General features: G+C 55.0%; 14 protein-coding genes and 3 long non-coding RNA genes across 63 annotated transcripts in view; 10 read left to right on the forward strand and 7 right to left on the reverse strand.

Annotated features, from left to right (window-relative positions):
- The window catches only part of SYCE3 (synaptonemal complex central element protein 3), a 12,553-nt gene extending 3,028 nt beyond the window's left edge, over positions 1 to 9,525 (forward strand). The window contains exons 2-3 of the mRNA XM_019717804.3: positions 2,070 to 2,178; positions 9,246 to 9,525. Coding sequence (XP_019573363.1) covers positions 2,070 to 2,178; positions 9,246 to 9,403 — 267 coding nt within the window. The 3' untranslated portion in view covers positions 9,404 to 9,525. The remainder of the gene's footprint in view (positions 1 to 2,069; positions 2,179 to 9,245) is intronic.
- Positions 9,526 to 9,680: 155 nt separating this feature from the next.
- On the reverse strand, positions 9,681 to 16,665 carry KLHDC7B (kelch domain containing 7B). The gene is made up of 2 exons (XM_088795508.1): positions 13,788 to 16,665; positions 9,681 to 12,533 (listed from the first exon to the last, which is right to left on the reverse strand). The coding sequence occupies exons 1-2, from the start codon at positions 15,892 to 15,894 to the stop codon at positions 10,672 to 10,674; spliced, it is 3,969 nt and encodes a 1,322-aa protein (XP_088651634.1). The 5' UTR covers positions 15,895 to 16,665; the 3' UTR covers positions 9,681 to 10,671.
- Positions 16,666 to 30,326: 13,661 nt separating this feature from the next.
- On the forward strand, positions 30,327 to 32,691 carry CIMAP1B (ciliary microtubule associated protein 1B). 5 transcript variants are annotated; one of them, XM_088795542.1, is made up of 7 exons: positions 30,327 to 30,443; positions 30,800 to 30,940; positions 31,126 to 31,329; positions 31,582 to 31,686; positions 31,848 to 31,969; positions 32,105 to 32,245; positions 32,390 to 32,529. In XM_088795542.1, the coding sequence occupies exons 2-7, from the start codon at positions 30,832 to 30,834 to the stop codon at positions 32,468 to 32,470; spliced, it is 762 nt and encodes a 253-aa protein (XP_088651668.1). In that variant the 5' UTR covers positions 30,327 to 30,443; positions 30,800 to 30,831; the 3' UTR covers positions 32,471 to 32,529. The 5 variants fall into 5 exon arrangements, with proteins under 5 accessions (XP_088651668.1, XP_088651659.1, XP_019573386.2 ...); XM_088795533.1 differs by having other exon boundaries at positions 31,126 to 31,417; positions 31,848 to 32,245; positions 32,390 to 32,691; XM_019717827.3 differs by having other exon boundaries at positions 32,105 to 32,529.
- TYMP (thymidine phosphorylase) lies at positions 32,684 to 36,258 on the forward strand. 4 transcript variants are annotated; one of them, XM_074326670.1, is made up of 10 exons: positions 32,684 to 32,821; positions 33,003 to 33,232; positions 33,379 to 33,581; positions 33,995 to 34,096; positions 34,496 to 34,625; positions 34,908 to 35,026; positions 35,273 to 35,435; positions 35,518 to 35,748; positions 35,870 to 36,014; positions 36,084 to 36,258. In XM_074326670.1, the coding sequence occupies exons 2-10, from the start codon at positions 33,013 to 33,015 to the stop codon at positions 36,205 to 36,207; spliced, it is 1,437 nt and encodes a 478-aa protein (XP_074182771.1). In that variant the 5' UTR covers positions 32,684 to 32,821; positions 33,003 to 33,012; the 3' UTR covers positions 36,208 to 36,258. The 4 variants fall into 4 exon arrangements, with proteins under 4 accessions (XP_074182771.1, XP_019573380.1, XP_019573381.1 ...); XM_019717821.2 differs by having other exon boundaries at positions 35,870 to 36,010; XM_019717822.2 differs by having other exon boundaries at positions 33,998 to 34,096; positions 35,870 to 36,010.
- Positions 36,259 to 36,305: 47 nt separating this feature from the next.
- SCO2 (synthesis of cytochrome C oxidase 2) lies at positions 36,306 to 41,234 on the forward strand. Of its 2 annotated transcripts, none has more exons than XM_074326673.2 (3): positions 36,306 to 36,583; positions 37,686 to 37,752; positions 38,002 to 41,234. In XM_074326673.2, the coding sequence occupies exons 1-3, from the start codon at positions 36,451 to 36,453 to the stop codon at positions 38,789 to 38,791; spliced, it is 990 nt and encodes a 329-aa protein (XP_074182774.1). In that variant the 5' UTR covers positions 36,306 to 36,450; the 3' UTR covers positions 38,792 to 41,234. The 2 variants fall into 2 exon arrangements, with proteins under 2 accessions (XP_074182774.1, XP_074182775.1); XM_074326674.2 differs by lacking the exon at positions 36,306 to 36,583 and adding an exon at positions 36,793 to 36,934 and having other exon boundaries at positions 38,002 to 38,932.
- Positions 38,915 to 49,076, reverse strand: NCAPH2 (non-SMC condensin II complex subunit H2). Of its 9 annotated transcripts, none has more exons than XM_074326669.1 (21): positions 48,840 to 49,039; positions 45,978 to 46,029; positions 45,725 to 45,826; positions 43,250 to 43,305; positions 43,055 to 43,142; positions 42,911 to 42,979; positions 42,585 to 42,664; positions 42,381 to 42,508; positions 42,013 to 42,096; positions 41,510 to 41,640; positions 40,986 to 41,057; positions 40,700 to 40,766; positions 40,459 to 40,566; positions 40,324 to 40,377; positions 40,113 to 40,183; positions 39,947 to 40,019; positions 39,793 to 39,861; positions 39,654 to 39,709; positions 39,473 to 39,574; positions 39,231 to 39,380; positions 38,915 to 39,165 (listed from the first exon to the last, which is right to left on the reverse strand). In XM_074326669.1, exons 1-21 carry the CDS (start codon positions 48,872 to 48,874, stop codon positions 39,025 to 39,027), a joined length of 1,788 nt encoding a protein of 595 aa, XP_074182770.1. In that variant the 5' UTR covers positions 48,875 to 49,039; the 3' UTR covers positions 38,915 to 39,024. The 9 variants fall into 9 exon arrangements, with proteins under 9 accessions (XP_074182770.1, XP_074182769.1, XP_019573374.2 ...); XM_074326668.2 differs by having other exon boundaries at positions 39,793 to 39,864; positions 48,840 to 49,019; XM_019717815.3 differs by lacking the exon at positions 45,978 to 46,029 and having other exon boundaries at positions 39,654 to 39,706; positions 48,840 to 49,074.
- On the forward strand, positions 41,304 to 41,942 carry LOC148758993 (uncharacterized). The gene is made up of 3 exons (XR_016020221.1): positions 41,304 to 41,439; positions 41,637 to 41,697; positions 41,805 to 41,942. It is a non-coding gene; the product is annotated as an uncharacterized LOC148758993 (long non-coding RNA).
- A 146-nt stretch (positions 49,077 to 49,222) lies between the features above and the next one.
- On the forward strand, positions 49,223 to 53,778 carry LMF2 (lipase maturation factor 2). Of its 2 annotated transcripts, XM_019717818.3 has the most exons (14): positions 49,224 to 49,381; positions 49,904 to 50,157; positions 50,309 to 50,337; positions 50,466 to 50,665; positions 50,740 to 50,918; positions 51,312 to 51,453; positions 51,604 to 51,729; positions 51,799 to 51,904; positions 51,969 to 52,065; positions 52,141 to 52,323; positions 52,458 to 52,626; positions 52,732 to 52,843; positions 52,917 to 53,013; positions 53,109 to 53,778. In XM_019717818.3, the coding sequence occupies exons 1-14, from the start codon at positions 49,288 to 49,290 to the stop codon at positions 53,388 to 53,390; spliced, it is 2,070 nt and encodes a 689-aa protein (XP_019573377.3). In that variant the 5' UTR covers positions 49,224 to 49,287; the 3' UTR covers positions 53,391 to 53,778. The 2 variants fall into 2 exon arrangements, with proteins under 2 accessions (XP_019573379.3, XP_019573377.3); XM_019717820.3 differs by lacking the exon at positions 50,309 to 50,337 and having other exon boundaries at positions 49,223 to 49,381; positions 50,822 to 50,918.
- A 10,884-nt stretch (positions 53,779 to 64,662) lies between these two features.
- Positions 64,663 to 67,427, reverse strand: MIOX (myo-inositol oxygenase). Its single transcript, XM_019717797.3, has 10 exons — positions 67,266 to 67,427; positions 66,679 to 66,759; positions 66,328 to 66,408; positions 66,030 to 66,192; positions 65,778 to 65,845; positions 65,531 to 65,640; positions 65,387 to 65,454; positions 65,244 to 65,293; positions 65,046 to 65,158; positions 64,663 to 64,956 (listed from the first exon to the last, which is right to left on the reverse strand). Exons 1-10 carry the CDS (start codon positions 67,410 to 67,412, stop codon positions 64,848 to 64,850), a joined length of 990 nt encoding a protein of 329 aa, XP_019573356.3. The 5' UTR covers positions 67,413 to 67,427; the 3' UTR covers positions 64,663 to 64,847.
- On the forward strand, positions 66,766 to 70,995 carry LOC148758994 (uncharacterized). The gene is made up of 2 exons (XR_016020226.1): positions 66,766 to 67,166; positions 67,350 to 70,995. It is a non-coding gene; the product is annotated as an uncharacterized LOC148758994 (long non-coding RNA).
- Positions 70,996 to 76,909: 5,914 nt separating this feature from the next.
- ADM2 (adrenomedullin 2) lies at positions 76,910 to 80,390 on the reverse strand. Of its 7 annotated transcripts, none has more exons than XR_002136349.3 (4): positions 79,998 to 80,355; positions 79,245 to 79,464; positions 77,725 to 77,922; positions 76,910 to 77,185 (listed from the first exon to the last, which is right to left on the reverse strand). XR_002136349.3 is itself a non-coding variant. In XM_074326666.2 (3 exons), exons 1-3 carry the CDS (start codon positions 80,105 to 80,107, stop codon positions 77,141 to 77,143), a joined length of 417 nt encoding a protein of 138 aa, XP_074182767.2. In that variant the 5' UTR covers positions 80,108 to 80,390; the 3' UTR covers positions 76,910 to 77,140. The 7 variants fall into 7 exon arrangements, 5 of the variants coding, with proteins under 5 accessions (XP_074182767.2, XP_074182766.2, XP_019573350.3 ...); XR_012494220.2 differs by having other exon boundaries at positions 76,910 to 77,249; XM_074326666.2 differs by lacking the exon at positions 79,245 to 79,464 and having other exon boundaries at positions 76,910 to 77,249; positions 79,998 to 80,390.
- A 1,170-nt stretch (positions 80,391 to 81,560) lies between these two features.
- On the reverse strand, positions 81,561 to 84,409 carry LOC141570215 (uncharacterized). The gene is made up of 3 exons (XR_012494219.1): positions 84,125 to 84,409; positions 82,149 to 83,736; positions 81,561 to 81,778 (listed from the first exon to the last, which is right to left on the reverse strand). It is a non-coding gene; the product is annotated as an uncharacterized LOC141570215 (long non-coding RNA).
- Positions 84,410 to 84,589: 180 nt separating this feature from the next.
- On the forward strand, positions 84,590 to 109,933 carry SBF1 (SET binding factor 1). Of its 10 annotated transcripts, none has more exons than XM_074326643.2 (42): positions 84,590 to 84,801; positions 90,741 to 90,826; positions 91,166 to 91,303; positions 91,514 to 91,672; positions 91,754 to 91,864; positions 92,212 to 92,235; positions 92,487 to 92,592; positions 92,698 to 92,830; positions 92,934 to 93,042; positions 93,128 to 93,241; positions 93,332 to 93,409; positions 93,748 to 93,861; positions 93,950 to 94,078; positions 94,160 to 94,258; positions 94,342 to 94,546; positions 94,627 to 94,739; positions 95,551 to 95,700; positions 95,892 to 95,960; positions 96,034 to 96,192; positions 96,262 to 96,527; positions 96,648 to 96,820; positions 96,902 to 96,975; positions 97,062 to 97,257; positions 97,442 to 97,569; positions 98,188 to 98,366; positions 98,466 to 98,602; positions 98,700 to 98,907; positions 99,021 to 99,217; positions 99,343 to 99,480; positions 102,551 to 102,628; positions 102,886 to 103,049; positions 103,122 to 103,298; positions 103,701 to 103,802; positions 103,874 to 104,059; positions 104,137 to 104,263; positions 104,345 to 104,475; positions 104,545 to 104,775; positions 108,259 to 108,366; positions 108,450 to 108,661; positions 109,126 to 109,213; positions 109,285 to 109,416; positions 109,501 to 109,933. In XM_074326643.2, the coding sequence occupies exons 1-42, from the start codon at positions 84,747 to 84,749 to the stop codon at positions 109,597 to 109,599; spliced, it is 5,682 nt and encodes a 1,893-aa protein (XP_074182744.2). In that variant the 5' UTR covers positions 84,590 to 84,746; the 3' UTR covers positions 109,600 to 109,933. The 10 variants fall into 10 exon arrangements, with proteins under 10 accessions (XP_074182744.2, XP_074182745.2, XP_074182748.2 ...); XM_074326644.2 differs by having other exon boundaries at positions 96,265 to 96,527; XM_074326651.2 differs by having other exon boundaries at positions 84,602 to 84,801; positions 91,759 to 91,864.
- Positions 109,934 to 111,119: 1,186 nt separating this feature from the next.
- Positions 111,120 to 175,451, reverse strand: PPP6R2 (protein phosphatase 6 regulatory subunit 2). Of its 7 annotated transcripts, none has more exons than XM_074326659.2 (25): positions 175,212 to 175,448; positions 157,320 to 157,449; positions 143,638 to 143,880; positions 138,726 to 138,912; positions 131,356 to 131,493; positions 129,977 to 130,042; positions 128,334 to 128,446; positions 127,881 to 127,994; positions 125,829 to 125,955; positions 124,792 to 124,944; positions 119,674 to 119,877; positions 119,069 to 119,133; positions 117,560 to 117,675; positions 116,607 to 116,692; positions 116,401 to 116,481; positions 115,994 to 116,091; positions 115,253 to 115,310; positions 115,030 to 115,109; positions 114,799 to 114,941; positions 114,337 to 114,496; positions 114,166 to 114,254; positions 113,556 to 113,718; positions 112,504 to 112,554; positions 111,927 to 112,196; positions 111,120 to 111,842 (listed from the first exon to the last, which is right to left on the reverse strand). In XM_074326659.2, exons 3-25 carry the CDS (start codon positions 143,862 to 143,864, stop codon positions 111,791 to 111,793), a joined length of 2,841 nt encoding a protein of 946 aa, XP_074182760.1. In that variant the 5' UTR covers positions 143,865 to 143,880; positions 157,320 to 157,449; positions 175,212 to 175,448; the 3' UTR covers positions 111,120 to 111,790. The 7 variants fall into 7 exon arrangements, with proteins under 7 accessions (XP_074182760.1, XP_074182758.1, XP_074182761.1 ...); XM_074326657.2 differs by having other exon boundaries at positions 115,030 to 115,154; XM_074326658.2 differs by having other exon boundaries at positions 111,585 to 111,842; positions 113,630 to 113,718; positions 115,030 to 115,154.
- On the reverse strand, positions 158,466 to 159,282 carry LOC109456676 (nascent polypeptide-associated complex subunit alpha-like). Its single transcript, XM_088795634.1, is given in 2 exon segments — positions 158,466 to 158,640; positions 158,642 to 159,282. Coding segments are annotated over 2 exon segments (603 nt in total). The 5' UTR covers positions 159,203 to 159,282; the 3' UTR covers positions 158,466 to 158,598.
- A 10,174-nt stretch (positions 175,452 to 185,625) lies between the features above and the next one.
- DENND6B (DENN domain containing 6B) lies at positions 185,626 to 194,706 on the forward strand. Of its 3 annotated transcripts, none has more exons than XM_019712358.3 (19): positions 185,627 to 185,922; positions 189,381 to 189,419; positions 189,494 to 189,536; positions 190,116 to 190,228; positions 190,628 to 190,708; positions 191,275 to 191,380; positions 191,496 to 191,575; positions 191,659 to 191,721; positions 191,983 to 192,038; positions 192,479 to 192,601; positions 192,684 to 192,779; positions 192,866 to 192,960; positions 193,084 to 193,149; positions 193,263 to 193,420; positions 193,486 to 193,539; positions 193,834 to 193,943; positions 194,061 to 194,163; positions 194,243 to 194,317; positions 194,395 to 194,706. In XM_019712358.3, the coding sequence occupies exons 1-19, from the start codon at positions 185,761 to 185,763 to the stop codon at positions 194,515 to 194,517; spliced, it is 1,746 nt and encodes a 581-aa protein (XP_019567917.3). In that variant the 5' UTR covers positions 185,627 to 185,760; the 3' UTR covers positions 194,518 to 194,706. The 3 variants fall into 3 exon arrangements, with proteins under 3 accessions (XP_019567919.3, XP_019567917.3, XP_074182765.2); XM_074326664.2 differs by having other exon boundaries at positions 191,320 to 191,380; XM_019712360.3 differs by lacking the exon at positions 193,486 to 193,539 and having other exon boundaries at positions 185,626 to 185,922.
- A 3,148-nt stretch (positions 194,707 to 197,854) lies between these two features.
- On the forward strand, positions 197,855 to 226,774 carry PLXNB2 (plexin B2). 7 transcript variants are annotated; one of them, XM_074326654.1, is made up of 39 exons: positions 205,346 to 205,381; positions 208,811 to 208,864; positions 208,952 to 209,073; positions 209,272 to 209,324; positions 212,963 to 214,052; positions 214,386 to 214,568; positions 214,680 to 214,808; positions 215,383 to 215,483; positions 215,571 to 215,697; positions 216,079 to 216,232; positions 217,044 to 217,158; positions 217,246 to 217,354; positions 217,435 to 217,536; positions 217,992 to 218,084; positions 218,393 to 218,474; positions 218,568 to 218,728; positions 218,846 to 218,994; positions 219,190 to 219,298; positions 219,499 to 219,635; positions 219,819 to 219,989; positions 220,366 to 220,495; positions 220,575 to 220,802; positions 220,896 to 221,072; positions 221,221 to 221,360; positions 221,512 to 221,612; positions 221,721 to 221,950; positions 222,037 to 222,218; positions 222,473 to 222,539; positions 222,672 to 222,818; positions 223,259 to 223,415; positions 223,539 to 223,639; positions 223,723 to 223,807; positions 223,940 to 224,094; positions 224,179 to 224,339; positions 224,416 to 224,563; positions 225,069 to 225,133; positions 225,292 to 225,367; positions 225,757 to 225,831; positions 225,904 to 226,774. In XM_074326654.1, exons 5-39 carry the CDS (start codon positions 212,976 to 212,978, stop codon positions 226,006 to 226,008), a joined length of 5,529 nt encoding a protein of 1,842 aa, XP_074182755.1. In that variant the 5' UTR covers positions 205,346 to 205,381; positions 208,811 to 208,864; positions 208,952 to 209,073; positions 209,272 to 209,324; positions 212,963 to 212,975; the 3' UTR covers positions 226,009 to 226,774. The 7 variants fall into 7 exon arrangements, with proteins under 7 accessions (XP_019567898.2, XP_074182756.1, XP_019567894.2 ...); XM_019712339.2 differs by lacking the exons at positions 205,346 to 205,381; positions 208,811 to 208,864; positions 208,952 to 209,073 and adding an exon at positions 197,855 to 197,991 and having other exon boundaries at positions 225,904 to 226,043; positions 226,127 to 226,263; XM_074326655.2 differs by lacking the exons at positions 205,346 to 205,381; positions 208,811 to 208,864; positions 208,952 to 209,073 and adding an exon at positions 197,896 to 197,991 and having other exon boundaries at positions 209,274 to 209,324.
- The last annotated feature ends 3,691 nt before the right edge of the window (positions 226,775 to 230,465 follow it).

Here is a 230,465-nt window from a genome sequence, read left to right on the forward strand (position 1 = left end):
ACTTTCTCTCCTTGGTACTGTACCCCCTCCTTATATTTATTTCACTAGTTAATCTTATTTTCTCCTCTCCCCACTAGATTATAACTTCGTGAGACCAAGGATTTTAATCTGTTTTGATCACTGTGTATCTTCAAAATCTAAAGTGGTGCTCAAAAATATGTGTTGAATATATGGATAAAAGAAAATAGTTGGAACTTTATAACTTAATAAATTGAGCAAGTAGCCCATACAACTTAGGTGTGAGTTATGTCATTGCCCAGTTATTTGTCCTCACACAGGTTTTTGTAACCACCCACATGATAGAATTATTTTATTCCATTTTGCAATTCTTTAGCACTTTTTGTAAAAAAACAAAAACTAGACATTTTTTACCATTACAGAGTTTTATGTGATTTTCCTGGATCTTTTTTCATCACATCTCTTGGAAATACACAACTCTTGTAGATGTTAAATAATATCTGATCAGACTCTGGATCTCTCAGGGCTTTCTTCAGTTTAAACAACTCAGAATGGGATGAGAATGGAGCAGTCAGCAGGAAGCCTATGAAGGACTTTATATCTGTAATAAAAAGATTACATTTTATCCTGAAAGAAATGGGGAGCTGCTGAAGGATTTCAAACAGAGTGACACGGTCAGATTTACATATTAGGAAAAGTCATTCTGGAGGTGAGCTGGAAAACGGATTGGATGAGATGGAGCTACAGGCAAGGAGACCAGTTCGGAGTCTCTGACGATATTCTAAGGGCAAGGTGAAGAGAGTGAGCACCATGAGTTCCAAGCTTCTTATTTTCAGCTCCAACCTTTCTCTTGAACTCCAGGCCCGTCTGTTCACCTGCCTTTTCACATCTCCCGGTGGAGGCCTGATAGGCTTCTCATAGTCACATGTTCAAAGCAGAGCGCTGGGTTTCCCTCCTGACCCGCTCCTCTCCTAGTCCTCCCCGTTTCAGTCAGCACCACCATCCATCTGGTTGTTCTCACCAAAATTAAGAGTCATTTGGATTTCTGTCTTCCCTCACTTGCCCCAGCAAACCTAGACCCATCAGATCCTCTCCACATTCCGTTGGCTCATCTTCCAAAAGGTAGCCCACTTCTTACCAGTGACATCATCACCACCCTAGTTCCAGCCGCCGTCATCTCTGGACCTCTCTGGTGCTCTCTTGAGTAACGGGTCTTCCCACTCTTGCCTCCTGTCAACCTTCTGCAACAGTCCATTTTCCCAAAACAGATGAAGTTCATTGTCTTAAGACATAGTCACATAATCCCCTCCTCTCAACCTCCAGTGGCTTTTCCTCACGCTCAAAGAAACACTGAAGCTCTTGCCTGCTTAGCTGCTCTCATCCCTACCACTCTTCTCAACCCCATCCTGCAGCTTCTTTCCATCCTTACAACACACCAGGGCCACTCCCACCTTTTCTTGAGCCACTCCCCCATTTAGAACTCTTCCCCTAGATCTTCTCTGCCAACTCCTTTTTGTTATTCAAGTGTCAGTTCAAATGTCCTGCCTTAGAAAGGCTGTCTGTGACTCTGCAAGCTAAAGCCCCTGCCCCCATGAAAGCATCTTTATTACACAACCCCATTTTCTGTTCTTTGTATCAGTGACCACAGCCTGAAGGTATTTTTACAAACCTGTCATTATCTGTCTCTCCCCTTGGAACGGAAGCTCCATGAGAGCAGAGGTTTTGTCTGTCTGGACCCACAGACACACTGAAGTACCCAGAGCCCTAATAGTGGTGTCTGGCACATAGTAGGTGCTCAGTGAGTCTGTAACCAATGGTGGGTGACAGTATGGACCTCAATTAAAGCAGCAACCTTGGAGGGAGGGAGGGGCTGACAGGAGAGACCCCAGGGGGCTGGGCCGGGGTGTGAGCTCCACAGCAGCTCACTGGTGGCTCCCACAGATGATTAAATATTTATTCCTTGGATAAGTAAAATTCATGAGTTTCAATGACCCCTTGGGTCAGGAAGACAAGAGAAGAGGTATTAAAGATAACCTCTGGTTTCCAGCTTGGACTACCCAGGTGTGAGTAGAGGAGCTGGAATTAACACATCGGTCTGTCTCACTACCTAGATGGCTGATTCTGACCCTGGGGAAAGAAACTATGACAACATGCTGAAAATGCTGTCAGACCTGAATAAAGACTTGGAAAAGCTATTGGAGGAAATGGAGAAAATCTCAGGTAGGCTGATTTCCCAGACAGGGTGTCTTCCCCTTTCATTCCAAGAGCTCAGACCCTCCCTAGACTTCTGAACTCAAATCCTGTGCCTCTTAACAAGGCCTTCCCTCCCTGACCACCAGGTAACTGTTGTACCACAGAACTTGACACTTACCACTGAATATTGTCCTGAATTGTTTTCTGATTTTATATGTGTGTGCATCTTCTTTCTGCCACCGGACAGTTACCTCTTGAGGGCAGAAATAGTGACTTTGCCTTTTATAACTGGGCACCAGTTGGTGGTGGTGCCAACTGGGTACCAGACCCACGCTCAAGTACTCAGCGAATGAGAAATGATGTTAGCATAACACCTGTGAGCAGAATGGGAACTTTTTTCTGTGAGTCATTCAAAGAAAAAGAGTTCAGAGGAATAGTGCTAGGATTGGTAAGGTTCTGAAATGGGAGGTACCCTCAGTGGGGGAAAGTGCAGTAAACTGGAACAGGTTTCTCCATTTTTGGAAAAGAATGTTGGTCTGTTATTTTATTCAACGCATTTCCACTAAGTGGTAACCAGCAGTAGCAGTGATACCATTATAATTTCTTTAATTTATTCTTTACTACTTTGTATAATTTGTGACCCTGAGTTTTGCTAGAGAAAATCATAACGTAAAACACATTTTAGAAAGCATGTATACTCTACTCAAGTGAAAACAAACTATTTTTAAAGGCATTATAAGTTTGCAAATAATTTCCATTTATTACAATAGGCTTTAGAAAATTTCTACTTAGAAATGTTTGCAATATTTTTGCCTGTGCACTTGGAAGTTTTATGCATGTTTTAAACTACCTTAAAAAATGTCCTGTAATTCATTTTCTATTTTAAACTACATAATTCCTTCAACCTAATTAAATATTCTCTCAGTTAACACCATTTACTGAGCACCCACTATGTGCTAGTCTAGTAATATAAAATTGAATAGATGCTCCTTCATTAGAGAAGTAGGTGGAAGCCAGAAAAGACATCAAGAAAGATGAACAATTGTAATTTAAATATATAAATTAAAATTAAAACATGTTTTTGTTTTATGTTAAAATTGTAATCTGGGAAATGCTAATGAGGGTGCAGACCGAGTACTGGGTACTGGGTCAGGCGGCAGAGGGAGGAGAGCTGACTGCTCAGGAGGCACGTGAGGCTTTGAGCAGAGCATTAGGGATGGAGTAGAGACTGGGCAGACAGGAATGGGTGCTGGCGGAGAGAAGGACAGTCCTGCAGAAGAGGCGGTCAGGGCCGTGTGCCAGGAGGGCAAGCCTGGCGGAGTCAGGGAGCCAGACGGGCGCGTGGGTTCACACGGTGGCAGAAAGGAGAGGCCGAAAGCCCAGAAGGTCTTCAGTGCCAAGCGAAGGCATTTTACCTTCCTTGTCTAGGTGAGAGGGAGCCCTTTGGGATTTCAAGGAAGATACTTGTGTTTCAGAAAGATAACCTCTGGTAACAGAGTGAGGGATGGTTTGGAGAGGGAAGACTGGAAACAGGAAGACCAATTAGGAAGTGTTTGCTAAACTAAAGGCTAAAAAAGGAGCTACTAGCCTTAACTCAGACTTGGCACTGAGAACAAGAAAGGAATAACAGATTTCTGTGATAGGATCTCTTACTGATTTGTAAGAGCTCTTTATGCAGTAAGACGAAAGTCTGATCGAAATTATAGTAAATATTTTCCCCAGTTTGCTATTTAATTTCGTATGGATCTTTGGTAAACAGAAGTCTGATGTAGGGGGAAATCTATCAATATTTTACTTCTGATTTACTCACATTGCTTGGATCCCTAATCCGAGATCAGTGAAATACTTATATTTTCTCCTAATTTTCTGTGTTCCTTTTTTTTTTTTTTAATTGGGGAAGGGGAACAGGACTTTACTGGGGAACAGTATGTATTCCCAGGACTTTTTTTTTTTTCCAGGTCAAGTTGTTGTCCTTTCAATCTTAGTTGTGGAGGGTGCTGTTCAGCTTCAAGTTGTTGTCCTTTCAGTCTTAGTTGTGGAGGGCGCAGCTCAGCTCCAGGTCCAGTTGCTGTTGCTAGTTGCAGGGGGCGCAGCCCACCATCCCTTGCAGGAGTCGAACCGGCAACCTTGTGGTTGAGAGCCCACTGGCCCATGTGGGAATCGAAATGGCAGCCTCCGGAGTTAGGAGCACGGAGCTCCAACCGCCTGAGCCACTGGGCCAGCCCTGTGTTCCTGTTTAACATCTAATTCTAAACCATCTGATATGCCACAGAAACTAGGCTGTATACTGCGTTTTTATTTAGATCCACTAGAGACTCTCTCTTTGGCAAATATTCCAATAATAATTAAGATAATAGTTTTAAGAAGTTATTAAGTAATAATAGCTAAGTAAATTAACATTACTACTGTAATATTGCTAAGGTACTAGTGTTATAAGAAATGCTCTCTCACCTTAGAGACAAGGTTCACAGGTGTTTATATTGAAACAAGTCACATAAAAGACTCAGCTTTGACAATTGTTTAATTTTTTTGTAAAGACTTCTAAGTATATGTAAGGTTGTCTGATACACACAACTGTTGTATTTAAGCAGCTACACTTCTTGGAAGGTTTGTGCACTTGCCTTGTCCCAGAGTAAGAGGAAGTCCATGCAGCCTACATCTGCTTGGCGTAAATGAGGTTTTTCTCGGGCGCGGCCTCATATCCCTCCCTCGGCGCTTTTCCATATCATTCCGTGACTGGTGTGAGGCCCGTTTTTTGCCCCTTTATCTGATTCTTTCCTTATTTTTAGTTTTACATATTTTCCTCTTTATAATTCCATTTTCATATAAATGTTCTGCACAGTTGTCTAATTTAGGGGTAATATAAGTCTTTTTTAAACATTTTTAAACCGTGTAGCAGATGGCAAAAGTATGTTTTTATCAACATAGAAGCAACCACAGATTAAATAATATTAAAATAGTTTGTATAACTTGCCTTTTGTAATTTTTGTTAAGATTTTCTTTCTTTTTTCTTTTTTATTGTGGAAGGGGAACAGGACTTTATTGGGGAACAGTGTGCACTTCTAGGATTTTTTCCAAGTCAAGTTGTCCTTTCAATCGTAGTTGTGGAGGGCGCAGCTCAGCTCCAGGTCCAGTTGCCGTTGCTAGTTGCAGGGGGCGCAGCCCACCATCCCTTATGGGAGTCGAGGAGTCGAACCGGCAACCTCGTGGTTGAGAGCCCACTGGCCCATGTGGGAATCGAACCAGCAGCCTTTGGCGTTAGGAGCACGGAGCTCCAACCGCCTGAGCCACCGGGCCAGCCCCATCTACCACACTATTTTTTAAAATAGGGATTTATAAGTTGTCTTGATAGGGGCCATCCCAGTGGCTCAGGCGGTTGGAGCTCCGTGCTCCTAACGCCGAAGGCTGCCAGTTTAATTCCCACATGAGCCAGTGGGCTCTCAACTACAAGGTCGCCGGTTCAATTCCTTGACTCCCACAAGGGATGGTGGACTTTGCCTGCCTCATCCTCCCCAACCCCCCTACCTTCCACTCCCTCTACCCCCCCCCACCCCCGCAACTAACAACGGCAACTGGACCTGGAGCTGAGCTGCGCCCTCCACAACTAAGATTGAAGGGATAACAACTTGACTTGGAAAAAGTTCTGGAAGTACACACTGTTCCCCAATAAAGTCCTGTTCCCCTTCCCCATAAAATCTTTTTTAAAAAGAATTGTCTTGGTACCTAATAGGACATATTTTAACTTTTATTTTTAAGATTGATTTAGCTATTGGACTGTTATTATTTCATATATAGATTTTTATAATTTACAAACGCCGATAGTTTTATCTCTTACCCTCCAATCCTTACACCTCTTATTTCTTTAAATTTTTTTTTACTCTATTTACCAGCATCTCCAATATCAGTAGCATTATTAGAGGTGTCCTTGTTTGATACTAGTCTTACAGGGGATGTATCCAGAGTTTCTCCATTATGTATAAAGTTTGCTGTAAGTTTTTCGTATATCACCTTTAGTAAGTTAAAGGTGTCTCCTTCTATTCTGAATTTATTAGAGTTTGATTTTTTAAAATCACAAATAGGTATTAAACTTTATTAACTTCCTGTTTTGCATTAAGTGAGATGCACCTCTGATTTCCCTGTTTTTATTAATGTAGTTAATTACAGATTGATTTTCTGATATTCAACCACCCTTGAATTTCTGTTACAAACTCATAACAAATTATCTATCTTAACACAGTTAGAGTTGATTAGCTCATGTTATATTTAGCATTTTACTTCTATATTCATGTGAGATAGACCTATTGTCTTTGGTTTTAGAATAAACCCTTAGGGTAAATTATGTTTCTATGTTTGCTTATTTCTATTCTCAAATTTTCTATAACGTCAATGGAATGCTTCTATATAATGTTATATAATGCTTTTCTTAAAAACTTACACCAGCCCACATAGTGACATTATCAGTCTTCCCTCTCTTCCTAATTTCTGGAATCACTTGTATTAGGTAAGCATTAATTGTTCTTTCAAAACTTGGTAGAGCGTGTCTGTGAGACCACCTTGTGCCCTGGCGTTTGGGGGGGTAGAACGTCACCATTTACATTATAAACGCTGCTTGGTCTCTTGTGCCAGGGATGTGAATTAGCCCTGGGCTGTGACCTGCAGGCGTGTCTTCATCCCTTTGTCACCTGGTCAGCTGGCTCTCTTGTCATCATTCCCTGTGCTCCCTGTCCTCCACTTGTACTTTCCAGGCTCTCAAAGTAAATCCACTCACCACGTCACTAGTGCTCCCTTCTCCTATGCAGGTTTGGGACACTTTGTCCTCGTCCCTCACTGACTCCTGCGTCTACGTGTAACCTTGACCGTTTTTTCTTTGTTTCCATGTGAGGACCTTGGCCCCACCCAGCGGGTTATCAGAGTGGACGGCGGTGAGCCCCATTTTACCTCTCACAATATCTGCTGTTCAGGCCCCTCCAGACATTACAACCTTGACTGGGTACTGCACAGGCCTTCCCGAAAGCCCGTGAGAGGGCCTGCCCTCAGCACCTGGTCTACCCCATTCCTGTCACAGCACACTTGCTGATTTCCTCCACAGCACCTTGCTCGGTCTGTCTTGTATGTTTATCTGTCTCTTCCACCTGTAACCAGTATAGACACTTCCTGAAGGCAGGGTTTAGACTGGTCAGTGCTGCCTTAGGGACGTGCCAGCACAAAGGAGGGGCGCAGCGCGTCCTACGAGGATGAAGGACTCATGAGCCTTAGGTTACTGGAGGGTGTGCTGATGAGTCAAGCCCTTCCTATTCTACACGTTCTAAACATTCTTCCTGGGAGCCAATCAGCGGACGTCTGCACTTGGCAGGCTGTTTTGGGGTCTAATTCAGTCGTCTTTTCTGAACTTCTTTGCTGCTGTGCCACCAGGTTTCTTACCCGTGATTCAACCATAGACACAGAAGAGTCCCCTCGCATTAAGGTAGGGGGCCATCACAGGCCTGTCCAACTACATTATACTTCTCATAAAATAGACCCATAGAGAAACGCATCTCCAACCACCGTTTTGTTTTTATGTTATGGTCACCGAGTCTCCTGACTGAGCAAGTTTGCTTCTGTGCTTTGGCCTTGGGAAGCTCAGCGCTAGAATTCCAGCTGCTGCGTTGACTTACATGAGATTCACCTGTGTTTGAAATTCTTAGCCACCCTAACTCTTTGCCCTGAATACCTCATTTATTTTATAGTAAGGTTTTCTCCTTTCTTGAGCACCTACTATGTGCTAGGCAGATTACATATAGTGTTTGTTTAATTTTCACAGCAAGCCATGACATTGGAACGTTGTCCTTTACAAGAGGAGGTTGCGGCTCCCAAGTAGATCTCTTGTTCAGATCACGCACCTGGCAAGTGGAGAGCGGAAGCAAACTGCTCTGACTCCAGGTCTATGGCCACCTGCTGTCCAGTTGGTCGGGAAGAGTGGTCAGCCACCCCCCGCGCCAGTTAGCCAGACGCATGTTAGAATGCAGGTTCCCAGGCACCATCCTGCCTGCTGGACAGGAACCTCTGGGTCATGGGAGGGAAGTGGTCTACACTTGAGCAGGTGTCCCAAGTGACTCGCATGCTTCCAATAGTTCAAGAATTGGTGCCCTCGCTGTGTGATCACGTGCCCTCTGTCTGCTGATACACTGCACATGCCATTTCAAACAGTTTCTCCCTAACCAAACAGATGTTTCTTTCAATAAAACTTCATGTCTGCCCTGCCGCTGACCTTGGTTGTAGATATACCTGTGCATTTATTATTAATCACTCTGCCTATCTCCTCTTTGGTAATTGAGGACAGTTTCCCAAAGTATCCAGTATTTTTTAGCCCAGCAAAGAGAAGTTTTAAGGGGACATATTTGCTGTGGTTGGCTGTCATGCAGAAGGGCTAGGACACTTGTTCTTTGTCGTTCAGTGGGGTGGGTGCTGTGGAGGGAAGTGTGTGGAGGTAGGGTGCTGTACTCTTCCATCGGACTTGTGCAGGCACCACACGCTCACCTGTAGGCCCAGGGGTCACTGCCCTCAAGTTGCTCTCAAAGGGAGAGGGCAAGCAAGATGTCAGTGCAGTGGTGGGCACAAAGGACACCTGTTGTGGGGTACGGCAAAGCTGCCCAGAAGGAGGAGTCTCTGGACTGGCCTCGAGAGGTGTCCAGGCCACAGAGCACCAGGTGACGTGGGGCCCAGAGCCTTGCAGGAGGGGGTGTGGTCCTGCCCACCTGAGCGTGTGAGCCTGGGTGGCTGTTAGGACTGTTGGGGCCTCACTGCAACCACTAGTTGTGAACTGTGGGTAGAAGGACCGTGTCTGCTCTGATTTCCCTGACATTTCACTTCAGACTGGCCTCCAGCCCTTTAGTGTCATGGCTGATGTGTGTGGAAGTTAAGACGCGTGAGATTAGGGAGCTGTCATGACTGCTCAATGTAGGGAGGGGTTTTCATGGGGGGTTGTGAGGCCTGTAGCAAGTGGCCGGCCAGCTTTCTCTCCCTGGAGTGGTGGCTGGCTCAGCGGTCCTGGTCCCTGGGGCGCCGGAGCCGTGGCCCAGCCTGGGGCCTGACCAGGGCCCCTCTGGTTGTCACAGTGCAGGCCACCTGGATGGCCTACGACATGGTGGTGATGCGCACCAACCCCTCGCTGGCCGAGGCCATGCGGCGACTGGAGGACGCCTTCCTCAGCTGCAAGGAGGAGATGGAGAAGAACTGGCAGGAGCTGCTCAGCGAGACCAAGCGTGAGCAGTAGCCCCTGGCCGCCCAGCCGCCCGGAGCATGGAGGGCGGGGCCTTCTCGGCCTGGCGAGAACAGCGGCCCAGACATGGGCCATGCACAGTACTTGTCTCTCAATAAACTGATTTTCAAACACAATTTGAGGGCCCTTCTGTCCCACCCAGCTGCACAGTGAACCTTGTGAACAAAACATGGGAATTATAGGATGCAGTCAGTGAATCACGCGGATTCCATGCCAAGCACAGAATAAAAATCAAAGGGCCAGACGGGGACTAGCAGGTCAGAGGGTGGGATGGGCCGCAGTGTTCAGATTTATTTACTTTCCACGGAGTGTCCAAAGTGGGTAAAGGGAACGCTCTTCTTCAGTTCTGTATCCTGGGCTATGCCAGGTGCTCCCCTAGGTGACCGGTGTCCTCACAGCTCTCCTGAGTGACACGTCCATCATCCCTTCACAGGTGAGGACACAAAGGTAGCTGTCTCGTCCAAGTCCACACAGCTAACAAAGGGAAGAGCTATGGCGCAGCCCAGGTCTCACCCTACAAGGGTAGGCGGCGGGGTGGGAAGTGGAGGGGCTGAGCAGGTGGCACAGACCCCACAGGCTGCAGAGGGACGTAAGCCCGAGTGGTCATGGCCAGGTCTGGGCTGGGGTTATGGGCAGGGGGCTGCAGGCAGCAGAGCAGTTTCACATACAGAGAACCAATCAGATGAAGGAGGGCTAAGAGTGGTTTCTGGAGAGAGCCAAGCCAGGATGGGCAGAAAGCCCCAGCGGCAAGGATGTTTTCTGGGGGCTTCTTTGCTCCCTGCTCCATCTTCCCACCCTGACACAGGCCCCTTGGCCAGCGTGGAACCCTCGAGAAGCACGAATGTGTTCCCAGCCATCTCCTTCCTCAGCCAGTCCTGGTCCTTGGGGACGCGTGGGTCCCTGGCTCAAAGAGCACCAGTGTCCCTAAGGCAGTTTTACAGGCAATGTGGTTGGTGCTGTGAGAGGGGCGCCCGGCCCCTGGAAGGGGTGCTCTGCCTCCAGGAGGGGTCTGTGAATGCCTCCAGGCGGTGGGGCAAGGACTCATCAGAAAGGAGGTGGTAGGGGCTCCCAGCGACCCGACCGCAGGTGCGGGGAGCCGGGCTCTCTGCGGGGAGGGGTTGGACGGGGAAACAAGAGGCTTACTGTAACCCTAGCCCCAGAGACAAAGAGGAAAGCTTTCCCAGGGACAGCAGCAGCCACCTCCCTGCGCAACAGCCACACTCACTCCCCCGCCCAGGGTGTGCCTGGTGCCCGGTAGAGGCTCAGAGGGCAGTCTGGAGCCGGTCCGCGGGCGGTAGAGTCAGGATGAACGGACAGAGGACCCCTTGGTTCCCCAGGGGGAAGGGCTGCAGCTCCCTGGCCTGGAACTGGGCAGTTCCCTCGGAGACCGTGAAGGTGGCCGTGACCTGGTGGTTGAGGCAGTAGATGGTGTTGCCCAGCACGGCGCAGCGCAGCGGGACAGGGTCCGGCAGGGGCAAGGGGGCGGCTCGGCTCCAGGAGCCGGTCACGGTGTTGTAGCGCATGACCGCGGCGCCCACACCACGCAGCAGGTCGAAGCGGTACAGGAAGCCCCCCAGCGCCACCATGTCGCTGGAACGCCGGTGGCTGGCGCTGTAGGGGCACTCGTCCCACGCATCCTTCCTGGGGCTGTATCTGAGCAAACGGTAGAAGAGGTGGCCCCCAGTGACGTAGATGTCCCCACGGCAGGCCACAGCCTCGTGTGCCACGGGGAAGGTGCCGGCAGGAAGGGGCGCGCGTGAGGCCCAGGTGTCAGTGCGGGGGTCGTAGCGCTCCATGCTGTACAGGCACTCGCCGCCCACGGCGTACAGCATCCCGTCCAGGGCCACCAGCTTGAGCTGGGCGCGGGCCTGCAGCATGGGCCGCACTTGGCTCCAGGTGTCGGTCAGAGGGTTGTAGCAGAAGACCTCGTTGGAGCAGACGGCCTTGGCGCCCGACCCACGGATGCCGCCCGCCAGGAACAGATAGTTGTGCATGGTGCAGAGGCCGCAGCCCCGCAGCGGGGCCTCCTCCGGCACCCGCGTCAGCGGCCGCCATGCCTTCTCTCGGGGGTGGAACACGTGCAGGTGCGATGAAAGAGGCTGGGACGCAGGCCCCGCGGCGGGGGCGTCCTCCCCACGAAGGCCCCTCGTGAGCCCTGCGCGGCTGACCTGGTAGAGGCTGGGCAGCACGAGGACGCCGAGCACGGCCTGGCCCCGGCCAGTGCGCATGCTCAGGATGCGCTCGCGGTCAGCTGCACTCAGCTGCCGGTAGAGGTTCGGGTCCCTGAGCACATGCAACAGATTGTCGCTCATCAGGGCGTAGGTGTCCCGGGCCAGGCCGGGCTCCCCGTGCTGCTGGGCGAAGGCCAGCACATCCAGGCAGCTGCCCAGGTCCAGCCGCCGCCGCATAGCTGCTGCCGAGGCCAGGGCTGGCTCCCCAGCCAAGGGGCCGGGCTTCGGGGGCCCCTCCGCCACCCCCCAGGCCCCTCGCCTCTGCAGAAACGCCATGAGCCTGCGGTCCTCTTTCTGCTTCTCTGTGAGGACATCCCTGCTGCCCGCAGGGCTGAGCCTCTCCCCGGACACCTGTCCCGGGGCCACCTGGCTGAGCTTCCGCTCAGAACTCTCGGCTATTTCGCACATGCTGCGTTTCCGAGGCCTGGGTACAGGCTGCGGGTCCCGCCTGGCAGCGGGGGTGGGTGCAGGGCCAGGCTTTGTGGACTCAGGCTGCTGTGAAGGAGCAATGGGCACGGCAGCTTCGGGCAGCAGCAAGTCCAGACGTTTCTCCTCCGTTCCATCTCCTCTTGGGCCTGCATGGGGGTCTGGGGTGGGAGCCTTAGCCAGGCCCCCTGTGTCTGCCCCTGAGGAGCCCTCCCTGTCCACGAGGCTGGGGGTGGCACCTTCAGGGGGAGAACTAGACTGGGTGTTCTCAGAGGGTGTGGAAGCGCTGGGCTCTCTGGGGCTCTCCTGAGCTGCACTTGGGGCTGTCCCCTGGGGCCTCTCTTGCCTTGGGAAGGGGTGACTCCTAAGAACCATTGAAATAAGGTTTCCCCAGCTAGTTGAGATCTGCCCCTCCTGGTGGCCCTTGCAGAGAACCACACTGGGCTCCTGACATGCAGGCGTTGATTGACCATGGGGTGCGCGGGCTGGGGCTGCAGCTGGGGCTGGGGCTGCAGCTGGGGCCACAGCTAGGGCCGGGGCTGGGGTAGGGGTTGCAGCTGGAGCTGGGGCTGTAGCTGGGGCTGCAGCTGGGGCCACAGCTAGGGCCGGGGCTGGGGCTAGGGGCGCAGCTGGAGCTGGGGCTGCTAATGGAGCTGTGGCAGGGGCAGGGACAGGGGCTGGGTCTGCAGCTGGGGCTGGGGTTGGGTCTGCAACTGGGGCTGGAGCTGCAGCTGGGGCTGCTACTGGGGCTGGAGCTGGGGCCGCAGCTAAGGCTGGGGCTGGGGCTAGGGGTGCAGCTGGAGTTGGGGCTGCTAGTGGGGCTGTGGCAGGGGCAGGGACAGGGGCTGGGGCTGGAGCTGCAGCTGGGGCTGGGGCTGTGGCTGCAGCTGGGGCTGGGCCTGGAGCTGCAGCTGAGGCTGGTTTTGCAACTGGGGCTGGAGCTGCAGCTGGGGCCGGTTCTGAAACTGGGTCTGGAACTGCAGATCGGGCTGTGGCTGGGGCTGCAGCTGGGGCAGGGGCTGGGGCTGCAGCTGGGGCTGGAGCTGCAACTGGGGCTGTGGCTGCAGCTGGGGCTGGGCATGGAGCTGCAGCTGAGGCTGGTTCTGCACCTGGGGCTGGGGCTGCAGCTGGGGCTGCAACTGGTGCTGGAGCTGCAGCTGGGGCCGGTTCTGAAACTGGGGCTGGAACTGCAGATCGGGCTGTGGCTGGGGCTGCAGCTGGGGCAGGGGCTGGGGCTGCAGCTGAGGCTGCAGCTGGGATTGGGGCTGCGGCTGGGGCTGCAGCTGCGGCTGGGGCTGCAGCTGGGGCTGGTTCTGCAACTGGGACTGGGGCTGCAGCTGGGTCTGGGGCTGGTTCTGCAACTGGGGCTGGGGCTGCAGCTGGGACTGCAGCTGAGGCTCGTTCTGCAACTGGAGCTGGAGCTGCAGCTGTGGTTGTGTCTGCAACTGGGGCTGGAATTGCAGCTCGGGCTGGGGCTGGGGCAGGGGATGCCGCTGGGGCTGGGGCTGCAGCTGCAGTTGAGGCTGCGGCTGGGGTTGGGGCTGCAGCTGGGGCAGGGGCTGGGGCTGAGGCTGGGGCTGCAGCTGCAGCTGCGGCTGGGGCTGCAGCTGAGGCTGTGGCTGCAGTTGAGGCTGCAGCTGGGGCAGTGGCTGGGGCTGCAGCTGGTGCTGAGGCTAGGGCTGCAGCTGCAGTTGAGGCTGCGGCTGGGGTTGGAGCTGCAGCTGGGGTTGGGGCTGCAGCTGGGGCTGGGGCTGCAGCTGAGGCTGGGGCTGCAGCTGAGGCTGGGGCTGGGGCTGCAGCTGGGGCTGTGGCTGAGGCTGGGGCTGGGGCTGGGGCTGCAGCTGAGGCTGGGGCTGGGGCTGCAGCTGAGGCTGGGGCTGGGGCTGCAGCTGGTGCTGAGGCTGGGGCTGTGGCTGAAGCTGGGGCTGGGGCTGGGGCTGGAGCTGGGGCTGAGGCTGGGGCTGCGGCTGCGGCTGCGGCTGCGGCTAGGGCTGCGGCTGGGGCTGGGGCTGGGGCTGAGGCTGGGGCTGCAGCTGCAGCTGCGGCTGGGGCTGCGGCTGGGGCTGGGGCTGGGGCTGGGGCTGGGGCTGAGGCTGGGGCTGGGGCTGCGGCTGGGGCTGGGGCTGCGGCTGGGGCTGGGGCTGCGGCTGGGGCTGCGGCTGAGGCTGGGGCTGCGGCTGGGGCTGGGGCTGGGGCTGCAGCTGAGGCTGGGGCTGTAGTTGAGGCTGGGGCTGCGGCTGGGGCTGGGGCTGTAGCTGAGGCTGGGGCTGTAGCTGAGGCTGGGGCTAGAACTGCAGGGTCCTTAGCAGGACCCTGGCCATCTCTGGAGGGCAAAGGCGAAGGAGAGGATGTCATAAGAGTCGAAGCTCCAGATAAGATGCCTGGGTAGGGATGTGATACCAGCGGGGAAGCAGAGGGTGAGAGGGACTTAGGGGTGGGTAAGGGGGGCGTGGCTGAGGGACATGCAGAGGAAGCAAAACTAAGGCTGTCTGCAGCTGGCTTCCCTGTGTCCAGACAACCAGACACCTGCCCACTTGTCAGTTCCCCCTGGCCTCGTGGGGAACCTCTCTCTTCTCCAATACTGTGGTCCCCTTGCTTCTCCATCTCACCTGGCCCTGAGTTGAAGAAAGACTGCTCTCCAGAGCCGTCAGCCCCAGCCTTTCCCACAATGCAGGCCACTGTGTTCCCCTGCCCTTGGGACAAGAGTGGGCGTTCCCACTGCTGCCCCTCTAGCCATGGGCCCATGGAGCCTGGGGCCTGGCTGAAGCTCCTGGTGACAAGGACGTCGCTTATCACCCAGGGCCAGCCTTCCTCAGAGGTTGGGGACCCCTGAGATTCCCTGGGGGCCCAGGGCTCAGCCTCCTTGCTCTCACCAGCTTTGGCCCCTGAGTCCAGAGCTAAAAGTGGGACTGGTTGGGGGCCGCTCTTTCTGAGCCCCCTTTCTGAGACATCTGTCAGGGGCCCAGACTGCATGGTGTCTGGTAGGGGCAGCTTCTGGGGATAAGAGAGGCTGCCAGTAGCATCCACAGCATCCCACACGCTCAGCACTGTGCCCAGGCATAAGGGGTCCAGCTTGAGGGGGTGGTAGGTTCTGTCTCCTGAGCTGTCATCTGCCTGCCACGGCCGGCTGCCTGGGCCTCTCCCCAGTGAGCCAAGTGGCCCCACAGCTTGCTGCCAGCAGCTGGTGTCCTGTTCCACTGTGTGGACCCGGGCCTGGTGAGCTGGCGCCTTGGCTCGGACGCCTCCTGCCTCCACCTGTCTGCCTGGACTCCGAGGAGTGAAGTGTATCAGGAAAGGGGCAGGTATCCCCCCAGGTTCGCTCCTGCCTGGGAGGGTAGCGCCTGGCTTCACATGTTCCCTTCCTTTACCTCGGGGGGCTTCCAGGGTGGCATTACCATGCTGCTGTCCCAAGGTTCCTCCGCCGGCCACCTTGTCGGGTGTCTTGAGTGCAGGTGCGGCTGTAGCAGCCTGATCGCCACTTCCCGGGGGCTGCTGGTCCTGGGAACTTGCTGTAGCTGGAGTCCCCTGGCTGCGTCCGGGAGGCTCTGGCTTCTGCTGCCCTGAGCTGGGTCCCTCGACGACGCCACTGACTTTGGACTCTGGGGGCAGTGCTGGCGCAGCTCCGCCCGCCTGAGAAGGCTGGGCCTGGGGGTCTGTGGGTGCTGGTCCTACTGCTTCCTGGTCCTGCCCCGAGCCAAACCAGTGCAAGGCCAGTGCAGTGGCAGCCACCACAGCCAGCGCCAACAGGGCAAGCACAGCGCCATCCCAATCATCCCCATCCCCGTCCCAGCCCCAGCCCCAGCCGGGGCCCTCAGGCTCCTGGATCATGGTGCGGGGCCGCAGACCCAGCCAGGGTGGCAGGCTAAAAGCTGTGCGTGCTGTGTGCAAGCCCGTCCTCACTCAGGCCCGGGCTGCCTCTGCACAGATGGCATCGGCACTGTGCCCCGCCCAGTTAAGGTGGACCTGTGCCGGGCCGGCGCTCTGCCGGGCCTGGGAGGGGTGCGTCTCTGTGCCTGCTTCCGGGCTTGGGGCTTGTCAGTAGGGCCTAGTGGGAGGTATCAGGGGACAATCAGACCAGGGCCCAGCTCCTACTCCACCTTTCACAGTGGCAAATGGCAGTGCACCTGCAGCACTGTCTGGCACCCCAGCCAGCCTGCTTCTCCCCAGTGGACCCTTATGCCCCCAAGCTCATCCCATACCTGTGACCTCCTCTCAGCCTGGGTCCAGCCTCAGGGACTCTGGCAGGAAAGAGTTACCAGCGGGGAGATGTTATCTTTAGCCTTAGCAACATGATGCAGCCCTGATAAAATTACTAGAAACTCGAGAAGACGATTCCACTGTGGGCCGTTGGTGGGGGGGACACACGGCCGTGGTGCCAAGCCCATGGGCTGGGCTCAGACTACGGAGGAAGGCCATACAGGGCATGAGTCCTGACACCAAGCACCGCCCAGCACAGACATGGGCTGCTTGAGAGGTGTGACCTGCCGACATGCACTCCACAGGTGAAGTGGGACTTGCATGCTTCTCTGCCAGGACACATCAAGCTGCTGAGGAGGGGCCGAGCCTGGAGCACCCTCTCCTCCAGCCGCCTCTGGACTTTCTCTTACCTGAGTTCAGCAGAGATTTCAAAGGGAAAGCTGTCAAGAGACAAAAATGAACGAAATAAAGAGTACCCAAAAGCTGTACTTCCCTCTTTATCGGCTGATTACAGCCCGCCTGGCCCTTCCAGAGCCTCCTGCACCCCTCTCCCCCTACCCCTCTAGGTTGTCTTGAGTGTCCAGATGTCACCATGGAGAGCTCTGAGCCCAGCCTGATGCCTCTCCCATTACCTACTCCCGCCAGCCAGCCCTGGGACCCTTCAGAAGCCTTACTCTGGCCCTGGGTGTCCCACCTCCGTCCTCAGCCTTCCCTCATCCCCGCCTAATCACTCTACTCCCATCCTCTGCACGGGGACTCAGGCCACGAGTGCAGAAGCTTCCACTGGGCAGGCAGGCAGCTGGCCGCCCCTCTGTGCTTGGCTTCTTAGAGCCCTGTCTTCTCCATCTGCGTCTCATTTCAGCTGATCTCAGGAGTCAGTCTTGGGACAGGTGCCAGGTGGGGCTCAGACATGAAACAGAGCCTGGAGTCCCTGAAACAAAGCAACCCCTGCCCACGCGCATTTGTCCCTTCTGCTGGGACACAGGACTTATCCCTGACTCAGGCAGCAAGGAGATGGCCAAGGAGCGTCCCTGGCACCCAGCCTGGGCTCTGCTGAGCTTCAGGTGCCTCGCGCATCTGGTGGCCTCTTAGCTCCCCAAGATATCAGATGACAGGATGACGGTACAGGGAGGCCCATGCCTTAAGGTGGACCTCAAGTTGGGTGTGGGCTTTCAGGGCACCACCCTTATTCTTTGTCCCGGTCACAGGCTCTGCTTCTTGATTAAGTTTGGGGTCCAAAGACCTTGAGAGGATGAACATGACACCCCCTCACGCACCACTTACAGGCCATGCAGTGCCCCATCAGGCACCTCCACCCAGCTTCTGAAGACCCCGGTGGTTGGTCTGAGCCCCAGGCCACGTCAAAGAACAGGAGAACTGCCATCAAGTTCCACGCCGTCGTGAGGAGGGACCGAGCACAGGCCATTGTCCCAACCACCTTCACAAGGTGCCAAGGGCAGCTGAGCCCTGGAGACACACAGATGACAGGGAAGGGTCTAGTGCCATCCCCTGTGGGAAGAAAACAGCTCCCTTCGTCACATCCAGACCGAGGGCAAAACTTCCTGCATGGAGAAACTAACCTTTGGGAAGGTAACTGAGGACATGTCACCTCCCGAAAGTATGGGAGTCTTGCCTCCTGACTTCCCAGAGAGTAAAAATGTGCTGCTGGAAAGGTGACATAGATATGAATTATCATCAAGGTAAAAAATAAAAATCAAGAAAATGGGTCCCTGGAAGGTATGACCTTTAGCGTCCTCCCAAGAGCTCCTTTTCTAATTGCCCGCTGAGGTGGGGTTTTTGCCAGAAGTGTCTGTTTCCTCAGAGAGGACACAAACAAAACAGGAATGGAGGCTGTCTCCTGCCTACCAGCAACTATCACCCCCGTGTGCTGGGGAAATGCATCCACATATAAGCTGACCCACTGTAGCACCGATGAGAAGGGCCCACCTCAGCCTGGTCACCAGGCCCAACAAAGCTGGACAGTGCCACCACTGTGTCCTTTCTGAAACGCAGTGGAGGAAAAGCACAGTGAAATGAAGATATAATTCCAAACTAAATACAACAAACAGCAAATACATATAAGATGGTGGAGAGCAGCAAACCCCATCAAATGTAGGGTTTCCTTATTACTGGAATTTTTTTAAAGCAAGAAATATTATATAACTGGAAATGATATAAAATAAAGAATATATTATATAATCCTATTTATGTTGTTGAAATTATATGTGTATTTTTATATATGTATAAATAAATCTAGAATAATGTTTAAGGCTTAGAAAATATAGATCCAGGCGGGCCAGGTGGCTGAGATGGTTGGCACATCATTCTCCTAACACCCAGGTCGCCAGTTCAATTCCCAAATGGGCCAGTGAGCTGCGCCCTCTACAGTTAAGATTGTGAACAACTGCTCTCCCTGGAGCTGGGCTGCCGAGAGCAGCCCCAGGTCTGCGTGAGCTGCCGGGGACTACAGTGTGCTACCGTGGGTTGCTATGTGCTGTGCTGCCATGAGCGGCTGGTGGCCAGCATGAGTGGCCGGCAGCTATTGTGAACCGACAACAGCTGGCGAGAGCTGCCGTGAGCTGCTGTGAGAGGCTGACCCACTGCGTCAGCTGCGGGGAGCGCAAGGCTCATAATACCAGCAGGGGCCAGGGAGCTGTGTCCTAACAACTAGACTGAGAAACAACGGTTTGAACTGGAGTGGGAGGGGTGAGGCAGAAGGAGTGGGGAGAAAAAACAGCAACAAAAAGTGGTAAGCATGCTAATAAATCTAAATGAACATTGGCTTTATGAAACAATAAGATCTTGTGTCTTAATTATGTAGAATTAAAAGAAAAACAATAGAATCAGTGAAACCAACAAAATTGACAAACATTTAGCTAGCCTGACCAAGAAAAAAAGGAAAAAGACAACTAAAATCAGAAATAAAAGTGGAAACATTACTACTGATGCTACAGAAAGAGAAGGATTATAAGAGAATACTGTGAACAATTACACCCTAACAAATTAACAAATTAGATAACCTAGATGTAATGGACAACTCTTGAGCCACACAACTACCAAAAAAGACTCAGAAGATAGAAAATCTTAACAGACCATACATAACAAGTAAAGAGATAGACTCAGTGATCTAAAACCTCCCAACTAAGAAAAACCCAGGGCCAGATAACTTTACTGGTGATTTCTATCAAACATTTATAGAAGAATTAACATCAGTCTTTCTCAAACTCTTCCCAAAAATTGAAGATGCAGGCACACTTCCTAATTTAGTAAACAAAGTGTTGGCAAGGATGTGGAGAAGCTAGAACTCCTAATTTATTCTAAGGCTGTTGCCACGCAGCAGCCTACCCGTCTGTCTCCTTGTACCTACCCTAAAGCAAGGAAAGTCTGTAAGATGGATCCTTTCAGGGTCATTGCTTCACCTTTGTGCTTGCACCTTATGTCTCCCTGTTTAGCCCCAGACAGATGGCTGATCAGCCAATGACGAGTAAGATTCCCCACAGGGGGAACAACTCAAGCCAGGCGCAGTGGAATGGGGACCAACAGGAGAACCCACGGGGTTCATAGAGGTGGGCACAGCCCCCCACCTTCCCCCTGCTAAGGAGAGCCTCTGCCTCTGTGGTTATAGTCCTTCCCACAACCTGCAGGGGAAGAGATTCAATGATATGCTCCCCGTCTATTCATATGCATAAAGGTTTTGTCCCTTGGGTAAGTACATACATCCTGGGACTTAGGGTTCAGCTGCCTGCAGGCAAGAGTGATTGGCTTGAATCAGTTTCCTATTATGATGTATGGGATTCACAGATCTTGAGATTGACAAGCTTTATCTCCTTTACTTCCCCACCTAACTAATAAAAGCTAATGCATAGGCCTGATTCGGAGCCCAGCCCAATCCTTGAGGCTGCACGTCTGTTGGCCCTGCTTAAACTCTATTCATGGCGACTGTCTTTTCTTAACCCTGCGCTGCTGCTCCGTGCGACAAAGGCCAGCATTATCCTGAAACCAAAGTCAGATAAATACATCACAAGAAAAGAAAATTACAGACCAGTATCCTTTATGAGCATACATGCAAAAATCAACAAAATACTAGCAAACTGAATCCAACAGCATAGTAAAAGGATTAGACACCATGACCAAGTGGGATTTATCCCAGGAAGGCAGGAGTGATTCAACATAAGAAAATCAATCAATGTAATACACTGATTAGAATATATTAATTTTTAGACTACACTAATGTACATTAATAGAACAAATGGGGAAAGGCACATAATCATCTCAACTGTTACAGAAAGTACCCTTGACAAAATCCAGTATGCTTTCATAATGAAAACACTGAGAGAACCAAGAATCAAAGGGAACTGCCTCAACATGATAAAGGGCATTTAGGAAAACCCAGCAGCTAGCATCATATTCAATGATGAAAGACTCGAAATGTTCCCACCCCTACAACCAGGAAAAGGCAAAAATGCCTGCTTTCACTGCTGCTGTTCAACACTGTACTGGAAGTTCCCGCCAGAGAAAAGAAATAAAAAGGCATCCACATTTGAAAGGAAGAGATAAAACTATTTCAACTCACAGATGACATGATCTTATACCTAGAAAATCCTAAAGAACCAACAAGAAAGCAACCTGAGCCAATGAACAAATTTAGCAAAATTGCAAAATACAAGATCAACACACAAAAATCAGTTGTGTTTCTACACACCAGCAATAAACAATCTGCACAGGAAATTAAGAAAAAATTCCATTTACAATACAATTTAAAAGAATGAAATCCTTGGGAGTAAGTCTAACCAACGAAGTGGAAGACTTGTACACTGAAAACTACAAAACGTTGCTGAAAGAAATTAAAGAAGACACAAATGAATGGAAAGGCATCCGTGTTCACAGACCAGAAGACTTAATATACTTAAGCTGTCAAGGATGTCCTAAGTGATCTACAGATTCAGTGCAACCTTTCTCAACATCCCAATGGCCACTTTTGTAGAAATGGCAAAGCCCATCCTCAAATTCATATTGAATTTAAAGAGGTCCTGAATAATCAAAATAATCCTGAACAGGAACAAAGTTGCAAGACACAATTCCCAATTTCAGAACTTACTACAATCTACAGTAATCAAAGAAGTGTGGTACTGGCATCAGGATAGACATACACATCAATAGAATATAACTGCAAGTCCAGAAATAAAGCCATGCACCTATAGTCAACTAATTTTTGACAAGGGTACCAAGACCATTCAATAAAGAATAATAGTCACATCAATAAATGGTGCTGGGTTAGCTGGACATCCACATGCAAAAGAATGATGTTGGACCCCTACCTCACACTATATACAAAAATTAACTCAAATTGGATATTTAGGTCTAAATATAAGAGCTAAAACCATAAAACTCTTAGAAGAAAATGAGTCTTTATAATTTGATGGATTTGGCAATGGATTCTTAGATATGACACCAATAAAAATGAGCAACAAAAGAAAAAATAGATAGACTTCAACAACATGTAAAAGTTTTGTGCATCCAAGGACATTATCAATAAAGTGACAACTTGCAGAATGGGAGAAAATATTTTCAAATCATATATCTGATAAGGTTCTAATATCCTGAATGTATAAAGAACTCTTGCAACTTGACAACAAAAAGACAAACAACCCATATTTTTTAATGGGCAAAGGACTTGACTAAACATTTCTCCAAAGAAGATATATAAATGACCAGTAAGCACATGAGAAGATGATCAGAATCATTAGTTATTTGGGAAATGCAAATTAAAACAACAACGAGGTACCATCATACTCACTAAGATGGCTATAAATTAAAAAGATAGTAAATAAAGTTTTGGCAAGGATGTGGAGAACTAGAACTCTCATATATTGCTGGTGGGATTGTAAAATGGCTCAGCCACTGTGGAAAACAAGTTAGCAAGTCTTCATAAAGCTAAACATATAATTGTCATATGACCCAGCGATTTTAGGTATACACCTAAAATCATTGAAAACAGGCACTCAAACATGTGTATGCACCCATGTTCACAGCTGCACTACTCACAATAGCCAAAAGGAAGAAACAGCCCGATGTCCACCAACAGATGGAGAAACAATCGTGGTGTGCAGAGACATTGGTTCAGCCATAAGAAGGAAGGAAACTCTGACACATGTCACGTCTATTAACCTCGAACTCATCATACTAAGTGCAATGAGCCAGACACAAAAGGACCGATACTGTATGCTTTCACTTATATGAGACACCTAGAGTAGTCACATTCATAGAGACAGGAAGCACATTAGATGTCTCTAGGGACTGGGAGGAGAGAAGGAGGAGTTACTGTTTAATGGATAGAGTTTATGTTGGGGATGATGAAAAAGTTTTGGATATAGGAGAGATCCAAGATGGCGGAGTAGATAAACACGGTGCCTGCTTCTTTCTGTGAATAAAAATTACAGTTAAGTTATAGAACAATCAACCTGGAGAACCATCTGAAATTTGGATGAACAGAAGATTTATAACTAAGGACATAAAGAAGCCATGTTGCGACTGGTAGGAGAGGCAGAGATTCAAACCTGGGTGGTCCCAAACTTCCGTGTGGCAGATGAAAATAGGAAGGGATATCTCAGCCACAGAGGTGCCAGGAAGAGGAGCCCCCACAACACCTAGCTGTGAAAAACAGTGGGGATTCTGACTATTTGGGTGAGACGGAAGGTGGCAGAAAACCCAGGCATCCTCTTAAACAGCCCGCATACCAACTCTGTCACTCACAGGCACTCACTTTGGGCTCCAGCGGAGGGACGGTGGCTCAGGGGATGTTGGAGACATGAGGTGTGTGGCTTCAGGTGAGAGCTGGAGTACAGTCCGCATTTTTGCTGTGAGCAATCCTCCTCCTGTGCAGCCAGCAGGTAGGCGCCATCATTCCTGTGTTGAGCCCGCCCCCTACACTTCCGGCCAAATCTTAATCTGATTGGTCTGGTGAGCTCCACTGCTCCACCCTGCTGACTCACCGGGACCCTGCCCCACCTAACTCACCCAACACCCAGGCAATTTTTCTGCAAGCAGCCGGCCCCACCCACATTGTACTCTTCCTAGGAAAACTCTCGGGGTCTGCCCCAAGAGGGTGGTGACTGGCCTCCGTGTGCTCTGAGGCTTTTGCTGAGTCACTCCAGGCTTAGCACTGGCACCAAACCGGAAGCTACATTAACCTGGTGACCACAACTCTTCCCACTCTAGTGACTCCCTGAGACCCTACCACACCCAACTTGCATACCACACAAGGCTTTATCAGTGGCTGAACCTTAAGATAGCTGACAGGTGACAGCAGGTCTCAGGGTGTCCTGGCTTCTTGCAGGGCTACCCCAGGCCCAGTACTGGTGGCAGGCGTCCTCAGTTCACAGTGTGGCCTCTCCCATGCACCTCCAGGGTTAACACAGTCAGATACCAAATGTGGATTGCTTTGTAGCTCCTACCAAGTAGTCCCTGTCCGGTCACAGGCAGTGGGTCACCTGGGCCTGCACTGAAGCCCCTCCCAGAAGTCCCACAACCAAAGTACTTGGACATTGGCTTCAGACCACAGCAGAGCACTGCCCTATTATCCCCACAAGCGGCACACACAAAGGGAGGTCTCAACAGGCACAGAGCTCACTGGGGCAAATTCCACTCAGTGGGGTAAGCCCCACACACAGCAGGGTGTAAGTTGTGGACATGGCCAAACCCCACAGCAAATCAGCCTGAGGGTCAATCACACCTACTGATGTGCCAATAGCAATCAAGTCTCAACTATAACAGGATAGCACACACAACCCACACAAGGGACATTCAAGCATCCAGAGCAGTTGACCTGGGAGATTGTGCCACTGAGCCCCACAAGGCACCTACTACATAAGGCCATCCGGCCAAGACTGGGAGACATAGCAGCCCTACCTAATACATAGAAACAAACACAGGGAGGCAGCTAAAATGAGGACACAAAGAAATGTGTCCCAAATGAAAGAATGGGAGAAAACTCCAGAAAAAGAACTAAACGAAATAGAGGAAAGCACCTTACCAGAGACAGAATTCAAAACAATTGTTGTAAGTATGCTCAAGGAACTTAGTAAGAACTTTAACAGAGATAGCAAGCATAAAAAGGACATAGAAACCATAAAAAAGTACCATTTAGACATGAAGAATACAGTAACTGAAATGAAGAATGCACTAGATGGATGAAGCAGACTGGATGAAGCAGAGGACTGAATCAGCGATTTGGAAGACAAGGTAGCAGAAAATATCCAATTGGAACAGCAAAACGAAAAAAGAATCCAAAAAAATAAAGGTAGTTTAAGAGACCTCTGGGACAACATCAAGTGTAACAACATTCGCATCATAGGGGTTACAGAAGGAGAAGTGAGAGAGCAAGGGATTGAGAATCTATTTGAAGAAATAATGACTGAAAACTTTCCTAACCTGGTAAAGGAAATAGACATACAAGCCCAGGAAATGCGGAGTCCCCAACTAAAAAGATGAACCCAAACATGCCCATATGAAGACACATCATAATTAGAAAGGCAAAGGTTAAAGACAAAGAGAGAATCCTAAAAACAGCAAGAAAAAGGCTACTCGTAACTTATAAGGGAGTTCTGATAGAATTGTCAGCTGACTTTTCAAGAGAAACCTTGCAGACCAGAAGGGATTGGCACAAAATATTCAACGTGATGAAAAGCAAGTACCTACAACCAAGATTACTCTAACCAGCAAATCCACCATTTAAAATCAAAGCACAGATAAAGAGCTTCCCAGACAAGAAAAAGCTAAAGGAGTTAATTGCCACCAAACCCGTATTATAAGGAATGTTAGCGGGACTTCTTTAAGATGGAAAAAAAAAATCAAAATTATGAATAATAAAATGGCAATAGCTACATATCTATCAAAAATTACTTTCAATGTAAATGGATTAAATGTTTTAATCAAAAGACATAGGAGGGCTGAATGGATAAGAAAACAAAACCCTAATATATGCTGCCTACAAGAGACTCACTTCAGATTGAAAGATACACACAGATGAAAAATAAAGAGATGGAAAAAGATAATTCATGAAAATGGAAACAAACAAACAAGGATGGGGCAATACTTGTACCAGACAAAATAGACTTTAAAACAAAGGCTATAACATGAGACAAAGAAGGCCCCAATAATCCCACTTCTTATGTGAAGAAACGCAAATGCTGCTTCGAGGGGACGTGTGCATCCATATGTTCACTGCAGCACTGTTTGCAATGGCCAAGATGTGGAGGCAGCCTGGGTGTCCGTTGATGAAAGAATGAATAGAGGAGGTGATACATGTATACAATGGAATATTGCTTGGCCAGGGAAGGGAATGGGTCCTTGCCATCTGCAGTGACACAGATGGACTGGAGGGTACTGTGCTGAGTGGAGCATGTCAGACAGAGAAAGACAGATGCAATGTGATTTTGCTTACATGTGGAATCTAACGAACAAAATGAACAAATGAAACGAAAACAAACTCATAGATACAGAGAACATTGCCAGACAGGAGGGGGTTTCGGGATGTGGGTGAAAAAAGGGGAAGGGATTAAGAAGTACAAATTGGTTGTTACACAGTAGTCCTGGGGATGTAGGGTACAGCATAAGGAATATAGTCAATAATATTGTAATAACTAGGTATGGTGTCAGATGGGTGCTAGATGTGTTAGGGTGATAGATGTGAGGGAGAGGGTTGGGGCACAGGGTGAAAAAGGTGAAGGAATTAAGTACAAATTGGTAGTTACAAAATAGTCATGGGGATGTAATGTATAGCACAGGGAATATAGTCAACGGTATTGTGACAGCATGGTACAGTGTCACATGGTTGCTGCACTTATCATGATGATCACTTCTTTAGGTATATAAGTGTTGAACAACTATGGTGTAACGCTGAAACTCATAAAATATTGTATGTTAGCTATATTTTTAATTAATATCTTTTTTAAAAATATAGGAAGGAATTATTATTACTTTCCTTTCTAATCTATTTCATTGTTTTGTGATACTGTTTTAATCTATACCCTTTTCTAAAAGTCAATAAGAATACAAAGCCTGGTGGCTCAGGCGGTTGGAGCTCCATGCTCCTAACTCCGAAGGCTGCTGGTTCGATTCCCACATGGGCCAGTGGGTTCTCAACCACAAGGTTGCCAGTTCAATTCCTCAAGTCCCGCAAGGGATGGTGGGCTGCAGCCCCTGTAACTAAGATAGAACTCCGCACCTTGAGTTGAGCTGCCTCCCGGATGGCTGTTGGTTGGAACGCATCCTCTCAACCTCAAAGTTGCCAGTTTGATTCCTCGACTCCCACAAGGGATGGTGGGCTGTGCCCCCTGCAACTAACAATGGCGACTGGACCTGGAGCTGAGCTGCGCCCTCCACAACTAAGATTGAAAGGACAACAACTTGAAGCTGAATGGCACCCTCCACAACTAAGATTTAAAGGACAACTTGACTTGGAAAAAAGAAAAGGCCTGGAAGTACACACTGTTCTCCAATAAAGTCCTGTTCCCCTTCCCCAATAAAATCTTAAAAAAAAAAAAGAATACAAAGAGCACCTTTGTCTAGTGTTTTATGTTCAGGTTATCTTTGTAATTTTTATTTATTATCTTTTTCATGATACAGAATATGTTGATAGTTGGAACCAAAGGGAAGTTATTATGGAAATGAGTTATATTCCTCATTGTCCATAAGTTTTGAGGACTAGCATTCCTTGGATATAATACATCTGTTATAAATAGTGACTTTGTCGTAAAATCCGAATGATCATATAAAGTAGCCCATAATAATGCAGATAACTATGGTTAGGGTATGTTTGGACATAAAATATGAATTGAACATCATTGATAATTTTTTGTAATATTAATAGTTTTTGTACTATCAATAGATTTTTTGGTACTATTTCAAAAATAGAATGCGATTTCTTTGATTTTTTTTGTCTTCACACTATTTTATAAAATCTTAGTTGATAATTTTAGGACTTGCAAAATAAATACTTTATATTGAAAAATAGTTTGGAGTATAGATAATGGTGATGGGCACACGTCATTGAGGATGTATTTAATGCAACTGAATTGTACTCTTACAGATGGGAATAGGCGTATCTAGTTTCTGCAAGTAACAAGGTCTGAGGGCCCGGGAAACAGCTCTCAGGAGTGCATACCAAGATTGAAGGGGAGCATAGGAGGGTCCTGGCAACAGCCCAGGACACCGACGTCAATCCAGGCTCGCTGTCTCGGCAGATCGGCTCAGTCCAGGGGAGTGTTCTCAGTTAAGCCACCTAAAGAGAAGGGAGGTCTAGACATGTGTCTCAACAATTAGAAATTCCATTAAGAATCACCAGGCCAGTCGTTAATATCAACAACCAATATTTAATAAACAAACCAGTAAGTCAAGAAGTAACTGTTGAGAAAACAAACAAAATCAGTTGTTTTATTTAGAAGTATTTAGCACCGAAGTGGGAGTACGGTGCCTCCAGGGAAACTGATGTAGAAGTCATACACACCACATGTATGTTTTAAAGTTTGTGAAAAATAACAAAGTAAATCGAAAGAAAAATTAAATTTCTTCTTTGCCACATTACACAAAATTTCACCGATGATAAACAAATCTTAATAATAATTAGACAAACTGCCATCAGTGGGGAGGGGAGGGGCCAGGTGGTGCAGCGTGTATAGAGCGCCCTCTGGTGGTGGGTGCTATGCACATCGTCCTCCAAAAGAACGCCTGAAGTTTACAGAGGGGTCACAGAAAGTGTTCAGATGGACATAATCCGAACCACGTAAAATTTTAAGTAGCTATTTTACAATTGGATTATAACTTATATCTGTGAAAAAAGTATATCCATTAAAGGCTCACGGTACTTCTGCAATTCATTTGTGACACCCCATTGTGCCTCATTTCACTGGCTGGTTTTCTGCTATAAACAGTGAAAATGAATTAAAGCTACATCAACAGTGTGGATGATTCTCAGCAGCACCACGTTGATTTTAAAAAGCGAGTCACCTGGTGGGAATGTAAGATGGTTCAACCACTCTGAAAAGTTTGGCAGTTTCTTTAAAAACAAAAAGCAAAGGAAACGTAAACTGACCATCCACCCCGCAGCAGGCTCCTGGGCATTTATCCCAGGGAAATGAAAGCTGCAGCCACACAAACACCTGCACACAGACGCAGCTTTATTTTTAACAGCCAAGCTATTTAAATTAATAAGAATGTCGTGTGTCAAAAACTACAGATATAACTAAAACCGTGTTTAGGGGAAAACCACGGCCATCGCTTCAAATGTGCTTTCGCTGCTTCTTTAATTTAGATGCTTGTGACTTTACCATTGGTTCTAAACAAGATGCTAATATTTTCTCCCAACAAAATACCCTCCACAAGATAAAACCTCTAGAATACTTCCAGTCTGTGTGTGAAAGATTGATTCATTGCTCAAAATGTTTCCTCTTTTCCCCTATCTTGGTGTCTGGTTCTGGTGCGTTTGCTGTTTGTTTTTCATCTTAGTGTTTTCCACATATCGGTACCTGCATAGTCTGCTCTGCATCCTTCTACATCCCTACAACAATCTTTTGCTTGGACAGGTGGAGGCCATTTTGACTGGGCAGATTTTAAAATATTCAAATTCAGCAAAATATGTCACACATGCAATCAAATTTGCACCAGCCACACAAAAATATTACACCTTGTAGTTGGCCCTATTTCATTCACTTTCAGTTTTAAACACAAAAAACGCTAGATGGTCACTACAGAATTGAGAAAACTTGGGTTGATTCTTTCTTGTCACAAGCACTGGTATCATTGCTCATCTCAAATCTATTGCTTTAAGGGAGAAATGCGTTATCACAGGCAGAGGGGAATGTCCAGCCATGAGTTCTGAAGATACTCATACTGCCCAAGCATGAGGCACTGACGCCACTAAGGACAGCTTGTCGTTAGTCTGAACCTGTCGACCAGAAAACTAAAATTCTCCAAATTAATTTCCATGCAGAACACAATGTTTACTAAAAGATAAGTAATAAAAATTGCTCATTTAAAACTCACATATATGTTACTCAACAGGAACCACAGTATTGTTTAAAATTTCACCAATGAAAGATTTGGGCAGAGTATTCCACCTCTGACCTTTAGAATTACTGGGTTCAGGATAATAAAAAATCAACTTCAGCACACTGAGTATTGTTTAAAAATTCTCTACAGATGATGCCCCTCTATGGGCTTCCCGTTTTCGGCATTTGGGGGCCCCACACCAGTCGCTCCCAGCAGTCACCTTAGTTCTCCCTCCAAGGCTGGCGCATTGGGCTCAGAGCTCAAGTAGTGAAGGCCAGGAATCCCCACAAGACCATTGGACACTCCCTCTGTCCCCTTTGTCTTCTGGAGCAGGCAGGTGAGTGGCAGAGCTGGGCTGAATGGACCTATTTTAATTTACTTGACTGTTCTTTTTTCTAATGTTTGTAAAATAAATACTAAGTTTCTTCATTTCAAATTTTTCTTCATTGATAATGAAGTCATTTAAGGCTGATTTCCTGTGAGCACAGCTTTAGCTACATCCTACAGAGTTGGGCATGAAGACATCTACCTTAGCAGTGTTGTCTACATATTTTAAAACTTCACATTTGAGGTTCTCTTTGATCCAGGGGTTTTTAAAGAGAATTTGTTAATTTCTAAGTATTTAAATTTGCTTCATTTTTAAATATTTTATTGTTTGCTTAGAATTGTTTTGGGTTATAATCAAATCATGTGTCCTATTACATCTCTATTCAACTTGTGTGGAATGTGATTATTTTATGCAAATATTCCATAATAGCTTAAATAGATGCAAAGTTCTCTGTACACATAACAATGAAATTGAGATTGCTGCATGCATTATCCGATTCCTTTATTCTCATGTTTGTTTTTTGTCTATAGATCTGTCCATTTCTGGAATGGGTGTATTGAAGCCTGGGAAGGGTGAGACCAGCAGTCAGGTCCGTGGTCATCTGCAGGGCACTTGCCAAGGCGGAACTCCAAGGAGGAGGCCAGGCGGGTGGCGGTGCTAGAGCGAGGAGGGCGGAGCCAGGCGGGAGGCCAGTCCGGTTGCCAGGAGGCGGGACCCGGACACAATGGGGTCTAGGAGTTGGGACGGGTGGGGCGGGAATCGAGGCACCCCACCTTGCCTTCCCAACGAAAAGTCACTGGAGCAGGTTAGTGCATCAACTTCGGGGCCCCCTCCGGGCACCGGGTTCCCCATACCGCTCCCTCGCCGCGGAATCTTTGCTTGATGCACCGAAAAGATCCCGGCCCCCCAGGACCCCGGGGAATTCTCTTCCCACAGTGTTGAGTCCAAACTAGGCGCGCGCGCACACCCTTACTGAACTCAGTTTGGAGGTTGGGGGATGGGAGACAGCCTCGAAGCTCCGTCCCCGCACCACGGCCCGCCCCCCCCCCCCCAGAGCCGGGAAAGCTGCCGTTTGTTTACCTGGCTCCTGGGATACCGGTTGGGCCCCGACCCCGGAGTCCGGGGTGGAGAGGAGCCCGGGCCGCCACCTTCTGTCCACAGGTGCTGCAGGCCGTAAGCGCACTCGCCGTACCATGGGCTCGGACGTCTGGGTCGGCCCGTGGCGGCCTCACCGGCCCCGCGGCCCCATCGCAGCGCTCTACGGAGGCCCTGGGCCCAAATACAAGTTGCCCACAAACACTGGTACCGGCGACGCACGCAGGACTGTGAGGGATGGGCGGTGGGGAGGAAGAAGCTGGCGAGGTCTCTGCGGGAAGTGGGGTGCTGCACCCCGGGCTGGAAAGGGGAAGCTCTGTTCTGGGGGAACGGGGGTCTGAGCTCGGGGCGAAAGCAGCCGGGCCCACAGATGATGTTGGGACACCCCACAGGCTACTTCCTACACGATCCGTCGCGGCCCCGCGCCCCCGCCTTCACCTTCGGCGTGCGCCTCCCCACGCAGCAGACTTCGTGCGGCCCCGGGCCCAGCCACCTGGTGCCGGCTCGCATGACAGTGCGCGGTCCGGACGGCACCCCCGCGTACTCCATCTATGGCCGCCCGCGCCATGCAGCGCCCTGCCTCACTCCCGGACCGGGTCAGGACCCCGGGGACCCCGGTCTCCCCAACGCCGAGCCGCCTCCAGGGAACCCACCCGGAAACCCTGAGTCCCTAGCCCCCTTCGGGTACTCTAACACTCCAAATTCTGTACCCTTATCCGGATGTCCAAAGAACTCCAAACCCACCGGGCTTTGACAAATCGTGGTTCAGTTTCCCCGTCAGAATCCCAGCCTCGTCCCCACCAGGCCCCTATCCCGATTCCGGCCCACACCTCTGGTTCTCCCCACAGGCAGGTACTTCCCAGAGCTAGCAGAAAACGCGACGTACCCCAGCGCGCCTCGGCACACCATCGCCTCCCGAAACTGGGGCTCTCACGCGGAGAATCAGACCCCAGGTGACCACAAAGGCCCGTTCCAACTCGGAGGCCCTTCCTACCCCCGACCTGGAGCCGCTCTCCAGGCGCTAAGCCTACCCAGCATTCGCGGAGGAGGGGAGAACCGGGCGAATCCGCAAAGACCCGCCCCCAGACCCCTCCCCTTGCTGGCTCCTTCCCAGGTCCCGGGACCTACACAGTGCCCTCGCTACTGGGCCCGCGCGTCATCGGCAAAGTCTCTGCCCCAACTTACTCCATCTGCGGCCGCAGCGCGGTGGGCAGCTTCTTCGAGGACCTAAGCAAGGTGGGGGAGGGGCTGCCCGGCACAGCGTAGCGAGGGGTCAACCGAGCAGACCGCATAGGGTCAGGAAGCAAGGGATGGGGTTCAGTGAACAGCATGGAATGGAGGCCAGTCGCAGCTCTCCTTTCGCCCTCCCAGACCCCAGGTCCCTGCGCCTACCACGTGGTGAACCCTGGGATCTACAAGTCACGGGCACCCCAATTCACGATGCTGGCCCGTACTTCGCTCCCTCAAGACAACACCCTGAATCCCGGGCCTGCAGCCTACAACGTGGACCAGGTGATCTGGATTCCATGGTCAAGAGTTCGGATCCAGGATGGAGGGGCTGAGGTCTGGGGCCAGGGTTCCGGAGTCCTAGCGCGGGGCCGCATGGCCGGCTCCGCGAGGTCAACTACGTCTCAACGACGTCTTTTGGGTCTGCAGCACCGGAAGCCTCGCGGCTGGACCTTCGGTACCCGGCACTCGGACTACCTGGCCCGGATCCTGACCGACGTGGATCACTGAGCAGAGGTCGAGGGGGCGGGCGCGGCCTTGCAAATGTTTGCTTAAAACTTCCGGAGCCACCCGTGTGTCCGCTTCTCTGTGCGTGCAGCGGGGAGGGACGGGTCCCGGCGGCCTACGAGATTGGCGGGACAAAAGCGAGCTGGGGGTCGTCCCGCCTTCCCGAGGCAGTGGTTGGCCCAGATTCCTGCCTCTCTGAGGCCCTGCCCAGCAGCGGTCTTTGACCCTCCATTAACCAGGAAGGACCTGCTCCTTCCTGTCTGCGCTACTATTCCCACCCTGGTCTCCGGCACCACAGGGCATACACGGGCTGAAATCGTCAGCAGGACAGGCGAGGGTCGCGGTGTGGGACAGGTACGGGCCAGGGTCAAATTATGAGGCCGAGAACTGGGAGCCAGACACGCAGACGAGCACACGTGTTTGTGTACAAACACGGCACAGGGGGCAGACACGAGAAACGGGAACAGGGTAGGGACCAGTGCGCCAGGTGGGCACGAGGCGGCGGCCGGTCCCAGGTGTGTCTCGCACCCTGCAGACCTGGGACGATGGCAGCTCCAGTGACCTCAGGACACCTGACACCCAACCCATTAGCACCTGGTGACCTGTCGTGGGGAGGGCTCCAAGGCCCTCCTGACACCCCGCCAGAGCCCAAGCAGCTCCCGGAGCTGATCCGCCTGAAGCGAGACGGAGACCGCCTGAGCGAGGGGGATATTAGGGGCTTCGTACGCGCTGTGGTGGACGGCAGCGCGCAGGGTGTGCAGATAGGTACGTGGAGACGGATGGGTGCCCTACCCTGAGACTGACTGTGTTGAGGACACTTAGCGCCCCACCACTGCCAGTGAACCCAGGATAAGCCATAGCTGTGGGAACGCTCCCTTCATGCAGCCTACACCCCTGTACCCCTTCCTTAGGGGCCATGCTCATGGCTATCCGACTGCGAGGCATGGACCTGGAGGAGACTGTGGCGCTGACCCAGGCCCTGGCCAAGTCTGGGGAGCAGCTGGAGTGGCCGGAGGCCTGGCGCCAGCAGCTCGTGGACAAACATTCCACAGGGGGTGTGGGTGACAAAGTCAGCCTGGTCCTGGCACCTGCCCTGGCTGCCTGTGGCTGCAAGGTCAGAAGGCGCCTCCTCTCACGATCAGAAACTCTGACCTTAGAGGCCAGAAGCCCACAAGTGCTAACGTGACCCAGACAGAGTCCCAAAGGCAGGATCCAGGACAGAACTTGGGTCCCCTTCCCCATCAGCCCCCCATAACAGGACCGAGTTATCTAGTGCCCATGCCCCATTCAGTAACCCTGAAAGGACTCCCAAGGGAAGAGCTGGGTACTCCTGTCCCTTGGTCCCCAGACTTGTGGCCCCTATCCCAAACCAGGACAATCTTTTCCATTCCCTCTCCACCAATTGGACCCATTACAAGGCCTTAGTAAATACTTAATTCCATCTGAAGAAGTCCTAATCAAAGAAGGTAAGGGCAGATGTGCAGGTGGAGGGGCCACTGTGCAGGTACACTCAGTACCCCTGTCCAGCAGGTACCAATGATCAGTGGACGTGGTCTGGGGCACACAGGGGGCACCTTGGATAAACTGGAGTCTATTCCTGGATTCACCGTCATCCAGAGCCCAGAACAGGTACAGGTGGACCAATGGTCAGTCATTGATCTGGGTTATTGATGGGACATTAACCAGAATCTCTGAAGGATCAGGGTCACTGAGGATATTGATCAAAGTTATTAATGGATCACTGATGGTCACTGGACTTTGGTCAAGGTCATCAATGAACTTTGGAGTCATTAATAGGGACTTAGTCAATATCATTGATGGGGGCTCTGATCAATAGGACATTGATCAATATTCGTGGTTAATCAAGCCAGTCATTAACGAGGACTTATCAGAATTGTTCATAAGTCACTGGTCATGGTTTTTGCCATTTGTCATATTTGCTGGTGAGTCCCTGATCAGGGTTAGTGATGGGGTCATTGATCAGAGGTCAGTGTCACTGGGAGTCCTGACGCAGGGGGATTTGGACAGATGCAAAGTCTGCTGGAGCAAGTGGGCTGCTGTATTGTGGGTCAGAGCAAGAAGCTGGTTCCTGCGGATGGAATCCTGTATGAAGCCAGAGATGTGACAGCCACTGTTGACAGCCTTCCACTCATCACAGGTGACCTGACCCCACACTCCAGGGTCCACCTTCAGCATGTTAAAGACCCTGACCTCCCATCACATAGTATCCTCTCATCAGGGGACTGTGGGACCTCCCCCAACCCCAGGGGTAGTGGCCCCTCATCACAGGATGCCTGACCACCAATTTGAGAGTGACCTGGCTGATACACAATGCGCCAGGCCTGTCACCTCATTATAGGGGACTTGACCCTCAATCCCCCACATCTCCCAGGAAGCTCCGGGCTGTCCTTTACCACCAGCCCCTCTGCCTGCCCCACAGCTTCCATCCTCAGTAAGAAGGTGGTGGAGAGCCTGTCTACCCTGCTGGTGGACGTGAAGTTCGGCGCAGCTGCACTCTTCCCCAGCCAGGCAGAGGCCAGGGAGCTGGCAGGAGCGCTGGTGAGCAGCAGTGCCAGATGTATCCTGTGAGGCCTCTGTTAGGGTCTCCCCAGGCTAGGCACAAAGTCTTCCTGACCCCCACAGCTGAGATCAGGCACATTGCCTGCTTCAGTCACCCCCACCCAAAGACTTCTGTGACCCCACCCCTCATTCGGGCAACCAAGGGTGCAGCACCAGCTGGAGTTTGGTGACACGCGGGCTACAAGCCCCGTGGGACGCAGGGCACGGGCCACACTGTCTCCGCAGGTTGGTGTAGGGGCGGGCCTGGGTCTTCAGGTTGCAGCCGCTCTGACCGCTATGGACAACCCCCTGGGCCGCAGCGTGGGCCACACCCTGGAGGTGGAGGAAGCGCTGCTTTGCATGGACGGCGCGGGGCCACCGGACCTGCGGGACCTGGTCACTAGACTCGGTGAGTGGACAGGTAAGGGGTGTGTGGGGGCCGGAGCTACAGAGCCGCCTTCGCTGCACCTAAACCCCGCCCCCGCCGACAGGGGGCACCTTGCTCTGGCTCAGCGAACAGGCAGAAGACGCGGCCGAGGGCGCCGCTCGGGTGGCCACGACGCTGGACGACGGCTCGGCCCGGGACCGCTTCGAGCGAATGCTAGCGACGCAAGGCGTGGACCCGTGGCTGGCCCGAGCCCTATGCTCCGGGACCCCCGCGCAACGCCGGCAGTTGCTGCCCCGCGCCCGGGAGCAAGAGGAACTGCTCGCGCCCGCGGATGGTGAAGGCCGGCAGACCGGCGTCCCTGTCCCGTCCCTGTCCCCCGCCTAGGTCCCTCCCCGTCCTAAGCCCCGGGCCTCGCCCCCAGCCCCGCCCCTCCCGACCAGCTCCTCTTCCCGCAGGCACCGTGGAACTCATCCGGGCGCTGCCGCTGGCGCGCGTGCTGCACGAGCTCGGGGCCGGACGCAGTCGCGCAGGGGAGCCGCTCCGGCCAGCGGTGGGCGCGGAGCTGCTGGTCGGCGTGGGCCAGAAGCTGCGCCGCGGTGAGCACGACCCCGCCCCTCCTCGACCCCGCTGGCCGCCCCGCCCGCTGAACGCCGTTCCCGCCTCCCGCAGGGACGCCGTGGCTCCGCGTGCACCTGGACGCGCCCGCACTCAGCGGCCCGCAGCGCCGCGCCCTGCAGGGGGCGCTCGTACTCTCGGACCGCGCGCCTTTCGCCGCCCCCTCGCCCTTCGCTGAGCTCATCTTGCCGCCGACCGACACACAGCAATAAAGCCCGAGAGCTGCAAAGCCGTGTCTGTTCCTGGCGCGCCGGGGTGGGGAGCGGGAAGGCGGGAAGGGAAGGCAAGTGTGGAGCGATACGACTGAGGTGAAGCCGCCAGGGACGGAGCCCCGCTCCGTCCAACACGTGACCTATGGTGAGCCCCGCCATGTTTTGCGCGCACTGCCGGTCCAAACGCGCGTGCGCGGCGCCGTTGACTCATGCGCACTGGCGTCGAGAGGGGCAACGCGCTAGATCCAAGGGCGGCTGCCGGGCCAGGTGCGGCGAGCGGCTGGTTAGCGCTTCCTCTGGGGCCGTATTCCCTGACTCGAAACAACGTCGCCGACCGCCAAGGTGCAGACACCGAGCCCGGGGAGCCTGGGAGGACCTCGGGTGCAGGGGACGGAGGGGCGGGTGGGCGTCTGGGGCGTGCTCGGTGCCGGCGTCCAGCTTTCTGACTTTACCAGCGGCGCTGTACCGGAGGGCTCCCTGGAGGAGGGCTTCCAGAGCGGGGCCCTGGAAGCATCCACAGGCTGCCTTCGCTTGCCAGGTGTCTCACGCACTGCTTAGAGCCCGTGTAGTAAAGGAAGAAGCTGGTACGGAGAGGCTAAGGGACGTTTCCAGTGTCATCCAGCCCAGAGCCCAAGTTCAGGAACCGTCCGGACGAGGGGTGGGAGGTGGAGGCCCTCAGCAGCAGCTGAACAGGTGAGGCAGTCCTCAGACCACCTAGCGGACCTCCAGAGGCCCCTGTAGAAAGGCAGAGGTCACGGAAGGGCGTGGGCTGAGCCAGCAGTTGCCAGCGGAAACCTGGATGTGAAGAGGGTGGGATCTGTGGCGAGTGGAAACTGTCCTTCAGAGTGAGTGCGGGAGAAGGTTCATCAGGTGACGCTGAGGGATGGAGCCGCATCAGTGGGTAACTGCTTGTGCTCCCTGTGGGCAGACTAGTGTGGGTGATACGGGGTTCTCCTGAGGGTGGGGGAAGGGGCGGAAGAACTGTGGTTGGTCTCTTAACACGTTGCGTAAGGCGGGGTTTAAATCCCTCATATCCCTCTGTTCCGGCAGGTTTTTAAAAGAAACTACTTTAAAATGCACTCTTCTCTTTAAAGCGTAAATGCTTCTATGTCATGTATTATTTTTCTATAGAATTTTTTAGGATTTACTCACCTATGTTAGTAATCCCTCCTGGTGTGATACTGCAGAAAGCAGCTTCCTTTGTTATTAACAAAACACAAATAATTCAATAAAATGTGCAAAGTAAAAAGAGTCAACAGTAAAAACGAGAATTCTCGTTATCCGTCCTTAACGCATGGCTCAGAAAAAAACGAAGATTCTTGTGATCCATACGCAACGTGTTAAGTGGAAGGCTGGCTGACAGCAAAATAGCCAGAGAAGCCAGTTTTGAGGGCTGAAGCCAGAGACTCGCTCCTCCTTTCTGAAATGGGGCTTTATTGCACAGACATGCTAAGAAATCCAGGCAAGGCATGCACTTGGAATGCTTTCTGTCAGCTCGCACAGCAACACAGGTGAGTACTGCGCAGGCTGTGTGGGGCTTCAGGTGCAGGACAGTGACAGGCATGGATATTTGATTACACCTAAGCTGGAGTTTGAGGCTACAGAGGGGAAGCGGTTCTGAGCTCCGCAGAGCTGGTGGGGTCAGCTGTGAGCCTAAGCGTGGGGTTGGTCCTTCACTTGGCAGCGAGTCTCCAGAGTGATGGGGGATGACCCAGGAGGCCAAGGCACCTCCAGACTCCTGAAACCTTGGCTCTTTGCAGGAGCATCAGACACATGCTGCTGCTGGCTCGGACACCCAAAGTTTGGCCCAGACTCTGTCAGCTCGGGGTTCCAGCCCTCCCCAAGAGCCCAGGAAGCAAGGCCCTGCCTGTGACACGCCAGCTCTGGTCAAGGCAGGGCCAGCCCCAGGGCCCTGGGCTGCGGGCTAGGCTAATGATCACAGCTTTGATTGGGGCTGGGCTGGGTGGGGCCTGGCTGGCCATGAAGGCTGAGAAGGAGCGGGATCAGCACCAGCGGCGGACAGCAGCCCTGCGCCAGGCTGCCGTGGGCCAGGGCGACTTCAGCCTGCTGGACCACCGGGGCCAAGCCCGCTGCAAAGCCGACTTCCGGGGCCAGTGGGTGCTGCTGTACTTTGGTTTCACCCACTGCCCGGACATCTGCCCTGATGAGCTGGAGAAGCTGGTGCGGGCAGTGCGGCTGCTGGAGGCCGAGCCGGGCCTGCCCCCTGTGCAGCCTGTCTTCATCACTGTGGACCCCGAGCGGGATGATGTGGCAGCCATGGCCCGCTATGTGCAGGACTTCCACCCGCGACTGCTGGGCCTGACCGGCTCGCCGGAGCAGGTAGCCCAGGTGAGCCGCAGCTACCGTGTGTACTACAGCGCAGGCCCCAAGGACGAGGACCAGGACTACATTGTGGACCACTCTGTGGCCATCTACCTGCTCAGCCCCGATGGCCTCTTCACAGACTACTATGGCCGAGCCCAGTCAGCCGAGCAGGTCGTAGCCAGCGTGCGGCGCCACATGGCTGCCTTCCGCAGTGTCCTGCAGTGAGTGGGCGTTCAAGGTGCAGCTATGTGCGTGTGAGCTGTCAAGGGGGGGTGGGGGGGACTCAGCACAGCTGTGCCGCAAGAAACGGGCGGCCGCTGTCCCTGCACAGACCAAGTTAAGGCCAGGCAGGATGGCAATTCCACTTTATTAGGCTGGGCCAGCCAGGAAGGGGGGGCCATGGGCAGGTGCGTGCCCAGCACCCTTGGGGGCCGGCCCCTGGGGCCCACCGCTGGTCCTCAGGGCTGGGCCATGGAGGGGGCCGTGTAGGTCTGGAAGCGCTTGTGGGCCCGCTGGTGTGTGAGAAGTCTCAGGGACATGGTATCCACGGACGCCTCCAGCCCCGCCTGCTGGGTGATCTCCACCGTGTAGTCGTTGGCCTGCATGGACAAGGGGTTAGCAGAGTCCAGGCACCGCCTCCCTCCCAGGTGCCCAGGCCACTCACCAGCTGCAGAGAGGCCAGCATGGAGCGACACACCTCAAAGGCAGGCTGGCCGGCTACCAGCTCCGCAAAGGGACACCACTGGTTGAGCTGGCTGAACCTTGAGACTAACTGGTCCCCATAAGTATGGATGTCAAAGGGCACCCGCTGCTCCTGTGGGGGGAGGAGGGAGTGTCAGGTCCTGAGGTGCCCTGGGCAGGCAACAGGGCTCCGGTTGGCACAGCCTGCCCATCCACCTGCCTCACCTGCTCCTGGAGCAGGGGCTGGACACTGTCTTCCCATTCCCGGACACGCTGGCCCAGCTCTGTCTCCTGGACAAACTTCTGAGAGGAGGCGATGAAGAGCTCCTGGGGGAAGGACCGGGGGCTACAGCATCCTGTTGGGTCACCCCCAGCCCCCCCCCCACTTGCTCTGACATGCGCCTACCACATTCCTTCGGACCAGCTCCTCATAGCTCAGGGACACTGGCATGGCCTCTGCTTCTGGGAGGGGCAGCGAGGGGTAGCTGTGAGCTGGGGGCCACACCCCTCCCCCAGCCTCAGCCTCTGCCCATTCCCAGACCTACCCAGGTCTGCAGCTTCCCCGAGCTCCGCCCCCTCAGGCTCTTCATACTCCTCAGGCTCCAGAAAGTCATCTACTGGGAGATGGAACCAGGCAGGAGGCAGGTCAACTGGCAGCTGGCCTGAGCCCCACCCCCACCCTCTGCAGGAGGCACTGACCTGCTGCTTCCAGGTGGTCGTCCTCTGCAGGCCACAGTCCTTCCTCAGCCCTGGGCAGCCACCGCTCAGCCACCTGTGCGAGAGCATGGGTGAGGGGTGTTGCTGAACCCGGGGGGGGGGGGGGGGGGGGGGGGGGGGGGGGGGGAGCAGACTGGTAGGTACTCACCTCCCTCTTCTGCAGCTTCCGGAGAGTCTCCAGTTGTTCCCTCACATGCTTCCAGTACAGGACCTCCATATCTGCACACAAAGACCTCATGAGGGTCTCCCGCTTCCTGCCTAGCCCAGCCCACCTGAGGCCTCAGGGCTCCCGCCCGAGCAGAGGTGGGCAGAGCATGGCGCCATTACCCCTTAGAGCACATGCAGGGTCCCGGCCTCACCTGCAAAGGATGGGCCCTTTCGACGGCGCCTGCTACTGTCGGCATGGTCAGCATCTGCACGAGAGTAAGGTCTGGTGGGCGGGGCCCGACCCAGCCCCGCCCCTGTGCCAGCCCCGGCCCTGCAAGCGCACGCACAGGTGGCCAGGTACCACTGGTGGAAGTCCTGCAGCTTGGTGGCACCCTTCCTCTTGCGCTTCTGTCCTGGAGCCTCCTCCACACAGGCAGGCACAGAGTAGGGCCTACCTGGGGGCAAACAGACTGCATCTCAGGCAGGTCACACAGGCTCCCGTGGGTGCAAGGCACAGCTCGCCCACCAGTCGTGCCCCAGCAAGCCCAGCCACAGGCACCAAGTGGAAGTGTCCCTCCACCCAGTTACCTTTCTTGAAGGGCTTCGAGTCCAGAGAGTTGAAGGGGTCCAGGCTCTGCCAGGGGTCTGGGGTCTCCTAAGCAGAGTACAAGCAGACACTGGGGGAGAGAGGGACATGCACTCTCCCCCCAAAGCCTAACAGTGCAGTGACAGCCAGGGAAGGAAGGGCCGGCAACACTCATTGCAGGATCCGAGGGCATCACAAGGGCCTCAGGCAGCAGGAGAGAAGGGGTGGGTGGTGGGGCCTCAAGCACACCCTGTCTGCCGGTGGGACCTGGGCCCCATCACCTCTCACCTTCAGCTGGGACACAGGCTCGGGGGCTTCTGGCCGCTCCCGCAGGGTGCGCCTCCTAGGCTGGGTGGTGCTCTGCAAAGAAAGGGCCCAGGGATGCTCTCCTCCACCTGAGGCCCCAGGACAAGGGGCAGCTCCACTGGGAAGGCAGGAAGTTCCAATGGTTCAAAAGCTAAAAAGTAAAACCTCTAAGAAACACATGAGGAGGACATTCGCCATTGGGGAAAAAGTAAAAGTAATATCAAACATTAACACTGTTTCCCGTGTCACGTTTGTTTTTTAAAGATGGATTTCTTGGCTCCAGGCTGGAGCTGAGCCCACCCTTTGGAGCTTTAGTGACCAGCTGCCATCCTGGGTGTTAGCTGGGAGAAGGAGAGGTCTGGCTGGGGACACAGCCACTGCCCTGGGGTGCCAGGAGGAGGCCTGGGGGAACAGACCAAGGGACTGCCTGCCCTGGGTAAGCATGGCCACCCCAAGGCTCGCCCAGCCAACAGCTCAAGCTTTGCTGGCCTCAGTATGGGTCCCACCTGCTGCGGGCTCCTGGATTCCTGGAGCTGCAGAGGGACCTCGGGGGCTGTGGCCTCAGGGAACTCAGCTGCCCCCTCTGCATCCTCATCCTCATCCCCAACTCCGGGAATCGGGCCTTCTGGACAGGTGCCTGAGCAGGGGAACAAGACACCTATGAGCCCCAAGGAGCCCGGAGCCCAGACAGCAGGTGGGTTGCCGCTCTCGGCTTCATTCATTAGACCCAGAGAACGAACTAGGGCGTTTTACACTCTCCCTGACGTGCTACTGCCTTGTTTGGGTCCTTTTATTTCTTAGCTGCTACTACCTGTGTCTGCCCAGACAGGATGAGCAGGTCCAAACCTCACAGGCCAGGGACAGGTGGACAGCACAGCAAATGCAGGTGTGGAGCAAGGCCTGGACACATAGGAACAGCTCCAAGGCGGCAGAAGGGCAGCAGGCGGGGGTGGCTGAGCACTAAGTGCCAACCCCCACGGGCAGGTCCACCAGGGTGCTCTCTTCTTACCTGGCTCCTGGGAGATACTGGGCACAGGGCCTGGACTCTTGCACACAGAGACTTCCATTGGCTGTTCCTCAGCCCTCCCAACCTCTAGCAAACAAGGGGATTGGACAGGGTCAGCCCCTCCCTTGGAAGGCCCCACCCCCAGAACACCCCTCCCAGGGGCCAGGAGTGCAGAGCCTGGGCCCGCAGGACTCAAGCACCCTGGAACTGAGCCAGGCGCAGAGGGGGTCAGCTCCAGCAGGCAGGTCTGTGGAGCAGGGGCGGGGAGGGAAGGAGTCCAGGACCAGAGCTGGTGGACACACGGTACCCAACAAGGAACTCAGCACTGAAGACCCTTCCTTACCACCAAGCCCCCATATCCAAGCCCTCACCCGTCCTTGGCAGCAGTGTCTCCATGGGTGACATGTCCACTGGTTCCAACATGAAGGCTCCTCTGGGGTGCGGGGTGCACGTGTTCATCCTGAAATCCTTCCGGCTGGCCAATACCTCCCCCTGACAGCTGTGCTGGCGAAAACACAGCAGCTGCAGAGACCCTTCCCAGGCAGGCCTTACCCCCCAGCCCCCTAGGCCCGTACCTGTACAGGGGGCTGGCATTCCTCTCCATTTCATCCAGGGCTACCAGGGCCATGGGCAGGAGGGGGATGATGAGGACTTCCTGCATAGAGGCCAAGAGTAGGTGAGCCACGACCACCACCGCTACATTCAGCCCTATGCACGGGGGAAAGGCACTCACACTGGGGGCGTGGTCGGTCCTCAGACCCACCCCACCCACGGGGGCGGGGCACTCACACTGGGGGCGTGGTCGGTCCTCAGACCCACCCCACCCACAGGGGCGGGGCACTCACACTGGGGGCGTGGTCGGTCCTCAGACCCACCCCACCCACAGGGGCGGGGCACTCACACTGGGGGCGTGGTCAGTCCTCAGATCCACATTAGAACCTGAGTCCGGCAGGTCATCCAGCGACAGGAACTGTGGGGAGACAGAGCTCAGGAGCAGAGCCCAGCAAGCACTGCCAGCAGCGGCCACGCACCCATGAGAGCTCACCTCGTGGTCCGCCACCTCCCGGGGGATCCTGGAGCCAGTGTCCCCGCTCGCCCCATCTTCCTGCACCGAGGAGAGCTGCTTGGCCTGCCTGGGAGAGAATCAATGTATGGGTGTCCCGAAGGCTGTAGGGCCCTCCCCAGCCGCACGCAGCCCCCCACAGGCCCTCACCTCCTGGCTTGCGCCTCCAGTACTCACCTCTTGCCAGAGATGAAATCGAGGGCCTGGTAGACCAGCGAGTAGAGGTATTCCACCTGGCGACCAGAAGCAGGAGGTGAGGACGCAGAAAGGGGGCACACCAGAGGTGCTCCATGGCCCTCCCCGGAGTCTTCCAAACCAGGCCTCGTGTACACAGAAGCCCAGCTGTCCTCTCCAAAATCTCTAGCACAGGTCCTGCCAATTTGGGCACCAAAAGGACTGCTCCATCTGAACAAGCACATCTGGTCAGAATTACCCTAGAGGCTGGGGCATCCGCGCCTCCCACAGCAGCCTGCGTGCGTGTGTCCCTGCTGCTCCCCCAACACCCCGCTGGCTCCTGTCCCTCCTGGAGGCTCAGTCCACTGCCAGCAGAGGTCTCCACGCTGAGCTGGGGGCCCCACGTTAGGCTGCGGGCGGGGACGTGGAGAAGCTGACCACAGAGCACAGCAGAAGGGTACGCATGTGTGCTGCCTGGCGGCCACTTCCTGTGGGGCCGCAGCACACAGGACTGCACGGAACCCTCAGGGCTGCGCCTCCTCTTCATGCACCAAAGGCTAATTGCCACGGGTGGCGCTCTGCACCGGACACCGGATACAGTGAGGAGAAAACGAAGTGGCTCCTGCCCGCCTGGGTCCCGTTTATAGGAACAATCGACCTAACTTTCCCAAGTGTTAGCCGTGTGTACAGAGCTGTGCTTCACGCTTCTGCTCATTTAATCTGCATCAGGTGCCGCTGCTATTTTCATGTGATACCGGACTAAACAGACTCAGAGAAATACAGGAACCCTGGGTCAACAGGGTTCCAGGACGCCGGCTGGGGACTCATGACCCCAGTGCTGCGTCACCTCACACAGCAGCCACTGGCCACATGTGGCTGCAGCAACTCAATTACAATTACTGAAAAAAGTTCCCAACTCCTACTCATACTAGTCACATTGCAAGGGCTCAGCAGCCACCTGTATGACAACAGACCACAGGCCCTTCACGACCTCAGAAAGCACCTCCCCCCCCCCCCCCCCACCGGGACAGAGCGGGTCTACAGCTGCCTGGGCTCAGCACCCACACAGCACCAGGCCTGACCCCGCTCCTCACCAGCTCAGCTCCCGTTCAGTGCTTTCAAAGTGACATGCAGGCATTTCTTCTGAGGACAAATGCAGAATGTAGGAATCAGACGTGACAGGCTCACCCAGGACAAAAATCAACGAAGTCTTAGGCTATCTTAATAACCTATGGTGCCCAGGGGTGAGCCTGCCACCTGCCCCATGTCCTGCGCCAGGTAAACTGCAAGGAGCTTATGCCCCTTCTGTCTGGTGTGGACCCCGCCCCTGAGCTCCCCACACACTTACTTCCCACCTCCTAACCTGCCTCCTTGAATCAGTGCTGTGGTCCACTTTCCTTGCCCTCCACTAGGGGATGGCTAAGTGCCACTGGGGGAAGTCACATCAGCACACGCACATGCCCGAGACAGTAAGGTGCATTTGATCCCCAGCAGACTACCAAGCTTCCCAGTAGTCTTTTTGCATTCCCTCAGCAAGTATTCTGAATTTTCACCAAATCGCACTCTTCAAATGGCCTATACAGTAGCCACTCGAGATTGGGGCCTTTGGCATCAGCTCCCCGAAACCCTGCACCCCACTCATCTCCCACCCATCTCCTGAAAGGAGGCACCTTTTCCTTCTCTCAAGGAGACCTCGCATATTTCTTCTGGGATTGTGTCGCCCCTTTTCCTCTCTCTGCTCCCTTCCCCCACCCACCTCCCCAGCTGCCCCGTTTTACCCTTCAGCTCCATGGTTTTCAGCCTTGCTGTCACTGAGGATCCGACTTAATCAGCTGCTTAAGGCCCAGGCACTGGCAATTACCTGGGTTGAAGCCTGGGCTGACAGCCACTGCCTCGGTTACCACCCAGTCTCTTCCTTCCCTTTTCAATAAAACTTAAGAGGAGTCCGCTGGTTTTGTGTCGTTCCCTGCGTCTCAATGCTCCTCTACCGACCACAGCCTGGCCCTTCACCAAAATCCCAGAGACCCAAGTGCAGGCCCAGCAGGCACTCGGAAACCTTTATACCTGAATCCAGTTCATTGAATTCAACACGCCGGATCTTTTTTCTTCCCTCTGCAAATACACTCCTCCTCTGAATCCCCCTAAAGGACATTTGCTCCACTGCCCTCTCTCGACTCCCTTCTTGTGGGCACTCCCTAACGCCACCTTCCCAGGTGCTCCCTGCACTTTCCTCTCACTCTACAAGGACCACAGACACCGTGGACCAGATGACCCTTTGCAGAGTGGGATGTTAAGAGGCAGACCCTGCCATTTTAAAGCAAGCTTGTTCTTTGGTGTTAAAAGGTGACAAGGAATCCAGGAAGGGCCTGGGGTGCTGGCAAGGCAGCTCAGAGCAGGGAGTGAGCCTGCCACCTGCCCCAGCGGATGCACGCTCGGTGCTCCTCGGCACCAAAGCACCAGATCAGCAGCTGGGCCCACCTTCTTACTGTAGACACAGGCAGAGCCCTGGATCAACAGCGCTGCCTCAACGAAGTTCATCGTGGTTTTGCCTTCGTCAAAAGAAATGCAGATCTGGTCCAGCTGCAAGACAAGACGGGGCAGTGGGAAGCCGAGCACGTGCACCTCCCGGGCAGCCCACCCTCTGCCCGCCTCCTCCCAGCACCTCCGGCCAGGTGCCAGGTCACCACGAGCAGCACTCAGACTGACAGCTTTGGCTCTGCTTGGGGCTCACTTGTTTTCGGAGGGTCTTTGGGATTTCCCCTCCTTCCAAAAACTTCTGATACCTGGTGTTTAGAAGAGGGAGACCCCTACAGTGTGCCACCCACAGCTAGAGCTGCATGCCAACTCCTCCCCACCCAAGTCAGGCCCAACTGAGACAGACTCCTGCACATCATCCCTCAGCCCGAGAGGGAAGGGCACCTCAGGGGTGCGGACAGAGACAAACGCTGGGCTCTCAATCCTGTGAACAGACCCTGACCCCCCCCCACCTGCCCTGAAGCCCAGCACCTATCACCTCTTAAGTGGCAGTGTCCCGACCATATGCCAGCTGTTTCCAAACCAACCCTGACCAGCTCACCGAAGCTGCAGGACCACATCTGTAGCTGCCTACTAGGTTCCTCCATCGAGACAGCCACACGTCCCTACATACCACAAGTTCTTCCCCACAGCCGGGCCCTCGTCCTGCACCCTCAGCCAACCACACCTGAAGCCCTGACACGCGTCAAGTTCATTGCCTCTGCCCCATCTGCCTGGAACACCCCCACCACAGCTGGCCCAGCGTGAACTCTGCTGCAGTTCCCCACGGACACGCCCCAGGGCTTCCTGTCACACTGCTGGGGTCTCTCCTCCCTCAGTGGCAAGTGAAGCTTGCTGCTATTTTCTCAAGGTTTAACATGGTTCTTGGTACACGAAACTCAACAACAATGAATAAATAAGTGGATGAAAGAGGATAGGTAGCAACATGATAAAATCTGTTGTTTTTTTTTAAAGAAGAACATTCTGGTAGCTGTGTGGAAAATGAAACGAGAAGACAAAACCAGAGAACTCAGGACTTCACGGGGCAGAGAAGGTTTTGAAGAGTAGACAAATGAAGCAGAGGGGAGCTGACCAAGCCACGAAGTAGAATTACCAGGCATCCCCAAGTACGCTGCTTGAGGTAGAAACCTGAATCCACAGTGGCCCCACCCAGCACACTTCTCTGCATTTTCTCAGCAGAGTGTGTCTCCAAGCAGAGGTCGATTGTCAGATCAAGTGTTCATTTCACAAACACTTATTCCATACCTACTAAGTGCTGGACATTTTGCTTACCAAAGGGAAGAGTACAAACATGGTCACTGCCCTTGCAGAATTTACATTCTAGGGTGGAAACAGACCATAACCAAGTAAATAAGTTAAAGAATAGCTTGTAAAAAAAAAAAGCATTCTAAAGTATGTAAGGTACTATGACACAGCTATTCTAGACAGGTTGGTCAGCTGACATGTAAACTAAGAAACAGGATAAGGAATTAGTCATAAAAAAGACTTGGGTGAAGAATACTCCCCAGGAGGAACAGAGAATATAAATACCCTCAGTCAAGAACGAGATCGGCTGTTGTAGGTTGACTGGCTCAAAAGAACAGTGAAGAGCCAGAGTGAAGGCTACAACAGTAAGCAGGGCCAAATTTGGGGCAGAAAGTCTGGATTTTATTCTGAGCAATGGGAAGCCACTGAGGGGGTTTAGACAGGGCAGTGCTACAGCCTGATAATGTTTAAGTGTCACATTTGCTGCTGGATGGAACACTGATTGGATAGGACTAAAAACAGCAGTTGGGCACCTAGGAAGGTTTTACACGAATCTGAGCCAGATGGTGGCCTGGACCATAGGAAAAGGAGAACAGGTGAATTTAAGTGAAATTCTGGTGGTATGGATTCTGATGGTGAACTGGGTGTGGAGTGTGGGTTTCACTAAAATTGCTCTTAGTTTTCACCTTTGGTTGAAGAGTGGTGCTCTTTACCAAGATCAGAAGGCTGGGATTTGAGCAGGAAAATAAAAAGCTCCACTTTCAATACATTAACTCTGAGATGCTTTGTGACATCTAAGTGGATATCAAGGGAACAGCTGGATACACAAAACAGATTCAGAGGAAAGATCTGGGGTAGGGATCTAAACTTGGGAGTTGTCCTCATACAGCGATATTTAAAATCGTGGAAACAAATGAAACTGTTGCGGGGAAATGTGTAAGAAGATGCCCAGGACCGCTCTGAGCAGCTCACTGCTGATTGCACAGGAAGGAAAAAGTAGGCAATGAAAGTGGAAGAAAATCAAAACACCAAAACCTGTTTCAAAAAGGAGGGTGTGGTCAACCCAACAAACGCGCTGAGGTGAGTAAGATGACACTTCTAGTGTCCCCTGGACTTGATAGGGTGGAGGTCAGTTTTGATCAAGACAAGAGCAGTCCAAGTGGACGGAGGAATATAAGTGAAGTGCAAAAATGGAGCGGACAGCTCCCTAAGGAGGGCTAGACACAGCTGTGAAATATGTAAGAAAGGTTCAGTGCGGACGGGATAAAACATGGCAGTAGCTTGAAACTGGTCTGAAAATCCGAGATAGAAATCCCTCTGGTCAATAATATCATCATAACTATGTGTGCTGACAGATGGCTACCACACTTACTGTGATGACCACTTCGTAAGGTACACAAATGTTAAATCACTATGCTGTACACCTGAAAGCAATATAATGTTGTGTGTCAATTATAATTAAAAATCAATTTTAAAAGAAGTAAATCCCTCTTTCATCGTGATCCAGAATCTCTCAAACATCCAAAAACGCACAGAAATTCTATTCTGTTACATTAGAGAAAAATGCTGGTCATCACCCACTGAGTCGATTTCATGGCTCATAATGGGTAGCGACCTGTAATGACAGCTCCAGGCTAATTGAATAAGGGATGATTTCCGGAGGCAGCGATGAAGTTGGGACAAAGGAAACGCGCCTGAGAATGCTCGCCGCCAGACCGCCGGATATACACAAACCAGGAGGCGGCAAGGCCGCGCAACAGCCCCGGGCCCGGCGCCCCGCCCGCCCAACGCCACCCCCCGAGGCGGCCCTCACCTCCTCCAGATATTCGCCCAGCTGGGCCGCCACATCCACCTCCCAGTTCTTGGTGAGGTCGCGGATGGGCTGCAGAAGGTGGGCGAAGCGCGCCTCCACGTCCTCCATGTCCGGGAGAGGCCGGGGCGGCCCAGAAACCGCGGCGCGGGCTTCCAGCGGGGCCAGGGTGCTCAGCTCGCCACTACTTCCCGCGCCATTTTGCTGTTCCTGCCCAGGAAAGGACGTAGCGCGCGGCGCCGCGCGCACATCTATGACGTACGCGGCCAAGGCCGGCGAAGAGCGAACCCGGGCGCTGCGCGGCGGACTTGGGCCGTAAGGCACGCGCACGCCTGAGGAGGGGCAGGCGTAGGGGCGGGGCGTGTGCTGGCGTCGGGGCGGGGCTAGGCTGGGGCGGGGCTTGCAGTTGGACCGACCCTCGGGCTCGTGTCCAGCGGGACGCATAGCGGACATGGCGGGCTCCCGGCTCCCGCGGCAGCTCTTCCTCCAGGGCGTGGCCGCCGTCTTCTTGTTCGCCTTCGCTTCCCTCTACACACAGATCCCGGGTGAGGGCGCCGGGCGCCGACAACCCCCAACCCGCAGGACCCAGCCCTGTGCCCTGTCATCTCCCCACCCGACACTCCGCTGTCTCGGGGCGGGAGTAAGGGCCAGGCCTTGATGTGCGGGGTAGGGGGCTGCGGTTCGTGTCCTGCGGGCCGCAGGGTTCAGGGGGTAGTAGAGCTTGCAGTGGTCCGTTTCCCGTAGGGTTCCAGGTTCTGACCTGGGGCGGGAGGCGGGGCAGAATCCAGAGGGAGGTGGGCCCAGACCTGGTGGGGCAGGTAGGAGATAATGCTCTGACGTGGAGGAGATTGGACCTGGGCTCTGCCGGTGGGATCCTGGCCTGGGGAGTCTGGGCAGGCCTCCTGGGGCGAAGCGGGCGGTCAACAGGTTCTGACCTGTTGGGGTAGGGTCTGCACATCCTGATCTGGGGGGGGGCGCTGCAGGTCTTGTCTGAGGAGGCAGATAGGTGGGGGAGTCTAGCCTTCCAGGCAGCGTCCAGGGCCTGGACCTGACATGCCCTCCCACAGGCCTATATGGCACTGAGGGCATCCTACCTGCGCGGAGAACACTGCGGCCGCGGGGCAAGACGCGCTGGCAGCAGCTGTGGGAGGTCCCAACGCTCCTGTGGGAGGCACCGCGGCTGGGACTGGACACAGCCCAGGGCCTGGAGCTGCTGAGCCTGCTGGGCTCCTTGCTGGCTCTGGGTGCCCTGCTGCTGCGCCGTCTGTGCCACCCCCTCACCTACCTGCTGCTCTGGGCCGCCTACCTGTCAGCCTGCCAGGCAAGTGGGGCCGCCTCCTGCCCCCCACACCACTGGGAACCTTGCCACCAACCACCCCAGCCTCATCCACCCCCTCCCCTCCCCCCATCTCTGCCTTGTCTGCTTCCCCAGCCATACAGCCCGTGCTCCCTGACAGCCCTTCTCCTTGCAGGTGGGCCAGGTGTTTCTGTATTTCCAGTGGTGAGTGACTATTGGGTGTGGGCCTGCAGGAGGCTGGGTGGGGCAGAGTGTGCCTACCTGTCCCCAGGGGACCCTGTGACGGGAGCACCTTGATGGGAGGCTCCTTGTGCTCTTCCTACTCCCCATAGGGACTCCCTGCTGCTGGAGACTGGCTTCCTGGCCGTGCTGGTGGCCCCCCTGAGGCAGCCCTCCTGGGGCGGGCTGTCAGGGGCCTCACCCCACGAAGGCCTCCCCTTCTGGCTCGTGCGCTGGCTGCTGTTTCGCCTCATGTTCGCCTCGGGTGTGGTCAAGCTGACCAGCCGTTGCCCCGCGTGGTGGGGGCTCACTGGTGAGGGTCCCAGACTGGACATGGGGCATTCTTGGAGGCTCTGCCCAGCCCTGACCGCCCACCGTCACCTGCAGCCCTCACCTACCACTACGAGACACAGTGCCTGCCCACACCTGCCTCCTGGTTTGCCCACCACCTGCCCGTCTGGCTGCACAGGCTCAGTGTGGTGGCCACCTTCCTCATTGAGGTCGCGGTGCCCCCTCTGTTCTTCGCCCCGACTCGCCGCCTACGCCTGGCTGCCTTCTACTGCCAGGTGGGTGGGGACCTGCGCCTCAGGGAGACAGGGACATGGCTTTCCGCCACACAACCCAGTGGGTCCCGTTAGGGACAGGGTGGCTGCTGCCAGCAGTCAGGAAGGCCTCAGGCAGAGGAACGAGTTAACTCAACATGACAGTGTGCCTGTGGGCAGGGCACAGCCTCGCTGGAGGGCATCGGTGGGTAGGAGGGGTGCTGAGCCTGGGTGTTCTCCTGGTGGTGCTGGGGAGTCACGGGAGGCATGAGCAGGGGTAGAGGATAGAGGGAGCCGGGCCAGACAGAGGACAAGGGGTGCCGAAGAGGGACGGGGTGCCTGTAGGCGTGGGCTGCAGGCCCTGACAGGCCCAGGCATGGGCAGCCCCGTGGGGCGCTGAGTGCAGGCCATCCCCAGGTCTTGCTGCAAGTTCTGATTATCATCACGGGCAACTATAACTTCTTCAACCTGCTCACCCTGGTGCTCACCACCAGCCTCCTGGATGACAAGCACCTGGCTGCCGAGCCTGGCAACAGCCACTGCAAAAAGACACCCACCTGTGAGTGACATCAGCCATGCTCACCCTACTGCCCACCAGGGTGTGTCCTTCCCTCAGACTCGTCCAGGTGGCCTCTGCTCTGGCTCCCCCCAGCCCCTTGCCGCCCTGCAGCCCTCTTCCCAGCTGACGCCTGACTGTCTTGCCCTACAGTCTGGCTCAAGGCCCTGCTGATCTTGCTGCTGGAATTGACCATTGGCGGGTTGCTGGCCTACGGCACCGTGCACTACTTTGGCCTGGAGGTCGACTGGGAACAGTACACTGTCCACTCCAGGACCAGTGAGTGCCTACTGGGCGCCCAAGGGCAAGGGCTGGCGCACCCCTCCTCATACTCCCTTCTTTCTACAGCCTTCACTTTCCACCAGTTCTCCCAGTGGCTGAAGACGGTGATTCTGCCCACCATGTGGCTGGGGGCGGCCTCCCTAGGCTGGGAACTGCTGACGGCCCTCTGGAGGTGTGTGAGGGGGGTGGGGGGTAGAGCTGTGCAGAGCAGGGCTGACTGCACTCCCGTCCCCCAGGTGGACCCAGGTGCGAGGGTGGCTGCAGAAGCTCTGGGCTGCCGTTCAGCTGTCCATCTTTGGCACTGCCACAGTGGCCTTGTTCACAATCAGTCTGGTGGGTAGCACTTCACAGAGGGCGGGGGAGGGGGCTGGAGCGGGCAGCACTGAGCCTGTGCCCACCCATCCCCAGGTGCCATACTCCTACATGGAGCCCTCCACCCATGGGCGCCTCTGGACCGGGGCCCATCGCCTGTTTGGCGCCGTGGAGCACCTGCAGCTGGCCAACTCCTATGGCCTCTTTCGCCGGATGACCGGTCTGGGTGGACGGCCTGAGGTGGTCCTGGAGGGCAGCTACGACGGGCACCATTGGACGGTGCGCTCTCCCACAGGCCCCTGCCGGGGGAGCCTGGCAGGCTCCATGTGTCAGGGAAACCCATGGGTTTGGCGTTGGGGGGACAAGGGGGTTCCTGGGTCCAGCTGCCCTCCTGAACACAGCTGGGCACACAGGAGATCGAGTTCATGTACAAGCCTGGGAACGTGAGCCGGCCGCCCCCCGTCGTGGTGCCCCACCAGCCGCGCCTTGATTGGCAGATGTGGTTTGCGGCCCTGGGCCCGCACACGCACAGTCCCTGGTTCACGAGCCTGGTCCTCTGCTTGTTACAGGGCAAGGAGCCAGGTAAGGCCGGGTGCAGAGGAGTGGGGGCGGAGCTTGCTGGACGGGCGCGGCCTTGTGGGCAGGGCTGAAGGAGCTGCCAGTGGAGCTGAGCTCCCCTCCCCACAGTGATCCTCCTCATCCAGAACGATGTGGCCAGGTACCCCTTCCACAAGCAGCCACCCAACTTCGTGCGGGCCCAGCGCTACAAGTACTGGTTCTCACAGCCAGGAGAACAAGGGTAAGGCTGGGGCACTGGCGGCATGCCGGGGAGCTGTGCTCGGGTGCCGCCTGAACGCCCCTTCCTGTTGCAGCCAGTGGTGGCGACGCCAGTGGGTTGAGGAATTCTTCCCACCCGTGTCGCTGGGAGACCCCACGCTGGACATGTTGCTCAGGCAGTTTGGCCTCCAGGTAAGAAGGCATTAGCCAGGCTGTGGGAGGTAGCAGGGCTGACCTCCACCCACAGGTACGACCCCCATGGACCCTCCTCAATCCTGCCCCAACAGGACAAGAGCCCACCCCGGGCCCGAAGCTCCAGCAACATCCTCACCCAAGCTCTGCACTGGGTCCGGAGACAGCTGTCTCCCCTGGAGGCCCCCACCCTGCTCTGGGGTCTCATCCTCACAGTGGGGACCATTAAGGTGGTGCAGGCCCTGCTCGGGCACCATCCCTCCAGGTCCTGCCCGGCAGCCAGGGAGGAGAAACACAGGCCAGCACCCAAGGACTCCGGAGTTACCCCAGCCCCCACCAACAGCAGCAGTTCCCAGCCGCCCCAGCGGAGAAAGTAGCGTGTTCTGTCAGCCGTATGTCTGTCCCAGGAGGGCCAGGGTCCCAAGCACTCCTCTGGTCCTCTGGAGCAGGACATGACCCAGCCACCCGTGCCTTAGCCCACTCTCCTGGCAGACACAGGTCACAGTGCCAGCCTCAGGGCACACTCTGGCTGCCCCGGTGCTTCGAGAATCTACTTGCCCCCTGCCAACCATGTCCATGCTGGGGCCACCCTCTGCCTGGATGACAGCCCTGCATGCGGTGTGTGACGAGCTCAGGGTCCTTCCTATTCGTTGTAATCAGGGCTGCGTGAGGCCGCAGTCTGATGGCCCAGCCCTGCACCTGCACAGGGGGAGGGCCCTGAGGTCACGCAGGTCCAGGAACCAATAAAGGCGGCTCCGTGCTTGACGTGTGCCTGATGTTTCCCTCCGGCCTCTGGGGTGCACACAGCCCAGCTGCTGCCTGGCACCACGGACCTGGCCTCCTGGGTATCTTCGCTCTCCCGTCCTCAATGGTCCCCTTCATAAAATGGACACAAGGCCTGGCCTGGCTGGCCTGGCATCACACGAGGCCCTGAGCCTCAGGCCGGCACAGCCTGGCTGACCTGTCAGCGCCACACATCAAGGCTTTGAGGCCAGTCACAGAATGTGGGGTCTGGAACCATCTGAGGGCCAGAGGACTCACCAGAATCCCGCCCCTTCTCTCCTGCTCCCGCTTCCTCATCTCAGGAAGAGCTGAGGGGGCAGGGGCCTGGGGCAGGGGAGGGGGAGGCAGGTGGGGTTGCACCACAGGCGCAGGTCAGGGAGGCTCTGAGCAGTATCTGCAGTGGGAAGAGCTGGTGTGGCGGGGAGGAAGGGACGGCTGGAGGAGGGAGGACGGACCTGCCCACTGCCTGGGAAGGTTACTGCCCAGGTTTCCATTTGAGGTGTGGTTGTCAATAGGCAGGCCGCTGCCTTCCATGGGAACTTGCACCACAGTCTCCCCTGCCCGTCTGCCCCCAGGACAGTCCACCAGTGTGCCCAGCTCCTCTCTCCACACTACTGACCCTCCTCTGACCACCCAAATGGATGGAGCTCCATGCCCGGCTCATGCCCACAGTGACATATGACACGTGGACCTGTGACGTGCACTTGCCAATGCCTCCAAAGGTGCTCTCACATGGATGAAACCATCTAGAAGCTGCCTTTCGGTTTAACTAACATAGTAATACATCTAAAATTCAAAAACCTATTCTTTTTCTCCGACTTTTCTAACTCAGTCCATGAATTTCTTGGGTTTTGGTTTTGTTTTGTTACAGCTTTCTTGAGATATAGTCCACATGCCATATAACCCACCCACTGAGGTGCACAATTCAGTGGCCTGCAGTACATTCACCATTGTACATCTGTCACCACAGTCAATTTCAAAACCTTTTCATCACCTCAAGAAGAAACCCTGCTCACCTTAGCTGGCATCTTCTAAGCCTTCCCCACCCCATGCCCTGGGCGAACATTCATCTACTTTCTGTCTCTAGGGAGTTACCTGTTCTAGACACTTCATAGAAATAGAATCATACAATTTGTGGGCTTAGATGAGATCTGACAATTAAGTTCATGAAATCCTAGAAAAAGTGCTACATACCTCACTGCCGAATATCACTACGGTCACCTTTGAAGTACTTCCCCTTGGGAAGCTATGCACTGATGGCAGTACCTAGCCCACCCTTCAAAGCAATTTTGGAACTCTTTCTGGAATGGCCATCAGAGCTGTCATTGTATTACCCTTGATGTCCTGAATGTCATCCAAATGTCTTCCTTTCAATATTTCCTTTATCTTCAGGTTAAGAAAGAAGTCATTGGGGGCCAGATCAGGTGAGTAGGGAGGGTGTTCCAATACAGTTATTTGTTTACTGGCTAAAAACTCCCTCACAAACAGTGTGGTGTGAACTGGTGCATTGTCGTGATGCAAGAGCCATGAATTGTTGGTGAAAAGTTCAGGTCGTCTAACTTCTTCACACAGCCTTTTCAGCACTTCCAAATAGTAAATTTGGTTAACCATTTGTGCAGTTGGTATAAATTCATAATGAATAATCCCTCTGATATCAAAAAAGATTAGAAACATCGGTGCAACAAGTTCACGAACTTAATTGTCAGACCTTTGTGTGTCTGGCTTTCATGTAGCATGATGTTTTTAAGGCACATTCATGTGGTTCCATGTATCAGAGCTTCATTCGTTTTCATGGCTGAATAATATTCCATTGTACATTTATACCACGTTTTGTTTGTGCATTTATACATCGGTAGGCGCTTGGGTGGTTCCCACCTCTTGGCTGTTGTGAATAAGCTGCTGTGAACATCGGTGTAGAAGTGTCTCTTTTGAGTCCCTGCTCTCAGTTCTTTTGGGTGCCTACCTATGAGTGGAGTGGCAGGATCATATAGCAACTGTGGTTAACTGCTTGAGGAATGACCAAACTTTGGCACGGCAGCTGCACCATTTTAGATTCCCTCCGGCAATGTACCAGGGTTCCAATTTTCCCACATCCCCACTGACACTTATTCCCCCACCTTTTTTTTTTTTTTGCGGTAGCCATCTTAGTGGGTATGAAGTGGTGTCTCACGGTGGTTTTGATTTGCATTCCTTAATGATTAGTGATATTAAGTATCTTCTCGTGCTTATTGGCAATTCATATATCTTTGAAGAAATGTCATCAAGTCCTTTGCCCATTTTTTAATAATTTCTTTGTTTTTTGTTGTTGTAGCTCTTTAATATTCTGGATATTAATCCTGCATCAGATATATGATTAGTTTCCCATTGTGTGGGTCACACATTCACTCCCGTGTCATTTGATGTACTAAAGTTTTTCATTTTCATGAAGTCCAATTTATCTAATTTTTCTTTTACTGCCTGTGTTTTTGGTGTCATCAAGATGTCACTGCCAGGCGCCAGCCCAGTGGCTTAGGCAGTTGGAGCTCCGTGTTCCTAATGCCGAAGGCTGCCGGTTCGATTCCTACATGGGCCAGTGCCAGATGGCTCAGTTGGTTGGAACATGGGTTCTCAACCGCAAGGTAGCCAGTTCGACTCCCGCAAGGGATGGTGGGCTGCACCCCCTGCGACTAACAATGGCAACTGGACCTAGAGCTGAGCTGCGCCCTCCACAACTAAAATTGAAAGGACAACAACTTGACTTGGAAAAATTCCTGGAAGTACACCCTGTTCCCCAATAAAGTCCTGTTAAAAAAAAAAAAAAAAAAAGATATCACTGCCAGATCCAAGATCATAAAGATTTCCCCATTTTCTAAGAGATTTATAATTTCAGTACTCACATTTAGGCCATTAATCATTTTGAGTTAATTTTCAAGTATACGTATATGTGAGATAAGGGTCCAATATCATTATTTTGTGTGTGTCCAGTGTTCTCAGTACCATTTGTTGAAAAGATGACTCCTCTTGGTGCTCTCACTCCAAGGTGGGGAGGCCCCCAAAGTCTGGTCCATTCCTGCACTCACATTGCCAGGTTCCAGCTTAACACCCACCCCTCTTGAGCTCAGCACCATCTCGTCTGGAAATTTTGTGTTTTACACGTTTAACTGAGAATTTAGCCACAAGGAAAGAGACCAAAAATTGATTAGACTTTAAAGGATGGAAAGGAAAACAATAGAGGTCAAGATTATTTCTGCAACGACCATGAGGTCAGACACCCTCCACATGCACCACTGGGAGGTGTCTAAGCCATGAGCCTGTCTGTAGAAGGCGCTGCCATCTTCCACTCACTCTGGCCCTGGACCTGGCAGCTCTCAGGCATCAGGGGTCTTCTGGGGCCTGTTGTGCACATCCTCCCAGCAGCCTTTTCCCAGCGGAGCTCAGCCCCGGTCACGTCCCTGTCTGCCTGCTCACCCAGGGGCAGAGGTGCTCAGAACAGCCACGTGGCTGGTCATGTCTAGTGCAAGGGAGGTGTTACTTCTTTGGGAACCACTTTCTTTGGTGGGGCATTTCCCAGAGTCACTGGGACAGGCAACAACATTTCCACTGGAAGTTACTGGGTGCAGGAATGAGAGGCTCAACACACAGGGTGTTTTCTGCATCCTGACTCGAAGGGCATTGTCTCCAAGCTGGCATCATGGCTGGGTCTTCAACTGGCCACACCAGCATTCCATCAGATCATGATTTGGGGTCATAGGCAGTATGGGGGACCTGTAGATACCTGCCTCTGCTTTATGTCTTTCACTGTGAAGAAGGACTTAAGCAGAGGCCGTGCTGTGCAGGCTACCTCCGTGATGGGCATTCGCTGAGTTAGTGGACAGATGCTGGAGGAAGCACAGGATACAGCAATAGCAAGTCCAACTATACACAAAGCGGTATTGATGACAAATCACTGCCGACATCACCGATGGTGTCCACCATGGTTGCTGCACTTTGGGACAGATGCAGCTGTGAGCTCTAGGGTGGCCATACTGGTGGCCCTTGCGTTTGGTGACAAAGCTACATGTGACCTCTTCTGCCCTCATGGAACCCATGGAGCAAGGGTCAGGGTTCCTGCAAAAAGAAGTTGACTGGCATCCATGGACTAGGTCATCTGGTCTCAGGACCTATTTATATTCTTAGAAATTATGGAGGACCCCAATGAGCTTTTGTTTATGAGGGGGTATTTCTATTAATATTTACCTCACTGGAAATTAAACAAAGAAATTCTTTACTTATTAATTTTATTTAAACATAAAATAAACTTATAACATGTTACAATAATAACAAACTTTTAAATGAAAAGTAACTATTTCCAAAAATATTAAGTGTGGAGTGGCATAGTGTTTTTTAATCAAATATTTTATGTGAAATGTAACCTGGTAATTTTTAGAGCATTGCAGCACACAGCCTTTGAGGTTTCTCTGATTGGACTGTATCTTTCTGCATTCCTTAATGGATGGTTGGTCTTAGGGTTGAAAAAAATTTTTGTTTTATTTATTTTTTTGGCAGGCCCGGTGGCTCAAGTGGTTGGAGCTCCATGCTCCTAACGTCTAAGGCTGCCGGTTTGATTCCCACATGGGCCAGTGGGCTCTCAACCACAAGGTTGCCAGTTCAATTCCTCGAGTCCCGCAAGGGATGGTGGGCTCTGCACCCTGCAACTAAAATTGAACACGGCACCTTGAGCTGAGCTGCCGCTGAGCTCCCAGATGGCTCAGTTGGTTGGAGCGCATCCTCTCAACCACAAGGTTGCCGGTTTGACTCCCGCAAGGGATGGTGGGCTGCGCCCCCTGCAACTAGCAACGGCAACTGGACCTGGAGCTGAGCTGCACCCTCCACAACTAAGACTGAAAGAACAACAACTTGAAGCTGAACGGCACCCTCCACAACTAAGATTGAAAGGACAGTAACTTGACTTGGAAAAAAGTCCTGGAAGTGCACACTGTTCCCCAATAAAGTCCTGCTCCCCTTCCCCAATTAAAAAAAATATTTTTTTTGAAGAGGCAGTTTGACCAAGTTGACAAGTTATTGTGTGTGTGTGTGTATGTGTGTGATTATGGCCAGAGTTACACACTTAAGAAACAAAAACAAAAACTGGAGCATGGCCAGAAAGGGAGGAATGACACTCTAGAAAGTGACAAATTACTCTTTCTGCAAGATGCATGAATAGCACCTGCCAGGTCCCTTACGCGAGGAAAACAGGCTCTGGTCTGCGATAGGGCTACTGAAGTCGAAGTCCTTCGGGAAACCTGCCACCGATGAAGCAGATTCTCCCCCAGCCCAGCAGTACTGAGAATATCACACTGTGCCTCTGCGTGCCCACTCCCAGGGCACAGATCCTGGTGCAGGGACCACAAGCCCTTCCCTCCCAACTACAGCTGACTGAACAAGATGAGCACATACCCCAAGGGCGGCCAATCCAAGGGCTGGCTGGAAACTTCTGTGGCCTGGTATAGAAAGAGGAGGTGGGCCAGATCCCACACCTTAGAATCTAAACTAAGAAAAACCAAGGAATCAGAACCACGTGGTTTCATGACACACAGGAACTATGGGAACCCATGAGTACAAGAATAGTCTCCATGAAGTAGAAGATGATGGGCAAAAATCCGAGACATCAAGCAAACGTGCTTCCATAAGAGTGGCATAGGTTTTCATTTTTGCAAAATCTCTTTAGAGCCTGGCTACTTATATCTGCTTCTGATCAATCTGTTGCAATAGATTTTTGGTCAAAATACATGATGAAAATCTGGCCTCACACAGACCAGTAGTTGGAAAATGGAAGAGTATTTTAGAAGCCTTTTCAGAGCATTGTGGATATTCTTCTTTTATACCACATCGAAACTCAAAACTCAAAACTGAAAAGAAAAAAAAAAAACCCACAAAAAACCTCTAAGTAGTAGTTTCTCATGAGTCCATGACACCACTGCAATTTGGAAATTGAAACCGTACCAGTGAGCTTTTTTCCTCTTTCACGTGAAAATCCTTTCGGGCATCTTGCATGATTTTGGAGTATTATATAGTGGTCATTTGGAAAATATTGGTTCATTGAATTATGCAGATCTTCTAAATGTTGACACATTCCATTGTACAATCTCAAAAAAAATCACAGTCACTAATATCACTATCGATCTCATCAGAAAAATCTTTAAGTATGAGTAAGCTGTCAAGTTCACAGCAATGGACAGTGTTTCCTGCTGGTCTCAGTTTATTGATAGTAATGCCACCAGCTATAGATGCCTAGGGGACACTCACCTGGGCCCACAGACATTTCCCCTTCCACTGGACAGGTCTTTGTGGTTCTTATTGTGATCACAAGACGCCCTTCACCAATAACCATTGGGGAACTTTAAAAGAAAAAGTTTATTACTTACAGGCCCTGGGTGTACAAGGCATGCCAGGGGACACACAGTGAGATAGGTAGGGGAGGGAGGGAGGGAGGGAGGGAGGGAGGGAGGGAGGGAGGGAGGGAGGGAGGGAGGGAGAGCATAGGCCCGGGGTGCTGCTTTTATTGGTGTCAAGGTGAGTCCTAGGGTTTCACAGGACTCTTTATTGGTAAATTTAAAACATAAGAGGGGTATTTAGCGTGCAGGACAAGAGAAAAAAGACAAGTAGCTGAAACGGTCAGTTATCAAAACCAATTAGTATCTCTTAAAACAAAGGAGCCTCAGTGGGAGGGAGGTGGCTTGGCTGTTTGTCGAGTCCTGTGGCTGCTATGTGTTCATTCTAGACAGCCACTTTGGAGCGGAGGTCTCAGCAATCAAAGCTTAAGTCAGGCATTTGCATCACAAAAGCCTGTTGTCAGAGCTTCCACTACACATAGGTTTTTCCCAAATCCTAATTTTTGCTTCAAAGCTAAATTTTACCATTGGCAACACATGATGTCATTGTTTTCCTTGAAGTGACAATCTCACTGCTAATTTTTTTTTTTTAAAGATTTTATTGGGGAAGGGGAACAGGACTTTATTGGGGAACAGTGTGCACTTCCAGGACTTTTCTCCAACTCAAGTTGTTGTCCTTTCAATCTTAGTTGTGGAGGGTTCTGTTCAGCTTCAAGTTGTTGTTCTTTCGGTCTTAGTTGTGGAGGGCGCAGCTCAGCTCCAGGTCCAGTTGCCGTTGCTAGTTGCAGGGGGCACAGCCCACCATCCCTTGCGGGAGTCGAACCGGCAACCTTGTGGTTGAGAGGACACGCTCCAACCAACTGAGCCATCTGGGAGCTCAGCGGCAGCTCAGCGGCAGCTCAGCTCAAGGTGCCATGTTCAATTTTAGTTGCAGGGGGTGCTGCCCACCATCCCTTGTGGGAGTCGAGGAATTGAACTGGCAACCTTGTGGTTGAGAGCCCACTGGCCCATGTGGGAATCGAACCGGCAGCCTTCGGAGTTAGGAGCACGGAGCTCTAACCGCCTGAGCCACTGGGCTGGCCACTTTGTTAATTTTTAAGAAAATGCCTGCTAAATGCCCTAGACTGAGTAACTGTAGTTTGTCTAACAGTTATTCTTCCAAGTGAAGATGACTGGTTGAGCTGGAAATTCAGTCACCAAGTGACTTGAGGCAGTTGTCACATTTAATAGCCCCAGAAGTGCTTCATGTGCACTTCTCATTTTGTCACACAAAATATTAAAAAGACCCCTACTCCAGGATGGAGACTTAATAATCTTAATAACTTTTACTACTTCATCAAAGACATTCTTGAGTAAAACTGATGTTTTCCTTACTGGGTGTGTGTGGCGTTAAAGGACACAGGCCTGGCAGTCGGGGCCACTGTCTCCAGGGCGGCAGCACTTTGACCCACTATCACATTTACATCACCATTGTGTCAACTCAGTGAAAAGGGCAAATAATGGCTCAGTATATTATAAAAACAGCATTGACTTCACGGACCCCTGAAAGGGTTGCAGGGACCCCGAGGCAGCCACAGACCACACTCTAAGAACTGCCATTTAAGCACAGTCACACACTCTGGTTTCAGTCCATGCTCAAGGCAACTGCTCTCCTGGCTCTGTCCCCACTCTCCACCCCTGCAGGATCTCGCCTCACACTCTACACGACAAGCGTCTTCTGCAAGGGGCCCTGTGTCAGAAACCCAGCTCATGAGAAAAAGTTTCAGTCCAGTTCAAGTCATGTCCCAGGGGGTGTCCCTCGATGTCCACCCACTTCCTGAGCACAGCGAGGGTTCTCAGGGTACTGCCAGTCTTTTCGGGCACAGCCAGGGTTTCTCAGGGTACCATGCTGGAACAATAGTGGCTTACAGCCAAGGTGCTTACATATTCTTGATGGCAGCTGGTTGAAACACAGGAAGCAAACATCAGCCTGTACCCCAACAAGGGGTCTTCCTGCACCACAGTCTCGCTGGTGGCTGGGCGAGACACAGGAAGCAAACATCCGCCGATTCCACTACATGGTGGTATGTTCCCAAGCAAACAGTCAAGTGGTCCATCAATCAGGGATGGAGGGCAATTCTCCATAGTGCAGAATCATTTGCTAGTGCTGTGCGTTGGCCCCACAATGTGTGCCCGCTCCACAGGGCGAGGGCTCCAAGTCCTCCCCAACCTGAGGGTGAGGTACCACCTTGACCTCACCCGCAATTTCCACCGGGGACTCAACAAGCGTTTCCTCCTGGGACTGTAAGTCCCGCATCCGGGCTGCCCCAGCAAGCACTTCCCAGCCCACACAGCTGCAATGACCTTCACTTTCTCCAGCCTCTGTTGCTTGGAGACTCATCCACGTCTTCCCAGCCCTTCACGGGGTCCAGCTCTCCGGCAGCTGCATGTCTTCTTCTATGCTGGCCGGAGAGCCATCCACATCCTCCCACCCCTCCTTGGGGGTCCAACTCGTGAGAACAGTGTGTGGGACACATGTTCCTCTGCCCAGAGTCAGACACCATTCCTACCTGGCCGGAATCCTGCTCACCGTGCGAGGCATCCGAGTGGGTGGTGGCCATGGCACAAGACATGCACAACTTTAGGAGCCCACGGCAGCAGCAGACTACCAAAAAGGAAGATGACGCCCGCCACAGCCAACAGGGTGGTGTGCCATCCAGAGGCTTGAGAGGACCACCAATTGACGGAGGGGTTACGTTTCTCCCTGGCAGATCTCATTTCCTGCTCCCAGCACCACTCCTCACAGGCTTCCTGAGACTGAGTGTTCATACACACAAACTGCTCCACCGCCCTTCGGAGTTTTGGCTGGCACCGTACCCTGCTCGCTGAGCCATGTGTCATGCAGGGACTGTGGTCCCACTCCCCACACAAGAATGCAGGATATGGTGAGGCCAAAAAGGAACACCCACGGAGCCATAGATAGGGGAGTCATACCACTATAGTCTCAATGGCGGCTGGGTTGGAGATACAGGAAGCAGGAGCCACACGATCCTCAATCTACAATCCACTTGCTAGCAGCAATCTGCCGTCCGCTTCTCTGTCAAACCACCAACCCCCTTGCTAGCGTAGCCACGGCAGTTATATTAGTGGCTAACGGTAACAGCTGATGGCCACCCAGCCACAGCAGGTGGCCATCTGATTACAGCTGATGGTCATCTAATAACCAAGCCAGCACCTTTCCACATGAGGCTGAGAGCATGGAAACTGCTCTCTGGGACTCTGTCCTCACAATGCTGAAATCTGTACCTTCTTAATACAGACAAATTGATTGCCTGTATGCCAGGGAATCCACCTTTGCAAATCCGTAAATTGGGAGAAAGATTGGAGCATTTCCTGTATGAGGGGTAACCAATAGCACAGGAGAGAGCTGCTCCCCACAGCAGGGTCCACCTGAGGGGTGGCAGGCTGCGTGGAGCCAAGTGGAGCCTTCTGAGGGGTTAAGGACACTGTTGGATGAACCTGAACACAGGGGCTCTGACAACACAAAAGCTGGCCTGTTCCTCCTGATAAAGCTCATGCCACCATTTCTGAAGTGCGCCTCCCCCAAGCCGCACTTGAATCTAGCCAGAGGGGACCACAGGCAGCAAATTCTGACAAAAGGAAGTTCCTGCAAATGATCCACTTTCTTCAAAGTGAACTGCTAGAAAACAGGGGGAAGTCAGCTGAACTGTGGCCCGGAGGGGTCCACACGGGGACGCAACCACACGGGAAAGGAGGTGACTGGCTGAGCCAAGGTCGGGGCTGCACGTCGGGCATGGGAGGGCGCTGGGGTTTTCATTCTTGGGTCACATTCATGGCAATTAATCTGTATATCTGTTATATGATGTTTTCTATAGTGTGTGCTTTTAGCTATGAGGTCTCTTGTTTTGTTTAAGAACACTGAGCCCAGGACAGCCAGATAGCTCAGTTGGTTGGAGCACGAGCTCTGAACAACAGGGTTGCTGGTTCGATCCCCACATGGGCCAACGAGCTGCGCTCTCCACAAGTAGATTGAAGACAACGAACTGCCCCTGAGCTGCTGAAGAGGCGGCCGGATGGCTCAGTTGGTTAGAGCGCGAGCTCTCAACAAGGTTGCCAGTTCAATTCCCGTATGGGATGGTGGGCTATGCCCCTGCAACTAAAGATTGAAAATGGCGACTGGACTTGGAGCTGATCTGCGCCCTCCTTAACTAGACTGAAGGACAATGACTTGGAGCTGATGGGCCCCAGAGAAACACACTGTTCTCCAATATTCCCCAGTGAAAAATTAACAAAACAAAACAAAACACTGAGCCCAGAGAACTTGGTGACAGTTTTGAAAATGTGGGGGTAAGTAGAGTGACCCTAGGTTCTGATACTGGAGCTGGGAGGACGAGCAAGATGTTTATGGTGACAGGCACAGCAGGACACACATGTCCAAGAAGCCACAGACTTGCCTGCCCTGCTGCCACAACACGCTGGCCTCAACGTGCCGACCTCAGTGACAGTCACACTCAAGCTGCTTCAAGGTCTTTATTGCCACCAGGCAGAGTGGATTAAGGTGGGGAGCAAGACCATAGGTGGGTGTGTGGGGTCCCCCAGAGAGGCTGGGGTGAGCTGTCACTGTGCCTGACAATGGCTCTCACCCTGGGGCACTCTACTCACATTTACATGAGTGAGAGAACAGCAGGGTGGGCAGGCTGTTCACCAGCTCAGGACACCGGGGCAGTACTTGTCAATAAGCCCCTGGTAGTAGGGCCGCAGCTTGTCCACGTCTGGCAGGTCAGGACACTTGGTGTACAGGTCAAACTTACTGCATTAAGGGAGGGACAGTGCCTTGTGGAGAAGCCCCCCACATCCCCTTCTGCCCTCCTCCCTCCCAGTCCCCCAGGATGGCCGTACTTGAACTCTTGCACCCAAGGCAGCATGGCCAGGTCCTGCTCACCACACAGCTGCCGGTAGTCGCCACCCGTGTGCCACGGGTAGAAGGAGTGGAATCGGATCATGTAGAAGGCCTGGGGACAGAAGAAGCCACCCAGCGTGCTCCAGGCTGGACTGGGTTGGGCTGGACATTTAGTTTGGCCCCCGCCCCCCGCCTACCTCCGGGGGGAGGGAGAATTTGTTGAACTTCATCATCTGGTACATGTACTCTGCGGGAGAAAAGGTGTCACCACCAGGCGCCCAGAGGCCTGGCCCCCACCACAGGCTGACCATCCCGGCTGCCATCCTCTAATGGGCCTCACCGTCATGGCCCCAGGACATGAGGACGTTCTCCAGCCCGCAGTGAGGCTGGTACATGCCGAGCTCTGTGCTGCAGGGAGAGGGAAGGGGTGAGGGGGGCTCAGGAGAACCCTGGGGAGGGGAGACCAGCAGTGGTGGAGGGGTACCTGTATCGAGGGTCCTGGAGATCAGGGTTGTCCTGGAAGGTGGAGTCACAGAAAACCACAGAGGCCTGGGGACGGCAGCCCACTGGGAAGGTGTCTCCAACGACTGCCCACTGGGGATGAACAGGCAGCCATGGGTGGGCGTGACGGGCCTGCCCACCAAGTGGATGCCCTGAGTCCAGCGCTGAGGCTGAGCCCAGAGCGGAGGCTGTGCCGGCCCTGCCCTGCCACCCCCATTCCCTGCCCTCACCTGGGGCTCCCCCGCCAGAGCCAGGACCTTCCCCAGGTCGTGCAGGAGGCCCACGAGGTGGAACCAGTCTGGGAGGGAGAGGAACAGGGTGGGCTAGTGGGGGAGCTGGGGCCAGGCCACAGGAGGTACAAGCTCCTGCGGGGGGAACAGGGCCTGCTGGGAAGGGGCACCCCCTCTCCGTCTGCCTCCCCACCCCCGCAGCTCTTGGAGGCTGCACCCCCATGAGCCGGAAGGAGCAGGGCGGGGTCGCACCCTTGTCAGGGTGGGCCTTCCGGATGCCCTCCGCCGTCTGGAAGGCATGGAAAGAGTTGGGGAAGTCCACGTCTGGGTCCGACTCGTCTATCAGCCCGTCCAGCATGTCCACAGCCTCCAACACAGTCATTTTCTTGTAGGAGAAGCCCCCGAACTGGGCGTGCTGGGCCAGGAAAGGAGAGGTCAGCACGACCAGGGGCCGGCCGGACCAGGGCCTGTCCCGCTCCATCCACTTGGCACTGGGGGTGGGGGAGGCGGTGCCACCCTCGGAGTCGCTGCAGAGGAGTCAGCCGGGTACCTTCTTCTTGACGAAGTCCACCGTCTGCTGCGAGTGCATGAGCTTGTAGGTGGCGAAGACGCGGTCCAGGAGCGGGCCGGACTGCAAGCCAGAGGGTCAGCCAGACGCCTCCCAGCCCCTGCGCTTCCCACCCCGGCCGCCCACCGCCTCCCTCTCCCAGGCCTGGCCCCACTGGTGTGAACCCGGGCTTCCCGAAGGGCGGGCCCTGGAGCTGAGCCAACGGTGCGCGCTGCCCTCCCCAGGGAAGGGTCGGGCTGGGGAGGAGAGCGGGGGCGTGGTGGGGGCCGGGGCGGGGGTTGAGGGTGGGGCCCGGCGGGATTAGGGGCCTGGTACGTAGGGCGGGGTCCTCACGGTGTAGTTCCGGAAGCTGCCCTTGTCTTTGGCCGCCTGCGGGTCCAGCTCAGGCCGGTAGACCAGGGAAGGGTCGGGGCCCTGTTTGGGTGGGGATTGAACCCACTTCACCAGGATGCTCCATCAGAAAGTGCGGCCACCCCCCCCCCCAAGGGCGCGAGACTAAGCCGGGGATCAGCAGCCGAGGCAGGCGGCTGCCCCAGAGCACAGGTCCTCCCAAGCACAACCATCTCTGGCCCCTGCACAGCTAGCGGCCTTAGCAGGCTGGAGGCGCTTTGTCACGCCCGCCAGGTGTCCTTGTCTGCAGGGCAGATGTCAGTGGATGCCTGCCTCCTGGGGTGACGCTGTGTGGGAGCACAGCACCCCCACGTGGCATCGCCTTCTCAAGACCTGGGTCTACTGGGAGCCCAGGGCTGACCCTGCCACAGCTGTACCACAACAGGAAAGAGGAAGCCCTTTGGCTGGAGGAGCAGGCTGGTGGGAACCAGGTGAGAGGGGAGCGGCCGCTGCTGAGCCTTGCATGAGGGACAGGCGGCCAGCAGTGAGCAGGCAGTAGGACCACTCTGCGTGGGGTCTAGGGAACTCACCACAGCCACCTTCATCCTGAGGGAGCAGAGCTGGCAGGTGGGTAAGAGACTCACGGGGCTGTGTGCCCCTATATATGCCCACAGGTTACATAAGTGACCGGACACCACCCAGCCCCTTGACCTCGGCCCTTGGTAATGAGTGACCATCCACCCTCCTGCTGGCCTCAGAAGTTAATGTGTCAGCATGGGAGCAGCCCCAGCCCCCCTCTACCTGAGATCAGACTCCCGGAGCAACTGGATGGCTCAGGATGTCCTGCCGCTTTGCCCACAGGCTTTGACTACTGCTGTACCCACAGTAGGCCTCTCCCAACGGGTGGTGCAGACCCCGATGGACTTCCCTGTCACCACAGGCACCTGGGATTCCACTGGGCAGGGCTGGTTTCATAACAAGTTATTCTGACACTTGTTAAAATACGAAGACTTTACTCAAGGCTATATTGCAGCAGGCAGGAGCAATCGGGCTCTGCTCTGAATACAGCAAAGACAGCTGGGGATTTATAGCCACTAAGCAGAGTAAGGGGACAGGGAGTCAGTACTCCAGACCCAGGGAAAGCCCTAAGACTGAAAATCTACCTCTGTACGTGGAGGGCAGGGAAAGACCAAAGAAAGAGTCTGCCACTCCAGTCTGGTATTTCATAGAGTTTATTAAGGGAAACTGACCCTCCAGGCATGTTGTAGGCACCTGCACGATGAAGCGGATCCCCCACCCCCACTCTGCTCAGCTTGAACCGAAGAACTGTGTAGGGGGCAGAGTCATGGCACTATTACAGGAATGCTACCAGGTATGGAAAGTGCTTGACGTGTTGACCAGGTCAAGACAATGGCCTGTTCTGGGAACCAGCGCGTAGCAGGAGGCAAGGGAGGGCTGCTGATTTATGTCAGAATGAACATCAGTTATGATCAGACAGCCTCTACGTGGGCTTTGCAGTAAGCACTCTCCCTCTCGGCCCTAGTCCAGCTCATGTCCCAAAGCGTCCTATCTTGGAACAGCCTCTCCTGGGCGGGGTGTGGGGGGGTGGAGTTGTCAATAGATGGAAGATTGCTAAGAGAAGACATCCAAGGTAGAGGCATTCTTGCTGAAGGCAGGGCAGGATGATGAGATCTCAAGGGTGGGGCCTCTGCTAATCCTGGGTGAGGCTGTGTAAAGCCAAGGGCTCTGAGAAGCCTAACTGAAGTTTGGTCAAGGTGGGGGGTCTCTGCCAGGCTCTAGGGGTGAGGGGCTCCATTTAGTCTGGGCAGAGGTGCTTTCAAAAATCACTGATCATGTATGGGCTGGGTCTAGGTAGTGAGGACACAGTGGGGTCCAAACTGGCAAGCATGCCTGCCTGAGACATTCTCTAAGGAAGAGGCAGACACAGAGTAAAACGAGTCTTTGTACTGGAAGAGACGGTGCTAGTGGGGCTACACCTCATGGGCTGGTGGGCATGTGGGTCAGAACCCATTCTGGGCTTCACTATGAGGCAAGAACCCTGTGGGAGGGCCGGCCCAGTGGCTCAGGCGGTTGGAGCTCCGCGCTCCTAATGACGAAGGCTGCCGGTTCGGTTCCCACATGGGCCAGTGGGCTCTCAATTGCAAGGTTGCTGGTTCGACTTATCCACTCCCACAAGGGATGGTGGGCTGTGCCCTCTCCAACTAACAATGGCAACTGGACCTGGAGCTGATCTGCGCCATACACAATTAAGATTGAAAGGACAACTTGACTTGGAAAAAGACCTGGAAGTACATGCTATTTCCCAATAAAGTCCTGTTCCCCTTCCCCAATAAAAAATCTTAAAGAAAAAAAAAAGAACCCTGTGGGAGGTTACTCTTACTACCAGGGACTCCTCCTGTCCACACTGAAAATAAACAGAGGTGCTGCTTCCCCCCTAGCCCCCCATTTAAAATGCAAAGCTCAACTTGCCTTCAGGGCTCTCAGCCCCTGTCCTGTCCCAGTAGCACCTTGAACTTCCCAAATGTGTCATTTACATACTTTACCTTTGAGGTTTGTTTCCTTCTGACTCCTCCCACTAGAATGTCAGAGTTGCAGAGGTTGGAGGAATATGTTTTATTCCCTAATGTTCCTGCATTTCCCAGAGAGATGGAGGGGGGATCCAGAGAGGAAGCTGGATCACCCCAAAATAGGTGGTGGCTTGGACCCAGAGGAGGAGCAAAAATGGCTGGTCTACAGGATTTGGATGAGGGAGATGGGAGAAGTGTAAACTATAGTAGAAACAGTCCCTTTAAAATGGAGGTGGCGCTGTCATCCCAGAGGAATTGCTTGGCACATCTTATGCTTCAAACCTCTGGAATGTTAAAACGGCAAAACAACCTTGTTTCCCAAGTTACTGTGCAAGGATAACAAGAAAGCAATTATGACTACTAGACTGGTGGCTATAAGATGAAAATTTAAAACATGGTTTAGAATTAGTGTCACTATGTTAGCTTATCTGCACCAATAGAAATGCCTTCTTTTTATTGATGTAACTGTCCCCCTTCCCGTCTCATAAATACCCCTTGCTTTTGTCTCCTAATCGGAGTATTATTTGGGCTTCTGCCTGAGGCAGTACTTCCCAAATAGCTATTTTTTCAATCTCAAATAAATGCTTGTTTTCTCTCACTTTCAATGCCCTTTTACTTTTAGGTTAACATCTGGTGTCAGGAGTGGGATCTAAAGTGGCCTCACCTTCATGGATTGGCATCCCCTGAAACCGGATCTCATATCTATAGAGCCTCTATTGTGTTTACTGCTTCTATGGCCTGCTCTCTTTTTGACTGTGAAGTCCTGTTAAGTTTGGATCTCCCTGCTTTTTTGGTTGAGTTCAAATGCCTTTATTTGACATCACGAGGGTTTTTTTCCCTCAAGGGAGGGGTTTTTCCTTCAAGAGGGGTGATTTCCCTAGGCATCATTGTCCAGATCCTGGCATGCAGCAGGGTACCACAGGAGCTTGCTACCCCTGTGGGAAAGAATCTTTTTCTCTCAGGAGGGACTTTTCACAGCTCTCATGCTTGTAAGAAATGCCCTGGGGGATGAGAAGCTCTCCAGAGGTTTCCCTGGTGGGTGAGGAGTCATTTGACTACAGGCTCTCTCATTTCCCTTTCTTGTCTCTGTCTGTTGTGTTGTTTGTCGTAGAAACAGGTTTGCAGGGAAAGGAATCCCAATCTCTCAGGGACAATGGAATACATTCTTTGATAAGCAGCTTCTAAAAGACAAAATAACTTCTTAAATGAACCTTTGGCTGCCTGAGCAGGTGCTTTAACATTTTCTATTGTTATTCCTGTCTGAAACCTGACAAGACATTTCAAAGAATTTAATAACTCTATAATCAGAAATTTGGCAAAATTAAAAATCTGATAGGATTTTTTAAAGTCTCCAGTAACTTCCAAGGTCTTTCTACAGATAAACAGAAATGTAAGCACAGCCCACAACTGTCTGAGACAAAAAAAAAAAAAAAAAAGGAAAAATATGGGAAAAGAAAACTTTTTTAAAAACAGCAGCAGCTGAAATGGTTCCCTTGCCTAAGCAGCTCCCTAGTCTCCTTAAAAAATTGTTTATCGTGGGCAAATAAAATTTTTTAAGCCTTAACCATCGGAATGAATAAACTTAACTGTTATAAATTAATGGGCTTTTGCCTTATTTTATCTCTTTCATGGCTAAAATTTAAAAAGCAAATAAAACTATTATGTTTCTGGTTCTGTCTCTATATGCATGTATATCTACCTCTCGAGGATTAATAAAATTGATTTGTAAAGAGCTCTGTCTAATTGGCTTAAAGGAATTAAATGCTTATATGAATTAAGAAATATAACAGAAACTAACCCAAATGCTTTTCAGGATCACATGGTCTGGGAATGTATTTAATATTAAAACTAAACTGATTTAAATTTGGTTTAAACACATGTCTTTAGAGATGTTAACATTTAATGTAATATTTTTACGAAAGACAAGTTTGTCTGGCCCAGTGGCTCAGGTGGTTGGAGCGCTGTGCTCCTAATGCCGAGGTTGCTAGTTCAATTCCCACATGGGCTAGTGAGCTGCGCCCTCTACAGCTAAGATTGTGAACAATGGTTTTCCCTGGATCTGGGCTGGGGTGAGCAGCCGGAGGTCGGAGGTCGGAGGTCGGAGGTCGGAGGTCGGCGTGGGTTGCCGTGAGCTTCCAGGAGCAGTCGGTGGCCAGAGTGAGCTGCTGTGAGCGGCTGACCAGCTACCGACTGCCTCAGCCGGTGGGGCGGGAAGCGCAAGGCTCATAATACCAGTATGGGCCAGGGAGCTGTGTCCTACACAACTAGGCTGAGAAACAGCAGCTTGAACCCGAGTTGGGGAGGAGGAGGTGGAAGAAGGGGGACAAAAAGTTTATATTATCTCTGTTGCAGTTTGTCAACAGGAATATAGGATTATAATTGACTTCGTCTAATGTCTCATGAAATTTTCATGAGTAATCTAAATATAATTATTGAGAATTAATACATTAAATAGATGTAAATAAGAGGTTTTTAAATGAAACTTTCAGCAATAATTGTTTTATGGTATATGTACTTAAAAATAGTTTCCCAAAATCTTTTGGTAACTTGAAACTTAGAATTTCACTAAATTAAATTAAAAAATAAAAATGGGGCCAGCCTGGTGGCTCAGGCGGTTGGAGCTCCGTGCTCCTAACTCCAAAGGCTGCTGGTTCGACTCCCACATGGGCCAGTGCCAGATGGCTCAGTTGGTTGGAGCGTGTCCTCTCAACCACAAGGTTGCTGGTTCAACTCCAACAAGGGATGGTGGGCTGTGCCCCCTGCAACTAACAACTGCAACTAGACCTGGAGCTGAGCTGTGCCCTCCACAACTAAGATTGAAAGGACAACAACTTGACTTGTAAAAAGTCCTGGAAGTACACACTGTTCCCCAATAAAGTCCTGTTCCCCTTCCCCAAATAAAAAATAATAAATAAATAAATAAATAAATAAATAAATAAATAAATAAAAAGGATTGAATGAAATGAATCTAGGTCATTTCCAATTAAGATACAATACTGAAACATTAGTTACTAAATAAAGCTAAGTTTACCTAGGTTTGACTTTTTAATACAGAAAAACTAAAGATTTGGATCTGTTAATAAAAAGTTCTTATGTTGAGGAAACTCATATTTCTAAAAATTATGAAATATATTTGCCAAAGAGCCTATATTTCTAGCAGTTATAAAATGCATTCATAAATTTGCCAATCTAAAGAATACTAATTGCTTACTTTTAGTTGTCACTAAAAAGTAAGGTTTCTTAAGGATTAAGAAGTCTAAATATGGGAGAAATGAACAAGTTTTTAATAAAAGATAATGTAAGAAGATATATTTTCATCAAGGGAAATGAAAATAATTTTGTCCTGGTTATCTCAGAATTTTACCTCTTATAACTAAGCTGCCTAAAATTATATTGTTATTGTAATGGTTAAAAAATTAAGCTTTAGTGGCTCAGGCGGTTGGAGCTCCATGCTCCTAATGCCGAAAGCTGCCAGTTCGATTCCCACATGGGCCAGTGGGCTCTCAACCACAAAGCTGCCTGTTGGATGCCTCGACTTCAGCAAGGGATGGTGGGCTGCGCCCCCTGCAACTAACAACTGCAACTGGACCTAGAGCTGAGCTGCACCCTCCACAACTAAGATTGAAGGGATAACAACTTGACTTGGAAAAAATCCTGGAAGTACACGCTGTTCCCCAATAAAGTCCTGTTCCCCAATAAAATCTTTTTTTTAAAAAATTACGCTTTAATATCAAGCTTAAGCTTATGTAAAGATAAAACTTAATGTTATTTCTCTACTAAAAGGACAAAAATTTCCTGTACTATTGGTATGCTCTTAATAAGAAATTATAAAGGGAAAGCAAAGATTTTATGTTTTATTAAAATTATTTCCTGTGTTCTTTATCATCAGGTCTTTAATTACTTAAATAAACTGAGTGTTCTTAATATTAAAAGAGCTAAAATTTTGCTTACTACTATGTAACCTTCTGTATTTGTCTTTGAAATCTCTTATTCTCACTTTGGTTAAATGATAATTAAATATTATTTCATTAAGTATTGTTCCACAATGACCTAGGATTCTATTGGACCAAATGTTTTAAAAACTTTTGATATGTTTAACAAACTTCCCCAAACCAGATTCTAAATTAAGTCTCATTCACCTAAGAATAACTTCGGGGTATTTTAGAGGGGCTCTGAAACACCTCAAAAGACTTGTTCTCTTTATAAAAGAGAAATATTAAACTCATTAGGCTTATTTGTTATGTTAAATTACAAGGGAAATATTGTCAAATAAACAATACTAAACCTTTGGCTATATTTATGTAGATGGTATTAATATAAATATTCTAAAAATTATATAAAATTCCTAAAATTCTAACATGTCCTGGTATAATACTAAAAAATGCAATCTTTGTCTCTAAAAGATGTGAGTCTTATGTCTTTGAAATGTAAACACCCAAGAACTAACCAAAACACTGCCCACAAAGACGAAAAAGAGAGAGAGAACTTTTAAAAATGCAGACGGATCTATAAGTTCCCTCCCAAAATTAATTTGTAAAAGAGCTAAGGTTTTTATAAAACTACTGAAAAATAACAAGGCTGAAACAAAATGACAGTATGTGAAAAATAGGATGTATGTTTCCAGTAGAAGAAAATATGAAGCATACAAATGCATTTTTGTTGAGAAAAACAATAGAATGTTTTTGGGATCAGGAAGGATATAAAGGACATGGGGGTTTTGGGTTAAAAAGAGAGGAAGGAAGGAAGGAAGGAAGGAAGGAAGGAAGGAAGGAAGGAAGGAAGGAAGGAAGGAAGGAAGGGGAAATAATTTTGTCCTAAAATAAAGAAAATAGGACAAAAACTGAAAGGTATATGTATGTTGCAGAAGGTTTATGGAAATGCAGGTTCATGGAGAAGGGATCTTGAGAAAAGAATTTTATATATGGTCAAACTAAGAGTGGAATGGATACCTAAGTCAAGTACATCACTTACATGTGCACATGTGAACTCTCACCAGATCCTTAACCACAGCCGTTTTTAAGTCTTGTCATTTGCACACAATTATTGTTTCACTCTGATGCTTTGACAAAAAAATGTACCTACCAGTGTGTTTCATCTTCAAAGATTCATAAAAAGACAATCCCTAGGGGTGGCTGGTTAGCTCAATTGGTTAGAGTGTGGTGCTGATAGCACTAAGGTTGCCGGTTTGATCCCCTCATGGATTACTGTGAGCTGCGCCTTCCTTAAAAAACAAAACAAAACAAATACCCTAACATGTACTCTAAAATACAGGTTTCTGATAACTTTAGAAACATAACACTGAACTGAGTAAAGATTTACAGAGCTCTAAGGAAAAACTACATTTATAAAACTTAACAAAATCAAGATCAATGAGAATTAACAACGGGACTAAATAAACTGACAAGGATGATTATAATTTTTGTGACTTTTTTTACGAAATATTATTGGTTTCTGATCCTTATTTTCCAGATATAAGATTTTTTTTCTCCTAAGCTACCTATGACCTACAGCAATTTGATAATTTATACCTTTTTTTTTTTTTTTAAGTCAAGTTGTTGTCCTTTCAATCTTAGTTGTGGAGGTTGCAGCTCAGCTCCAGGTCCAGTTGCCGTTGCTAGTTACAGGGGGCACAGTCCACCATCCCTTGCGAGAGTCGAACCGGCAACCTTGTGGTTCAGAGGACACACTCCAACCAACTGAGCCATCCGGGAGCTCAGCGGCAGCTCAGTTCAAGGTGCCGTGTTCAATCTTATTTGTAGGGGCAGAGCCCACCATCCCTTGCGGGACTCGAGGAACTGAACTGGCAACCTTGTGGTTGAGAGCCCAATGGTCCATGTGGGAATCGAACCGGCAGCCTTCGGAGTTAGGAGAACGGAGCTCTAACCGCCTGAGCCACCTGGCTGGCCCTGGTAATTTATACCTTTGTGGAAAAATGTAAAATATGTATCTTTTCTCTCCCACCTACCTGAGCTCTCCATTTCAGGTGCTTTGAACTAATCCATGTGTAACCAAATTTAAAGGTGTTAACTCTTGGAGTCATGATTCCCAATTTAAAGAAAGCTCTTATACCTAACGGGACTGCTCGACCAACAGAGGATATGAAATTAAAATTCCTAGGAAGTGAAGCAGATGACATCTTCTGTGGAAAGCTAACCCAAATTCCGGACCAGGCCTGTGTAACCTACACCTTCATATTCCCTTTTGTCCTTTCCCCCACTTATTTTAGTTCCTACCCATCTTGCAAAAAATAAATAAATAAACAAATGTGAGGGGCCAAGCACTTGCTATCACAGTTATTGTTTTCTATTTCCCCTAATTTATGTCTGGAAAGATACTCAACATTGGGCATCATCTTTAAACCTGTCTCACAGGTAAAAACGGACAACTGGTTACACACACACAGTCAAGGAAGTTTAATGCTGGTGACGTCAGTCCCAGTGAAGGGACCAGCTTTGAAAGAATACTTTTCCTTGGGCAGGTGTTACAATGACGCCACAGTGAGAGCGAACCAGGAACACTCTTGACGTTTTGTGTATGAGTTATATCAGAAGCATTGCTCTGGACCACACCCCAGCCGAGCAGGCCCGGTTTGTTCTATTATCACCTCCCGTTGAACTTGGATAAAACAGCTCTGGTAAAACGCAGATGGTGCTACATCAACTCAGGGCACACGCCGAAAGACGGCACTCAGTGCCTGCCCATGGACATCTCATGGCTCTCTGCAGTCTCCAGCTGCTGGCTTCAGGCACTGCTGACTGGTTCACATCTGTTCTTCACTCTGGACTTAGCATTTTGTTTGTTGTTATAAATTTTTTGCCGTTATAAACCTTTGTTTTGCACAGCTCAGTGTTATAAAGACACCGCTCTGACAATGGTTGCTCAGGGTTTTGAGACGATCAGTGAGGCCCACGAGACTTCATGGGAGAAACCTCCAGAAACTACAGAAGGTGTCTTCCCTGAAGGAAGTAACATTAGCAAAGCCTTCCTCTGTGCTGGGGCTCCTGCTACTCCAATGTGACCTAAAACCCCTAGAAACCTACTGTCCCTCCTACGTGGGACATGCCACAACCGGAATGAGTCTTCCTGGTGACAAGAGACCCACAATAGGACGACAGACCCAAAATGAGCCACCTGACAACGGAGGACCAACTATGCTTTTAATAACCGATTAGTGCAGCTTCTAATGATTGATCAGCCATGCTTTCAAGGAAACAGCTTGGTCAAGAGGAGGAAAATGTAAAAATAATATAAAGAGACACTTTATAGTGGAGCCGAAGCTGCCATGCCAGAGGAGCTGCCTGGCATGTCTTAGGCCTCAAGCCTTGGAATGTTAGAAGAGGGCAAAATAACCTTAGGACGGGGCCGAAAGCAACACCATGTCCCAGAGAACTGTTCGCAAGGATAACTAGAAAGCAGATGTTGTGACTACCGGACTGATGGCTACCAGGCTGAAAATTACAAACATTGTTTAGAATTAGCGTCACTATGTTATGTTATCTGCACCAATAGCAACACCTTGCTTCTGTGATGTCACTGTCCCCTCTCCGTCTCATAAATATCCATCACCTTTATCTCCTCATGGGAACACCACTGGGGTTTCTGCCTGAATCAGTGCTTCCCGAATAGATATTCTTATTGAGCTCAGATAAATGTTTGTTGCCTCTCACTTTGAAAGGACTTTTATTTTTAGATGAACAGGAGATTTTGGCCAAAGCAGGAGCAGTGGGGGAGCAGTGGAGGCTGTGGGGGCTTCGGGAGCTTGCGTGCTGCCCTCAAACCTCCAACGGGGCGTCAGGTAGGCGGCTGGGACAGGGCCTGAAGCTCAGGGGCCAGTGGACACGAGGGGTGATGGTTGGACCCTGGCCGGTGACCGGATGCTACGGCACAGTGATGCGATGTGGTAAGGTCAACAGTCCATCCACCTGAAGGAAAAGCAGCCCAAGGCCTTGGCGAGGACACGAGAGGCCATGCTGGGGGCCTGGCAGCCTGTTAGCACGAGGAGAGTGCACTGGGGGCAGTGTTCCTGGCAGACAGGACATCCTCGGGCAGCCTAGACCACACGCAAGCCCAGGACTTTGCCCCAGGGCCAGGAGCCTGGGAGGGTCTCGGCAGAGCTGAGCTCCTGACTCCACCGACGCGGCCCCTTTCTCTTCCTCATTCCCCAGTCCCGTCACCCTGTCCGCACTACCTGCCCTCCCTGCCAGCTCTGCTGACACCCTTCAGTGACCACAGCACACAGCTGTGAGGCCCGGCCCATGGGTTCCAGCCACACTTCGCTGCTTTCGGGCTGCCTCCCCCAGCCACTCCAACACCTCCTGTGGGCTTGGGGCCTGGGCTCACAGCTTCTTTCCCCAGGGACCCTGTCATCCTCAGTTCATCTCCCTGTGTACGGAGGTCCCCAGCAGAGCGTGGACCAGCCTGAACTGTTCCCACAGGGCCTAGTAGAGGGAAGGTGCCTTACCTGGCCAGGTGAGCCCTGAGCTGGAAGAACAAGCACAAGGGTGGGAGCCCTGGAGGCACTTCCAGGAGCCTCCTATCCTTGGGGGGCGGGTTTGGGGGTCTGAGGGGCAGGCCTGCGGTGCCCCGGAGCTGGCACTCTGTGGGTGGGCTGCAGTGACCATGGGCTCCTCTCTGGCCTCTGTAACTGCAGTTTCTGCCCCTAGAGTTGGGATAATGGTAGTGCCCCCATACAGGTTGGCTGAGAGGGTGATGCGGGAAAGTAACTGACAAAATAAGTGCTGCATGAGTGTTTGCTAAATAAAAGAAGCCACCTTTCTGAACCCAGAATCATACCTGTGATGCGCGGAGTGTCAGTACTTGGGGAGCTAACAACAGGTCCCCCCTGGAGGGACACACACCAAGGAAACATGCAAGCGGTGCCTCGTTCTGATCTTTTCAGGCCGGTGACCCCAGCCCAGTTCCCGGCAAGCCTGCTCTAGCCTCCAACTGTCCCCACATCTGGTCCCACTGAGCAGGGTGGGGGTCAGGGAGTTTGTGTTGCCTGTGGGCCCCCCACCCTCATTTGGCAACTTCCCCCAGGTGATGGTGGTTCTGATTTAATTGAGCCATTTGGGCAGGGAGATCTGGTTCCCATGCCAGCCCTGCCTCGCTGTGGGCAATGGGAAGGGGTACCCTGCTGTGCTCCGACTGCCCTGTGTGGCTCTTGAAACCCTCCCCCTCCTCCCCAGCCGCCCACAGGGATGGGGCAGGGGTCTCTGTTTATGACCAGGGGCCCAGACTCCAGAGGTGGCAGGTGGAGCAGCGCAGTTCCCAGCATGGCCTGTCCTCCCTCACCTGCCTCTGGGGACCACAGTGCGGTCCTCCTTCCTACTGCCCTCCCAGTCTCAGGGGCACCAGTGGAGGAGAACGGAGGCAGGCCAACGTGCATGCCCAGAGCCAAGACTTAATCTGTGCCGATGTTGGGACAAGCAGGGAGGGGCTGGCTTGGGCCAACTCAGCTCCTTTGTCCTGCTTGCCCAGAGGTGGCCCTGGGTGTTCAGGACCCTGACTTCGGCCCCACCAGACCCCTTCCCTCTGAAGCCCTTTTTGGCATCTAGTGCTGCTGGCCACCTCTACTTCACCCTGTCCCAAGTTTGCACACTCCCAATGTTCCCGACCCCTTGGGCACATGGACTCTGCCTGCAGACCAGCCCAGGACTATACCTGCATATGGGTTTATGTGTCCAAAGCTGTTCAAAGTTGGTTGCTGTAGGAGCTGGTGGGTGTTGGGTGGGGTGGGGGTCTCCTCAGGGGCCCGTGCCACTGTTGGGAGTTGCTGCTGTCTACAGGAGTTCTGGGGAGCTGGGCCAGGGGCTCAGCTGCAGCTCTGCAGTTGGGGTGTGGAACCTGGCTGGGACAGGCAGGGCCATAGCCTGTACCACCTTAGCCATAGCTGTGGGGGCTGCTGGGGTCCATGGGGGATGAGTCCCGTGGGCCGGCCGATGCAATGAGCTGCCACAGGCGGTGGCTGAGGTTCTGTACCTGGCAGGTGCCGAGCACACAGCCAGCCCGCAGGAACTGGGCTCTGGGCCTGCGGGGGCCCAAGTGTCGGCGGGGGCCATTCCGGATAGGCTGACCCATAGCGGTGGCCAGGCTCGCGTTCCACTGTGGCAGGAGAGCCTGGCGTGGCTTCCAGACCACAGGCCGGGGTGTAGGGAGTTGGGGCTGCAGGCCACCGGAAGGGGTCCTGACTGGGGGCTCCCTGCAGAGGGTGATGGAGGAAGTAAACATTATGGCCCCTGAAAGGGACCCCCAAACCCACCCACTTTCTGCCTGGAGCATCGTCAGGGGAATCCCCAGGTCCCTTTGGAGCTCAAGGCTTAGGTCCTGGCTACTCAGCCATCTCAGTAGCCCAGGTCACATGTCCCATTCACCTGTGCCTTCCTGAGCAAAGGGCACCCGGCTCCTGTGGGTCACTATGCCCTCTGCTCTTCCTTTGGCCGGGGCAGGCCGGGGGACCACTCCAGCCTCCCAGTCCCTAGCGGACCTCTCCCGTTGGGGGGGGGGCACTCTGCCAATGGGGTGGGGGAGAAGTGCCTAGGAAGGGAGGCAAAAAATTAGAGGCCTCTTTCACTGCTCAGGGTTTGCGGAAGGCAGGGGGCTGGCCCTCTATTCAGGCTGTAAGCCCAGCAGCAGGTGGAGGGTCTTCCCCAGCGGGGGTGGGGAGACTGGGGAGGGTCTGGGGAGGACGGGGGCCTCCGCAGGTCGGGACGGGCAGGTCTGAGCCCCACTCACCGGGGCAGGGCAAGCCGCCGGCTTCCGCCTTGGCGGCGGGACATTGTGCCGGGGAGCGACAGGTAGAGGAGGAGGATGCAGCCAAGACTGACCACCAGGAGCCGGGCCATGGCGACAGGCTGGACCCGGCGGCGAGCACGCAGGTGCGGGGGCGGCCCTGGCCTGGAGCCGCCCTGCCGCCGCACCGTGGGGAGCCTTCTGCGTCCGGGGAGGGCCGACTCGCGTCCGAATGTCCCGGACTCCTGCTCGCGCTGAGCCTCGGCACCTCCAGAGCTAAATAGTCTTCCCAGGAGGAGGCGGGGCCGGATGCGCCGCTGGGCGGGGCGCCCTTCCCCAGGCCCCCCACTCAGCCCTCGGGCTGGGAGCCGGGGCTGCAGCCCAGGCTGCAAGTTCTCCAGTCCTGCCTGCCCGCGGGGTAGCACTGTGGGCACAGGACAGGGGTGGCCTGACGGGCTGAACTTGACAGCGTGGGCGGAGGGACCCCCATCCCTCTGGGAAGTGCTGGGGGCTACCAGCCTTGCCTCCAGCGCCTTCTGGTGGGCGACCTTCACGGAGCCTGGGGAGCACTCAAGCTCCCCGGCACAAGGACTGAGTGCTGGGGGTGCAGTCAGCAGGGCTGCGTCCTACCCAGCACCTCTCGATCCCAGTGGCGTCCACCAGCACGGTGGGCGGATGAGGGACCCTGGGGACCTGGCCAGCATCTCTGCTGACTCTTAAGTTTCTCACAGAGGCCATTTCACGACCCTCGAAGGTCTGCCAGCAGCTATAGTCCTAAAAATCTCTACACTTTCCTCTCCCATTACCAAAATGTTAAATGGCTTTTGTAGGAAATCTAACAACTAAAGAGACCTCCACATTGCCACCCTCTGTGATCCTTCCACCCCATCCCTGATTTTCTCCTGTGTACACTAGTGCGCTTTGTTTGGGGGGGAGGAACCGAGGTGTGTGTATTACACGCACATATATGCACATATAGCTAAAAATATATGTGAGCATAGAGACTTCCTAACTTTCTTATGGTTGGCCCTGCTCTAATGTGTAGGTCTTCTGTGGCTTACTTAATTGATACTTTATTAACGAGCAATTAGGCAATTTCCAGAAGAAGAACCCTTCTGTTGTGCCCTCACAGATGTGTCTCTATAGGATATTTTCCTAGAAATTGAAATTCTGGTTGAAGGTGAGCCTGTGTTTCTGTAAACAGTCAGTACCAAATTGCTCCCCGCTAAGCTTGTGCCAATCCACTGTCAACCGATCAGGGACTTGGCGTTAGCGGTTCTTTGCTTCTTTGTCCCTCTGAGAGAGGACAATGATCCCATCGCCCCCTTTCTTGGATTATCTGAGCATCTCTGCATCCATGTGTATTTCCTTTTCTGCTTACCCTGCTCTGGTCCCGCTCCCTCTGTTGGGTTCATCATGGATGACCTGGTCACTCTCGGTCTCTCCTGCTGCACACACCATGGGAGCTCCATAAACATTTGCTGGATGAATAAATGCACAAGTGTTGAACACGTGCACATGGAGGAGTTGCTGTACGCCCTCAAGAGGGAGAAGCATCAGCGGGCATTCCTGGTTGCATGTGTTTATTTTGACCAGTGTGGGGAAGAAGGAGAGTGACGTGATCACATTTATACGAGAAAAGTGGAGTTCAGCAGGGAGGGCGTTGCTGAGGGTCTGGCAGGAGGGGTGCTGTGGGAACAGGTGGATGGGTTAGAGAGGAACGGAGCCCGGCAGGGAGGCAGGTGAAGAGGCTCAGCCCTTCTGTTCGCTGATGCAGGCATCCCCTGGAGAGAATGGAGACGTTAGCTGCTGGGGGGACATCCTGGCAGAGGTGTCTGGCTGGCCTCCAGTCTCATGGGCCTGGGCTGATGAGAGGGCTGACTAGGAACACAGTTTGGGAATTTGAGAGATGGCAAGGCTCTGGGAGGCGAGGGCTGTGTGAGCACTGCCTGTGGAGAGTGACAGAGAGGACAGAACCCCCGTGCCAGCTCTGCAGGAACAAGTGTGGAGGGTGGCGGGCAGAGGACCCCTGAGGTGACCCGATTCTGCAGCTGCTTCTCCTGTCACCAGCCTCCCCATGCCTCACATCAATCTGTATTCCGTACTGCTGCCACTACCGTCCTTCCCAAACACAAGTATGATCACGGTACTCACCCAGCAGGAAAGAAAAACTGCATCACTGTTCCCTGGGGTCTAATGTGGGACAGGTGCAGGTGAGCCTCTGTGAGTTTTATGGCCCATGGTTCCCTTCATTCTTCCTGTCAGGACACTTGCTGCCACCAGGGGCTGAAGGTCCACCTCCCAGGAAGTCCATAGACTTGGTGTCAGTGGATTAGAGGCCCCCTGTGAGCCCACAGCCCCTGCACGGCACACAGCATGGCACTTGTCTATAACTGTCCATGTGCCCTTCGAGGCCCCCGGGACCCTCCATTCACCCTCAGTTAGAGGAGCTGCTTCTGGGGAGTGGGGGGGTGGACTGCTGGGAGCAGCTCACCTATGCACATGTGCTAGAAGGGCTGCCCAGGGTCCCCTGTAGAGCTGGGACTGGGTCACAGGAGGCGAGTAGTTTGTGATGCTGGAGGAATGCTTTCCAGAAATTCTTGTGGGGCAAGAAAAGCTAGGGTGGCAACTGGCTGGGCAAAGAGCTCTGAGGGCAGCTTGGTAGTGTTTTAAGGTGGGGGAGGTTGAGTTGAACCTTTATGGCAAAGATTCCTACAGAAAGAAAGAGTGAGGGTGGGGGATGAACAGCAGGAGGCAGGGAGGAGGGTGGGAGGAGTAGAGCCTCCAGTGGTGATTGTGGAAGGAAGAGGTGGGTGTGAGGGAGGTGGGTCTGGGCTTTGGTGATGTGACAGGCTTCCCATTTGACGGCTTCTGTCTTCTCTGAAGGAGGGACAGGGGGGTCATCTCTGTGACACAGGAGATGGGGGCAGAGCGTTGAAGGGAGTGCAGAGCAGAAGAGAGCTGATGTCAGAAGAGAGCTGACCAGACATCAGAAGTTGGGGCAGTGGGGTCATCCATCCATGGCTGGGGCCATTATGTTACCGTGGCCTCTTCACACTATATCGTGCAAGGCAGGACTGTTTGCCAGATGGGGATAGTGAAAACCAAGTTAGAGAGGTGGGGACCGATGACATTGGCAAAATGACAGGTATGGGAGCCACACCGGGTAGGGTAAAAGGACAGAAGGAGGAAGCCGAGGGGCCATGGGACCGGGGAGGGTCACTCCCTGCAAGAAGGCCTCAGAGAGAGTGGGTACTGGGAAGGCGTGGGCCCTTGGAGGGGGAGGAGGCAGTGAGGAGCAAGCACCTGGGCAGTCAGTGGACAGGAAACTTGATGGCCAGAAATTTGGGTGATGGATCCTGGTCTGGAAAGGAACCCAAACTTCCCCTTGACCCAAAGGCGCCTCTGGGAGGGCTGCAGGAATGGGCTCATTAGGGCATGAGGGTGGGGGAGAGCCAGTCCTGGGCTCAGATGCCAAGCTAGAGGACTTCCGAGGACACTGCCCGCCCATGCACAAGCTCAATGGTGTGGTAATGTGCTGAGGACACTTTTGGGTCTAAGTGACAGAAACCAAATCAAGCTGGGGTTGGGGGGTAGGGGTGAAAAAGGAAGGTTTTTCAACCTATGTACCCAGTACCCAACAGAAGCAGGGGATGCTGAAGCTGGGCCTGTGCTCCGGGGGCAGGGAGAGGAGTCTGGTGGGGTCTCTGGGTTTGGTTTCATTCATTGTCTCTGCTGGCTCCTGCAAGTGGTTGGAACATGGATGTCAGAAGTTTGTTCCTTCTTAGGTTCTTGGAGTAGCCAAACTCATCTAAAAGCAAACACAGCCCTGCTTCCCCTCCCACCATGGTCAGTGCGGCAGTCCTGAGGCTCCCCCCACCTTCCCAGCTCCTCTCCTAGGGTGTCCTGTCCTAGACTCTGTGTCTCCTTGCCCATCCCTGTGCCACCACGCGGGAGGCCCTGGCCGGCCCCTGTCTTGAGGGTGGTGGGCACGGTCAGGGGTCCTGGATGGTGCAGCCTTCTCCCAAGCACCGCAGCTGGACCACCAGTTGCCTCTCAGCTTAAACACTGCTCTTTACAGCTGGACATGCAGCGAGCCTTTTTAAAAGGACGTATGTTGAATGGCTCACCCTTCCTAGATGGGCTTCCAAATGGGGCCTGGGCCCTTTTCAGGCTGGGAACTCCAAGGGCAGGGCCTGGGTACTCCCCGCATCGCCAGGCTGGCAGCCCCTGAAGGGATGCCCCCAGATCCCTTCTCAGTCCCCCATTCGGCAGATGCGGGGGCAGGGCCAGGCCCTCCTCCCTTCCTCCAGACTGACAGCGCCGGGGGTGGGAGAGCCTCGGGACCCGTCCCGAGACCGCGTGGAGCCCCGAGTGCGAGGCCAGCTCCGACCCAGGCCGCTCCTGTCGGTGACCCGCCGGAGCCGCCGTAGCTGTCACCGCCCGGGGGGCGGTACCCAAGCCCAGAGCTGGAGCTGAAGGGCGGGGCCCCGCCCCCGGGAACCGAGCCCGCGCCGTCGGGACCAATGGGGGCGCGTCGCTCCAGGCCATGCCCACAGGGCGGGGCGAAGCCGCGCAGGCGCACGGCGCGGCCGGGCGGGCCGGCTGGCTGGGAAGATGGCGGCGGGAGCCCTGGCGGCCGCCGCGAAGCGGGCCCGGGGCGTCCGGGGTGCGCGGGCCAGGGCCGGAGCCGGGCCATGAGCGCGCCGCCCTCGCGTCCCCGAGCCGCGGACCCCGCCCGCGCTCCTCGCTATGGCGCGGCTCGCGGACTACTTCGTGCTGGTGGCATTCGGGCCGCACCCGCGCGGTGAGTGCCGGCCCGCGGCCGAGGGATGAGCGATGAGTGCTGAGGGCCGAGCGCCGGGGACCGGGGGCAGGGAAGGGTCAGCCGTGCCAGACGCGCCGGGGCAGCCGCAGGGACGTGCCGGGCGGGCAGGCCGAGGCCACGGGGCCAGCGCGAGGGTCGTCGCGGGCACCTGCGGCGCATGGGCCGAGCGTCTGGGGTCGGGGAGGGCCGGCCTGACCTCCCGAGGTGAGCAAGGCGGTGAGACAGGGCGGCTGGAGCCTGCCCGCCACACTCAGCGCAGAACCGTGTCAGGCGTCGCCTGGCGTCGCCCGAGAGGTGGGAGACCTGGGGCGGGCGGTCTCCTGACTCCCAGTTGGGTGGGACGGGCTTTCTCGCCTTGGCCGACTGCCGGGTGGCTCTGCTTCCAGGGACGCGCTCGTTGGCTTGCAAGCCCCTCCTCTGACCCCCAGTGGCTCGGGTCTGAAGCCTCTTAGGTCCGGGAGGTTTGGTGGGATGCAGAAGAGTGGGTGGGGCCTGGGGACTACTTCCTGAAGAGACGGTGTTTGAGCTGGAGCTGAGGACTTCAGGAGGAAATGTGGGGAGGAGAGAGAAGAGCATTCCTGGCAGAGGGCCTGCCGTCCTCATGCCTGCGGTGCAAGCCCTGGGTGGGGGATCAGTGTGGTGACTGGTGCCGATGGCCAGGAGGTCGGTGTCTAGGGTCAGCGCTTGTGTCTGAGAGCCCTTCAGCCCTGGGGGTAGGAGAAAACAGAGCCTGACAATGACATCAGCAGCAGCCATGGAGACAGCAGCTTGGGGAGCGTGCCCCGTGTGCCAGGCCCTGCACAGCCCTTTGTGTGCCTGATCTCACTTTTTTCTCCCAGCAGCCCACCGAGCTTTCCCAGCTATTGCCCCATCCGCAGTGCAGAGTCAGGGCAGAGAGGACAAGTGCCTGGTCTGAGCCCCCACAACGGGCCGGGCCTTGCACCCAGGTTCACCCAGAGCCAAGCTGTGGGTAGTGCGCGTCACGGGGGGGTGGGGGGGGTGGGATGGCTGTGGTCAGGCTGGGTTGAATCATGAGCCTGTAGGTGGGGTCTCCCAATCTGCCCTGCTTCTTGTCAGCCCAGATGTCACTGGCACCATCTAGGACTCGGACTCTCTTCTTTGCCTCTCTTCTTGCTGAGTCCCACCTGCTGGACCCTGCGTCCTCCATACCCTCCTCAGTGCCCTCCCATCAGTCCTTGCTCCTGCTCCTGCTCGTCTGAGAATGCGTTCACTGACACCCTCAGTCATGAGCGTGTCTTTCTCTCCAGAGAGGGAGTTTTGCAGGCAAGGACCAGTCCACACGTGGCAGGCTCTCTGTCAGTGCTGTGCAGGCCCACAGAGAGAGAGCACTTGCTCCATGCCACATGTGGGGGCAGCGAGGAGGCCATGCTGCCTGGAGCAGAGGGGTGCCCAGGATCCAGGAGACAGGCCTGGCCAGGGGCTGCCCCAGCGTGAGGGGCCCTGGGATGGCTGGGGCAGGGGGTTCATGAGCACAGCTGCCACAGTGGGCATGCTGCTGCTGAGGGTGGGGTGGGGAGGACGTGAGGATGCAGAGACCACAGGCAGAAACCAGGTGGGGGGCCATGCTGATGGTGGTGGCAGTAGGACTGGAGTTGAAGGTGAATGTAAACGAGGCAAGAAGAAGCATGGCGGGGTTCCATGGCAGGCTAGCTGTGACATGTGCGCCCTGCTGGCTGAGTGATTCCCAAGCTGCCCACTGCCTTAGGGCTGCTGGGCTCTGGAGCCCCATCACCACTGCTTTCAGCTGCTGGCCAGCCACCCAGCCTCAGGGCCTCCCTGCGAGGACCAAGCCCACAGGCTGGGACCCTGGCTGTGGGGCTGAGGGCAGAACCAGCCGGTGGGGAGAAGCCTGAAGCAGAAGAGCACCACATGGGGTCAGAGGGACCAGCCTTGCCACCTTGGGCCAGTCTTTGGGCTCTCTGCACCTCAGTTTTCTCATCTGGAGATGGGCTGAGCCGCATAGACCTCTGAGGCTGCCATGAGCATGAGATGTACGCACACACGTGAAGCTGTTCACATGAGAGGCTTATTAATGGCCATCAGCGGGTGTGGACGCCCCCAGGCACAGATGGAATGGGTACCTCTGCAGGAGGTGGAGGACCCCTGCATGCTGGTAGGCCTCGGGCATCGGCACGGTGCAGCGCCCCTTGTGTTCGTTCGGAGGGCAGAGTGGTAGACATCTTGTCCTTGGCCCAGAGCTGCTAGATGCAGGGTCTGAGAGCTGAGTCCTGGAGTCCCTCCTGAGGGGGCACCTGGCTTCCTGGTCACCACCGGGCAGACCTCGCAGGCAGGAGGGAAGGAGAGACGGGCCTGGTGCGGGACCCCTTGTGTACCATAGGGTACAGGCCCCTCCATGATGAGTGGGCTCGCACCTTCTGCATCCTGGGCCCAGTCTGGGAATATCTTGGGGTCCAGACAGACTACCTGTCCAGCTCCTGCCCTGGGAGGGCCCTGACAGTGGTCAGCTGACTTGACCACAGCGTGGCCAATGCTGGGGTGTGTCTTTGGGAGCAGGAGACACACTTGACCTGAACAGTTGGCAGAGGCAGTGTCTGCCAGGGAAGAGGGGCTGGACCCCTCCTGGTGCTAGGGGCAAACCCCCCTCCAGCATCTGAGAAGAAGGCCGACCTTCCATGCCATGACCTGGCCTCTTTCAGTCCTGACCGTGCTGAGCTGGCCGCATTCCTGGGCTCCATCTGCTTTCCCCACCCATGTTCCCACCCTCTCTCTGGAGCAGGTCCGGGCTGTTTGGGACAGCCTAAGTTGGCTCCCAGCCCCCACCCTGGGAGCCAAAGGGTCCAAGGCCTTGGGTCAGAGTTGGTCTGGTCTTACTGGGGGGAGTTTGGGGAGTACCGCTGGACAGGCTACAGCCCCTCTACGTATGTCCTGCTGTGGTGACTGGCTGGGGTGGCCTGTGTGTTTGGTGGGAGGGGCAGCAGGAAGGTGCGTCCTTCCTTTGCTGGGCTAGTCCCAGGGTGTGTGCAGGGGCAGGCAGAAGAGACTGCACCCTCCTTTGCCTCTGCCCACAGTGCCTGCTGGACCTTCAGGCGCTGGAGCCTGGCACTGGTGACAGGCGCTGCCAGCAGATGACAGAACGCGTGCTCTGTGTTCTCCTGCCTGCAGCCCACACGCTGCGGGGATGTGGCTTCGAAAGGAAGCCCTAGTCCCTGTCTGTGTCTCAGGGAACCTTGGTGCCCTTCCTCCTAGGCCCCCAAAGGAGTCCCGCCCTGTGACGCATGGCTGTGCTGGTTGGATTGGTCCTGTCACTGTGGGGTGGGGGCACCCTCCCTCCTGTCTACCCCGAGGTGGGGGCAGCTCTGGTGGGGCAAGGAGCAGCCACAGGTCACCTTCATGGCCAAAAGGGCTCTAGGGGGTGGGGGATACTGGGAGATGTGGCAGAACCCACCCCCACCCCAGGATGCAGGCCGGCAGCTAAGCTGCAGCCTGCACAGAGCTGAGGGGTGGGCTGGGGTCTCTGAGAAGGGTCGGGGAGAGACCAAGAGCCAGGGCCTCTGTATCGTGTGCCCTCCCTGGAGGGCCTGCCACGTCCTGGGGTGCTCTGGGGCTCTGGTGGCTGCTGTGCCCTCTGACTGGGTTTGCTGCTCGCTTGAGGGGTGAGTGGGGCCGGCTGTGTGTGTTCAGCAGGCCCCCATAAAGCTGTGGTCTGTGCCTGCTGGTGTGTGATGGACACTCAGACGTAACTTCTTGCTCACGGAGCTCTGGTCTGGCCCAGCTGGCCAACAGGTGCACCAGCGTGATAGGGGTGTGGCGGGGGGTGGTCAGTCCTGGGGTTCCCCTGCAGGCCTCAGGCTCAGGCAGGGTGCACAGAACTGCCTAGAGGAGTACACACTCTTTGGGTTGAGACCTGAAGGTAAGTTTGGGGCCATGATGGCCCAGAGGAGGTGCTGGCAGGGCTCTCTCACTCACCCTGTCCAGCCACCTGCCCACACAGGCCAGAGACAGCTCAAGGAAAGTCTCCTTGGTTCTCCTGAGGGTGGAGCCCTGCAAGTGGTAGTTGATGGGTAGGGGGTTGAGTGGGGGGGGGGGAGCGTGGCGGACAGTGGGCAGCTACTCGTCCACTTTGCCTGTCTGGCTGGCCTTGAGAGGGGGGCTTTGGGGCAGAGGCTACTGTCCCCATTTGCACACACCCCCCTCTTCCTTCCGCCGTCTGCTGCCTCGTGGCAAGAACTGGGTGAGCCCTGGGTGCCAGCCAGGCCTGGGCCCAGATGGTGGTTTGGGGCTGCATACAAGTCAGCCCTCAGGGGTGAGGGCGGGGAGAGGAGCCATGGCTCAGGGAGCATTAGCCTGGGCCTGTGAAGAGTGGCCTTGGGGGTGGCCTGAAGGGACCCTAGGGGCTTTGTCTTGGTGAGCTGCAGGCATGTGTGTAGGTAGGGGTGGCACCAACAGACACCTGTTCCTCTCCCCCACCTTGTCTTGTCTGCCACTTCATCTCAGGGTGTCGCGATGGGAGGGGGAGGGGAGCAGGAAGCTGAGGTTTTATGAGTCAGAGTCATGGTCCCTCAGCCGCCACCTCCAGCCAGGCAGCAAGCAACCTGCCTGTTCCTGACCTTGACATTGGGTGGGGGGTGTCCTGAGAGTGCTCTGTCTGGGCCTCGCGGGGTCCGTGTAGAGGTTTCCTGCAGAGTGCCCACCCCTTACTGTAGGCCCCGTTCTGCTGCTGTGGGCCAGGTGGAGGGCAGGGACCTGCGTCTCCTGTGTGTTGTGTGGGAGGTGAAGGTGGGGAGGCTTTTGCGTTTCCCTCTTCACTGTGCTGCCATACTGGGTGCGAGCTAGAAGAACAGACTGGTGTTGCTTCTCCAGGAGTCCCGCGGGGCGAGTGGTCCTGGCATGGCCGGGTCATGCCTCCAGATGTGGCTCTGTAGGGGGTGAACAGGAGGCAGGGCCCCCTGCGGGCCCGGCTGGGGTGTCTGGACCTGGGAGCAGTGCCCTGGGCATGGAGTGGGGCAAGCAGACTACAGGGGGCTTAGGGGGCCCTGGGGCCCCAAGGAGGGGGGGGGCTCTGTGGATACATGGGGAGCTAGCGGGCTGTGAGGCAGTGTGCCCAGGGGCATGAGCAGCGACATGGGCCTCTTGCCCCCCCGCTCCCCGGCCCCGGGCCGTGCTCAGCGTCCCTGTCGGTGGCTGTGTGCATGGGGCCTGTGCAGGCAAGGACGGGCGTGTGTGTCCCCACCCCCACCCCAAAGCTGCTGGACCCCCAGCGCTCAGGAGGACCCTCCTTCGGTAGGTGCCCTGAGGACCTGTGCTGGGCCTGCCTGTCTCTGTAGGAGTGGGGACTAGCAGCCTTTGGGGCCATGGGCACGGTGGTCTTTCCCTGGGCATGGACATCACGGGTGAGACCTCTGCGCCCCTCATATGAGCCAGGGCTGACGGGTGAGGCCGAGGCAGGGAGCGGAGCTAGCTGAGCCGCCCGGTGCCAATGTCAAGGTGCTCACTCCTGGCCAGCCAGGGCGTGCTGGGGGTTGGCTGTGGAACAGTCTGGAACTACTCTCCCCTTGCTGGAAGCGCATGTGCTGTGCAAGCAGGCTGGCGGCTGGTGTGCGGCCAGGTGGGGGTGGGAGCCGGGAGTGCCCCCGGGCTGGGCTTCCATGCTCTTGGTGCCTGGCCTCGCCTGCCACAGGCCCGCAGGGAGCCCAGCCCCACAGCAGGAGCTTCTCTCTGTGCCCTCTGGTGGCTCTGGGGTCTGTGGCTGCCTAGTGGCCTCTCCTCATAGGACTATTCTGAGGGAAATTATAGGTCTGGAGCTGAGGCCGATCTGGTGCCAGATGAGGGCAGGGGTGGGGGATGTGTCCACCCCGGGGCCTCGAGGTTGCCATCGCGGCTCCTGCCTGGGTGGGAGGTGGGAGGTGGTGTGCCCTGACACCTGCTCCTGTCCTCAGGGAGTGGGGAAGGCCAGGGCCACATCCTGCAGCGCTTCCCGGAGAAGGACTGGGAGGACAACCCATTCCCCCAGGGCATTGAGCTGGTGAGTGGGGAGCACGGGGGGGCCAGGCCAGCAGCCCGGGTCCCTGGAGGAGCTTCTGTGGAGGGTGGAGGGCGGGGGCACTGGCTTGGCTGGCAGGGTGCTTGGTGCCCACATCATGTCATCTCTCCCTCCAGATGGTGGAGACCATGTCCTGCGTTACAGGGCCCTCACCCCAGAGGCTATTACTCCCTTTTATGGGGGGGCGGGCTGAGGTCCAGGAGGTGAGGTGCACCCGGCCTGCAGAGTGAGGGCCCAGTGTCCACGCCCTGACTGGTCAGTGCTCCACGCGGGGGCAGAGGGAGCTGACTGACCAACCCTCCCTCCCTCCCTTCCCCCCAGTTCTGCCAGCCCAGCGGGTGGCAGCTGTGTCCTGAGAGGAGCCCTCCAACCTTCTTTGTTGCTGTCCTCACCGACATCAACTCCGAACGGCACTACTGTGCCTGCCTGACCTTCTGGGAGCCGGTGGAGCCCACGCAGGTTAGCTGGGGGCCTCTGGGGTGCCGCCCAAATGGGGCTGAGCCTCTGGCTGTGGCCGACTCCCTCTGCCTTTGTCCCGGGCTGTGTCTCCCTGTCTGTGGCTGGTCCTGCTGCCCCAACCCCATGGAGGCTGCATTTTCCCGGAGGGCCAGTCCCGTCGGACTTGTGGGACGTGCCTGAGAGCCAGGCGAACGGGGCTTCTGTTCACAGGAAGCCGTGTGTACCGAGGACGCTGCTGGGAGGGAGGAGGAGGCAGATGAGGGAGGCCCAGTGCGACTGCCACCTGCAGCGGCCGTCCCACCTGGCCAGCTGTTCGCTCCAAAGACGCTGGTGCTTGTGTCTCGGCTGGACCACGCGGAAGTGTTCAGGGTGAGGCGGGCAGCCCGGGCTGCAGGCAGGCTGTGGGGCCCCCGTCAGCTGGGCTGCCATTGCCGTCTGTGGTCCTTGCAGAACAGCCTGGGGCTCATCTACACCATCCACGTGGAGGGCCTGAATGTGGGCTTGGAGAACGTGGTCGGCAACCTGCTCACCTGCATCATCCCCCTGGCTGGGGGCTCGCAGGTGGGTCTGGGGGCAGCCACTGTCCACCCGCAGCCATGGGCCCTCCAGGCCTGTGGCCGTGGGGGTGGGGGCCTGGTGGGCACTTGGACTCCAGCCGGGGCTGAGCATGGCCTCAGGCTTTGGACACTGCTGCATCTTAGTGCTGCCATCACCTGTCACGTTTCCTTGGCCCTGCCTGCTGGCCTGCGTGTCCCATGTCTCGCCTGGCTCTCTACCTGGCACCTTTCAGTTCCTCTGTCCTCTCGCTCCTTGGGTGTACCTTCTTTGGATGTCGGTGTCTGCTCCTTCGTGCACGCCCCTGCGTGCGGGTGTGTCTAACTGTGTCTCTGCCCGTCTGTCCTGTGCAGCTGGACTCTGTTGAGGACGGAGTGGTACGGATTCTTTGTTTCTCCTGCCCACCCAGGCCCCATCCCCGCCCCAGGTCAGAGGCCCTGGGTTTTCTCTGCAGCACTGCTCAGGCCCACAGAGGCCGGGCGTGGCCTTGCCCTGGGGCCATGCCGCCCGTCCCAGCCAGTCCCACCTCAGGGTCTGTCAGTCCTCCAGGCCCGCCTGAGGCCACGGAGCTCTGGGCTGACATGGGTCTGGTCAGAGCCACTGAGCACCAGTCTGTCTCTTTCCACAGAGAACCATCTCTTTGGGGGCCGGTGACCGGCAGGTCATCCAGACCCCGCTGACGGACTCCCTGCCCATCAGCCGCTGCAGCGTGGCCCTGCTCTTCCGCCAACTGGGTGAGCCCAGCGTCCCCACCCCGCACGGGCCTCCCTTTCCTCTCCCTTGGGGCTGGCGCACAGAGGTCGAGGTGGTCACTGTGCGTGGGACGTGCTCTCCCTCAGGCATCGCCAACGTGCTGTCTTTGTTCTGCGCGGCGCTCACGGAGCACAAGGTGCTCTTCCTGTCCCGCAGCTACCAGCGCCTGTCGGACGCCTGCCGGGGGCTCCTGGCACTGCTGTTCCCGCTTAGATACAGGTGCCCCCCGCCCCCCCCTCTGCCCGCCACGCCCCTCTGCCCGCCACGCCCTCTGCCCGCCACGCCCTCTGAGGCTCTGACGCTGAGCCCGGGCCTGTTGCAGCTTCACGTACGTGCCCATCCTACCGGCGCAGCTCCTGGAGGTGCTCAGCACGCCCACGCCCTTCGTCATCGGCGTCAACGCCGCCTTCCAGGCAGAGACCCAGGAGCTGGTGAGGGCCGCATCGCTTCCGCCTCCGCCGCGAGCCCTGCTGACTGCCTGCGGGTCCCTGACCACTTGCTGCCTTTGGTCCACAGCTGGATGTGATTGTCGCTGATCTCGATGGAGGGACAGTGACTGTCCCCGAGTGTGTGCACATTCCAGCCCTGCCGGAGCCGCTGCACAGCCAGACACACAGTGTGCTCAGCATGGTGAGCAGGGCCAGGGTCCTTGGGGAGGCTGAGCTGGGGACACCTGGCAGGGCTGCTGTGCAGCTGACCGCCTCCTCTCTGCCACTGCAGGTCCTGGACCCGGAGCTGGACTTGGCGGACCTCGCCTTCCCACCACCCACAGTGTCCACGTCCTCCCTGAAGATGCAGGTGGGGCCACTGCAGCTCCGTGCAGGGGTCTACGCCCACCCTGTGCCTCTCCTTAGGTCTGCTGCCGCTGGGGGTTGGCTGGCAGTGCTCAGCACACTGTGCGGCCACCCCCTCGGCTGTCACACGGGGCCGTGAGTGCATGTGGGTGCGTGTGAGCTCAGGGTCCTGTGCAGGAGTGGCTGTTGGCACTGAGTTTCAGGGGAATCGCTGTGCCGTGTGGAGGAGGGCACAGGGGCCTGGGAGGCCAGGGCAGGGTGTGACGGGCGGTCTGGGTGGGCAGAGGGTGCACAGGGACCTTGCAGGGGCCTGGCACTCACCAGCACACACCTGCGCCCCAGGACAAGGAGCTGCGTGCCGTTTTCCTGCGGCTCTTTGCTCAGCTCCTGCAGGGCTACCGCTGGTGCCTGCACATGGTCCGCATCCACCCGGAGCCTGTCATCCGCTTTCACAAGGTAGGGACCGGGCGGGGCGGGGCAGGGTGGGGTGGGGCGAGGCCGGCAGGAGCCAGTGCCCCAGGACTGACCACCTCCTGGACCCTAGGCAGCCTTCCTCGGCCAGCGAGGACTGGTAGAGGATGATTTCCTGATGAAGGTGCTGGAGGGCATGGCCTTTGCAGGCTTCGTGTCGGAGCGTGGGGTCCCCTACCGCCCTACGGACCTGTTTGATGAGGTGCGTCCCCACCCCTGCTGGGAGGAGCCCCTGCCCCCCTCCCCTTCCTGACCAGATGCCTGATCCTGCCTCTTCCCCCAGCTGGTGGCCCACGAGGTGGCACGGATGCGGGCCGATGAGAACCACCCCCAGCGTGTCCTGAGTCACGTCAAGGAGCTGGCAGAGCAGCTCTATAAGAATGTAGGGCAAGTGGCACAGGGTGGGTGGCCCAAAGGCCCCTGTGCTGGCCTGGGCTCTCACCCATGCCTACCTGTGTCCCGCAGGAGAACCCATACCCGGCTGTGGCCATGCACAAGGTGCAGAGGCCGGGGGAGGCCAGCCACCTGCGGCGGGCACCCCGGCCGTTCCCCCGGCTGGACGAGGGCACAGTGCAGTGGATCGTGGACCAGGCCACGGCCAAGATGCAGGGTGCACCCCCGGCCGTGAAGGCTGAGAGGAGGACCACCGTGCCCTCAGGGCCCCCCATGAGTGCGTAATGCGGAGGGGGGGCCTGAGGAGGGCCCCAGGTGGGAGTGAGGTCAGAGGTGAGAGCCTTGTTTGCTTCCCAGCTGCCATCCTGGAGCGCAGCAGCGGGCTCCATGGCAACAGTGCTCGACGGCTGGAGGTGGTCCGAAACTGCATCTCCTACGTGTTTGAGGGGAAGATGCTTGAGGCTAAGAAGGTGAGGGCACTGGGTGCCAAAGCACTGGGGCTCCGGTGAGGGGGCCCTTGTGCTGGGGTGGGGGCTCCAACCTGGGGACTCCTGTTCGCCTGCGGGCGACTGTGGGGCTCTGGGCTGGCAGGAAGGGCAGTGGATGGCAGGTCTCCGATCCCATCTATCTTAGCGCGGCCGGACAAGGTCTGCTCCAGAGGCTCAGTGAGATGGATTTACTTCAATTGTTAGCCTTCAGAACCCCTAAGGGTTTTCACTGTTAAGTTTCTTCATCTTCCACGAATAAGTGTCCACCCACACGTGTTGTTTTTTAAAAAGTGGATGGAACACGGAAGCCAGTTGCATGCTGCTCTGCCCTTTGTGGTGTTCACTAGCACCAGTGTGCGCCTGCTTGTGTCATAGCTGTGGGTCCCCTCTGGCACCCACTCTGCGGCAGCCCTTTTTGGGGGTCTGCAGGGTCCCCAGTTGTCTGACAGTAAACACAGGGCAGGCACGCGGCCCTGGCTCTGTCCCACCAATGCCGAGTCAGCCGGCTCTGCGTCAGCCTTCTGCTGGGACACGTGCCTGGCTGGACTTGGGCCCTGGGTCCTCTAGCCGGTGGGTGCTGATGCTGGGCCGTGGGCCCCACCACAGAGCATGCCTGCCCACAGCATACCCGAGCTTTCGGGTTTGGGGCTGTGTCCACTGAAGCCCCTGAGTTGGCGGCGTCGGGTCTGCTCTGTGGTCACAGCCTGGGCTCTGGTGGCCCGGTCTGTGCCTCCCTCTGACCCTCCAGGGCAGGCTCACAACCCTCCCCTCAGCCCTGTGTTCTCACCCCCAGCTGCTCCCTGCGGTGCTGAGGGCCCTGAAGGGGCGCGCAGCCCGCCGCTGCCTCGCCCAGGAGCTGCATCTCCACGTGCAGCAGAACCGGGCGGTGCTTGACCACCAGCAGTTCGACTTCGTGGTGCGCATGATGAACTGCTGTCTGCAGGTGCGGACGCCGCCCTGTGTATACCAGGACCTGGTTCATGGATGGGGGGTAGGGGGGACAGCCCTCATTGGGGGTAGGCGTGGGGTCTCCTGCCCTGAACCCCCGAGCAGCCCTGGGCAGCCGGTGCAAAGGGGTGCCCACTGGGACGTGAGGGCTTGGAGCGAAGGTCCCCATGGCTGCCTCTACCACAGGACTGCACCTCCCTGGACGAGCACGGCATCGCAGCCGCTCTGCTGCCCCTGGTCACAGCCTTCTGCCGGGTGAGTACTGGGCTGGCCAGGGTGCCCCGGCCCCTTCGCGCGGCATCTGCTGATGCCCCCCTGGTCTCCGCAGAAACTGAGCCCCGGGGTGACGCAGTTTGCGTACAGCTGCGTACAGGAGCACGTGGTGTGGAGCACCCCCCAGTTCTGGGAGGCCATGTTCTACGGAGACGTGCAGACCCACATCCGGGCCCTCTACCTGGAGCCTGCCGAGGACCGAGACCCTGCCCAGGTGTGCGGGGACTCCCGGGACCCGGGCGGTGGGCACGGGCCAGTCCCTGGCTCACCCTCAGTGCTGTAGCAGGTAGGGGAGGCACCTGCGGAGGACGAGCGCTCTGCCCTGGACGTGGCGTCGGAGCAGCGGCGCCTGTGGCCCACGCTGAGCCGCGAGAAGCAGCAGGAGCTGGTGCAGAAGGAGGAGAGCACGGTGTTCAGCCAGGCCATCCACTATGCCAACCGCATGAGTTACCTGCTGCTGCCCCTGGACACCAGCAAGAGCCGTCTGCTGCGTGAGCGCGCAGGACTGGGCGACCCCGAGAGCGCCAGCAACAGCTTGCTCACCAGCAGGTGGGGCGGGGCTTGGGTGGGTTGGGGCCAAGGGGCGGGGCTCGGGAGGGAGGGACAGGGCTAAGGGGAGGGGCCCGGCGGTGGGTGGGGCCTGTGCCCACCGTGCCCCTCCTGGCCCAGCATGGCGGGCAGTGTGGCGGAGAGCTATGACACGGAAAGCGGCTTTGAGGATGCAGAGACTTGCGACGTGGCCGGGGCCGTGGTCCGCTTCATCAACCGCTTTGTGGACAAGGTCTGCACAGAGAGTGGGGTCACCAGCGACCACCTCAAGGGGCTGCATGTCATGGTGCCAGGTATGGGGGGGTCTGGGTATGTAAGCACTCTCCTCGGGCAGTGGGTGTGGGGGCCCGGGGGTGAGAGCTGCTGTCTCGCAGACATCGTCCAAATGCACATTGAGACCCTGGAGGCTGTGTACCGGGAGAGCAAGAGACTGCCTCCCATCCAGAAGGTGAGTGTTGGGGGGAGGGGGCGGGTGGGGTTGTGGGCACCAGGTCCCCAGTTGTGTCCTGAGGTGCCACTCCTGTTACTGAGCAGCCCAAACTTCTGCGGCCCCGCCTGCTGCCTGGCGAGGAGTGTGTGCTGGATGGCCTGCGTGTCTACCTGCTCCCTGACGGGCGTGAGGAAGGCGTGGGGGGCAGCGCGGGGGGCCCCGCACTGCTCCCGGCTGAGGGCGCCGTCTTCCTCACCACCTACCGGGTCATCTTCACGGGGATGCCCACCGACCCCCTTGGTAAGCCTTTGGACCCTCCCCCCACATCTTTGGGGTGAGCGGGACTTACCCTGCGTCTCCCCCTTTCTCAGGCGTGCAGGCTCTGAGACGTAGGTCACTGTTTGCTTCTTCACCTGCCCGGGCCCCCTTACCTGCTACCCTGTCCTGTCCTGTCCCCCTGACTCTCTGCCCGGCCTGCTATAAGTGGGCGAACAGGTGGTGGTCCGCTCCTTGCCGGTGGCCGCGCTGACCAAGGAGAAGCGCATCAGTGTCCAGAACCCTGTGGACCAGCTCCTGCAGGACGGGTTGCAGCTGCGCTCCTGCACATTCCAGGTCTGCGGGCAGCGCGGCGCAGGGTGGGCGAACTGGGCGGGGTGTAATGGAGGGGGGCGGGGCCCCCTGCCGTGCACCGGCTTCTGAGTGTCAGCTTCTCTTGAGACGGTGCCAGCTGGTCTCAGCGTGGCACTTGTCATTTCTGAGATTACAGGGTCACTGTGTTTTAGTTTGACGCCATCTTCCCGTGAGACCTGCTGGCCTTCAGGGCTCTCCTGTTCGCTTTGCGGGCCCTGACCTTTGAGACCGTGTCTGGAGCGTGTTGGGCAAGCCCAGCACAAGCAAAATGTACACAGGTTAGGAGGAAACGAGGTTAAAGACCGTGTTCCTCAGCCTTACGGCCACACTGGCAGCATGGCAAGTGGCTCCCGACTGCCCTCCCTCAGGAGGACGCACCCTGCCAGGCCCGGGGATACCCACAGCTCGGCAGAGAGGCAAGGTCGCCCTTCACAGCCTTGCCGTGGGCCGGCCCGCCACCCCCCCCCCGGGGCTGTCTGGCCACAAGGTCTTCGCTTGTCTTATTCGGCAGCCACAGGGGCCTCCTGTAGGCTCACTGGCCTCCCTGGTCATGGCCAGGGCCGAGGGCCGCCCGACCTCTGAGGCCTTGTGTCTGTACAGCTGCTGAAAATGGCCTTCGACGAGGAGGTGGGGTCCGACAGCGCCGAGCTCTTCCGCAAGCAGCTGCACAAACTGCGGTACCCACCGGATGTCAGGGACACCTTCGCGTTCACTCTCGGCTCTGCCCACACCCCTGGCCAGCCACCCCGAGCCACCAAGGGCAAGGGTCCTTCCCTCAGGTGTGGAGCTGGGCCCCAAGGCCAGGGAACTCGCCTCTCCCAGAACCGCTGTGTGCATGTCCCGTCCCTTCTGCTCACTGCTGACCCTGTACGCTGTAGGACCCTGTCCCGGAACCTCGTGAAGAATGCCAAGAAAACTATGGGGCGGCAGTACGTCACTCGGAAGAAGTACCACCCCCCCAGCTGGGAACACCGGGGCCAGCCGCCGCCTGAGGACCAGGAAGACGCCATCTCAGGTGGGGGTGCGGGCAGCCCTGGGTGGTCGGGTTGAAGAGCGGCATGCAGGACGGGGCCTGGCGCTCGGGGGTGACGCTGTGTGCCTGCCTGCCCCAGTGTCGGAGGAACTGGAGCCCAGCACCCTGACCCCGTCCTCGGCCCTGAAGCCCTCGGACCGCATGACCATGAGCAGCCTGGTGGAGCGGGCGTGCTGCCGGGACTACCAGCGCCTGGGTCTGGGCACGCTGAGCAGCAGCCTGAGTCGCGCCAAGTCCGAGCCCTTCCGCATCTCCCCAGTCAACCGCATGTACGCCATCTGCCGCAGGTGAGCGGCTGGGCTGCAGGAGGCCGCAGGGCTGCTGCTGCGCTTGGCCCTTGGGCGCTAGAGAGAGCACCTGCGGGGCTGGTCGCCCTCGAGCTGTCTCTCTCTCTTCCTAGCTACCCGGGGCTGCTGATTGTCCCCCAGAGCGTCCAGGACAACGCCCTGCAGCGCGTGTCCCGCTGCTACCGCCAGAACCGCTTCCCAGTGGTCTGCTGGCGCAGCGGGCGCTCCAAGGCCGTGCTGCTGCGTTCTGGCGGCCTGCACGGCAAGGGTGTCGTGGGCCTCTTCAAGGCCCAGAATGCGCCTTCCCCAGGTACCCCTCCCCCCCACACACCTGGTTCTCCCGCCTGTCCCAGGCTTCGTCCCCATTCCTACCCCTGCCCCGCCACCCCGCCCCCTGCCCCGCCCCTTCCACCGCAGCTCCGTCCCCTCCCCCAGGCCAGTCGCAGGCAGACTCCAGCAGTCTGGAGCAGGAGAAGTACCTACAGGCTGTGGTCAGCTCCATGCCCCGCTTTGCTGACGCCTCTGGGCGCAACACCCTCAGCGGCTTCTCCTCGGTGCACATGGGCGGCCACGGTGAGGGGCACTCAAGGGCGGGAGGACTTTTGGGGGTTGTGGTGATATTTCCAGAAGGCTGGCCAGCGAGGGGGCAGAATGTTTGGGGTGGGACCAGGTAAGTGCCCTGAGACCCTGCGCTGACCACTCTCTCCCACCCGGTTGAGCTCCCTGGCCTCCTGGTCTTCCCTGGACACAGCCTCCAAACCCCCATCTGGTCCCTGTTCCTCCTTTTCTCCCCCCGCCCCTACAATGTCCCCGCCATGTCGCCATGGCCCACCCCATCCAGTCCATCTTACTGCTTGGTGTTTGTCCTCATCTGTCCCAGCCCCTTGGGTTTTGTCTGACTGGTCTCCCTGTCCCTACCGTGGGCATCCTGAATGCATTCCGGACCTGCTGTCCGCAGGTAGATCCATGCCCGTGGGACTGTCGCTGCCCCTGCCCACATCTGGCTCTGCCTACAAGGCTGAACCTCCTGGTGGCCCTCTGTTCTGAATGGTGGGGTCCCATCACCCTAGTTTGCAGAGGATGCACCAGTCCCCAGAGGCCATCTGTGGACCTGCCCCTTGCCATAGGACACTGGTGCTGGGTGGCTCCCAGATGTGCTCGGTGATGTGAGAGCACGTGCTACTGTCCACAAGGGGAGCATGGCCTCTAGAGAGGGTGGTTTGGCCTCCTAGGGTGACAGGCGGAGAACCTGTTGGGGAGGTGAGCCAGGTGGGTGCTGGCTCTGCAGAGGCTCTCAGGCAGCAGGGGCGCCCATGAGGTCTCATTCTGTGAGGCAGGGAGGAGGGTCCTCTTCGGGGGTGGTCTCGCTCCAAGGCATTTACTTCTGCATCCCACTTATTCCCACCTGATCCCATCTGCTTCGATCTGACCCCGACTTCCTCATCTTCCCCACTTTGTCTCCCCACACCCTCATCTGCCCGTCTCCCCACCTGACCCATCTCCCCATCTGCCCCCATCTTCCCCCATCTTAACCATCTCCCCCATCTGACCCATGTACCCTGTCTCCCCCATTTGCCTGTTTCCCGTGTCTGACCCCGTCTTCCCCCTCCACTTACCCCACCCCATTGCCATGTCTCTGCTCCTGGACGCTCTCTGATGCTCAGACCCCACCTAGCTCTTCCTCTTGGCCTGAGAGATGCTGGGCTCTTCTAGGGTTGGTCCTCAGACTTAGGACTCCCGCCGCTGTCCAGCCCACATCGGTCCTTGGGGCCTGGAACCTGGTGTCCGGTGGGCTCTTTGTCTGTGCTGGGTGATCTTGTCTGCACACTGGAGGCGAGGGGTCTGCGGGGCTGCCCACACTGGCCTGAGCATGGCCCAGACGCTACCCCTTGACCTGTACCTCAGCAGACGTGGTGACAGTGTCCATCTGGGAGGTGTGGTGGATACCATACCTGGTATACCATACCTGGAGCTGTCTTGGCTGTTACGGCTCAGAGTTGGTAGGTGTCACATGAGAGGCCACTTCTCTGTGAGCCCCCTACCCCTACCCTGGCTGGTGCAGTGTCACATGGCGGGGGGGCACTTGTTGGTGAGGCCTTCCTGGTTCCCTCCATCCCTTCCTTCATGCCCATGTGTATTTCTCTGCTGTTGACATACTGGGATGCAGAGGTGGGTTTTGGGGGCCGGTGGCACCACCCATGGGCCAACCCTCCAGAAGCTCAGGCGTTGTCCTTCACTCTTCCCACTCCGTCCACCCTGAGTCTTGTGAGCTGACAGCCCAAGTCTGCTGTGCTGCCTGCTGTCGCACGCTCTGCCACTGGCCCAGGCCACTCCTGCCTGCGCCACAGGGCCGCCAGTGGTCACACCACCCCTTTGTGTGGCAGGAGGGGCTCGCCCTCCCTAGTGAGACTGGAGGGTCCCGCACACCCACTCCTGCCCCCCAAGGTGCTTCTCTGCCATCTGAGCACACCAGTCTCTGTCCCTGCCTGACCTGTAGTCCCCAGCTCATGCTGCACCTGTATCTGTGACCATTGTCTGGACAGTGGTGCCAAGGGGGCTGGGAATGAGCAGCCAGGCTGCCCTGTAGTCACCTGGGCATGCCCTCCCAAGACGGCCAGCGTTGCCGTCCTCTGTTCTCAGGGGGCACAGACCTTACGCCCTCCGTCTCCTCTTCCAGAAATACCGCGCTCTCTAGTTCAAGTGGCTTTGGTTTTCCGAACATCAAAGTCCATTTTTAAGTATGACTTGTAGTTGCACTGTCTCTGTCTTCTGCTTCCCCCCGAGGTTCTGAGTCGCGCCTGCCAGCGGCACCCTCTCCATGGCCTCCTGTGTCCCTAGTGCCTGTGTCTCCCCCTGCTGCCACTTGGGCATCTCTGACTGTCTCCTAAGCCCACTGGTGCTACCTCCTGGTGTCCCCCGAGTTCAGGCCTCATCTCAGCTGTACGCGGGTTCCAGGCCAGGTTTTGTCCACATCACAAGGACATATGTCCTTGATGTGGGTGACCGTGCCTCCTGCCCAGTGTGTGGGGGATGGTGGTGCGCCTGTCTGTGGAGACTGCTGTGGCAGGCGGGGCAATGGCCCTGTTGCCCTCTCTGCAGAGGCACGTGAGCCTGCGGCAGGGCCAGGCGCAGGCTTGGGGGCCTGCAGACCACTGTGCAGCTGCCTCAAGCGACTCCATGCCTCCTGGCCAGGCTGACCCAGCCCATGAATCTCAGGCCTTACCCTCCCTCCCTGGCAGGTGGCTCCCTCAGCTTGGTGCTGGGTCTGGGCCGGCCCGTGTCCTCAACTGCTCTCCCTGGTTGTGGGCTGGGATCTTGGCCTCCCATCCTGCTGTGTGCTGGGCAGAGGCCGCTTGGTGGCATGTGTCGTGGGGTCTGAGGGTCCTGGGACAGGCCATGGAGAGGAGCCTAGGGTTCCCGTCTCTCCTGTGACCCTTCCTACCTGCCCCCAGCCCTCTGCTCCCTGGCCTGCCACTGGGGCCCAGAGGTGCTTTGGCTCTGACTCCTGCTGTCTCCAGGGCTCCCGAGGGGCTTGGTCAGAACCCAGCCCTGTACCAGGCCCCTTTGGGCCACAGGCCCCCTACAGTGGGCACACACCCGGGCCTGGGGCCAGGCCTGAGCCTTCTCTCTGCTGTGCCCTCAGTGCCCAGCCCCAGAGCCAGGGTCACCACGCTGTCTAATCCCATGGCGGCCTCGGCCTCCAGACGGACCGCACCCCGAGGTACCGTACCAGCCATGCAGGCTGGCTCCCCACACCTGCCACTAACAGCCCCGTGTGACAGACCAGCATAACCCTGCCCTCCCCACAGCCCTGGGCACTAACAGCCTGACACCCCGAGTCCTGCCCCAGCCCCCGACACTAATGCAGGCACAGGTCCTGCTGGGGTCCTATCGGCCCCCCCAACCCCCTTGGGAGCTCAACCCCAGGTAAGTGGTGCCCTCGCCCAGCTCTGGTACTCAACTGGCTTCTCTGTGCAGGTAAATGGGGCAGTGTTCGGGCCAGTGGGCGCAGTGGTGTGCTCGGTGGCGATGTGGGCTCTCGGCTAGCAGCCCCCCAGGCCAATGGGGCCCCCCCCGACCCTGGCTTTCTGCGGCCTCAGCGTGCAGCTCTCTACATCATCGGGGACAAGGCCCAGCTCAAGGTGACTGGGGTGGGGACATGGGGCCAGGCAGGAGCATGGGGCCTGGGCACGTCTCACCATGCTGGTCTCCAGGGTGTGCGGCCAGACCCCCTGCAACAGTGGGAGCTGGTGCCCATTGAGGTGTTCGAGGCGCGGCAGGTGAAGACCAGCTTCAAGAAGCTGCTGAAGGCGTGTGTCCCTGGCTGTCCTGCTGCCGAGCCCAGCTCAGCCTTCCTGCGCTCGCTCGAGGACTCGGAGTGGCTGACTCAGGTCTCTGCACTGCCCCTGCCCCACTGCGGCCTGGGAGTGAGGAGATGGGGAGAGGCGGTCAGGGCTGCCCCTAGATTCTGGGCTCCCCACTCACCTGTTGCTGAGGGAGGACGGGGTCTTGGCTCCCTTGTCCGACATGCCAGCCCTGGCAGAGCGTGATGACAGCCACTTCCCATCTGGGTGGTGGCGCCTGGGCGGTGGAGAGAAGCTGGGCCTGGCTGTGTCCACTACTGTCCTTCGGGGTGGGGCTGGGCATCTCAAAGACATGGTCTGCCTGTTCAGCCCTGGGGGGCTTGGGAGGGCAGTAGGAAGCAGTGGTCAGCTTGCCAGGGCAGACCGTGCCCACCTCCCTGGCTGGCACGCCTGTCGACGTGTGGGTCTGAGGGGCTGCTGGTCCCGCAGATCCACAAGCTGCTGCAGGTGTCGGTGCTGGTGGTGGAGCTCCTGGACTCGGGCTCCTCCGTGCTGGTGAGCCTGGAGGACGGCTGGGACATCACCACCCAGGTGCGCAGTGGGCCGCGGGGTGGGCCGCCCAGGTCGCCTGGGCGCCCTCCTGAGTGCTGGTGTGCTGGCAGGTGGTGTCGCTGGTGCAGCTGCTCTCGGATCCCTTCTACCGCACGTTGGAGGGCTTCCGCTTGCTGGTGGAGAAGGAGTGGCTGTCCTTCGGCCATCGCTTCAGCCACCGCGGGGCCCACACCCTGGCTGGGCAGAGCAGCGGCTTCACACCCGTCTTCCTGCAGTTCCTGGACTGTGTGCACCAGGTGAGCAGGTGGTTGTGGCAGAAGGCTGTGCCTGCTGGGTCCTGGCCCCTGGCCTCTGACCCCTGATGCCCACACAGGTCCACCTGCAGTTCCCCATGGAGTTTGAGTTCAGCCCCTTCTACCTCAAGTTTCTTGGCTACCACCATGTGTCCCGCCGCTTCCGGACCTTCCTGCTGGACTCGGACTATGAGCGCATTGAGCTGGGTGAGGCCAGGTGGAGGGTGGGGGCGGGGCCCGGGGCGGGGGGCGGGGCCTGGGGCAGCCGGCTCAGCCCTGCCCCTGTAGGGCTGCTGTACGAGGAGAAGGGCGAGCGCCGGGGTCAGCAGGCCTGCAGGTCCGTGTGGGAGTACGTGGACCGGCTCAGCAAGAGGACACCGGTGTTCTACAACTACATGTACGCTCCTGAGGACACGGAGGTGAGCCGGCGCCTGGTTGGGCAGGTGGGCCCCTGCCGGCCCAGCTCCTCACGCCAGCCCCGCCCCCAGGTCCTGCGGCCCTACAGCAACGTGTCCAACCTGAAGGTGTGGGACTTCTACACCGAGGAGTCGCTGGCCGAGGGCCCCCCCTACGACTGGGAGCTGGCCCAGGGGCCGCCCGAGCCCCCGGAGGAGGAGCGGCTCGACGGGGGCGCTCCCCAGAGCAGGCGCCGTGTGGTGTGGCCCTGCTACGACAGCCGTCCCCGGGCCCAGCCCGATGCCATCTCACGTCTGCTGGAGGTGCGTGCAGCTGCCTCCCCACCGTTGACTGAGTCCCTTTTATGGGCTACTAAGCATCTCAGAGCTTGTTTCCTTGTGGGGAAAGGAGAAGCGCTAATTCCCAGGGCGGGTAGGTGGTGAGTAACAGCGCTACAGCCCAGCACTGGGCCTGGCCTGAAGGCACGTGTCACCCAGGGGTCTGGGCACCACTGGGCCATGGGTTTGTGGTGAAGGGGCCCCCCAAGCCCAGAGAGCCAAAGACTGCCTTTTTGTCTCTGAGAATACTCATAGTCTTGGAGTCTTAAGTGGTGGGACTTGTGCCATTTCCTTAGCACCCGCACCCACGTGGCCTGTCACTGTCTGTGCTTTGATTTCAACTGATGTGCGTCTATAGTTAAGACGAGTTTCTTGTACTCAGCATGTGGTGGGGTCTGCTTTTCATCTATTTTGACAGTTTCTTTTATTGGAATTTTTAGTCCATTTACACTTATTGATGTTTGGGTTGAAGTCTAGCTTCTTGCTAGACTTCGATTTTTTGCTCCTTTCTTCGTTTTCTGTTTTTCCCCCAACAACTGAGTATCTTTTAGGATGCTGTGTTATCTACTTTACCAGGCCTTTGAACTAGACATACTCTGTGGTATTTTTAGTGGTTGTCAGCGACTACAGTCATCCCCCTTACGCATCTGTGCTTTGAGTACCTATGGTCAACTGCAGTCTGAAAATATTAAGTGAAAAGTTCTGGAAATAAATGATTCCTAAGTTTTAAATTGTGTGCTATTCTGAGTGGCATAATGAGATCCGCACCATTCTCCGTCTGGCCCAGGATGTGACTTGTACCCTCTGTAGACACTCCCCACCCCACAGTCACTGAGCCATCTTGGTGAGCAGATTGACCGTCTGGTCGTTATGGTGCTTGTGTTGAAGTGGCCCTTACTTCACTAGATAATGGCCCCAGAGCTGTTCACATAACTTTTATTACAGTGTATTGTTATAATTGTTCTATTTTATTATTAGTTATTGCTGTTAATTTCTTACTGTGCCTAATTTATAGATTAACTTTATCACAGGTATGTATGATGGTAGATGGTCTCAGTCATCCACTGGGGGTCTTGGAACGTGTCCTCCACGAATAAGGGGGATGACTATACAATCACAGTCTATCTTGAATTTTGTTGTACCGCCTTACACACAGGAACCACACAACAGTATACTTCCATTCACCCCTTTCTCCTTTGCGCTATTGTAATCATAGCTTACTTTTACTTGTGATACAAACACAGTATGTATTATGTTTTTTTAAGTAGTCAACTTCTATATTTGCCGTTTCTAGTATTTTTTGCTCTTCCAGTGTAGCTCAGGTATAGTATTATTTCCCTTCAGCCTGAAGGACTTTTAATGTTTCTTTTAATGCAAGTCTGCCAGTGACAAATTCCGCAGCTTGTGTTTATTTCAAAATGTCTTTATTGTGCCTTTATTTTTTAAGAATTTTTTTTTTTTTTTGGATACAGAATAGGTTGTCAGCTCTTTTACACTGAGTAGTTTATATCATTCCAGATGTTTTCTGGTTTGCATTGTTTCTGATTAAAAGTTGGTGCTCATTCTTCTTCTTGTAAACTGCATATAATGTCAGCCTTTCTTTTCTCTGAGTACCTTTACGATTTTTTCTTCATCTTTGGTTTCAGCAATTTGACCGTCATGTGATTTTTTCTTTGTGTTCATCCTGCTTGGAATTCCTTAAGCTTCTTAGATCTATGAGATGATACTTTTCATCAACAAATTTAATATTTAAGCCATTATTTCTTTAAAAAGTTTTTTTCTGTACATCTCTCCCTCCTTTCTTCTGGGACTTTATAGTCTCACAGGTCATGAAACTTTTTTTCCTCCAATCTTTCCTCTCTGCAATTCATTTTGGGTGATTTCTATTATCCTGTCTTCAAGGTCACTACTTTTTTCTTTCTTTTTTTTTTTTAAATTTATTTTAAAAAATTTATTGGGGTGACAGTTGTTAGTAAAATTACATAGATTTCAGGTGTACAATTCTGTATTACATCATCTATAAATCCCATTGTGTGTTCACCACCCAGAGTCAGTTCTCCTTCCATCACCATATATTTGATCCCCCTTACCCTCATCTCCCACCCCCCCTTTTTTCTTATGTATATGTGCTCTTAAGCCTACCTAGTGAGTTTTTCATTTTAGATATTGTATTTTTCAGCTCTAGAATTTCCATTTGATTCTTTTTTTAATAGTTTCATTGTCTGTAGGGTCCCCATCTGTTCCACCATTATGTCCATCTTTTTCTTTATATCTTAAACATGTTTATAATAACTTGAATTTTTTTGTAGGGGTAATTCCAATACCAATTTCATTTCTGGGTGTTTTTTTTTCTTTTCTTTTCTTTTCTTTTTTTAAGTTTTTCCTTAAGTACAAATTTCTTTTTCCTGCCATTTTGCTTGTTTAATAATTTTTTATAAGCTGGTCATTGTAGATTCTACATTGTTGAGCATCAGGATTGTGTTGTCTGCTTTTGAAGAGTTTATTCTTGTAGGCAGTTACTGAACTGTGGGTCTTTTTAAGGGATGTTTTAAGCTTTGTTAGGGCAGCTGCCAGATGCCTTTATGCTAGGCTTAGCAGAGCCGTACTCCAAAGACATGGCCATCCCAGGTTTCAGTTGAAGGTTTGGTTCTTCAGCGAGATGTCGCCACTCTAGTTGTTTATCAGTTCTTTATCTTCCTGCAGTGAGTAACCTCCAGAGTTTGGATTTAGCTCACAGCTTCTCAGTAACTGCTCAGGCCTTGTGATGTCTTGCCTGGCACATGGCAGTTTAATTTGGCCAAAGACTCAAGGAGGCTTATGTGTGCCATTCCCACCTCTTGTGTACGCTGCCCTGCAATCCATGTGCTTTAGGGTCCACGAGCTTCCCGTGTCTGCCTCAAGTTCGGCCAGACCCTGTGTTCTGCTAGGGTCTGTGTTCTGCTACCTCCCACACTGTGGCCGACGGCGCCCCTGGTGTCACCCTGTCTCGGCTTCAGTGCTGCCCTGCTGTCCAGCATCTGAAAACAACTGCTTCCTGTTGCTGTCCATTTCCACCGTTGCTACGGTGGGTGAGCTAGTTGGGCTCATTCACACCGTTGTGTCTGGGAGCGGAAGTTTACTATACCTAGGTCGGAGCTGGCGGGCAGTTATGTTGTTGCTCTTTGGAGGAGAGCATGTCTTCTCTCTGGTTGATTTTGGGGTTTCCCTTTGTATGGCAGCAGTTTTTCTGTGATACCCGTTGGGGTTTGTAGTGCTCCTTGAGTGTGTCGTTTGATGCCTGTTAGTGTCTCCAAAGTGATTTTGTGCATTTTCCCACCTTGCCTTCTCCTTCCGTCCTCCAGTTATGTGCACAGTAGACCTTTTCTTACCGCTTCACTTTCCTGCATTTTCCTTCCTTTTGTCTTTGCATGTCCCGGCTGGGTATTTTCTTCTGAATGATCTTTTAAATGTTCACTAATTCTCCCCTAGGAGCTGCAGCGGCTGGAGACAGAGCTGGGCCGACCCCCTGAGCGCTGGAAGGACACCTGGGATCGGGTGAAGGCCACGCAGCGCCTCGAAGGCCGGCCAGATGGACGTGTGAGCGGGCGCGGGGTGGGCTGGGTGGGCTTGCTGTCTGAGGAGGCCGCCTGGCACCCACACGGCCCCATCTCTGCCCCCAGGGCACCCCCAGCTCCCTGCTGGTGTCCAGCGTGCCCCACCACCGCCGTTCGCTGGGTGTGTACCTGCAGGAGGGGCCTGTGGGCTCCACCCTGAGCCTCAGCCTGGACAGTGACCAGAGCAGTGGGTCAACTGCATCCGGCTCGCGCCAGGCCGCCCGCCGCAGCACCAGCACGCTGTATAGCCAGTTCCAGACGGCCGAGAGTGAGAACAGGTGTGGGCACTTCTGAGCTGGGTCTCCGGTGCCTTTGGGAGCATCTAGTCACTTCTTGGGTGGAAGGATGTGTGGTGAGGATACGGTGGTGGCCTGAGCATAAGCTGACAATTGCTGGGAGAGCAGGTGGCTGCAGAGGAACAGAGGGACGGGCTCGGGGGTACCCGTGAGGGCAGGCAAGGTGAGGTTGAAGCAGGTTCCAGGTGAGGCAGGCGGCATGTTCTTCCTGGTCCAGGGCCCTTGCCCTGCGTGTGGGCTGCTTCCCTGCCCTCAGGCTCTGGTGTGGGACCGTGTCCAGTTTCTGTCATGTGAGGGGAACCCCAGGGCTTCTTGGTGGCCTGTCCAGTGTTCCAGTCATGGGTCCGTTTGGTCCTGCTGTCAGGACTGGGCTGGTACAGGTGGGGTAGCTGCTGGGACCTGGGCTTGCTGGGCCCTGACATCCAGCCTGGTTCTGGCTAATGTAGGTCCCACGAGGGCACCCTCTACAAGAAGGGCGCCTTCATGAAACCCTGGAAGGCCCGCTGGTTTGTGCTGGACAAGACCAAGCACCAGGTGAGTGGTCAGTGGGTCTGGGGGGTGGGGCTAGGGGTCCCCACCCTGACTTCCTCCCCTTCACCCCTCAGCTGCGCTACTATGACCACCGCGTGGATACAGAGTGCAAGGGCATAATCGACCTGGCGGAGGTGGAGGCCGTGGCGCCCGGCACCCCCACCATGGGCGCCCCCAAGACCGTGGATGAGAAGGCCTTCTTCGACGTGAGCTGCGGTGGCGGGAGTGAGGGGGTGGGTAGGGCCCCATGGGTGGGCAGGGCCGAGGACTCAGCCACCCACCCTCCCCAGGTGAAGACGACGCGCCGTGTTTACAACTTCTGTGCCCAGGACGTGCCGTCAGCCCAGCAGTGGGTGGACCAGATCCAGGGCTGCCTGTCAGACGCCTGAGCCCAACCCTGCTCGGCCTGCGTCCACTCGTTCCAGACCACTAGGGGTGGGCAGGGCCCCCCGGCCATGTTTACAGCCCCCGCCCTTGACAGTATTGAGGCCCAGCCCCCCAGCTTGTGTGTACAGCCCCCGCCCCCGTCCGGCCGGCCGCTGTAACTTATCGGAGGCGTGGCTGAGCGCCGGCCGGCCGGACGCGAGGCGGCCATGGTACAGCCCTCACGGCGGGCCTGTAAATAGCCCACTCCCGCCCTGCCGGCCCGTCCACCTGCTGGCCCCGGCCGGCCGAGGCTCCCTGTTCCTAGAACCAGAGTCTATAAAGAGAGAACTAACTATGTGCCACCCGCCTGCGTCTCCTCAGCCCCCTGACCGCCCTGTCCAGGCCCTGGGTCCACCGCGTGGGGGGCCGAGGGCGGGTGCCAGGCTGTCCACAGCCCTGGGGCGGCTTCACCAGGCTCCTGCTTGGGGCCTGCGTCTTGGGGCTGGTGCAGCCCGAGAGGAAGGCCCTCCCCTCCCTGCTCAAGCACCCTGGTAACCAGGGAGGCGTTTCCCTAAGGGTGGGTGGAGCCGGGCCTTGGTGCAGCCCCTGGAGGCTGTCAGAGGGCAGACTGGGTGGGAGTGGTTGGGCACCTGGTCAGCAGTGGGGTGGAGGAGTGGGAAGGGCTGCCTGGGGAGCGAGGGTACCAGTGAAGACTGGAGCAGAGGGGTCACGTGTGGAGGGTGGGGCACGGCCCTGTGTGGCTGGCGAGGGCTGCTACCTGATGGCCTTGGTTCTGGGAACTCGGCTCTGAACACTGCCCATCCCCTTCCTCGGTGTCTCCGGTGTCACTGGTTCCTTGCTGCTCCTTTCCCATTCAAACATGAGTCCTGCCAGGCCCACGGCTGGTAGCAGGTGAGGTGTGGGGGAATGGGTATGGGTATCAAATAGGCTGAGACCATCCCAGAGTGGCTGGGTGGTGGCCACTGGTTCCTGGTCAGTGGGGCTGGTGGTGTGGGGAGCCCAGCCAGCAGTGGCCCGTCAGGTGGGAGGTGAGCAGTAGGTGGACACAAGTGCAGGTGTGGGGAGGACCCACGGGTGGCCTTGACTGGGCCATGAAGAAGGTACCCAGGTCCTGCCAAGGCCACATGGACGGCAGTCAGACCGAGGTTTCCAACACCCACAAAACCCATAGGCTGGGGGTCCCGGGCCTGTGATGTCATATGGGGTGGCCATGGGGCTGTTCCCATGGAGGGGATGTGGGGAGATCAGTAGTCACCAAAGCGGGGGCCACAGGGTGCTCGGTGCAGGCCCAGGGCTGCCTGGGAGAGACAGTCACTGCGGGGAGACCCTCCTCCCACCTCAGTGCCCTCCAGCTGCCCCTCTCGTCTGGCCAGCGAGGATGGGTGGCCCTCTGGGGACAGCACTGGCTCCAGTTTTGACTCACAAGTTCCAGGTAGGGCTTGTTTTGTGTAGCATCAGCTGCGACCCAGGACAGGCCTAGGGCAGTAGAGACCCCCACGGCTGAGTGTCACAATACACAGGCTTGTCAGTAAGAATAACTTTATTAGGAGTTGGGGTTTGGGGTGCCCTGTCAGATCATCAGAACATTAGAAATGGACTCGACATCAAACAATCCTGCGGGCCCTCGAGGAGGATGCGGCCCTGCCCCCAGGCGCAGTCCCCACCCTCCCAGCACCCCATCCTGCACGCCCACAGCCAGCCCCTGCCAGGAGCCTCAAACACCCGGGTGCGAGGGCTTGTTTAAGGCAGTCACACTTTGCAGCCAGGCTCAAGGCCAGCTCCGAGGGCCACTGGGCAGCTAAGACCCCGTCTAGCCAGCCCAGCTCCAGACACACATTTGTCCCCAGAGCCAGCAGACCCAAAGTGCAAACATGGGGCTCTTTCTGCGTTTGTTTAAAAAAATCGCTAAAAACTGAGGCTGGGAGCCTGTGGCATCTGCACCCATCATGCCCTCAGTCGTCGTGGCATCTCGGGGTCACGGCCCTGCTCTGGCAGGCCGCGTGCACCTCTGAGGCCTTACTGCTGTGCGTGGGGTCGGGCAGGAGCGATGCGAGCTGGGCCAGCTGACTGGTTCCAACTGCCAGCTTTGCCAATGCAGCATTTATTTTAAAATTAAATTAAATTAAAAAAGACAAATTGCATCACCAGGTAGTTTTTCCATTAAGGGCACGCCATGGCTGGGCGGCAGCAGCTTCACACGGGGCCATTGGAGGCGGTTCCTGCAGGTGGTGGCTCGTCCACAGTCCTGCAGGGAGAGGGCTGGGAGGGTTATTGCTGCTCAGGGCCCAAGTGCCCATTCAGTCCCCTTTCCCCAGCCTGCCCTGCTCACCTGTCCTTTGTCCCTGTCCCCGGGGCAGCCACTGTAGAGACGGCGGGGCTGGTTGGGGTTGGGGTGGCTGGGGCTGTGGTGGTGACGGCCACCACGGGTGTTGAGGTCACTGACACCACCAACACAGACACTGCTGGAGTGGCTGGGGCAGGACTGGCCTTGTTCAGTGCTGTGGTGGCTGCCTCGTGGGGGACAGCCATGGGCAGGGCGGAGGTGGCTTCTGCAGGTGGAGAGGCGGGGTCTGGTGGTGCGCTGGCAGCGTGCGGGGCCCTGTGTGGCAGGCGTGGGCTTGGTTACCTGGGCCACCCCCAGGGCAACACACCCCAAGTTCTAAACATGCCGGAGACAACCTGCCTGTCATCCTGAGCCTGCTGCACCATGAGTGCAGCCCCTCGTCCTAGAAGGCACTCCCTCCGGTGCTGCCTGCAGCCCTCGCTACAGCCCACGGGCCCTGTATGCCCAGACGCCCCCTCCCACAGCCAGAAAGGGCCAGGGCAGGTTGGCAGTGGCCTTGAGACACTGCCCCTCTCGCTGCAGTCCAGGAGGGCGCACCCACAGCTCCTGGCCTGGTCCACACCTGCTTCCACTGCGTGATGTCAACTCCAGCCTTACAAGGACCCCTGGGAGCCTGCAAAGGCAAGGTCAGGAGGAAGGGTCCTGTGGGGCCGTGTGGGGGTCAGTGCAACTGAGAAACAGGCCACATGAGAGCCTGGAGATGACTGACTCGCAAAGGCGCAAGGCCCATGTCAGCCAGAGTGGGCAGGGCCAGGACTGTGCAGACAGACAGCTGCTTTCACAGCAGGCTTTCTGGCCGTGGGGGGTGTGGAGGGTGGGCGTTAGGACAAGGTCTGGAAAATTTTAGTGACTCTAAACTTGAGGAAGGAAGCTGCCTCGGGAACCCCAGGTGCCCTGATGCCCCCCCGCCTGGCCCAGGCTTTTCATTCTGGCTACGTGTCCCACCTACATGCCGTGCCCTTGCTGCAAACCCCAGCGCCATGTTGTCTGGGGTCCTGGTGGGCCAGAGCTGGCCCCCCACCAATAAGATGCACGGAGCTCCAAAGCCTCCAGGGATGGGAGTGGGCAGGACCTCGCCAGGTGCCAGCCTGCCCCACTTGTGGGGGAAGACCCGCCTCACGTACTCCCTGTTCCCGCCTGGTGGGGGTCCCGCCTGGGACCTCCCTCCTCACCCCTTAGAGCCTCAGCTCCAGCCCACCTGCCACCCGTTCCCTAGTCCTCCCCCCCCACCGCCAGCCAGCCAGGATTCCAAAGGCCTGGACCTTCCTGGCGGGGAGTGTGGGGAGGGACACCCCCAGAGTTCAGATGCCCCCAGCGAAGTTCTAACACACCCTATCCTACTGTCCGAGTGGGACGGGCCTCCCAAGGTGTCTGGTTTAGGTGGACACGTGGCGGGGACTTGGCACACACCAGACAGGACAGAGGCCAAGCCGCCACCACCACCACCAGGGACAAGCGGCAGGCCTGGCATCCTGTCCACGGAGGCCTGTGGGTGTGCTGTCTCAAAAACCATCCCAGCGAGGGCACCCCCTCCACAGAGCCTGCCTCTGGGGTCACGGGGCAGTGGTGTCCGCCTGTTCCCAGGCAAGCGCAGTGCTGGGGACCCCTGTGCACCTGGGGACAGATGTGGGCAGTGGGGGGGTCTCCCGGCCGGGACCCATACTGACAGCCTCTGAGGTGACAGCCACCTTCTGCTTGTCCTCGTCTCTGTCGGAAGCCACCAGAGAGGCGTTCCTGGACACACACACGTTCCAGGCACACGGGGAGGCAGGGCCAACTGCAAGACAGGGACCCAGTGACCGGTGAGGGCGGTGGGGCCGCCAAATTCGTGTGGCATGCAAGAATATCAAGCTGCATAACTGGGACAGAACCTGTCCCACATACTGTCTGGGGCTGTCCACGTGAAGGGACTGTTCTCCCCCTGCAGGGAGGGCCCCCACTCAGCCTGGTGGCTTCTAAGTCCCACCCCTCCCTTGTGGACCTGACGCCCTGGCAGCTTCCAAGTCTGTGCAGTGGGGCTCTGGGCCAAAGGCTCTGAACAGACGCACAAGGCCACGGAGATAGCACAGCACACACGTGTGACCGCACCAACCAAGGGCCAGGACACCGCTGGGTCGGGAAGGACCTCTGCCCACCAGGGTGCTGGGGTTCTGCAGGACTGTCAGACCCCACTCCAAGGGCCACCCGGGGGTCCTGCCCTGCTCTCGGAGCTGCGCCTACTCACGGGTTTTCTCTGGGCCCTGGTTCCGGCCGTCCTGGGCATCGCCGAGGCCTGTGTCCACTGGGGAGCTGCACCTGGGTCCCGACTCAGAGCTGCGGACGAGGATGAGCCTGAGCCGCTGCCCGGGACACACGGCCCATGGCGGACAGGGTCGCCGTCCAGCCAGCCCCTTACCAGCAGAAAGGCTGGAAGTCGGTAAACTTGGCCCAGCCCTTCTCCTCCAGAGCCGAGGTGCTGGGGGCGCTGGCCGCCCACACACTGGAACCCACATCCATCGCCACTCCGGGGGCTGAAGCCGTAGGGCTCACCGGCTCATCAAACACTGTCCATGTGCCTGCCAGGGGGAGACGCCAGGCCCAGCTGACACCGAGGCCCCACAGAGGCAGTGCAGGCGCCGGTGGATGGTGTGGCTGAGGGGATGTCAGGACTGAGCCAAAGCACCTGCCACCAACCCCGTATCCTTGCATTTGGGGTCACAGGAAAGCCATCACTTTCAGGGCCATGTGCTCAAAAGTGTGCAGACAGGTCAGTGGGCATCAGGCCTATGGGAGCCCCTGCCACTCACAGGCCAGGTCACCAAATGCCCCATCACCCGTGTCCCCTGCACAGCCTGGAAACTGCCCCCCAAGCATCTACCTTCTGAGCCACTGTCCATGCGGGGAACTTCCTTCTGGGCAGCAGCTGGAGAGGCCCCCACCCGAGCCGCACCCGTGTCTGCTTCCTCCCCGTCCCGGCCTCCACGTGCCAGGCCATTCTCTGAGGCATGAGGGCCCCCAAACCTGGGGAGAGGCAGTCAGAGCAGGGGCGTCACAGCACCCGGGGACCCACTCCCTGGGGAAGCTCTGGGAGGACGGGCGGGCCACACACCTGGCTCTGGCCGTCACCCGGGCGGCACAGCGCGTCTCCTTGTCCTCCCAGATGTCATCGTCCTCGTCGTCGTCAAAGGGCTGGATGTGGTCCCCACAGCAGGCCTCAAACAGAGCCGCGCTGGGCTGCGACAGCGCCCGCCTGTCCCTCACTGCCCCCACGGAGAACCCCCGCTGGCCCCCCCCACCCTGCCCCGTCCACCAAGCACCGAGCGGGGACTCACGCTGTCCTCATCGGCGTCGATGTTGAAGTTTATCTCTGTGATCCTGTCAAACGGGGCACTGAAATGACAGCCAACGCTCAGCACCTGGCCCTTGGGCTTGTCCCCTTAGGGGATACCACCTCACCAGGGACACGGTGTCCCTGACACACCAAGAGTGGCTGGGCTGGGGGTCCTGGGGAGGGATGGGGGAGATGACGCCACATGGGGACCTGGGGGTCTGCAGTCCTGAGCAGGTGATGGCTCGTGGCCAGTGCAGAACTGGATGTCACCTGGCAGCAATGGGCAGCAAGGGCGTGGGGGGGGCTGGGATGGCAGTGACGGCCCCCAAGCCCGGCCCCGTTCACGCTCACTTGTTCTCTGCACCTGTGGATGGAGAACCCAGGGCTGGCCCCACCCAGCTGCTCTGTCTGGTCTGTGCGGTGACAACCTGCTCCCCTGAGGACGTCTGAGGAGGAGCCTTGAGGCCGTGCTCTGCCCACTCGCCCACAGCGGCTCTGCCGGGCGGGCTGACACTTGGCTTTCAGCTGAGGAAATGGTGTGATGGCCTCTAGGGCCAGGACCTGGTCACACTGAGTGGAACGCAACTCCTACCCAAAGGGACCGCGAACGGGGGGGATTGTGCGTCGGTGAAGGCTCCAGTCGGGGTCATGGCATGGGTCGGGGCGCCTGCTGGAGAAGGGCCGGGGGCAGACAGCGAGGTCGCAGAGAAGGTGTCGCAACCCAGGTGTCCTGTGGGCTCACTTGACACTGTCGTCCTGGTCTGCAAACTCCTCGTCATTAAAGCCAAACTGGTCCACGAAGGTGGCCGTCATCTGCTGGACCTGGTACTCAGAGAAAGCCTGGGGGAAACGGCGTCACAGGGCAAGGCTCAGCCTCCAAGAGCCCCCCAATCCTGCCCACTCGGGGTGCATGTTCATGTGTGGCTGGTCACATCTCAACAGCCCCGTTTAATGTTTAATTCACCCACTGTGTCCAGGGGTCCCCTCAGTATAAGTGACCCTGGGGGTCTGCCCCTCACGAAAGGGTGCGTGGGTGGGGCCTAGTTCCCAGGCAGCGTGGTGACGCCCCGGGCGTAGGACCCCTAGAAGCCTCAGAGCGGCCCAGAGCGCGGGGAAGGGTCTGGTGGGTGCTGAGCTGGCCACACGCACCTGCTGCAGGGACAGCTCGTTAGGGAAAGCGCCCTCCATGTCCTCATCGTCACTCGAGGGGTGGAGGTGGTGGGTGCTTACCTGAAACAGCAGTGGGTGGACATGAGCCCCACACCCGAGGGCTCCTGACGAGCCGGGCAGAACTGAGGGCCTCAGGGCTCTGAAGCCTGGACACCCAGCCACAGGCTGCATGGCCTGGCGCTCACCAGGTCCACGGCATTTCTGCGGTTGGTCTCCGTCAGCGTCTCCTCCACGAAGCTCTCCCAGCGCCCGCGGCAGTCTGCAGGGAGCCCTGCAGGGAGTGGGAGCCTGGTCACCAAAGAGGGTGGGACAAGTGCCACGGTGGAGGTCCAGGAGGGCCCTGAGGTGACATCTGGGGTGGCTGCGGGGGGGGGGGGGAAGGGAGGCCGAGGCCCCTGCCCTGGGCCCACCCCAGACTCTCAGGGCTTGTGGCCCCCACACGGCGTGACCGTCTCCTCACACACTCTCCCCTGTGCAAACACTGTCCATGAGCACATGGCCATCTTCCTCCTGCCCAACTGTCCCAAAGCCCCACACGTCCGTGCCACGAAGCTGGCGTGACCAAGGCGCTTGTCCCCTCGGGGGCCTGGCCTTGTGGGTCCTCACCGTCCGTCCCCATAAGGCCCTCCTTGACCCCTCGGACCTGCCCTGCCTCCTGACCATCCCTGGGCTCCCGTGCCCCTCAGCACCCTGGGCACACACTGCTCACGCTGGCCCGGGCATCCCCTCCCCAGCGAGGCCACATGGGCCCTTCTGAACCGCCAGCCTTCCCTTCTGAACCGAGACCCCGCCCCGGGGCTCAGTCCATGAAGTTTGGGGCCCAGGAGCTGCAGACTGTCCAGGATGTGAGAGGGCAGGGGAAGGGCCGGGTCCAGGGAACAGAGGCCACCTCCTCGGCTCCCAGACTTGTGCTAGGAAGGTCCCCAAAGCCGCCTGAGTTCAGGGAGCAGCCAGACTGTGGGTAGAAGCGTGTTGCTGGGACCCAGCGGGCGTGAGCAGCACACTGACCGGTCTCCTGTGAGCCAGCCTGAGCCGTGAACTGCCTGGAGACCGAATAGATGTCTGCCTTGCGGAACAGACACATGCCCAGGCACCCTGCGGGGAGATTCCCTGTGGGAAGGCAGGCGCATGTCCTCACCTCGGATGACCTCGCCGATGGGCGTGTGCGCGGGGCCCCTCTCCAGGTTCCGTACCACCGCGTTGGCGATCCGGGTAAGGTGGCCCATGTTCCCACGCCTCATCCCTCCGGCGGCCCTGAAAGTGAACGCAGCCCCCGAGGGTCCCCTCACAGCCTCGCCTGCCCGCGGACACTGGTTTTTGGAGAGTGCCTGCTCCGTGCCAGCCACTCACTCACTCCCTCCCAGGTGCTAACGAGGCAGATGCTGCCCCTACCTACACTGTATGGAGCAGAAAACTGGGGCGTCCGTGGGGCTCAGAGCTCGTGCACCCCACATGCACCATGAGCCCTCTGCATCGGCCCTGTGGCCCTTCCAGGGCTGCCCCCTTACCAAGTTGCAGAGCCACTGCCCGACTGGAAACCCAGCACAGCAGCAGAAGGCATGACAGGTTACTACAAATGCCCCCTGCTACAGTGCCCACTGAGGGAGCTGCAGGCTCCAGAAAGAAAAATCCAACAGGCCCCAGAGTGGGCAGGGCCTGTCACAGGCTCTCTGGCTGCACAAGTCACCACCCCCTCACTGAGCTCTAGACACAGGAAGCACACTTCCTGCCTCCTGTCCACCTCTCCATCCACGCTGCCATGAACACGTGGCTTTGCGTCCATCCTTTCTTCTGCTATACCCACAACCCAACAGGAGAGCTTTGTGTTCAATGTGCTCATGTGTCTAGAAACGCAGCACTCGGATCAGAGTGGACAGTCTGCTCTCAATACATTCTAACAGCCCGACGACGTCCCGAAGAGGAAGCCGAGGTGAGCACCTGAGATGAAGAGCCCAGCCCGACAGAGGAAGGGGTCAGGGCGGCCAGGTGGGACTGCCACAGGTGACACTGGGAAGGGCCTGTGAGCCGCCAGCCAGCCAGGGCCAAGCCCGGAGCCTGAGGACAGCTGTGAGCCGTCAAGGGCAGGTGTGCACAGAAAGGCTCAGCGCAGGGTCATACGGGTGACATGTGCACTGGGCCTGGGGCAGGACCGGCCGCCCCGTCCTGCACACTGATATTGGAGAACAGACACCGGTGGGTTCAGTCACAGCAGGATAGGGGGCTGGACGGGGAGGTGAGAGCCCCCAGGAGCAGCACCCAGGCAGTGAGGTGGTGCTGGGCAGGGGCTGCCACGCTGGACCCTGCCGGCCACACTGGGGACCTGGGTGGCCAGGACTTTCAGGCAAGGGTGACACCATCTATGTGTTTCAGAAAGAGCCCAGCTGCTCACGTGACGGGAGGCTGGATAGGGTGAGTAGGAATTGGCCTGGATGCGCTTTTGAGGGTTCGAAGGCTCAGTGAGAGAAGTCGCTGGTGCTGGGATGGGGAGACGGCAGGAGCGGGGCCACAGTGCAGGCCCTGGTGGCTCTGCCTGTCTCTCCTGGTCAGCTCCCTGCGCCCTGGCCTTTCCCAGCAGCCCCAGCGGCTGTTTCCCCAGTAGCAGGACCCCTCTCTTGAAACCCAAGCCCGAGTGCCCGGTGGTCCTCACTGTGTGTGGTCGTTGGCTTCCCAGGCTTCCAGGATCCTCTGGACCAGGCAGCACTTCTGAAACAGCTGGGGGACAGGCGGCTCTGGTCAGGCTCTGAGGGGCTTAGCAGGCAACACGCAGGTGCACGCAGGTGAGCGGAACGCTCGGGGCAAACGCAAAGGCCCGGGAATGGAGAGGCGTGTCATGTCGAGGACTCATGCACATGACTTCACCAGGTGCAGAATCCCAGTTTTCTCGTGAGACTCGGACGCATCCCAGCCCCTGCACTGCCCTCCACGGCCTCGTTACGTCACCAGCAGACATGCCAGGTTGGACGGGGCTGGCTCGGGCTGCAGCCACAATGGGCGAGACCGACGTAGGCAAACGCCCTCCCCCCCCATGCCCTCTGCCCCACCAGCTCCATGACCCTTTCTTTATGATTTCCTCTCGTGGATAAAAGGAGAACACTCCCAAGTCACATGACGATTAGAAGAGAAAACACACGAGGGATGGGGCAATGCTGGCTACAACTGCCCCCGTCAGCATGACTGTCACATGTTGATCTGGGTGGGGCTCAGCATGCCACGACGACACTCAGCAATACACCGGACACTGGCTGGACTTACGTGCATCACCATTGTGTTCTCGGGGTAGCCGGCAGCAGGCTGGGGGGTCTCTGCGGCCCCGTCCCCAGGCGGAGGCTCCATCCCGCTCTCGGATCCGCTGGCTTCCGGCCTGTCCTCGCAGACGGCATGGGAAAGAATAGCGGCTACGCACAGCTCCACTTGGAAGTGCAGGAAGTTATTCCAGGTGTATTTGAAGAATAGGTCCTGAGGCAAACAGAGGGCACAGGCCAGGCCTCAGACTGGTCCCCTCCCGAGAGAAGGACGCCGAGGCCAAGGGACGCCGAGGCAGGTAGCGGCACACCATCCCCCAGTGTCCCCTGCCGTCCAGATGGCCATCTCCTCGGACTTGGAGGCACCTGCCCTTCTCCCTGCAGCCTGCCATATCTGTCCCCTTCATCTCTGCTCTCATCTGGACACTTCCTAAGGACTTGTCCTTCTGTCTCTGTTAGAAGTTTAACTCACTTGCAGCCTCTCTTCTTTCCCAGTGTGACTTTAAAAGTCTGTATGTTCCCCAGTAAATCCACTTTAGCTACATTCTGCACATTTTACTACGTAGGACTTTTATTATTCTTCCCTTATGATTTGACCCCTGAGTCACTGGACTTATGTTAAATTCTCAGACACCTGGGGATTCTACCCAGGAGGGGACGTGAAATCAGGAGATGTACATGTGGACACCTAACCAAGGGAAGCCAGGGGGCCCCAACCCAGGCTGCACAGGCTGAGGCCCAGGGGACACTGCATGAGCACAACCCCCCTCACCAAATTCTCCCAGACCGGGGGGGGGGGGCACAGGCACAGAACAGAGGCCACAGCAGCCAGCATCCCAGACCCTCTGCTGTCTACATGGTTGGAGGGGGCGCAGGGTGGGGAGAGGGCAGACTCCACTGGGACAGACGTCCGGGCTCTACCATCACACCACAGGCTTAGGAGCAGGAGAAGGGCGGGAAGGCCACCTGCATGGCACAGTTCTCCTCCACAGAAACACAGTCCCAAATCTTGGCTTCACTTTCTTTGCCTGGGTGACCTTGGGAGACCTTGCAGGTGGCTTCACCGTGTTACCTCGTCTTCAACAGTGTCAGACCCATCTCCCAATAAAGAAAAGCCCAGACCAGATGCCTTCACTGGTGAATTCTACCAAATATTTAAAGAAGAATTATCGCCAATCTATCTAAAACTCTTCCAAAAGAACTGAAGAGGGAACACTTCCTAAATTCATTCTGTAAAGCCAGTCAGCATTGCCCTGACTCCAAAGCCAGATGAAGACATCACAAGGAAAAAACAACAACTAATGTCCCTTACGAACAGTGATGCAAAAATCCTCAACAAAATAACAGTAAACAGAATTCAGCAGCGTATTAAACAGATTACACACCATGACCAGGTGAATTTGTTCCCGGAACGTAAGGATGGTTCAACATGAAATATCAATCAATGTGATGCACTGTATTAAAAGAATAAAGGACAAAAACCACATAATTATCTCAACTGATACTGAGAAAGCATTTGAGAAAATTCAACATATTTTTTTTAAATAAAAACACTTAATAAACTAGAAAACTTCCTCAACATGATGAAGGGTGTCCAAGCCCACAGCAAACATCTACTCAGTGGTGAAAGACAGAAAGCTTTTCCTCTACGACCAGAAACAAGACCAGGATGACTGCTTCTGCCACTTCTATTCAACAAAGTACTGGAGGCTCTAGCCAGAGCAGTTAGGCAAAGAAAAGAAATAAAAAACATCCAAATTGGAAAGGAAGGAAAGTAAAATTATCTTTTTTCACAGATGACATAATCTTATATGAAGAAAATTCTACAAATTTCACATAAACTGTTAGAGCGAATAAATTCAGCAAAGTTCTAAGATACAAAATCAACACACAAAAATCAGTTGCATTTCTATACACTAACAATGAACAACTCAAAAAAAAAAAGTTCAGGAAATAATTCTATTTACAATAGCATCCAAAAGAAGAAAATATTTAGGAATAAATTAAAGTTAGAAAGCAGGTGGAAGACCTGTACACTGAAAACTACAAAACATTGTTGAGGTCCAGCCCGGTGGCTCAGGCGGTTGGAGCTCTGTGCTCCTAACACCGAAGGTTGTTGGTTCGATTCCCATATGGGCCAGTGGGCTCTCAACCACAAGGTTGCTGGTTCCTCTCCTCAACTCCTGCAAGGGATGGTGGGCTGCGCCCCTTGCAACTAGTAACGGCAATTGGACCTGGAACTGAGCTGCGCCCTCCACAACTAAGATTGAAAGGACAACAACTTGACTTGGAAAAAGTCCTGGAAGTACACACTGTTCTCCAATAAAGTCCTGTTCCCCTTCCCCAATAAAAATCTTTAAAATAAATAAATAAATAAAGGTATGATTCATTAAAAAAAAAAAAAGAAACACTGCTGAAAGAAATTAAAGAAGACACAAATGAGTGGAAAGGCCGCCGTGTTCACGGGCCGGAAGACTTGATATTGTTAAGCTGTCAAGGCTGTCCTAAGTGATCTACAGATTCAGTGTAAACTTTCTCAACATCCCAGTGCTGTTTTTTGTAGAAAGAGAAAATCCATCCTAAAATTCATATGGAATTACAAGGGACCCAAATAGAGAAAATAATCTTGGAAAAGAACAAAGTTGGACTCACGCTTCCCTGTTCTAAACTTGCTACAAAGCTGCAGTGATCAGCAGACTGTGGCAGTGGCATGAAGATGAACATATACCTCCATGGAACAGAGCTGAGAGTCAAGAAATAAACTCTCACATTTATGGTCCGTTGATTTCCAACAAAGGTGCCAAGATCATTCCAGGGGAGAGGACAGTGTTTTGAACAAATGGTGCTGGGAAAACTGAATACCCACATGCAAAAGAATGAAGCTGGACGTTTACTTTACGCTACATATAAAAATTAATTCAAAATGGATTGAAGACTTGATAGAGCTAAAACTATAAAATTCTTAGAAGAAAACATATGAGACGTTTCATGACAGTGGATTTGGCAATAATTTCTTGGCTATGACAGCAATAGATAAACTGGACTTCATTAAAATGAAAAACTTGTGTGTGTCAAAGGATACTATCAAGAGAGTGAAAAGATAACCCACAGGATGGGAGAAATTCATCTATCTGGTAAAAGTTTAATATCCACAATATATAAAGAACTCCTACAACTCAACAACCACCGAAAAAAACCAAACAATCCAATTTAAAAATGGGCAAAGGGGGCCGGCCCAGTGGCTCAGGTGGTTAACAGTGCCACAAGGTCGCTGGTGATTCCCACATGGGCCAGTGAGCTGCGCCCTCTACAGCTAAGACTGTGAACAGCTCTCCCTGGAGCTGGGCTGCTGTGAGCAACCAGAGGTTGGCATGAGCTACTGTGTGCTTCCGTGTGCTGCCGTGAGCAGCCGGTGGCCAGCGTGAGTGGCCGGCAGCCAGCGAGAGCTGCTGTGAGTGGCCGACCAGTGACCGACTGCCTCAGCCGGGGGAAGCGCAAAGCTCATAACACCAGCATGGGCCAGGGAGCTGTGTCCCACTCAACTAGACTGAGAAACAATGGCTTGCACCGGAGTGTGGGGGGATGGTGTAGGCGGGAGAAGGGAAAAAAAAAAGTGGGCAAAGGTCTTGGACAGTTGTCCAAAGACATACAGGCACATGAGAAGATGCTCAATGTCACTAATCATTAGGGAATGTAAATCAAACCATGAAATTCTTCTCACAACCATTTTGCTGGCTATTATTTAAAAAAATGGAAAACAAGTGTTGGCAAGGGTGGAGAAACTGGAACCCTCACACATTTCTAGTGGGAATGTAAAATGGTGTAGCTGCTGTGGAAAACAGTTTGTTGTTTCCTCAAGAAAGTTGAACAGAGAATTACTATATGACCTTTCAGTTCCACTTCTGGGTATTTATTCAAAAGAAGTGAAAGCAGGGACTTGAACAGGTATTTGCACATCCCATTATAGCAGCATTATTCAAAACAACCAAAAGGTGGAAGTAACCCATGCATCTATTCACCGATGAACGGATAAACCCAGTGTGACCTGTGTATGCAGTGGGACATCGTTCAGCCACAAACAGGAAGGGCACTCAGACACCGGCTACAACAGTGATGCACTGAGGACACTATAATGAGTGAGATCATCCAGACCCAAAAGACCAAGCAGTATATGATTCCATTCTCTGAGGTCCCCAGAGTAGCCAAATCCAAACAGAAAGTAAGATGTGGGTGCTGGGGCGGGGGCAGGGGAAATGGGGATCAACTGCTTAATGGTGTTTGTTTGAGAAGATAAAAAAGTTCTGCAAATAGGTGGTGGTGGTGGTTATATAAATTGTGAACGTACTTATTAATGCCACTGAACTGTACACTTGAAAATTATTAAAACGGTAAATTCTATGTTATGTATATTTTTACCACAATAAAAGTAAAAGAAGTGGGGGGAGAGAAAGAGAATTATTTTGAAGAGAGGAAAAGGAAAGGAGGTCTTTCATAACTGCCCCTCTGATCCACAGCTGGGATTTTCCAGTCACAGCCGTGTCCGACTGACCTCCAAATGCTGGAAGGACTTCTGAGGCAGTCAAGACTTCAGGCCCAGTTCCAAGGCTGGGTCTTCTGGGATTAAGATTTAAATTCAAAGAGATTTCAGCTTCCTGGGAACAGAGGCCCAGGGGCAAGGCGGAAGAGAAGCCGGGGTGGGGGCCGATGCCCAGGGGCATGCTTCAGCGAGGCCCGCTCCTCTGTGCCCTCCTTCTGCAGGCAACTGGGAGGGCGTGCTGAATGGAGGAGCACTCCGCACTGGCTTGGACAGGAATCATTCGGGCAGCCTCGCTGTGGAGGACGAGGGGCCACTGCTCCTCTGGGATGTTTATGTTGAAGAGCTATAGTGAAAGTCTTAGTTTAAAGCAGCTAGTTGGAGAGGCCACAGCCATGTGACCCTATCACGCATGCTCACACTGAGCACATCCCCCTGCCACTCAGGATGCAACCAAGCCCGGGCTGGCTCCAGGACACAGTTCTCTGCAGACTGTGCTGTTCCAGGACCAAAGCAGAACGCCAGGTGGGAGAGGAAGCCCTGTGGCCCGCCCGCTGGACCCGGGCCTGTCTGCCCACCACCGTGCCCACTCACCAGCAGTAAGCCCATGGTGTTGAGCCGGCAGAGCTCCTGGTTGATGCTGGGTGTGTTTGTGTGCAGCAGTGCGGCCATGAGGCGGGCACCATGCAGACGGGCGTTCCCCAGGGGCTCCTCCAGCACGCCGATGGTGGTCAGGATCGCTTTTTTCTGCAAACACGGAAGCATCGCCAGCTGGAACCGTGCAACCCAGCATGGCCACTGCTCTCAGCTCAGGTGCCAGCTGCTCAAAGGGCCAGGGCTGCAGCTCCATGACGTGGCCGGGCTGAGAGAAGGGGTGTGGGGGTCAGGAGGGCTCAGAACCCCACTGCTCCCTGTAGGGCCTCACAAAGGAGGGAGTGAGGCTGGTCCGTGGGTCTCAGCCTGCCAGCCAAAGGGATGTGCACCTTGGCTATAAGATGCCCGGGAACACACACAGAGGAGATTGATGACAGAGCCTGCATGCGGGCAGCTCCTGATCCCACACACATAGCATAATACATCCACCTTTTCATTCACAGAAAGTTCCAGAATCCCTGCCTTTGTGATACTTACTTTCTAGCGGGGGAGGCAGACAATAAGCAAGTTGATGACTATGACAAACTGCTCACAGATCATGGTGGTGCTGAGGGCCAGCACCAGGAAAGGGGCGGGACTGTGATGAGGGAGGGTTGCTAAGTTGAGCTGGGCCCGCAGTGGGGAGTCAGCCCTCCCCTATGTGACCCAAGCACTGCCCAGAGCTGCTGAGCTGAGCAAACGGCCTCCTCTGGGACCTCGACCCTTGGCTGGGTGCCCAGGACTCAGAGGCCAGGGCAGCAATGGACTTGGGCTCTCAGGTGACCCCCTATTTCAGAACACAAGAGCCATCTAGGGGTGGCAAAACACTTGACTCCCAGGCTCCACTTAAGAGAACAGACGGACAGTCAGCAGCTGGGGGCCTGGCAATAGCAGTGCTGGGGTGTGTTCCCTCGTCCTGGATAAACCGCGGGGGCCTTTGCGAATCAGCCTCGCCTCCCATGTCTGCAGTGCACCCTGCAGCCGCCGAGCTTGTCTACCTTTGGCGGACTGAGCAGAAGCTGGTGGAAGTCCTTCAGCCGCGGCTCGATGCCGTGCAGAATGCTGCCGCTGACAGAGCACCACCTCTCCAGCCCCTGAGAAAAGGACTCCGCCAAGCCCTCTGTCCTGTGGATGAGAGGGAGACATGCCCCAGTCCTGCGTCCATCTCTCTCCCGTCCAACATCCCCTGTCACTCATCATGTCAAGGCTGGTTTGGCGGTGAGTACAGGGAGCGGCAGGCGCCCCAGGCCTTTAGAAGCTGTTCCCTGGTGACAGCCCAGAGTGCCACCTTGGCCCTGCCACCGGCCCACTCACTGCAACCACTCTGCCCCCACCTGCTGCGAGGAAAATATTCACAGCTGTACCCCCTTCTGAGAAACAGGAGACAGGACCTGTCCACAACATCTGTTGGGATTTTTCAAGCTAATTTCTCTGAGATCTTTACTGAAACACTTTTTCCAATTATAAAAGAAATATATGACCATTAGAGAGAAAAAAATTTAATACATAAAAAGATTAAAAAGCACACAAATCATCTGGCTCATCTGTTTCCCTTGTTTTTCTGTGGTCCCTTCATCAATGTGAGGTTGGACAGGGCCCTGAGAAGGGTCCCCACTCCCGGCAGAGAGGGGCTTGACCTGGTTCATGGGGACGAAAAAGTCTGTGTTCTGGTTGCATACGTGGAAAAAATGATGGTAACATCCTAATTCTGTTTTTAGATAATAAACTAATAAACACGTATTGGGTACCAGAGAGAGTGAGAAAGAGAAACTGCTAATAATGTCATGACCGAGATTAAGCCAATTTCTTGTCATTTCCGTGTTCTCTCTCCTTCCTTTTTAAAAAAGCACAGGCTGTCTGTCAGTGCTGGGGCTACAGTGGCACCGCCTGCAGTGCAAGGAAACGGGTCTTACAGGCACCTCAGGTCAGACCACTGCCAGGCACGGATGGGACACAGTGGACACGTGTGCACACCCACCCCACACACTGGGCCCTCACACACGTGTGCACATATATGCATACAGACATGTGCACACACCCACCCCACACACCGGGCCCTCACACACACGTATGCACATATATGCACACAGACACATGAGCACACCGACCCCACACACCGGGTCCTCACACACACGTGTGCACATGCATGCATACAGACACGTGCGCACATCTATCCCCACACACCCTGTGCCCTTACACACATGTGCACACATATGCACACACACATGTGCAACCCACCCCCACACTGGGCCCTCACACACGTGTGCACATATATGAACACAGACACACATTTCAACCCACCCCCACACACTGGGCCCTCACACACATGCGCACATATATGCACACAGACACACGTGAGCACACCCACACCCACACACAGGGCCCTCACACATGTGTGCACATATATGCATACAGACATGTGCGCACACCCACCCCCCACACCCTTGCCCTCACACATACATGTGCACATAGAAGCATACAGACACGTGTGCACACCCACCCCCACACACCAGGCCCTCACACACACATGTGCACACATATGCACAGACACGTGCACACCCACACCCACGCCCTTGCCCTCACACATAAATGTGCACATATATGCAGACACGTGCACACACACCCGATACAACTTGTGCACTCACACATACATGTGCACATATATGCAGACACATGCATGTACACCCACCCCACACACACCTTGTGCCCCCCCACCACACACGAGTGTGCAATATATGCACACACACACCACACCACTCCGCACACAAGTGCTGTGGGGCCTCGTTGGGACCCACCAGCCACCCCTACTCCGCAGACGTAGCTACACAAACTGCACACTGTGAGGACCTTCAGGCTGAGGTGGGAACGTGACTGACGGTGAAGGTTGAAGGGGACTGGCCACAGCCATGAATTTTCCCTTGTCAGCAAGGAGGTCTAGTCACATGATTGCTGCGTAACTGCAAATGAGTTAGAAGCACAGCACACCAGAGCACTCACGTCACGGAGGGCCGCATCTCGCCGTCACGCAGTCTCCCCCCGTGGGCACTCACCCAGCCCGCCTGACTTCCAACAAGGTGAGTAACACCTGCGTCCCACTGACGAGGCAGCTCTCAGTCTGGTCCCCATCGAACATGTTCCTCAGAAGCTGCTCCACACAGTCCTGCCTGTCACACACACACGGGTCACCCCTGGCAGGGCAGACGCACAGACCGAAGGCCCATGGACGGTCTCTCCTCCCCATGGACAAGTGACACCCTGCAAGCTGGCGGGCTTGGGTCGGGCTCCAGGCCAAGCCCCCGGGTGCTCACGCTGCTCCTGTCCCCTGGAGACCCTCCAACTGAACTCGGGAGCAAGGCGAGCATCTCAGGGCCAGCTCATCAGAGCCCGAATCCAGGCAGGTGCCGTGTTGCCGGACTTCAGAGCAGGGCTTGGGGACGTCCTCACGGCTGCAAAGGACCCAGCACCCACCCCGCCAGGCCCAGCAGCACCGCGGCCACACTCACGACTCCAGCACTGCGAGGAGGGGGTCGGGCTCTGCAGCCTCTTGCAGCTGGCTGCCCTGCTCTCTGCCCAGCCGGATGATGTCACAGAGGGTCTGGGAAGCATTGGACTGCCTCTGGAAAGACAAGGAAGCCAGGACAAGTGTCAGCAGAGCCAGCCTGCTGCACAGTCGGGGCGGCCCTGCTGCCTCGTTCTCTGAAAGGTGCTGGACTCTCTCTGACCCCATTCACTTCAGAGATGCCTGCTCTGCGTTCCCACTGTCAGGATGCGGGTCTGCTCAGGCTTTTAGCTCTACTGAACCATCGCCAGGAGCTCACAGGGCTCTCCACGGTCAAGTGTGCCGTGCAGGGACTGCTCCATCCCTTGGACCCGTGTGGAGCTGCTGCACAAGTGACCACATTACCAATATGGTATTTGAAATAAATTACCAATGTGGTATTCAGAATGAGCCCTGTGAGCGCCTGCAAACACACGTCATACAGAGGAAACAGGACGCAGCTCTCCCTCCCGAGGTCACGCTCACCCATGACCATCTGGAATGTCTGCCTCAGTGCCCTTGCCCAGAGTGGGGGCGGCCCGCGGGTTGGGTGAATACAATGAAAAACTCAGCCCCTGGCTCTTGGAGGGAGCAGCCGCACACGCAGCCCTGATGCGCACGCTGAGGCACACTGGGCTTAAGGTCGTGCCTGAACAACTATTTTAGGGGAAAATGAAAGCAGCAGGTAGGTGTGTGGCCTCCCACCTGCCCGTGGGCCTGGGCACAGCCAGTCAGCCCCAACGCTCTCACACTTGGGACAGCAGTGGGCTGACGGGAACAAAGAACAGAGTGGGAGTGGCCTGGAAGCAGCTACAGCTCAGGTGCCAGTCTGCACCACTGTCCTCAGAATTGCTGAGGACGGCATGTTTCACTTTGTCATGGGGAGAAAAAGGCCTATCAGGATGCACTCCAAATTCTCAGCAGTGGCTCCACAGGGAGTGGGGAGGGGCCGGGGAAGGAAGCCCCTACGTGCTTCTGCATCGGCAATGGGGCTTCCTCCCACAGCTCACACCCTTGTAGACCCCATCTCCTCAAGTATGGGCTACCACTAGCCACTCACTTGTAGGGACTTCACCCCTAAGAGGACTTTGCAGAGTGAGTTCCATCTTGCTCTCTCCCAGGGAAGCCAGCAGCCACGCAGCGAGCTGCCCTGTGGAGGCCCCATGGCATGGAGCTCAGGGTGGCATCAGCCAATAGCCCTCAAGGAACTGAGTGACCCTGGAAGCGGGCCCTCCCCAAGCTGAGCCCTGAGATGCCCTATGAGTGACCCTGGGCAGAGGACCTGCTAAGCAGTGTCCAGATCACTGACCCACAGAAGCTGAGATGAAAAACACTTGTCATAAGCAATTAAGTTTGGAGTAATTTGCTATTCAGCCATAGACAACTAATACAATTCTGTTTAAACTGTTTTTTTATAATAGGTATGTAGTATTTTTTAGTAAAAAGAAAAAGTCTAAAAGTCATGCTGGATTAAAGGAAGAAAATATGTAACTGGTCCTCGTCTGAGGACAGGGGTACCTGCCCCTCAGACAGCAGCAGAGGGCTCCCCAACAGCCCGGCGAGGGGCCCCTCCTGCACGAAGGCGGGCTGTGTGAGCGCCATACTCACGTCTTCATCCTGACTCGGATGGATCAATTCTACGAGTCTCTGGATGATCTTCTCTTCATTGAGCCACTGAAAGGGAGAAGGAGGCCATTCCGGGATGCTGCGCCCCTTCATGTGGAAAAAGTCCAGGGGCGCCCAGCTCCGTGACACACGTTTTCTGCCCGACACGTGTGTCTACCCAGACCCAACAGAACAAGCAGTGACCAAATTCTGGGGGGACCCCCCCAAGTTTATAAAGGAGGGAATCACTGTGCACACAGCCTAATGGTGCAGACTCTTAAACATCCGCAAGCTCTGACTTCAGGACATCTAGGAAGACGGCATGAGCTGGAGCTGGAGCCCGGAGCCACCCCAGCACCAGGGGATGGGCTCTCCCAGTGCACGTGGCCTAGTGGGATGCGGGGCCGCTCAACCTCTGCCCCTGCGGCGCCCAGGCCTTTCCAAGACCAGCAGCAGAACACGCTGGCAAGGCCACAGGAGACTGAGAACTGAAGTGCCTGGTGCCGCCCAAGGTCCACAGGCGATGGGGGCCCAGGCCGATTAGACGGGGTCACGACCGGCTTCCCCAGCACACCTCCTCATGCACAGCGGGGCAGCCTGCGCCCTAGGACGGCTCAGTGCAGTCAGTGCCGGCTCCCACTCACTCTGAAGAGCAGCTGAAGTGTACACTGCACGCGCTGTGAACCACTGGCTTTTAGGATGAGTGCTTAGTGGGGGTTCTCCACAGCAAAACCAGTTATAACCTACAACTGAGCACAACCGTCCCCTCATTCCAGGAGCTGGAAAACGGCAGCAAGGACCAACAGTTTGCTTTGCTTTACTTGCATGACAAACAAAATCCACCAACACAAGTGAACAGGGGCCTGGCACTGGTTTCCTAGGCTCTCCTCTGGGCTGAGAACCCACCCCTCTCCTGGGACAGCACTCGGGAGCTACGGGTAGGGCCTCGGGCTGTGAACGCCGGGCAGACCAGACAGCGCACACGCTCCAGGACACAACAGGCCACCTCGGTCTTTGCCATTTCTCTGCATGGAACCCTTGGCAGCTGGTGCTTTCCTCACGGTGAGTGGCTGCAGAGCCAGCCCGAATGAGCTGCTCCGAGGCCATGGGGGCACTGGCAGGTGGTGGTGGTGAGGAATGCTCATTTCTGCTCCTCACAGAGCAGAGGCTGAGCGTGGGGGAGAAGAAGCACTCAGGACAAGGCGGCGAGTGCCGGGTCCAGACCCGCCTGGACAAGGACCTGATGACCCCAAGGGAGACAGCCATGGGATGGAAAGCGGGGGCGCGGGGCCCTGAGCCCTTCCGCTGCGGCCAGCCTCCCGTGCCGGCACCCACCGCACACCCACCGCACAGGAGACGGCGCCGAGAGGAGCCACACTCACGTGCAGGACTTCCTGCCGCAGCCCGGCTGGCTCCACGCAGCTGACCAGGCGCAGCAGCAGGTCCATGAGAGCCGAGGTGCCGAGGTGCCGCAGCACCAGGCTGACGAACCCGTCCTTCTTCCGCAGGAACACGGTCACCTGCAAGCCAGCAGCTGGTCAGCGGGCAGCGCGGGCCTGCCGCCGCCAGACAGCCCCACGGGCCCTCGGGGAAACCATGAACTTTCAGTTAGACTGAGCAGAGATCGGAGAAAGGCCTCTGCAAGAACACAGGCAAGTTCCCAGGGGACACAGGGGGCCCCGGATGACGGAGATCTGCGTGCAGCTGGGCCTTTATCCAACATGACGTGAACACCCCGAGTGAACTACACTGGCTGCTGTGCGCACCAGCCACTCAGCACATGTGAGCTCAAGCTTCTCACCGGAAATGTCCAGGGTAGACAGCTGAGCCAAGAGGCAATGGTCACTGCACAGCCCTGGGGCACAGGGTGCCAACCCACACAAGACAGCCCGGTTGCTAACAAGCCCCACGACTGGTTGGAGGGACTGAGGTTTTAGAAAAGCAGCAGCTGGGGCCGCTGGTTGGTTCAGTTGGTTAGAGTGCAGTGCTCATTAACACCCAGGTTGCCAGTTCGATTCCCACATGGGGCAGTGAGCTGCGCCCCCTGCAACTAAAGACTGAAAATGGCAACTAGTCTGGGAGCTGAGCTGCACCCTCCACAACTAGATTGAAAAAAAAAAAACAACAACAAAGAAAAACAACGACTTGACTTGGAGCTGATGGATCCTGGAAAAACACACTGTTCCCCAGTACTCCCCAATTAAAAAAAATTAAAAAAAAGAAAAGCAGCAGCAGTGATGTGTGGCTAGCTGGCGACCAATGTCAACAAAATGTGGGCAGCCTAAGTATGAAGCCACTGTGAGGGTATAGGGGGCACAGCACACAGCACCGATTAGCGGGTGCCCAGGAGGGAGCTGTAGGTGGGTGTGGAAGTGAAGGTGAGGGAGCCTGGGCAGAGGTGAGGGAGCCTAGGAGGAGACCTCCTTGGCTACGTGTCTGCAAGTACAGCTCAGGTTTGCCACAGAGATGAAGTGCCAGCATTCCAGGCCACGGTGCTGAGATGGACCCAGGGTTCGCCTGGGAACTTTGATCTTTGTAGCCAATACAAGCCTAATCAAAATTCACCAGGGCTTTTTGGGGGATGGGCAGTGGAGAAGGTGGAAACAAACTCATCCTAAAATAATGCAAAAGGCAAAAAACAGTAAAAACAATCTTGGAGAAAAACAAAGTGAGAGGACCAACTCTGGACTATCAAGGCTACAGTAATTAAGATAGTGCATGTCGGTGCAATTACAAAGAGAACAGGATGAAGTGCAGAACAGACACATACACGAGTCACTTGGTTTGTGACAACGGGGCATTGTAAAGCAACTGAGAAAGAATGACCTTATCAATAAATGGTGCTGGGTCAACTGGATATGCGTGCTTTTAAAAATTACTTCAACTTTATACCACTTACAACACTTAATTCCAGGTGGATTGTGGATAGAAATATAAAAGGTAAAACAATATAGCTTCTAAAAGATAATACAGAAGAATGTTTTCATGACTATGAAGCAGGCAAAAGTTTCTTAACAGAACCAAGAAAACACCAACCACAAATAAAAAGAGTTATGAACTGGACTACAAGAGGATCAGAGTCTTGCTCATTGCAGAGTAAGGAAAAGTAAAACAGGCAAGTCAGAGTGGGAAAAAAATCAACAAAGCATTTGTGTCCACGAAATATGGAAAATTCCCACAAATTCCAAAAGAAGAGACAGCCTAGTAAAAAATGAGCAAGAAACTGCACAAAAGAAAATACCCACAGCATTCACCCTTTTCAGTTACCAGGGAGGTGCAAATCAAAAGCACAACGCTCTACTGTATCACACAGCCCCCCCCCGCCAATGGCTCACAGAAAGGCTGATGGTATCACAGGTGAGTGCGGGAGGGGCAGCAGGAGCTGGCTCTGCTGGGGCAGGGGGCAGTGGCTGCAAACTGGCTCAGCCACTTTCATATCCACTCAAGCTTACCCCACACATGTCTCAGTTATGAACGTATTATGTAACACCACAGCAACCACTAAAAACCTATTCTAACAAACACTACAGGTCAATCACACTGAAAAACTTTAAACTGTCAAGTAATCCACGGGAGGAAGGGGAAAAAAGAAAAAACCGAGAAATGAAACACAGTGGGAACCCAAACAGAAAACTACAAGTAAAATGGCAGTCATAAGCCCTAACATCTCCATAATTACATAAAATTAAAAGGCCTAAATATGCCAATTAAAGACAGGCCAAAAAAGTAGAAAAAAAACACATGACCAAACTATATGTTTTCTGCAAGAAATTCACTTCAACAATCCACACAAAAAAACTGTATACAAATGTTCACAGCAGCTTCATTTATTAATAGTCAAAAAAACTATAAACAACTAATAGTTAAAAAAAGTATAAACAACTAAAATGTCCTTCAATGGGTAAGTGGCTAAACAAACTGTGGTCCATCCAGACTATGCAATACTATACAGTATTAAAAAGGAAGTGTAATTATACCTGTGAAAAGAGCCCTTATCTTATAGTCTTACAGATATACATACTGAATAAAGTAGTTACATATAAAATGATATGATATCTGGGATTTGATTCGAAATAATCTGGGATGGGGGTTGGAAATAAGCGGTGTAGAAGAAATACGATTGCTCATGAACAGATAATTGTTAAGCTGTGTGACAGAGGCATAGGAGTTCATAAACTATATTCTCTAACTTATGAATGTTTGAAATCATCTATAATGAGGAGGTAAGAATACGCCGTAAGTCCTCTCTGTGGAAACATGACAGGAACACGCACTGTAGCAGTGATATTATGATTTGGTAGAAATATGTATTTGCCCCCCTTCCCATTTCTGGCTCACAGGTCCTAAAAACCTTGGAATTTCCTAAGTGTTGATTTGGTAAGTCTTTTGTTATGTAATGAGGTGACTTTTGGACCCCACCCAAGAGTGGGGGCTGGTTGCCTGCTGGAGCCAACCATGTGGTTGGAGGTCTGAAACTTTCAGTCCCACCCCCGATTTCCAGGGAGGGGACAGGGTCTGTCAATGGCCAATGATTTAGTCAACCACGCCTACACATGAAGCCGCCATGGAAACCCAAAAAGACATGGTAGGCCTCACTCAGAGAGCTTCCATGTACAGCTGTGAGGGATCCCAAGTTCCATGAGACAGAGCGCCTCCATTCAGGACCTGGCACTATGGATCTCTGCATTCGGCTCCTGATTCGTGTCCTTTGTAATCAGTCGGTAATCTAGTGAGTTAATGGGTTTTCCCGAGTTCTGTGAGATGTTCTAGCAAATTAACCGAACCCAAAGAGGGGGTTGTGAGGACCTCTGATTTGGAGCCAGTTGGTGAGAAGCACAGGTGACAGCTGGGCTTGGGACTGGCCTCTGAAATGGAGGGTGGTCTCGTAGGACTGAGCCTTTCACCTGTGGAATCTGATTTTATCTCCAGGTAGACAGTGTCAGAATTGAGCGGAAAACTCAGACACCCTGCTGGCGTCCGAGAATTGTTTGCAGGGAAGCCTCCACACACACATTGGAACAGGGTACAGGAGCCACTTTTAGCAGCCCTATGAGAGCACACTGTGAAAACAAGCCATCTCCTGGGTTATGGGTACAAATGCTGGGGCAGCAAACACGGATGCTGTTTACTAGCAAGAACATGGCAGTTCTATAGGAAAAAACGTATGAGATCTACTTCTAAGTGAAAAAAGCACTTTGCCATATTCAGGATATAATGTCATTATGTGAAAATAAAAGTGCAGCTGACTCTTGAGCCACATGGGTTTGAACTGCGCGGGTCCACTGAAACGTGGGTATCTTTCAATAAATACATTGGAGATATTTTTGGAGATTTGTGACAATTTAAAAAACTCACAGAAGAATGGCATTGCCTAGAAATACCCAAAAAAATGAAGAAAAAGGTATGTCACGAATGCATAAAATATATGCAGACACTAGGCTATTTTGTCATTTATTACAATAAAATACTCGTATACAGAAATCTATTATAAAAAGTTAAAATTTATCAAAACTTACACAAACAAGACCATACATAGGGCCATTCACAATAGAGAGAAATGCAAGTAAACATAAAGGTGCAGTATTCAATCATAACATATAAAGTTAACTGTAGTGCATACTACAGTAAAGATCGACCGTCGTGCACGTTACGGTAATGACCAACTGTACTACATACTACGGTAATGATCGTTGGCCGCACATACTATGCTAATGACTGTGGTACCTACTACAGTAATGACCAACTGTAGTACACACTATGGCAATAATCGACGGCTGTACATACTACGGTAATGACTGACTGTAGCACATACTGTACAACTGTAATAATTTGGTAGCCACCTCCTGTTGCTATTGCTACATGCTCAAGTGTTTCGAGGATCCGCTTACAATGTCATGTGATGCTAATCATCGCCACGTGAGTTTGTCTCTCCAGTAAATTGCGTGTCGCAGTGAAAAGCAATCCCTCACGGTTCTCATGTATCTTTCATCACGTTTAGTGCAATACCGTACACCTTGAATAACACCAAGGGACCCATACGAAGTGCCACTGGTGATGCTGGAAGTGCTCTCGAGAAAAGTCATGGCGTTGAGTGAAAAAGCTGAATTGCTTGACATGTACTGTAGACTGAAGTCTGCAGTGAGGGTTGCCTGCCATTTCAAGATGAATGAATCTAACGTAAGGAAAGGGAAACCCGTGAAGCCGTCACTGCGGCTACACCAGCAAGCTCAGAAACCTTGCACTTCTTGCGAAATGCCTTTATCTCATGTTGAAAATGCAGCTTTTATGTGGGTGCAAGATTATGATAAGGCAGGCACACCTACAGATTAATATGATTCGAGAAAAAGCAAAGTCATCATGTGACAAAGGAAAAGGAAGGGGAATGATCTAAAGCTGGAGAATCTAATGCCAGCAAAGGATGGTTTGATAATTTTAGAAAGAGGTTTGGCTTAGAAAATGTCAAGATAACAGGAGAAGCAGCTTCTGCCAATGAAGAGGCGGCAGACGAGTTCCCAAACTCATTAAGAAAATCGACGAGGAGAAAGTATTTGCCTGAACAGCTTTTTAAAGCACATGAAAGTGCCCTATTCTGGAAAAATAAGCCACAAAGGACATTCCTTAGTAAGGAAGAGAAGTGAGCACAGTATTTAAGGCAGGAAGGGCCGGGCTAACTCCACTGTTTTGTGCCAACGCATTCGGGTTATTGATCAGGACCGCCCTGATCTGTAAGCTGCTCCCCTGGAGACCTGAAGGGAAAGGATACCCAACTGCCAGCCGTGGTTGTACAAGGAAGGCCTGGACAATGAGAACCCTTTTCCTGGATTGGTTCCATCAATGCTTTGTCCCTGAGGTCAGGAAGTACCTGGCCAGCAAGGGACTGCTTTTAAGTCCTCTTGATGCTGGACAGCGCCCCTGGCCGCCCAGAACCCCATGACTTCAACACAAAGGCATTGAAGTGACTTCCTTGCCCCAAACATGGCGTCTCTAATTCAGCCTCTAGCTCAGGGGGTCATAGGACATTAGGGCTCATCACACACGGTCTCTATGGAAAGGACTGTCAACACCAGGAAAGAGAACCCGACAGAGAGAACATCATGGAAGTCTGGAAGCATTACACCACTGAAGGTGCATCGTTGTTACAGAAAAAGCCGTGAAAGCCATGAAGTCCGGAACAATATTAATTCCTGCTGGAGAAAACCGAGTCCAGATGCTGCATGACCTCACAGGATTCACGACAGAGCCCATCGAGGAAATCATGGGAGAAACTGTAGATGTGGCAAAAAGGTGGGGGGTCCCAAGATATGGATCTTGGAGTAATTCAAGAGCTAACAGCCACGACACCAGAGGAATTAACAGAAGACAACTTGTTGGCGACAAGCGCTTTCGAACCAGGGCCAGGCAATGAGAAGACGACGGAGAAACAGCAGTGCCAGAGAACAACTGACATTAGACAGTCGGCAGGAGGGAGCCAATTACTCAGGACTGCCTCTGACTTCTTTTATGACACGGGCACTGAAACTACAGCAAACGGTAGAAGGAGTGGGACCGCACAGAAACATTTTTAGAGAAATGAAAACGTAGAATGTAGTCCAGAAAGTCACAGCAAAGGTACCTGCCTCTGCGCCCCCTCAGCCCGCCCTCACCCCCCTCCCACTCAGCATGAGGGTGAGGACAGTCTCCACTTAGTGAGCAGTCAGTGCCCCTTGGGGCACTCACGGAACAGACTCTCCCGCTGTGTGGTGAGCGTCTTTGTGTGTGAAAATCTGGAACTGGACGTATCATCACCACTGTCGCCTAAGTATCCATCACGTAGCCCATGAGCGGCCAGCCTCCCCTTACCAGGCGTAAACCGAGTGATACGTAGCATGAAATTAACGACCTGTTAGTTTTTTACTGTTTCTGACTTTGTTTTCAAATCATTACAGTGCCGTGCAGCACGGCTCGCTCTTGTAATTAACGAATCTGCGTATCAGGCTGGCACCAGCTTCTCAGAGCTGCAGAGACACATGTGACATATTGGTTTCCTCCCTGACTGCACATCTGATATTAAACAGGTATGGCTAATATTTCGGGGTGTGACGATGCAACCTGCTCAGCAACGTCCTGTCCCCTCCTGGAGTATAGTTACTCTGAGAAGAAAGGAAGTCCTTATACTTCAGAGGTACAGACTGAAGTATCGACAGAAAGAATGCTATGGCCTCTGGGATCTGTTCAGAACGAACCCACTGGGGTGGAGGAGAGGGGACAGAGGTGGGAGGAGGCTGGCAGGACCAACTGCTGGAGCCCCGCCCGCTCCGTGTCCACAGAGCATCAGGCAGAGCGTGAGGCAGTCTCAGGTGCAGACTCCAGCAAGACCATGTTCCAGCAGGTGGAACACAGACACTCACGATTCTGACAGAAGCCCACTCCTACAAATTTCATTTGTTTTGAAACAGAACGTGCCCCTGACACATGGTCACCTGCCACCTCCACAGATGGAGCAACAGGCCTTAGAAGGTGGGCGTCCTATAATCCTGCCATGACTCAGGCATGTCCCTGGACCTCATGTCTGTGACTGGTCGGTGACAGGACAAGCTGGCCTAGTTCCCGGGGTGGTCCAGAGCTGGCCAGCAGACATCCCTCTGGGGGAGCCAACTCGCACACCAGCAGCCCACCTGTGAGGAACAGCCAGGAACGCTGCTCCCCACCGCCCAACGACGTGGTCGCACCAGCCATGCCGGCCATCCCCAACCACAGGCCGCGGTAGTTTTACCTGCTCAGTCTTTCTTGCAATGAGGTTGCCAATGGTCTTGCTGAAGAAACTGGCGAGCAGAGGATTGAGGGGCGGCTCACGGTCCAAGAAGTCGTAAAGAAGGTTCAGCAAAGTCTCGTCCCCTCCCAGTCTGTCGTTGACCTGCGGCACGTCACATGTCAGCAGCTCACAGGCCGTGTTTGGGTACCTGCAAGGGTACAACGCAAGCAACTGAAGGTGCAATCAGACTTCTCCGACCCTCTCAGGAAGCAGGTCCACGGCTAAGAAAAACCATGCCAGACCTTGGAACAGAATGAAAAGGGCCTTTGCCTGGCCCCTCACACCTGCGCCCTCCGGGCTCCCTGACCTCTCGCCTCCTGCACCGTCACAGCATGCCCGGCCTGTTCTCTCCCTCTCCCCTCTACGCCCTTCCTATCCCTTTGTACCAACGAGCACAGAGCCAGCTTGTCCCTAGACTGAAGAAATGCTGCACTAGCAGCTTACCGTGCAGTGCGTGCCAGTTATGGGGTGTGCAGGCAAATTATAAAGCAGCACCCATGCATGTAAATGACGTATATTACTCCTCTGATACAAATGACAGGCTACAGGAGACTCCTTGTCCCATGACATCACCATGCCCCCGGCTTCCCCCTGACAGACATGGGCTCACTGCCGTCGCCCTGCGACAGCCACGCCTCCCCAGCAACCTGCCGCATCCAGGACAGAGCCCGCGACCACAGTGCCAGCGACAATGCCCAGTGCCACATCTGGGTGCATGTCTGGGGATGCAAGTGAGGGTGCCAGGCCCAGAGAAGGAGGAACCCGATGGGAGCATCCTGTGGGGCTGACTGGAGCACACCTGGCACTAGAGGGGACAAGCTGTGCAGCCTCAGGCACATGACCTAACTTCTCTGTGTCTGGGCTTCCTCAGCTAACTGTGGAAGTGTGAGCGCCCACCCTCCTCACAAGGCCATGACAGCAGAGCAGTGCCCAGCACACAGGCAGCCTGGGTCAAGGTCAGCCTGTGTGCCCCTCCTGCTCCTGGTAGCCACCACCACAGACCCCAGCATGAGCCTAACCTAGGTGGTCACTGTGGATTGGCGCAAGGGGCCTGGGGTTGGTGGGGTGTGGAAGGGAGGCCACGGGGTCTCAGTCTGGCTATGGAGTGGCGTCCTCATCAGACCACAGAAGAAGGCGCCTTCTAGAGCTCAGGAGACAGCGTTGCGTGCAGGTGGGGCCCGAGAGACCGCCGGTCATAAGGAGGCCCAGCCGCAGGCAGTGCTACAAGCACCTCCGGCCACAAAAGCGGCCCTGACATGGGCGTGGCCAGTCCTAGGAGGGGTGGCCAGTGCCCACATCGGGGCCTGTTACAAGGGTCTGACGAGGTGGCTCAGCACCGTGGACGTGCGCTGTGATAACCAGCATGATGGACATTGTACGGCCGCCAGGAGCGGGCCAGAAGGGGCCTGCACAGAGTGCAGGCCAGAGCCAAGCCTCGCAGTGCGTCACGCAGGCAGAGAGTTGCCCAGTGGACTGCAAACAAGAGGATTCACACTGAGCGGCAAGAGAGAATCAAGCCCCAGAGAAGTGCGCTGACTGCCCCCTGCAGGAAGCCTTCCAGAGCCAGCGGCACAGCCCCGCGTGCGCACGCACCAGGCGAGCGAGCTCCAAGGCCCTGCGGCTGTGAGGTCTGTCTAGGCGGAGGGGTGTGCTTTCAACAGGATGTTACACGATTCTTAAAAAAAGGGACTGTGTTAGTAGATTATAAAGTTTATACAAGGAATAGGAATTCCAGTGAAACATGCAAATCAAACATATGGATTTGTCACCCATCCCTCTCAAATAATGTGAAAAACAGAAGACGTGGGAATGACGCTGGGCGAGACATGGAGGATGGAAAGTGGTGGCGTGGTGAGGACAGCCTGGCGCCCAGGGAAGTCTGAGCCTCAGCCAGTCACCAGGGGGCGCCAACTAGAACTTGAGGCCGGGCGGGCAGGCAGGTGCAGGGACTGGCGGGCTGGACACTTTTGAGAGCAGTGACACTCACAGCCCCTCCCTTGCGTCCCTCACACAACATGAGGAGGTTTACTCTCTGGAAAAACTGAACCAGAGCAGCTTCCGACTCAGGGATGTCAGGCACAGCTGATGGATTAGGGGGACACTGCCCAGAAATAGGGGTCCTGGTAAAAACAACACTGGGGTGCCTCCACCCCTCCGCCTGACTCAGGGTACTGACAGGTCAACGTCCCACAGGTAGGACCTGGAAGGATTCTTCTCGGGAGAAACTGCTGGGACAGAGAGAAAAATCAGCTAGCTGGCATCTAACCAAGCGGTCGGCACCCATCGCCCACAGTGAAGCGGGATGAGCAAGCCCCACTCAGGCCCCGGACTCTGCACAGGCTTTAGTGCCGCTCCCTTGAAAGCAACACAAGTGCTGATGAAACAAACAGCCAGAAAACGAGGCACGCAGGACCGAGAGCGCAGAGCGCAGACGGGAACTCTCAAAGCACACGTACACGACAACAGGGCGTCCACGGACAATGCCGATATCTAAAATGTGAGAATAAGACCCCTCAGGAGTTAAAAATATGACGGTAGGAGTATTTAAAATCAACAAAAGGACAGGAAGAGAAAATGTGAAGCAACCTCTCAGATGCAGAACAAAGAGGCCAGGACAAGGTATTAAGAAGAAAAACAAGAAGGAAGAACTAATTCGCGCGGTCTAACCCCAAAGAGCAGTCCCAGAAACAGAGCAGAGGGAACACTGGAGGGGAGAAAAGTACCACTGAAATAACAGAAGTTTCTCGGTGCTGAAGGCCAGGGGTCCCCAGGCACAGGCGTGAACCCCGGGCCCGGCGCTCGCCTCAGCACGCACATCTGAACTGTCACAAAGGAGCTTACTTGTCACGTACGTGTCCTCCCTGGAGCTCACAGCTTGCTCCTCGTTTTTGTTTGCTTCCTTTTGTATTTCTGTCTCACTAACGTCTCCCAACTCTGACTATGAAACTCTCCTGATTATCGATGCCGCTCTGGAATTCCCATGGCTGACCCGGGAATAACCGCACATCACTGGGGAATTCTGGAACAACAGGGTTAGAAAATGACCTAAATGCCCCCATGGAAGAAAGAAAACAGTCCCCACACAAAGGCCCAAGAGGCTTGTACATCAGATTGGTCAACAGCAAGGTGGGAACTAGAAGACAATTCAAGTCTTCACAATTACAAAAGAATTCCAGTCACAGCCTGGAATCCTCAAGCTGCGGGAGCAGGGCCCGAGCACGAGAGGAGAACACACTCCAACAGGCTTGATCCCAAGTCACCCCCACAGGCTCCTGCTCAGAAGCTGCGAGGAAAGAGGTACCCCACGGGCAAGCAGCCAGGCAGAGGACAACGGAGCCCTGGACCCGGGAGGCGGTGCTGGATGGAGTGTCGGGAGCCAGGACAGAGGCTGAGGGGTGTGCGGGCGACAGCACATCTCCCTCTGTCCCTGCCATGCTGCCTCCAGGGGCCACCTAGGCAACTGCGCTCAGCCCTCCTCCTTTCTGCTCTGGCCTGTAGACAGCAAGGCCTGCTTTGCTGGGGGTGGGGTGGGGACTCCCGGCCCCCCACGACCCCCCCATCTGCCCCCCCCCAGCATCCTTTCCCACTGGCTGAGCAGTTCTGACTGAGACTCCTGCTGGGCGCTATAAGGACACCCTCCCACACCACTTCAGGGCAACAAAAGTGCTATCTTGGGGTCCAGCTGCTTCAAAGCCAGCTGGACCCCAAAAGAAGAACTCTTTTCTCATGTTTCTCAAGTGGTACAGAACTTGGCAGGCAAACTAGGCAGGAACCTCAAGAAAAAGGCCAGCAGAGAGTGTCCTCACAGTTCTCGGGCTGCACTGGTGACTGGCCCCTCGGCCCACAGCCGTCCAGCGGCCTCGGCGCCTGGAGCAGCCCCTGGCTTTGCGCAGAACAGCGGCTGCTGCCGGACCTCGACCCAACCGGGGCAGCTTCCCTCCAGCGGCCTGGTTCAGGAAGAGTTCCCAGAGGCCAGCCTACAGGTGTGAGGGCTGCGGCGACACAGTGACACTGCCCAGCCAGGTCGTCACAGGAGGTGCGGCTTGCCTGTAAAAGTATCTGTGCTCCAGCAAGACTGTGGGCCATGAAATGTGAACTTGAGATCATTTTCATGTGTAATGAAAGAGTATCCTTCGGATTTTTTTCCAACCATTTCAAAACACACACCTGTTCTTAGCTTGTAGGCCACACCGAAACAGGATTTGGCCTGCAGGCCATAGTGTGCCGACGAGTTGCCACCACACCTGCCGGGCTCCCTGAGGCTGCCTGTCTGTCCTGACGGCTGCTCAGGCCCCGGAGGGCACCCTCAGAGCCGAAGGCTGGGTCTGCTCAGTCCCTACTGCCACCCAAGGTCCCCTGCTCGTTCCCACTGCTCTGTCCTCATCCCAAACCCTTGCCACACCACCCCTCCCTTCCCTTCTGTCAACTCCTAACATCCTGGCCAGCTGCTGAATGGGACATTTTAGGAAAACCTTTGAGAATGGTCACGAATGCCGCGACTCCCCAGAGAGAAGCACTTCCTGCCTCTAGGCGGGGGGGCCTCCTTCTGCTGGTGCGGCTGTCCAGTCAGGCCCCACCGGCAGTTTGGTCCTGGGACCTGCCCTCGGCTTTCAGCACATTTTCACTCAAAAGACTCCACACACAGCATAACTTCCAATAACACAGAACGAAAGAGCACACACACGAGAGCTTCCAAAGGCGTAAACATCGTGAAAACCAAGCCGGCAGGCTGGCCTCCTCACTTCTCAGGACGTGACTGCCTAAGGCCGGCTTCTCCATCAGAAAGCCCTAGTCTGGCCGTCCTCCAACACTGCCCGCTGCCTCCCTGCAGCACCGCCCATTGCCGGGCCCCGGTCACGGCCTCAGTACATACTTGAAGCGGACCTTCTCTTCCATGTCCAGGGGCGGGTCCTGTGTGATGAGGCTCACCAGCTCCTCCATACACTGCTGCCTGCACAGGAAGTCCAGCAACTTCCGGTTCTGAGCCTTGCACTCCTGCAAGATGTCATCTTCGTCCATTAACTCACGCAGGGTCACGTCCTCCTTATCCAGCAGCTTATCGACATGGGACGTGGTGTTCAAGTCAAACTTCCAGAACATGGTGACGGCCACAGAGCTGCAAGAAAGACAAGGGGGTCACTTCTCCCCACCACTGCGTACCCACCCTCGGCAACTACATCCAAGTCCCAGAAGCACCTCCTGGACGTGGGCCTGGGCTGCAGAGGGCACTCCTCCCAACCAGCAGGGACGCCCCCGCCCCAACGCAGCTCAGGACCCTGATGCCTTCTCTGGGCTCCCCTCGGGCTGACCCGCCTTCCTTACTTGACCTTCCCACCCCGACACTCGACCTGCCCCTGGTGCTCACATACTCCTTGGCTCCCTTAGAAGACGTGTCTCCCTCCCATGTGTCAGACCAGGGCGCCCCTCCACACCCACTAGGACGGGTACAAAAAGACTGACAACAGCAAGTGTTGGAAAGGACGTGGGGCCATTGGAAGTCCCTTGCATGGCTGGCGGGAATGCAAAATGGTGCAGCTGCTTTGAAAGAGTCTGGCAATTCCTCAAATGATTTTTTTTCATTTACCATGTGACCCAGCAATTCCACTCCTAGGCACAGACTCCAGAGACAGCAGAACGCCTGCCCACACAGAAACTTGTACACTAATGTTCACTGCCGCATTATTCATCAAAGCCAGAAACTGGAAACAACCCAGGTGTCTATCAAGGGATGAACGGATTAAAAACCATGGTCTGTCCTTACAATGGGCTGTTTATTACTCATAATATAAAGGAATGAAGTGCTGGTGGGTCTGAAGGCTGGATGGACCCGGAAAACATGACACCAAAGTGAGAAAAGTCATTCACGAAGATGGCAGGTACGTGGTGCCATCTCCATGATCCATGAAACGTCTGGAGCAGGCAAATCTAGGGACAGAACACACATCAGTGGTTGCCCAGAACAGGGGAATGGGAAGCCAGGGGGGTGGGGACTAACTGATAAGAATGCGGGGTTTCTTTGGGGGAGATGAAAATGTTCTAAAATTGCCTGTGGTGGTGCTCACATGACTCTGTGAACACACTAAAATCCACCAAATTGTACACTTTCAATGGTGGACTTTATGGTGTGTGAATTGTACCTCAAAGTTGTTAAAAGAAATCTTATGTGTCTGAAACTAAATAAAAACCCTAAAAAAACCCTAAGTTAAAAAAGTGATTAAAAAATATTTACAATTGAATAATGAAAATACTGTATGTCAAAAATGGTGAGACACAGCTATATGCAGTACTTTAGAAAATAATGCTTAGTTTTAAATACATTTACCAGGGAATCAGAATGGTTAAAACTAAACAAACTAAGCAATTAACTTAAGAAGGTAGAAAAGATCACTGAAACAGACCAAAAGGAACAGAAAGGGTAAATGTAATAACCTGAATCAGTGGGGCAGGAACGTGCCGACGTGAGGTTAACTAAACTGAAGCCGAGGCTTCTCCTTCTGTGAGGAAACCAAAGCACGGGCTCTCCCGTCACAACTGCAGGGCTGGCCAGACCCTCTGCAGTGTCTACACACAGGTGCAGGAGGCACCTCACGCTCCCGACAGGACACCGTGGGGCATCACACTGAGTCCGTGCAGGACAGTGCAGTGGCCACCTCGTGCATCTGAGCGCTCCTGTCCCAGGGCGCTGCCCACGCTGCCCGCGTGGGGAAAACCCAAGCACTCCGTGGAGGGCAGCTCAGGTGTCTGGACAGACTTCCGGCAAAGTAATGAACTGGACAGTGATTTGAGTCAGCCTGGGCCGAAGCAGAGAGTGACATCTGGGGTACTTCCGAGTGGTCCGAATGGGAGAGGATGGGCCATGACTGCATGGTGTGTGGGCTGAGGGAGGGGCACGCGGGACTCACTGTTCTGTTCTCTCTACTGTTAGGCATGTGGGAATTTATCCAAATAGTTAAAAATACAAGAAAATTTAAAAAGTCAAAACATTCAAATATATGGTGATGGAAGGAGAACTGACTCTGGGTGGTGAACACACAATGGGATTTATAGATGATGACAGAATTGTATACCTGAAATCTATGTAATTTTACTAACAATTGTCACCCCAATAAATTAAAAAAAAAAAAAGTCAAAACACACAAAAGCCCCAAGCTAGGACAGTGCTGAGGTAAACATTCGAACTGGGCCTTTTGGCTCCTCATTGCTAGGGAGCATGCTGAACGCCCACTGACCGCATCCCAGCCAAGCAGGCCCTGAAGCCAGGAAATCCTGCCGGAGGCCCGGCCTTCTCAGGCCTTTCTAGGCCCTGGAGCGCGCTCGTTTGTTTCCTTTTCTTGAGAATCCATCCCTTCCCTATGGACAGCCATTGCTGTGTTTCATGTGTGTCCTGCCGTGCGTCTGTGTTCCTGTACACGCATGCTGTTCTTTGTTGTATGTGTATTTTAAATTAAATAGATGGATGTGTCCTGGACCTGATTCCTCTTCTTATCCTTTGTTCACTCAGCCCCACCCTGCTAGGGTTCTCCCTGCACGTTGCTGTGTGTCCATCCAGTTTGCTGCCTCTAACTGTATGGCAGCCCCCACCGTTTGCTTCCTGCACGATCCTCCTGTGTTTTGGGGATGTCTAGGGAGGTGTGGGGGGGGCCAGGCCAGTGGATGACACCCATGATTTCACTGGGTGAAGCCTGGGTCCACGGGCCACAGGCTCCTCCACAGCAGGAATATGTCACACGTTCTATGCACTCCATCACACACCTAAACACAGAATAAGTCTTGTACAACAAATAGAACCAAAATTAAACCCAAATACTAATCACCAGATTACTTGCTTACTCGTAGCTTCTGTGATTTAAAACAAGACACTAACTTAACATCTACTTATTTGCCCCTAAATTATGGAACAGAAAGTTCAGTAAGGACATCCACCCGGCAAAAGACAGTGAGACATTCAAGGCCTTCTGAGAACCCATCCCATCTGCAGACTCCAGCAGACCAACTCATCTGCTCACGGAATCAAGTGCCGGGGAAACTGTCCATGAAAGCTGGCCAGCCCACTAGCTCCACAACACTGGGATTTTGCAGGCCATTCATTTTTTTCCTTTTAATTTAGAAAACTAACAGAGGGTTGCCCACTTTTTAACTTTACAAAGCAAGGAGGAGGGAGGGAAGGAAAGAGAGGGGAAAAATGGAAATGTAAAGGAGAAAAAGAAAAGAAAGGCAACGATAAACTATCCTCTACAATTACCTTAATTTCAGAAAACAATGACTCTTTAAATATCAAAAAAAGAAAAGCCATCATCTCAGGATTGAGAATAATGACTCACTTTGAAAAAATATAGTTTTAAGAAAAACTCACTTCATTACACTTACTTTGTTCCTCTCACCTGTATTACAGACCAGCAGTTGAGAACCTCTATGTACATTACCACTGACACTTGACGTGAAGTTAGGCTACTCTTAAAACCACTAATTTAGGCCATCTGCCTCACTAGAGCCTATCAGTACACTCTGCTCTGCCATTAAATAAAAAACGTCTGTATCACAACACTTCCATGTTTCCATCAGCTACCTGTGCATTTTAACACATTTTTTGCGGGAAACGAGTAAACTCGTCATATCGCCTCTAGTTGAACCGGCAAAAATTTTGCAAAGTAATTAAACAGAGACCTCTTTTTAAACTAAAACACTGAAAGTTTCATAGAAAAATATCAAATAGATAGAAAGATATGAATATTTTACGGAAAGTCTAATTTTGGCGAGAAAATGTCAAAAAAGCCCCGCGTTACGACGCGATTTGGCGGGAAAATGCCCACTTACAAAGTTAAGAAACAATTAAAAATGACCACATCAGTGGCATTCTTTAAAAAGTTCCATCGCAATGGCACTAGTTTAGCTGTAGCTAATTTCACTGGCAAAGGGACTAGTATAAATTGGTTCTAGAGCTTTATTCAGCTAACACTGCAGACTTCTTTTTTTTATATAAATTTTATTGGGGAACAGTGTGTTCCTCCAGGGCCCATCAGCTCCAAGTCGGTGTCCTTCAGTCTAGTTGTGGAGGGCGCAGCTCGGCTCCAAGTCCAGTCGCTGTTTTCAATCTTTAGTTGCAGGGGGCATAGCCCACCATCCCATGCGGGAATTGAACCGGCAACCTTGTAGTTGAGAGCTCGCGCTCTGACCACCTGAGCCATCCGGTAGCTCAGCGGCAGCTCAGCTCAAGGTGCCTTGTTCAATCTTAGTTGCAGGGGGCATAGCCCACCATCCCATGCGGGAATTGAACCGGCAACCTTGTAGTTGAGAGCTCGCGCTCTGACCACCTGAGCCATCCGGTAGCTCAGCGGCAGCTCAGCTCAAGGTGCCTTGTTCAATCTTAGTTGCAGGGGGTGCAGCCCCCCACCCCATGCGGGAATTGAACCGGCAGCCTTGTAGTTGAGAGCTCGCGCTCTGACCACCTGAGCCATCCGGCCGCCCCTGCAGACTTCGTTTCCAAACATTTCTTGTGTCCCAAGAAGGTCATGCTGCCCCCACAGGGAGCCAGCATCATCCCGGCTGGCCTCGCCCACACAGAAGGCTCGTGTCCTGCTCCCCTACGTGACACAAAGACACCCTTACAGCAAATCACTGCTCGGCCAGCCCTACTGACTGGAGGCGTCACACCCGGGTTCCTGCCACTCGCGGACAATGCCCTCCACCCTCTACAGTCTACCTGAACACCAAGCAAAGTACCACCAACGTCTTCCAGACGTTTATCCAACAGCCAAGGAACTTCAAGTTCTGCTTCTTTCTTTACTTTTTTCCGGGGACTGTAACCATCAGACAGAAGGTAAATTCCAAAGAGAAATGTCACCCATATGATCAGATACGATGTTACTATACGATCATGCAGTCTGATGAACAGAGCCCTTCACAAAAGGACATTCTGAGGTAGAGACCGTTGCTAAGAGAAGTTAGAATCTGAAATTCTCCCTAGTACCAGCCTGGCCACAAATCAGTTGGGTTGTTTTTTTAAGGTTCCTGATCAAAGTCCTGACTCTGCTGTGTGACCTGTGGTCGGTCACGTGACCTCACCTGTAAACTGGGAACTGTGAGCATCCCTGTCTCGCAGAGCTGCCGTGAGGACGGAGTTACCCCATAAAGAGCCTAAGACGGTGGCTGGCACAGTTTATCCTCAAAGATCTTGACTGTCTTTGGAGAGAAGGAGGCAGAGACAAGGTCACCTTGCTGTCAGAATGGGTTCAGTGTGGCCGCGTGGTGTGCACTGCTCTCCAGAGCTGACTGGGCGCCTCTCCCACAGCCCCTCCAGTAGCATCATGCCGGGAGCTTAAATCGAACATGACAGAAGTATGTGCACTGTGGAAATTGACAAATGCTACAAACCAGGAGGTTTTCTTACTCTCCCCAAGAGCCAGCGGTCAAACATTTACCAACACACCAACACTATTTGGCCTAGAAAAAATGGCAATGTAAGTCCACGGAGAACAATGAATATTTGTAAAATCAACTGAGCAACAAAAGAGACCAGGGCCGGCCCAGTGGCTCAGGCGGTTAGAGCTCTGTGCTCCTAACTCCAAACGAAGGCTGCCAGTTCGATTCCCACATAGGCCAGTGGGCTCTCAACCACAAGGTTGCCACTTCAACTCCTGGAGTCCTCGAGTCCTGCAAGGGATGGTGGGCAGCGCCCCCTGCAACTTGCAATGGCAACTGGACCTGGAGCTGAGCTGCGCCCTCCACAACTAAGATTGAAAGGACAACAACTTGACTTGGAAAAAAGTCCTGCAAGTACACACTGTTCCCCAATAAAGTCCTGTTCCCCTTCCCCAATAAAATCTTTAAAAAAAAAAGAGACCATGCCTAAACTGGGCACAGTCCACTGGCGGGAACGACCAGGGGGAAAAAAAGAAGCCTAATTTTACAAAGGGGGTGGCCATGGTGGGAGGAACAGATGAATAAAAATCCAAAATCAGAAGTGAAAAGAAATAACCACTCACATAGAGGTAAATTAAAATGATTATAAAATAATAATTGACACGAGCCTGTGCTTACATTCGAAGCAGGTGTGAACCGCCCGACAGCTGGAAAGCTCTGCCCCACCCTATGCAGACGCAGAGCAGCCTCTCAGAACAAGGCCAGGCTCCCCCTGCATGACCAGCGTGTGTGTCTGTCCCCAGCACACAGCCCCTTGTACCCCTGGGTCACAGCTCCAGCCTGACATGCAGCTGGCATCCTTTGTGAGTTCAGCAAACCAAACAGCACACAAGTTGACAATTCTAACAGGCTGACTCTTCCCGAGACAGCAGTGGGTGCAGTGGCTGAGAAGACGGGAGGGGGGGGCAGGGCCTGGGTCCACACGTCCAACCTGGGTGCCTCGATGGCTGTGGGAGATGCTCCAGTGGTCCCCAGTTTTTATGCTCCCCTCCTCAACAGCAAGAATTTCAGCTGGGCACTTGGCCACCCTCCTTAAGCCTCACATTCCCAGCCGCCCCTTGCCTCCAACTGGTCATGTGACTATGCGCTGGGCCAGGGGATGGGCGTGAAAGCGATGCAGGAACATCAAGGCCTCATTAGGTGTGAGCCTGTCTGCCCACTATGAGACAGCAAGACCAGGGCAACCCTTCTGAGTGCACAGTGGGCCAGGCCCGACCATTCGGTGGGAGAGAAACGCAGGTCTACCACATTCAACCACTGCTCTTTGGGGCCCTGTTGCAGCAGCTCAGTCTAGACCTTAGCTGAACTTGAGCACGTTTCTTAACCTCCTTGAGCTTTAGCTTTCCTCCTGTAAAATGACCACATTTCCTTCAAAAGGTTCCAGAGGAGTTAAGTAATACACCTGGCACACAGTAGGTATTCGACCAACACTAGAATTTACCGAACGAAACAAGAGCCGTGACGTCACTGACATGCATTATAAGCTCAATGAGTGCTCGTTCCCTCCCCTCTAGAACTAGTGTTAATACCTACCCTCTCACCTGCTGGTGCTGGAAAATGGCCCTTGTGGCTGCTGGTCTTAAGCATGGTGAGGAAGGGGAAGCAGGAGGGGCTGGGAGCCCACTGAGAGCAGGCAGCTCGGCCCTTCCCGGGGGAGGTCTGGGCTCCATGCTGCCTGGCGCTCCTCCCTGACCACCATTCACTTACCAAAGAGGAGCAACTTTCTCTGCGGTCATCATATCCCACTCCTTGGTTAGGAGCTGTGCACTGGGAAAATGCAAGCAACCCAAACGACAACACAACACACAAAAACTAAACAAGAGTGTAGTCGATCCTTTCCAGACACAGCAGAATGAGGCTTCCAAAGGGACTCATGATGAAAGGGCATGCTATTAATAATGACACCAGGACCAGAGGCAAAACCCGGGACTGCCCTGGGCAAACCGGGGCTGATGGGCACCCAACCAAAACCAAGAGCACAAGCCTTCCAGGCTTCCAAAACGATGTCTCAACAAGATTTCACACAGAATGAATTGGAATTCTTCAAAAATGTCTTGCACTTCATGGGCCCTTTCATTTTCATATAGTTTTAAAGTTAGCATGTCAACTCCACACTCCCTGCCCCCACCCCCATACCTCTTGGGTTTTCTGACTGAGATGATGAATTTCTAGACCAGTTTCGGGAGGGCTGGCATATGTACAACATGCAGTTTTCCAATCCAAACGAGAGTATATCTGTCCACTTACTCAAGTCTTCTTTAATTTCTCTCAAAATTTACAATGCTCTCCATAGAGGTTTTACACAACTGTCATTAGCTTTATTCCTAGGTACTTTTTATTTATAATGCTACTACGTACAAGACTTTAACTGCAAAGTGTCTGTTAATGGTACGCGACAATATAGTTTTTAAGTCTTTTCTTTTTTTTTAAAGATTTTTATGGGGGAAGGGGAACAGGACTTTATTGGGGAACTGTGTACTTCCAGGACTTTTCCAAGTCAAGTTGCTGTCCTTTCAGTCTTAGTTGTGGAGGGCGCAGCTCAGCTCCAGGTCCAGTCGCCATTGTTAGTTGCAGGGGGCGCAGCCCACCATCCCTTGTGGGAGTCGAGGAATCGAACCAGCAATCTTGTGGTTGAGAGCCCACTGGCCCATGTGGGAATCAAACTGGCAGCCTTAGGCGTTAGGAGCATGGAGCTCCAACCACTTGAGCCACCGGGCCGTCCCACGTAACAATATTTTTATAAGTTGATTCTGTATCCAGCAACTTGCTAAATGATTATTGATTTGATTATCTGTGGATTTTTTTGAGCTTTCTACATATACAATCACATCATCAATGAATAACAACAGCTTTGCTTCTTCCATCCAAACTCTTTTATCTTTTTTCCCCATTTTTCTGATGTACTGGTTAGTCTGGCTAAAACATCCATCACGATCTCTCAACATGTCACCAGTTAAGGGCTGTAGAAGTGTCTTCTGTCAAAATAAAGGAAGTCCCACGGCCTTCCCCAGTCCTTTGGAAGCCGCCTCCTGTTTCTGTTCTTACTGCGCTCCTCAGCACATGGAGTTTGTATGCTCATTAAAACCTGCAGGGAGTCCACACCCTCTCCCAAGGCCAGCTGCTCCAAAGACCGTGGAGTGCTTGACTTCCGCTTCCCTCCTTCCGAACTCCATGCTACTGCTATTGTGTTTTACATGACTCTATCCTTACTGTTGTCAGGGTTATAAGCAATTAATGTTCGTTTATATTGGCTTCTCATTCTTGAATCCCAACTCTTCCACTTGGAATCACTTTTTTCTGCAGTCTTTAGAAGCACCTTTGGTGAAGGACTGCCGATGAGAAACTCTTCAGTTTTTCTTTTCCAAAAAAGTCTTTATTTCCTCCTCTTTCTCGAAAGACATTTTGGCCCGACCTAGAGCTCGAGGTCAGCAATGTTTCCTCTCCAGGCATGAAGACACGGTTCCACAGGCTGCACTTGAGGAATCGGCCATCAGTCTCACCACTGTGCCGGCAGATGACACTAATCCTACTTCTCTGGTTTATTTTCAGATCTACCTTTGCCTTTGGTGCTCCGCAGGATTCCTCTCTCTGACGAGCCGTAAATTATCTTTCTGTTTATCCTGCTTATGATTCCTTTTTCACTCTGAATCTGTAGACTTTTTTCACCACTTCTAGAAAATATTTAGCCTTCATCTTTTCAAATAATAAATCTGCCCGTCCTCTCTTCTCTTTAAAAAAAAACACACCAATTGAACATGCGTTAGACCCTCTCCCTCCATCTTCCATGCTGCCTAACCTCCACTCTGCACCTTCCACCATCTTCTCTATGCTTCTCCTGGCGTTCTCTCCTGTCCTGCTTTCTGGTTCACTGACTTCCTCTTTACTGTAAATGATTCAATATTAAATCCATATGTTGTATTCTTTTTTTAAATAAATTTTATTGGGGAATATTGGGAAACAGTGTGTTTCTTCCATGACCCATCAGCTCCAAGTCATTGTCGTTCAACTTGGTTGTGGAGGGCACAGCTCAGCTCCAAGTCCAGTTGCCATTTTCAATCTTTAGTTGCAGGGGTTGCAGCCCACCATCCCATGCGGGAATTGAACCGGCAACCTTGTTGTTGAGAGCTTGCACTCTAACTGAGCCATCTGGTCGCCCCTCCGGAAACTCAGTGGCAGCTTGTTGTCTTCAATCTAGTTGTGGAGGGTGCAGCTCACTAGCCCATGTGGGAATCGAGCCAGCAACCCTGTTGTTCAGAGCTTGCACTCTAACCAACTGAGCAATCTGGCTACCCCCACAGGTTGTATTCTTTATTTCTAGACATCCTATTTGGTTATTTTTCAAATATGATAGATCACCTGTTATGGTTCCCTATAGATATTATGTCTCTAAATATTTCTCCAATGAAAAAGAGCATGCCTGTTTTATAGTCTGTTTCTGATAATTCCAAAATCTAAAGTCTTGAAGGCTCTATTTCTATTGGTTTTCACTCATGGTGCCTTATTTCCTTCTATGCTTGATCAGTTTTGTCTGTGTACTATTCGATATCCTTAAAAGAGCTATAAGAGTTTTTTTGTACCTTAGGATGAAGGTAACTTCCTCCAGAGAGGTTCTGTTTGTGGGATGCCTGAAGGCATTACCAAACCAGAAAACCTTACACTAAATTCATGCTTGACCTCCCTAAACTACCAGGTATATGAAACTGGGCTACTAACCCTCACAAAGGTTAACCCATAGCCACAAGGTTTTCCCCCTTTTCCTGCTACATTTAGTGAAAGCACAACCAGATGGGGGCAGGGATGGAGTGAGGCAGGCATGCTTCTAGCTCACCCATATTGAGGGTGTGGAGAGAGCCATTCCGTGCCCCATTTAGCACAGGGATGGTCTCCTGGAGACCCTCCACCTTGAGAGGGCTGTAGATCTTAACAACCCTCTTACCCACAAGGCCTCGGAAATCAAAGTCCCACTTTGTCCAGATGATCAATTGCCCTCAGGGCAAAGGCAGGTTCCATCCTATGGTGCTTAAATTACCTTTCCAGGTTCTTATTTTTTGTTATATTTTGGTCTAGAACTTCCTTGCTATATTGTCAGTTCTTTAATTTTTTTCTTAATCTAACAATTTTAGTTGCTTTCTATGGGTGGGGTGGGGTGGGGAGGATAGAGGGTGATCCAAAAAACCTAGCCTGACATTTATCAAAAACATAAGACATTGCTGTTTTTCTTGCAAAATATACCTGATACACAATTCTATACACTGAAATTTATATTCTCTCATCACTTTGAAAAATTATTCCACTCTCTATGGTCATCATTCACACTAATGAGACACCTGTTGTCAACCTACTAGATGTTCCTTTGTAGGTAATCTATCTTTCACCAGTGGCTTAAGATCTTTTTGTCTCTGCTGCTATACAATTTCAGTGTAGGGGTATATCTTTCGTTTTATTTATACTGGTTGGGACATAGTGTGCTTCTTAAATCTATGGATTTATCATCTTTTATTCATTTCTGAAAACTGAAAGCTATTAATACTTTGAATAGTGCCCTTCCTCAACTTTCCCTATTTTTCCATTCTGGGATTCCAACTACACATTTTTATTCTATCCTCCATTTTCTCTTAATCTCATTTTCCATCTTCCATCTCTCAGTGTAGCACACTGGGTTAAGTTCTTCAGATATATATTCCAGTTCACTAATTCTATCTTCAGCCAGGTTTAATCTGTTTAATCCACATATAGAGAGTTTTTAATTTCAACATTTTGTTTTTCGTTTCTGAAAGTTCCACTTGGATCATTTTGACACTTTGCTTTTCATAATTTTTATTCAGTTTTGTATTTCTTCAAACATTTCATGTTTTATTGTACGTACTGCATCTGATTATTCAATATCTGCAGGCCTTGGAGCATCTAATTATGCTAACTGTTTCTCTTGGTTGGTTTACTTAAATTTAATCTATAGAAATCCCAAGGGCCTACACTGTGTGTATGCTTTCCTCTGAAGAGGATGTATGTCTGCTTCAGCACAGAGCAAAGGAGTGCTATTGTCACACAGCCGCATGCCTGTCTGTCCCCTCGTGCCTACCCCTAAAAAGAAAGAAGAGTCTGTGAGACTATTCCTTCCAGGGACATTGCTTCACCTTTATGCCATCTCCTTGTCTGGCCCCAAAGGATGGCTGGCTAGCCAATGACGGATAAGATTCCTCAAGAAAGGAACAACCTAAGACAGGCACAGTCTTGTGGGGAACCACCAGGAGAATTCACAAGGTTGACAGAGGTGGCCATAGACCACCCCATATTCCCCCGTCTAAGGAGAGCTTCTGCCTCTGTGGCTGTATTCCTTCCCACAACCTGCTTGGGATGTGATAACATCAGTTCTCCATCTCAGTAAGTTTTCAACATAAAGGTTTTATCCCCTGGGGAGGTACAAACAATAATTATTTATACATCATGGGACTTTCGGCAGGCAAGGTGATTGGTTTGAATCAGTTTTCTGGTATGATGTATGAGACTCACAGACCGTAGTAAAAACAATGCTACTTCCTTGTATGTGCATCAATAAAAGCCACAAGGGGCCCGATTCGGGGCTCTCAGTCCTTTGAGGCTGTGAGACCCTTGGCCCTTGTTTCAAAACTTTCTTGATTTCTGTTTCTTTCTTAACCTTTCGTCGCCCCTTCTCATTCTCTCACTGTCTGTGTTGCGCTGGACACGACAAAATGCTAGCATCAGGCCCACTGCTCCTTTTTCTTTTTTCTCTTTTGGCCTTCACAGAGTTATCTTAAATTTTTTGCACCGAAGTGATCACAAGAAATTTGATTTATTGTAATTTATCCAGCATCTAATCTAATTGGATTGCAATGGGAGAGTTTTTCAGTGTTACAGTAGACAGGAAGAATAGGGCCAGGAGGAAGCAGGGAGAAAAGGAAGGAGAAGGCAAGGTCAGCAATTAAGGAAAAGGCCCACTACAATCCGGCCAGAACTGGATGTTGGTGGCCGAGAGTGGATCCAGGACACCATGTTGCCCCTTACGGTGACCTTTTCGCTGATTACAATAGATCCTAATGTTATCAGCATGGCAGCCAAGAAAATCTCTACCCTGGGTCGCCATGACAGTTCCAAGAGGCAAATAAGGACAAAAATGCCCCTTCCCGATGGGAAAGCCTAGGATGCACCCCCAAGTCCTGAATACCCCACCCTTTCTTTTTCTTTTTTTTTTTTTTTTTGAGCCTTGCTCAAGCAAGGCTTCAAAAAATTTCACCACCAATCCTTTAGTGTTCCTCCCCAGGAAAAAAATCTACTCAAAGACAGAGATGTTCTTTTTCTCTCCAAAGAGAGACGAGACTCCACCCTTTCATTTTAAGGGTGTCGACTGGCTAAAATAACTCTCCAGATAAATCCACAAGAAAAAACGGTTTATTCGAGGGGGGAAACAAGGAAAAAGAAACAAAAACCACCATCCGCAGTGTGGGAACGCACACCTCCAACCCGGGGCTCCAACAGGCTCCCACGTGAAGAAGGAAAAATAATGGCCCAGTTCCAAGATGGCTATTCTATTTATTAGCATCCCTCCCCCTGAAGTTACCACAAAGTTCAACAGGGGGCCCAGCTCCCCCCACAGCTCCCTTCTCTTCCTGGCAGCTGCTCTTCTCCGAGCTGCCCACTTCTCACCATCTTGAGAGTGACTGTCCTTTAATAAATCCTCTGCTTGCTTGGCTTACGTGGTGTGCCCTTAAATTCTTTCCTGTGATGAACACAAGGACCTGTTTTCTGGAACCATTAGGAGCATCTAATACTTCTGAAAGTACAAATCCTTCCTTCCCTTTTCCAACATCTACGTGGAGTGTGTATTCTGGATGGCAACCATGACAGTGTAAATGCCCCATCTTGTGTGTACTTCACAACATATGCACGATTGTCCCCATTTTATTTGGGTTACACTTTGGTTTGGCGAGACCAAGTAACTTCCACAACACAGAATTTCAAAACCAGACTCAGGAGGATCAAAAACAACCAAAAGACAACAGACTATATGCACCCTTCAAATCTAAACTTTTTCTGTCATCCGTCTTTGACCTTCCACTTACACGGTATATTTACATAAATTACACATTAAAGCAGAACCAAAAAGGAAAACTATCTTACCTTCTGTGGAAACGTCTTGTTTAAATTTTGTACTCAGGCAAAACATAAAAACATTTGCAGTGTTTCCTTGGAGTATATGCAACTTTAAGAAAAATGTTTTCATTCAGAAGACGATTTATAATCTCTTCACCTGAAATATAAAAGGAAAAAAACTTATTTTGAGTTCTGCCTTTGTAAAGTTAACTTACTACAATGGTAGGGAAAAGGAAAACAAAAATCACTACCTTAGTATTCAAGTTATCAGAATATTTCACCATTGAAAAGCTAAAAACTCCCTTTTCTTTGCTCATTCTAGAGACTGGTACTGATGATATGCACCCATCCTGTGTCTGGTTAACCAGCTCAGTGACTGCACTGTCACACTAAAGACTCAGGGACATGAGAAGGATATCTTTGAAGTTGCCCAGTTTCATAACTAAACACTATCTATCACCTCAGAAGAGACATACCCCTGGTACAAGGTGACTGATAATACATCACAACTTCTAGAAGAAAAGCACCTAAAAGTGCTCCAACTGTGATCTCTAAATACCATTTCCAAATAAAGAGACCAGTATTCCTTGGTGAAATGACTGACTCCAAGGTCTACAGCAAAACCGTGGACAAGTGGAGCCTAGGACTGGTCATACTGTGTGTGAATGCAAGTCGCAAGTTTACCTTTTGAAAATTAGATTTAGCAATAGACAGGGGCACTATAAATTATAAATAGACTTGAGACACGGAATCATCCAAAGTGATATTTAGATCCTGTTTGGCTCCAATTAGAACAATCAACTAGCAAAAGATATTTTTGAAGCTATTGGGGAACTCTGAAATACAGACTGGTATTAGATGATAGTAAGGAGTTGACCGGGAATTCTTAGTTGTCATACTGATACAGTGTCTACATTTTTAAAAATAAAAGCTTCCTGTTATTAGGAAAGTGAAGTATTCATGGTGAAATGACATTATTTCTGGGATCTGCTTTTGAAATATTCCACCAAAAAACAAGAACCAAACAAATTTTAAAAGTGTAAGAGGGAAAGGGACAGACTAAAAATAAAATTGGCAAAATTTGATCACTGTAGAAGCTGGGTGTCTATTATAATGTTTTCTCTACATTCGTGTATTTTTTTTTCAGCCCCCAAGAAGCCATAACTTTATTAATGATAGAAACAGTACAAATTTCAAACCAAGCTGCAGTTACTCTTTTGAAACACCAAAAAAAGGTCCTTGTCTTGTAGAGATAGTTACATTGTTAATTCCATAATAGCATTTATAATATCATTACTGTTGTTTTTTAGGGCTCGGACTGCCTTTGCTCTCGACACATTTGCTTGTGACATGACCAATTTGATGTCCTTAACTTCCACACCTGTTTCATCAACCTCTTCCTCTTCGCTCTCCTCTTGTACAGTTGGAGTCTGCGTGTTTTCTTGAATGTTTGAGACAGCTTCACCTTGAACTTTGAATTTCTCAGCAGCTGCTAGCTGTGCTTGCTGAGATAAATCCTCGATCTTTGCTGCCCCGAAAACTATGTAGGTATCTGCAGCTGGGCTCTTGTAGACATCTGGTTTTGTGATGACAAAGAGGATATTCTTAGATTTCCGGATAGTGATCCTAGCAACCCCAGTAACCTGTCGAAGACCCAGTTTGGACATAGCCTTCCGTGCCTTCTTTTCACTCCAGCTCTGTTTTGCTTTACTGACGGGTTCTTCATCGATTTCAGCTGCTGCTGCTGCTGCCAACGGGGCTTGTTGTGTGGCAGCCTGTGTGGAATCTTGTTCCTCAAGCTCTGGTACTGACTCATCACTATCAGATTCTGTTCCAGACCCTGTCTCAGCCTGCGGCTGTGGCAACTCCTGCTCTGTAGCAGGAACGGTTTCTGTGGCTTCACCGGGCATTTTGTGCGGGGAAACGCGAAACCAAGATGGCGGCAGAGAGAGAACGAGCGAGAGCGTGACCCATGCCTGTTCTACATTTGTGTATTTTTAAATTTCATATAAAAAAATGAAACAAAACAAAGCAATCAAAGTTGTGCTGGCAAGCCAGGAATAAATAAGTCAACATTATCATTTTCTAAAATAGGTAAATCTTTTTACATCTAACATTTCATAAATTCAAGTTATTAAGTTAATTCAAAACTGGCTTCCCAGCACTTTATACAGTTTTCAGAAGAAGGAAGTGTTTCTATAAGGTTGACCTCAGGCATGTTTATCCTAACTTTGAACCAATGCTTTTCTAACAGGCATCTTCTTGACAAGTCACACCTGGTGTGAGCTAGCAATATGGCATCTGTAGCCCAAACAGCGGGGACATCAGGAGGGACATGCAGCCAGGGAATGAGTGACACATCCGGAACAGGCACATATCCTGAGCCCTGCCCCCCATTCCCTGGCAACGTCACCCTCTCCCACACCTTTCCACTGCAGGACCCAAGCCTTCTGTCAGCTGTGTCCTGCAGCGCAGACACTGTGGTCACTAACGGCAGGTCTGTCTGCTTCCCATGCCCTCAGGATCTCCTTCTGCGGCCCTGGGTTTTCCTGGGGACCCTTTTCCCAAGCCCGATCCCCACCTCCTTCCCAAAACACATGAAACCCCTTCATGTCCCAGGACACCCAGGAACAGGCCATGTCTGCTCTCCCTCCCAGGCATCCCAGCCAGAAAGGGGGTAGCATTCTCACAGGTCCCAGGGCTGCGTGAGAGGCCAGCCTACACCTTTATTCTAAAAGCTCTGTTGTTGATACTTTTGCTCCTGGCCAAGACAAAATAACAGGGAGCAGATTTACCTTCCCACCTGCAATTAAATAAATGAATAAAAGGAGAAGCTATGTGAAATGGTTTTCAAGACCCTGGGTACCAGGCAATGAAGAACAGTGATCCCTGACAGAAGGAAGACAGGACGGGCCCATTAACTGCCCAGCTTTCTGCCTAAGAAGATGCTCAGGGCCAGAGCAGAGGAGCAGGCAGGGTCCAGCAGCCTCCTGAGCTGAAGAAACAACTGGTGGCGTAGGGGGGCCACAGCGCTGGTGACCAGAGCCAAGGGGACACTGGAGGGGACAGCTGCACAGGGGTCTGCAGCCTTGGCGCGTGAGTGAGGTAGACATGAAGGGTAAGCGCTACCCAAGGGTAACTGGGCCACCTGGAGGCCACAGGGAGCTGGGGACAGGCACTGCTCTCCTCTCCCCCACATTCCCTCCCACCCACAGTGGGAAACACCCTAATTCTCGCCCAGACAAGTACTCAGAAGACTCCTGCGTTGGGTTCGAGGAAAATTAGCCCTAGACTGAGCATAACTCTGGTCCCACCTACAAGCTTAAAAGCAAGACCCACCAGAATCAAACTATTTCCAAGTAATTTAGCCACATCCCAAAACAAAGGTCAAGGACATTTATAGAAAAACAAAATACCCAACATCCAACAAGATAAATTCACAGTATCTTGGCATCCAATGAGAAATTACCAGGCATGCAAGGAAGCAGGAAAACACAAACTATAATGAAGAGAAAAATCAATCAAAACCAACCCAGAAATGACACAGATGATAGAATTATTAGACTGGGACATTTAAACAGTTGTTATAACCATATTTCATATCTTCAAAAACCTGGAGGAAAGATTAGACATTTGAAATGGAGCCATGAAACATACACAAAGACCCAAATAGAACCATAAAAATACTCTATCCAAAAAAAGGCAAAGAGAAAAAGGGAACAAAGAGCACACTGTCCTTTTCCTGGAAGCCCCCACACCAGGGCACGTTGAATGGGTTCTGCGTCCTCCCCTGCCCTGTCCCGGCTCTCTCACCCTCACAGCTGAGCCCCCAACCTGCACCACCCCTTTTCCCACCTTCCCTCCTTGGCAAACTCCTGCCTGCTCTCCGAGCCCCAACTTCAACCACAGCCACCACGTCCAACCTTCCTGAGTCCTTCCTCAGCACTCCCCCAAGTCTGGCGACACCTCTTCCAGACAGTCGCATCATAATGATCTGGTTTCAAATATTTTTATTTATTTTACATTATGAAAATCTTTAAAAACTATAAAGAGGTCCAGAGAAGAGTGTAACAAATATCCATGTATTGAGATTTAATAAATGTTAACATTTGTTCGCATGTCTCTTCTTTTAAAATAAGAAACCGGGTGGGCCCGGTGGCTCAGGAGGTTGGAGCTCCGTGCTCCTAACGCCGAAGGCTGCCAGTTCAATTCCCACATGGGCCAGTGCCAGATGGCTCAGTTGGTTGGAGTGCGGGCTCTCAACCACAAGGTTGTCAGCTTGACTCCTGTGTGGTGGGCTGCGCCCCCTGCATCTAACAGCGGCAACCGGACCTGGAGCTGAGCTGCGTCCTCCACAACTAAAATCAAAAGGACAACTTGACTCGGAAGAAGTCCTGGAAGTACACACTATTCCCCAATAAAGTCCTGTTCCCCTTCCCTAAATAAAACCTTAAAAAAAAAAAAAAAAAAGAAGAAACCATTTCTAATATTACATTGAGGACCCCACAACCCATTCAACTCCCTTCTTCCTCAAAAATAATCATTACCTTGCAATCAGTACCCACAATGTCATTCATTTACTACTCACATATCTGTAAGTAATGCACTGTTTTAAGAATATAGTTAAATACTATTACAACAGACATGCACTCTCCAGTTGTTTTAAGTTCAACTTGGTAGTTTAGAAAATGATCTATACTGAAAATGATCTATAGTTTTCATTCCTTTATTTTAAATATGGTCGACATTACCCCTCTGTATAAAATGGTCCTTTATGCCCACTTCCCCACTGAGGTCCTTTCAGGTTGTCTCTGATTTGTCACTGTCGCGAACAAGGTGGCCTGGACGCTCTGGGCATTCCTCCTATTGCACAGTGAGTGCTTCCCAGCTCTTAGTCGCCTGCATGGGGCGCACGCTCCCGTGGGAGGCTGTGCATGGGCCCAGTGCAGCTCGGGGCAGCAGTTCGTTCACAGGTGAGCAGCACAGGACTAGCCCAAGGCCACACGGTTGTCAATGTCACTTCTAGACATTGAACCCAGGCTGCTGACAACAAAGTCACTGTTCTCAGTCTCCACGTGACACCAGATTCTGGCCCAGTCAATAAAGGAAAAAAGGTGTCAAAGGAGATGCAGCGGGAATGACAAAGATGGAAGACGATGACATGAAGGCACTACCAGGGCTGCAGCGTCCAGGAAGGGCCACCCGACAGAGCCAAGAAGAGACAGAGCAGGTCCTGCAGTCTTGAGGGGAATGAGGTCCGGAGGCAGAGGTGCCAGTCTTCAAAATGGGGCAGTGGCTTCTTTGTGGGGTGTCAAGTGTTCTGGAGTTAAAGGTGATGGGTGTACAAACTGGTGAATATACTAAAGGCCACTGAATCGTACACTTTAAAATGGTGGATTTTATAGTACGTGAATTACATCTTAATGAGAAAAAAATGGAGCAGTCAATGGGCTGAGAGGTGGGAGTCAAATTCTTGAAGAGGAGCTCCACAAGCTTTCGGTGTCGACAGCAGCCCAGACAGAGGTCGCCAGGTATCGTCTATTCAGCAACAAGTGAAAAGAAGAGACGAAGAGCCCCAGCCCAAGGAGCATGACGTCCAGCAGAGAAGGCAGAGCCCGAAGGACTGCCCAGTGCCCACTGTGAGGGACGTGGCCGCGCAGGTGCCCAGGCCCAGGGCATCCTTCCTTGGAGCCCTGAGGCTGGGAGCCACTCAGTTCGCTGTGCCCTAGGGAGTCCCTGGAGACAGGGATGGAAGTATTGAGCTCGCAGGGTAGGTGGAAGGGCTGACTGGGGCACAGCTCAGTGCTTGGAGCCGGCCTGCCCCCAAGTGAGCGACTGGGGGAAGGCAGCTGTCACAATGGGCAGGCAGGGGAAGATGTGACTTCCACAAGGGTGGTGTGGCCGGTGGCTGAGGCCTCCACCACAGACGCAGCGGCAGGGCCCAAAGCTCAGCCCCGCCGCCTGCTGACCAAGGTGCCTCAAACTCTGTGCCTCAGTCTCCCCAGCCAGAAGGCGCACCTGATGACACAGTCTACATCTCAAAGCACCGTGACCTCAAAACAAGGTGACCTGTAGGAGGTGCTGGACGCAAGCCTGGCAAACAGCAGGTACACAGTAAAGGTCGGCGAGCAGGGGAGCAGGGAGTCGTTAGGGAGCAGGGGCTGAGGGCCGAGGAGGCTTCCACGAGGACACGTGGCTTCAGTTTCACTCGTTTTAAATTACTGACCACAAACCTCAAGTGCACATTACACAGAACCTAGTGAGCCTACTCTCTCTAGGAAGCCAATTTCCCTCTCTGAAGACAACTTGACAAATTTTAGATGAGCACAGGTTCCGTGCAGCTCCATACACCAAGAAATGAGCTATATTTGCCCATCCACGACTCACTCCCGTGACCTGCTGTCACCACCAGAAGGTGGCAGAGCGACGGGTGCAGTTCTGAGCCTCAGCTCCAGGACACTCCACAGCGCCCATTCGTGCCCTCCTGGAATCCTGTGACCAGCGTGTGAAGCCCTGTCCAGCCTCAAGGATGACCGAACCCTGGAGAGAGGCCTAAACGTCCAGCCAAGACCCCAGCCATCTGAGGAAGCCAGGCTGACGACCTGAGGGACAGAGAGGCATCAGCCCAGCTGAGCCCAACTCCGACTCAAGGCCAAAACCCAAGACTGTTGTTTTAAGTCACTAATCACTGGGTGGTTTGTTACAAAGGAACAGATCACTAATTTAACAACCATTGTATCCCTTCTACTCTTCCCTTAACCCTCCACCAACCTTATGCCCTGAATTCACAGAAAAAGCAAAAGGTCTCAAGTGGTACCTTCCGTCTTCCCTCCATTAAATGTGCCACAGTCCGCCAGCCCCACAGCTACTCCTTGTCAGCTGCTATTAGGTTGGTGCAAAAGCCACTGCGGTTTAAAAGGTTAAAAATAATTGCGAAAACCACAATTACTTTTGCACCAACCTAATACATCCTCTGCTAGAAGCTACATGCGGGCTTCCCCGCATTCGGTCCCGATCTCTCCTCTGTCCCTCTGTCAGGCACATATAATGCAGGTCAGAGAGTCCTGCTTCCAGACATGGAAGAGCAGCTTGTGTCAGACTAATCCTCCTGCTGATAATAATTATAAACTCTGGACAAAGTACAAAAAAACAGCTATTTGAAGGTATTGGAGACCAACTGAAAACATGCAGAAACCGGAGGGGACACAACCATTGGCAGGAGGACAGCCAACTGTATGAGTGCTACACTGAAATGGTTTCTGATCTGAGGGCACTTCCTGGTTATCACAGAGAGTAGGGTGACAGTGCTGAAGGGGAAACAGTGCTGTGCTATCTCATGACAGGAGGAAAACAGGGTCAGAGTTCAGGGCTACATAATGGCTGAAAACTGAAGGGGAAAATCCAACAAAGAAGGGAAAATCCCCCAAATCTGCAACAATTCCTCCCAAATCCTTGGTTGACTCCTAAACTGTACGTGGTGGGATGAGATGCCAAGAGACCAACAAGAAAAAAAAAAGTCAAACTCATAAAGAGAGTAGGAAAGTGGCTGCCGGGGGCTGGGGGCGGTGGGGAAATAGGAAGAGGTTGGTAAAAGGGCGCAAACACTCAGCTACCAGATGAATAAGCTCTGAGGATCGAATGCAAAACATGGGGACTGTAGCTGTTGTCGCTACTATATAGTAACTGAAATGTGCTGGGTATGACTTAAATGTTCTCACAAACACACGAAAAGAACTGCATGAGGTGAGGGATGTAATAATTAACTAGATGGGGAGAATCCTTTCACAATGTATACAGAAATCAACTTATGATGTACTTTAAATATCTTACAATTTCATTGCTCAATTATACCTCAGTGAGGCTGAGAGACAGACAGAGAGAAAGGAGAAAGAAAGGAACCAAGCATAAAGCAGCTGCTGTGGGGTGAAAGAACTAAGCAAAGATTTCAGCAGTTGTTCAGCACTGGGGAGACAGACTTTGGAGTTTGAATTCTGCCAAATCAGAAGGGTGTTTTATTAAAACTGCAGAAGGGCCATACTTGAAGAGTAAAAACCATGTTCCAGAACTAAGGGCTAGACCCTAAAATTTAGGGCAAAACCAAAACAGATCCACACTAGAAAATCTTCCACAGAATTGAGACACTTTGACAGCCTGCTCTAACAAAACTTAACACCTTTTAAAAAAAAAGACAACCTAAAACAGAATCTCTAGAACGTACCATCCATAATGTCCATTATACAATAAAAAGTTATTGGACATGCAAAGCAGAAACATGTGACCCATGATCAAGAGAAAAAACAATTGGCAGATGAGAACTTCAAAACAACAAGTATAAATATGTTAAAGGATTCTGGGACAAGAGAACAGAAGGAATGAACAGGAGAAAAATTGGCAGAGACATGCTAGAACTTTTTTAAAAATATAGTATCTGAAATTAAAATGTCACTGGATGAAAATAATAACAAAATAAACTCGAAGAAGAAAGGTAATGAATTGAGAAAATATACACATGGAAACACAGAGAGAAAAACAATTTTTAAAATACCACCCTGTTCAGAATGTGGGACAATAGCAAACAATCTAAACAGATGTCACTGCAGTGCCAAGAGGAAAGTAGAAAGAACATGAGGCAGAGGAAATATTTAAGAGGCAGCAGCCAAAAAGTTTCCAAAGTTGATTAAATACATCAACCCAGAGAGCCAAGGAACGAAGTAAATCCCAAAAAGGATAAATACAAAAACACCAACTTAGAAAATTACCCTCACACCAAAAAAGAAAAAAGTTTAATAGAAATAGTTTATTTATTTAGCAAAAATAAATAAATATCTTAAACACAGCAGGAAAAAAGATGATAGCTGACTTCTCATCAGAAACAACAGAAGCTAAAAGGCAATGGAGTAACTTATTTAAAGTGCCAAAAGAAAAAGCTGTCAACCTAGAATTCTATATTCAACAAAAATATCCTTCAGCACTGAAGAGGATATAAAGAACTTTTCAGACAAACAAACGCTGAAGAAACCCCAAGACATCCACAATGTACAGAGGTCTGACAATGAAGTTCACAAACTTGTTCCAACGATGTTACTAACCTATTTTGATAGCAGAGGGATTATTCATTATGAATTTGTACCAACTGGATAAAGTTCACCAAGTTTAGTATTTGGAAGTGTTGAAAAGGCTGTGTGAAAAAGTTAGACAACCAACAATTCATGGCTCTTGCATCACGACAATGCACCAGCTCACACGGCACTGTCTGTGAGGGAGTTTTTAGCCAGTAAACAAATAACTGTATTGGAACACCCTCCCTACTCACCTGATCTGGCCCCCAATGACTTCTTTCTTTACCTGAAGAGAAAGGAAATATTGAAAGGAAGACATTTGAATGACATTCAGGACACCAAGGGTAATACAACGAGAACTCTGATGGCCATTCCAGCAAGAGTTCCAAAACTGCTTTGAAGGGTGGACTAGGCGCTGGCATAGGTGCATAGCTTCCCACGGGGAGTACTTACAAGGTGATGTACTGATACTCAGCGATGAGGTATGTAGCACTTTTTCTAAGACGAGTTCATGAACTTAATTGTCAGACCTTCATACCATGAGCATAGATCAGAAGACTTAATGTTAATTCAATTCTAAAACTGATCTATAGATTCAATGTAATCCCAACCAAATTCCCAGCAAAAATTTCTGTGCAAATTGAAGAGCTTATTCTAAAACTGGCAGGAAATTTTGTAGAGTAAAGGTGAAGGTCTTTCACTACCTGATTTCAAGACTTAGCATTAAGTTACAGGAATTAAGATAGTGTGGTGCTGACACAGAATAGAAAAATAGAACAATGGAACATAACAGAAAGTCCAGAAAGAAGCCTGCACACACATCTTCAATTAATGTATAACAAAGGCTCCAATGCAATTTAATGGAGAAAAGAGAGTCTTTGCAACCAATGATATTACAATGATTACATAACCAATATGGAGAGAAAAAGTACCCTGATTCCACCCCACCCAAAAAAATAATGCAAGATGGATCATTCAGAAAGGAGATCAGTATTTGCTTGGAGATGGAGGGGTAGGAAAGAGTGGGAGAGAGGGATTACAAAAGGGCATGGGGAAATTTGGGGGGGTGATGGGTATGTACACTATCTGGGGATGATTTCATATACGTATACATATATCAAAACTTATTAAATTTTATACTTTAAACATGTGTAATTTATTGTACATTAATTCTATCTCAACAAAGCTGTTAAAAAGAAAATGACAAAACATAAACCTAAATACAAACGCTACCACTATAAAGCTTCTACAAAAAAAAGAAAAATATTGAGAAATTTTTACTTCATCCAAATTAAAATTTTCTGTTCATCAAAAGATACCATTAAGGGCACCAGCCCGGTGGCTCAGGTGGTTGGAGCTCCGTGCTCCTAACTCCGAAGGCTGCTGGTTCGATTACCGCACGGGCCAGTGGGCTCTTAGAACCACAAGGTTGCGGGTTCAATTCCTCGAGTCCCGCAAGGAATGGTGGGCTCCTCCCTCTGCAACTAAGATTGAACACTGAACCTTGAGCTGAGCTGCCGCTGAGCTCCCGGATGGCTCAGTTGGTTGGAGCGTGGGCTCTCAACCACAAGGTTGCCAGTTTGATTCCTCGACTCCCGCAAGGGATGTTGCCAGTTTGATTCCTCGACTCCCCCTGAAACTAGCAACAGCAACTGGACATGGAGCTGAGCTGCACTTTCCACAACTAAGATTGAAAGGACAACAACTTGACTTGGAAAAAAGTCCTGGAAGTACACACTGTTCCCCAATAAAGTCCTGTTTCCCTTCCCCAATTAAAAAAAAAAAATCTTTAAAGAAAAAAAGAAACAAATAAGCAGGGGCAGCTGGGTGCTGGGTGGCTCAGTTGGTTAGAGCACGAGCTCTGAACAACAGGATTGCCGGTTCGATTCCCACATGGGCAAGTGAGCTGCTCCCTCCACAACTAGATTGAAGACGAGCTGCTGCTGAGCTTCTGGAGGGGCGGCCAGATGGCTCAGTTGGTTAGAGCGTGAGCTCTCAACAAGGTTGCCAGTTCAATTCCCACCTGGGATGGTGGGCTGTGCCCCCTGCAACTAAGATTGAAAACGGGGACTTGGAGTTGAGCTGCGCCCTCCACAACTAGATTGAAGGACAATGACTTGGAGCTGATGGGCCCTGGAGAAACACACTGGTCCTCAATATTCCCCAATAAAAATTTTTAAAAAACAAATAAATAAAACTTACCATTAAAAAAAAAATAGGCAGCCCATTCTACACATGGGGGAACTGAGGTTCCAGGAAGGGAAGCCTTGTCAAGCCCAATAATGGAAGCCACCACCAGGCTTAGCTTTTCCTCGGGCTCTGGGTCAAATGCTTTGTGGTTAAATATAATAAAAATATCTAATAGGGAAAGAAAGGAAGAAAGAAAGAAAGAAAGAAAGAAAGAAAGAAAGAAAGAAAGAAAGAAAGAAAGAAAGAAAGGGGCAAACTATAAATAGGAAAAAATATTCACCCCTCACTTCCTCTCCTCCCACTCCCTCTCTATATATGTATGTGTACACACACACACATACATACACACACACAGACACACACACACACACACACGCACCATAAAGGACTCTATAACCAGACTATATTTTTAAAACTCCTAAAAATGAATAAACAGACAATCCAATAAAAAGTGGGCAAAAGACCTGATACTTCACAAGAGATATACAAGTGGCCAATAAGCATGTGAAAAGTTGCTCACCATCGTTAGTCATCAAAGAAATGCAAATTAAAACCACAGTAAGATACCAGTACTACCTGAATGGCTAAAATTAAACAATACCAAGCGCTATCATGGGTGTGGAGAAACTGGGACTCTCATACATTACTGGTGGGAGTGCAAAATGGTACCAGTTTGGTAAACAGCCAGCTTCTAAAAAAGTTAAACATACATCCATACTATGACCCAGCAATCCCACTCCTAGATATTTACCCAAAAGAAATAACATATGCCCACAAAAGACGAGTATACAAATCTTCAGTGACTTAGTCATAATAGCCAAAAAGTAAAAGCAACCCAAACGTCCATCAACAGGAAAAGAGATAAATTATATTTTCATACAAAGGAATATTACCCAAATGAACAGCAGAAACTACAGATATAGGCATCAAAATCATTATACTGAGCAAAAGACAACAGACACAAAAGAGGATATATATTATGATTCCATTTATATGAAGTTCAAGAACCTGAAAAATTAATCTATACCTATATACATCAGGACAATAGTTGCCTTGGGATTTTGGGGGGTGGTGTAATAACTGAAAAGGGACACAAGGAAACTTTCAGGGGGCGATAGAAATGTTCTGTACCTGGACATGAGTGATGGACACAAAGGTGCATACATTTGTTAAAATTCATCAAACTTAATTACTTAAGATCTGTACATTACATTGGGTGCAAAATATTTAGTAATTTGTAAATGGTGGAATATTTTTAAAGTAATAAAAGGTTGTGCAATTATACATTCTGTGTTAAAAAGAAGAGGGCTGCTTGTTACATATGGATGTGATGTGATTTCCGAGAGGAAGAGGATGGCTGAGGGACGGGATGAGAATGAAAACTGACTTCATGATACAAGCTTTGGTATCTTTTGAATTCTGAATTCAGACTGCTATGTGCATGAGCCACCCAGCAGGGGCCACAATGAAAAGCACAGGCTCTAGAGTCTGTCCACCTGAGTTGAGTCCTGGCTGTCCCTCTTATTTACTGTGACCTTGGGTACATTACTTAATTTGTGTCTCAGTGTTCTCATATAAATATTAACAGAAATATTAAGAGTAACTATATCATTAAGTTGCCTTAAGAATTAATGATTACTGGGTTAGATGTCAAAATGTATACTTTAGCACTTTTCACTCTCTGTTTATAGTAAATTCTGCACAAGTCAAATACCCGTTTTATGTCAAAATGCTGTATCTCACAAGAAGACAAGGATAATAAAAGGTAACACACTTTTTAAAAGAACAATTAAGTAAGATGGTATAGGTACTACCTTTAAAAAGTGCCTGGGCTTGCTTTTCTAAATAAATCTTTATTGGGACAGATGTGTGCACACACAAACTGCCCGTACATAATAAACTATCATTATAAAATTTTAAAACAGTATTGTAAAAGTTAGCCTTTTCCTTAACCAAAAAAAGGGTGGAGAGGGAAGGCTTTAGTCAAAGTGCCTCGAGTACAAATCCTGGCTATTTGCTGTATCGTTCATTTCTTCACCTGTTAAACAGGGAACTAACAGTCCCTATACCTAGGGTCTTGTGAGGATTAAGTGAAACAATTCACATAGAGCATGTAATACGGTAGCACACAGTCGTCAATACGTTGGTGTTGGTGGTGTGTGCGTGTGTGCCTGTGTGTGTGAATAACACCCAATCCCAAGACTTGGAACAGCGTCCCTGCGCTGAAGTTATGCCTGCAGTTGACCCCTCCTCTGGGCTCCGGATACTTCTGCGAGACACCTTCTCACTAACGGTCCTTGGGCTTGTCAGACTTCGCCACTACTTTCAGCCAAGAGAAAGTCTTACTTTCCACCTCCAACCTCTAACTTCCCCACACCTGCCACCCCCCACCTAGCTTCCCCATTTCAGTAAACAGTGCCTCGGTCCACCTAACTGTTCCATCAAGCCTAGAAAATCACCCTGAGTCCTCTCTCTTTCCCTCATACCCCTCTTCTAATCTATCAGCTAGTCCCAACAGGTCTGCCTCCAAAGTCTCCCCAGGTCGACCACCAAGGTCTAAACCACAACAACTATACCCACTGCCAACACCTCACCTGCCCCATGTCATGACGATGGCACTCAGGGCCTGCAAGGAACAGCGTGGTTGGAAGGCCAGCGCTCTAACCCAGATTCCCCTTCCCTGGCCATACATCAGTCTTATCTAGGTTCCTGCAGGAGGTTCACCTCTGGGCCTTTGCATGTGCTATGCCTCAGCCTGGAAGGCTCTGTCCCCCACTCTTCTCACAGCTAGCTGCTTCTCGCCTTCCAGAGCATAGCTGGTATGAGAGTTAGATGCCAAAACGGAAGAGAAACCAAAAAGGAAGGGACATGGAGAAGAGGTGAACAGCTAACAGTCAGTGATGGCCCAGGAATTGAGGCCAAAGGGCACAGCAGCAAGAGGCCATGGAGGGAGGGGATAGGTGGGTGAAAGAGTAACAGGCTGGAGAAGGCCATAGGGACAAGACAGGTGGGTACAGTGACACAATGGGGGAGGGGTGCAGTGACAGGCAGACAGTGACAAGCTGGGTGAGCTGGCAGTGACAGGGCAGGGGCTCAGGAGCAAACTGAGAGTGGTCAGAAACAAGCGGGTGAACAATGCAGGTAGTTAGGCTCCAGGACACAAAGTGGCAGGTGGGGTGTGTGGAAAACAGCACAGTGATAGGTGGGGAGGACCTTCAAGGGGCCAGTAAGGTGCATGAGTGAAGGCGACAGGTGTGAGGACGAGATGATGAGGATGGAAGAAGAAATGGGGCAATGAGGGGTAAAGGGGTCGGAAAGTGACAGAATGGGGGGAGGTGAGACCCTTGGAGCCATAATGGTGATGGAAAGAGTGGGTGCTGTGAGCGATGGCAGGGGGCACTGGGGAGGGGAGTGTCCTACACAGACAGGCAGGAGATGGGCAGTGGGGGCACTGACAAGGAGGGTCCTTGAGAAAAGGGTGAGGGGAGAGCCGTGAGGGCAAGGATGTGAGCACCGACAGGCTGAGGAGGACTGACGGGGCACTTGATGGCAAGGGGGTGCTGACTGGGGGGACACTGACATGTGGACACTGCCTTGAGGGGCACAGACATGGGCACACTGGCAGCATGCGGGAGGGGGAGTATAACCGTAAAGGCACTGAGGGAGGAAGGGCACTGACACACGTGACACTGAGCGGCTAGGAGGGCACTTGGAGGGTCAGTAACATGGGGGACACTGACTGGGAGGGCACCAAGGGGAGGGTGGACACTGCCTTGGGACAAACTGAGGGGGGACAGACAGAGGATGGGGAAGACACTGATGAGAGTGGATACTATGGAGTGGACACTGACAAGGTGGACATAATGGGGTGAACACATGGGATATCACTGACAGACGGTCACTGACAGGGGAGGTGGTCGCTAACGGGAGGTCCCTGACTGGGGGGGTCACTGACAGGAGGTCACTGACTGGGGTGGTCACTGACAGACGGTCACTGACAGGGGAGGTGGTCGCTAACGGGAGGTCCCTGACTGGGGGGGTCACTGACGGGAGGTCACTGACGGGTGGTAACTGACAGGAGGTCACTGACTGGGGGGGTCACTGACAGGAGGTCACTGACGGGTGGTAACTGACGGGAGGTCACTGACGGGAGGTCACTGACGGGTGGTAACTGACGGGAGGTCACTGACGGGAGGTCACTGACTGGGGTGGTCACTGACAGACGGTCACTGACAGGGGAGGTGGTCGCTAACGGGAGGTCCCTGACTGGGGGGGTCACTGACAGGAGGTCACTGACTGGGGTGGTCACTGACGGGAGGTCACTGACGGGAGGTCACTGACGGGTGGTAACTGACGGGAGGTCACTGAATGGGGGGGTCACTGACAGGAGGTCACTGACGGGTGGTAACTGACGGGAGGTCACTGACGGGAGGTCACTGACGGGTGGTAACTGACGGGAGGTCACTGACGGGAGGTCACTGACGGGTGGTCACTGACGGGAGGTCACTGAATGGGGTGGTCACTGATGGGAGGTCACTGACTGGGGTGGTCACTGACAGGAGGTCACTGACGGGTGGTAACTGACGGGAGGTCACTGACGGGAGGTCACTGACGGGAGGTCACTGACAGGAGGTCACTGACGGGTGGTAACTGACGGGAGGTCACTGACAGGAGGTCACTGACGGGTGGTAACTGACGGGAGGTCACTGACGGGAGGTCACTGACGGGTGGTAACTGACGGGAGGTCACTGACGGGAGGTCACTGACGGGTGGTAACTGACGGGAGGTCACTGACGGGAGGTCACTGACGGGTGGTAACTGACGGGAGGTCACTGACGGGAGGTCACTGACGGGAGGTCACTGACGGGAGGTCACTGAATGGGGTGGTCACTGATGGGAGGTCACTGACTGGGGTGGTCACTGACAGGAGGTCACTGACTGGGGTGGTCACTGACAGACGGTCACTGACAGGGGAGGTGGTCGCTAACGGGAGGTCCCTGCCTGGGGGGGTCACTGACAGGAGGTCACTGACTGGGGTGGTCACTGACGGGAGGTCACTGACGGGTGGTAACTGACGGGAGGTCACTGAATGGGGTGGTCACTGACGGGAGGTCACTGATGGGAGGTCACTGACGGGAGGTCACTGACGGGTGGTCACTAACGGGAGGTCACTGACGGGAGGTCACTGACGGGAGGTCACTGACGGGAGGTCACTGACTGGGGTGGTCACTGACAGACGGTCACTGACAGGGGAGGTGGTCGCTAACGGGAGGTCACTGACTGGGGGGGTCACTGACGGGAGGTCACTGACGGGTGGTAACTGACAGGAGGTCACTGACGGGAGGTCACTGAATGGGGTGGTCACTGATGGGAGGTCACTGACGGGAGGTCACTGACGGTTGGTCACTGACGGGAGGTCACTGACAGGAGGTCACTGGGGTGGTCACTGGGGTGGTCACTGAATGGGGTGGTCACTGATGGGAGGTCACTGAATGGGGTGGTCACTGACGGGAGGTCACTGAATGGGGTGGTCACTGACGGGAGGTCACTGACAGGAGGTCACTGACTGGGGTGGTCACTGACAGGAGGTCACTGGGGTGGTCACTGGGGTGGTCACTGAATGGGGTGGTCACTGATGGGAGGTCACTGAATGGGGTGGTCACTGACGGGAGGTCACTGACGGGTGGTCACTGACGGGAGGTCACTGACGGGAGGTCACTGACGGGAGGTCACTGACGGGAGGTCACTGACGGGTGGTCACTGACGGGAGGTCACTGACGGGTGGTCACTGACGGGAGGTCACTGACGGGTGGTCACTGATGGGAGGTCACTGACGGGAGGTCACTGACAGGAGGTCACTGACTGGGGTGGTCACTGACAGGAGGTCACTGGGGTGGTCACTGATGGGAGGTCACTGGGGTGGTCACTGACAGGAGGTCACTGATGGGAGGTCATTGACTGGGGTGGTCACTGACAGGAGGTCACTGACTGGGGTGGTCACTGACGGGTGGTCACTGACGGGAGGTCATTGACCGGAGGTCAGTGACGGAGGTTGAGGTGGGGGGGTGGAGGGGGTCACTGATGGGTTGGGGTGGGGGAGGTAGGGGGGTGACTGATGGGGGTTGGGGGTGGTGGTGGGGGTCACTGACTGGGGAGGTCACTGACCTGTGGTCACTGACGGGGGTCGGGGGGGATCACTGATGGGGGGGTCACTGATGGGAGGTCACTGACAGGAAGTGGTCACTGACAGGTGGTGACTGACAGGAGGTCACTAATGGGTAGTCACTGATGGTGGCGGATACTGACGGGAGGTCACTGACAGGTGGTCAGTGACAGGAGGTGGTCACTGAGGGGAGGTGGTCACTGACAGGTGGTCACTGAGGAGGTTGGGGTGGAGGGGGGAGGGGGTCACTGACGGGGGTTGGGGGCGGTGGGGGGGGTCACTGCCGGGAGGTGGTCAGTGACTAGGGAGGTCACTGACGGGTGGTCACTGTCAAGAGGTGGTCACTGACAGAGTGGTCACTGCCAAGGGGTGGTCACTGACGGGTGGACACTACGGGCTGTTCACCGGCGGGGGCTGGTCACTGAGGAGGGTGGCCACTGACGGGTGGACACTACCGGGGCACCGACAGGAGCAGGCTCTGAGGAGTCTGAGGGCGGCCGCACTCACCTGCCCCGCGGGCCGGGCGTCGCGGCGGCTCCTCGGAGGCCCGGGTGGAGGCCACGGCGCTGGCGGAGGCAAAGCCCGAGCGGCCTGGTGCGGACCGCACGCACATGGGCCCGGCCAGGCGCGGCGCCTACGGACACGGCGCCCCCCGACACGGCGCGGGCCCGCCGGCAGCTCGGGACCGGCTCGGGCCGCTAGCGGCGCTCAGGTCGCTCCAAAATGGCGGCTGCGGCGGGGGGCGGGGCGCGCGCGCCGGGGGCGGGGCCTTGCGCTGAGCGCGTGCTCGCGCGGGGGCGGAGCTGAGCGTGTGGGCCGGGCTCTTATGGTCACCTGGACGCGCTGGGATGCCCGGACGCGATCGGTGCTACAAGGGCGGCAATGCGAAGGTACAGGCGGCTTGAGAGCCGGGTGGGTGGGCGGCGGTTTCTCCTTTTACTTTTCCCTCTGAGGTATCCCTAAATTTCTGTACAAGCATAATTAACTTGTTATGGGATAATGCATTTACGGTAATAAGTTTTTCAATGCAACGTCAGCAACAGAGCAACCCCTCCAGAGGCCTGAAAGGATTGGAGGGTCACACTTCTGGGTCAGGGGTCTCCTGCTCTCTGGGGGGCCTTCCACCCAGGCTTTAGGCCTCTCCCACTGGGGCAGCTGGGTGTCCTCTGGGGCAGCTGGGTGTCCTTGGGCACGTGGCGTGGACATGGCCAGAGCAAGAGTGAACCGTGGTTAGCCCCCCATGTGTCATGCAGAGCTCCTCTCTAGGTCTTGTTTCCTAGTAACTGGACTGGGAGCGCCTGAGCAGAAGCCACCACATTTAGTGTTTTTTCCGGGTGCCCCACAGGTGTACTGTGTTTTGCACATTAAAATATTTACCCGTTTAACATTTGTTGAAATCGTATAATTCAATTAAACCAACTAATCTCTAAAATGAGAATTATAATTTCAGGTGTCAGCGTGAACCGTGGGAAAATGTTGGAAAATGAAATTGGACACTTAAGGAATGTCTACAACCTACTCCAGTTACCAACTTCCTGCCTCAGCTGCAAAAGCATCATACCGTGGTCCTCTCTGCGAATGCGTACCTGGACTTGCAGATGCTGAGCTTCGTCACGAGAGGGCGCGCGAGGGTTTGTTCTGGGGCTCGCTCTGCTGGCTGGAGCCACCGCCTTCCAGTTACCTGATTTCCCTGCGTCCAGTTCCTGTGGCCTTCAGCTTCCCCAGCACCCCCTCGGGCGGCTTGATAGCAGAATGTCTTCCCCTGAACGCCTTTCCCCAGCATCCTGCACGGCAGATCTCTGGCAGGTTCTGTAAGGAAGCGGGAGTAAAAAAGTATCAGATTTGCAACCGAGAGGAGAAAGGCAAGCGGAGGTCCCTCCCTGCAGAGATTGGGGCGCTGTGGGCTGAGCTGCAGAATGGGGCCTCAGAACAGGAGGTCTCTTCCTCTGGCAGTGACCCTCCAGCACTCTACTGACAAAGCTAAACATTGTGCCAACTGCAAAAGAAACGCTTGGGGGTCCAGTTCCATGATCACAGAACAGGCAACGAGAAGTGGATTCAGAGAGGAGTCAGTAAGTGGAAAATGGTCAGAGTCCAACCCTCTGGATAGTCAGCACCTGTATGCATCCTTTCAAACATATTGGAACTTCCACACAACAGCAAAGCAACTTATATTTTCACCTAACACAAGATATGTCCATCCTTACTGCAAGTGAAGAAATTCTTACTCTTTCAAAATGAGCATACGCACTCCCGACAGCGTATGCTCATTGTATCTATCATGGCTACATTACTTACTCCTCAAATTCTGTCACTGTCCCACTGAATAGTCTCTTATGTTCTTCTCTTTAAACTAACTAGTAAAGTTAACCTGTGACAACTTGCATATTTTAAAAAATGGAAAGGAGAGAGAAGAAAATGGCATATATATATATATATATATATATATATATATACACACACACACACACACAAATAAACACATTGTAACATGCAAAGCTACTACAACCCTTGTTCCTGTAACTGGTCATAAGATGTGGGCTCTTTAACAGATTTCCTTTCTAAAGTGACTTGTAGTGGACATAAAACAGCTAAAATCAAGCCAAGCTGACACAGAATGACCAAATAAAATTAATTCTATTACTAGGAACATCAAATGCAAATTTATTCACCAATAACTGTAAGACATGTGCTGCCTCTGGAGTTCCATCAGAGCAGAAGGAACTGTCCTGTTCTTCCCTTCAAAAGCCCCACAGGGGCGGCTGGATAGCTCAGTTGGTTAGAGCGTGAGCTCTCAACAACAAGATTGCTGGTTCAATTCCTGCATGGGATGGTGAGCTGCGCCCCCTGCAACTAAGATTGAAAACGGCAACTGGACTTGGAGTTGAGCTGTGCCCTCCACAACAACGTAGGTTGAAAGAACAACGACTTGGAGCTGATGGGCCCTGGAAAAAGACACTGTTCCCCAATATTCCCCAATAAAATATTTTAAAATATTAATAAAAAAGCCCCCACAATGCCAAGGACACACACACACCAGGGCATCAGAAGACCACTGCTCCGTAAACCCAAGTAGGACACACACACGGAGAGCCATACCTATACTATGTACACCATAACCAAATTCCTGTGTGTCAGAGGCAGAAAGAAAACCCTAAAAGCAGCAACAGAAAAATGACCCATCACATAAAGGGGAACAATGATGCAACTAATTCTTGTCATAGAGAATAGAAGCCATGACAGTAAAAGGGCATAAAGTGCCGAAGAAAACAATAAAATCTGTCATTGAAAAAAACTGTATACCCAGCAATATTATCCTTCAAAAATGAAGGTGAAACCAATGAAGGTGAGATAACAACATTCCCAGATAAACAAAACAGAAAAGCCATTGCCAGCAGATCTGCCTTGCCAGAAATATGAAAGGAAGCGCTTCAAGTTGAAAGGAAATGACTCAGATGTTGACTAAAATCAACAGGAATTAATGAAGAACCAAAGTCAACAATCCCTCTGCATCATAAACACTCTCAACAAACTAGAAATAGATGGGAATTTCCCCAATTTCATAAAAGGTATCTAGGGAAAATCTACGACTAAAAGCAAATCTAATGGTGAAAGATTCAAGGCTTTTCCTCTAAAATTAGAACTGAGGCAAGAATGTCTGCTTTCACTTCAGTTCTGCAATGTAGGGTTCCTCATGTAAGGAGTTTGGAAGTCATCACTCAATCCTAACAAGTGACAAGCAGAAGAAACTGAAAAAGCAACAACCCTTCTTGGATCTGTAAGAGAAGGGAGGACACAGGGCAAACTACTGCTCCCAAAACTGGAGAGACAGGTGAACACAGGTCATCACGGCTTCCCGGAGCAGAGATTCACGGGCAGAAACCACCAGGGAATCTGTACGGGGATCCCCTGAACTGTAATTGATGCATTTCTGGAGGCTCAGAGTGAACAAGTCAGAGTGAGAAACTCCAGGGACCCAGTCATAAGGGGGCCCCACGGTATTGTGAGATTCACCTCCAGGAGCTCGACCAGGTTTCCAGTATTAGAGAAAGAGCCCCTCATGCTTCCAGTGAGGGAGGAAAGCAACCATTTTAAACACACCAGGCACCCTGCTCTCAAGACCTGCCCTCGGGAGAAACTAACCGGGACCTGGCCAGCTGGGGATCATCAGAGCCCACTGACTGCAGAAGGGAAATACCCAACTCCAGCCCCTCCATCCATTGGTCCAGCTAAGTGGGGAGGAGAAAACAGAGACACACACGGGGAGCACAGTGCAGGGCGCAGGCTCACTACAGACTGACCCGAATCGTGGGACCACAGAACACAGAACACAGATTCTACATTGTACTAAAGGTTCTATCTAGCCCCCCACACCTGACACCACGTCACGAAGGCCCATTTACTGTACTCCCTGTTACCAAGGACATGTCCGCCTTTCAACAGTAAACGACAAGGCAAACTCAAAGGCAAAAACGCCGTTGGGGGAGACAGAGCAGCATCAGAACCAGACACGGCAGGGGTGCTGGAAGTATCCCACGGGAATTTAAAGCAACTGTGACTCTCGTGCTAGGGCTCTCATGGACGAGACAGGTGGCACACTAGGACACATGAGCAACGTCATCAGAGGGACGGAACTTCTAAGAAAGAACCAAAAGAGAAGCGAGGGATCCAACACTCTGAGATGGAAACAGAGAAACCTCTGCTGGGCTCATGGGCTGGACATGGCTGAGGAAAGAGTCTCTGAGCTGGGGGTAAATCAATAGACTCCTTGAAAACTGAAAAGCAAAGAGAACAAATATTGCAAAAAACAGAGAGAATATCCAAGGACTGGGGGAGAACTGCAAAAAGTGTGACATACATGTCATGGGAACACCAGGAGGAGAAGAAAGGAAGAGAAGAAATATTTGAAATGATTCTACATTGTACTAACGGTTCTATCTAGCCCATGCAATAGTCAAGAAAAAAAATTAAAGCCGCACAGATTAGAATTGTCTTTATTTACAGATGACATGATTATATATTTAGAAAATCCTAAGGAATCCACTAAAGAAAATCTACTATAAATAGTAAGCTAGTTTAACAAGGTCACAAGATACAATATCAATATACAAACAAGTTACATTTTCAGCAACAAATAATCTGAAAATTGAATTTTAAAAATTCCATTCACGATTGCATCAAAGTGAATAAAATACTTAGGAATAAACATAACAGAGAAGTGTGTACAAAAGAGTTGATGCAGCAGGCTAATATCGCACATTTAAAAAAAAAAACCCTGCCACAAGGTCAGCCTTTGACTGGCATCTGGGAATCTGACTTCAAGAGGGTTGCCACCATTCCCAGAAGTGACCAGAATGGCTCATTATGCCTACACTGTTTGTACAAACAATACGATTTATGTTCAATATCTGCTTTCCTCCTGGGTGTCTGAAATTTTGGCAGGTACCAGGCACAGACAGCCCATCCAACCAACCCTATAGTGGGTTGAACGGTAGCCCCTCTCAAAATATAGATCCACCCAAAACCTGTGGATGTGACCTTCTTTGGAAAAAGGGTGTTAGCAGGTAAATAAAGTTAGGGATCTTGAGCTAGAACATCCTGGATTAGGGGGTCCTAATTACCAGGGGGATCAGGAGTGTCTTGAGAAAAGAGAGGAGACCCAGAGGAGAAGGTTATGTACAGAAAGGCAGAGAGTGGACTGGTATGTCTACCAGCGTCGGAAGGCCAAGGAAGACCAGCAGCAACCCCAAGTTAGCAGTGAGGCCTGGGACACACTCTGCCTCAGAGCTTTGGAGAGGAACCAACCCTCTGTGATTTCTGACTTCTGGCCTCCAGGATGGTGAGAGAATGAAATGTCTGTTGTCTGAAGCCACCTACTTTGTATCAATTTGTTACAGCAGCCTTAGGAAAGAAATATAAACTCCTGAGAAAACTGTGGGTGCTGAGTTTCTAATGAGTTCCTTGGTTGGCAACATGTCACACAGCCTTGTCACAACTCGCTAGGACAATTAAGCGCCTCCTATGTGACTCCACTGAGAGAGGACCCTGGAAGCTGGTGCTTGCTGTCCCTAAACTTTGCCCCATGAGCCTTTTCCCTTTGCTAATTTTACTTTGTATTCTTTTACTATAATAAATCATGGCCGTGAGAATTTGACTGTATGTCTAGTCCTATGAGCCCTCCTAGCAAATCATCAAACCTGAGGGTGGTCTTGCAATTCCCATGCAATAAAACTACAAAAAAATTGCTGAGAAAAATTAGAGAAAACCTAAAAACATGGAGAGACATGCTATGTTCAGGAATTAGAAGACTCAATATTGTTAAGATGACAATTCTCCCCAAACGAGATTCACTGTAATTCCTGGGAAATTTTTAGCAGGTGGTCTTGTTTTATTTTGGTAGACGTTGACAAGCTAATACTCAAATTTATGATACTCGTATATAGAGACGCAAAGGATCGAGATAGCCAAAACAATTTTGAAAAAGTACAAAGCTGGAGGACTTACATTACTTGATCTCAAAACGTACTATATAAAGCTAGAGTGATCATCAAGATAGTATAGAGTTGGCATGAGGACAGGCATATAGGTCAGTGGAACAGAACAGAGAAAATAAACCCTCACAAACTTTATCAATTGATTCTTTATAAAGGTGCTAAGTCAATTCAATAAGAAATCAATACCTTTTAAACAAATGATACGGGAAAAATTGGTTATCCATGTGTAAAAAAAAAAAAAAGAATTTAAACCCTAACACCAGACACACAAATTAATTCAAAATGAATCATAGACCTAAATGTGAGAGCTGAAACATTTCTAGAAGAAACATAGGAGAAATTATTTGGGTTAGGGCCTTGAGTTAGGAAATGATTTCTTAGATATGACACCAAACGCTTAACACATAAAAGAAAAAAAATTGTTAAATTAGATTTCATCAAAATTGAAAACGTCTACTCTTCAAAAGATGCCATTACGAAAAATAAAAGACAAGCCACAGACTGGAAAAATAATTTCAAATCATGTATATGACAAAAGATTTGATTCTAAAAAAACTATTTTTGAAAACTTTTACAACTGTGTGATAAGAAAACAAACAACCCAATTTTAAAATGGGCAAAACAGGGGCGGCCAGATGGCTCAGTTGGTTAAAGCACAAGCTCTCAACAACAAGGTTGCCGGTTCAATTCCCCCTGCAACTAAAAATTGAAAACGGTGACTGGACTTGGAGCTGAGCTGCACCCTCCACAACTAAATTGAAGGACAATGACTGGGAGCTGATGGGCCCTGGAGAAACACACTGTTCCCCAATATTCCCCAATTAAAAAAAAAATTTTAAAAGGGCAAAAGATTAAAATAAGCATTTTGCCACAGAAGATAATATAAATGACTTATTAGCACATGAAGGAAGCGCAACACCATTAATCATCAGGGAAATGCTAAATTAATCACGAGATACCACTATACCCCCTTGGATGGCGATAAGAACAAAAGCCTGCCAACACCAAGTGCTGATGAGGATGTGGAGAAACTGGAAACTTCATCACTGCTGGTGGGAATGCAAAATGGTGCAGCCACTGTTGAGGACAGTTTGACAGTTTCTTAAAAAGTTACACATAAGCTTACCGTACAGCCCAACACTTTTACTCTTGGTATTTACCCAAGAGAAATTAAAACAGTGTCCCCACAAAGACTTGTATACGAATATATGGAGCAGCCTTTTTCAGAAGGGGCAAAAACTGGACACACAATCCAAACATCTGTCAATTGGTGAATGGATAAAGAAAATGACCCAGACAATGGAATCTATTCATCAAAAGAACAAACTAAACTACTGATATAGGCAACAATATGGATATACCTCCACCGTATTATGCTTAGTGCAAGAAACCAGACAGAAAAAAAATCATATATTGTTGGTATGTTTCCAACTGTTACTGTAACAAATTATCACAGACTTTGGGGCTTAAAACAACACATAGTTACTATCTTACACTTCTATGTAAGGAGTTTTACACGTGGCTGAAATCAAGGTGGTTGGAGCGCTGCATTCCTGCTGCAGCTTCCAGGCGACCATCTGTTTCCTGGCCTGTTCCAGCTTCTGGAGGTGCCTGTATTCCTTGGCTTGTGGTCTCTTCCTCCATCTTCTAAGCCAGCAGTGTGGCATCTTCCAATTTCTCTCTCTGATTCCATCATCTCATTGCCTTCTCTGATTGATCCTCTGCCTCCCTCTTGAATAGATGCTTATGTTGGGCCCACTGGGATAATCCAGGATAATCTCCCTACCTCGAGCTCCTTGATTGACTCACATGCGCAAAGTCCCTTTTACCTCATATAAGGTGACACATTCACAGGTTCCAGGGATTAGGATGTGAATATCTTTGGGGGTAATTATTCAGCCTACTACATTGTCCATTCCATTTGTATAGAATTTCTGAGAAAAGGCAAAACTTCAGAGACACGATGCAGGTCAGTAGATGCCTGGAGTAGGGTGTGAGCAGGGATTGACCGTAAGGAGGCATAGAGGAGCTCATTGATTTTTTTTAAATAAATTTTATAGGGGAATATTGGGAAACACTGTGTTTCTCCAGGCCCGTCAGTTCCAAGTCGTTGTCTTTCAATCTAGTTGTGGAGGGCGCAGCTCACTGGCCCATGTGGGAATCGAACTGGCAACCCTGTTGTTCAGAGCTCGCACTCTAACCAACTGAGGCGTCCGGCCACCCCTCATTGATTTTTAAGATGCACACTTTTTTCACAATTTAACACCGGAAATCACAATACATCTTAGACTTGATGGTATGCAAAAAGCACATGAAAAAGTGCTCAGCACCGTTATCAGGGAAATTCAAATGGAAACCACCATTAGATATCACTACCTGCCCACTGGACTGGCTAAAATAAAGAAGATTGGCAGCACCAAATGTTGACAAGGAAGTGCAGCAAACAGAAATACATTGTTGTTGGTGGGGATGTATGATTGCTTTAAGGAAAAGTCTGGCAGGTTCTTTAAAAAGTTAAATATATATCTTATGGCTATTGCTATGACTCAGTAATTCAGTTCGTAGGTATTCACCCAAGAAAAATAAAAATGTACCTCCACCAAGAGTCTTGTGCAGGAATCTTCATAGCCGTTTTATTTACCGTAACCAAAAACTCGAAAGAGCCCAGATGTCTGTCAACAGGGTGACTAAACAAATGGTGGCATATTCCCAAGGTGGACGAGCACACAGCAGTGAGAAGGGAAGAGCTCGTGCAACACGCCACAAGAGGAACCTCAAAAACACTATGTGTGTGAGAGAAGCCAGACACAAAGGACTACATATTGTGTGGTTCCATTTTTATGTTCTAGAACAGGGTCATCTTTGGTGTAGAGAATCAGAACAGTGGGCTGCATGTGTGTGGAAAGTGACTGGAAAGCGACATGAGGGGCCTTTCTGGGCCGATGATGATTGATGGCCTCTGTCTTGCTAGTGCTTCGGGTTAACGGTTGTGTCCATTTAATTAGCAATCATCGCACCTCGCATAAACCTCATTGGCTTCGATACTGCCATTGCGCAGAGCTAGTTGTGTCCATTTAAGATTCATGAATTTCACTATATATATTGCCCCCCAAAAAGAAAAAAACTAAAACTAAAACAAGCACTAGTTAACCATAAACATACTTAAGTATTTAGGGGTAAGCGCATTGATGTCTGCAACTGTCTCTGAAATGAATCTAAAAATAAGATGTTCTGATGGATGGAGAGGAAAGGGCAGATGTAGAGGTAAGGCATAAAACATTTCAGAAAATACTAATTATTGATGGAGATTCTAGGTAGTTGGCAAATGGTCATTGTACAGTTCATTTATCTTTTCTGAACATTAGAACATTTTATAATAGAAATTTTGAAAACATCTGACTACTCATCACTGTGTAATTGGTTGCAGTTTCTCTTTGGTGATTTATAAAATAACGGTTCTTAAGTTCTGTGACGTATGGATCATAATTTTTTGGCTCCGCAAATATCCACGTGCCTCATTTCCCATGCCCCCTTGCAGTTAGATTGGGACCACATGACTATTTGGGCCCATGGGCTTAAGTACAAGTGATGTATCTGTCCCTTGTAGGCCAAGGCAATTAACAGCTAGTAGGCCTCGTCAATCTCTTTCCCACTGCCAGTGATCTTGGAGACCATGCGCTCCGGGGGTACAGCTGGTGAGGCAGTCTCTCTCGCCAGCCCGCCCGTGAAAACTAGATTATATGGCACGTCAGTTAGGTTATACCGGTGGGGCCCCGCTTCCCCACCGCGGTGGAAACGGCAGAGGTGGCTCTCATTGTATTTGTTCCATGCGTTATGTCCGGTTTCAACAGGCACGCCTGGGACCGCGCAGGCAAGGCAGCCCCTCGGGCACAGATACGTTGGGGAGAGCGCGGACCCAAAAAGCAGAGGGACGGGCGTGGGCGCAGTCCGCACGCACCGACGACCAGGCCGTGGGAGACAATGATCGCCCGGTGGGCCGACACGAACCCAGGCCTTGACACCTCTGCAGGACCCACACCTAGAGGCGACCCCAGGGAGAGGACGCGAGGGAGAACCGGAATCGCTGGAATTAGTTGGCGGGTGGGTGAAATGCGAGCTCAGTAACGAAGAAATTCGGTTATGAAATCGGGCCGGGCAAGGCGCCCGCCAGCCGCCGCACCGCACTCAGCGCCGACAAGCCGCGTCGCTGCACGACCTCTAGTCGGTCGGGGCGGCGCCCCTGGAACCCCGACCCCCACCTGACCCAACTTCCCCGGTCACACAAGGCTCCGCCGGAAGTCCCGCCTCCGGACATCGGGCCGCTCTGGCCCGCGCGGGCCCTTCTCGCTGGTGGGCTCGGGACCTCTCGACTGCAGTACGCTCCTCCGGCCGCCAGGGGAGGGCGAGGCCACAGAAGGGCCCCTCTGGCCCGAGACCGCCGCTCGACTGTTCCGTGGCGTGGTCCCGAGGAGCGCCAAGGCCTCCGCCTCCCGGTCGTTACCCCGGCAACGCCTCCGGGCCGTTTCCCCGGCAACGCGCGGCCGGCCGTTCCAGCCCCTGCCATGGACGCTCTGTCCCGCGCCGGCCCTCGCCCGGCTCGCGGCCGCCTAGGCGCGCCGTCCTCCGGGACACAGGCTCCGGCGGCTCCCTGGACGCGCTTCTCGGCCTGGCTGGAGTGCGTGTGCGTGGTCACCTTCGACTTGGAGCTGGGCCAGGCGCTGGAGGTGAGCGGGGCCCGGCGGGGTTTGCCGGGTGGGAGCGCTGGGCAGGAGCGGGTAGGGGGTCGTCAGGCAGCCGTGAGCCCTCTGCGCGTGGGGTAGAGTCAGGCGGACACCGCAGGCGGCCTGTCCCTCTTCCGAAACCTGCGCCTGTCATCTCCTGAAAGGTGCGATCTCCAGGAAAGGAACAAAAGGCAAGACTTCCCATTGGGATGCAGGAGATGGGAGCCCTACACTTTTTATAGCCAAAGCGATACTCTGGACTTGTGCTCTAAAACTTTGTCTCTCCGCTTTCCCCACACTGGCTGTAGCACCTTCTCCCTTCCTTCACTCCAGCCAGAATCCCACGGGTCCCCTTGACTCCTGCCCACATCCCATCCGTGGACAAGGCTGAGTGAAGTTCCACCTGCAACAAGGATCTCAGATCCATCCCCTCTGCTGCTGTGACCCACTCCTTTCTCCTAAAGTCTGACCTTGTGGCTCTCAGGCTTAAATCTTACTTCAGCACCTTAAATCCTTCAGGTGCAGACCCCTGTGGGTCACATCCCAGCCACACTGGTCAGCTGCACCCAGCTCCCCAGCCTGGGGTGCTCCCACTGCCTGCAGGCCTCCTTCCCACCCCCCACACAGGGCAGCTTCTCTTCTGCCAGCGCCAGCCATTGGGTAACCCCCCCACAGAAAGACATCGAAAGCAGAGTCAAGGAGCTGCCGTTCGTTCAGTCAATAAATCGGGGTGAGCACTCGCCACCAGCCAGGCCCTGTGGTGCTGGAGCAGGACATGGGGACAGAGTTAAACGAGAAGACAAGGCCCTGATCCCTAGGAGTTCATACTCTGCCTGAGACACAGAGAATAAGTGGTTCAGGACCCCCCCACTGCACACTTAAGTGTGGGGGTCCCATACCGTCGGGTGCACTAAACCCTGTGGGTCAGGAGTGGCAGGGACACGACAGTGCAGGTCAGCTCAGAAGAGCGCCTGGCTACACCATGCCCGTTCTTGGAAACTCACCAGGCAGTATCTCAGCTACCTCTGGAGGCCATGGAGTTGCCTGCGGCCAGGGGTCCCAATCAGCCACTTGTCCACCATGCTGTCCACACCCTCCCAGGCTGCAGCTCCTGGGCTGAGCAGTCTCAGGACCCTTTTCAGTCTTCAAAATCACTGAGGACCCCAAAGAGCTTATTGACTGGGTCATATCTACCAATGTTTACTAGAAACTAAAATTTAAAAATATTTAGTAACCCATTATACGAAACAAATGTCCTATGTATTAATATAAGTATTCATGTTTTCATGAAAACAACCACATTTTCCAAAACAAAATTTGGTGACAAGAGTGACATCATTTGACACTTTTACAAACCTTTTTAACATCTGGCCAAATACAAAGCAGCTGGATTCTTACATCAGCTTCTATAGTCAGCATCCCATGCCGGTCTGAGCCGTAGCCTCTGGAAACAGCACTGTACATGAGAGTGAGGGAGGCAGCCTGGACCTCATGGAACCCTGGTGCACCCAGCACCTTAGGAAGCGCTGTCCTGGAGGGTCTTTTCACAGCAAACTTGACTGCACGTGTCATCCTCAGGGACAACTGGGTCACAGCAGCAGCAAACATGCAGGCTGGCTCAGGAGGAAAGGACAGACCTTCATGGGCCTGGGGAGGATGGGGGTCATCATGCAGCACAAGTCCACACATTCAGCCTCTCTCTGAGGGTCCACTGCATGTCTCCCCTTGTCGAGGCATGGCCCAGCTTGGTCAGCCTGACCTCCAGCTTCTGATCCCAGGAGGACGCACCAGCCCCTGAATGTGGGTTGCTAGTCAGGTGTCCTCATGGGGTCCCTGGACATGGGCATGGAGCTGGCAGGCCGAGTTGGCCGGCTCAGATGCTACAAGAGTCCTGTGGCTATCAGACCAGATTCAGACCACTGACTTCAGGGAGGAGGGCCCATTGTGGCCCTGCGCGGGCCATCAGCCACCCACCTCTCCTCGGCTCTGCTCGACACAGACATATGAGGCCATGTCCTGAATGGTCCTATGGCCCCTGCCACTCTTGGAATCATCTGAAAGTGCCTGTGGGGGTCCAGCTCACAGACAGATACCCTCGGCTCCCTTCCCTCTTGGCCCTTCCTTCTTGGTTCCTCCTTAGCTGACATCTCCTGGAAGCTTCCACACGATGCCCTGTTCTGTTATACCTCATAGATGTGCTGTCACCCTGTACAAATCCATATTTGGGGATGTCTGCTCCCTGCCAGGGTCTGGGATGCAGTCCCCATCCTCAGGACACCTTGTGTGCTGCCCAGGAGACAGAATGGGACCACAGCAGCAAGCCCAGAGTGCATGCGAACAGGATGCTGCGTCATTCCCACAGTGCGAGTTTCAGGGCAGAGCACCTCACCCTATCTGCGGGCCTGGGGCACACCCAGAGGCAGCCTCGTTGCAGCCAAAGCCCAGCTCCACCCTTCCACAGGAGTTGGGCGGGTGGAGTGAGGGGGGCCCTCGTGCGTGCAGGCCCTGGGCCCCTGGCCCTGCGGGCTTGGCACAGCTGCTTCCCAGGAGAGCTGGCCTGGTGCATCCGAGCACAGGCCACGGCTGCAGTGAGCCCAAGGCACACCAGCTCCCCAGGGGACACCTCAGGGCCTGGTAGGAGTGGGGGCCTTGCGGCTCCCTGCCTTTTGGTACCCCACAAGGAAATCCATCTGGCCACGTGCATGTGCACACTGCTCTGTGCCTGAGGCCCCAGCCTCGGCCTGCTGCCTCCTCTACAGTGCCGCCTGTCGCTCACTGTGCGTGCTTTCACTGACTGTCCTCTCCCGGGGCATATGGCTTATCTAGCTGGTCACATTCACTGGACACTGCCAGGGCCCAGGGCACTTTCCTGGGGCTCACACTCCAGATGGGGTACAGGCCAGAAGCTCTCGGACCCCTGACTAGCAGGGGTGGGGGTGAAGACACTCAAGGTACTGTGGAGAGGCAGGGATACGACTGTGTCAGGTGACATCTGAGTACAGACAAGATGAGGCGCTGGCCAGGCCCAGTCTGGGAGAGCAGCCAGGGGGACTGGCACAGACTAAGACCCTCCTGCTGCATGGGGTGGGGTGCCGGAGGTGGCAGGGCCCTATGACTGCTCCAGCCAAGAGAGGAGGCCACCACCTCCTGAAGCTGTGGGGATGGACCGAGCATTAGGATGGCGGAGTAGGGAGGCCCAAACAGTCTGGGCGAGTGGCCTCAAGGGCAAGGGGTGCAGGCAGGGAGTTGGGGAGCTCGCCCAGGCGTGTGCTGGCCTAGGCAAGGCAAGGATGGGGTGGCCTTGTGCTGAGAGAGGCCTGGGGAGATCGGGAGAGCCCAGGGGAGAAGAGAAGGGTCTGCAGTGAGCCAACGGTGGAAAAGGGCAGGCGTCTGAGCCCGCAAATATGGGAGAGACCCAGCACTGCGTGTGCCCGGTCATCACAGTGCTCTGTCCCCCACAGCTGGTATACCCCAGCGACTTCCGGCTCACGGACAAGGAGGTGGGTCCCGGCCCTCTGGGGAGCAGACGTCGCCCAGGAGCGAGCCAGCCCTCACTGGGTTTCGTGTGTTTCAGAAAAGCAGCATCTGCTACCTGTCCTTTCCTGACTCCCACTCAGGTAGGCGACCCCACCTTTCCCCGGCTCGGGCTGGTAGGTGAGAGGAAGAAGGTGGGGAGGTGAAGCTGTCCAGGAGCCCCTGTGGCCCAGGCCAGGGGCATCACGGCCTGTAAATGCCAGCCCCTCCTGCCTCCGTGGAGACACCATGACAGAGCCCCATGACACGACCCCTGGCGGCCAGTTTGTGTGGAAAGAGGTGTCTCTGTGCAGAGGGACCAGAGGGGTCTGGTCTCCTTCACCCCACAACAGTGACCCCAGGAGCTGGGTCCCCGGTTCTGCTCCTCCCGGGGCCCAGGTGTCTGGACAAGCTGAGCCCGCTCTCACCCCAGTCTCCCAGCTGCCCACCTGTGGGCTGCCATTGGTGCTTCTATGTGTTCAGGCTTTACTCTGAAACTCTCAGGTGCAAGAGATGGGACACAGGAACTTCTGTAGGGAGACTCAGACCCAGCCGGTGGGTGGGGCCAGGCAGAGGCCAGCCTCAAGGGCCGTCAACTGTCCCTGCTGTCCCCACCCCGAATGGTGGCAGGAGATGCTCCAGCCCTGACACAGCAGCATGGCGGGGGCTGCCTCCCTTCCCAGGCTGCCTCGGGGACACGCAATTCAGCTTCCGAATCCGTCAGTGTGGAGGACAGAGGAGCCCCTGGTCCACCAACGACAGGCACTATGACAGTGGGGCCCCCGTGTCACTGCAGGTGAGCGTAGGGGGCGGGTGTTGTGCCCAGGGCCTTCAAGACGCCTGTGCCCTGTGGCAGGAGAGGCACTGGCCAGCCCCGGCCAGTAGGGTGTCCACCTCCCGCAACGCCTGCGGGCCTGCACCCCAGCCTTGATGGGCGTGGGCCATCTCTTTTGCGGACCCCCCCAGGGTCCCTGGAGCTCTTCCTGTGCACTGTGCGTGCAGAGGGCATGGCTTGTGGGTGGAGGCCAGCGCACGCCTCCAGGACCCTGGGCTGCCGTGTCCCCTCTGGAGGTGTCGCCCAGCTTCTGAGCCGAGGAGCCCCAGCCTGACCTCCATGGCTGGGGAGAGCATGGAGCAGCCTCCACAGAGTGGGCCAAGGGGCAGTGAGCACAGCCTGTCTGACCGTTCCTTCCAGAAGGAGTCATCACACTACTTTGGCTACGTGTACTTCAGGCAGGTGAAGGACAGCTCCGTGAAGAGGGGCTACTTCCAGAAGGTGAGCAACCTGGGGTGGCACTACTGAGGGGTGGGGCTGGTTGCCATCGGGAGGGACTGATGGGTTAGGGGTCCTGGGCCTCCAGGCGCGCCCACTCCGGAGACCTGCAGCCGCTTGGCACGAGGTGGAGCGCACTGCCCTGGACCCTGTGGCCGCCCCACAAGGCAGCGGACGGGGGTGGGGGTGCGACCGCACCCAGCACAGCACCTGCAGCCTGTCTGTCCCTGCCCCTCACTGCTGGGGGGCCTCATCACACTCTCAGGATTAGGACAAGTTCAGTCTGGAACTGCTTGACCCCTGGGAGATGGTTCCAGGAATCACCCACACTCCTTGCCCTCTGAAGGCCTGGGGTCCAGCCCCGCCCTGATGTGGGGTGGGGGGCAGGCTGTGGGTTTTCTCATCTAATAAGCCTGGGGCCTGGGTTGGGCCATTCCTGGGAACAGTTGTCCTATGGAGTTGGTGGGACACGCAGCCCCGGGTGTGCTGTGGAGGAGGCTGGCCTCAGGGGTCCCTGCAGGTTCCTTAGTGGCTGGGGTGACCTCTGACCGGCTGCGTGGGCCCTGCAGTCTCTCGTGCTGGTGTCTCGCCTGCCCTTTGTCCGGCTGTTCCAGGCACTGCTGAGCCTGATCGCCCCTGAGTACTTCGACAAGCTAGCACCCTGCCTGGAGGCAGGTGAGTGGCCCTCAGGCGAGGCCAGAGGTCGCATCGTCTGGCCGTAGATCCAGTGGCTTCAGCAGGCAGCTTCCACGCAGGGCAGGCTCCTGACGCGGGCTGCCTGTGTCCACAGTGTGCAATGAGATTGACCAGTGGCCAGCCCCCCAGCCTGGGCAGACCCTGAACCTGCCTGTAGTCGGCGTCGTCCTCCAGGTGAGGGTCGGCCCATGGGTGGGGAGGCCCCAGGGGCATGGATGTCCCCACTCCTGCTGGCAGCTGCTCCCTTTGTCCCCTAGGTGCGCGTCCCGTCCAGGGTGGACAAGCCCGACTGCAGTTCTCTGAAGCAGTGTGGCCATGAGGTGGGGTCAGCAGCCCTCCCCCTTCTATACCCCACCTGCCGGGAGTGCTGTGGGGTGTCCAGACCCAGGCAGAGCCAGGGCCCTGCGTCTCCCTGCAGGCCTGGGTGCCCTCACCCTCTCCTGTGCTGGGGGGAGTAGGCATGGGGAGGTGTGCGGGCAGGGGCTGCAGTCTCCAGGGCTCTCCGGGAGTCCCCGTGCTGCTTAGGACTTGTTCGGTGGCAGCCTCGCCCTCACTCTGACACCTCCCACCCCTCCTCTCAGAACCTGCTGCTGACCCCGCTGGTCCTTAGTAGTGTCCATGAGCTGGACCTGTTCAGGTGAGCCCCACAGGCCAACCCATGAGGTTCAGGCCTGGGCAGGGCTGCCGGGGACTGCCCACCAGGAATTAACCCCCGGCCAGTTCCCATGGAGAGTGGTACCAAAGAGGAAGCCAGTACCCAGTGTCTGCACCCAGGGGAAGTGGGCACGGTGGGCGGGAAGGTTCCCAAAGGAAGGTGGGGAGGGGAAGGGAAAGGAGGGGAGGGCTGTGTTGGGAGACATTCGCTGCCTGAGGCTGCCCCTCTCAGGGTGAGCCTGCAAGGGAGCTGGGTCCTGCAGGAGCCAGGGCTGCCAGCTCGAAAGGGGCGCAGGGCCAGGCCAACAGGGGTGGACTGTCAGAGCACACCTTCCGCGTCTTCACGCTGGGCCCGCCTGGGAGGTGGGGGCCTGAGGAGCCTGTGCTGCGCCCAGTCTCCCGGACTCTCATGCCCTGCGGCAGGTGCTTCCAGCCCGTGCTGACCCATGTGCAAATGCTGTGGGAGCTTATGCTCCTCGGGGAGCCCCTGGTGGTCCTGGCACCCTCGCCCGCCGTGTCCTCAGAGATGGTGCTGGCCTTGACCAGGTGAGCCAGGCATTGATGGGAGGGGTGCCAGGGCACTGGACAGCCCTGCTGTGCTCACCGCCCAGCTGTGTCCGCCCCGCAGCTGTGTGCAGCCCCTCAAGTTCTGCTGCGACTACCGCCCTTACTTCACCGTCCACGACAGCGAGTTCAAGGAGTTCACCACCCGCACGCAAGCCCCGTAAGTGCCACGCCGGCTGCTCGACCACGTCCGCCCCTGAGCCTGCCTCTGCCTCTTCTCCCTCTCTCTCTCTCCTCTCTCTCTAGACCAAACGTGGTCCTGGGAGTCACAAACCCTTTCTTTATCAAAACACTCCAGCACTGGCCCCACATCCTCCGCGTCGGGGAGCCCAAGCTGTCAGGTGAGGCTGGCCCCGCCTCTGCCTATCTGGTCCCAGGGGCGTGGGGCTGGGCAGTCGGCGGCCCACGCGGAGGGTCTTGGGTCTGAGCCTGCGGGCACTGACCCGACCCTGGCTGTGTTGTAGGGGGTCTTCCTAAACAGGTCAAGCTGAAAAAGCCCTCGAGGCTGAAGACCCTCGATACCAAACCAGGTATGTGCCCCTCGAGCTGAACCCCTCCTCTTCCAGGACCCAGGTGGGGCGGGGGCGGGGGCGGAGAGGGATGGAGGCCCCTGGGACAGGTCCGCAGCTCTGCCTCCCGCCAGGCCTCTACACCGCGTATACCGCCCACCTGCACCGCGACAAGGCGCTGCTCAAACGGCTGCTGCTCGGGGGCCTGCAGAAGAAGCGGCCGCCAGGTGCATTGGCCGCGCTGCTGCGGACACACCTGCTGGAGCTCACGCAGAGCTTCGTCATCCCGCTGGTGAGGCCCAGGGCAGGCAGGGTGGGGCAGGGCTGCAGCCCCCGCTCATTGTCCTCCCCCCGCAGGAGCACTACATGGCCAGTCTCATGCCCCTGCAGAAGAGCGTCATGCCCTGGAAGGTGGGCTCCAGGTCCACGTGGCCGTCGGGCAGGGGCTGGACACAGGCGGGGAGTAGAGGGGTTCCTGTCCTGATTCCAGAGGAGGAAGGTCGTGGGTGTGCATGCGCCCCCAGAGCGCCAGGTTTCCCCACCCGTTCCGGACGTCCTTTCCAGGCCAGAGAAGTGGGGACTCGAAGTTCTCTCTGGAATCTTCCCCAGGCAGGGTGGGGGCCGAGGAGTGTGACTGGGAGGGTCCTGGCCGGTGGGGAGGGGTTAGTGAGGCTGTGCCCGCCCCTCACTCAGCCTCTGTGTCAGGCCCCTCCCCAGATCCGCCCCTTCCACCAGGACGACTTCCTGCGCAGTCTGGATCATGCGGGGCCCCAGCTCACCTGCATCCTCAAGGGTGACTGGCTGGGCCTTTACAGGTGGGTGGACAGCAGGCAGGGCCCCGAGGCTCTTGCTGTTGGTGGGTGCAGGAAGCCTGTGCCCACCCCTTGGCTCATGGGATCAGCCCTACAGCAGCTGCCTCTCGTCACCCACAGGCGGTTTTTCAAGTCCCCCCATTTTGATGGCTGGTACCGGCAGCGGCGCAAAGAGATGGTGCATAAACTGGAGACCCTGCACCTGGAGGCCATCTGTGAGGCGGTAAGGGGCTGGGGTGTGGTCACAGGCCCAGCGCTGGGTGAGGGCCTAGATGATGGGTGACCACGTCTTTTCATGACAGGACATCGAGACCTGGATGAAGGACAAGTCCGAGGTGGAGGTTGTGGACCTGGTCCTGAAACTTCGGGAGAAGCTGGTGAGACTCCTGGCCCTGCCCAGCCCGGGCCAGAGGACATGGAGGTTGCCTGCCCCTGACCACCACTGCCCCTGCAGGTGCGGGCACAGGTCCACCAGCTCCCCGTGAAGGAGGAGACACTGCATCAGGCCCAGCTGAACATCGAGATGGTCATCGGGTCCCTGCCCAAGGACCTGCAGGCCGTCCTGTGCCCCCGCTAGGACAGGCCGAGGGGCAGAGGCCTGGGTGTCCCTGGGGGCCTGGGTCTGGCCAAGCTTCCTTCTCCCCAGTGAGGGGCAGCCCCAGCCAAGCATGAGCTCCCCAACGCAAGCTCCCTGCTGCTTCCTGGCTTTTCCCCCACTTCCCAGCACCACTACTGTGCTACAGTAAAAGTGGCATTTGGAACCACAGCCTAGCTCCTGACTGCTGGCAGATCCTGTGTTGGCTGGAGTCTTACCACCCCCTGGGCCCCACCTGTCCTCCACAGGGCTGCAGGCTCGGGGGCGGGGCTGGCTGTGAGCCCTTGCTGATCTGGGCCTGGGGCCACCGCCCCCTCCAGGCACCCATCTGCCCCAACTCCCCGGGGCCCCGGGCGGTGCATTTGATGTCCTTTAGTCCCACCAGGCTGCCCAGGCAGGACTGGAGGAGGCAGCTGACAAGCAGGCGCCTCTCCTCACCCAGCCCACCCACCGGCTTGCCCTGGGCTGGGGCTGCCTTACCTACGGCGGCCGCTAGGGGGCAGTGTGATGGCCTGGCGACGCCCCAACCCTCCAGAGCATTGTCCCGTGCAACCCACTGGGCACCATCTCTGCTCCTACCGCCCCACCTTGCTTCTCAGCTGACAGGCACTCGAGTTACCCCGTTAAGTGCATCCACCCCCACGTGCAGCCTGAGCAACTTTGGACTCTAGCCCAACCCCCCCAGCCCCTAATCTCAGAGGTGATGTACTTCCCAGCAATGCTGTGCTGCCACCAGTGCTGTCAACAACAGCCCAGAGTGACAGTAGTGCCAGCCAGTGGAAGGGTGGGTGTGAGGTGTGACCCCGAGCTGTGGGCCTGCCGTGAGTCTCCCAGCCTCCAGCCTTCAGACCCCTCATCGGATGGGGGGTGTATCCTGTAGCTGTCTGACCCGTGAGGCCTGCGCAGTGTCCTGACAGAGGGAGTGGGCATGGGTGGGGACTGTTCCTTCTCTTCCCCACTCAGCCCATGCCCTGGATGCAATGCTCACTGTTGCCTCCACTCCTCCCCTGCTGGGCGGCAGCCGGTGCAGGTTGTCTGAGCTGACCACGCCTAGGACAGCCTGTCACTGTCCCCCTTCTAAGGACAGCTGAGCCCAGCCTGGTGTAGGGTCCCAGGACATGACCTCAACTAAACAGAAGACAGCAGAGGCAGGCAGAGGTAGTTGGTCCGTTTTTGGAGAAAGAACAAGCGGGAGACCTTGGAGTGAGAAAGGCTCCACATTGGCCCCCAGTGCCACTGGGTGGCCTGCCCCTAGCTGTCTGTCTGGAGGGGTGGCCCCCCCCAGGGTGTCATCTCCAAGGGGGTCTGTGACAACACCAGCACCTTCCTTGTGACTGGCAGGCTCTCAGACCTCCACAAGAAGGGGCTGAGAGGACAGATGGTGGAGACCTTCTTACCCTAACCTCTACCCCCTAACCCTAACTCTGATGGCCAGACACAGCGCCGGGCCTGGGCCCCCCTCACCATTACAGCCCCACCCGTGAGGGGTATGCCCCAAACCTCACTCCAGCTTGTGCTTGCCATACTGCTCACCTAACTTGCCTTTCTAAGGGCTCCTGTGCATGAAGGAGGGCTGGGGGGGGGGGCACAGGATTCAGGGGAGGGGCTGCAAGGTGGCCTCCACGAAGCCACCATCAGTACAGAAAGGCACAACCAGATTCCCCTGGTCCTGGCGTCCTGCCTCGAGGACCAATGGGGGCAGAGGTTTGGGGGAGGGACACTGGGCAGGGTGGGCACCGCTGCCCAGGGTAGGATCCCAGGCTGAAGTGTAGAGGTGGGAGGAAGCCTGTCCCCTGGAGTGCCTGGAACCGTGGAGCTGTCTTCCTTATGCCTGACCCGCTGTGCAGACGAGGCGCCTGGGGGCTACTCCATCCTCTGCCCAGAGGCTGCTTGTTCTCTCCCAGGATCATGTCAGCTCTGGCTTGGCTGAGCTCTGACACCCCCCCCCCCCCCACACACACACACACAGGGGGTTGGAGGAAAATGGGCAGATGGGTTGAAGGAAGCAGACCTGCCCCCAATAGAGCCCCGTGGGCAGGGGGCCTGGAGAGGCAGGAACCAGTTGGTCCAAGACAGTGCTGTGCTCAGCCCCCTGGGGCCGCCAGAGATTGGAGGGGCTGTGTCAAAGCCTGGTTGAGTGGCCCTAGTGGGGGTGGGGCTGGGGTGGAGGTGGCAGTCGCTGCTCCAGGGAACAGGAAGGACAGTTCACCCCCAAGCTTCCTGCGTGCACTCTATTTAAAGATTCCCTTCTAGTGGGGGATAGTGGTCTTCCCACATTTTGGTATTAAAATGCCCTATAAAACACAATGCTTGTGTTTTAACTGTCTTTTTGATGAAAAGTTGGCATCCCTGTCAGACACTGGTAATTTTTGGGTCCCCTGCGGTGGGGACTGGGTGGGTCATGTGGATGTGGTTCAGGGCTGAAGGGGTGAAGGTCTGGCCTGGCTGGTTGGGGTGGGAGGGCTGCTGAGACGCTGACATAAGTAAGTGACCAGGTTCTTGAGCATTGGGGGTAGGTCTCAGGGTCAGGGGAGCCAAGTGCAAGGAGGGGACAAGTCCCAGTGTGTGGGTGCAGGTTGGGGTTTGGGGTCTCCGACCGCTGTGCTGCTCACCACACCCAGTCCTGTGGTTGGAGACTCAGGGCCAATGGGAGCACGTGGCGTCCCCACCTCTTCTTAAGTCTAGGAGGCCCCAGGACAAACGGGGTTGGCGTGGCAGAAGTGGAACAAGCTCAAGTCCAGAGCTGGCACCCCGGGAAAGTCTCAGGCTCACCCCTACCTCCAGGGCTGGGGAGTCCTGGGTGCGGGTCCCCAAAGGCCCACAGGTGGGGGAGGAAAAGGGGAAAAGCAGCACAGCTGGGGGGCCACGGATGAGTTGTTAGGACACTCGCAGGTGTCTTTCCCCTAGGAGGTTTGGGGTGCTGAGGCTTAAGGGAAGGGGTCAAGGCCCAGCAGCCCCCACCCCCGGAAAAGGCAGGGGTGTGGCCGGCCTGTTCCCAGTCTAAGGGAGGGGGTACCGGTGCCCGACCCGCCTCAGATAGAACCGCGACGGCGCCGGGGTCCTCGGTCTGGAGCTGTGCAATCCCCTGGTGCTAAGGCCTGGGCTCCCCTGTGGCCCAGGGCGCTCCCGGGGTGGTGACCAGGCCGAGGGGCGCTCGCTGCTTGGCGCAGATCTGGGTCCGAGCCGGACTCCGGACTGAAACTCCTCCGCGCTGCGGCGCACCCACTGCAGGCGGGGGCGTGGGGGCGCCCAGTCGGCCCCGCCCTCCCTCCCTCTTCTCCCGCCCCTCCCCCTCCTCCCCTCCCCCCTCCCCTCCGGGGGCGGGGCCACTCTCTGCTCCCGCGCTCCGGCCCCTCCTCGGCCACACAAAGGCCCGTCTCCATGGCAGCCGCACGGGCCGCAGCGCAGCGCCGATCGAGGCTCGGGCGCCATCGAATCTTGGCGGCTGACTTGCAGGTACCGAAATCGGGGTACAGGGCCCGCGGAGTGGCCACGCTGGTCGGGGGGCTTCGCCGTTAGCTCCACTCTGCCGCTGCCTTCCGCACTCGGGGCGCGGGGACCCGGGTAGCTGCCGCTCCGCGGAGGGTGACTCGGGCCTCGGCAGCCGTTTGTGTGTCCATTCGGCAGGGCCGGGCCGCTCCTGCCCCACGCCCTTTCTGGTGATCCTCGAGGACTGCGGCGCCGGGGGCGGGGGGTGAGCGGGCCTAGGCCAGCCGAGGGTCCCCAGCAGGGCGCTGCGCCCTCTCCCGCCGCCCGGGTCCCTCTGGAGCCTCTTGCTCCCCTTCTGGTTCCCGACCCTCCCTCCGCGCCCATGCTCCCCATCTCTCCAGCCACCGAGATCCGTCCCAGGGCGAAGATAGTCCCTGTTGTGCAAGAGCTGCCGGCACCCACCCCGCCCATCCACCCAGCCTCGGTTTTAGGGTGGCCAAGCCCGGCTTTCCCCAGGGGGCTGGACCTTCCGTCAGGCCTTGGCAGCCCCCACACCGCCTGGGGTTCCTTGTGAGGAGGGCCTGGGCTGTGCCTGGAGGGCTGGAAAGTAGTGCAGGGCGCCGGCTTGGGACTAGGGGAGCCCAGCACCAGTTCCTGGAAAATCCTGGTGTCCTGGGGTCTGCTTGTTCCCAGGGCCGCTGGGACAGGTGCTGTTGTAGTTTGTTGGTGTGGTGTTTGGGTGCACACGTTGGGCCCTGCCCCTCACCCTCTGGCCTTGCACCCTGGCATACCTCCTCCTGCAGTAAGCCTTCTTGGATGGGCCTTTCCAGCCCCTCTGCTCAGGCTGCTTGGCTGATTTGCTGGGGGGGGGGGGGGTCTCTGAACTCAACAGCCCCAGAGCTTCCTGCTATGTCGTTGGGCTTCTCTCCCCAGCAACTTGGAAAAAGAAGGGGTCTGTCCCCCTGTGCTCACCATGGCCTGTGGTGGGGGTCACGACTGGGGGTGGGCTGGGCCCCAAAGCTGGTGGGATGTTCTGGGGCCTGAGGGGCTCTCTGGACCCGTGCCTGCCCTGGGGTGCTCCCTGTTTCATGTCTAACCTCAACCCCTGCTACCTGCCCACCCGGGGCTGCACCCTGTGGAGTGGGAGAGCAAGGCAGCCCAGAAGTGAAGACTGTGAGCCTGGCATGGAGGGCAGAGCCAGGGGATAGTCTGAGTTGGGCAGCTGGCGGGAGGGGCCGCCCCTTTCTGCCCTGAGGTGAAGGGCTGCATGGACCCCACTGGGCCTGCTGGGGGTTTTCTGTGCCCTGACAGCTTTCAGGAATTCCCAGAGAAGACTGAGCAGAAGCAGGTGGGCTTGTACCTCCTCCCTCCTCTCGCCATACCTTCTGGGGGCCCCCTCAGTCTGAGGGGAGGCCTGAGGCCTGGCCAGGAGTTCCTTGCCCCAGGAAAGGAGGGAAGTCACTGAGAAAAACAGGGCTTGGAATGTAGTCCCCCTCCCCCGCCGGCCGCCTGCCAAGAAGGAATTATTTTGGATTATCCAGCCGTGTCCAGCCACCCAAGAGGGGAGGCTGCAGCCTGGGAGAGGGATCCACTTCCGGAGCCGTGGGTTGAGAGCCTCCCAGAAGGGAGGGATGGGCAAGTCCGGGCAGCCCTACTCTCCTCGCCCCCCCCCCCAGACCGGTTGGGGGCGGGGTTGGAGGGGATGCGTCACCCTGGGGTTGCAATACAGCCCCAGCAGGCCCTGCTGGGCCCCAGCAGGCCCTGCTGAGCGAGCCTGGGGGAGGCTGAGGCTGTGGGGTAGGAAGGGCCCTGGGCCTGTCCATGGGGTCCAGAGCCAGGCTTAGGGACACACCTTGGGCCCCTTACTCATACCTGATAAGGTGTGCGGAGCGGGTGGGGTGTGACTGAAGCTGATTAAGGTCGGGCACTGGGCTGAAGCTCAGGCCACACGCTTGCCCCCTGACTGGCCCACTGACCAGCAGCTGACACTCAGCCTCCCTCTAAGTTCCTCTGATAGCCCAGCTCTCACCCTGCTCTCGCCCCCGCTCCATACAGCCCTTTTAGCTGGTCCCACAGTTGAGGGGCTGGGGCCCTTAGCTGGTCCCTGGGAAGGACCTTGGGGGGCGCTGCCTCTGCCAGATGGGCTCCCTGGGTCCTTGCTGTGTGTGCCCACAACCATGCACCCGGCACCCCTGTGGGGACGCCACTGAAGGGTTCGAGCTGGCAGCTGGGATTGGGATGGAGTGCAGGAGCCCAGGAGCCTGGCCCCAGCCCAGGCGAGTGAGGGGAAGAGATTGGATTGGAAGGCACTGGGGTGGGCTGGCAGCCTGGGGAGGGGTCCATATGGCACTTAGCTCCTCTCCCCCCAGGAGGGCTAGGTTGCAGGTACTTGTGCCATCCCAGGACCGAGGCCATTCTGGGGACATCATGGTATCCTGTTCCTAACTCGTGCCCACATCCTGGGGCCAGACCGATGGCCCCCCTGGGATGTTGGGTGTGGCAGGGGATACCTGGTGGGGAGAGGCTGTGGGTCCCAGTGTCCCCAGGTGGCCCCTTGTCTGATTTGGGCAGGGCCCCACTGAGGCGCCAGGCCCTCTGCCATCTGTGAGCAGGAAGTCCTTACTCCTGTCATACCACAGTCCTTCTTGCTGCAGCAACAACAGCCCCCCCCACCCCCACCCGCCGTAGCCTCTTGGGTGGGGAATAAGCTTGTGTTCCCTGTTGAGGAGCCCAGTAAAGCTGGGGGCCAGTGGTGGAGAGAAGGAGGTGAGCTATCCTGGCGGGCCAGTGGAAGGGGGAGAGGTCCCCACCTGCACTCCTTCTGAGGTGGAGGCAGGTTCACTACTTGGGGGTGGGGGCTGGGTAGAGTCCCTGCCCCAGAGGCTAATGGCTACCTGTGTTTGGGGTGGGGCTTCTCACTAATTGTCTTTGCTCTCAAATTACAGGCTGAGGGAAGTGGGACCAGTGGTCTGGAATTGACTGTGGGGTGGGGACTGAAGGGCGAGCAGCATCTGTGTTCCCTTTTCTGTCCCTTCGAAGGCCTGTGGTCCCTCTACTTCTTCCCCTCAGGGGTTTCACATCCTGCTGCCCCTGGCCTGCTCTCCAGGGGTATGAGGGCTCGACTCCTTGCTGACCCCCAAGGCCTACCAGTGTGGGGTCTTCATTATTGTGCTCTGGTTCTCAGGAACCTGTCACGGTGACTGGACCCAGTCCCCCAGATGGAGCGTGAGTAGCCAGAGATGGTGGCCAGGCTGCTCGTGCCTCCCTGCTCCCTGGGACCCCACTGCAATGTCTGTGTCATGGGGAGGAGCAGGGCTGGCCTGGACCTGAAGCTGGGGTTTCTATTTCCCACGCTTGTTGCCCTGTCAGCACCCCCTTCACACACAGAGACTGGCCTACCCACTGCTGCCCCCCACGGTGGCTTCCGCCCACTTGAGTGCCTGGTATCTCAGCTGTGCACTGCTGCTCAGCTTGGTGCCCACACCCTCTCCTTATCCCCTGAGATTGTGTGACTTCTGAAAGTGGGCAGTTCCCCATCTAGGTGGCAGCCCTGGCCTGAGTGGGTGTGGGGGCTGTAGGAGGGCAGGGGAGGGGAGGGAGGCCTTTTGGGTGTAGCCTGGGTTCTGACCCCAGCCCTGCCTTCAGCCCTGCCTTGGACGTGTCACTTCCAGGTATGGAGCCCAGATCCCTGGGCCCCCCTCTGGCCAGCAGTTCCCATGTGGGGCTCTGGGCTGAGAGGCACAGTGGCTGGTGCGCTCAGAGCTCAGTTCCTGATGCTGCCCTAGCTGGGCCCCCTCAGGAAAAGCAAGAAAGAGGGAAAAAGTGTGATGTCAGCCTTTGAGGAGGCACCTGTGTCAACAGAGCAGCCGGGCAGGGGCGTCTGCTCCCGACCTGGGAAGGTTCCGGCCAGGATGCTTCCAGCCGGCTGGCCCTGTGTAGGGCCTGGGCTGTCTCCCCAGCTGGCCTTCCGCTCCTGTCTGGGGCCCCTGAACCATCTGTGCATGGCCCATGGGGTGGATTGGGGCCTTGCTGGGGGCGCCACTGGCTCCCCTCCAGGCACCCTGCTGGCTGCTGAAGGCTGAGGCCACAGCAGGAGATGCTGTGGGCAGTGTGGGTGACAGTGGGAAGAGGGTGATGGGCTTGGTGCCCACCTGGGGCTGGTGCTGTCCTTACCTGGGTCTTCGAGTGCTGGGGGAAGGGTGCTGGGTAGGGGCCTGGGAATAGCCCTGAGTGCGGATCTCTCTTGGGGGTGCAAGGGAGACTATGGACGTGGGGTGGCAGCTTGGCCATGGGGTGATCTGGGCAGTGTGGAGGCCCAGCTATGGAGAGGTGGGCTTGAGGACCAATTAGAGGTTGGGGCTCTGGGCCCATGTGGGGTTCTAGACCCCCACCCCCACCCCATGTGTTTTCAGAATTAGGGGCCTGCTTTGGAGGGAGGGGAGGAGGGACCTTCTCTTCTTGAGCTGCTCCTCTCCCTCCCAGCACATGGGAAACGCCATTTTAAGTTGAGCTGTGCATGTTGGCAGGGGTGAAGGTGGGTTGTGGGAGGGAGGGGTTCCAGCGTGGTCCGCCTTCCCCCTCTCACCTTGGAGATGCCCCCCAGACCGGCCAGGAGACTTGAAGGGCTTGGTCTCCCCACCACCATCTGGCATCAGGCCTGATTTGGGGGACCACCCTGAGGTACCTCAGGACGAGGAAGGGACATCAGGATGGGGGATGGGAGACCAAGGAGGAAGAAGAGGGGGAGGCCTAGGCAGGTCTGTCCCCCAGGCCCAGCAGTGCTTCCTGGAGGTGGCCCCTGGCCCCACCCCTCTCCTGTGTATGGCGGCTCCTCTGCTCAACTGAGTGAGCACCTGGGTGGGAAGGGGGTGGGCCCAGCCCCAGGGAGCTGGGGGCTCCCTCCTAGTGCCATGCTGGCCACCTTGCCCCCCATCACGACCCACTGACAGCCCTGCCTCACTCTGAGCTGGGCATCTCCTCACTGGGAACTCCTGGGCTCTCTGTCCTCCCAAAGTCCTAGCATTTTCTCCTGTGGGTCCCTGCCCACTGCCCCACCCCAGCCTGGCCTCTAGGCCCCGCCCAACACCCCAAGCATTGGGCACCTTGCTAGGACCCTGGCCTCGCCTGCACGGGACACTTGCACTGTCCTGTGCTTTTCCTCTGCACAGGTGGCCCTGCCTCCACTACTCCCACACACAGTCCTTTCTCCATGCCGGCTGCAGGCCTGCCTAGCTCTGTCGGTCCTGTCAGCCCCTCTGGGCATCCTGGGCTGACCCAGTGCTGGGACTGGCCGAGACCCCTCCCACCCATAGCCCCTCACAGCCCAAGTGCCTAGGACTGGGGTACGTCCTGTGGGCTCTGTCTTCAGGACACTCTGGGTATTGGGGCAGGACCCCTGTTGGCAGGGACCCCATCTACATCACACACTGGGGCGTCTGCACATGTGTGATCACGTGTATGTGAGTGGTGGCTGGCATGCCTGCTTGGCACAGTGCCCCAGGCTAATTGTGGGGTTCGGCTGTGATGGAGGAGCTGGGCCTGGGGTGACCGCTGAGGCGCTGACAGACTGACGGGGAGATTACAGGCCTTGTCTGCTCCTCACTTGCTCACGCCCTCACCCGTCAGCCCCCCACGCCCACCCCCACCTTCTGCACACGACCTGGGAATGGGGCTCTGGGTGGGGGCTGGTCCTGGACCAGCTGCAGCTGCCATGCACCTCAGGCTGCCCAGGCCAGCAGCATCCAGCCAGCTGTGGGAGGTGAGGCTGCAAAAGGGGAGATGAGTGGGGGCAGCTCATCGGGTGGGGCAGGTGGGGCAGACACAGCCCCAGATGCCCACAGGATGGCCCCCAGGCTCTCCCAGCTTGGATGTGGGGGTAGGGCACTCAGCTATGCACAGGGCAGCCCCTTGTGTGACTGGGCAGCTGTCTACTCTTTTTGCTGCAGCCGGGGCAGGAGGCCTCATTTGTGCTTTGGACGCCCTGTAGCACCCACCCCTCCTGTTACCAGCCCCAGCCCCTCTTCCTCTCTCCCAGTGCGACTACGGCTGTCTACTGGAGAGGTTATCTGGGGAGAATGTCCACACCTGCCTAAGTGCCAGTCCCATCCTTTTCATCTATTCACCAAGTATGGACTGAGGCCATTCGCTGTGTACCAGGGCCAGTCAAGCTGCTGGGGCCCAAAGTGTGGGGCCCCATGTCCCAGTACACAGAGGGTAGGGACTTGTTCCCATGTCCCCAGCACACAAGAAGTTCTCAGGGGCTTTGGGCTGAGCAGATGGGATAGGTCATCGGGCCCCAATTCGGGTGTTCCCCACAAGCAGAGGGAAGTCAATGGAGAGTGTTGTTCCACTCTGGAGGAGGGCGCCATGGCGAGGCTGCGGGGGGAGGCCAGGGAGAGGCCCACACTGCTGCAGGGGACTCCAGAGGGGCTGCCGGGGGTGTGCAGGACAGCTTCAGATCCTGCCGAATTCCCACCTTCCTTCTGCCCTGAGGCCAGGAAGGCCCAGGAGGCTGAGGCTGCAGGCAGGGCCCACGTGATTCTTCTGGAATAACAGAGGAATTTATTGAATCTATGGTCTCAAGTTTTTCTTAGCCACCTTGCCATGTTAGGCAGCCATGTGCTAGGCAGTGACAGCCGGGAGAGAGACCCGATTACCACCGGCCGCAGGGGCCCCCGGTCTAGGTGGGCTGTCACAACCAGAGGCTGCAGCTGTCACAATGGGAGGGGGGCCCTTGGGCTTTGCCAGTTGAGCTCTTGAGACGCCTGAGGACAAGGGCTAGATGCAGATACCCTGGTGACAGCAACCTCAAGCCTCAGAGGGGCCTGACATACACCTGGGGAAGCAGGGGAAGCAGCGTCAGAGGCTGCAGGGGTGGGGCTGTCTGACCCAGGCTGGGGTGGCCATGGCATCAGGAGGTGGGGTCTCTCTGGGCACACTCCCTTTGACCTTGGGTTTGGGGCCTGTGACCTCATTGCCACCAGTCACATAAGTGACTTTTTATGCTGGGACCCAGAGCCCGGGCTGGGGATCAGCAATCTGGCCCACAGTCTAGCGTGGTAGAGGGAGGGACGCGGCCCCAGAAGCCAGGGCTGTTGGGAGGGGGGTGGTGACATTCTATACCTGGGAGGGGTCCTGTGGGAGGCTCTGGTGGCGCTGACCCGAGGCTCAGGCTAGGACGTCAGTCTTTCCCCAGAGCCCCGCCCAGCCTCCACCCTGCTTCCAGGTAGCTGTGCTCTGAGGGCTTGGCCTTTCCCCCCAGGGTGAGTCATGTCGCGCACGCCCAGCCCCTTTCTGGCTACCGCTGGAACCAGTCTTGCGTGATTGGGCGGTAGCGGAGTGAGGGGACTGACCCTTGGGGCTGGGGGCGGAGCCGAGAGAACTAAGACAGGTAATGGCCGGCGGTGCCAGACTCCAGGTGAGCGCTTCGCGGGGACGGTTCCCTTGCCCATGTGGCCTCCGCCGTCGTCGTTACTGGAGGTCCCGGGTGAGGCTCGCGCTGTGCGCACGAGTTCCCCTCCGAGTGGGCGGGGGGGTGGGCGGGGGAGGCGCCCAGGAGCTGCCGCGGCCCCCGATCGTTCCCCGGGGAGCCTGGCGGCGCCGGCGCCGCGGGAGGGGCTCTGCCACCCGGCCTGTCCGGGAGGGGCGCGCCGGACTGTCCTCACCGGCGGGGAGCTGAACTCTGACCCGGGCCACGACCCCACCCCGGCAGATACCCTCTTCGCGCTCGTTTGGAAAACGGAGGCGGAGGTGCGAGCTGTCGGCTGTTTTGTCTCCTGTTTTGTCTCCTGTTTTGTTTAACGCTCCGGGCTAATTGCAGATTTGCATTTTAGTCGCGCGAGCTGAGGTCCGGCGGGGGAGGGGCGGCTCCTACCGCCTCGTCTCTCTTTGGCAGCCGAGGGGAGAACAGCCACTCATCCTCCGGTGCCCCTTTTCCTGTACTGGTGGGGGCACGGCACCCACCCTCTCTGTCAGGCCTTAGGTCCCTCACCTCATCGGGGGTCCCTAGTACCCTCCACACAGTGCTAAGACCCTCCAGACACACACCGCCAGGCTTGGGGTGGGGGGGCGGTAGCTGTACCTATCTGGACCTGTCCGTACCTGGCTGAGCCCTCGCCTGTCTGCCAGTGCCTGCGTCCCCATCTTGGTCTCTGGGCCCCTCTTCCACGCCCCCGTCCTGTCGGTCCCAGCCTGGTCTGGGTTCCCTTCCTGAGCCCATAGGCTGGCTTGCCTGGCCTAGGGCAGCCCCCGGGCTGGACGCCTCCTCCATTGAGCCTGCCTGCTTTCCCTTGTTTTGGTTTGAAACTATGGTCTCAAGTTTTTCTCAACCACCAGAAATTGCTCAATCTGTGTTTGCTTGAAAATAGAGACATGGAAAGAACCCTGACTCTAGCCCACACCCCAGAGCCCACCTCCAGGTGGGGCAGAGGCCTGAAGAACGGGACACTGACGGCCCTGGGGCCTGGGGCCTGGTCTGGAGCCAGGATTATGCCCTTCCTCTTCAGGCACCTCCTGTTTACCTTTTCCTGTTGGGGGTGGGGCAGAACCCTCCAGTGCAAGGGGCCTGGTAGCTACTGGTTAGAGGAAGATGGACCCTGAGTAGGTGCCACAGGTGACCCAGCTGGCAAGGGGCTCATACTCCTTCCCGCACAGTCTGGGGTGTGGAGGACAAGCCTGGACCTTTGGGGCAGTCCCCTGTCACTCATCAGTGCTCTGGCTGGGGGCGGCGGGGGAGGGGCAGACACCACTGTGTGTGTGAGGTTTGGGGGCCGCTGCAGGGGTCATGTGGGCTTTCCGCTCCCCCCACTATGTGTCACCCCCTTCCTGGCTCACTGAGCTCAGACCCACAGGTGCCCACCTGGCCAGATCCTGTGTTTAGACCTTGCTCATGGAGGGCCCATCAGAGACTAGCACAGAGGATGAGTGATAGTCCTGCACGGCTGCGTCAGGGTGGGTGCCTCAGGGGATGGGTAGGAGTTTTCTAGGAGAAACAGCAAAAGCAGAGACATGCTGACCATATGAGTGCCTCCTCCACTGCAGGCACAGCTGTAAGGATTTCCACACATAGGTTCACTCACAACGAATGGCCACCCACTGAGATCTGTGCTCTTATCACCCCTATATTACACATGGAGAAACTGAGGCATAGTGTGGCTTTGTAAAAAGCCCACATAACTCAGGTAGAAAGTGACAGAGCTGGGGTTTGAACCCAATGGTCTGGCTCCAGAGTTCTGCTCTTTGAGGCCTCTCCGAGCAGCTGTGTGGCTGTGGGGTGGGGTCTAGATGTGGCCTCAGGCCAGTGGGCCCTCCTGAGAGCCGGAGGTAAAGGCTGGCTATTGGGGCAGGAGGACAAGGTGGGAGGACAACGTGGAAGAAGCTGGGGGCCAGGACTGGGTGGCTGAGAGCAGAGGCACCCTTGGGTTAGGAAAGGCCCTAGGATTGGGTGGCCGAGGAGGGGACAGTCCAGGTTTCATTCTGCTGGAAATGTTTGCTGGAGGAGCCTGGTATTGGGAGGAGAAATCCACGGGCTGCCTCTTGGGGGTCTAAGAAGTGGGCCCAGCCTGGTCAGTGGGTCACTCCGGGCAGGTCCCTGGTGGGGTGGCTGTGGGGGATGGGGACGTGTGGGCTCAGGAAGATGTCCCTTGGAAGAGGCCTGCCCCCTTGGTCTTGCCTGCAGCAGGTACACTCAACACCAGGGCCCTGAGCCAGTGGAAGGTGGGGGCTGGGGACCCCTGGGCATGCCATCGGGAGAAGTTGAGGGGCTGGAGGAGGCTGCTGGCACACAGGCACATGGAGACTGCATGATGCCCTTTGAGGTGGCAGGTCGGCATGCCCTGCCATTCATACCCTGCCATTCGGGTGCTTGGCCCCTGATTGCCTTTCACAAAGGCCGCCTTGAGTGCCCAGGGCAAAGGGACACCCCTCACCCCCACTCCCAGGGCTCCAGGTTAACCCTTTCCTGCTCAGCCAGGGGCAGAGGATGCCAGAGGGATGTCCTGCTGCAGGGAAGTGCCCGTGTGCACAAGGCCCCTGTCCCCCTTGGACCCACCACAGGTCCATCCCCTGGGTCCTGCTCTCCAGGGATGGGGGGAGGTGGGAGGTGAGCAGGTTGGGGAGCCTGTTGCATAGGGCAAGTGGAGCACCCTGGGGGGCAGGGCCTTATCCTAGTGAAGGGGTGTTGGAAACACCATGCTGGTGGGGTCAGTGTCTGAGCCTGGATGGGGGAGAGGGGCGGGGCTGGGACAGGCCAGGAGAGATTGGGGGGAGGCACTGAGGGCCTGGAAAGCTACATTCTGAGGCTGAGTGGAGCTGGGGTGGGGGGGGCACAACCGTTATTGTGTACACCTCTTGTCAGTTAGTCAAGTAATACATGACGATATTTGTATAAAATTGTTCAAAAGGTGACAAATGACATTACTTTGCTGTCCTAGCGCCCTCCTCCCTGCCCCCAGACTTCACTGCTATTTTCAATTTGGATGAAGGCTTCTTTCTAGAACTTTTTAGCAGTTAAACCCTGTGTGCCCACATGGACACCCATGGACATACCTGGAATCCTGGGCCCCATGGGGGTCTGCAGAGACCACCCATCTGCATTGGTTCCATGGTTTTTCAGGGTCCTCTGCTGGGTGGTTGCCACATTTTCACTATAATAAGCCATGCTGAGGAGGACAGTTCCCTGGGACAGGTCCTCCCTATGGGTATACTTGGGTGTTTATCCAGGAGAGGATACAATAGCAAACTGCTGAATGCTACAGTGTAACAAGCTCTCCTGAGGCTTTTCATGAATGAATCATTCAGTCCTTACAAACCCCTGGGGGTGTTCACTATGACTGTCTCCATTTCACAGATGGAGAAATGAGGCACAGAGAAGTTAAGTAACTTGCCCAAGATCACACAGCCAGTAAGTGGAATTGTAGGGGTCAGAGGTATGCACATTTTTTGAAAGCAATTTTTGTTTTAATCACAGTCATATATGTTCCTAATTTAGAAAGGCAGACAATACCAGTAGACTTAAAATGAGAAGAAATGGTTCCTTCCCCTTTTTTCTTCTGCCTTTTTTGAGCAGAGGAGAGAGGTATATCCGGCATGTATTCTGGAAAAACCGAGTGGGTATGTATGCACCCAAATGGGGTGCTGGGCTAGGGGCGTCGAGGAGGCAGAGGAGGTTGGGGGTCTCCTGCTCCAGGATGGCAGAGGCCAAATGGGGTCCCATGAGCTGCTTCCCGCCTCCCCAGACATGGAGCAGAGGAGACAGGTGAAAGCGGGCCAAACTTGAGGTAAGACCACTGTCTCTCCTTTGCTTCCTAGAGAATTTTGATGCCAGCCCGGAGCAGAAACTGAGTTGAACTACTGGAACCTCGGTGAGTGGGGGCTGGGCACCACCTGAGGAAGGCAGTAGGGGGCTACAGCCACGCGGTGAGGCTGGAGGTGCCTCCCACTGACTGCTTATAGTGTTGAGGCGCTGGTCCTTCCGGCCGGGGCCAGCTTGTACACATCTGTTCAAAGCCAAGTGCCTTGTCCGTGAGGGTGATGCCAGGCCCCCAGTTCTCTGAGGCCAGGCTTTTCTGGGGGGGGACATAGGGAGGGCTCTGCAATGGGACTGGGGTGGTGTTAGGGTGTTGGAGCACTGGGCTCTGGGACGTTAGGGCCGGGAATGTGTGTGACTTCTTGGAAGTGAACCTCTGGACTGCAGCCAGGAAGCGGGCGGTCCGGTGCCCCTGAGGAAATCCCCGCTGCCTGGTGAGCAGTGGTCCCAGGCCCGTGTTCAAAACAGGAAGGGCCCATTCCAGGAACACCAGAGGCAGGAAGCTTTGCTGGTTGTGCCTGGCACCTCGTGCACAGCGGGTGGCCTGAGCTCTGCCTCTGGTCAGGTGGGTCACCCTTTGCTCCTGGGCCTGGTCAGATGGGTCACCTGAGGCTTTGTTTGTTCAGGAAGTGGAGGGGAGCTGCTGCCTGTGGAGTGTGGCTCGAGTCCCTCCTGCCAGCCTGGACAGCCTTGGCTCAGCACTGGGGTTCTGAGCCTCACTCTGTCCACCTGCCCACCACCCACAGCAGCCTCGGGGCAGGGAGCAGCGTGGAGGTGTCTGGGCCAGCTCCTTGACCACACACACGCGGTATTCATTGAGCACTTGTGGTGTACCAGCCCTGGGGGCCCCTAGGGCAGAGGACAGGGCTGGGCTTTCACCCTAGGGGACTCCGTCCAGTGGACTGTTAACCAGAGGAAGCCCAGAGCATTCTTTTCATGTGCAGTGACCACAGAGCTGTGAGCTAGCTGGTTGAGAGAGTGCCCAAGGTCAAAGCTGAGCTTTTTCAGCTCTGGGAAAAAGCCGAAAAAGCTCAGCTTTGACCTTGGGCGCTCTCTCAGCTTACTTGGTCGGCTCTGGGTTCAAATCCTGACCTCACGCTTCAGACCAGCAGAGGGGCCTGGTCACCCTGAGTCTACCCGGGTGGATGGGGGCTGCTCCGTGGTGGCCTGGCTTCCCCAGCGGCTCTGGCTCCACCCCGCCTCCTTTCCTCCCCCCCCCCCACCCGCCCTGCCCCGCCCTGGAGCTCCCTCCTGGCCGGGGAACATTCCATTCATTCCCAGCTCTGGCCGCAGCCACAGCCAAGAGGCAGAGGCAAGAGAGGCAGAGGCGCGACCAAGTGAGCTGGGCAGATTGGAAGACCAGACTGGGCGCGAGGCCTAGGGGCCTGAACGTGCCTTCCCCCTCTCTCCTGGTCGTGCTTGGTCGTGCTTTCGCCCTCTCTCCCCGACGCTACGCCTTGGCGCTGCGTGTGGACTTTGGTCCCTGGCGATCCCAGGAGGCGGGGCTGTAGGACCCGCCCCCAGACAGGAGCCACTGTGAGCTGGGCCCAGGCCTTCTGCTTACAAGAGGGTGCAAAGGCCTAGCAGCTGGTGCCCCAGCGTCCTGTGCTGCTCCGATATACCCCATTCTGTGCAGTGTCTGGACGTCGTGGGCACCCTAGCTCCACATCTGGGGGTCTCCCAACTGAGGAGTCCTCTCCCTTAGACAAGCAGCGAAGCCCAGAGAGGAGTGTGCGATGATAGGGACACCCACACCAGGGACTGCCCACACAGTCCTGACGGGCTTGTGGAATCTTCCTGACCCTGACCAAGCCACCATCTTCTCCCCAAGCTGGTGACTCTCATCCTGGTGAGGCCTGGGGTCACTTCTCTCGGGCCCCCTTCACCTACCCCTGGCACTGCCGAGCCTTCTGCCCTCAGGTAACAAGGGCCTCCTTCCCAATTCCCTGCTGCCTCGTCACCTGGACACCCGCCATGTAGCCTCTCCCAGCATCTGGGTAAGAACTGAGCACCCCAGTGCAGGGTGAGGGTTCTCTGCAGAGGCAGGAGCTGCCCAGCTGAGGGGGCTTCCCTGTTTCTCAAGCAAAGATAGCAGCTGGCTTGACGTGAGAATCACAGGGTCCCTGAGAAAAAGCCGGCGCATTCCAGTACACGCAGCTTTGCCCAAAGCCAGGGCCCCAGAGAAAGTAGAGCAGACCCCTTTCTGCTTTCCTGGAGGAGAGGGATGCAGGGCAGGGGGTGTTGAAGGAGAAGAGAAAAGTAATTGTTTCTCAAGGGAATGAGTGAATCCAGGGAGGAAATGTCTGAGGTCACCGCAGAGGGTGTACCCACTACTCTGGCGGAGGAGGGTGGGTCTTGTTGAGAGTCTGGGGGACCAGGTCCGGGTCCTTCATTACCCTGTGCCATCCATTGGGTCTAGCCCTTCTCGGGCACGTGGCATGGGCAGGTCTACCCTGGATGTCATGCTGGGCACAGGCACCCTTGTGGCAGGTTATAGCCGGGCCAGAGATGGCTCATGCATGTATTGGGAGAGGGAAGCCTGTGGGGGTGGCATTGGAGGCTGCTGGGAGCAGTTCTGACCAGGACAGAGTGGGGTCCTGAGAGTGGGAGTATGAGGCTACCCCAAGGTGGCAGAGACCTAGACAGAATGGCCTGCCTAAGTTGGGGAGAGAGAACCGTGTATGTTCTGGGTCTACTTGTTGGGCCTTGGGTCCCTCCTCCAATTTGGGGCCCTCAGTCCAGGCTCAGCTTTAACAGCTGATCCCTGATACACATGACAGATGTGTAGACCTGAATACATGCAGGGACGTGTGCTCAAATAGACACCTGCATAGACATGGCCTGCCCAGCCATGCAGGTGGCACCCCCAGCCATGCAGGTAGATTTGCATGCTTCCCCAGCACAGCCTCCAGGTAGATTTGGGTGCTCACTCTGGATCCGTGCTCGCTCCTCTGCTGGGTCACCAGGGAGAGCGGCGTGGAAAGGGCCAGGGAGGCTCGGAAGATGGGTGTGGAGGCCGGCTGGCTGTGGTCCGAGCAGCTCCAGTGAGCAGGCAGAAGGTCTGTGCCTTTGCTGGTCCACACTGCTGGCCCCAGCGCACTTTCAGCTGCAGCTGTGGTCTGTTTGTTTCCTGTCAGGTTGTACTGTGTGCTGAGAGCCAGGTATAGGAAGGTGTGTGGTCTACCTCTTTGCATGTCCTGAGCCTATGATGGGGCTCGTGCTCTGGTGACAGTGTCTCTCAGGTCACCTGGCGCTCTCAGGGTTGTGGGATGTGGGGTGGGCACACGCGTGAGTCGGGGAGCCTCTCTGGAGGCGGGCCTGCAGGTGTTTTGAGAACCTGGAGGTGGGGGCCGGGGCACAGTCTTCCTGGGCAGCCACACTCATGCCTGTAGCATGCAGCTGTGGTGGCCTGGCCCCTGTCATGGGTTAAACTATGGGGTGAACTTCCTGAGAAGGCTGGGAAATAGTCTCCTTGGAGATGACAGCGCATGTGCCTGGCCACACACATGGAAAGGCAGGGGAGGGACCGGGCACTCAGGACACGGTGGGCAACCACACCCCTTCCCTGTTGTGTTCTGGCCATTTGCGCAGGGTCTGGAATGAGGGCCCTGGAGAGGCCTTCGAAGCGGGGTTTCCCATACGTGGGCAGGTCCTCCAGGCTGGGGCTCCCCTGAGCCTTCTGTCTTCCCACAGGGTGCCAGGGGTGATGGCACTGCAGCTCTGGGTCCTCACCCTCCTGGGCCTGGTGGGCACAGGGGTGGGCCTGCGGCCCCGACAGCTGGACATCTTCCGCAGTGAGACGGAGCTGAACCACCTGGTGGTGGACAACACGTCGGGCATGGTGTACCTGGGGGCGGTGAACGCGCTCTACCAGCTGAGCGCTGACCTGCAGCTGGAGCAGCAAGTGGCCACGGGCCCGGCCCTGGACAACAAGAAATGCACCCCACCCATCGAGGCCAGCCAGTGCCATGAGGCCGTGCTGACGGACAACGTCAACCAGCTGCTGCTGCTCGATCCGCCGGGGAAGCGCCTCGTCGAGTGTGGCAGCCTTTTTAAGGGCATCTGTGCCCTGCGTGCCCTGAGCAACATCTCCACGCGCCTCTTCTATGAGGACGGCAGCGGTGAGAAGTCCTTCGTGGCCAGCAATGACGAGAGTGTGGCCACGGTGGGGCTGGTGAGCGCCGCCGGCCCCGATGGCGCGCGCGTGCTGTTCGTGGGCAAGGGCAACGGGCCGCATGACAACGGCGTCATTGTGAGCACCCGCCTGCTGGACCGGACCGAGGGCAGGGAAGCCTTCGAGGCCTACACAGACCACACCACCTACAAGGCCGGCTACTTGTCCACCAGCACGCAGCAGTTTGTGGCCGCCTTTGAGGACGGCCTGTACGTCTTCTTCCTGTTTAACCAGCAGGACAAGCACCCGCCCCAGAACCGCACGCTGCTGGCGCGCATGTGCAAGCAGGACAGCTTCTACTACTCCTACCTGGAAATGGACCTGCGCTGCCTGGACCCCAGCGACGCCCAGGCTCCTGCCTTCAGCACCTGCCTGGCAGCCTCTGTGGCCACGTCCAGCAGCGGCCAGAGGGTGCTGTATACCGTCTTCAGCAGGGATGGCCGGAGAGGCGGGGGACCTCACGCAGGGCTCTGCCTCTTCCCGCTGGACACGGTCCACGCCAAGATGCAGGCCAACCGCAATGCTTGCTACACGAGCTCCCGGGACGACGGCCGGGACACCTTCTATAAGCCCTTCCATGGCGAGATCCAGTGTGGCGGCCATACGCTGGTATGTGGCCTTCACGGGATCCCCGGGCTTGGACCCCACGCGTGTGCGTGGCTGCTCATGCTGTGGCTGCCCGCTGGCCTGTTCAGGTCCTTGCCTGCTTGTGAGGGCATGGGCACGTGTCCGTGGCTGGGTCGGCATGAGCGTCTGCACACACATGGTGCCACCTCATTTGCTCCCTCGTGCCAGGCCCATGCATCCAACAGTGAGCAGGTCCCTGTCTGCATGGCCCTTGTTCTTGGGGATGGGGGTAGGGCCACAGCGTGCTGGAGCCCTCGTGGGGAGAGGCCTCTGCGGCAGGCTGTGAGTACCCACTGCTGACCCCGGGGTCCGCAGGGCGCCAGCGAGAACTTCCCGTGTGGCTCGGAGCACCTGCCCTACCCACTGGGCAGCCGAGACGGGCTCACAGCCAGGGCCGTGCTCCAGCGTGGGGGCCTGAACTTGACTGCCGTGACGGTGACCACCGAGAACGGCCACACCATTGCCTTCTTGGGTACCTCGGATGGCCAGGTCCTCAAGGTGAGGCTGGGGCTGGGGCTGGGGCTGCAGGAGCCCCTTCCTGGAGGGGCCATGTGCATGACCACCAACCCCGGCCCACGCACATTCACACACCTGCCCTCGTGCCCACAGGTGTACCTGGCCCCGGACGGCAGCTCTGTGCAGTACGGCTCTGTCCCTGTGGACATCAACAAGAGGATCAAGCAGGACCTGGTGCTGTCTGCAGACCTGGCCAGTCTATACGCCATGACGCAAGACAAGGTCGGCCTGGGGTGGCCCTGCAGGGGGAGCCTGTGGCCAGGCCATTGTCATAGGCCTAGAGGGGCAGCGGAGGACGGGGAGGAGCCAGCCCTCTTCTTGGGTTCCTGGCATCATCTCCATCCATCTCTGTAGCTCTGGTCCTGCCTCAGACCTGTCCTCATAGGAGGCACAGACCCTGTGCCCTGAGTGGGCCTCCCCCCAAGGGTGGACAGGGCAGGAAGAGGTGCTATGCAGCCTCTGCAAGCTTGGCGGGGGCATAGGCCAGGTCCCCGGGCTGATGGGGACTGGTGTGAGAGCCCCTCAAGCCAGCTTCGGGCACACCAGGGACATCCATGGACTGTCACAGGCACCACAGGTCAGAGGGCCTGGGCTGGCATGGGAGACGCCACCCCAGGATACCAGGGCCACAGGGAGCCTGGTGCACGGCCACTGCTGGAGCCCTTGTTGGCGAGCCTTCAGTTGGCAGCTGAGGCTTTTAAGGCTCAGAGAGACGGGGGGGTCAAGCCAGTGGTCCCAGGAAAGTCTAGGGTCCGAGGGAGGTCCACGTGGCCTGTCACCAGCCTGTTGCCCCCAGGTGTTCCGGCTTCCCGTGCAGAACTGTCTGAGCTACCCAACCTGTGCCCAGTGCCTCGGCTCCCAGGACCCGTACTGCGGCTGGTGTGTCGCTGATGGACGGTGAGCGCCTGGGTCTGGGGGTCTCGGCCCAGCAACCGCCCGGGGGCTGACAGGGTCCAGGGCTGAGGCTGCCTCCTGCCCCTGCAGATGCACCAGGAAGGCTGAGTGTCCACGGGCCGAGGAGCACAGCCACTGGCTATGGAGCCGCAAGGAGTCCTGCGTGGCCGTCACCGGGGCCCAGCCCCAGAACATGAGCCGGAGGGCCCAGGGGGAGGTGTGTGGCGAGGGCGGGTGGGTGGGGGTGGAGAGCGGAGGCTGGGGCGGCTGGGAGACCCTCACAGTGTGTCCCTCTTGGGCTGGGCGCTGACCCTGAGGACCGGGAACCCGGCCTTTGTGGGGTTCCCCTGGCTCCTCTGACCTGGTGTGTCCAGGGCAGACCCGTCCAGGATTGTGGGGGTGACGTCATAGGGGCCTGTTAGAGATAAAATGGAGTCAGGTTTTAGAGGCTTCTCTAGGGGGTCAGCCTATACACGAGCAGGGGCCACAGGATAGGTGCTCTGGTTGGGGGGCTTTTCCTCCCTGACAGCCCAGCACTGGTCCCCCATCCTCAGGACTGGGCAGAGGGGTCCAGTGTGAGCCACGTGGCCTTCCCCAGGTGCAGCTGACCATCAGCCCCCTCCCGGCCCTGTGCCAGGGGGATGAGCTGCAGTGCGTCTTCGGTGACTCTGCTCCACACACTGCCCGCATGGAGGGGGACACCGTCATCTGCAACTCCCCAAGTAGCATTCCCAGCACGCCACCTGGCCAGGGTGAGGCCCCATCCTCCAGCCACCAGCTGGCACTTGTCCCCCTTCCTGTGGACCTTGGGGTCACTCGCCCCACCCATCTTGCCCCTCCTGTGACACAGTCCCAGGATGCTTGCTGAGGAGAGAGGGTGGAGCTGGGCAGAGGCCCACGGGCAGTGCCACTTCTGGGTGCCCTAAGCCGTGTGCGCTGTGCAGTCGGCCCCCACCTCCACCCCACGCCTGTTAGCAAGACTCTGCTGAGACGTTCCGTCTTGCTGCTTTGTCACATTTATTCAGCACCACCTGTTTGTCAGGCCCTGGGCTCTGTCGTCTAGGCAGAAGCCCCTCCCCCACCCTGTCCAGCTTGACACAGGTGGAGCTGTCCCCAGAGGCTGGGTCCCAAATGTGGGCCAGGTCAGGCGCCAAGCCTCTGTCCCCTGAGCGTTCAGGGCCTGTGGAGGGCAGCTTGCCTGTACAGGCAGGAGCCACGCTGTGACGTGTGGGACCTGGCAGGCACTGTGCCCTAGACACTGAGTCCCCTGCAGGGACTGAGAGCTCTACAGAGCCCTGGGGGCAGACACCTGAGCTGGGATCTGATAGCGGGAAGCAGGTGTGCTGAGCCCGAGGCCCCTCAGGGCCCCACCCACAGACCAGCCCTTTCCACAGTCGGCCTCTGGTTCTGTACTCGATGGCCTATTGGGAGCTGTGATGGGAGGAGGACTTGGGGATGGCGGAGGCCCAATTCCGGGCCTTTCTGTCCCCTACCCCTGCCGTGCCAGCCTAGCCCTGTGCTCTGTGGCGCCCATCTGACACTGTCCCCATCTGCTGTCTGCAGACCACGTGGCCATGCGCATCCAGCTTCTCTTCAAACGAAACAGCATCTTCCTCACCTCCCACCTGTACCCCTTCTATGACTGCCGGGAGGCCATGAGCCTGGCGGAGAACCTGCCGTGAGTGTTGCACCTGCCTGGCCCCCAGGTCCATGTTCCCCCCAACCCCCCACCGCAGACACAGTATCCCCACCACCCCTCCCCCAGGTGCATCTCCTGCGCCAGCAACCGCTGGACCTGCCAGTGGGACCTGCGCTACCATGAGTGTCGAGAGGCCTCGCCCAACCCTGAAGAGGGCATTGTCCCAGCTCACATGGTGAGGGATCATGGGGGCTGCAGGGTGTGGAGGGTTGTGGGCCCCAGCCAGGTGGCACTGACCAGACTTACTCTCTATAGGAGGACACCTGCCCCCAGTTCCTAGACCCCAGCCCACTGGTCATCCCCATGAACCATGAGACGGATGTGACTTTCCAGGGCAAGAACCTGGACACAGTGAAGGTGAGGGCTGGTGGGTGCTGCCCAGGGATGGGCTGACCAGTGCAGATGGGCTGGGCCTGGGTGCTGCCCGGGGACGGGCTGACCAGTGCAGATGGACGGCCCAGGAAGGCCTGATGGGTGGCGGAGTGTCCATGCGCTCTGCTGAGAGCCGAGCTTCTACCAAGTCAAAGTAGAAGTGCCTGGGCCCACGTTGGCCACCCCAGCGCAGGGCTCAGCGGATAGGGATCGGGGATGGTCGGGGGTATGGGGGCATTCCCACAGGCCCTGAGAACACAGGCTGAGAAAGGGAGGCAGGCGAATTTGGGGTGTTGGGGAGCTGGACAGTGGGGTGCTATTTAGTGAGGAGGCAGCAGGATGGTTTGCTCAGGTTTGGATCATGGTGGGGTGTGGGGCTCGCGGACAGTAGGATGGGAAGGGCTGGCCTGTCCAGGTGTCCTGACTGGCCGGCCTTGCAGGGCTCTTCCCTGCAGGTGGGCAGTGATCTACTCAAGTTCGAGGAGCCGGTGACCATGCAGGAGCCAGGAACCTTCTCCTTTCGGACCCCAAAGGTACAGCTCCTAGGGAGGGCAGGCCAGGCTGCTGGACCCAGGTTACCTGCAGAGCTTGAGGGGCCCAGCGGAAGGAGGCTCCCCCCTCCCTGCTCTGCTGAGGAAGCTGAGGTGGCCGGCCAGGCAGGTGTGGCCTCGGAGCATGTCTGTTTCCTCCTGTCTGCTGGAGTCAAAGTGATCATTAGCGTCTCTGAGACTCTAGCCTTCCCCTGCTGCCCCTCAGCTATGAGGGTCCACAGGGGCACAGTGGTCACCCCTGGGCTTGGGTGGGAGCAGGAAGTGCAGCATGTCCCTGTGTGTGCCCCCAGCTGTCCCATGATGGCAACGAGACGCTGCCCCTGCACCTGTATGTCAAGTCTTTTGGCAAGAACATCGACAGCAAGCTCCAAGGTGGGGGAATGGGGATGGGGGTGGGCTGCGGAGGCCAGTGGGGGTAGGTGCGAGGTGGCCCTGCTGACTGCTGGCTTCTTCCTCCCTCCGCAGTGACCCTCTACAACTGCTCCTTTGGTCGCAGTGACTGCAGCCTGTGCCTGGCTGCTGACCCCGCCTACAAGTGTGTGTGGTGCAGCGGGCAGAGCAGGTGTGTGTACGAGGCCCTGTGCAACAACGTTACTTCTGAGTGCCCGCCGCCCGTCATCACCAGGGTGAGCCCCCCTCGGGCCTTCCCGGTGGGGAGGGAAGGGGCTCTAGCCTGGACGTGGCCCACCTGCATGGCCCCCGCCTGCCCAAGCTGCCAGGTCACCGGGCTCTGCCAATTTCAGATCCAGCCTGAGACGGGCCCCCTGGGTGGGGGCATTCGCATCACCATCCTCGGGTCAAATTTGGGGGTCAAAGCGGATGACGTCAAGAGGGTCACTGTGGCTGGCCAGGACTGCGCCTTTGAGCCAGAACGGTACTCCGTGTCCACCCGGTGAGTGGACAGCCCATGGCCTGGGCTCCATTGGCCGGGTCAGTCCCCCCTGGGGGCCGGGTGACTGGGCGGATGGAGGAAGGACACGATGCAGGCCCGTGTGGGTGTCCAGGACTCACACACCCACAGATTTGCTAGTCAGGCAGGGCCTGGGGGGGCCTTGAGCGTGTCCCCACTTTCCTGTTGCCCACCCAGGATCGTGTGTGCCATCCAGGCAGCAGAGGTGCCCTTCACAGGGGGTGTTGAGGTGGACGTCAACGGGAAGCTGGGCCATTCTCCACCCCATGTCCAGTTCACCTACCAGGTAAGTGCTTGACCTCCCAGGACTCAGCTGTGTCTTCCAGGTAAGGACGGATGTGGGTGGAATCTGGTCATTGCTGTTGATTCCTGGACTGTTGGGGGCTGTGCCCCTGTCACCTTCTGACAATAGTCAAGAGCCAGGGGCGAGGAGGGCTGCACCCCACCACCCCAGCCCTGACCTGAATACACATGCCTCTCTTCTAGGAGCCGCATCCCCTCAGTGTGGAGCCAAAGCAGGGGCCACAGGCAGGTGGCACCACACTGACCATCAATGGCACCAACCTGGACACAGGCTCTGAGGAAGATGTGCGGGTGACCCTCAATGACGTCCCTTGCAAAGTGTGGGTGTCACCTGCCGGCCAGCGAATCTCTGGTGTGCCCTGGTCCTTGGTGTTCTTTCTGGCCATGACCCTGAGTCAGTCCTGAAAGGGCCATGCAACCAACATGACCCAGTGACCTTCTAGCCTGGGGCAGGGGTTGGCCCCAGGGTGGGGTTGACACTGACTGGCAACTCTCACCTCTAGGACGCAGTTTGGGGCACAGCTCCAGTGTGTCACCGGCCCCCAGACAGCTCTGGGGGAGCTGCCCCTCGCGATCTACTATGGGGGCTCCCGAGTGCCAAGCCCCGGCGTCACCTTCACCTACCGTGAGAACCCAGTGCTATTCACCTTCCAGCCACCGCGAAGCTTTGCCAGGTGTGGCCTCTCCCTCCCCTCCCTAGAAGGGTACCCCCCACTGCCAGCCAGGGCTCCCCATGCCACACCCACCCCCCAGCTACTTCCCAGGTGCCATCTGCCCACTGGGCTTGTGAGGATGTGGTGGGGCTGGTCTGGGTGGCAAGAGGAAGTTTCTGGAAAATCCCACTGCACCCCCAGATCAGCATGCTCCTAGAAGTCCACAGCCCCTTTGTAGTACTCATGATCACATGTGCCTTGTGCATGCCCCCAACCCATGGCAGGCATGTGCACCTAAAAGCAGAGTGAGATGGGGACCCCAGCCCAGCTCATCCCGTGGCCTGATTGGGGGGTGGGGGGAGCACAGTCCACTCAGCCCCACTACCTCCTCCCCCAGTGGCGGCCGGAGCATCAATGTCACAGGGCAGGGCTTCAGCCTGATCCAGACGTTCGCCATGGTGGTCATAGCCGAGCCCCTGGAGTCCTGGCAGCAGCGGCAGGAGGCCGGACCCCTGCAGCCCAGAAGGGTCAGTGCTGCTGGCTGGGGAGCTTTGCGGAGCTTTGGGGCCTGTGCCAAGTGGCCTGACGTCTGGTCTCAACCTGCAGGTGGTGGGCACGGAGCATGTGTTCCACAACGACTCTTTGGTTGTGTTCTCGTCCCCGGCCGTCCCTGAGGAGCCCGAGGCCTACAATCTCACAGCCCTCATTCAGATGGACGGGCACCGCGCCCTGCTCAGGACCGAGGCGGGGGCCTTCGAGTACGTGGCCGACCCCACCTTTAAGAACTTCACAGGGGGCATCAAGAAGCAGGTCAACAAGCTCATCCACGCCCAGGTGAGGACCAGGCGCGTGTGAGGGGCCACCAAGGTCTGGGCTGAGCTGGTCCAGGCGTCCCTGGTCACTGACACCTCCACCCCCACCCCACAGGGCACCAACCTGAACAAGGCAATGACGCTCCACGAGGCCGAGGCCTTCGTGGGTGCCGAGCGCTGCATCATGAAGACACTGACCGAGACCGACCTGTACTGCGAGCCCCCGGAGGTGCAGCCACCCCCCAAGCGGCGGCAGAAGCGGGACACGGCACACAACCTGCCTGAGTTCATTGTGCGTGTGGGGCAGGGCCACAGGGCAGAGGGGGCAGAGGGCAGGGGTTCAATGAGCATGAGGAGGGGAGCACGCCAGAGTGGGCCAGGTGGCACTGGGAACTCGTCTGAGCCCCACCTGTCTGTGCTGAGTCCTCCCCTCCACGCAGGTGAAGTTCGGCTCCCGGGAGTGGGTGCTGGGCCGTGTGGAGTATGACACACGTGTGAGTGAAGTGCCGCTCAGCCTCATCCTGCCTCTGGTCATGGTGCCCATGGTGATCATCATTGCTGTGTCTGTCTACTGCTACTGGTGAGACCCTCCCCGCAGCCTCGGTCCCCACACCCTCTCCAGCTCCTGCCTCAGCCCTCGGGCCACACGCACTGCCCAGCACAAGACAGAGGCCCAGAGCCACCATGCGGCCTGACCCAGGCCAGGCCCCCAAAACCTCCCTGTGCCCCAGGAGGAAGAGCCAGCAGGCAGAGCGCGAGTATGAGAAGATCAAGTCCCAGCTGGAGGGCTTGGAGGAGAGCGTGCGAGACCGCTGCAAAAAGGAGTTCACAGGTAGGGCCGCCCTGCAGGGCAGGTGCGGCCTGGGGCTGCCCTCTCAGGGCTGGAGGCCGGAGGAGAGGCCGAAGAGGGCAGTGTAGCCAGCAGTGCGTCTCCCCCCAGACCTGATGATCGAGATGGAGGACCAGACGAACGACGTGCATGAGGCGGGCATTCCCGTGCTGGACTACAAGACCTACACCGACCGCGTCTTCTTCCTGCCCTCCAAGGATGGCGACAAGGATGTGATGATCACGGGCAAGCTGGACATCCCCGAGTCGCGGCGGCCCGTGGTGGAGCAGGCCCTCTACCAGTTCTCCAACCTGCTCAACAGCAAGTCGTTCCTCATCAATGTGAGCAGGCAGAGCCAAGGATGGTGGGGCGGCCGGGCACAGGCCGGGCACAGGCCGGGCTCTGACCGGCCGCCCCGCCCCCACAGTTCATCCACACCCTGGAGAACCAGCGGGAGTTCTCCGCCCGCGCCAAGGTCTACTTTGCGTCACTGCTGACAGTGGCACTGCACGGGAAGCTGGAGTACTACACTGACATTATGCGCACGCTCTTCTTGGAGCTCATGGAGCAGTACGTGGTGGCCAAGAACCCCAAGCTGATGCTGCGCAGGTGTGTGAGACGGCGGTGCAGCCAGTGGGGCAGAGGCCACCCGGGGGCTCCTGGTTTGCCAGGAGGAGGGACGGCAGGGCTGGGTCCTGGCAGCAGGTGGTCTTTGCTGGTCATTTAGCTGCTCCCCTCAGTCAGCTCTCTGTAGGATGGGGGGCTGGGGGCTTGGTCCTGATGGGGACCCAGAGCCTGTATGCAGAGGGTACGGGAAGAGCCAGCTGGGCCTAGGGGCGCTAAGGATCCTTCTGCACCTCCAGGTCTGAGACAGTGGTGGAGAGGATGCTGTCCAACTGGATGTCCATCTGCCTGTACCAGTACCTCAAGGTGGGTGCCACGTGGCAGGCGGGCTGGGGAGGGGCAAGGTGGTGCTGTCCCCCAAACGTCCACTGCCCGGGCAGCACCTCCAGGTGGCATGGTCCGTGCCACTAGAGGCTGAGCCTGCCCACCTTGCTCCAGGACAGTGCTGGCGAGCCTCTGTACAAGCTCTTCAAGGCCATCAAACACCAGGTGGAGAAGGGGCCAGTGGACGCCGTGCAGAAGAAGGCCAAATACACTCTCAATGACACGGGGCTGCTGGGGGACGACGTGGAGTACACACCCCTGGTGAGCCCCAGGGCCAGGCGGGCTGTGGGTTCCTCTGAGGCCAGGCTCAGTGTCAGGCTGGGTTCTGGGCCAGTGTCAGGACCTGAGCTGGGTGCTCTTCACCTCCCAGTATGGGCCCACCTGCGTTCAGGGCAGGGCCCGGGGATATCAGGCCCTGTCGCTAGCCTTGGAGAGAGGCACTGAGTGCCATGACCCCGAGCCAGCTGCAGCCCCGGATCTGGCTCCTACCCGCGCCTGCTACACACCAAGTGTGTCTGTGTTGAGCATGTGTACACATGTGAGAGGCGGTACGTGGTGTGTGAGCTGTGAGTGAGCAGTCCTCTGTCCCCTGCTCTGCCCTGCTGAGCCAGGGCTGGCCGTGAAGAGCAAGGCCGGCCACCCTGGGTGTGGTAGAGACTCAGAGCTGGCCCACTAGCCCTTCATCCCATGTCCCCCGGCAGACGGTGAACGTGATTGTCCAGGATGAAGGGGTTGACGCCATCCCTGTCAAGGTCCTCAACTGTGACACCATCTCTCAGGTCAAGGAGAAAATCATTGACCAGGTGTACCGCACACAGCCTTGCTCCCGCTGGCCCAAGGCTGACAGTGTGGTCCTCGGTGAGCACGGTCCCCGTGGGGGCGGTGGGGAGGGGGGCGCTGCCCTCAGGACCCTGGTTGGGCAGGTCGGGTAGGGGGTGGTCTGTGGTTGGGTTCTAGGAGCTGGGCTGTGTCCTCCCACAGAGTGGCGTCCTGGGTCCACAGCCCAGATCCTGTCAGACCTGGACCTGACCTCTCAGCGGGATGGCCGGTGGAAACGCATCAACACCCTGATGCATTACAACGTGAGTTTGGGGCAGCAGGGAGGCAGCGGTCCCACCGGCCTGGACTGGGGAGCGAGGCCTGCTCTCATGGCCGTGTTCCCCAGGTCCGGGATGGAGCCACTCTCATCCTGTCCAAGGTCGGGGTCTCCCAGCAGCCCGAGGACAGCCAACAGGACCTGCCTGGGGAACGTGAGTCCCTTCCCCTTGTCCCTGGAGGTCAGCGTGGACCAGCGTCCGCTTCTTGCTGCCACGTGGGGGTGCTGTCGAGCGCAGCGTGGGACCCAAGCCCCATCCTGGTCCCTCAGCGTGCCCCTCCCACAGGCCACGCACTCCTGGAGGAGGAGAACCGCGTGTGGCACCTGGTGCGGCCAACGGATGAGGTAGAGGACGGCAGGTGCAAGCGCGGCAGCGTGAAGGAGAAGGAGCGCACGAAGGCCATCACGGAGATCTACCTGACGCGCCTGCTGTCCGTCAAGGTGGATGGGCGGCTCCGGCTCCCTGTGGGCGGGGCTGGGGGCTCCGGCTCCGCCCCGCAGGCACTGACTCCTCCTCTCCCGCAGGGCACCCTGCAGCAGTTCGTGGACAACTTCTTCCAGAGCGTGCTGGCGCCGGGGCTGGCGGTGCCGCCCGCAGTCAAGTACTTCTTCGACTTCCTGGATGAGCAGGCAGAGAAGCACGACATCAAGGACGAGGACACCATCCACATCTGGAAGACCAACAGGTGGGGGCCCCCCCGCCCCGCCGCCCGCCCCGGCCCGGGGTCTGCGCGGCCACTCACGCTGCTCGCTCTGCCTCAGCTTGCCGCTCCGCTTCTGGGTGAACATCCTGAAGAACCCGCACTTCATCTTTGACGTGCACGTCCACGAGGTGGTGGACGCCTCCCTGTCGGTCATTGCGCAGACCTTCATGGACGCCTGCACGCGCACGGAGCACAAGCTGAGCCGTGTGAGTGCGCCAGTGGCAGCCCTGGTGGGCGGGGGGCTGTGTTGTCCCCGGGAAGCCCAGAGGGCCTGGACTGGGCAGTGTCCAGGGGAAGCAGGGCTGTGATGGGGTGAGGACGTCAGTTTGGGATGTGCCAGGAGGTTTGTCTCGGGTGTGGATTTGCACATCTGGGGCTGGAGCTCAGGAAAAAGGCAGGGGCAAGGTAACGGGCCGTGGTGGGGCAGAGCCTGGGAGGTGCCATGGTGAGTGGCCTCTGTGGCAGCCTAGGACCTCCGCCTCCTTCCCCTCCTGTGGGGACCCTTCTCCTACACAAGCAGGGAAAGTGACTTACTACAAATTACAAAACGGTGACATCAGGAGATTCAAATCTGCAGCTGGGCAGGGTAGTGGCCCCTCCTCTGTCTGTGGGTATCCTGAGCTGGTCTGGGCCTGGCTCTGTCGGGCCCAAGGGTGGGGACACTGGCCAGCCCATCTTGGCCTGGATGTCACTGGACTCTGATCCCCATAGGATTCTCCCAGCAACAAGCTGCTCTATGCCAAGGAGATCTCCACCTACAAGAAGATGGTGGAGGAGTGAGTACTGCCCCACCCTCCAGCCAGGCCTGGGGCCCACCCTCGACCCCCACCCAGGAGGGGTCCCTGGGGGTGGTTCAGGCTGTGATTGACAGGAGGACCCTGGTGGCCAGCCTTGGGTCCAGCCTTTGGAACCCACTGCCCCTCTCTTCCAACAGTTACTACAGGGGGATCAGACAGATGGTGCAAGTCAGCGACCAGGATATGAACACACACTTGGCAGAGATTTCCCGGGTAAGGAAATCACTGACTTACACTCACTGACCCATTCGGCTTCCCTCCCCTAAAGCCCCCTTCTGAGTGGAACAGCAGACTGCACTGCAGGGTGGGGTGTGTTGTGCCCCCAGGAGAGAAGCCGAGGGGAGGCCAGATGGGCTGGCATTTGTATGTGACCATATGTGTGCTGGGGGTGGCAGTTGTGTCAGCCATGCACCTGCATGGGTGGGGAGGCTTGTCCATGGCTGTCCCACGCATCTGAGTGTTGTGACGCTATGACCCTTTGTGTCCGCCTGTGCCACATATCATGGCTCACTGCTTGCTCCACTGGGATAGAGCTTCCTGCCCGCGGGGTCGCAGCCCCTCCCTGGCTTTGGGTCACACTGCTCCCCCAAACCCCACCGCAGGCACACACGGACTCTCTGAACACACTTGTGGCCCTGCACCAGCTCTACCAGTACACACAGAAGTACTATGACCAGGTAGGGACCTTCCTGGGGTGGCAGCACTGGGCGGTCCCTCCCCGGCCTGTGGCCTGACGCGAACCCCTGCAGGTCATCAGTGCCCTGGAGGAGGACCCTGCCGCCCAGAAGATGCAGCTGGCCTTTCGCCTCCAGCAGATCGCAGCTGCACTTGAGAACAAGGTCACAGACCTCTGACCGCGGGTTTCTGCCACCACGGTCTTGGGGCACAGGTGTGTGATGCCCGGTGCCGGCGTCGGGCAGCCTTGGGAATGAAGCTGAGGTGGTGGGCTCAGCCCTTCTCTCTCACCAGCAGAGGAAGAGCCCCAGGTGCCTGAGCGTGGGTGCCGCAAGGACCCCCACCTCAGCATCTGTAGCCACATAGCAGCTCTCCTGAGCAACAGTGTTGGGCGCCCCCAACACCAGCCCTCTACAGAACCAGCGCCCGGAGTCTCCCAGTGGAGTCTTCTGAGCAGTCCGCAAACGTGCCTTTCACCCCCGGCGCCACGCCATGTCTCTAGGGGCAGTTGGGCCTCCAGCCCCCCCTTCCCAAGCACCAGCAACCGCCTCATCCCTGGGTCTGGCCTCTCCAGGTGGGGTCTGAGTGCCTGCAGCCCCAGGGCCTTATGCCCAGACTGTCTGCCCGCCCCGCCTGGGCGGGAGGAGAAAAGCGGTACGATGCCTTCCTGACCTCACCTGGCCTGCCCTGCCGGACACCGGCATTCCCGGTGGACTCGTGCTGAGGGCCCCACCTCAAAGGTCAAGCCGGACGTCAGACGTCGAGGCCCAGGTGGCCAGCGGGGACCCAGCTGACTGGGAGTCCTGGCCTCGGCCTGTCAGACAGGCTGTCCTGGAGGCCCTGCCCCGGTCTCGGGGACCAGGAGCAGCTCTACCCAGGACCATCCCCACTCCTTTTGTAAATCGTGTTAATTATAAATCAAATACAGCTGTGTTTTTAACTTGGCTGGTTGGTTGGGTTCCTCCTGGGGCAGTCCAAACTGCTGTCCTGCTCACGGCCTCCCTCCCAGGCCCTGTTTGGCCCTAGGATCCCACCCTCAGGTGAGCCTATGGGCTTCACACCCCCCACCTCCCTAACTACTCTGGACCAGGCCTGGGGGGGGGTGTGCAGAGGCTAATGCCCACCAGCCTCCTGAGTCCACACCCTCCCTGCTCTGCTGCCCCAGAGACCATGATGGTCAAGTGCTGGCAGATGAGGCCTCGGGTATGGGAGAGCTGGGGGCAGCTCAGGCCCAAAAGAGATCCCAGAAAGGACTGTGGTTCCAGAGAGGTACAAGGAGGCAGCCCTTGTAGGCAGCCCTACAAGAGGTACCAGGCAAGGAAGTCGGGGCATTGGGCTGGCGGGACACGTTCTAGTGGTCAAGACGTCCCCCAACCCCCCCTTGGGCTGGGCCACTAGGAGCCATGGGGTTGGGGGTGGGCATGGTATCAGCCTGCCGTCTGGACCTTGAGTTCTTGGAGACTGTTTCTTTCTGAGGTGAGGGTCCCCCCAGTACACATTGAGTAAGCCCTTACCTTATTGTATGCAGACCCCACTAGACACGGCTGGCTCTGGGGTAGAGAGCCTGGTGTCCCCCTGTTCGAGGCAGTGGGCCATTAGGGTGGGTTTCTCCTCTGTCCCCTGAACCACCCAGGATGACTCAGGACATCAGTAGGGCTCAAGGGCCCTGTGTGGGAGAGCAAATGGCACCTTTGCTGATGCCAGAGTCGGGGGAGCTCCCAGTGATGTCCTGCACAGGGCAGGGGCTCTGAGCTGTGCCACCCGCAGCCACCAGGCACATGTGTGTGTGCGCGCGTGACTGCACAGCATCCGTGTGTCCATCCCCTTAGGTTGCATGCACTGTCCTGGGCACTAGGGACACAGCAGTAAATGGGACAGACAGGGCCAGCTCTGGGGGAGCCCCTGTGCCCTGAGAGTACCAGCCTACACAGAAAGGGGATTTGGTGGCTCCAGAATGAGGAAATGGAGGTGGTGCAGCTGCAGGTATGGCTGGATCCAGGCGCTCACATGTCTGGGTCCCTGCCATCTGAACTGCTTCCCAATGCATGTGGGTTTATCCTTGGGCAGCAGAGATGCTGGTGGCAGGCAGCCCCAGCCTGTGACTCTCCCCCTTGGGGCACATCACTGTCTGGAGACTCCCATCGGGCTAGACCTTGACCATGAGCCACTATGCATGGGGCAGCCCCGTTCAAGCCCCATGGAATAAGGGTGGGTATCTCCCACAAGGAAGGGGTACTAGGCGAACAACTGACATCCCCTGCCCAGGCACCCCTGAAATGACACTGCTATGGCCACACTAGGCTCCTCGCTTCCCAGAGTCACCGCTAGTCAGGAAATCTAAACAAGTTACTGCTAAATCAGAGTTAGGGTGAAGTGCTGAGCCTGGCAGGGGGCATGGAGGCCTGGCTTTTAGACTGGACCTGTGTAGTCCACTTCTGCCCTCCCACCCTCCACACTCCCAACAACCAGGCAAGAAGATGGGGAAGTCAGTGAGACCCTCTTCCACTCTGAAGCGTGGAGATAGGGCAAGGGCTGCAGGTCCATTAGGTGGGGTGCCCCCTCAGAGGACAGGAGTGTGAACGCTCCAGGGCCTGCCTTCCATGGGGCTGGTGAAGGGTAGACAATGGGCTTGGATATTGGGGTGCATGGGAAGGGCAGGCCAGGCTTGAGTGGTCAGAATGCTGAAAGACCAAGGGGTGACCACCTCTTGCTTTCCACTTACATTTTCTCCAAGGTAGAGGGAGTGGGGAGAGACAGTGATGGGAGGAGGCCACTGGAATCCCTAGACTTTTCCTTCCAAGTTGCAAGCAACACCCCCTTGCTTAAGAGCCCAAACCCTACCCACCCCCCAGCCAGATTGGCATTTTAGGAAGTTTATTGTGACCTCTGGGAGAAGTGCAGCTAGCCCAGCAAGGGGCTGAAAATGGGGTGGCCTGGACCAGAGGAGGGGGGAGTGGACATGGAGAGAAGGGCTGGGCTCGATATTTAGGGGTGACAATGAGTCACAGGGTGGAGAGACCAGGCCTGTTCAGCCCCCTGCCCCCCTAGGTGAACACACCCCATCCTATCACCTCCCAGCTGCTGTTCCAGCCCCACACCGCCTGCTGCTCCAGGTTCAGTGCTCTCGCCCAGAGGTGGCAACCTTGACATGGTGGCCTGGAGGATGCTAGGAAAATGTGCAGCAGCTCTCCCATCACCCTGATGTCAAAAGTCTGAAATCCGGGCTGTGCTCCTCCCCCACCAGCCTGCCATAGCCCCCTGCCCAAGGCCACCCACCTTTCTGTTCCTTAAGTCCTTGAAAGCCAGGACTCTCTTGATGCCCGGCCCAGTCTTCCTGACCTGCCCTACTCTGCCTGCCGTCACACCCACGGGAAACTCTCCCTAGCCGTTCCCCTGCAGTGTTACAACTCGGACCCTCCCCAGAAGACAACGCGGCGGGGCTGCTGAATGAGTGTCCCCACTCTGCGTGATCCGCTGAGCCCGGCAGGGAAGCCGCTCCTCTCTGGTCAGCTCTGACCATTCACCACCGGGATTCCCGGGGAGCAGTGGGCAAGGTCCGGCCCAGGCTTCCTTGAGCAGGCGGACTCCCCCACCCCTGGGGAGAGCACGGGGTTGCCCAGCCTCCGCGCAGCGACGGGGCCGGTCGCCATGGGAATGCGCTCTAGCCCGCGGGTCCGCGCAGACAAAGGCCAGGCCTTCCCGCGGCCCCACAGCCCGGTTCCCACAGCCCGGGCTCAGCTCCCGCCCAGCCCCCGGCTTTAGCTGAAGCCCCATTAACTCCGCACAAAACCTCGGCCACCGGAGAAAGGAGCCCAGGGCGGGGCCCTGGAGGAGGCCCGGAGCGGGAGGCGAGGGGAGGGATACCGCCTCCCGGGGGGAAAGTGAGGCCTGGTGGCTCGGGTGGCGGGCGTGGCTGGGACTCAAACCCTGTTTTCTTCTTCGCTTCTTGAATCCCCGGAGTCCGGATTCGCCAGCAGACATGTCTGTTTGCCCGGTTCTGCGTTAACATATTTTATTTTCATTTGGTTGCCAATATGTAAAAATCAGGAGAGTTCCATAACTGGGGTGGCCAGTTAGCTCAGTTGGTTAGAGCGCGGTGCTGATAACACCCAGGTTGCCGGGTCGATCCCCGCATGGGCCAGCCAGTGTGAGCTGCGCCCTCCTTAAAACAACAACAAAAAAACTCAGGTTTTAGTTTGTTTCGAAAAAGCAGAAGGTTGCCCAACGCAGGAGCCTAATTTCCGGCTTTCCTGGGAAGGGCAGCCCAGCCACTGCGGGGGGCGGGGGGGGTGTCAGGAGGCGTTTATCCACGGGGAGTCCTTTCCTCCGAGCCCTGGTCACTGGACGGGGAAATACAAGCAGATGCGCCGGCCCAGAGCGCTGGGCAGAGAGCGAGACTATCCTGCTGGCACCGGGGAGCACCCTAGTAGCCTGTGAGAACTGAACCCTTCGAGCAAAGTGCTTTGCGGGAGTTCGCAGCCCCTGGGAACTGCAGTTGGTTGCTAACTACAGGGGCTCCCCGATACCTGGGAAAGTCAAAGTGGGCTTCCTGGAAGAGGTGACAGTTGACGGGGCTGTTTCAGAAGGAGGAAAGGTACCAGGCACCAAAGAAGACCCATTTGGGGAGAGCTTCTTA

The sequence above is a fragment of the Rhinolophus sinicus genome, chromosome 1 (genome assembly GCF_057876585.1).
Source record: "Rhinolophus sinicus isolate RSI-liver-muscle chromosome 1, RSI-T2T, whole genome shotgun sequence".
Taxonomy (NCBI): Eukaryota; Metazoa; Chordata; class Mammalia; order Chiroptera; family Rhinolophidae; genus Rhinolophus; species Rhinolophus sinicus.

Bases quoted from the DNA above. Each gene is read 5' to 3' on its own strand.
- KLHDC7B (XM_088795508.1), bottom strand. From the start codon at position 15,894: ATGATCCAGGAGCCTGAGGGCCCCGGCTGGGGCTGGGGCTGGGACGGG. The intron at 12,534-13,787 runs CTGCAGCTCCAA...CACCCCATGGTC, and splicing joins AGCTGCAGCCCCAACCCCAG to AATCAACGCCTGCATGTCAG.
- CIMAP1B (XM_088795533.1), top strand. From the start codon at position 30,832: ATGGGCTCGGACGTCTGGGTCGGCCCGTGGCGGCCTCACCGGCCCCGC. The intron at 30,941-31,125 runs GTACCGGCGACG...GACACCCCACAG, and splicing joins CAAGTTGCCCACAAACACTG to GCTACTTCCTACACGATCCG. The intron at 31,687-31,847 runs GTGACCACAAAG...GCTCCTTCCCAG, and splicing joins CGCGGAGAATCAGACCCCAG to GTCCCGGGACCTACACAGTG.
- TYMP (XM_088795526.1), top strand. From the start codon at position 33,013: ATGGCAGCTCCAGTGACCTCAGGACACCTGACACCCAACCCATTAGCA. The intron at 35,436-35,517 runs GTGAGTGGACAG...CCCCGCCGACAG, and splicing joins GGACCTGGTCACTAGACTCG to GGGGCACCTTGCTCTGGCTC. The intron at 35,749-35,869 runs GTGAAGGCCGGC...CTCTTCCCGCAG, and splicing joins ACTGCTCGCGCCCGCGGATG to GCACCGTGGAACTCATCCGG.
- SCO2 (XM_074326673.2), top strand. From the start codon at position 36,451: ATGCGCACTGGCGTCGAGAGGGGCAACGCGCTAGATCCAAGGGCGGCT. The intron at 36,584-37,685 runs GTGCAGACACCG...TTTATTGCACAG, and splicing joins CAACGTCGCCGACCGCCAAG to ACATGCTAAGAAATCCAGGC. The intron at 37,753-38,001 runs GTGAGTACTGCG...GGCTCTTTGCAG, and splicing joins CAGCTCGCACAGCAACACAG to GAGCATCAGACACATGCTGC.
- NCAPH2 (XM_088795511.1), bottom strand. From the start codon at position 48,947: ATGGAGGACGTGGAGGCGCGCTTCGCCCACCTTCTGCAGCCCATCCGC. The intron at 41,641-42,012 runs GTAAGAAGAGAG...TCCCCTGCTCAG, and splicing joins CAGTATCTCCCAGGAGCCAG to GCACCTGTCCAGAAGGCCCG. The intron at 40,767-40,985 runs GTGAGAGGTGAT...TACTCTGCTTAG, and splicing joins AGCCTGTGTCCCAGCTGAAG to GAGACCCCAGACCCCTGGCA.
- LMF2 (XM_019717818.3), top strand. From the start codon at position 49,288: ATGGCGGGCTCCCGGCTCCCGCGGCAGCTCTTCCTCCAGGGCGTGGCC. The intron at 50,338-50,465 runs GTGAGTGACTAT...TACTCCCCATAG, and splicing joins GTGTTTCTGTATTTCCAGTG to GGACTCCCTGCTGCTGGAGA. The intron at 52,844-52,916 runs GTAAGGCTGGGG...TTCCTGTTGCAG, and splicing joins TCACAGCCAGGAGAACAAGG to CCAGTGGTGGCGACGCCAGT.
- MIOX (XM_019717797.3), bottom strand. From the start codon at position 67,412: ATGGTCACTCATTACCAAGGGCCGAGGTCAAGGGGCTGGGTGGTGTCC. The intron at 66,409-66,678 runs GTGAGGACCCCG...TCTGGCTTGCAG, and splicing joins GCAGCTTCCGGAACTACACC to TCCGGCCCGCTCCTGGACCG. The intron at 65,641-65,777 runs GTGAGGGCAGGG...GTTCATCCCCAG, and splicing joins CTCTGGCGGGGGAGCCCCAG to TGGGCAGTCGTTGGAGACAC.
- ADM2 (XM_074326665.2), bottom strand. From the start codon at position 80,107: ATGGCCCGGCTCCTGGTGGTCAGTCTTGGCTGCATCCTCCTCCTCTAC. The intron at 79,465-79,997 runs GTGAGTGGGGCT...CACCCTCTGCAG, and splicing joins CGGCGGCTTGCCCTGCCCCG to GGAGCCCCCAGTCAGGACCC. The intron at 77,250-79,244 runs GTACAGAACCTC...TCGTGCTAACAG, and splicing joins GTGTGCTCGGCACCTGCCAG to GCTGCCAGGCCCCCAGCATG.
- SBF1 (XM_074326643.2), top strand. From the start codon at position 84,747: ATGGCGCGGCTCGCGGACTACTTCGTGCTGGTGGCATTCGGGCCGCAC. The intron at 94,079-94,159 runs GTGCGTCCCCAC...CTCTTCCCCCAG, and splicing joins CTACGGACCTGTTTGATGAG to CTGGTGGCCCACGAGGTGGC. The intron at 108,662-109,125 runs GTGTGGGCACTT...TGGCTAATGTAG, and splicing joins ACGGCCGAGAGTGAGAACAG to GTCCCACGAGGGCACCCTCT.
- PPP6R2 (XM_074326657.2), bottom strand. From the start codon at position 143,864: ATGTTCTGGAAGTTTGACTTGAACACCACGTCCCATGTCGATAAGCTG. The intron at 114,255-114,336 runs GTAAGGGGCTGG...CCTCGTCCGCAG, and splicing joins GACTTCCAGCCTTTCTGCTG to CTCTGAGTCGGGACCCAGGT. The intron at 112,555-113,555 runs GTGCACAGGGGT...TTGCCTTTGCAG, and splicing joins CTGCCCACATCTGTCCCCAG to GCTCCCAGGGGTCCTTGTAA.
- DENND6B (XM_019712358.3), top strand. From the start codon at position 185,761: ATGGACGCTCTGTCCCGCGCCGGCCCTCGCCCGGCTCGCGGCCGCCTA. The intron at 191,576-191,658 runs GTGAGGGTCGGC...TTTGTCCCCTAG, and splicing joins TAGTCGGCGTCGTCCTCCAG to GTGCGCGTCCCGTCCAGGGT. The intron at 194,164-194,242 runs GTAAGGGGCTGG...TTTTCATGACAG, and splicing joins TGGAGGCCATCTGTGAGGCG to GACATCGAGACCTGGATGAA.
- PLXNB2 (XM_019712339.2), top strand. From the start codon at position 212,976: ATGGCACTGCAGCTCTGGGTCCTCACCCTCCTGGGCCTGGTGGGCACA. The intron at 221,613-221,720 runs GTAGGGCCGCCC...GTCTCCCCCCAG, and splicing joins CTGCAAAAAGGAGTTCACAG to ACCTGATGATCGAGATGGAG. The intron at 225,368-225,756 runs GTAAGGAAATCA...ACCCCACCGCAG, and splicing joins ACTTGGCAGAGATTTCCCGG to GCACACACGGACTCTCTGAA.